The following is a 233,797-nucleotide window of genomic DNA, read 5'->3' as shown; positions in this document are numbered from 1 at the left end:
CTCCTTAGCAGTTTGGCAAACATAAAATAACCTTGTTTCTCATTGGTTGGTGAGTGTTGTGGAAAACAGCCTTCACACAGCTGGAGGCTGGGGAGGGGTTTCAGGCACAGCCCCAACAGATGAACAAGTGGCAAAGTTCTTCAAGATGACCATTTTGGAGGCTTTCCCTGGTGGTCCAGAGGTTAAGAATCTGCCTGCCAATGCAGGGAATGTGGGTTTGATACCTGATCAGGAAACTAAGATCCCACATGCTTCAGGGCAGCTAAGCTGAAGCATGGAGGAGGAGAAGGGAGGAGGAGAAGGGTACCTGAAGCGATACACTGAAACTATTGAGGCCTCTCCCTCTAGAGCCCACATGCCACACTTAGAGAAGACTGCATGCCACAGTGAAAGCCCAGTGCCACCAAAAAATAAATAAAATGGGCCTTTAAAAAAAGACGACAATTTTGACTTGACCTTTGGCTGAACAATTCTAGGAATTCACTGTTTCATATTTGAATAATGCTGTTCTTACACAGTCTTCAGTCCATTCAGTTCATTCACTCAGCCATGTCCAACTCCTTTGCTACCCTGAGGACTGCAGCATGCCAGTCTTCCCTGTCCATCACCAGCCCCTAAGCTTGCTCAAACTCACATCCATCGAGTCAGTGATGCCATCCAACTATCTCATCCTCTGTGATCCCCTTCTCCTCCTGCCTTCAGTCTTTCCCAGCATCAGGGTCTTTTTCCAATGAGTCGGTTCTTCACATCAGCTGGCCAAAGTGTTGGAGCTTCAACTTCAGCATCAGTCCTTCCAATGAGTATTCAGAACTGATTTACACAACTTTCACACTTTTACAGAGTCTTAGTGACTCTCTATAGCAGGGATCCCCAGCACAGTACCAGTCTAATGGAGCTGGGCCGTACAGCAGGTGACTGGTTGTCTTCCACAAAACTGACCCCTGGTGCCAAAAAAGGTTGGGTGCCACTGCTCTATGGCACTATTTAGAATAGCACAAGTGTGGAAACATGTGCCAGTCAATAAGAAAAAAGGGTACACCCATACAGAAGAGTGCTATACAGCTGTCAAAAGGAATGTGCAGATAGGAAACCATGTGATTTGTCTACACCAACTCTCTAACACCATCTCAGTTCAGTTCAGTCACTCAGTTGTGTCCGACTCTTTGCGACCCCATGAATCACAGCACGCCAGGCCTCCCTGTCCATCACCAACTCCCACCTAGGCCCCTACAATTCAATTCTGATACTAATTCCCAGAATTAGCACAGGCCCCATGAATCTCAGTTCCACAAGAGGCCAGCCACAAACGGAACCCCCAGGTGACCCATACTCCTGTCTGGCTGACTACAAATTTGGGGATGACCATAACACCTCTCCTCAGGACTGATAATTCAGTAGAAGACTCAGAACTCAGGAAAATACTTTATTCACTGTTACTGCTTTATTATAAAGGATACAATTGAGGAACAGCCAAATAGGAGAGATTCATAGGGAAAGACATGTGGAGGGAGGGAGCCACCCTCCCCGGGAATCCCAAATCTCTAGTGCCTCGCCCTTCCTGGAAGAGCTGGGGAAGCTGAAAGTTCCCACCCTGGAGATCACTTTTTTTGGCAACAGCCACCATCTTGAATAACCTCATTAGCATTAACTCTGGTGTGATCTATAGGAGCTCATTATGAATAACAAAAGACATTCCTATAACTCTGGAAATTCCAAAGGTGTTAGGCACTCTGTGCCAGGAACCAGGGACAAAGACCAAATTTGTATATTTTTATTATACCACATTTGGTTACATACATTTAGATTCTTTCTCTGGATGGACATAAATGATCACTTCCATTGTTTCCAGGAAGGAGAACCAGGCGGCTGGTAGTCAGGGGCAGGAGGTGACTCTTGGTTCAAAATTCAAAACATACATGTGACTATATTACCTATCTGAAAAACTCTTAAAAATACTTTACAGTCCTTGTCTTGGCTTCTAATGTCTGCAGCCTCCAGGCTTCACCCCCATGCTTCTTGGGAACCACTCAGAGAGGAGGGAGGGGAATTACATTTAGATTCCTCTGCCACTTGACCCCTTAGACGTCTCTGCCTTCTGTTTCAGGTACACTCCCCTTTAACCTTTCTCTGGGCAGCAATTCCCTCTACTGATAACACCCGCATCTGAGCTCCTTTCTTGAGATCAGTTCTAAACCCTTCGAGTATTATCTCATCCAAATCTCAAACAGTATCCTTTCTAGTGTAATACTCATTTTACAGATGAGGCAGTAGAGGAGATTAAATCTGTAAGTCATACAGAAACCTGGATCTTGAACTTAAGCTGTCTGGCACCAAAGACCAAGTCTTAATCACTACTCTAGATGGTCTTTCCAAAAATCCTGTTCCTCACCACCACCACCCGAGCGTGGGCAAACCTGACATAGTTCATCACATTATATGGGCTTCTCCGTGGCTCAGTCAGTAACCAATCCACTTGTAATGCAGGAGACCTGAGTTCAATCTCTGGGTTGGGAAGATCCTCTGGAGAAGGAAATGGCCACCCACTCCAGTATTCTTGCATGGGAAATCTCATGGACAGAGGAGCCTGGTGGGCTACAGTCCATGGGGTCACAAGAGGCAACTGCAGCCCAGAGCAAGGACTAAGGCTCATTCTGAAAAAGACCTCACCCTGCAGGCATTTCTAGACTGACATAGAGCCATTTTCCTTTGGAGTTCTTTTTGGTCCAGTAGGTCCCAGGCCCTCTTCTAAGGACTGCATATAGTTCATTTCATTCAGTTCCGTGGGCTCTATGTGGGTCTCAGCATCCACTAAGATGTTAAAGAGGAGAAACAGTGGGATGACTGGTCGCCAGTGGGAAGGGAGAGCTATTACAGGGCTTGTGCTCAGGGGTCTCAACCACTGGTACCTAAATCTGGCAGACCCCCCCTCCCCAAAACTCCCTCCCTACCCCTACCCTGGGTAAAGGACCCAGACCAGGGCCTAAGCACAGCCAATGTCCTGAGGGCATGAATTTATTAGAGGAGTCAGGTCAGAGTGGGTACAAGTTGCAGGTTGGGAAGAAGGGGCAGGAGGCATAGGCAGCCCTGCCAGCCTGAGGCCAAGAAGACAGGAGACTGGAGGGGCCACAGTCAGTAGAGCATTGGGCCAGCAGGCAAGCAGACAGGCTGTTCTTCACCCTGCGAGTATCAGCGCCGAGGGCACAGCAGCAGCTTAGAGAAGACTGGGGGAGGAAGGACAGAGAGCTGCTCAGGGGAAGCCTGCCAAGCTCACACAGCAAGGGGGTGCAGAGCTGGACACTTGCCCAAGCCTGCTGGACCCCAGGCGCCATGCCTCTCCTTCCCATTCTGTTGGGCTCCACACCTGCTTCCCAGCTCCTCCCGGCTCCCCGCCAGCTTCTGTCCCTACTCACTGTGGAGGGTGTAGGTGCCTGGCTCCAGTAGCAGCTGGGTGGGCAGGACAATGAGGAAGCCCCTACTCCAGGGCCAAGCTTGGGATGTAGGGCGGTGCCACTCAGCGTTGTAGGAAAGGCACTTGGATAAGACAGGCAAGGGGCGGGGGTGGTGGCAGCAGAGGCTGCTGTGAGGGGGCAAGGCACAGAGAGGACAGTGGGGTGGCGAGAGGCCAGGACCCCGGGGGAGGGGAATCTGGGCCTTTGGGTAGCTCCTTTGAGCCCTGCCATGGTGGGGGTGCCGCTCCCGAGTCCAGGCCCAGTGGGTCGGCTCCTTGGCCATGACCTGCGTGAGAAGAGTGGATGGTAAGTGGGAGGTGGGAGGTCCAGCCTCTTTCCCCAACCCTGGGATGCTGGTGCAGGGAGCCTCACCTCCTCGCAGCTCTGGCGTCTCACAACAGCCCTGAAGCCCATCCGTGCCCACAGCTTGTCCCTCTGATGCAGGAAGTCTGACACTTGATGATGCCAATCTTGGCCCAGGGCCCACAGAAAAATCACGCTTTTGGGGTCCTCCAGGTCTTCCTCCATGTCATTTGCAAGGTACCTGGCCACAGAGGTGGGGGACAGGGGGAACAGAGGTTGTAAGCATCCGCCCTGCCCCCACCTTGCGACTCCAAGTGGGCATCCCCACCAGGTACCCGGGCCACTCACAGTGCCAGGAACAGATTGCTGTGGGTGTACTCGCTGAGCTGCAGGTTGGCACGCCGGAAGTAGACCAGCACCATGGCCAGGAGATACTGCAGATACAGAAATGGGGAGAGTTAGAGCGGAGCACTGTGGGCAGGGGAGGGGACTGTGCCAGGCCCATCAAGCAGGTTCTGGGCTTGAAGCAGGCCTAGAAAATCCAGGGTAAAATGGTGCAGGGGGACCTGCAAAGACAAGGGCTTAAAATGGGGGCACTCCCTCCACCAGACCAGGGGACCCAGTGCCTTAGCAGCACTCAGGCCCCAGTAATTCAACCTTCCCCGAGTGAGCCTGGACTCTCCCCCGACTCTCACCTTGTCTGAAATCTGGAAACAGGGATCTTTGGAGAGGAAATCCTGGAGGAAACTGTGCTCTGGGGGAGAGGGAGGAGAAATGGAAGCCTGGGGTTACCACCCTCACCCCACAAGATGAGAGTAGCATTCTAAGTTCTAAAGCCCGAGCCCCCACTGAATCCACTTTCTGACATTTCTGACATGAACCGCACCCCCCTCCCCCAACCCAAACCTGCCAAACCGGAGTCACCTGAGAAGGGATGGGACCAAGACGTGGGCAGGCTGAGATCCCACCTCTCACATCAGTTCATGCTTGGTCCTCACAATCCCTTCCAGGCCAGCCCCCAAGTGGACTCACCCAGAAGGTGGAGGAAGGCCCGGAGCTCCTGGTGTCGGCGGAGATGGGAAGACTCATCGCCCTCACCTTGCTGGCTCCAGCCCCTCAGCTTCACTTGGGTGTCAGCTCCAGGGACTGTGGCCGGATCTTGGGCATTGCTCATCTCTTGGGGGGTTGGGGGTGGGTGGGGTGGGGTGGGACAGGGAGACCTGTAAAGAAAGCAGCCCCAGGACTTAGCATTTACCCCCATTAGCCCCGCACAAGTCAACGGGATCAGTGTGGCTGGCCTGACAGACGACCTCCAGAAGGTGGAGGGATGGGCATGGAGAAACGGGGGTGGTGGTGGTGATGGTGAGGAGACAAGAAAGTCAGCAGAATTCCTGGGGGCTACAGCACCCTCACGCCTCCTCCTGGCACCCCAGACCAGGCCAGAGAGTAACAATAGCAGCAACAAGTGCCTCTGAGGGTTTCCTAAGTGCCTGGAGCTGTGTTAAACGCTTTAACTTATTTCGTCCTGGTAAGGAGACCCATTTTGCAAACACAGAAACTGAAGCATGGAGGTCTCACGGCGACTTCAAGGTGGATCCTGTCTGACCCCAAAGCCGGAGCCTCTTGCCACCCAATTCACAACCACCCCCTCACCCTTCATCAAGCAGCCCTGAAAAAACCAGCAGACCATTACTTCACAGAGGGAAAACTGAAGCCCAGAGACAGGGACGTTATTAGACATAAATACTGGGCTTTAGGGCGAGTTTTGAGGTGGAGCCACTGCAAACATTTGGAGCTACAAGGAGAGAGAACTCCAGCTACAGGTCTCGGGGGAGGGTCCCCTCCAAAACGGCTTGGTCGACCTAGGGGCCTCCATCTAGGTTCCCACAGGTAAGCCCAGCCTCCTCCTTCTAGAAGACTTACCTGAGCTCAGGAGTTAACCTACAGCGTAACTCCAAGCCCGCCGAGTGTGTTTATATAGCCCCAGAGCTGCCCCGCCCTAGAAGCCCTCCACCAATCAGGCCCCTCCCTGGGAAAGGGTGTAGCTTTTCGTCATCACCACTCACCTCCACTTAGAGTTAACCCAGTCAGTCTCCACCACGCACCTCCCAGCTGCGGCTCTCCTGGGTAAAAGTTTCTCTCAAGTTTCATCACCTACAAGAGGGGTGAGGGCAGGCCAGCGGGACCCCAGGGCCAGGAAGGCAGCAGGAGTCCCTCTCCGCTCTTACAAATGCAGCGCCAAGGTGCAGGACCTAGAATGCTACCGACCTGGGTTGTGGCGCGTGGCTGATGAGTAAATTATAAATATTCGGTGACTGTGCCTTGCTGGGGAAGGGTCGCTGGTTGTGTCTGTGTTTATTTCAGATACAGAAATCCCCAAACCTGGGAACCAGAGAGGAGATTGTCTTGGAGTGAGAATTCCCTGGGGCCACATCCCCATTCCAAGGTCCTTTAGGGATATGAGAGCCCCGCCAGAGGCTCCAAAGTGGAGGAGGAAGGCTTTGCCCAGGACCACCTAGTTCAACCCCTCCACACCGCGCCCCTCCGCGTCCCAACAAGCAGACCTTAAGCCTTTCCATCTTCACTGACTCAGTTACTCTTTACTCTTTAGTTTTATAGGACAGTCAGCACCTACATGTGACAGGTGACTTCTCCCCCCACCTTTTTTCCCATAATAAAGTATACATAACTTAATTTGAACAGTATGTACTGTCTTAACACCCTTTAAGTTCACATTTTTAAGTACTCATGAAACAATAGCTCCCCATTTCAAAATTTTCAACTGAGGACTTGGGGGATAAGAAGGAAGAGGATATTAAACTCGAAGTCATCGAACAGGAAAGCAGTGAGATTCACTTTAGAGTGAAAATGATGACACATCTCAAGAAACTCAAAGAATCATAATGGGTTCCCAGGAATTCAGTCAGGTTTCTCTTTGAAGATCAGAGAATTGCTGATGATCACACTCCAAAAGAACTGGGAGGGGCTTCACTGGTGTCTCTGGTGAAGAATCCACCTGCCAGTGCAGGGGACACTGGTTTGATCCCTGATCTGGGCAGATCCCACCTGCTGCACAGCAACTAAGCCCAGGCACCAGGACAATTGAGCCTGTGCTCTAGAGCCCTCAAGACACAACTGAGCCCAGGCGCTGCAACTGCTGAAGCCTGTTCACTCTAGAGCCCGTCCTCTGTTCCTGACAAGAATAGCCACTGCAATGAGAAGCCCTCGAACCACAACTTGAGAGTAACCCCCGCTCTCCACAACTAGAGGAAAGCCCTCGCAGCAGCGAAGACCCCGCACAGCCAAAAAGAAAATAAGTAAATTAATTTTTTTTAAAAAAGAACTAGGAATGGAAGAAGATGTGATCTTGTAAAAAATAGTCCTTTTAGTAAAATACAAACTTGTATATTAACTAATACATGTGGAATCTAGAAAAATGCTATAGATGATCTTATTTGCAAAACAGAAATAGAGACACAGATGTAGAGAACAAATGTATGGACATTGAGAGGGGAAGGGGGGGACGGGGTGAACTGGAAGACTGGAATGATATACAAACACCACTGACACTCTGTATAAAAGAGATAACTAATGAGAACCTACTGCGCAACTCAGGGAGCTCTACTCAGTGCTCTGATGACCTAAATGGAAAAGAAATCCAAAAAAGAGGGTATATATGTATGCATGGGCTTCCCAGGTGGCTCAGTGGTAAAGAATCTGCCTGCCAAAGCAGGAGATGTAGGAGACACAGGTTCGATCCCTGGGTCACAAAGATCCCCTGGAGGAGGAAATAGCAACTCACTCCAGTATTCTTGCCTGGAAAATTCCATGGACAGAGGAACCTGGTGGGCTACAGTCCATGGAGTCTCAAAGAGACACGACTGAGCTACTGAGCACGTGTGCATAGTATATGTATAGCTGATTCACTTTGCCATAGAATAGAGGAGGAGATGGTTAGTTAGCATCATTGGCTCAGTGGACATGAATCTGATCAAACTCTGGGAGATAGTGAAGGACAGGGAAGCCTGGTGTGCTGCAGTCCATGGGGTCACAAAGAATCGGACATGACTCAGCGACTGAACAGTAATGGCAATAGAAACTAACACAACATTGTAAAGCAGCTACGTTGCTGTTTAGTTGCTAAGTCGTGTCTGGCTCTTTTGCGACCCCATGGACTGTAGCCTGCCCGGCATCTCTGTCTGTGGGATTTCCCAAGGCAAGAACACTGGAGTGGATTGCCATTTCCTTCTCCAGAGGGTCTTCCCTGCCCAGGGATCAAACCCATGTCTTCTTCATTGGCAGGCAGATTCTTTACCGCTGAGCCACCAAGGAAGCCAGAGCAACTATACTTCAATAAAAAGTTTTAAAAACAAGTAAAACACACACTTTTAAACTATAGAACACATTTGATCACTGCCTGTAATCATCTCGCTTCCTTATTTACTTACTTCTCATGCATTTTCCCTACCAGGTCACTGCCTTCAGAACAGGCACCTTGTCAGCCTTATCAGCTCCCAGACCCTCTGTGCTGACTCAGAGCCTGCTGTTGCTCACATTTGGATGAATGAATGGCTTACAAGGCCCTTGTGAATCTCTCCAAGAGCACCCCAACCCTACCCTCCATCACCATCCTCCAGCTACAGCAGCTTCTTTCAGTTCTCCTGTTAACTCTTTCCTCCCCCACTCCACTCCCTGTTGCCCCAGGACCCTCATACATGTTGCCCCCTCCCTAAAGGACAATGTGTCCTTCCTTCTGGGAGGACGCTGCTTCCTACTCCGTGTATGCTTACCCATGTGGTTTGGTTCAGTCAGTGGAATCTGAGCAGAGATCGTTCATGCCACATCTCAGTAGAAGCTTGAAGAGCTCCAAGGTGGCTCAGCCTTTCCTCTTCTCCATCTGCCCTGGGTCAAGGGTACCTCCGGGTGGTGGTAGCCTCTCTAGCCTGGGGTCTAGAATAAAGACAACATAGGGACTTCCCTGGTGGTCCAGTGGTTAAGATTCGGTGCTGCCACTGTAGGGGTCTCAGGTTCGATCCCTGGTCAGGGAACTCAGACCCCACGTGCTGTGTGGCATGCCAAAAAACAAGCAAACACACACACATTCAAGCTAAACAGTGAAGGACGTGTAATATGAATAGGAAATAAACTTTTTGAAAATGCTAAAGGAAATTCTCTAGGCAGGAAACACAAGAGAAGAAAAAGACCTACAGAAAATAAACCCAAAACAGTTAAGAAAATGGTACTAGGATCATACATATCAATAAGTACTTTAAATGTAAATGGATTAAATGCACCAACCAAAAGGCAGACTGTCTGGGCAGTTGAAAATGTGCGTGTATGCACTTCCATTTACCACAGCACTCTGCTTGACCCCCCAAGTTGTATGTAATATTTTATTGTTAGGTTAATCATGTTCCCAATATGGCTTGAAACTGTAATTATCTTTTATTTTTTTGTCTGGCTACTGATTGTGAAAACTTATAAACACCTTTTACTATTATGATTATGTAACTATTACTCACTTAATACCATTATATCATGATTGGTCAACAGAAAAATAACAAAAGGTGTCTTATAATAACCTGTAATGGAAAATAATCTGAAAAAATAATATGTATGCATATGTATAACTGAATCACCTTGCTGTGCACCTGAAACATTGTAAGTCAACTGTACTTCAGTAAAATGTATGTATTAGAAAAAAAATGAAAAAGAGTATATGTATAACTAAATCACTTTGCTGTACAGTGAAACATTGTAAATCAACTCTAATTCAATTTCTTTTTAAAAGGAGACTCCTTACGGAAACTCAAACTAAAAATCTTAATTTATCTACTTAAAAAAAACTTGTAATATACAGTGGAACTACACATAACTTTGTTCTGTATTTTCCAAGTCTCCTGTAAATGTGTTATCAAGCTTTCATAATTTAAAGAAAAAAGAAAGAGAAAAAAGGAGACTCTTGTTAAACATTTCCTCTAATTCCTCTTTTAAAAAAAAGAAAAGAAAAACTTCTGTTTTGAAAGCTGCTGAGATTTTGGATATCATTGATATCAAATAATTATTGACATTATTGGGTTGGATTTCCATTTCCTGCCCTAACAAATTACCACAAACTCAGTGGCTTAAAATAATGTGAATCTATCATCTTCCAGTTCTGGAGGCCAGAAGTCCAAATGGGTCTCAGTCTGCTAAAGTCAAGGTGTGGGTAAGGTTTAATTCCTTCGGGTGGCCAGCCTCATTCTTTGGCATCTGGCTTCTGGCTTCCTTCCTCCTCTTCAAAGACAGTTGCATAGCTTCTACTAACTCTGATCCCTCTTCCACATTTTTTTTTTTTTCCTCTTCCACTATTAAGGACCCTGTGATTACACTGGGTCCATGTGAATAATCCAGGATAATCTCCCCATCTCAAGATCCTTAATCACATCTATGAAGTCCTTTTTGCCATGTCAGATAATATGTTCATGGGTTCCAAGAATTGGGATGGGTACATATCTGGGAGGTCATTATTCTGCCTACCACATTTATCACAGCATAATTTCTACTGAGCTAACTAATACACTGTTTATAAAATAATTGTGCTACAAGCTAGAGGCATACGTCCGTTTATTGCTTTTTGCTTTATTACGCTTCATAGATACTGCTTTTTTTTTTTTTTTTACAATTTGAAGGTTTATGATAACTGTCAAAAAGAATACTCAATAAACAATCTATAGTAGGAATAGAAAAGAGGTGTTTTTGTTTGTTTCTTGGTTCTTTTGTTTTTTGGCTGCACTGCACAGCTTGTGGGACCTTTGTTGCAGGATTTTAATTGCCCCTGGTAGGGGAAGTGTGGAGTTCTAACCACTGGACAATCAGGGAATTGCCTAGAAAAGAGTTTTATTTGAAGCCAGCTGAAGACTGTGGCCTGGAAGCCAGCTTTCCAGATTACTCTGAGGAACTGCTCCAGAGGACCAGGCTTTTCAGCACAGTTTTATAACTTGTCAGAACAAAGAACATTAAACAAATCAGAAATACATTCCTTCAAGGTTTTGAAAAATGGACCATAGAGAACGCAAATCAAAACCGTAACGAGACATCACCTCACACCAGTCAAAACAGCTATCATCAAAAAATCTGCAAACAAATGCTGGAGAGGGTATGGAGAGAAGGGAGCCCTCCTACACTGTTGGTGGGAATGTAAATTGGTATAGCCTTTATGGAGAACAGTATGGAGATTTCTTAAAAAACTGAAACTAGAGCTACCAACAGCAACCCGCTCCAGTATCCTTGCCTGGAGAATCCCATGGGCAGAGAAGCCTGATGGGCTATACAGTCCATGGGGTCACAAAGAGTCGGACATGACTGAGCGACTAACACTGACAGAGCTACCATATGATCCAGCAATCCCACTCCTGGGCATATACCTGGAGAAAAACATGGTCCAAAAGGATATATGCACCCCAGTGTTCACTGCAGCACTGTTTGCAGTAGCCAAGACATGGAAGCAACCTAAATGCTCATCAGCAGAGGAATGGATAAAGATGTCATACATAGATACAATGGAAGGTTGAAAGTGAAAGTCGTTCAGTCATATCCGACTCTTTGCGACCCCATGGTCTATACAACCCATGGAATTCTCCAGGCCAGAATACTGGAGTGGGTAGCCTTTCCCTCCTCCAGGGGATCTTTCCAACCCAGGGACCGAACTCAGGTCTCTCGAATTGCAGCCAGATTCTTGGGAAGTAATGGAATGTTACTCAGACATTAAAAAGAATGAAATAACTCTATTTGCATAAACATGGATGGACCCAAAGATTGTCATACTGAGTGAAGTAAGTCAGTGAAAGAAAAATACCATATGGCATTGCTTATATGTAGCATCTAAAAAGAAATGAACTTATTTACAAAATGAAAATAAGCGCACAGACTTAGAGAATCAAATTATGGTTACCAGGGGGGAAGGGTCAGGGGGAGGAATAGTTAGAGAATTTGAGATTGACATGTACACACTGCTGTATTTAAAATAGATAACCAACAAGGACCTACTGTGCAGCACAGTGAACTCTGCTCAATATTATGTAGCAACTTAAATGGGAAAAGAATCTGAAATAGATGCATGGATATGCATAACTGAATCAGCCTGCTGTATACGTGGAACTATCACAACATTGGTAATCAACTATGCTCCAACATAAAACAGAAAGTTAAGCAAACAAGAAAACAGACCAGCAAATACAGCAAGTACAGTGAGTCAGTATGGATTTGGCACCTGGGAGGTGGTCTTACACAAAAGAGGACCAGCATTGGTGTCCCAGGAGGCATTTAATCTTCACTTTTAACGTGGACATTCTTTACTTCTGTCATCACATTTCTTTATTTAATAATTAAAGCAGCTAACCCATGTATAATCCAGAATGACTTTCCCACAGCTCAATATGTGAACATTTCTTTCATCACAACCATATGTTGAGCTAATCTATTGGCATCATTTTTCCAACAGCATTTGCTCACTTTGTGTTTTTGTGTCACATTTTGGCAATTCTTCCAAAATTCCTAACTTTTTCATTTTTATTATATTTATTATGGTGATGCTACTCTTGCAAAAAGATCATGACCCTTCATTAATTTTATTTCTTTATTTTTGGCTGTGCTGGGTCTTCACTGCTGTGTGGGCTTTCTCTAGTTGCGGAGAGTGGGGCTACTTTTTGCTGTAGCGTGTGGGCTTCTCATTGCGCTGGCTTCTCTTGTCGTGGAGCACGGGCTCTAGGTGCAAGGGCTTCAGTAGCTATGGCATGTGGACTCCATAGTTTTGATTCCCAAGCATTATAGCACAGGCTCATGGGTTGTGGACACAGCTTTAGTTGCTCCACAGCACATAGGATCTTCTTGGACCAGGGATTGAACCTGTGTCTCCTGCAGTGGCAGGTGAATTCTTTACCACTGAGCCACTAGGGAAGCCTTGATCATGACTCTTCATGATCCATCATCATGAAGGCTCAGATGATGGTTACCATTTTTAAGCAACAAAATATTTTTAAATTAAGGTATGTACATGGTTTTGTTTTGACATAAAGCTATTGCACACTTAATAGACTGTAATAGAGTATAAACAACTTTTATATGCACTGGAAAACCAAAAAATTTGTGACCTTGCTTTATTGCAATATTATTTTATTGTAGTAGTCTGAAAGTGAATGCACAATAACTCTGAGATATACCTGTATTTATAAAAGATACACACAAAAAAGGATAGTTCTAAAAGAAGTGTGTAACACATTCAGAAGTAGAAGTGAACCCACTAGGTGGCGTTTCAGAGGGCTCTGAGGAGTTCTGATACTTAATGTCTCAGTGCAGAAAGAATTTAGTGAGAGACTTCCCTCATGGCTCAGATGGTAAGGCATTTGTCCCCAATGTGGGAGACCTGGGTTTGATCCCTGGCTCGGGAAGATTCCCTGGAGAAGGAAATGGCAATCCACTCCAGTATTCTTGCCTAGAAAATCCCATGGACGAAAGAGCCTGGTGCAAGCTACTGCCCATGGGGCTGCAAAGAGTCGGACATGACTGAGTGACTTCATTTTCACTAAAGTGTTCTTGCCTGGAGAATCCCAGGGATGGGGGAGCCTGGTGGGCTGCCGTCTCTGGGGTCACACAGAGTCGGACACGACTGAAGTGACTTAGCAGTAGCAGCAGAGTGATAGATGAGAAGTGATTTATTACAATAGGACGCTTGTGAGGCTTACGAGGGGGCAGGTGAGCATCGCACTGCACTGCCCTGAGGATTTCAGTTCAGTTCAATTGCTCCGTCGTGTCCAGCTCTTTGCGACCTCATGGACTGCAGCATGCCAGGCTTCTCTGCCCTTGACCAACTCCCAAAGCTCACTCAAACTCATGTCCATCGAGTCGGTGATGCCATCCAACCATCTCATCGTCTGTGGTCCCTTTCTCCCCTGCCTTCAATCTTTTCCAGCATCAGCGTCTTTTCAAATGAGTCAGTTCTTCCCATCAGGTGGCCAAAGTATTGGAGTTTCACCTTCAGCTTCAGCATCAATCCTTCCAATGAATATTCAGGACTGATCTCCTTTAGAATGGACTGGTTGGATCTCTTTGCAGTCAAAGGGACTCTCAAGAATCTTTTCCAACGCCACAGTTCAAAACCATCAATTCTTTGGCACAGCTTTATTTACTCACATCCATACATGATGGCCGGAAAAACCATAGCTTTGGCTAGACGGACCTTTGTTGGCAAAGTAATGTCTCTGCTTTTTAATATGCTGTCTTGGTTGGTCATAGCTTTTCTTCCAAGGAGCAAGCTTCTTTTAATTTCATGGCTGCAGTCACCATCTGCAGTGATTTTGGAGCCCAAGAAAATAAAATCTGTCACTGTTTCCATTGTTTCCCTATCTATTTGTCATGAAGTGATGAGACTGGATGCCATGATCTTTGTTTTTTGAATGTTGAGTTTTAAGCCAACTTTTTCACTCTCCTCTTTCACTTTCATCAAAAGGTTCTTTAGTTCTTCTTTGCTTTCTGCCGTAAGGGTGGTGTCATCTGCATATCTGAGGTTATTGATATTTCTTCTGACAATCCTGATTCCAGTACTTAGTGGGTTACATTTTTATAATCGAAGGAAAAGTGGGGAGAGAACAAGATCATCTTCTTCCTCATTCTTGAATAGACATCATGCTTCCATTATCAGCTCCTCCTCCAGGTTGGGCAGGGGAGTTTTTTTTGTCTTTACATGGTCAAGCCAAGATTGTCATGGTGCAATGGAAAAAATATTTTAGGTCTCAGTACAATAAGGGGCCTTCACTTTTAAGTGTATCCTTTCCACAAATTATCATGTGAGTAGACAGCATGTCCTAGGGATCATTAACTTATCATTAACTTATTGGGCAGAATGTGGGTCTCATGACACCATTGTTCTATTGTTTGGGGCATGTCTCATTCTTCTGTTGTATGTTTTTGTTCCTTAGCGAGCTTACTTGATTTTGTAGTTAAGTAAACCTGTTTTCTTGAATGATGATTAACTCACCATGATCTCTCAAAGCCCCTTAACATTTCCTATCTATTTACAATCCCTTGGAACAACAGACTGGTTCCAAATAGGAAAAGGAATACGTTAAGGCTGTATATTGTCACCCTGCTTATTTAAGTTATATGCAGAGTACATCATGAGAAATGCTGGGCTGGAAGAAGCACAAGCTGGAATCAAGATTTCCAGGAGAAATATCAATAACCTCAGATATGCAGATGACACCACCCTTATGGCAGAAAGTGAAGAAGAACTAAAGAGCCTCTTGATGAAAGTGAAAGAGGAGAGTGAAAAAGTTGGCTTAAAGCTCAACATTCAGAAAATGAAGATCATGGCATCTGGTCCCATCACTTCATGGCAAATAGATGGGGAAACAGTGGAAACAGTGTCAGACTTTATTTTTCTGGGCTCCAAAATCACTGCAGATGGTGACTGCAGCCATGAAATTAAAAAACGCTTACTCCTTGGAAGGAAAGTTATGACCAACCTAGATAGCATATTGAAAAGCAGAGACATTACTTTGCCAACAAAGGTCTATCTAGTCAAGGCTATGGTTTTTCCTGTGGTCATGTATGGATGTGAGAGTTGGATTGTGAAGAAGGCTGAGCGCCGAAGAATTGATGCTTTTGAAGTGTGGTGTTGGAGAAGACTCTTGAGAGTCCCTTGGACTGCAAGGAGATCCAACCAGTCCATCCTAAAGGAGATCAGTCCTGGGTGTTCATTGGAAGGACTGATGCTGAAGCTGAAACTCAGATACTTTGGTCACCTCATGCGAAGAGTTGACTCATTGGAAAAGACTCTGATGCTGGGAGGGACTGGGGGCAGGAGGAGAAGGGGACGACAGAGGATGAGATGGCTGGATGGCATCACTGACTCGATGGATGTGAGTCTGAGTGAACCCTGGGAGTTGGTGAGGGACAGGGAGGCCTAGTGTGCTGCGATTCATGGGGTTGCAAAGAGTCGGATACGACTTAGCGACTGAACTGAACTGAACTGAATGGGATTTGTGAGCTAACTATTTGATTATCCTACTTCATCTCTATCAGAAAGTGGGAAAAAAAATATTAGGCGAATGTTTACTAAAGGCTGGAATAACTATATTAGAAAAAAAATCTGAAAAAAATTAAATTTCAGGTTAAAGAGGTTGCTTACTTAGTGATTTTTTAAATACACAGCAATTTAAAATTTATCATTAAAAATAAGATTGGGAAAGAGACACGTGTACCCCAATGTTCATCGCAGCACTGTTTATAATAGCCAGGACATGGAAGCAACCTAGATGCCCATCAGCAGATGAATGGATAAGAAAACTGTGGTACATATACACAATGGAGTATTACTCAGCCATTAAAAAGAATACATTTGAATCAGTTCTAATGAGATGGATGAAACTGGAACCTATTATACAGAGTGAAGTAAGCCAGAAAGAAAAACACCAATACAGTATACTAACACATATATATGGAATTTAGAAAGATGGTAACAATAACCCTGTGTACGAGACAGCAAAAGAGACACTGATATATAGATCAGTCTTATGGACTCTGTGGGAGAGGGAGAGGGTGGGGAGATTTGGGAGAATGGCATTGAAACATGTATAATATCATGTATGAAATGAGTCGCCAGTCCAGGTTTGATGCACGATACTGGATGCTTGGGGCTGGTGCACTGGGACGACCCAGAGGGAGGGTATGGGGAGGGAGGAGGGAGGAGGGTTCAGGATGGGGAACACAGGTATACCTGTGGTGGATTCATTTCGATATTTGGCAAAACTAATACAATATTGTAAAGTTTAAAAATAAAATAAAATAAAAAAGATCAACAGGATATATATGTATATATATGGTTCTATTCTATATATTTGTTGTTCAGTCACCAAGTCGTGTGCGACTCTTTGCAACCCCATGGACTGCAGCATGTCAGGCTTCCCTCTCCATCACCAACTCCTGGAGCTTGCTCAGATTCATGTTCATTGAGTCAGTGATGCCATCCAACCAACTCATCCTCTGTTGCCCTCTTCTCTTTCTGCCTTCAATCTTTCCCAGCAACAGGGTCTTTTCCAGTGAGTCAGCCCTTCCCATCAGGTAGCCAAAATTGGAGCTTCAGCTTCAAAAACAGTCCTTCCAATTAATATTCAGGGTTGATTTCCTTTAGAATTGACTGGTTTCATCTCTGTGAAGTCCAAGGGACTGTCAAGAGTCTTCTCCAACAGCACAGTTCAAAAGCATCAATTCTTCAGTGCTTGTGGTTCTATTCTATAGAATAGAATATATGTATATATATAGGACCACAAGGAAAAGCAGATTATATCACAATCTTATTTGTAGACTCCATGACACATGCAGGCAAAAAAAATTAGCTAGGATATAAAAGATATGAAGAATATGGTTAACAAATTTGACCTAGTGAAGCATCGCATAACAGCATATAAAGAACATTTCCCAATAAATTCATCAAATTCTAGACCATCAGGCAACTCAACTAGTTTCAAAAAAGTAAAATCATACAGTTTGTATTCTTTTTACTGCAATATAATTAAGTTAAACAGTGCCAACAAACAGAAAAATGGAGAATTCCATGCATTTGAAATTAAGAAACATTTTATGAAATAGCTGGATCACAGGGGAAAAAAACCCCCACAACTGATATTAGAAAATAGAGTATAAATTTGTGTTGTTTTAGATTACAATCATAATGAAATATCATGTATCAAAGGTGGAGGATCCAGCTAAAAATTCTTAGAGAAAAAATTATGACCTCAAGTGCATATATTTGAAAATAAGAAAGGGTACAAATAAATGAGCTGAACTCCGCCTTTAAAAGTTACACGGTGGGACTTCCAGGTGGTCCAGTGAGATTCCAGAGCAGGGAATAGGTTTGATCCCTTGTCCGGGAACTAGATCCCACTTGCTGCAACTAAGAGTTTACACGCCCCAAGTAAAGATCCCAAAGGCTGCAGGGAAGGTCAAAAGATGCCCCTGGCACAACTAAGACCCAGTGGAGCCAAATAAATAAATACATGTTAAAAAAAAAAAAACTTACAAAGAAAAAGCAGAGGGACTTCTGGGTAATCAAGGACCACAGTGGCTGCCTGTGTCCCCATCTCCCAGTGCCTCCTTCCCAAGCAAGTCAAAACAACAAGCATGGGAAATAAAACTCTGCTGTAGCCTCAGCATAACTTGAAAGCAGAGAATGTCCACACTTCAGAATGAAAGTGAACGTGTCAGTTACTCAGTCATGTCTGACTCTTTGCGACCCTATGGCCTGTAGCCCTCCAGGCCCCTCGGTCCATGGGATTCTCCAGGCATGAATGGAGTGGGTTGCCATGCGCTTCTCCAGGGGAATCTTCCCGACCCAGGGATCAAACTCGGGTCTCCTGCATTGCAGGCAGGTTCTCCACTATCTGAGTCACCAGGGGAACTACTTTTCAGATGAACTGTAAACAGAATGAAAGCGCACCAGAGTTGTGCTGGTCTCTTGCGCTCCGGCCCCGCTCCACCTTCTCAAGTGGCTTTGTGCCCAGAAAAACAGGGAAGAGAGAAAAGGACAGCTGGCAACATGGTCCAATTCGTCAATCTAGAACCTTCAACAGGAAGAGGATGGTTTTTTTTGCAGGCTGTAAATAATAGGAAAATGTCCTGGGACATCAGAATGCAGACTACAGGGAAGGGACTTCAAGCATATGGCATGTGATTAAACACATAGGTTCTGGGAAACGGGAAAGAAAGGAGGGCAGCAAATGGTTGAAGAGTCTTTGGGCAATTGAGTGATGAAGGAGGGGAAAAGCAAAAATTTAGCATCTTACAAGACAAAAGAGAAACAAAGCTAAACAGAAAATCGGAGGACATAAACCCCTTCCCCCAACTAAACAAATTAAAATCCACTAAAGTGTCTGGACTTTGGTATGTTGACATGAGAGTGTTCAATAGAGCTAGGAATCTTGCAAAACACCCCAATAGCACACACACACACAAAATGAACAAGGAAAAGGTTAACAGATTCATTCATTTGGAACTATTATTTAAAAACCAAAAAATTACCAGAACATAAAATCCAACACACATCAATAGAGGAAACTTTCCCCTGAAAAAAAAACCCATAAATCCAAAGAAATAAAATATCCACAAAAAATTAATCATATTAATCACAAAAAATTTTTAGTAAGTTGAATAAAATGAAAATGTCATAAACAATATTCTCTGAATACAGTGTAACAAAATGAGAAGTCATTAACAAAGACAAAACCAAAATTAATTAGGTGAAAAACTGGAATACAAAATTCTAAAAAATAATAAGACTCTATGAGATACATTTAAAGCAATGATTAGAGAGAATTCCCTGGTGGTCCAGTGGATAGGACTTCGAGCTTCTACTTCAGGGAGCATGGGTTCTATCCCTGGTCAGAGAACTAAGATATCACACACCATGCAGAGCTGCCAGAAAAAAAATTCAAAATAAAAGTACAGCAATGATTAGATGAACGTTCATAATACAGGACACTTTTAGGATTTAAAGTAAAAGAAAGAGAAGAAATGAATTTAATTACCAATTCTAAGAAAACTAGGGGAAAAAACCAACAAGAAAGTAAACCAAAAGAAAGCACAAAGAGGGAATAATAAAGAGAAAAACAGAGATTAGTGCAGTAGAGGACAGAAATTAGACTTGTGTTTTTGAAAAAATTAGCAAACAGACAAACCACTAGTTAATTTGTTCAAGAAAAAGGGGAGAGGGAATTCCCTGGTGGTCCAGTGTGTTAAGGACTCAGGACTTTCACTGCTGTGGCCCCGGTTCAATCCCTGGTTCAGGGAACTAAAATCCCACATACTGTACGGTGAGACCAGAATTAAAGAAGTTTAAAAAAAAAAAAAGAAAAAGGGGAGAAAACATATATATAGCAAATAAGTGACAAGAGGAAAACAACCATTGGAATAAGAAAATTTTTTAAATCTTAAGATTGATTTTCAGAATGGCAGACGGAGGAGCACAGTTGAAATCCCCCCAGGTAAAACAACTATCTAACTAGAAAGAAATTGTTGACCTAATTATTTAGTCTGGAGATTGTCCTAAAGGCATATCCAGCAAATTCAGAAGCATTCATTTAAGGGAATATTGCTCAAAACAGTGAGAGTCGCAACAAGGATACACTATTTAGCACAGGGAATCGCACCCATTATCTTATAGTAATCTCTAATATATAATCTGCAAAAACACTATCTCTGTGCTGTACACCTGAAACTAACCCAGTACTGTAAATCCACCATGTGCTTAGTTGTTCAGTCATGTCCGACTCTTTGTGTCCCCTTGGAGAAGCCCCCAGGCTCCTCTGCCCCTGGAATTTTCCAGGCAAAAATACTGGAGTAGGGTGCCATTTCCTACTCCAGAGGATCTTCCCAACCCAGGGATCGAATCCACAGCTCTTGCATCTCCTGCACTGGCAGGCAGAATCTTTACCACTGCGCCACCTGGGAAGTCCAACTCAACTATACTTCAATTCAAAAACAAAAGCAAACACATACAAATGGTGAGAGCCTATGACTTTTGAGCTACCACCCACTGCTTTCTCCTTCCTCCTCTTCTCCTTTCTGTCTTCCAGGAGTTTAACTCCACGCAGGGGCAGCCAAGAAAATAAGGGGCGCCCTCTCCCACTCTCGTCCCCATATCCCAGTGTAGAGAGAAGCTCTCACCTTTCTCACTTGAGAAAGGCAGATGGTCCATGTTTCTCATCCTCTCGTTATTGAAGCTCTGCTCCAGGCAGGTGCAGCAGAAGAGAACTGGGCGTCTCTTCCCCGACACAACCCACACTTGCAGGCAAGAAGCTCTACAGTCTGGGCATGACAGGCGTAAAATACTGGATCTTCATGGCTCTCCTAAAGCAGAGAGTCCACGCCAGAAGGAAAAGTCAGGAAGATCAGGAGCCGCTATCTCTCACTCCCACCAGCTTCTAGAGCAGGGGTGTCACTCATGGATAATGGGCTACTTTCCCTACTCCTAGTTTCTAAAGTGTGGGGCAGAGGTTCTGCCCAGGTGGAAAGGCAGGCCATAAAGAACTTCATAGCATTGCCTGAGACACTTAGCTTATCTGGAACAATGCCTACTAGCATTATCAAACAAAATGAGATCTTTGATATTTTTGTGGAGAGCAATTAAGAAGGTACTCCTTGATACTAGTAGCAATAGGTAAAATGGCAATTTACAATGACATTTACAAGACGATCAGGGAAAGAGGCAGCCAGGAAGGGCCCTCCTTGGGTCCCAGTCTACCCTGGGGCTTGGGAAGGCTGTGCATAAATATCAGGCTTCACCCACTCAAGAGCCCAAAATAGATCCACATAAATATAGTGGGCCTTTCTTGACACAGGATCAAAGGCAATACTGTGGAGAAAAGATAGTCTTTACAATAGATGATATTGGAACAACTGGACATCCGCATGGAAAAAAAAAATCTAGACATAGACCTTATACCCTTTACAACAATTAACTGAAAATGGATCATAGACCTTAATGTAAAATAGAAAACAATAAACCTCCTAGAAGTTAACATTACAGAAAACCTTGGGTTTGGCCATAACTTTTCCCCCTAGTTTTACTGAGATACAAATGACACATAACACTGTATTAGTTTAAGTAAGGCCATGATTTTTCAAATACCACACCAAAGGTATGATCTGTGAAAAAAACAATTGATAAAGGAGTTCATTAACATGAAAAACTTTTGCTCTGCAAAAGACAATGTCAAGAGAATTCGACATGGAGACAACATTTGTAAAAGAGACATATCTGTTAAAGGACTGTTATTCAAAATATACCAAGAACTCTTAAAACTCCAAAATAGGAGAGAATTCCCTGGCAGTCTAGTGGTTAGGATTCTGTGCTTTCACTGCTGAGGGCCTGGGTTCCATCCCTGGTAGGAGAACCAAGATCTTGCAAGTCACACGCCTTGGCCGAAAAAAGACAAAAACAAAAGCATAATGATAAGAAAACAAAATCCAATTTTAAAATGGGCCAAAACCCTTAACAGACATTTCACAAAAGAAAATATACAGATGGTAAATATTCATATAAAAAGATGTTCCATATCATGTGCTATTAGAGAAATGCAAATTAAAGCAACAATGAGATACGCTACATCCTTATTAGAATAGCCAAAATCCACAATGCTAACAACACTAAATGTTGGTGAGGATGTGAAGCAGTAGGATTTCTTAGTCTTTTCTGGTAGGAATGAAAAACAGGACAGCCACTTTGGAAGAGAGTTTGACAGTTTCTTACAAAACTGAATATATTCTTACTTACAATCCAGCCACCGTCCTCCTTAGTATTTACCAAGGGAGTTGAAAATTTATGTCCACCCAAAAACCTGCACACAAATGTTTCTATCAGTTTCATTCATAATTGCCAAAAACAAAAGCAACCAAGATGTCCTTTAATAGGTGAATGGATACACAAAGTTGTGGTATATCCATAAGATAGAATATTATTCAGTGATAAAAAGAAATGAACAAATGATATAAATAAGGCTGAACACTGAAGAATTAATGCTTTTGAACTGTGGTGTTGGAGAAGACTCTTGAAAGTCTCTTGGACTGCAAGGAGATCTAACCAGTCCATCATAAAGGAAATCAGTCCTGAATATTCATTGGAAGGACTGAGGCCGAAGCTGAAGCTCCAATCCTCTGACCATCTGATGAGAAGAGCCAACTCATTAAAAAAGACCCTGATGCTGGGAAAGATTGAAGACAGGAGGAGAAGGAGAAGACAGAGGATGAGATAGTTGGATGGCATCACCGACTCAATGAACATGAATTAAACAAGCTCTGGGAGATGGTGAAGGACAGGGAAGCCTGGTGTGCTGCAGTCCACAGGGTCACAAAGAGTCAGACATGACTGAGCGACTGAACAACAACAAAAAGAAATGAGCTATTGTGATGGCTAATTTTTTAAATTGAACTTTGGTTGATTTACAATATTGTGTTAGTTTCAGGTATGCTGCTGCTGCTGCTAAGTCACTTCAGTCGTGTCTGACTCTGTGCGACCCCATAGACGGCAGCCCACCAGGCTCCCCCATCCCTGGGATTCTCCAGGTAAGAACACTGGAGTGGGTTGCCATTTCCTTCTCCAATGCATGAAAGTGAAAAGTGAAAGTGAAGCCGCTCAGTTGTGTCTGACTCACAGCGCCCCCAGGGACTGCAGCCTACCAGGCTCCTCCATCCATGGGATTTTCCAGGCAAGAGTACTGGAGTGGGTTGACATTGCTTTCTCCAGTTTAAGGTATACAGCAAAGTTAAGATTCAGAAATTTATGTGTATATGCAAGAGACTCAAAATAATCAAAACAGTCTTGAGAAAAAATAAGAGAGTGCACTTGAAACGAACACAACACTGTAATTCAGCTCTACTCCAATAAAAATTTAAAAAAAAGAAAAAAGGCAGAGAGAGAACAAAGCTGCATGATTCATTCTTCATGGACTCAAAACTTACTGCAAAGCTACAATAATCTGGACTGTGTGGTATTGCCATTGTATCCGAAAGTGGGGTCCAGCTGCTTGCCGTTCAAAAGCCAAAAAAGAGGCAAGGTTGGTGGAAAGGAAAGTTGACTTTATTTTGGATTCCAGCAACCGGGGTTGGGAAGGGCTACCACCTGTCCAAAGGTTGACTCTCCCCCACTGACAATATAGACAGAGGGGGCTACATGCAGAAACAGCAGACAACTCTGACAGGCATCTTGAAACTGATCATCAGTGGTATGATCAGTATCGTCTTGATTGTTTTAAGTACAGTTAATCTTTCATTCCATGGTGGATTTCTTCCCATTTCTTAGAGGCCAATTCTTGAAATTGTGACAGATTATGTCATGGCTCACCCCACTCCAGTACTCTTGCCTGGAAAATCCCATGGACGGAGGAGCCTGGTAGGCTGCAGTCCATGGGGTCGCTGAAAGTCGGACACGACTGAGTGACTTCACTTTCACTTTTCACTTTCATGCATTGGAGAAGGAAATGGCAACCCACTCCAGTGTTCTTGCCTGGAGAATCCCAGGGACGGGGGAGCCTGGTGGGCTGCTGTCTATGGGGTCACACAGAGTCAGACACGACTGAAGTGACTTAGCATAGCATAGCATAGCATGTCATGGCTACAATCTGGTCATCATGTAATTACTTCTTCCACCGGGTGAGGGTTTCAGTATCTAAAAGACAGCTCACAGGACATGGCTCCTAATATTATCCATAGCCCTTGAGAAGGAACTATAGGTCCTTGACTAGACTTAATGACTAAACAATTACTTAGTCTTGTTGGACTGTTTTCCTTTGTTTCTGATTTTCTCGCTTCTCTGATTAAACTTATTCTTTGGCTAAGACAAAAGGTATGCTGAGGACATGGGGGCAAGGATAATAGGGTCCTGCTCCATCTCACCATTAAGAGAGACAAATAGATCAACATAATAGAACTGGGCATCCAAAAATAACCCCCTACGTTTGTGGTCAACTGATTTTCTGTAACAGTGCCAAGATCTTTCAATAAGGGAAGAACAGTCTTTTCAGTAAATGGGTGTTGGGATAACTGGATAACTACATGCAAAGGAATGAAGCTGGACACCTGCCTCACCCCAGATGAATAATAAAATCAAAATAAATCATAGACCTAAAGTCTAAGAACTAAAACATAGTATTCCCAGAAGAAAACATGGGCACAAATCTTCATGATCTTGGCTTAGGGTTTCTTAGATACGACACCAAAAGCACAATAAAGAAAAAATAAGCTACATAAAAATTAAAAACTTTATGCTGTGAAATATACTACCAAGAAAGTAAAAAGACAACTACAAAATAGAAAATATTTGCAAACCAGATATCTGAGGGAACTTGTACCTATAATATTTAAAGGACTCTGACAAGTGTAGCCCTTGTTTTTTCATTTTAATTATGCATTTATTTATTTACTGGCCCTGCTGCATCTCCACTGCTGTGCAGGCTTTCTCTAGCTGCAGAGAGTTGGGTCTACTCTGTAGTTGTGGTGTGCAGGCTTCTCACTGCGGTGGTTTCTTGTGTTTCGGAGTTCAGGCTCTAGGGCGTGCAGCCCACGTACTTTTGGCATGTGGTCTCAGTAGAGGCAGCTCCCCCGCTCTAGCACACAGACTCGATAGTTGTGGCTCACGGGCTTAGTGACCCTGCTGCACATGGGATCTTCTGGGACCAGAGACTGAACCCGTGTCTCCTGCATTAGCAGGCAGGTTCTTTACCACTGAGCCACCAGAGAAGTCAAATAGTCCTATTTTTCAAATGGGCAAAAGAATAGACATTTCTCCAAAGAAGATACACAAACAGCCAAAAGCACATGAAAAGACGCTCAGAATCACTAGTCATTAAGGAAGTGCAACAAGAAAAAGAAAAACCACAACAGACACTACTTCACACCCACTAGGATGGCTAACAAAGACACAAAATGCCGGGTGTTGACAAGGGTGTGAAGAAATCGGAGCCTTCATACATTGCTGGTGGGAATGTAAAATGGTCAGCTGCTTCAGAAAATAGTTTGGCGGTTCTTCAAAAAGTTAATTATAGACTTACTGTATAATCCAGTCATTCCGCTCCCAGGTGTATACCCAAGGGAACTGAAGATATGTGTTCACACAAAACCTTTTATGTGATATTCACAGCAGCGTAATTTCCAAGAGCCAAAAGGCAGAAAGAACCCACATGATGAGTGGATTAAACAAAATGTGATATGACCATGCAAGGGAATATTATCCAGTCATAAAAAGACATGAAGCACTGGGAATTCCTTGGAGGTCCAGTGTTAGGACTGCATGCTTTCACAGTTGAGAGCTAGGGTTCAATCCCTGGGTGGGGAATCATGATCCTGCAAGCCTTGAGGTATGGTGGGCAAAAAAAAAAAAAAGAAAAATGAAGTACTGATGCATGCTACAACATGGATGAGTTGGACAATATTCTTTTAAATGAAAGAAGACAGTCTTTAATTTAAATGAAAGGCGCTATATTGTATGATTTGATTTATGTGATATGTCCAGAATAGGCAAAACTGTGGAGACAAAACAGATTAGTGGTTGCCTGGGGCTGGTGGAACAGCCAATAGGGAGTGACTGCTGAGAGATACTGAGTTTCTTTTTGGCATCATGAAAATGTCCTGAAATTGGATTGTGGTGATAATTGCACAACTTTGAATATACTAAGAACCAATTGTACACTTTGTAGGAGTAAATTATATGCCATATGAATGCTACCTCAATAAAGACTTTTTTTTAACTTATGCAAAATAGTCAAATTTATAAAGACAGAAAGTAGAATGGTGGTTTCCAGGGGCTGAGGAGAGGGGGAAATGGGTACAGAGTTTGTTTGGCAAGAGGAAAAAAGTTTTATGGATGGATGGTGGTGAGGGTTGCACGATGTGAACCTACCTAATGCACTGAATTGTTGTTGTTAAGTCGGTAAGTCATGTTTGACTCTTTGTGATCCCATGGACTGTAGCACACCAGGATCCTCTGTCCTCCACTATCTCCAGGAGTTTGCTCAAATTCCATTGAGTTGGTGAAGCTATCTAACCATCTCATCCTCTGTTGCCCCCTTCTCCTTTTGGCCCTGAATCATACCTTTTAAAAAATGGTAAAAATGGTAACTTTTATGTATATATGCTCAGATGCTCAGTCCTGTCTGATTCTTTGTGACCCCATGAACTGTAGCTCACCAGACTCCTCTGTCCGTGGGATTTTCCAAGCAAGAATACTGGAGAGAGTTGCCATTTCCTTCTCCAGGGAACTTTTATGCATATATTACCATAATTTTTAAAATAAATAAACTTTTTAAAGAATTTTGAAATTATGAGGTTACTTTGCAGACTTTAATAAAAGTAAATTTGGAAAGCCTGGGATAAAGTAATAATGTCCTAGGGAAACAGAGATTAGCAAAATGTATCTCATTATAATGAAAAAAATCTTAGCTAGACCAATATCCATAGAAGAAATAAGGAAAGTTTTAAAGAACTACCTCAGAAAAAAGCACTGGGTCCAGATGGTTTCATAGAAGTTTCTCACATCTTTTAAAGAACAGAGAGTCCCAATGTTCTAGAAATCATTTCAGAACATTCTTTACGTCTTTTCTTTTCTTTCAGTTTTAAAAAGTTTACTGTATTGATGTATGCTTGAGTTACAACTTATTTCTTTTACGAAGCAGGTAAACATTGACATCTACACCTAGAAGGGAGAATAATAAAAGAACTACGGACTCAAATCACTCATGAATATTGAAACACAAATACTAAGTAAAATATCACCAGATGTAATCCAGGGCTACAGTAAGGAAACAACGCACCACGACCGAGTGGAATTTATTCCAGAAGCCCACGATGGATTTAATGATAAGAAATCCACTGATGTCATAGGCCACATTAATAGATTTAAGGGAAAAAATTATATGATTATCTGGATAGATGTTAGAAAAACTTACCAAAGTCAACATCCTTTCTTTTCTTTTTTTTTTTTAACATCCTTTCTTTTTAAAAACATTAAAGAAAATAGGAATTAACAGATATTTTATATACTAATATATAGTATATATGTATATATCTTAATATATGTATATGAACTTATACAAATATGTATATAATAACCAATGTGTAATATAATGTTACTTTGTATAATTGATATATAATATAGAATGTTAATATTATATATAATATGTGACATATATTTCTTAGTTTTATATATATCTTAGTCCTAATGCCAATATCTTACTAAAATCAGAAACACTAGAGAATATCAGAAAAGAAAAACAAGAAAATGTGGGATTTCCCTGGGGGTCCAGATGTTGGGACTCTGCATTTCCACTGCAGGGGCCACAGGTTCTATCCCTGGTTGAGGAACTAGAATTCCATATGCCATGTGCATGCAAAAAAAAAAATTAGGTCTTTGATGGTATCAACGAACTTAATAATCTGAGGCATTCTCCACCTGCCTGAACTTCTTGTTATACGAAATAATAAATGTCCTCTGTTTTAAAACCTTTGGAAGAAAAGATTTTTACTAGCAGTTGAAATTATCCCATATAATATTTGATTACCATGAAACATTCAGCAATAGAAACATATTATCATATAATTATGTAATATACATTATAGTTGTATAATATATATAGATGCATATTATCATATAATTATATAATATGTATTATAGTTATATAAAGTATAATATATTTTGTATAATATATACATTATATATATATTATGTATTATATATAATACACACATGTATATTATGTATATATTATACATTATATATATTATATATATATGTCTATATTATGTTTATATATTATGTATATATTATACATAATATATATTATACTTTATGTAACTATAATGTATATTATATAATTATATGATAATATGTTCCTATGTATGTATACACATTATGTATATATAATGTATATAATATATAAAATAGAAAATAAAAGCTCCCCACAGCTTCTTTATATAAACAAAGAAGCAAAGGCAAGCTAGGAGAAAATTTTTCAGTGTAAGTCCTCAATATAGAGAGAACTATTACAAACTGAGGGACAAATGATCAAACCCATACTTTGAAAACCCATATTTGAAAAAAAAATATGAAAAGTCACAAGAAAAAAAGATGCCAAAATCTTCTTCAAATGTAGTTTAAAAATTGTGGACTAACTTAAAATTAAATAAATGCAAATTAAATCAGCTCTGAAATACCATTCCTTTCCTATAAGATTGGCAAAATTAAAGAATATGAGAACACATTCTGATGATGAGACTGGAGAAATATACCTTCTTACATGTTGCTAATGGAAACGCAAACTGGCACAATAGTTCTGCAGGGAAATTTAACAGTGTCTACCAAAGCTGCATATGTACTTGTCTTTTGACCCAGCACTGCCACTTTGAGAAATTCACCCTGAAAATACACCTCCAAGAATAGGAAAATATATATGCGCAAGATTATTTATTGAAACATTGATCACAATTGCAAATAATTGAAACAATCTTTACGTACTATACTATACACAGAAGATAGGTGAAAACATTTGATACATTCAGACAATGGAGTACTATGCAACTGTAAAAAAGGATAAGAAAGGTCTCTATGAATTCCTAGGAAGTAATTTCTAAAAGCATAGAGAATGCTATTCTTTATGTAAAAAAGAAAAAGATTATAAGAAAATACACCTATGTCTGTTCTTTTGTGAAAAAATAAATACAAGAAAGATCAACCAGAACTAATGATGTTTGTTTGTTGCCCACATGGAATAAGCGGGAATGGAGTGGAACTGGCATAAAAGGAACGAAAGAGGAGTGACCTTTCTCTGAGTGCAGTTTGTTTGCACAATTCTGACTCTTAGACCCATGTTAGTGCTTTACCTCCTCCACAAAACATCAAATAAAATTAGCAAGAAGGTTTGGGAGAACCCACAACAGGAAACTAAACCATAAGAAATGAAGCCAACTGTATTAAAATGAGTAACAACCATTCTGAAGGAAATAACGAGGTAAAAATCTCATCTAAGTAACTGGAAAACAATATTTTGACTACCTCAGTTCAGTCGCTCAATCATGTATGACTCTTTGCAACCCCATGGACTGCAGCATGCCAGGCTTCCCTGTCCATCACCAATTCCTGGAGCTTGCTCAAATTCATGTCCATCGAGCCAGTGATGCCATCCAACCATCTCGTCTTCTGTTGTCCCCTTCTTCTCCTGCCTTCAATCTTTCCCAGCATCAGGGTCTTTTCCAATGAGTCAGTTCTTTGCATCAGGTGGCCAAAGTATTGGAGCTTCAGCTTCAGCATCAGTCCTTCCAATGAATATTCAGGACTGATTTCCTTTAGGATTGGCTGGTTTGATCCCCTTGCAGTCCAAGGGACTCTTAAGGATCTTCCCCAACACCACAGTTCAAAAGCATCAGTTCTTAGGCACTCAACTTTCTTTATGGTCCAACTCTCACATCCATACATGACTACAGGAAAAACCATAGCTTTGACTAGATGGACATTTGTCGGCAAAGAAATATCTCTGCTTTTTAGTATGCTGTCTAGGTTGGTCATAGCTTTTCTTCCAAAGAAAAAGTGTCTCTTAATTCCATGGCTGCAGTCACCACCTGCAATGATTTTGGAACCCAAGAAAATAGTCTCTCACCATTTCCATTGTTTCCCGATCTATTTGCTATGAAATAATGGGATCAGATGCCATGATCTTTGTTTTTTGAATATTGAGTTTTAAGCCCACTTTTTTATTCTCCTCTTTCACTTTCATCAAGAGGCTCCTTAGTTCTTCTTTGCTTTCTACCATAAGTGTGGTGTATTTGAGGTTATTGATATTTCTCCTGGAAATCTTGATTCCAGCTTTAATCTTTGAGTAACTACTTTAAGAAAAAAGAACTGAACAATACAAGTATTGTACTCTTAGTAGCAAATTTGTTTTTCAGAGAGATGTGAGTTAGAATTTCTGAACCTATTTAATATTTACATGTACTAAGCACATAAATAGAATATTGTAAATTATGAGAATCCGATTTCTCACTGTCAGAGAAGAATTACAAGTAGGAAAAGGGAAAAGCTCGAAAGAACCCTGTCATGTTGGATGAGAATCAAAGACATTAGTATAAACTTGTGTGATGAATACATATGTACAGCTGGGTAGATCTAGAAATAAGCAGATGGGTACAGACATACATATATTTCCTACTCTATCCACTGAGAGGACCTGGAGGTGATAACACCCCAGTAACAATGAGCACGGCTTATGCCCTGTTCTTGGTTCTTAAATTCCATTCTTCAGTGAAAAGGAATCAGGGCTCTTTGGAGAAATGATTCATTTCGGGGCTGGTGCAGAGATGGTATATCATGAATCTGGAATATCACCTAGTGACAGAAAGCAAGGAGCCAGATGAGTCAACCTGAAGGGGTTCCCTGGGGCTTAATCTGGGAAAATTTGAACAATAAAATAAACAATGATAGTGTATTAGTTAGAGTTCTTCAGAGAAACAGAACCAATAGGATACAGATACGAAGAGATTTAGTATAAGCAGTGGTCCCCAACTTCTCTGGCTCCAGGCACTGGCTTCTTGGAAGACAATTTTTCCACGATGGGAGGCGGGGATGGTTTCCAATGATTCAAGCACATTACATGTATTGTACACTCTATTTCTATTATTATTACATCAGCTTCACCTCGGAGCATCAGGCATTAGATCTGGGAGGTTGGGGACCCCGGTTATTAGGAATTTCTTTATGCACTTATGGAAGTGGAAAAGTCCCACCATGTGCCGTCTGCAAGCTGGAGACCCAGGAAAGCGGTGGTGCAATTACTTCTGAATTTGAAGACCTGAAAACAAGGGTGGCCAAGGACAGAAGATCTATGGCCAGCTCAAGGAATCAGGTAAAGGGGTGGATTCTTCCTTCCTCCACATTTTCATTCTGCTGAAGCTCTCAGGGGCTGGATGATGCCCACTCATATTTGGGAGAGCAAACTTCTTCACTGACTCTGAGTCCACTGATTCAAACATTAGTTTCAACTGGAAATACTCTCACAGGCACAACCAGAAATAATATGTAGCCACATATCTGGGCACCCTCTGATACAGTCAAGTTGACACATAAAATTAACTAGCATGGATTGTAAGCGATTGTTATCCATGGAATAAAACAAATATCCATGAGTCTATACTGGTATAAATAAATAAGTAAATGGAGAAGTGACAGCTCTTACTGTTTTAAAAAATTGTTTATTTTTGGCTGTGCTGGGTCTTCATTGATGCCCGGGCTTTTCTCCAGTCGTGGCAAGTGGAGTTATGGCTCCTCTCTAGTTGTGGAGCACGAGCTCTAGGGAGTTTGGGCTTCAGTAGTTGAACCACGTGGGCTCAATAGTTGTGGCTCCCAGGCTCTAGAGCCCAGGTTCAATAGCTGCCCATGGGCTAGTCATGCCAAGGCACATGGGGCCTTCCTGGATGAAATGGTCCAGCCCATGCCTCCTGCATTGGTAGGTGGGGTTTTTACCACTGAGCCACCACGGAAGCTGGGTAGTTGTTTCATCCAGTAGGATTTCGTAAATAAAAGGAAAAGAAATGATGAAAATAGAAAATCACCATTAGGCAAATGCCACAGTAGTAATTGTTGCAGGCAGGAATCATTGATGATTTAAAAAGTATGATAAGAAACAAGATATTTGCATAAATTCAAAGATTCAATAAAAAAAGATCTTCACGACCCAGATAATCACGATGGTGTGATCACTCACCTAGAGCCAGACATCCTGGAATGTGAAGTCAAGTGAGCCTTAGATAGCATCACTACGAACAAAGCTAGTGGAGGTGATGGAATTCGAGTTGAGCTCTTTCAAATCCTGAAAGATGATGCTGTGAAAGTGTTGCACTCTATATGCCAGCAAATTTGGAAAACTCAGCAGTGGCCACAGGACTGGAAAAGGTCAGTTTTCATTCCAATCCCAAAGAAAGGCAATGCCAAAGAGTGCTCAAACTACCGCACAATTGCACTCATCTCACAGGCTAGGAAAGTAATGCTCAAAATTCTCCAAGTCAGGCTTCAGCAATACGTTAACTGTGAAATTCCAGATGTTCAAGCTGGTTTTAGAAAAGGCAGAGGAACCAGAGATAAATTGCCAACATCCGCTGGATCATGGAAAAGGCAAGAGAGTTCCAGAAAAACATCTATTTCTGCTTTATTGACTATGCCAAAGCCTTTGACCGTGTGGATCACAATAAACTGTGGAAAATTCTGAAAGAGATGGGAATACCAGACTACCTGACCTGCCTCTTGAGAAATCTGTATGCAGGTCAGGAAGAACAGTTAGAACTGGACATAGAACAACAGACTGGTTCCAAATAGGAAAAGGAATACATCAAGGCTGTATATTGTCACCCTGCTTATTTAACTTATATGCAGAGTACATCATGAGAAATGCTGGACTGGAAGAAACACAAGCTGGAATCAAGATTGCCAGGAGAAATATCAATAACCTCAGATATGCAGATGACACCACCCTTATGGCAGAAAGTGAAGAGGAATTAATGAAAGTGAAAGTGGAGAGTGAAAAAGTTGGCTTAAAGCTCAACATTCAGAAAAAGAAGATCATGGCATCCGGTCCCATTACTTCATGGCAAATAGATGGGGAAACAGTGGAAACAGTGTCAGACTTTATATTTTTGGGCTCCAAAACCACTGCAGATGGTGACTGCAGCCATGAAATTAAAAGAGGCTTACTCCTTGGAAGGAAAGTTATGACCAACCTAGATAGCATATTGAAAAGCAGAGACATTACTTTGCCAACAAAGGTCCGTCTAGTCAAGGCTATGGTTTTTCCTGTGGTCATGTATGGATGTGAGAGTTGGACTGTGAAGAAGGCTGAGCGCCGAAGAATTGATGCTTTTGAAGTGTGGTGTTGGAGAAGACTCTTGAGAGTCCCTTGGACTGCAAGGAGATCCAACCAGTCCATTCTGAAGGAGATCAGCCCTGGGATTTCTTTGGAGGGAATGATGCTGAAGCTGAAACTCCAGTACTTTGGCCACTTGATGCGAAGAGTTGACTCATTGGAAAAGACTCTGATGCTGGGAGGGATTGGGGGCAGGAGGAGAAGGGGATAACAGAGGATGACATGGCTGGATGGCATCACTGACTCGATGGACGTCAGTCTGAGTGAACTCCGAGAGTTGGTGAGGGACAGGGAGGCCTGGCGTGCTGCAATTCATGGAGTCACAAGGAGTCGGACACGACTGAGTGACTGAACTGAACTGAACTGAAAGTATCTCCCCTCACCCAAGATATTTACTAACTACAAAGGGGAAATGAGTCAGTTTGCATTGGAGAAACCTGGCAGACACATCCTAACCAAGTGATCAAATTTAATGTGACCAATAATAAGACAAGCCAATTTCACGTACCACCCGGTAGGATACACTGAGAAGAGCACATCACTTCTGTATTATTCTTGCCCCTACTGAATAACCTCAAAGTAAGCTTTAGAAAACGTCAGATAAATCCAAACTGAGAGATCTTCTACAAAATAACTGGCCAATACTTTTCACAAGTTTCAAGTTCATAGAAGAAAAAGAAACCTGAGAAATTGTTCCAAATGGAGAAGACGGAGGAGACAGGACAGTTGTGGTAGCCAGCCTCCCAAGTGGCCTTCAAATGAGCCAGGTATTCATGGAATAAGGCTGACCTGTGTACCAACAGGACATTGTGGAAATGACATTGTGTGATTTCTGAACCTAGATAGTAAAAGACTTTGCAACTTCAACCTTCTTTTCTTTTCTTTTTAATATGAAATTAAAAGACACTTGATCCTTGGAAGGAAAGCTACGACAAAACTAGACAGCATATTAAAAAGCAAAGACATTACTTGGCCAACAAAGTTTCATATAGTCAAATCTATGGTTTTTCCAGAAGTCATGTCTGGGCGTGCTGCAATTCATGGGGTCGAAAAGAGTCTGACACGACTGAGCGACTGATCTGATCTGATCTGATAAAGAAGGCTGAGTGCCGAAGAACTGATGCTTTGGTATTGTGGTACTGGAGAAGACTCTTGAGAGTCCCTTGGATAGCAAGGAGATCAAACCAGTTAATCCTAAAGGAAGTTAACCTGAATATTCATTGGAAGGACTGAAGCTGAAGCTGAATATGTTGGATGCTGAAGCTGAAGCTGCAATACTTCGGCTACCTGATGCAAAGAGCCAACTCATTGGAAAAGACCCTGATGCTGGGAAAGATTGAAGGTGGGAGGAGAATGGGACGACAGAGGATGAAATGGTTGGATGGTATCACTGTCTTGATGGACATGAGTTTGAGCAAGCTCTGGGAGTTGGTGATGGACAGGGAAGCCTGGCATGCTGCAGTCCATGGGGTCACAAAGAGTTGGACAAGACTGAGCAACTGAAATGAACTGAATGATACCAATGAAACTGACAAACCTTGGCAAGCTGCAATCAGAGTACTTTTTAAAAGAGAAGCCACAAATTAACAATAACAGGAATAAAAAGTGAGGTATGTTAGACAATAAAAATGCAAAGATGTTATAAACAACTTTATGCCAACTTTTATGTTTTACATAATTTAAATATATTTAAATTATATAAAAATAGACAAGTCCCTATACAAAAATAAAACTCAGCAAAACTAAAACAAGTAGAAATATTAATCCTGATTAGGGACTTCCCTAGGGTCCAGTGGTTGAGAGTCTGCCTTTCAATGCAGGGGACAGGGGTTCCATTCCTGGTCAGGAAACTAAGATCCCGTATGCCTCAGGGTGACTAAGTCCTTGAGCCACAACGAAAAGTTCACACAACAACAACAACAAAAATGCTGATTAATCCTATAATATTCAATTGAATCAGTAGATAAAATGTTGTCACAAAGATGTAGAATGGATAAACAAGGTCCCACTACATAGCACAGAGGACTCTATTCAATATCCTATGCTAAACAGCAATGGAAAAGAATATTTTGAAAAAAGAATGTGTACATGTGCATAACTGAATCATTTTGCTGTACACGGTAACTAACAAACACAACATTGTAAATCAACTATACATCAATAAAAACATTTTTTTAATCTTATCACAAAGGAAAGGCCTCAATGGAGAATTAACTAGACATTCAAAGAACGAACACTTCTATCTTGTACAAATTCTTCCAGGGTATATAAAAAGAGGGAACTTTCCCACTCACATGTCATAAATGTAGCATCTAATCTGTTAAAGGGTAAATTACATTAATTAATTTTCTCATTCCTCACCTTGCCGTTTTGGAATAAATCCAACTTGGGGACAGTGTGTTATCTTGTTTATATATTACTAGTTTGGTTAATAATTTGCTTAGGTTTTTTACATCTGTGTTTATGAGCCTGCAGTATTTTTTTTCTTATGCAGTCCTTTTTAGATTTTGGCATCAAGTATGAAGGCTTCCCTTGTGGTTTAGCTGGTAAAGAACCTGCCTGCAATGTGGGAGACCTGGGTTCGATCCCCAGGCTGGGAAGATCCCCTGGAGAAGGAAATGGCAACCCATTCCAGTACTCTTGCCTGGAGAATTCCACAGATAGAGGAGCAGGACAGTCCATGGAATCGCAGAGAATCGGACACGACTGTGCAACTAACTTTCACTTTCACTTTCATGCTCATAATACAGGCTCATAAACGCAGATGTGAAAAACCGAAGTAAATTATTAAACGGAACCTAGTAAAATATACAAGGAAATGGCAACCCACTCCAGTGTTCTTGCCTGGAGAATCCCAGGGACGGGGGAGCCTGGTGGGCTGTGTCTATGGGGTCGCACAGAGTCGGACATGACTGAAGCGACTTAGCAGCAGCAGCAGTAATATATAGACAAGATAAGACACCCTGCCCAAGTTGGATTCATTCCAAAAATGCAAGGTTAGGGATAAGAAAATTAATGTAATTTACACTTTTAACAGATGAGAGGAGGGAAAAAGTGCATCATCTCAGAGAATGCCGAGGCTCATCGTGCTGTGCCCAGTGACAAAGGCCCCATGAGGCAGAGGGGAACAAGTGGTCAGAGTAACAGTGGTTGAGATGGGATCGAAATACTGGCAGCTTTATCTGGAGTGCAGTCAATTCTGCACGGAAAAGCAAATCCATTCAGTGATTAACTGGAACATTTCTGCAAGCATATTTACAATAAAATAACCACTTGGGTTTATGAGAAAAATAAAATCAAGGTAATGAGTTTAAAACCACTTAATATTTAAAAATAATATAATTGGGAATATGGTATTTTGGGGTGGGAGACAGGGAGGTGTCACGGGAGAGAGAAACAGGGAACTGGCGATGTTGCTAATAGTCTGATTCTCAAGTTGGGTATTTATTTTGACTTCACTCCATTGCTTAAGTATTTGTTATTGTTGTCGTTTAGTCCCTAAAACATGTCCAGCTCTTTTGGGACCCCACAGACTATAGCCCGCCAGGCTCCTGTGTCCATGGGATTTCCCGGGCAAGAATACTGGAGTGGGTTGCCTTTTCCAGGGCATCTTCCTAACCCTGAGATCGAATGCAGGAGGATTCTTTACCCCGAGCCACTGGGGAAGCCCTTGCTTATGTATATTTGACATCAATTACTTTGTACATGTCAAATATCTCATTATCTTACAAAGTGAACTTGACATGCTGCCTGCAAATCTGCTGTCTCTGGGAAGCCCTATCCTCAGGAACAATTCTACCTTCCACAAGAAGACTGGGGCAGGTGGTTCAGAGATTAAGACTCCACATGTCCACTGCAGGAAGCGTGGGTTGGATCCCTGGTCGGGGAACTAAGATCCCACATGACTGCTGTGCAGCAAAAAAGGAAAAAAAAATAAATAAATAAAATAAATATTTAAAGAGGGAAGATGACTGGGGCCTCTGAGGTCCTTCCCCCGCACACACTTAATCAAACACTGCCTCCTGGCCCGTCATACCTTCAGCCTGTCCACCCTGCTCAGCCCAGCACCACTGTCTTTATCACTCCCTGAGCAGTTGCATCAGCTTCCTGACCACTCTTCCTGCTCCAGCTGAAGCTCCCCTCCCTCCTCCAGGCTGGTGCTCTGTGCAGATCTGTTCAGCTATCTCTTGCTGAAACGCTGCAGGGTCTTCCTACTGACCTGGACAAACCCCAAGTCCTGTAGAGACTGGCACATCAGGCCCCACCCACCTGCTCTGAACTCCTTTTTGACCATTCTCAGCCTCTCTCCCCAAGCTCCAGCCACCCTGGGATTCTCTTTGCTTCCTAAAATACAGACTTTCAGGCCAGAGGTCTTCCCACTGATCTGTATGCCTTTCTCCCTTCCTACCCTCTAATCCTCTTTTGGCTCCATTTTATATGTCACTTCCTCATCCCACTTTTCATTACTCTTTATTATTCATTACCAGATATGGCCTTTGAAAACCTCCGTCTCTTACAATCTCTCTCACTTCCCATATCCTCGACTTTCAGCCAAATGCAGAAGATTTGCAGAGAACTCCAAAGGCCCCTTTGGGAATAGCAGGGCCATCAGATAGAAGGAGTTGGGTTCTTGAATATGCTAAGAGGAAGCCCACCCTTCAACTGCTCCTTAATCTATCCATGACACCTGGTGTATGAGTTAACTGTTGTTTTGTAAATATTATCCCAGGACTCTATGGCTTAAAATTTTAAAAAGCAATTTATCTCACTGTTCTGTGGGTCAGGAATTCAGAAGCGACTTAGCTGGGAGGGTTTGACTCACAGTCTCGTGGGATTTGTAGTGAAGCTGGCCAGAGCTGCAGTCATCTGAAGGCCTGGCTGGGGCTGGAGAATTCCCCTTCCCCAGGGGTCACTCCCACGGCTGTGGGCCTCAGTTCCTCAGCACCTGGACTTGCCTGTTGGGCTGCTTGAGTGTCTTCTTGCCATGATGGCTGGCTTTCTCCAGAGCGACTGATCCAAGACAGAGCAAGCAGGAACCCAGAGTGCCTTTTGCGATTGGGTCTCTGAAGTCTCTGCGGAAACCCTGCAGGGTCCTCCCACAGACCTGGATAAACCCTAAAGTCCTGTAGAGGCTGTCGACAGGGCCCTGTGCATCCGGCTCCACCCACCTCCTCAGGCTCCTTTTCAGCCATTCTAGGCTTCTCTCCCCAAGCTCCAGGCATGCTAGGATTCTCTTTGCTTCCTAAAATACAGACTTTCAGGCCAGAGGTCTTTCCACCGATCCTTATTCCTTTCTCCCTTCCTACCCTCTACTTCATTTTATTCTATTCATTACAAGCCAATCACTGAGTACGGCTTACATTCAAGGCGAGGAGAATTAGGGTCCACCTCTTGAAATGAGAGGTATCATGAATGCATGGACATGTCCCCAAACTGCCACACCCAGGAGGTTCCATCCCTGGCTGAACACTTTCACCAACTCAGTACCTATGCGGGGGTAGAAATCAACTCAGATAACCAGAAGGTTGTTTCCCTTTGAAATCAGGGCCAGAAGGCCATAAAATTCTTTGGACACGTATGCTTCCTGGTACTCCTGCTGCAGCTCAATACAAAGTTCCTGTTCCCTCTTTCTGAGACAATTAATCCCAGCTTCTCCCCACTCACTTCTCTTTTCGTGCTCCTGTATCTACCTGAATCCACATCTACACCCACCTCCAGCTCAGACAGAACCGTCTCTCCACTTTTCAAACACTCAGGATCCTCCTCATCTGCTCCACCTTCTCTACCTTTTTTAATTTTTACAAATATTTTTTTGTTTGGGATCTAAACTAATGTGAGATCTTTAGTTGCGGCATTTGAACGCTTGGGTTTCCCAGGTGGTGCTGGTGGTAATGAACACGCTGCTGCTGCAGGAGACATAAGATGTGCTGGTTTGATCCCAGGGTGGGGAAGAGCCCTTGGAAAGGACCGTGGCTACCCACTCCAGTATTCTTGCCTGGAGAATCCCATGGACAGAGGAGCCTGGCAAGCTATAGTCCATAAGATCGTAAAGAGTTGGACGTGACTGAAGCGACAACACACACACACACACACACACACACACACACGCTAACTCTTAGTTGCTGCTTGTGGGATTTAGCTCCCTGACTAGGGAGCAAACCCAGGGCCCCTGTGTTGGGAGCTCAAAGTCTTAGCCACTGAACCACCAAGGGAGTCCCTCCTCTCCCCTCCTCTATGGATTTCTCAAAGTCCTCACTTCCCTATGTGTTTCCTTGTTTGTCATCTTTTATTGACTGCATGCTCCAGGAGGGCAGAGATTTTTATCTCTTTTGTCCACAGATTCATTCTCTACACTTAGAACAGGGGCTGGCTAATGGTGACGACTCAGTATATACTTGTTGGATGAATAGAAACCCATGGGAGGAGGGAAACTCCATCTGTTCTAACGGGAAGAAGACAAGAGCAAGGGAGAAGCAGGAGGAAAGGTGTGTGCCTTAGGTTTCTTACCCTGGGCAAGAAGGCTCATGAGGGCGGAAGGTGTCTTTTTGCTCACAACTGAGTTCCCAGCACCCAGTCCTACTCTGACACGGAACAGGTTCCACACAAGTGTGTTGATGGGCTGGGTGCCAGCTGACTGCCCAAGCCACACCTTTCTTTGTCTGTGGCAGACTTGGGCAATAGGTGCTGTCCCTGGGCCTGTCCTCTGTGTCCCTTTCACTGAACTCCTGGTGGCCCAAGCTGAGTCCTGATGTGGCCTCAGACCTGGCTGCCTGCCTGCAGCGGGCAGAGACTTGGACTTCCGGCCCTGCTCTGCCCTCCTAGGACACCCAGGTGGTCTAACCCAGTGGTGGCTGTCCCCTGGCTTTGCCCAGAGACTGTTGGGAAGGACACAGCCCCCCGACCCTGCTTGGATTGGAGGTGGATTCATCACAGAACCTGAGGGAGTTGGGGCCAGACAGTGGGACCTGGTGGCTTATAGGAGGGCTGTGGTGTTTCAGGGAGTCAGACAGTCCCACCTCAGCCACTCTCCAGGCTGACTTAGGGTAAGTTCCTTGCCATCTCTGAGCCGCTGCTTTTTCATCAGTGAAACAAGTTGTCACAGGATTGAGAAGATGGACATGTTGCAAAGTACAGAGGGTGAGAGTGGGGCTGTGGGGCCACACTGCCTGCTTCACTTATTTATAGAAATTCTCCTTTTTAAATTTATTTATCTTTAGCCGTGCTGGGTCTTCGTCGCGGTGCGCAGGCCCTTCTCGTCATGCCCGGGCTCTCTAGTTGCAGCGCTCGGGCTTCTCCTTGCGGTGACTTCTCTTTGCAGAGCACGGCCTCTAGGGTTCACAGGCTTCTTAGTTGTGCTGCACAGGCTTAGGTGCCCCTCGGCACGTGGGATCTTAGTTCCCTGACCGGGGATCAAACCTGTGTCCCCTGCATTGGCAGGTGGATTCTTAACCACTGGACTACCAGTGAGGTCCCCACACTGCCTGCTTTAAATCCTGACTTTGTCTTCCCTTATTAGCTGTGCAAACCTTGGGCAAATCACTTAACTTTTCTGTGCCTCAGTTTCTTCATCTATAAAATAGGCATGAGAATAGGACCTGACTCACAGGACTGTTTTGAGGGTTAAACATGTGTCTGGTAGACAGTCTGAGCTCAACATGCAATGGGCTGTGTAACTATCCTTGGAATTTACAGCACATGCACAGTACTATTTTTTTTTTTTTTTTATTCTGAGCCCTGCCCTGATGGAGGTCACAGACATTGGAGCGATTACAACATAGGGTTGTACAAGACTGTGTTCCCATTGGGTCAAGGCCACCGGTGCCAAGACAAAGGAGAGACTCACTCAGATTCTTAGCTGATGCTAGAAAGTGTTTCTGGGTATGTGAGAAGGGTTTTCTGAGCAAATAGGAGACAGAGAGCATCTTACAGAAAGAGGAGCCAAAGAGGAGACAGCTAGTCTGAGGAACAAGCATATTTCAGGGAATGGGACAAGTTAGTCGGCCATAATACAAAGTGGATCATGTGGAAAGGGGGAGGCAGGCTGGATATAGATTGTGCAGGAATCCAAATGCCCAATTGGGAAGGTCTTCAGCAGAGCAGCCAGTAGAAGTGGAAGTGGGTGGAGCCGACTGGCTCACTCAGCGTCTATTGCCACCTCCTCCCAGCTGCCTTCCTGGACTGCAAAGGCTGGAACAGTAAAAACCACGTGTTCCAGGCACTCCTCGCACAGTTGCAATCATTTGAGACTTACATTTGGAGCTGAGTGAAAAGGTGGCTCTCAGGCATCACTTCGGCCACTGTGGTTCTGGCAGGTACGGTGTGGCTCTGGAACCCCTGCACCGCAGAGGCTTCCACGTCTCCAGTGCAGTTATCATCTCACTCGAACAGCTGTGAGCGCACTGCCTGTAATACGCTGCCCCAATTAGACCTAGCAGGCATCCTGCATTTATAAAAATCCCAACAAAGACTGTTGCCTCATCCTCCACAAAGCTGTTACTCTTGGGATCCCTGATTCTGCCACAACCTACCACCCCCAGGTTACCGGGCCCAAGACAGTTCACTTATCCCTCCATCACCCATTCTTCTATCCATCTATCCAACCATCCATTTGTGCATTCACTCCTTCAATACTCACTGAGCTCTTATTTTTGTACTGGGCCCTGGAGCTGGGTCTGGGAACAGGGAGACAAACCAGACATGCTGCCGACTACCTGGGTTGCCAATGACTGTGGAAACAAAACAAAACGAAACACCTGAAACTTACAGGTTTGCAACAAGAACAATAGTTTATTTCCTTACCATTTTGCAATTTGGTCAAGGCCTTGCATGAGCCTCACACGTGGTGCAGTTCTGAGGGGTCATTCTAGGAAATCGGGAGAGGCTGGGAGTACCTGGGAGTGTTCCATCAAGAAAGTGGACAGGACAGGACTTCCCTGATGGTGCAGTGGCACGATTCCAGGCTTCCAGTGCATTCTATCATGGCTGTGTGCTGAGTCACTTCAGTCGAGTCCAGTTCTTTGCGACTCTATGGACCATAGCCCGCCAGACTCCTCTGTCCGTGGGATTCTCCAGGCAAGTATACTGGAGTGGGTTGCCACACCCTCCTCCAAGGGATCTTCCTGGCCCTGGGACAGAACCTGTGCTTCTTACATCTCCTGCATTGACAGGTGGGTTCTTTACCAGTAGTGTTGCCTGGGGAGCCCAGCATCCCCTGCATGGATATATAATGTAACGACTTCCTGTTGACGGATGTGTGGGTTGTTTCTCAATTTTCTCTATTACAAACCCTACTTTAATGATGTCTGTGTGAGGCTAGGTTCCTAGAACTGGAATTCCTGGGTCATTGGCATCTGACTTTTCTGATTCATTGAAATGTTCAAAATCATTTTATAAATTATTATACAAGTACTAATAAACAGGGTAAAACACAGTAATCTCCCCTCACAACACCCCACCCCCATTCTCTTTTCTCTAGAGATGTCCATTGTTTAACATGTACCCTTCTTTAATAGATGCATATAATACATATGTATATAAATATATACACATAGCTTATTTGTGTTTACGTAAATGAGATCATGTTTATGTTTTTCTAAAAGTTACTGTTTTAAAACAATCATTTCTTAACTTATTTTGGGCTGTGCTGGGTCTTCATTGCTACACATGGTTTTCTCTAGCTGTGGCGAACGGGGGCTACTCTCCGGCTGAGGTGTGCCAGCTTCTCACTGAGCTGGCCTCTCTTATTGCAGAGCATGGGCTCTAAGGCTCAAGGGCTCCCACAGGTGTGGCCCCTGGGCTCAGGAGTTGCGGCTCCCAGGCTCTATCTAGTGCCCAGGCTCAGTAGTTGTGGCATAGGGTCGTAGTTCCTGCATTGGCAGGCAGATCCTTTACCACTGAGCCACCAGAGAAGCCCTAAAGGTTACTTTTTTAACTTCATAGAATGTCTTAGAAATTTTTCTGTACCAGGATACACAGATTTGCCTCATTCTTGTTACTTAAATATTTCAGGTTACAAAAAGAGAGAAATGTAGGCACACACACATACCCCCCGACCCAGCGCAGGAACAGAAACACCATACACACAGCTGAGTATCTCTGTAGGACCATGTTGTTCTTATGTTGCCCCACTTCCGTCCTAAATTTGGTGCAGTTCTTTATACTTTCACTAGTAAGTAAATCTCTATCCATAAACAAAATGTAAGAAAGGGTGTCATATTCTGTGTGTTCTTCTGTAACTCGTTATTTTGATCAACACTTTTTAGAGATTTCTCCATGTTGAATTTGTTGTTCTGCTGCTAAGTCATGTCCAGCTCTTTGTGACCCCATGGACTGCAGCACACCAGGCTCCTCTGTCCTCCACTGTCTCCCAGAGTTGCTCAGATTCGTGCCCATTGAGTTGGTGATGGTATCTAACCATCTCATCCTCTGCCAACCCCTTCTCCTTTTGCCTTCAATCTTTCCCAGCATCAGGGTCTTTTCCAATGAGTCAGCTCTTCCCATTAGGTGGCCAAAGATTCGGAGCTTCAGCTTCAGGATCAGTGCTTCCAATAGACATCCAGGATTGATCTCCTTTAGAATTGACTGGTTTGATCTTTTTGCAGTCCAAGGGACTCTCAAAAGTCTTCTCCAGCACCACAATTCAAAAGAATCAATTCTTCAGTGCTCAGCCTTCTGTACAGACCAGCTCTCAGATCCAGACACGACTACTGGAAAAACTATAGCTTTGACTGTACAGACCTTTGTCTGCAAAGTGATGTCTCTGTTTTTCAAAATGCTGTCTAGGTTTGTCTTAGCTTTCCTTCCAAGGAGCAAGCATCTTTTCATTTCATGGCTGCGGTCACCATCTGCAGTGATTTTGGAGCAGAGTCCAAGAAGATAAAATCTTTCACTGCTTCCACTTTTTCCCCTTCTATTTGCCATGAAGTGGTGGGACTGAATGCCATGATCTTAATTTTCTGATCGTTGAGTTTTAAGCCAGCTTTTTTCACTCTCCTCTTTAACCCTCATCAAGAGGCTCTTTAGTTCCTCTTCGCTTTCTGCCATTAGAGTGGTATCTTCTGCATATCTGAAGTTGTTGACATTGCTCAATCTTGATTCCAGCTTGTGATTCATGCAGCCCAGCATTTCAAATGTTGTACTCTGCACAGAAGTTAAATAAGCAGGATGACAATATACAGCCTTGTCATATTCCTTTCCCAATTTTAAACAGTTGTTCCACGTAAGGTTCTAACTGTTGATTCCTAACCCACATACAGGTTTCTCAGGAGACAGGTAAGGAGGTCTGGGACTTCCATCTCTTTAAAATTTTTCCACAGTTTGTTGTGAACACAGTCAAAGGCTTTAGTCAATGAAGCAGAAATAGACGTTTCTCTGGAACTCCCTTGCTTTCTCCATGATCCAATGAATGTTGGCAACTTGATCTCTGTTTCCTCTGCCTCTTTGAAACCCAGCTTGTACATCTGGAAGTTCTCAGTTCATGTACTTCTGAAGCCTAGCTTGAGGATTTTGAGCCCCTCGCTAGCATGTGAAGTGAGAACAGTTGTAAGGGAGTATTCTTTGGCACCGCTCTTCTTTGGGATTGGAATGAAAATTGACCTTTTCCAGTCCTGTGGTCACTGCTGAGTTTTTCCTCTGTTCATTTTCAGTATACAAAATTCCATCACATGATTAAATTACAACTCACTTATGCATTCTCTTCTAAGAATGCCTACTTGGATGTCTCCTCTACTTATGAAGAGCCACAGTGAACGTTCTCTGTATGTGTCCTTTCTGTACACATGGGAGACTTTCTCCCATGTGAGTGAAATTGCTATGTTGAAGGGCAGATGTGTGTTTAAATCTACCAGATATTGCCAAACCACTCTGCTTTACCTTCTTCCACCAGAGTTACTTTGCTTTACGTTCTTTTTGGCCATGCGTCTCGGCATATGGGATTTTGGTTCCCACCAGGATGGAACTTGTGCCCCCAGTGGTGGAAATGTGGGGTCTTAAACACTGGATCTCTAGGGACAGAGATGTTAAGACTTTTACTTTTTGTCAACACTATGAATAAAAAATTATATCTCATTTTTATTTGCACATTCATTTCCCTAATGATTGGTGAGGTTGAGTACCTTTTCAAGTTTTGTGGATTAACTGGTTTTATTACACAGTCCAGGAATCAATACAGCATTTCATCTAACAATTAGAAAAGCACTCCAACCATTTTTCTTTCGGGTTTTCTTGTTGATTTGGAAGAGTGCTCTTCATATTCTGGACACGAATCCTTAGTCTTCTCCCAATCTGTCATGTATTGTTCCCTTTACTTATGGAATCTTTTAATTTTTTTAAATGGCATAACTTTATTGAGGCTTATCTGACATATGTCATCTGCCCACTTCAAGTGCACAATTCAACAGATTTTTAGTAAATTTATCAAGTTGTACAACCATCATCATAAATCAGTTTCAGGACATTTCCATCACCTCAGTATGATTCTTCACGTCAACTGTTAACCCTATTTATGGAATCTTTAGTGCATAGAAATTTTATGTTTGAATGAAGTCAAATTTATCCATATTAGTTTTCCTTTATAGTTTGTGCTTTTTGGCTCTTTTTGAAGAAATCCTTGACTACCTCATATTTCCCCATATTTTCTTCTGAAAGTTTAAAATTTTTGCTTTTTAACGTTTAAGTGAATCAATTTTCCTAGAACTGATTTTTGTATACAGTGTGAAATAGAAATCCAGTTATTTCCCACATGGATTAATCAGTTGTGTCTGGAGGAGAAATGGAGACAGTTAATACTGAGTCATCTTAGAAATATTTATTGGTCTATTCATGTTCTGTATTCTGTGTTGGGTCAATTTTACACACCTTTTCTTTTCTAGGAAATTATTCCTTTCACCTGAGTTTTCAAATGTATTGCCATAAAATTACACCTACTATATTCTTATTATTTTTAAATCTTTGCTGTGTTTATTCATTATATTGTTTATTTTTACCTTCACTTTATGTTCTTAATCAGCCTTGCCAGAGTTTTGCCTATTAGCTTATTCAAAGAGCCAGCTTTGTACTTTATTAATCTTCTCCCTTTTATTGACATCATAGAAGTATTGAGTGTTCTGCTTCACAGATATGGTATATCTCTCCATTTATTTAGATATTTAATTTCTCTTGGCAATATTTTGCACTTTTCAGTGTACAAGTCTTGCATATTTTTACACCTCCTGATCTGGGAAGTTCATCTTTCAGTGTCATATCTTTTTGCCTTTTCACACTGTTCATGGGGTTCTCAAGGCAAGAATACTGAAGTGGTTTGCCATTCCCTTCTCCAGTGGACCACATTTTTGTCAGAACTCTCCACCATGACCCATCCATCTTGAGTGGCCCTACACGGCATGGCTCATAGTTTCACTGAGTTAGACAAGGCTGTGGTCCATGTGATCGGTTTGATTAGTTTTCTGTGATTGTGGTTTTCTGTCTGTCCTCTGATGGATGATAAGAGGCTTATGGAAGTTCCTGATGGGAGAGACTGACTGTGGGGGAACTGGGTCTTGTTCTGATCGGGGGACCATGCTCAGTAAATCTTTAATCCAATTTTCTGTTGATGGGTGGGGCTGTGCTCCCTCCCTATCATTTGATGTCACCACCCTAATGGCAGAAAGTGAAGAGGAACTAAAGAGCCTCTTGATGAAGGTGAAAGAGGAGAGTGGAAAAGCTGGCTTAAAACTCAACATTCAGAAAACTAAGATCATGGCATCTGGTCCCATTACTTCATGGCAAATCAATGGGGAAACAATGGAAACAGTGACAGACTTTATTTTCTTGGGCTCCAAAATCACTGCAGATGGAGACTGCAGCCATGGAATTAAAAGACGCTTACTCCTTGGAAGAAAAGCTATGACCAACCAAGACAGTGTATTAAAAAGCAGAGACATTACTTTGCTGACAAAGGTCCGTCTAGTCAGAGCTATGGTTTTTCCAGTAGTCATGTATGGATGTGAGAGTTGGACCATAAAGAAAGCTGAGTGCCGAAGAATTCATGCTTTTGAACTGTGGTGTTGGAGAGTCCCTTGGACTGCAAGGAGATCCAACCAGTCCATCCTAAAGGAAATCAGTCCTGAACATTCATTAGAAGGACTGATGCTGAAGCTGAAACTCCAATATTTTGGCCACCTGATGCAAAGAACTGACTCATTGGAAAAGATCCTGATGCTGGGAAAGATTAAAGACAGGAGGAGAAAGGGACGATAGAGGATGAGATATTTGGATGGCATCACCGATTCGATAGACATGAGTTTGAGCAGGCTCCAGGAGTTGGTGATGGACAGGGATGGTGATGAGCTGCAGCCTGGCATGCTGCAGTCCATGGGGTTGCAAAGAATCAGACACAACTGAGACTGAACTGAGCTGAAGTAGTATTTTTAAGTTTTTAATTTTCAATTGTTTACTACTAATATTTAGAAATGTAGTTTCTCTTGGATCCTGACCTTCCATCCTACACCTGCTGAACTCACTTAGTTCTAGTGGCTTTCCTGCGGCTTCCTTGGTAATGATTTAGTCACTCAGTCATATCCAACTCTGTGCCTTCATGGACTATATAGCGCACCAAGTTCCTCTGAGATTTCCCAAGCAAAATTAGTGGGGTGGATTGCCATTTCCTTCTCCAGGGGATCTTCCTGATCCAGGGACTGAACCTGGGTCTCCTGCATTGCAGGTGGATTCTTTACCAACTGAGCCACCAGGGAAGCACTTAGTAGTATTATTTAGACAATAAAAACAGTTTTATTTCTTCTTTTACAATCTGTAATTTTTCCCCTTTCCTTAGTCTCCTGGCCAGGACCTCCAGCACAATGTTGAGTAGAAGTGGGAAAAACAGACATCCTTGCCTTGCTCATCTTCAGTTCAGTTCAGTTCAGTTGCTCAGTCGTGTCCGACTCTTTGAGACCCCACGAATCACAGCACTCCAGGCCTCCCTGTCCATCACCAACTCCCAGAGTTCACTCAAACTCATGTCCATTGAGTCAGTGATGCCATCCAGCCATTTCATCCTCTGTCATCCCCTTCTCCTCCTGCCCCTAATCCCTCCCAGCATCAGGGTCTTTTCCAATGAGTCAACTCTTTGCATCAGGTGGCCAAACTATTGGAGTTTCAGCTTCAGCATCAGTCCTTCCAATGAACACCCAGGACTGATCTCCTTTAGGATGGACTGGTTGGATCTCTTTGCAGTCCAAGGGACTCTCAAGAGTCTTCTGCAACACCACAGTTCAAAAGCATCAATTCTTCGGCGCTCAGCTTTCTTTATGGTCCAACTCTCACATCCATACATGACCACTGGAAAAACCATGGCCTTGACTAGATGGACCTTTGTTGGCAAAATAATATCTCTGCTTTTCAATATGTTATCTAGGGTGGTCATAACTTTTCTTCCAAGGAGTAAGCATCTTTTAATTTCATGGCTGTAATCACCATCTGCAGTGATTTTGGAGCCAAAAATATAAAGTCTGACACTGTTTCCACTGTTTCCCCATCTATTTCCCATGAAGTGATGGGACCAGATGCCATGATCTTCGTTTTCTGAATGTTGAGCTTTAAACCAACTTTTTCACTTTCCTCTTTCACTTTCATCAAGAGGCTTTTTAGTTCCTCTTCACTTTCTGCCATAAGGGTGGTGTCATCTGCATATCTGAGGTTATTGATATTTCTCTCGGCAATCTTGATTCCAGCTTGTGCTTCTTCCAGTCCAGTGTTTCTCATGATGTACTCTGCATATAAGTTAAATAAGCAGGGTGACAATATACAGCCTTGATGTATTCCTTTTCCTATTTGGAACCAGTCTGTTGTTCTATGTCCAGTTCTAACTGTTGTTTCCTGACCTGCATATAGGTTTCTCAAGAGGCAGGTCAGGTAGTCTGGTATTCCCATCTCTTTCAGAATTTTCCACAGTTTATTGTGATCCACACAGTCAAAGGCTTTGGCATAGTCAATAAAGCAGAAATAGATGCTTTTCTGGAACTCTCTTGCTTTTTCCATGATCCAGCGGATGTTGGCAATTTGATCTCTGGTTCCTCTGACTTTTCTAAAACCAGCGTGAACATCTGGAAGTTCACGGTTCATGTACAGCTGAGGCCTGGCTTGGAGAATTTTGAGCATTACTTTACTAGCGTGTGAGATGAGTGCAATTGTGCGGTAGTTTGAGCATTCTTTGGCATTGCCTATCTTTGGGATTGGAATGAAAACTGACCTTTTCCAGTCCTGTGGCCACTGCTGAGTTTTCCAGATTTGTTGGCATATAGAGTGCAACACTTTCACAGCATCATCTTTCAGGATTTGAAAGAGCTCAACTGGAATTCCATCACCTCCACTAGCTTTGTTTGTAGTGATGCTTTCTAAGGCCCACTTGACTTCACATTCCAGGGTGTCTGGCTCTAGGTGAGTGATCACACCATAGTTATTATCTGGGTCATGAAGCTCTTTTTTGTACAGGTCTTCTGTGTATTCTTGCCACCTCTTCTTAATATCTTCTGCTTCTGTTAGGTCCATACCATTTCTGTCCTTTATTGAGCCCATTTTCCAAGGATTTCTCTTGATTGAAATTTAATTCTATTGTGGTCATAGAAATACTTTATATGACTTGAATTCTTTTAAATGTATTGAGTCTTGTCTACTATCCCACAATAAATCCATCTCCCTAGAGCAGAAAGTGGCACCCCACTCCAGTATCCTTGCCTGGAAAATCCCATGGACAGAGGAGCCTGGCAGGCTACAGTCCATAGGGACAAAGACTAACACGAACGAGCAACTTAGCATACACACGCTATCAGTCTAGGTAAATGTTCTGTTTTCATTTAAGAAAAACATGTATGCTTTAACAGAACATATAAAGTGTTTTGTAAATGTTAATCAGGACAAGTTATTGATATTATTGCTCAAGTCTACTATGTCCTTGCTGATTTTCTGCCTACTTATTGTTCTGTCAATGAATGAGAAACGATTATTAAACCCTTTGACCATTATTATGGATTTGCCTATTTCTCTCAGCAGTTCAACCAGGGAAGTCTCATCAGTCGTGATACTGTTTGCTTGGAAATCTACTTCTGTTTAGTGTGGGACAAAAAGACTCAGGCCTCCACCCTTAAGCTCAGCGCCTCTAAAAATGAGAGTCAAGTTCATTGCCAATGTCAGCCCAGGGTGCTGAATGCCATTATACCGGAAGCACAAGACATCATGGGAACACACAGAAGGGGACCCCATCCAACTCAAGGAGTTAAGCAATGTTTACTGTGTTGGTAACTGAGGAGAAAGACATTCCTTGGAGAAGGAAAGGACTTTGTGGACAACATTTAAATGAAAGAAAGAGGAAGAGGGCAGATACATAACTGGGGGGAACACAGAGGCATGTGGGGTCACAGAAGCTCAAGGAGAAGACTTATAAGAATCAGAGAAATGGGGATGTCCCTGGCGGTCCAGTGATTAAGACTGGACACTTCTACTGCAGGGTGCACGGATCCCATCCCTGGAGGATCAAAGATCCCTCATGCTAAGCGGTGTAGAAGGAAGGAAGGAGAGCGCGGTTGAGTCACGACAGAACTGAAAGCTGCCCATTGGATACAGTCATTAGAAAGTCATAGATGGTCTTATAGGGGAGCCAGCTCAGTGACAGGCTACAAGTTAAACTGGTCAGGCAAACTCAGGTTAACAAGTGGTGATAAAGGTGACTGAGGCTAACAGTACGGGAATTGAGTTTGACAGACCCGGTGTCCATCCCAGGACTTGCTAAATCTCTATACCTCAATTTTCAACATATAAAATGAGAATGTGTAAAATAAGAACACATAAAATGGAATGCAGGAGACATAGGAGACGCGGTTAGAACCCTGGGTCGGGAAGATCCCCTGGAAAAGGGCTTGGCAACCCACTCCAGTATTCTTGCCTGGAGAATCCCCTGGATAGAGGAGCCTGGCGGGCTACAGCCCATAGGTCGCAAAGAGTCGGACACATCTGAAGCAACTGAGCACACGGTACAAAACGAGACTAGCACCACTAGCTTATCAACTTTAGTGGTTGATGATTAAACGCGATGACGGCGGAATACGCAACGCACGGTGGGCGCATTAACTCTATTCTGTCAATGAGCAGACGAGGTTGGGTGATGACAGCCAAGATCTGGCGAGCTGTGGCTCCGGCGGCCCGACAGAACGATCTAAGAACAGCAACGCAGTAGGCTTGGGGAGGGGTGAAGGCACGCTACGGTGAAGTCACTCCCTTTGCAAAGAACACTCCCATCGCAAGGTGAACCGGAATGAAAGGTCTATCTTCTACTCAGTCCCAGGTACACCTCCCTTTCGCGGCGCAGCAAACGTTCCCCTGGGGCAGACTCAGAACACCCGCCCAAGGACTGCGCCCTCTCTACTCGCTACCCTTCTGGGTTTGGAGCTAGCCCTAGGCAACGCTACCTTCCGCCCCTAGCAACGGCTCAACTGCTTTCCTCTTCCTATAGGCCAGCAGTTTTCGTTTCTTTTTCTGATTGGTCCGCGTAACTCTATTTTGAGCAATCAGTAGCAGCCACGGGGATCTAACACACTCCCACCCAATCTGGGGGTGATCTAGGAGGGAACACGTTTTTCTTTCCTGCATCCAGTTCTCTGAGAAAGCGCCTAACTTATCAAACTGTTATAAGTCCCCTTGGAATGAGTCTCTAAGACATTCTGTTTATTTCTCTTAGGCCCGTAATGTCTTTCCCTTGCCTACGCAGCCCCTCCGAATGGTACGGCCCGCACGACTTCCCTCCCGCCCTCCTCGCCCGCTGGCAGCTTTGAGAGCCCGAGTCCTCGTCTAAGTTAAGTCCACTCAGCGGCGGAGACGCTACCATCTGTGCTTAGTAAATGGGGAGACTCTAATCTTCTCCGGGTGCCCCTCTGCCGCTCAGACCACCTCTCGCCTCTCTCATCTGTTGCGCGAACAGTAGGCGCGAACCCCACACGGGTGGTGGCACTGCCGTTCCCGGTGCCACCGGCAGCGCGGGCACGGGAACGGGGCGCGTGGTACGACCCACGCCCCGCCCCGCCCCGCCGGAAGTGAGGTGTCTCACCCTCCAAGTTCCGGCTCGCAGGGGGTGGGGAGTGTTGTTAACCGGAGCCGCCTCCGCAGTCGCGGGCATTGAGCGGGCTCGCGGTGCTGGGCTCCTGGTGAGTGGGCCGGGGTCGGGCCGGGGTTGTGGTTGGAGTCGGGACCTGGGCGTTCCCCTTCGAGGCCTCCGGGGTTGATGCGCCCCCTCAGCCCCGCCGCCCGCTGTCGGCCTGTCAGCTGGCGGTAGACTGGCGCCCGCGCGGCCGCTGTCCCGGAGGCCCGGCCCCGCCTGCGACGCTCGCAGCTCCCGGCGCTTACAGGTGCGCGGCGGTGGGGGCGACCCGGCTCCCTATCCGTCCCGCTCCTGCATCCTGACGGTCGGCCGTTTCTCCGGTGCCCCGAGTTGACACTGCCCCAGGGGGTGGGGGGCGCCAGGGTTCCAGGCTGACGTACCCCGCCCCGCTTCCGCGGGGCGCGCGTCAGAGCTGCCCACCCTGACCGAGCTGTCACTGGCGCTGCCTCTGCCCGGCTGCGCCCCCCAGCGCCTTGCCTTCTCCCAGACCAGGCGGCCTGTTCTCGCTTCTGGAGGTTTCTGCATCCCACCCCATCAAAGTCACTTTTAGGGGCAAAGGGAGCAGGTCCCTCCTCCGACTTTGCCGCCTTTCCTCATTCTTCCCTAGAGGCGGCGGTCTGGCAGGCAGCGTGGAAAGAGCCCTAGATTTGAAACAGGACTAACCCAGGCTCCAGGCCTTGCGTCAGTGTGATCACTTAAGCCCTTTGAGTCTTAGCCTTCTAATTTGTAAGATAGAGAAGCATATGCTATTCTTGACGCCATGATGCTGAGGATGAAGTGAGGTTTTCCTTCCTTTCTCCTGTTTATTAACACTGCGTCTCAGGCACGGTGCTAAGCTTGTACGGTATGGGCATCAACAATTCTTTATTTTCCCCTTGCAGGTCCTCAGGCCAGGGCAATGTTCCGAACTGCTGTGATGATGGCGGCCAGCCTGGCGCTGACCGGGGCCGTAGTGGCTCATGCCTACTACCTCAAGCACCAGTTCTACCCCACGGTGGTGTACCTGACCAAGTCCAGTCCCAGCATGGCAGTGAGTTCAGGGCTCAGGGAGGGAGGAACTCCCTGGGAGGCAAGGAGGAGTCTGCTTCAGACAGGGGTGGGGCTAAAGGTCAGGTAGGTAGGACAAAAGTGAAGTAGCTGCCAGACCTAATTTGGAACCAGTTGTGATGGGGATGTGGAGAGGTTCTTGAATGATGAGCCCCGGACAGAACAAGGCAGAAAGTGACCTCAAAACATAGCCTGTCTTCACTCCTAGGTCCTGTATATCCAGGCCTTTGTCCTTGTCTTCCTCTTGGGCAAGGTGATGGGCAAGGTGTTTTTCGGACAGCTGAGGGCAGCAGAGATGGAGGTAAGATGTTCATGGCTCCGAAGGTGAGGGGCAGGGAGCTGGGCAAACAGAATGTCTGAGTTCCATATCCTTCCTTGTTCAACCTCCAGCACCTTCTGGAACGTTCCTGGTATGCTGTCACTGAGACTTGTCTGGCCTTCACCGTCTTTCGGGACGACTTCAGCCCCCGCTTTGTTGCTCTCTTTACTCTCCTTCTCTTCCTCAAGTGTTTTCACTGGCTGGCTGAGGACCGTGTGGACTTTGTGAGTTGGGTCAGGGGATTCTCTGGAGCAGAATGGCTGGAGGGCAGACTCATGGAGTGAGGGCTGGGTTGGGGGTGTGGGGTGAGCCCCAGACTTCCTGACAGGCCCCCTTTCTGCTCTGCCTCAGATGGAACGCAGCCCCAATATCTCCTGGCTCTTTCACTGCCGCATTGTCTGTGAGTGAGATCCACGGGAGTGGAGAGGAGGGAGCTGGAGGGAGAAGAGGCGCCATGAAGGACTGGAACATGAAAAGTCATTAACCATGGAGCATGCCATAGAGCATAGGCTGCCCACTCCACCCACAGCTGTACAGGAAAGATAATTTAGGAAGTTAATTTGCATCATCTCTGCCCTGTTCCACTCCAGGGCTTCTCAACTGCCTGGCCCCTTATTAGCTCTTTGCCTCCTCACCTGGAGCTTGGGCCACCCTTAGGCAGAACCAGAAATCCCAGCGGGCTGGGTTTGGTGGAGTGTGCCCACCTGACTAGATGGCTGGGGCCATGGTGGGCTTGAGGGTGGGAGCTGTCTTGGAGCAGAAAGTGGCTGTCAGGCCCTGGGCTGACCCCACCAACCTCCCATTATGTCCCATTACCAACAGCCCTTATGTTCCTCCTGGGTATCCTGGACTTCCTCTTCGTCAGCCATGCCTATCACAGCATCCTGACCCGAGGGGCCTCTGTGCAGCTGGTGTTTGGCTTTGAGGTAAAACTGGCTTGGGAGGTTGGGAGGACAAGCCTGAGGTGGCACTGCACGTGCCTTGAATCACTTCACAGACCTTTACTGAGCACCTGCTCTGTGGCCAGCCCGTGTGGCCACCAAGGAGCAGCTGTCAGTCAGTCCCAGCCCTGCCCACTACACACTCCTAGAAGAGTGGGCAAAGCCTAGAAAGGCATGTGTGGAGGAGCCCTGACCTGTTGCTCAGGGAAGGCTTCCTGGAAGTTGATGCCAGAGGAGTTGGCTGTTAATGGACAGGAGGAATTAGCTGGATGGACAGCTGGGGAGGCGTGTCTGGTGATGATGGTTCATCTTTGTTGAGTGCTTTCTGTATGCCGGGCCCTGTGCTGAGCACGACCTGCATCTGTTTTAATCAGCAAAGCAACACTGTTACACAGGAGCAGTTAATTCTGTCATTGACAGACATGCAGACTGAAGTTCAGAGTGGTCTAGTGAGTTGCTGAAAGTCACATCAGCTAGTGAGTGGAGAAGCGAGGAGGACCCTGGTGGCATCCAGGCCTGTGCTTGTACTGTGGCACTCTGCTGCGCACAGGCCTGGGGATAGCAGAGTTGGGCTGGAGCAAGGGGGCTGCATTCTTATGTTCCCTGCCCCTCCTACCCCCAGTATGCCATCCTGATGACCATGGTGCTCACCATCTTCATCAAGTATGTGCTACACTCCGTGGACCTCCAGAGCGAAAATCCGTGGGACAACAAGGCTGTGTACATGCTCTACACTGAGCTGTTCACAGGTGAGGAGCCTGGACCTTCCCAACCTGTACCGGTGTCCCCAGCCCTGCCTACCAAGTCCTGTGACCTGCCACTCTCTGTCCCCCTGACGCCCAGGCTTCATCAAGGTCCTGCTGTACATGGCTTTCATGACCATCATGATCAAGGTGCATACGTTCCCTCTCTTCGCCATCCGGCCGATGTACCTGGCCATGAGGTGAGTCTAGCTGGCCCTGCCACACCGTCGACCCCTCCCCGTCTCCCTCCTCTACTGAAACTGTCCTTTCAGGCAGTTCAAGAAAGCTGTGACTGACGCCATCATGTCTCGCCGAGCTATCCGCAACATGAACACACTGTAAGTGGGCCTGTCCCAGCTGTTCGCCCAAGCTCTGCCCCAGGTGCCCTGCCTCCAGCTCTGGTCTTGACGTGCCCTTGGCCTGTTCTGACCAGGTATCCAGATGCCACTCCAGAGGAACTGCAGGCGATGGACAATGTCTGCATTATCTGCCGAGAAGAGATGGTGACTGGTGCCAAGAGACTGCCCTGCAACCACATTTTCCATACCAGGTGGGAGAGGCCCAGAGGAGCCTGGGCATCAGGGGTGGCTCTGGGAGGCAGAACCCCAGGGACCTGCCAACCACTGCCTGGTCTTGACCCCCAGCTGCCTGCGCTCCTGGTTCCAGCGGCAGCAGACCTGCCCCACCTGCCGTATGGACGTCCTTCGGGCATCGTTGCCGACCCAGTCACCGCCGCCCCCTGAGCCTGCAGATCAGGGGCCACCACCTGCCCCCCACGCCCCACCACTCCTGCCCCAGCCCCCCAACTGTGAGTGGCCCCTTCATCTGGCCATCCAACACTGTTGGGTACTTGCCCTGGACTGGGAATGGGAAATCTTGAGGTGAAAGAGTCCCTGCCCTCTAGACGGGGTGGGGGGGCCTCAAGGGCTGGTCACAGGAAGAGACATAGATGATTGCAGTCACAAGTGATCTGTGCTGAGCTCAGAGAGGGCCTGTGGGGACAGAGGACGTCCAGACCCCCTGCCTGCATCCTGGATCTGTCTCAGTTTGGACCTTTTCTCACCACCGGTCTTCTCTCTGCAGTCCCCCAGGGCCTCCTGCCTCCCTTCCCTCCAGGCATGTTCCCACTGTGGCCCCCCATGGGCCCCTTCCCGCCTGTCCCACCTCCCCCCGGCTCAGGAGAGGCTGTGGCCCCTCCGTCCACCAGTGCAGGTGAGCCCTTTGGAACCACATCAGCCAGGGGATGGAAGCAAGGGAAGCAGAGGCCCGTCGACACTTGCTGACTTCCTGTTCTTGCTCTTCAGCTGCCCTTTCTCGGCCCAATGGAGCAGCCACAACCACAGCCGCTACTGCCGCCTCTGCCTCAGCACCTGGCCCTGCCTCCTCCCCGGAGGCCAGCCCTGCCCCCGGCTTCCCCTTCCCCCCTCCCTGGATGGGCATGCCGCTGCCTCCGCCCTTTGGTAAGTGGGGCCTCTCCAGGGGTGGTTTGGGGAGGTGGGGGGTGTCAGGCCCAGGCTGAGCCTCTCTCTCTCTCCCTTCAGCCTTCCCCCCCATGCCTGTGCCTCCTGCAGGCTTTGCTGGGCTGACCCCAGAGGAGCTGCGGGCTCTGGAAGGCCATGAGCGACAGCACCTGGAGGCCCGGCTACAGAGCCTGCGCAACATCCACACGCTGCTGGATGCCGCCATGCTACAGATCAACCAGTACCTCACCGTGCTCGCCTCCCTGGGGTACGTCTACACATGGGGCCAGGGCGGGCAGTGGGGGTGTGGAGCTGCCGAGAGCAGGCCCCCAGCGATGGTTTTCGGCCCTTTTCTCCTGCCACCCGTTGATTCGTGCATCCTACCTGTAGGCACACCCAAAGTGTCAGGGTTCTCAGTGTCTTTTTATCCTGCCCCTGCACAAGGCCTGTCTGGATCTGCGGAGGAGTGGGGTTTATCAAAGAGCTGACCTGAATCTTGTTCCTTTATACTTTCCTAAAGTCAGATTACTCATAATTCCTGGTACTTCAGTTTTATCATGTACACCCTCTTGACACAGGGTGGCACTTTGGGAATCACGGCCCTTGATCTGAGACAGCAGATGAAGTCACCTGGAGCTAGCCTGGCCCAAGTTCAAGTCCCAATCCTATCACTCACTCACTTTGTGACCTTCGTTACCTTATTTGAATAGAGGTGTTCTAATTCCTATTCGCAGGGAACGTGTACAAAGTGCTTGGTACCCAGCAATGTCAGTACAGACTTGGAGGGGAGCTTGAGTCTGAGACTCGTGTGCTTTGTGGGTTACTCAGTGGACTGTCTTAGTTGGTCTGGAAGGTGCCTGGCACCTCAGATGGGGACTCAGCAGTGTAACTGAACGCGGCCCGAAGTCCCTGCCTGTACGTGGTTTATGGTCTGTGGTACAGAATTTCAAGGAGTCACACAACACGTGTTCACCGGCGTCCACTGGTGACGTCGGTGCTGGCCTTCACCCTGTGAGGTGCACCGAGTGCAGTCTGTCCAGTCAGGCCAGGACGCCACGCCCTCCTCTCATCCCTTCTCTTCCTAGGCCCCCCCGGCCTGCCACCGCAGCTAACCCCACTGAGGAGACTGCCCCTAGCGCTGTTGCTGCCACCTCTTCCACCAGCATCCCCAGCTCTGAGGCCACCACCCCATCCCCGGGAGCCTCCCCACCAGCCCCTGAACCCGAGAAGCCTTCAGGTAGTTGCGGTCAGCCCCCAGGGAGTGGGCCAGGGGCCTTGTCTGGGTTCCACTCCTGGACCTCTCTGTCCCCAGCTCCTGAGTCAGCGGGCACCGAGGAGCTGCCTGAAGATGGGGAGCCTGATGCAGCGGAGCTGCGCCGCCGCCGCCTACAAAAGCTGGAGTCCCCTGTTGCCCACTGACAACGCCCCAGTCTTGACCTGCCTCCTCTCGAGCAGCCCTCGCTGGGACACGTCCTGCCACCAAGTGCCAGCTCCCTCCCTCCCTGCACCAGGGAGCAGTAAGCCCAGCTCTGAGGCAGAGGAGGTGGCACCCTAGACCAAGTGCAAAGAGGCTGGAGGCCCCAGCTGACCCCAGCCCTTGCAGTCCCCTGGCAGCCATGGGGATTTGGGGTCACTTCCAGGCTGCTTCTCCAACCTTTCAGCCCTGTATTCTGCTGGGCCCACTAAGACAGAAAGGTGCAGCATCTGAGACGCCCTCTGACCCCCCAGTGCCCTTCTGGGAGAAGGGGCAGCCCCTCTGAGTCCCGCTTGTGTGTGGAGTCACGCTGCAGTGCCGAACAGTATTAGCTCCCGTTCCCGAGTGTGGACTCAAGGGGCTGGAGGCAGGCCAGGAACTTGCTCCTGGGCCCGCCCACCAAGACTGGTACCTAACCTCTTTTCCTACCTAAACTCTCCGGAAGCTCTTTGCGGTGGTCTGCTGTGCCCTTTGTGCCCTGTGGCACTTCCATGTCTTACTGGCAACCACACAACTCAGGGAAAGGAGTATCTGGGGGTGGAGGGGCAGGCGACAGCACCGAGGGGCCCTGCTCTGCCCCTCCCCCCCGGGCCCTTTTCTCCCTGTAGTTTAAGGTGAGACTCTGGTCTCACCCAGCAGGCACCGGGCAGCCTCACTCTAGGCTGAGAGCTCGTGTGTCTGATTCTGAACCACTGCAAGCCTCAGAACCTACGGAAAGGCCACTTCTTAACTTGCAGAATTTTTCTTGAGTTTAGAAGAATGGGAGTTATTTCCTTGCTGTCTTCTGGCTTACATTTTGAATTGGAATGCCTGACCCCCAGGAAAGGGAAGCAGGAGTGCTGAGTTCCTCATCTTTCCAGTTTAGAAAAGGCTCTGGGCCAGGTAGGGCCCACAGGAGCCAAGGCCTTGCCTGCCCCTGTCTTTTTCCCCTTGGTTTTATGTTACAAGAGTTGCTGGAGACAGTTTCAGATGATTATTTAATTTGTAAATATTGTACAAATTTTAATAGCTTAAATTGTATATACAGCCAAATAAAAACTTGCATTAATGACTGGTGGAACTGGTGTGATAGGATTGGTGTGCCACACTCCCTTTTTCTAAACTCAGGTTGTAGACTTAAGAGTGGCCTGGAATCTGTGGGTTTATTTATACAAAGCAGTACTGTCCCTGGGCAGTGTTGAATTATTAAGGTCTTCGGAAGATAAACCCATTTTACATATGAAAAAACTGAACCCCAGAGAGGGTAACTACCTTGCCTGAGGTCAGAGCAAGTAGGGGAGCCATGCTTTGAACCCTGTCTTGAGGCAGCCTGATGCTGAGGTGGGGGTGGATCTCAGGTCTCCTGCCTTTAGGACTCCCAAGGTGAGGCAAGTGTGAAGGTTCCTTGGCTGGGGCAGGATAGGACGATAGGGACAAAAGGTCAGTATCTTCCTGCCTGAGTATTGTCCAGCCTTGATACCAGGTCAGCAACCTGGGAGGGATGGCCGTGGGCTGCGCCAGGAACTCTCAGGGAGCCCTGCAGGCCAGCTAATCACTTAGATTCCTGGAGCTAGAAACCCAGTCAGGTCCAACTCTAATACAGAATGAGAAGGAGGCCACTTTTTACCTCTCCATGGGTAAAAGGAATGAGCCCAGGGTCTGACGCACATGGCACTTGGAAATGAAGACCTCCAGGATCTGTGTCTAAGTCATCCTGGGTTCTCTAGCCTCTACCAAGCCAGATCTGACCTAGAAGAAGGGCTCAAGGATTTTTTGCAGCAGTGAAGGTCTGTGGGCCAAGGAAGAAATGTGCCCAATGGGTGTGCCCTGGGCTACCCTCCGGTCAACCAGGCTGGGCTATTGCTTTCGAGAGAGGGGCAGTTAACAACCTCTAAAGCTTGAGTAGCTCAAGTCAAGGAGCTCCAATGAAGGGAGAGCAGGATCACGCCAAAGTGGGGCAGGGAGGCAATTAACACTCCCCTCAAGCTTGGCTGTTTCTGGTGTGTCTCCAATGTTAGACAGCCCTCCCCCAGTGCTGGCGCCCATACCGAGTCCCATTTCCTCCTTTATGCATGCAAGGCCTGCTCCAAAAGCCCTCAGCCCTGGTCTCTGTACCCCCTCTTTCCTTGTTGCTCCAACAGCCTCCCTCCTCCTGGGATCCCCAGGACTGCAGTCTGAGGGGCACACTATCACGGAGGCTGCTCAGCTGGGCATCAGAAGCCCTTCTCCAGGAGCCAGGCTTTGAGCTGATGATCAAAGTAGCCCTTGATCCGAAGGGTACCGGTCACCTCATTGACCTGGGTGATAGGTGTCTTCCCCAGCAGTGGGCTCAGAAAATCTTCCACATCCTTCTGCAGGGCCTAGGGGAAGATGACGGATCAGGCCTGGTCAGGAGACCCTTCCCTCCAGAGGCTCCTGTCCCTTCAGCCCTGAAAGGTCAGAATTGGACCCTGACCTACCCACCCACTTACCCAAATGTCCCCCTCCACCTTCCGGATCACAGTCATCTGACGGTTTCCATGCGTGATGTCCCTGTAGACTGGGATGTTGTGCATCCGAGAGCGCCGCACGAAGTAGGGCAGGTTGGGTGGGGGGTCTGTGACAGAGAGGGACAGGGATAAGTCAAATGTCCTCAGACTTCCTCTCACCTCGCCTTTCTCCCCCATGTGTAGAGGGTCAGTGAACACAAGGGCAAAGCCACCTCCAGGCTTCAGATCAGGAGACCCGCTCTTTCCGTAAGTTTGGTGCCAGGACCAGCTTGTTCACGCTGGTACCTCAAGGCCCAGCACAGGCCCAGCACCAGAAATGAAGTCGGGGCTATGCCTCCCTGGATCTTTGGGTCCCCCTCTGGAGCCAATCGTTGCCCTTCTCCACTAGGTCAGGGAGGCTAAATTCAATCTGGCACAAAGGGATGGCCATTTACAAGAACTGAATACCTAGCACAGACCGAGCTCTGCACAATCCACTTTAATGTGCTGAGCAGATGATCTCTATTTGCTGAAACTAAGGTTGGGAGAAGCTAAGCAACTAGATAATACTGGAAATGCACGGCAAAACCAAACCTGGACACAGAGCTGCCCAACTCCCAAGCCATGTCTCAATTATGGCCGGGGTGGAAGTTTTTGGATCATCTCTCTATGCTTCACTTTTCCCACATGAGAAGACCTCACCCCAATAGTGTGAATGGATGGGTCCTACTAAAACAGGTATCCAATCCCCAGCTCTTCGTTGAACCTAAGATGCTAGCTCTAAGTGATCTCAATGTAACCTTCTGGGGAGTTGAGAGCCTGGGCCAGGGCAGAGAGACCACTAGGGAGGGAGATGTTTCCCTGCAGCCTTCAAGCTATTCCCATCACCCAGCTCACCTCTAGGGGGCTGCCAACCACAAGGAGTGGGATAATGTTCATGCTTTGGGGGCTTTGGGATGCTGGTGGGGGGTAACAGGCGCTCCACAAAACGGTATTCATCCACAGACTCCAGGAAGCGGGGGTAATCAGGAGTCCCCTGGGTCTGGCTCCGAGACAAAAAAAAAAAATCCATCAGCTGGCAGAACTTCAGTTAAGTAGAAAAAGGAAACATTACAGGCAAAAAGAATAGCATAAATAAAAGGCTGGAGTTTAACTAGTATAAGTAAAAGGCCGCTCACTGCGCTGCCACCCCTTTCCTGGGGTCAGGAGGTAGGAAAGCACCAGACTTGAGTTTGCCAGGCTGCAGGGTACAAGTCTGAGGGTACAGGGTTACCCTCAGGGTACAAGGCTGAGGATATGATGGTTAGCGCCATGGACTCAATAGACAAACTCCGGGAGATAGTGAAGGACGGGCACAGCAAAGCCTGGTGTGCGCTGCAGTCCATGGGGGACACGACTTAGTGACTGAACAACAAAGGGTACCAGTCAGGAACTCAGAAGGGCCTGCCTCTCAGGATTTTTGTGGGACTCAAATGAGAAGTGTGTGTATACCTCTGGAAAGACGAGTAACCCTAGGTCTGACCAATCCGGCATTTTTCAATATTTTAGTTTCCTCTGAAGATTCTACTGAAATATTCTACCTCTGGGTTAGGGACTGGGTTAGCAATCGTGATAATTTCCCACTCACTCTCATCTGAAGTGACCTTCCCTCACCTGGAACATTTCACGCTCAAATTCATATGGACATAACCAAGCACTAAGTGCTTACGGGTACTGTTTTCACTTAATTCTTTTAATTCGACATGTTAGGGGTTTTACTACCTCCTTTGTACATCCAAGAAAGATAAAGACATTAGCAAACAATATACCTAAGGTCACATTACAGTCTGTCCTTCCATACTTCTCCCAACAGAAAGCCCAGGTTCCCAGGGTTACAATGAGAATGAAAAGATGAAGCGGCCTATATATCTTGAGTCTTAGGTTCCCAAAAGCGTCGCCAATGATGTGGGGCCAATCCTCACCCTTTGGAACGGCTTCTTCAAAAAAAAAAAAAAAAAAAAGGAGGCAGCCAAAAAAAGAAAAAACTAGAGAGCGAGTTGTGCTGATTAACTCAAGTTGTCCTGTTAATTAACTCAAGTTGTCCTCCAATCATATTTCAATTCTGTTAATTAACTCAAGTTGTCCTCCAATCATATTTCACCTGTTAATTTAATTAACTCAAGTTGTCCTCCGATCATATTTCAAGCCCCACGTTCGGAAACGCGCTCCAGGCCCTGCAACCTTCTCTGTCAATCTTGTATCTGAGCTCCAGAAAAGTGCCCCCTAGGGAAGGCGCAGTTTTTAGATTATAAGGCACACAGTGAGCCTCACACCTAGCCCTCTGCGCCCAGCTCCAGGATCAGTTCTCTCACCAGTCGCCGTAATCCGCAGCCCGGCGGGACACCGGTTCTCCAGCCCCGCAGCACAAACCGAAACGTAGCCGCCGCCATCTTGAACTGTCCCCCAACCAGCTTTCTGCGCGCGCAATCAGCCTGGTCCCGCCCCTTTCTGTTCGCCCCGCCCAGGACCGAGAAGGCGCCTGCGCAATCACAAAGAGGCGGAGCCAGAACGGCTTCGGGCGGTACAAATATCAGAGGCCTTGGCGGTCGCTCCTCAGTGACGTCGCACGCAGCAGGCGGAGAGGACGTGCGTTTCCTAGCTCCTTCCTCTTTCTCGACTCCATCTTCGCGGTAGCGGCAGCTGTGTCCGCGATCTAGGTAAGAGTTGGACTACGGGTGGATCGGAAGGACTTAATAGCAGATTGGCCTCGAGGTTAGAAGACGCGGAAAAAACAGGGAACGAGGGACTGTTCTTGGGGCTGATTCCCGTCGATCCTCCCTGGCAATTCGGGCCTTACCCACGTGAGACCCCGAGACCACCTACTTCCCTGCGCAGTCATCCCCGGCCGCCCACCCATTTACCGATCCTCGTCTCTCCCAGAGTATTTATTCTCTTAGAAACCACCCTCCCTATCTTTTTTTCAGTCGCCAACATGCAGCTTTTTGTCCGCGCCCAGGAGCTACACACTCTCGAGGTGACCGGCCAGGAGACGGTCGCCCAAATCAAGGTAAGACTCCCTGGTGCCGTCTGGTTTTTTTTGTGTGTGTGTTCTTCATCCTCGCTCCTTGCGGGAACGCTGAACCTTGTTTTTCTCCATAGGCTCATGTAGCTTCGTTGGAGGGCATCGCTCCAGAAGATCAAGTCCTGCTCCTGGCTGGCACGCCCCTAGAGGATGAGGCTACTCTGGGCCAGTGTGGGGTGGAGGCTCTGAGCACTCTGGAAGTAGCCGGCCGCATGCTTGGAGGTGAGTTGGGGAGGACTGTATTTTGAACCGCTTGTAATCTTTTGGGTGTAGAGTGTGTCCTCAATCCAAGGTGGTTCTTCCTGTTTACCTCCCTCAGAAGGAACTTCTGAGCGGTCCACGGGAGACTGAGCCAGAGTGTAGTTCTGTTTCAGTCACTTACCAGATAGACTCTTGTCTGTGTCTTAGTTCTCTCGCTAAAACTGGGTCGTCAGACCAGATCACCAAAGGGCTCTTTGTCATTCAGTTGCTAAATGTGTTCTTCTTTTTGCGACCCCATGAACTGTAGCACACTAGGCTTCCCCATCCTTCACTATCTCCCGAAGCTTCCTTAGGTCTTGTTTAAAGTCAGGAGCTAGAAAATTCTGAAGTGACACCCCAGAATGTACCAGACTAGACGTTCTTGGTCAGAGCTCAAATCGCTATGACTTTGTTTTCATTTCCTCTTGGGCCCATCTTGCCTTTAAAACCTTAAGTTGAGGGAGAAAGGATTTTGCTCCGTGGTGCCGCCTTGTTCTAACTGCTTGCTGTCCTCCTTTCCCACTACAGGTAAAGTCCATGGTTCCCTGGCCCGTGCTGGGAAAGTGAGAGGTCAGACTCCCAAGGTAAGTGAGAGTATTGGTGGTGGTGTTTGGATTTTGTTTTTTTCTGGCACAGCTAAGCCAAAACCCTGGGCTCTTGCCCTGTTCAGTTTCTTTGTTATTGGCAATGAGCCAGAAGGAAAGCCTAGAAGAGGCAACCCAGGTCTGATCATCCCTCCCTTTTCCCAGGTGGCCAAGCAAGAGAAGAAGAAGAAGAAGACGGGCAGGGCCAAGAGGCGTATGCAGTACAACCGGCGCTTTGTCAATGTTGTGCCCACCTTTGGCAAGAAGAAGGGCCCTAATGCTAACTCCTAAGTCCTCTGTAATCTCGGCTTTCTCTAATAAAGCCACTTAACCCAGTCATACCATCGTTTCATCTTCATTTGCGGGGCCTGAGGGAATGATGTGGTTTCTAGGGCTAGTGGTATGAACAGGCCTCACTTTGGTTTCCTGGCATTATGGACTCAGTGACTGGACGGGAGTGGAAGAATGGTAAACATGTTTTTAAAAAACTTCCTGTGAAAATTGGTAACCACAGAGACCACCCCTTGGGGGAATAGCAGTCTAGTGTTTCCTGCCCTGGGAATAGGTGTGGCCTTCCTGGAGTCCAGGTCAGGAGTCTGGTCTACCCTAGCTTTAGAAAGTCTTGCCTGATCACATTGGCACTGCAGTGATCATTTGTTGTGATTTCCTGCCTGGCCTTGCTAACCTAATCATAGACGTCACAGGTGAGGTTGCTTGGTTGATGGGCTCAGTGCTCCCAGAAGTGGAGTTATCTGGAGCTGATTAAAGTTTCCTAGAAACATGCATACACATTCATTGATTCTGCTAAGGTTTTCAAACCTCATGGTTCTTGGGATACAGCATACTATGGGGTAAAGACCTTGGGCTCCAGACTGTCTTGAGTCTGGATCCTTGTTCCATTTATTCACTGATTGGCTGGCTTTTTTTTTTTTTTTTTTTTTTTAACTGTGTTATGCAGCTTGCAGGGTTCTGGTTTCACAACCAGGGCTCGAATCCAGGCCCGGCAGTGGAAGCACTGAGTCCTAACCACTGGGCTGCCAGAGAAGTCCACTGCCGCCATCTCCCAGATCCGTGTAGCTCAATGGGGAACTTTGGTTGCACCATCAGGGATCTAGTTCCCTGACCAAGGATTGAACCTGAGCCCCCTGCATGGGAGTGTTGAGTCTTAACCACTGGACCACCAGGGAAGTCCTTGCCATGGTCTCTTGAGAGTTGCTTTTGAGGATTAAAGGATATAAAGTGTTTATATCAGCTCCTGCCATCTAGAAAAGTACACAAATGTACTGGCTATTTTTGTCTTTTATAGTGAGCTTTCTAGGAAAACACTGGCCCCATCTCTTTTAGGAGTTTAGTTTCTTGTGAGGAAAGCAAGAAAACTAGTTAAAAGTGTTACTAGTTACAAGAAAGTAAGCAGGATGCTGTAATGAAAGAGGAAGTGAGTGGTGGACAGACAACTACCCTAGGAAGGTCTCTGAGGATGGGATATGTGAGACCTTAAACAGGAAATGATTAAGTGGTGAGATGGTGAATTGCAGCCAGGAGAACTCTGGCGGTGTGGAGCAGATCTGCAGGGTCTTGTCAGATGTGGAGAGGAGTGTGGTTTCAGTCCAAGTGCAGACCAGGGTTTTAAAGTAGGGCCTGCTGGGATATGACTTGTAATCTACTTTCTCTGGCTGACTTCTGGAGGGCTGGCAAAAGGAAACTGGTTAGGCTGGTGTCGTCTAATTGAAGAACAAGAAGCTTAGACCACCAGGGGTAGTGTGGGTGTGTGTGTACTGTTGCTCAGTTATGTCCGACTGCAACCCCATGGACTGTAGCCTACCAGACTCCTCTGTCCATAAGAGTTTTCCAGGCAAGAATACTGGAGTGGGTTATTTCCTCCTCCAGGGGATCTTCCTGACCCAAGGATTGAAGCCCTGTCTCTTGCGTCTCCTGCATTGGCAGGCAGATTCTTTACCACTAGCAACACCTGGGAACCCACTTCCCTGGTGGCTCAGATGGTAAAGCGTCTGCCTGGAATGCGGGAGACCTGGGTTCTAATCCCTGGGTCGGGAAGATTCCCTGGAGAAAGAAATGGCAACCCACTCCAGTACTCTTGCCTGAAAAATCTCAGCGACACCTGGGACGGGGGGATGCAAAAATGAACAGACTCTTCAAATCCTTCCAGATCTTGGTAGGGAAATAGATGATCCATATTGAGATAAAAACAAGGTATTTTAAAGGTAGAACTGACTAGTTGTGGGACTGGATATGAGTAAGTTGAGGCAGGCACCAAAGAACCAGAGCTCTCATGGGTGCCATAAATCGAGGCTTAATAGCTTTGGGCACAGTTGGTGAGTCATCATCCCCAGTCTACCACAGACTCAGTTCCATTAGGACAGGTACCCCATCTCATTTTGCTCTTCGGTGTATTTTCTTTGGAAGTCAGGGAGGAGCTCAAAAATTTTAATGTTGCTTCCTCAAGAGGGGAAATGCCCCCAACACACCCTGTCTAGGCTAAGTACCCCTCCTTGGTCTTCCTTTCACTCTCCTTCCATTCTTCCCTAGTAGAATGGTTGCCCCTCCAGCGCAGAGACGCCTCATCTCCCATCGACTTGGCACAGTTAGTGGCCTAGAGTAGGTCAGTTCAGTTCAGTTCAGTCGCTCAGTCGTGTCCGACTCTGCTACCCCATGGACAGCAGCACGTGAGGCTTCAAGTTTAGTCAAGATTGGGTTTTGCCAAAGCGCTTTATGATGCTAAAAGCAACCACTAGGGGGCGGGCTGGTACCGACCGAGCTCCCACCGCTCAGGGCGGGGCTACCTCACCGACGGCTCCTGAGCCGTATGTCGGGTCATGTGGGGGGCGTGGCTTGACCTCCGAATGCGGCCGGAAACTGCAGAGAACCGCTTTGATGAAGCGCTCCGTCGGCCCCGCAAAGAGGCGGAAGTAGCCGAGAAGCGCCGGAAACTTCCGACCTGCGGCGCGTGTGTGTTCCTTGGTGGTGTGTTGCGCCAGTTGCCATGGAGCCGGCCGGGCCGTGTGGTTTCTGCCCCACTGGGGAGGCCCAGCCGGCTCGCTACACCTGCCCTCGCTGTAACGTGCCCTACTGCTCGCTGCGCTGCTACCGGGCGCATGGCAGCTGCGCCGAAGAATTCTACCGTGACCAGGTGCTGGGAGAACTTCGCGGTCGTAGCGCCTCGCCCAGCCGCCTGGCCACCGCCCTGCGCCGGCTGCGTCAGCAACGTGAGACCGAGGATGAGCCCGGGGACGCAGGCCTCAGGCCTGGCCCGGCTCCCGGCGGACTCTCAGGACTCTGGGAGCGGCTGGCCCCGGCCGAGAAGGTGGCCTTTGAGCGGCTGCTGAGCCGAGGCGAGGCCGGGCGGCTGCTGCCTCCGTGGCGGCCATGGTGGTGGGGTCGCGGGGCCGGGCCGCGGCTTCTGGAGGAGCTGGGTGATGCCCCAAGCGGTGATGCCGAGGAACTGGAGCCCTCCCCGGCGAGGATGCCGCCGGAACCCGTGAGGGATGAGCCCGCGGCCGTCGAGCAGGTTCTTGGAGACCTCCCCGGGGCCTGCCCTCCCGCCGTGCCCACCCGGATCCCCGCGCTGGCCAGCCTGAGCAGGGGCCGGACTTCGCCGCTCGTGCGCTTCCAGCTGCCCAACGTGCTGTTTGCCTACGCACACACTCTGGCCTTGTATCACGGCGGCGACGAGGCGCTGCTCTCGGACTTCTGTGCCACACTGCTCGGCGTTTCCGGAGCCCTGGGCGCCCAGCAGGTCTTCGCCTCTGCCGAGGAAGCCCTGCAGGCCGCAGCCCATGTGCTGGAAGCAGGCGAGCATCCCCCCGGACCTCTGGGCACACGGGGTGCCATGCGCGAGGCCGCCCGCATCCTGCTGGGTGAGGGCCCGGCCAACCAGAAAAGCTACACGCTGGCAGCGCTGGGGGACCTGGCGCAGACCCTGGGCCGGGCCCGGAAACAAGCTGTGGCCCCCGAAGAACGAGATCGCCTCTACCGAGCCCGAAAGAAATGCCAGTTCCTTCTGTCTTGGACCAACGAAAATGAGGACGCCCTCACACCCCTGGCTTTAGACTGTGCCACGGCCCACCGAGCTCACACTGTGGCGGCCGAGGACGTGGCAGCCCTCACGGGGGAGCTGGAGCAGCTTTGGGGAGGCCCCCTGCCACCTGCCCGGAGGACTCTCATTGAGGAGCTCCCCGGCTGAACCCTTTGTCATTAATAAAAAGTTGTGACCGCTCTGCCCTGTCGCCAGTGCCCATTTCTGAGTGGTGGTTCTTGTGCCACCGTCCCCCAGACTCTTGGGCCGACAAACTACCTGTCAGCTTCTCCTTGACTGGGGCTGACCCAGCCAGTCTTTAAACAGCCTGGCCCCAGAAAGGGAGAGAAGCAGCACCAAGGATTCCAGCTGTTTATCTAAGGAGGAAGAGCAGCACACCCCCCCTACACACACACACTCCATTTGGGAGCACTGGCTTCGTTTCCCCCTTGCTCCGGCCACCTGTCAGGCTGTTCATCCCAGTGTTTTGGAGCTCAGGGCAGGGTAGGGTACAGGCCCTTGTGTCCCGGGCGCGTCCGGGCTCCTGGTGCCCAGTGTGCCGTCAGCCGGGCTGGCACGTGCCCCGACCTGGGGTGTCTGGCGCTGCTTCAGTAGATGTAGGGCACGATTCGGTAGGGCACACGCCGGCAGTACTCGTGCCAGGCCAGGCCGTACTTCTGCCGACACTGCCTCTCATCCCGGTCCTCACGGTGCACCAGCAGCGCGGTGAAGTAGAGGAAGTAGAAGTAGGGCAGCAGGTGGAACACCCCTGTGGGGAAGGGGGTTTTCTGACCACTCAGCCAGCCTACCGGTTCACAAACGTTTCCGCTGCTAATGGCCCACGGGGGCATCGGCTCAATGCTGAAAGGGCCAAAGTCTGCAGGGAGAGCTGGCATGCTAGGCTGTTTCAGAGGTCTGCCCACCACAGCCTGAGTGCATCCCCAGCTTCCTGATTACTCCCTCCACTGGGGTGCAACCCTGTTGTCCATTCTGCACCCAGACTGGGCATCCTCTACCTTGGCCCCCCCACACACACACCTGTAGCCCCTCTCAAATCACTCACCACACGGCAAGGACCAGGCCAGAGCCATGATGAGGTCTCCAAGGTAGTTGGGATGGCGGACCATACCCCACCACCCGGACACCAGCAGCCGTCGCCCTGTGGCTGTAGAGATGGTCTCAAGGTCTGGAGAAAGACACATAGCGGGATGGGGGGACCCTTGGAAATCCAGCTGCCCCATCTCACTCATGGCACCCAAGAAACCCAGCTCACCAGCCACTCTGGGATCAGAAGGATTCTTTCGGAAGGTGTTTTTCTGAGAATTGGCTCCACGGAAGATGTAGTAACCAACAGCTGGGGGAAAGCATGAGCAGGTGGTCAGGGGCCTTCCATCTGACCCTGACCAACTACCCACAGCCTAGACTCAGTCTGCCAGGAGACCGAGGACCCAGCCCTTAGCTTTAAAGAAGCATGTGAGGCTTAGCACCTACCCAGGGGGTGCTCGATAAATAATGAAAGGGGAAGGGGAATGCTCCTTCCCCACTGACCATTGATGAGGCAGATGAATGAGGCCAGGGGCCACCCCAGAGGCTGTGGGTGATACAGCAGGAACTGGGCCTGCAGGCTGTAGGTGAAGGGTACCCAGGCGAGGTCCCCAAAGGCCAGCATGAAGCCAAACCCGTCATGGATGATGTCCATGGTGGTCAGGACTGCCTCCTGCAGGGACAGGACCCAGACACACTGGCTTAGTCCCCGCAAAGTCCTCAGGCACCCTCCCCTGCCTCCTCAGCCCCGTCCTGCCTCACCTCGTACCAAAGGGCATCACCCACGTACAGTAGCTGGAAGCCATTGACCAGCCACATGGCCAGCGAGGGACTCCCCCGAAGTTCTGCTTCCTGTATCAGCAACGCCAGGTTGATGAGGACCTGGGGGTTAGGCAGAGGGTGAGACAGGGCAGTCCGTCCCCAGTCCACTTCTGCAAAGATGACAGAGCTGGAAAGGCAGCGACCAGCCTGTCCCCTGTCTCAGCTCTCCGTCGCTAACTCTCCAGGCCTGTGTTGAATGGCTCCAGCCATGTCCCCAGGGGCAGAGAGACTGCATTTGTCCGCCTCCTGACCTGTTTTCAGTATTCCCTTTGGGAGAGCAGCATAGGGAGCAACTGGACACTGCAGGCTTGAGAGTTAAATCAGACCTGGTTTTGAATCTCAGCTTTGCCTCCTGGGCAAGCTGCTCACCCTCTCTAAGGCTCACCCTCCTTTCCCGCCTCCACGTAGAAAATGGAGATAATCATGGACCTAATGTGTGTGCAGTGCTCAGCATGTGTGTTTGGCCATAGGAAGTGCTCAGTAATGACTGCTGCTGCTGCTGCTGCTGCTGCTAAGTCGCTTCAGTCGTGTCCGACTCTGTGCGACCCCATAGACGGCAGCCCATCAGGCTCCTCTGTCCCTGGGATTCTCCAGGCAAGAATACTGGAGTGGGTTGCCATTTCCTTCTCCAATGCATGAAAGTGAAAAGTGAAAGTGAAGTCGCTCAGTCATGTCCGACTCTTAGCAACCCCATGGATTGCAGCCTACCAGGCTCCTCCGTCCATGGGATTTTCCAGGCAAGAGTACTGGAGTGGGGTGCCATTGCCTTCTCCGAAGTAATGACTAGCTGGCATCGAATCTGTACTGAGCGTCCCCATTCAGGTAGCACTGGGCTTGGTGCTGTCAGTCAGGCTACCAATTCTAATCCTCACCATAATCTTGGGAGGAAGCTCTTACTCCATTTCACACATGAAGAAATAGCCTCGAAGGCCAGGATCCAGGCCCCTGATGGACACTCAGCATTCCTCCCGCCTCTGGATGAAGCAGTTTCCAGGGTGACGGGGACCTTGCCCAAGACACGCTTCAGGAAATCGTGACCACAGACCAGTATGCGTGATTATAAACAAAAAACACAGTTGGCTGTTGTCAAGGCCACCAACGATGGATAGGTTCCTAAGTCCACTGATGAGTTTGAAGTTCTGCACCGTTCTGACCTCTAGCAGCACAGAATCATCTCTTCAAAATAGATTTTGCACTTGACAGCTTTATTTAAAATTGTCTCTCCTAATTCCCCCTGTGCTTTTTCCTCATCCCCTGACATGTGACACATTTTATTCCTATTAGAATGTAGGCTTCATGAAGACAGACTTTTTTTCTTTCTTCCCTGTAACTATCTTTTTGTTTTGTCTCCCAGTACCTGGAGCAGTGCTTAGAGCACATGATGAACTCAACAAATATTTGTGGAATGATTAACGACATGTCAGCACAATTTTGGCCCTGCCCTGCCCAGGCACTGCTCACCCATCCCACCCCTCCCCCTGGTTGGAGGCCCACTTAGCCATGCCCAGCATACCCAGCCGATGAGGCCAGGCCGCAGTTCGCAGAAATATTTGAAGTCAAAGGAACAGATGCGCGGGTTGAGCTCCCGTCCCAGGAAAAAGTCGTAAATGAGATTGCCTGGAGAATAATGGAGGGTGAAGGTGCAAGCCAGCACCCCCGTCTGCCTCTATCCTTCCCCGACTGGGTCTCCTCTCACCTGAGTTCCCTCCAGGTGCCAGGGCCGAGGCAGGGGCTAGCAGAGCCTTCAGATACAGAAGGAGGCTGAAGATGAAGGCGGTGAGGGTGGCCGCAAACGCCAAGGGCAAGAGCATTTCCGGGAGCGCGCTCAGGGGCAGCCCGGCTGACACCCCCAGGCCCACCAAGAGGGCTGTCAGCACCAGGGCCTGGAAGCCTGAACCGCAACACATGGTGAGTCCTGGGATTGAGACCCTCCACCTCCGCCGCCCCCACCCCTAAACACACACACACACACAGCCTAAAGCCCAGGGAGGTTGCAGACCTAGCCAGTAATCTGACACTTTGGCTCTTGGAGGGTCACCCCAGCCACTTCTCTGAGTGCTAGGAATGGAGGAAGGAGGCGTGTGGAGAGAACCAATGAAACCCCCTATGTCTGTCCTGGGTGTAAAAGAGGAGCAAAATAAGAGTTTGGGGTCGCGGGCGCATCTCCATGACCTTCCCATTGGGCCTGGGGCTCCACCCCCCAAACCCGCAGCTCCACTCAAGGACCTAGCCCCCCAGGCACCGTTAATGGGGTAGCGCAGTCGACTCTTGTCCTTCAATTCCTGCCCCTCAGCCACCTGCGGGCACAAAGCGGTTCTGATAAGGGTTGAGGGGGTCCTTCCTTCTCGCCGAGCCCCTGCCCTCCGCCGCCTCCCCCGCGCGTTCGCGAGCAGAGGCCACACCTTACGCGCCGGCAAGAGGTAGAGCGCCGCCTGCAGGCCGAGCCAGGTGAGACAGAGCAACAGCGCCCACGGGCTCCACAGCTCCTCCAGTCCCGGCAGGTAGGGGGGTGGGCCCAGGAGGCGCGCCGGGCCCGAGCGGGCCACCAGTAGCAGGTGGAACATAGTGACCGGGAGCAGCAGCATCAGCGCCGCGGCGCCTGGGGAAGGGAGCGATCGCGTCCGGGGGTCCGCTCTCCGGCTCTCCCTGACCCCCACAGGCACCCTTTCGTATCCAGGGCTCCCTTGGCATTCCCATTGCCCTCTTCCATATCCGGTTCTCAGCCCTTGGTCCCGTTCTCTGACTTCTATCTTGCTTCTCTAGAGGACTCCGCTCCTATTTCCTCTAGTCCTCCCAGTCCTCCACTGCACAAATCCCCAGCTCTGCAGCCCCTTCTCCCAACACTCCCCTGCAAACCCCTAGATCCCACTGCCCCCCGATACCCCGCAAAGTCTTTCACCCTCAGATCCCTGTTCACAGCTCAACCCTCCAGTTCTCCCTGTAAGTCTCAGGCCTTAAGTACCCCCTCTCTGCCCCATTACCCAAGGGTCCTCCGAATTCCAGCGGGGCCCGAGAGCCCTGAGGAGGGGCCATGGTCTCCGCTGTGCTGGGGGCTGGAACCTCTCAAACGTCTGTCAAGGAAACACAGCCCACCCCATCCCCCAGGAGATGGGCTCACTGCCGAGGAGGACCGAGCCCAGCCGGGCTTGCACCTGTCTGGGCAGCAGACAGCGACCGCTTTTGTCCCGAGGTCTTTAAATGGACCCGCCCCCGGCCCATGCTGGGCCCAGCGGGTCAGCCAATCGGCTCTCGGGGGCGAGACCAACGTGAGCACCTCCAAAGCCGCCTCTGCAGTCTCAGGCAGGCTCACAGCTCCACCCCAGTCCTCCAAGTCCCGCCCCGCCTCCCCGCAAGCGACAGAGAGGAGGAGGCAGCACGACTTTATTAGGCAGTAGGCAGAGCTTGAGGGGAAGGGCCGCTGGGGCAGGAGACCAGGGGATGGGCGGATTGAGGCGACTGGGCAAGCCCGTGCATGGCCGTGACGGAGCCTAGCCGCGCTCACAGATGACCTCAACGACACTGGGTTCCATGGGCACTGGGTCCGGGCAGCGCAGGGCAGCTGAAGCCACCACTTCGTCCAGCAGCAGGTGAACAAGCTCCTCATCAGCCACGAAGCGCCACAGGTAGAGCTGCAGGAAGTGGCAGTCCACCTGCACCTGCTGCAGCCCGAAGCGCCCAAAGGTGCGCAGCCGCACGCACTCCAGCAGTGTCTTCAGGCTGATCTTGATGATGCCGGTCAGCACCGACACCTGTGGACAGGGACACGGGGATGCAGAGCCGCTACAGCAGGTGCTGGGGAGGGGTACTAGATCCCTGAAGGCACCCGCGTTCCGTGCAGGGGCCAGGGAGCCAGTAAAATGCCAGCAGCTGTGATGGGGTAGAAAGTCCCAGAACCCAGGTAAGAGGGAAATAGGATGTCGGCCTCATCACCTGGAGGGGAGCAGACAAGGAGGGCCCAGCGATCTGAGGCAGAGATGGGGTCAGCATGGACATACGGAGGGAAAGGCTTACTACGTTGGAGGGAGAGCACCAGGTCCCTGAGCGTGGGCTGGGTGAGGACAGAGATCATGGGGTGAACAGCAATCCCCAGGGAAGAGCCACGACTATGGAGGGTGTAAGAACAAAGGCCAAAGAAGCAGACTAGGTGACCCCTCAGACGCAGGCTTAGAGCACACCCAGGGCAAGGCCAAGAGCGATGAGATGGTCATGGTGGGGCGCTGGGTGAGCACTTTCCTAGACACATTTCCCAGGAACAGAGACGAGGGGACTGAGTCCCAGGGCTTCCTGGGACCAGCGTGGAGCTGCTTCAGCTGACCTTCCCAAGGGGCCCAGGGAAGGCAGGGTCACTGGGGAATTCGAACCTTATTGAACTCCACAGGGCTGAACACATCAATACGCTCAGAGAACAGTTTCTGAATGTTGCTCAAGAGGTTGGTGTCCATTGGGGCACTGGATGGGGGGAGACAAGAAGTCAGAGCCCACCCCTGCACCCCAGTCTTCCTTCTTCCACCCCCACCGCCCCCGGGGCTACCCTGACCACTCAGACCTGGGTGTATAGCTGGGTGCGTAGCGGCCCTGCTGCCGGGAGCTGCTGTAAACCGAGAAGGTCCTCTTGCTGGAGTCGCTGCTCTGGGCCTTCCGAACGCCCTCCTCATACAGGAGCCCCACCTGGTGGCAGAAGGAGGAACTGCAAGGAGGCCAAAGCATGGGGGAACTTGCAGCCCATCAAGGATGCTCTAAGTTACACTCATGTTACAAGAATCACATGTTATAAAATAAACACAGGGTGGTTGGGGTGTGGAGGGGCAGCCAGGGGCTGTACCTCGCTGGCACCCAGTCATTATTTATAGAACCAGTGGAGTGCAGCAAAGGTGGAACATGAATTGGTACTGAGGCCCAATCTTCAGTGTCCACCCTGCCCTGATTTCCCCAGTGACTCTGGGCCTCAGCTTCCTCCTCTGAGGTGAAATGGGGGTGATGATGCCACCATGGCTGAGGGGAAGGAGGCCAGAGATGCAGGCACTGCCTGACCCCAGCTGTCTTGATCCTTAGAGGGCACCGCCGGCCAGCCTGGGGCAGCACCTGCACATCGATGGCTGTCGTGTCCTCCACCACCCGCTTCATGACAGCACGCACGTTCCGAGGCTCCAGGGTACTGAGCCAGTCCCGTGTCTCCACACTCTTGCGCAGCATCTGCGATATGACTAGGCCCTGCACCTTCACGTAGTGGGTCAGCAGTCGTCGTGCCGTCTCCCTGGCCTCCGCACACAGTGTGCTCACGGGCGTCACTGGAGACTGGTCCTGAGCCACGGATGCAGAGAACAGGCAGTCAGTGGGTCCTGGGGGCAGCTCTGCAGCCAGTGCCCACAAGGAGCTGTACACAGGCTTGGCAAGGGGGAGGCCAAGTTGGGCACAGGCAGCCCTAACTGTGAGGGCACTGGCCAGTCTCCTGCGTTCCTAGCATCACCACCCCCACCTTGCTATGGGCTAGCAGTTCACCTGCACCAGAAACTGTTCATCGGTGAGGGTGAGGATGTAGGAGATGGTGGCCGTCTCGTAGTCCAGGCAGAGGCGGGAGAGCAGCAGGAGCAGGGCAGGTGGCGTGGCACCCCCCTTCTCCCCGGGGCTGTCGCAGAAGCTCTGAGCCGTCTGGCACATGGAGCGGATGAAGCCCACGATGAGGCTCTCACGGACACCCTGGCTGCAGAACTCGCCCTGTGAGGAGGAGGGGCCTAGATACACAGCAGGTCCCCTCTTCCAGGCAGAGGCTGCCAGTGATGTTCTACTGGGACCCCAAGTGCCCTGGCCTCTCTCATCCTGTTTCCAGTACCCGAGAGCAGATCCCCTGGTTGGAGAAGGGACTGCAAGGGGGCAAAGCCTGCACTTGCACCCTGCTTGCAAATGCCCTCAGAGCCTGTCCCACCCCTCCAGGCTGTGGCAGTCTTCAAGACAGCCTGAAACCACATCCAGTCGGCGTGAGGCAAAGACTGAGGGCCCTGGAGCTGTCAAGTCACATGCAGGATGAACAAAAGAATGCCACAAAAAGGAAAAATAAAAGGATGCCCAGGGACAGGCCGTACCCGGAAGTAGGGCTTGTTGGAGAAAGACACCTCCTTGGCAGTGAAGAGGTGCACAGAAGCCAGCGAGGCCTTAATGTGGCTCAGGATGGAACTGGCCACATTGGCTAACAGCTCTGCCAGGCCGGGGCCTTCCTTCCCAGCAATTCGAGGGGCGGCCAGTGCCTGCCGCACATCCGTCAGGCTGCCCAGGAAGGCCGCCTGCAGGCCCTGCAGATGGTGGCCCAGGCGCTCGCGGGCCACGCGCTCCACAATCTCGGTGGCGGCCTCCGCCAGCCCGGCAGCAGCCAGCAGGGCCCCAGGTGCGCGCAGGCGCCGGTGGAAGCGGTCCAGCGCCCGCACCAGCAGGGAGTTGTCTCCGCTGCCCTGCTCCTGAGCCAGCCGCCGCTCCACCAGCGCGAAGTAGCGGCTGCCCAGCTCCCGGGCAAAGGCTGCTAGCTTTTCGGCGCCAGCCGGGCCCTGGGCGGCAAACAGCTCCTGGTAGGCCGCTGCCACTTGGCAGAGGCCACCGACGAAGCCGCTGCCGCCGTGGTCAGTGAACTCTAGCACGTCGGGAGCTGGAGGGGAGGGCCCCAGCTCAGCCTCCAGGCTTCTCAGCTCCTCCTCCAGCCGCCCTCGGGCATGCGCCAGGAACTCTTCGCACAGCTCCTCCGCAGGCTCGCCGAGGGCCAGCAGCAGCTCCACGCACTCAGCTTGCTCAGGGGCGCCAGAGCCACCCTCCCTGCAGGAAGGGAGACGGAGGTGAAGGGCAGGAAGACAGAATTCGGGGGGTAGGGGAGGAGCAGACCCGGGAGCCCAGCGGCAGTGGCATGGTGGCCCGGGACCCACACCTGAAGCGCTGCCGTAGCTGCTGGGCCAGGCGAGCCGTAATGACCTGGCAGTCGTCCTGGATGGCGCGGAAGGAGGGCAGGTGCTGGTACTGCTGCAGCACAGCCCGCGCGCGGCCCTGGTATCGCACGGCCTGCCCGTAGGCGCCCAGCTCCACGCACTTGGTGAGACGTGAGGGCAGCTCGAAGAGGAACTGCAGCTTCCGCAGCAGCGCGTGGACCCCTGGGGGACAGGCGGAGGTGGTGTCAGCCTCAAGGGTGGCCCACTTTAACACCGGCTCTGGGGTGCGGCCCACCTGCCAGCTTGGTGATGCGCTCGTGGCGGTCCTGCAGCGTGGCGCTGATGCGCGCGCTGAAGTCCGTGATCACCGCCATGTTGGTGGCCAACCGGTCCATCTCGTCCTCCATCTTCCGGAAGTCGTTCTTCATCTTCCGGATGGTGTCTGGGAGGACAGGGGTGCAGGAGGGAAAGGCGGATGACTAGGGGCGCAGGCGGGACTCTCAGCTTGACACGTGGCCCGGGTGCCCTCACACACTCACCCCCTCCCCGGCGCGCCTGAGCTCACTCCTGGAGGGTCACATGGATGACTTGGTGCTTGAAATGGGCGGCAGTGGTGCTTGGTCACTAGGAGCCAGGGTGAGGTGTCATGTCAGTGCCCCTAAGGTTTTTTGGGCACCCCCTGTGTGCCCCAAGCTTGGATGCAGAGAGAAGATAGCCCATGAAGCGGCAGTCTTTGCTCTCAGAAGATGCCCAGATTCAAAGGAGGGTACAAGGACCTGTCCGCTGGGTCCCAGGGGCATCCTCTATGCCCAGCACCCTGCCTGGCACAGGGCAGAGAGTAAATACTTGTGCACCTTTATCTTTTTCCTGGCCTTCCAAGCCGTTGGCCTTCTGGAACATGGCTGACCGTTTCTGAAGGGCCCTTCCTCTTCAGTCCTGACAGAAACCTACCTAAAGAGGCTGTTCTTCCTTTCCGCCCAGGTGCCTCAGGGCTTGGCCCCTTAAAGCTCCTACACAGATTCTTCTCCTACCTTTGAAGACCATGGCATCAAACCACACCCCTTCTTGTTGCCATCCCACTGTCCTCTTTGCCATGCCTCTCAGTTCGGGATCACTCACCTTGAGCATCCACAAGGATAAAGCTTAGGACATTCCTGATTGTTTGCTGACCTCCTTAACTCCATCAATTCCTGCCTCTGTCTCATCCATGCCACCCTCTCCTTGCCCTCTGCCTCCTCTAAAACCTCAAAGCTTCCCTGGTGGTCCAGTGGTTAAGAATTTGCCTGCCAATGCAAGGGACACAGGTTCGATCCCTGGTCTGGGAAGATCTCACATCCTGAGGAGCAACTAAGCTGGAGTGCTACAACTTCTGAGTGCATGAGCCGCCAGTACAGAAGCCTGTGTGCCCTAGAGCTGGTGCTCCCCAACAAGACAAACCGCCTCAATGAAAAGTCTGTGCACTGAGATGGATAGTAGTCCCTGCTGGCCACAACTAGACGAAGCTCTTGCATGGCAACAAAGACCCAGAGCAGCCAAAAATAAATATACTTTTTAATTTAAAAACATTAAATAAAATCAAACTTCAGCTTCAAGTCTCACTGCCTTCTGTAATTCCAACCACTCATCCTGTGGACCACACTCTAAAATTCCTTTGGCTTTTTCAGGAACTCCAGACCCACTGGCCCAACCACTGGTCACTATTTGTAATACCTCTCATGGCTGCACTTCCCTGCTCACTCTTCTTAGCATCGGTGGGCCCCCACCAGCATTGTCACCCATTTGCAAGCCCCCTTGCCTCTCTTGACCCTGACTCCCATTATTTATCAGCAAGACCTTACCACAGGTTAAGCCCAATTAGCAACCCACCGCCTAAGAAGGAACAGTTGAAAATGGGCCACAAAATCACACCACCTGGCCTCCCCTTAATGTTACTGAATAGGACTTAGGTCCCAAAGCAGCACTACGTATTGGTCAGCCATCCTTCAGATGAATCTGTGTTCCCATTTTCCAAACTAACATTTCCTCCTCAGTCCTCAAAACTCCAATACATTCCCTCAACTCTCAAATGGTGACCCTGATTCACACTTCACAGAGAAAATACAAGTAAACATCAACTCCTTCCAAATCTGCAGAGTGAATGGACCCCTGCGGGGTCTCCTCCAGTCCCACGGCTGTGATGACTCAGACATTTCTGCCTCCGGGCCTGACCAGAGCCCTGCTAACAACTTACTTAATACCATGATGCAGATGGCAAACGGGCACCTCAAATATGACAGGTCCAAAACAGAATTCCTGACTCTCCCCAAACCTGTTCCTCCACTAATCTTTTCCATTCTGGCTCCTTGCCATTTCTTAAGAGTCGTCTTTGATTCTTCTCTCTCCTTTACCCTACATTCAGTCCATCAGCAAGTTGTGTAAAGTTTACCTCCAACATGTTCTCTCCAAGCCACTATCATTTTTTATCTAAATACTTGTAGTATTTCCCAACTGACTTTCCTAACTCCACTCTGGAACTCAGCATCAATATGCGTAACAGACAGCAATGAGGATGAAACTGAAACATATCTATTATAGGAGACTTTAACCCACTTCCGCCAATCCATGACAGATCAAAAAGACAAAAGCCAAATGAAGCTACAAAAGACCTAAATAACACAATATGGAAGACCTACTTGATTTATATTTAAGATTCCATAATATAGCAAAACCTTACCATGTATCAGGTCATAAAGGAAATCTCAAAACATTTACAGAAGAAACTGAAAAGATACAAAAAGCATTCTCTGATCACAATGCAATGAAATTGGAGATTAATAACAAAACTAAAAAATAAAAAGATCCCATTATTTAGAGAAAATCCTCATTCTTGTCAACTATTGGAGCAAAAAAGGAAATCCAAACAAAGGAAGCTGGGTCTTCGTTGCTGTGCTCGGGCTTTTCTTTAGTTGCAGAAAGTGGGGGCTACTCTTTCTTGCGGTGCTTGGGCTTCTCATTGCAGGGGCTTCTCTTGTTGCAGAGCACGGCTCGAGGGAGTGCAGGCTTCCAGTAGCTGCGGCACGAGGGCTCAGCGGTTGCGGTTCCCAGGCTCTAGAGCACTGGCTCAGTCACTGTAGCACATGGTCTTAGCTCCTCCGTGGCGTGTAGGATCCTCCTGGACCAGGGATACAACCCAAGTTTCCTGCATTGGCAGATGGATTCTTTGCCACTGAGCCGCCAGGGAAGGCCTGCTACACTTTCTTGAATTATTACTTCTCCTTTATGGCAATGTTTTTTTAAATCTATTTGTCTACTTTCTAATTGTCATGGTTTTATTTTTCACTTGTTAAATAATATTCAAACATAAAAGTGATCCATTTAGGAATGTATTTATTATGCATGATAATGTTTATCTTTTATAGACATGTAGCTCTTTCAAAAGCTACTACAGGTACTAGGACAAAAAACCTGATTTTTTAAAGTTATTTTTAGATTTGCTTTGTGTTTGAAACAAGGCATTAAACATTGTGTTTCACCTATAAAATTTTGACTGAGTTATTTAGCATCTCATTACCTGTTTCCCCATTTGTAAAATGGATATATGGTTAACTACTTCATATATGTGTAAGAATTTAACTAATATATGTTAAGCACCCCAATCAGTGGTTTTATATTAAACACTCAATAAATATTGTCCAGTATTAGCCAAAGTTGCTATTATTTATAATTACTAATAAACTAGTTATTACCAAAAAAATTCTATTCAATTAATCTGAAAGCTTACCCTATACCAGTATTATACTGTCATGATTTTCTAGATTTGTAGTAAATTCTGAAACCAAGAAATCTGAGTCCTCCAACTTTGTTCTTTTTCAAGATTTTTTGGCTATTCTGGATCTCCTGCATTTCCTTACGAATTTTAGGATCAGTTCGTCAATTACGCAAAAAAAAAAAAAAAAAGGGCATTTGGAATTTTGATAAGAACTGCACTGAATCTGTAGATCAGTTTGGAAGTATTGCCACCTTAAATATAAAATAAGTTTTCTAGTCTATGAATATGGGACATCTTTTTACTTATTTAGGGATCCTTTAATTTCTTTCAAACTGTTTTAGTTTTCAATGTACAAGTCTTAAACTTGTACAGGTGGTAACATCCCCTTTCTCATTCCTGGTTGTAGTAATTTGAATATTCTCTCATTTTTTTCTTGGTCTAGCTAGGTTTGTCAATTTTGTTGAGCTTTTCAAAGAACCAATTTTTGGTTTCACTGATTTTCTCTATTGTTTTCTATGCTCTTAATTCTAATCTTTATTATTTCCTGACTTTTACTTACTTTGGGTTTAGTTTGCACATTTTTCCTCTTAACTTTCTTAGGTAGTAGGTTATTGATTTAAGATCTGTTTTTAAAACTTTTATTTTCGGCTGCGTTGGGTCTTCGTTGCTGTGCACAGGCTCTCTTTAGTTGCGTGAGCAGGGGCTACTCTCTAGTCGCGGTGCGTGGGCTCCTCACTGAGGAGGCTTCTCTTGTTGCGGAGGATGGGCTCCTCACTGAGGAGGCTTCTCTAGTCGCGGTGCGTGGGCTCCTCACTGAGGAGGCTTCTCTTGTTGCGGAGGATGGGCTCCTCACTGAGGAGGCTTCTCTAGTTGCGGCGCGTGGGCTCCTCACTGAGGAGGCTTCTCTTGTTGCGGCGCGCGGGCTCCTCACTGAGGAGGCTTCTCTTGTTGCGGAGGATGGGCTCCTCATTGAGGAGGCTTCTCTTGTTGCGGCGCGTGGGCTCCTCACTGAGGAGGCTTCTCTTGTTGCGGAGCACGGGCTCTGGAGCTCACAGGCTTCGGTAGTTGTGGCGCACAGGCTTAGTTGCCCCAAGGCATGTGGAAGCTTTCTGGACCAGGGCTCGAACCCATGTCCCCTGCACTGGCTGGCAGATTCTTAACCTCTGGACCACCAGGGAAGTCCTCTCTTTTTTCATGTAAGCATTTACAGATATAAATTCCCCTCTGAGCACTGCTTTTGCTTCATCTCATAGGGTTTGGAATGTTGTTTTCATGCTTATTCATCTCAAAGCATTTTCTGATTTCTTTGTGATTTTTCCTTGACCCATTGGTTACTTAGGAGCATACTGTTTAATTTTGACAAATTTGCGAATTTCTCAAATTCCTTTCTGTTATTGATTTATAATTGAATTCCACTATGTTCAGAGAACACTAATCACTTGATTCCAATCCTCTTAAATTTATTGAGACTTGTATGGCCTACGATATGGTCTATCCTGGAGACTGTTCCATGTACACTTAAGAAGAATGTGTATTCTGCTGTTGTTGCAGGAGAGGGTTTTGTATGTGCCTGTTAGGTCCATTTGGTTTAAGTGTTGTTTTTTGTTTTTAAAAATTTATTTATTTTTAATTGAAAGGTAAATTGCTTTGCAGTCTTGTGCTGGTTTCTGCCATACGTCAACATGCATCAGCCATAAGTATACATATGTCCCCTCCCTCTTGAACCTCCCTTCCACCTCCTACCCTATCCCACCCCTCTAGGTTGTCACAGAGCCCCAGTTTAAACTCCCTGAGTAAGTGCTGTTTAAGCCTTCTATTTTCTTGCTGTCTTTCTAACTGTTCGCTCCATTTTTGAAAGTGGGATATGGACATTTCTAACTATTATTGCTGAATTTCTTTTTTCTGCCTTTAATTCTATCCAATTTTGCTTTATGTATCTGGGATTCTGTTGTGAGGTCCATGTGTGTTTATATTCGTTAACATCTTAATGAGCTCACTATTATAAAATGTCCTTCTTTCTCTTTAGTAACAATTTTTGTCTTACATATTATTTTGTCTGAATTGGTACTACTATCCCAACTCTCTTCTGGTTGTTTTTTGGGAGAAGTATCTCTAGAGTTCTTATGATAAAGACCATAATCCTTATCTTGTCTACAAAGGGCCCGCCTAATGTGGCCCCACAGGCTCCTCCAGGTTCATGTCATGCCTTACTCCCCTTAAAAACAAAAACAAGAAAAAGCCTAGCTCGTTACGTTTCCACTCTTACACCAGATCTTGCAGTTTCTCGGGCACCACATCCGCCATCCAGTGTTCACGCTGAAACTAGGGCATTCTGGTTATTCAAAGCTCCTCAACACCATGTCCTGCCAGTGGTGCCCCTAACACTCTCAGTTTACTCATCACTGTCTATCTCCACCATTATCATCTGGAGTAAGCTCCCAGAATCTCTGGTCTGGGCTACTGAAATGGCCTCACTCTAACCACCTCTCCAATCTATTCCTTCCAATGCAGCTAGGAGCCAGAGGGATCTTTTCAAAACAAAAATCACAACAGCTTGATTAGCTAAGTATGCTTTAGATAAAGGTTAGATTCCTTAATGTGCTCTGGAAGGTCTCTAGTTGAACTCTACCAACCTATCCACCTGACTGGCTCTGGCCACAGTCTGCTTTCCCTCCTGCTACAGTAGATGGGCTCCTGGCCTTGTGTTCAGGCGAACCTCTCCACTGTGCACTGCTCAACCCCCCTCCTTTCCTGAGGACCTTGCTTCTGTAGTTTCTCCCTCTCTTGCACCACTGATGAGCACTCCATGAGCTAACATATTGGTCAAGCTTATCAATTTCTTAGAATGCTTTTCTTCATTTATCTTCTAAGACACCCAGGGTCCTGGTTGTTCTCAAATTTCTCAAACGTTTGCTCCTTTGGAAAAGAAGATTTGTCAGAGTTTCCTTTTCTTCGTGACTTCCAAATCTTAGGATGCCCCAAGCTTCAGTCCTCAGACCTCTTCTCTCTGTACACTCCCTCCCTAGATCTCATCTTGTTCCACTTGTGTCTCAAGTTCCAGCCTTCTCTGAACTCCAGATCCCTCAACTAACCAACTTTTAAGAATCTTGAGCCATTCTACTTTTCCACTGTACCCACCCTGGTCCATACAACCAGTATCTTGCCTGGACTTTTAAAACAGCCTTCTAATGGGTGTCTCTACCATTCTTGCCTCCCTATCGTCCATTTTCAACAGGGGACAGAAGGGTCCTTTTAAATCAAAAGTCAGGTCACCCCATCTCCTGTTCATTTCATCTCACTCAGAGTAAAGATAATATACACTGCAGGTAGACCCATGAGATCTGCCTCTAGGACTAAGTATATGTGGGTCCAAAATTATTACAGAAGTCTGAGCAGTACATTTCCCCAACACAACATGGAAGCTAGCGTGGATGAAAGATGAACACTGCCTAACACTGTCTTGAACAGAGAATAAAGGGAACAGAAGGGGGTGCAGGGAAGTCTTTACATGATCTTTGTCCCTTAATGACATACATTTTCTGTCTCTTTGCTTCATTTACAGAAAAAGAAAGGAAGAGGAAAACGGGAAAGAGGAAGAAAGGAAAAAAGAGAGAGAAAAGGAAAGAGAGAAATAAGCCCATTCTTGATTCAGACTTGAAACAGAAGAAAGCTACCACTAATGAAAGAAACTGTTGCTGAGGCATCCTTAGTGTCAGAGTGCTTCAGATAAATTCATTTCTTTTTAAAATTTCAATGTCTTTTTCTCCCCTTTGGTCCTCATAATAACCCTCTGAGAACAGTTATTACCTCAATGGTTATCAAACCACAAAAGCTCTAACAGAGATGAGAGTGGATTCGCGTCAGGGCAGGACCATAACCTGGGTCTGCTCTGTCTAAACCCTCTGCTGGCTTCCCCAACACTGGTGGAACTGGGGGATGTGGGACGTGAGGATTTGTGTCGCAGTAGGAATCACCTGTCGCTGAGATGAACTTGTTGTAGTTCTCATAGACCAGGGTCTGCATGTCGCTGTCTAGAGCCCGGATCTGCCGCACCATGTCCGTCTCACTGTCCATCAGCTGGGCCAGTGGGCACTCTCTACGCAGCTGGAGGAAATTAGGTGGTTAGTGTCCAGGACAGGGGGCATGTCCCCAACTGGTAGGCTTTTGGTGCAAGAAAATCCTGATCCCACCCGTGTCAAGAATTTCAGACAAGGAAACTATAAGTGGCATAGCTCAAGAGTTACCAGGTTAGACCCTACTTGAGGTTTGTCAGCATTTCAAAACCTCAGATTTAGCAAGTCCTGGTCCTTCCTACGCCAGTCAGCGCCTGGGACACGCCCCCTATCTCGGGTCTATCTGAACATCAGCCCAGGAGACCTCAGACTTCACACCACTTCAGACCAGTTCAAGTCTGCCCACGCCCCCTTATCCTCCAGCTCTGCCCCTACAGCTCCGCCCAGCGCTGTCCTGCTTTTATGAACCCTTCCTCCCACACCCCCGCAAAAAGTCGGAGGCATGATCTGGGGCTTAATATATCGGGGGCCTGTTCCCCCTCCCCCTACACACACCTTATCCAGGTATACTTCCGGGTCGAAGTGCGCCCCATTGAGATCTGTAGGGTCCAAGGGGTCCGGCCCCGAGGGGCGTCCCGCCGCCTCCCCCTCTGAGAGGCCGTAGTAAAGCTTCAGCATTCCGTGCGCCTTCCGCCGACGCTCTGGACCCTCAGCCTCGGGTCCTTCTGGGGAGTCCCCAGGTCCAGACCCTGGGCCAGGAGCAGCAGCTGCCGCCGCCATGGCTCCAAGTGCAGCCCACAGGCGTGAGGTTGGGCAGGGGACAGGGAGGAGGCACTTCCGGGAGCCATAAAGTTGTTGTTGAAACGAGGCAGTCCTTCAGGTGAAACGTCCCCCTGCAGCCTCGAGTCCTTCGAGACTAGAGTTCCCCCGCATGTTTTCTCCCCGAGCTCAGAGGTTCCGGGAAAGCCCTGGGTTCCCACCCCCGCACCCCCTCACTCCCTTCTCCAGCTTCTCAGATGGAAAGATTTTGCGAAACTGGTTGGGTCGCTGTCTTCCCGGAAGGAGGACGAGTCGTGGCTTCCACCCTATGTCGCTAGATGCAGGCAGTGGAGGGAGCGCGGGCCAGTGGAGCCAGAGAGCGTGTGCCTGGCATCCTGCCACGGCCTTGTTGAGGGGAGAGGGGGTGGGCAGCAGCTTTTTCCTTCATTCCTAACATCGGGGTACATATTTAACAAGGGGACTGTGAGGGTTAAATGCATATATTCTCGCCTGGAAAATCCCATGGAGCCTGGCGGGCTACAGTCCATGGCGTCTCAAAGACACGACTTAGGGACTAAAGGACCACCACAGTGCCTCAAGGGAAGTGTCTCTCATGGCCTGGTCCTCTGACGCGCATCAGAATAGCCTTCAGAATTACCTGCGGCGAGTTGTAAAGACTCTGGGCTCCCCTCAGACCTAGCTTCTTTTTTTAAGTCTTTAAGTAATTCTGATGCACTTAAATTTGAGAACTCCTGTATACCCTGAGAAGACACACTTGGTAGACCTTAAGTCACTGATAAGGCTTCCCTGGTGGTTCAGTGGTAAAGAATCTGCCTGCAATGCAGGAGACCTGGGTTCCATCCCTGGGTTGGGAAGATGCCCTGGAGAAGGGAATAGCAAATCACTCCAGTATTCTTGCCTAGGAAATCCTATGGACAGAGGAGTCTGGCCAGGCTACAGCGCATGCACTACTGAAAGACTTTGTTTCTTTCAAGTGACTGTTGAAATGCGCTGCCTTGAGGGGTTAGGTGGAGGTGTTGAAGGTAATTCTCAGGTTTCTGATTGGGACAAATGTACAGCTGTTCACTGAAGTAAAGAGCTGAAGGTATGGAAAGACTTGGGAGTTCAAATTGAGACACACTGAGTTTGAATGGATGAAAAAGGAGAAAAGACTTTGTCAATGTGGTCTTTGAAACATATTATGGGTTGGGGGTCCGGGGTGGAATGGAAACCACTTTGTTATTCTTTGGCGCGGGCAAAACCTAAACCATTTACTATCTTGTTTTTCACAGCAAGTTTGTTGACCCCTAAATCTATGGGATATTCAGAGACTGTCTAAAAATATATACATATATATATGAAGATTTCAGCTTAAGAAGCTATAATCTTAAGAAAAATGAAGACAAAAGTATAAAGATTTAGATCTACTCCAGGAAATCTATAAACTTAAAAAATCACAGAATACTGTTATGAAAAATTATCCAACAGTTGGAATAAAGACAGTGTAGCATGACCTCCCAGTATCATACTGGGGCATTGTTTCACAAGCCCACCCAAGGACTACTTAATTACCCATATGAAGTTGCTCAGTCGTGTCCGACTCTTTGCGACCCCATGGACTGTAGCCTACCAGTTTCCACCATCCATCGGATTTTCCAAGCAAGAATACTGGAGTGGGTTGCCATTTCCTTAATTACCCATAGAAGTGTACATTTGTTTTTAATCTTGCTATTTAGATAGTGTTGGAGAGATGTGAATCATCTCCAGTGGAAATATCCAGTGGAAAAATAACCTCAAGTTTTTTATTGCCCTGTAGGACATCAACCAATCTTATATCTAGTAATCATGGCCTAACACTCTTCTTTAAATGCCTATCAATACCTAGCTCTTCATGATGCATTACACATGAGTGAGGGGGAAACCCCTTCACTGAAGCGTTAATATATCTTAGTTGTGTTTATTCAAGTATATTTTTAACTTTTAAAATATTTATTTGGTTGTGCCTGGTAATAGCTGTGGCATGTAGGATCTAGTTCCCTGACCAGGGACTGAACCCAGGCCACCTGCATTGGGAATACGGAGTCTTAGCCACTGGACCACCAGGGAAGTCCCATGTTAACTTTTAAAAAATCATATTTTAACAATATGTGTGGCATGATTTTTTAAAATTATGCATGTAGATACATACATGCAGGTGTATGAAGTTACATCAAGGGACTCAAAAGATGCCCACTCACCAAACTGTTTAAGGGGTTACTTCTGTGGGGGGAGGGGTGTGGAGGAAGAGTCCTCTGTATGCTTGTGTGTCATGCAAGTCTTCCTCAAGAACATACTCTACTTGGATAACTTTTTAAAATGGCATTGAGGTAGGAGACCTAACCAAAAAAAAAAAAAAAAAAGTTCATCTGTATTCAAATGAAAACTAAAGTGTGAACAAGTATTTCAACAGTGTAAACACAGCGGGGGAACAGATATCACCCCTTCAATGTGTTAAGATGAGGTCTGAGGGTTTTGTGATTAATGACACTGGCCAGCAACCACGGTTGATGGGGTCAGGTTCTAACCTTACTCCTTCCAAAGGCAGGAGATTTCAGATCTTGGCCAGGCCCGGGACCGGACTTCTGGGGCAGTCAGGCAGGAGGAAATGGGGCTGGCCAAGTTCAAAATCAACTTTTTCTACTTTAGTTCCTGGGAGATTGCACGTCCCTCCACACCATTTTGGGCCAGTTTTCAGCCTTATTTTGTTGACAGTCCTGGAGGTCTCACAATTTTCTTTTCTTGGCTTCTGTTCTTGCCCATTCCACAGCCTTGGGTAGAACTGGATCTTAGTCTCAGTACCAAGTCCCTTACTGTCTGTGAAAACTTGAGCAGACAATCCCGCTCTGTGCCCCAGGTCTGTGTGTAAAACAGGCTTTGTGCCACCAATCCCAGCTTTCTCCTGGGACTCCTGGCAGAGTAGAGGCGATGGGTGTGAAGATGCTAAGCGTGGGAAGGTAGCAGAGGGGAAAGCTGGTCAGCATCATATGTTGGAAGAACATCTAGGAGAAGATGGAAAAGCCAGTTGCTCTTCAGGCCATGCCTGGGAGGTTGTGAGAAGGTCCCTTCCCTTACATCAGGAGTTGGAACAAATACTTGTAGCTTGTGATCCAGCTCAGGCCTGCCCTCACCTGGTTAGATGGGATCACATCTGACCTCTCACACACCTAAGACATCCTGAGGATCTACATGCCCCTCCCCTTTTCTGGATCCCAGTTCTTCATCTGTGGAACGTGACCACACTACCTCCTGCGTGGACATGTTGCGTACTCAGTGAGAAGACTCACACCACAGCACAAACTGGGATGAGGAGCGCTGTCCCTTCCTCTGCACCATAGGGCCCCCTGCTCTGTACGTTTAGCCCGGCACCCTCCACCAATTCAGAGCTGCCCTGGCCACCCATGAAACACCCCTGTACTGGCCGGAACCAGCTCACGTTCTAGAATCTTGTTCTCTACAATGTCCTTCTTATTCTAGAATCCCACGGCTATTCCAGACTGGGTGCTCTAGAACCGGAGGGATTGGCTGCTCTTCCTGGACAGTGTCCGCTGCTCAAGCTCTGCCACCCGCCTTGAGTCTGTACTCCTGCCATGATGCGCTGGCGGGACCGTGTGGCTGTGCTCTTCTTCCCACAAGGCATGATTCTCACCATGGCCGCGCTGATGCTCTTCTTCATACACCTGGCTGTCTTTGCCAGCGACGTGCACAACTTCTGGGTCACCTACCGCTACGACCGCATGAGCTTCCGCTACACCGTCGTCCTGATGGTAGGCTGGGGCGGGGGCTCGAGAGGTGGTCTGGGGACGCCCAGGGGCTGATGGAAACCCCACTGTTGTGTCAGGGGCCACTTTCCCAAGGGATGGGCCCTACAGTTCTCCCAGGTGATCAGCATCTGCTGGGCCGCCATGGGGTCACTCTACGCGGAGATGACATATGACAAGTTTCTTCGCTGCTTTTCCCTGACCATCCTGAGTGAGTAGGGAAGGGAGGTGGACTTGGGGGGAGGAGGGAGCTTTGGAATGCAGAGACACAGCAAGGAGGGGGCAGGCAAGGCTGATGGGGGCTCTCTCCTCTGCCCAGTGCTCAACGGGGCCATGTTCTTCAACCGCCTGTCCCTGGAGTTTCTCGCCATCCAGTACCGGGAAGAGAGCCACTGAAGCCTGGGACCCGGGCTGAGAAGGGGGAAGGAAAAGGCTGCTTCGGGTGTTTTAATAAAGTCTATCATTTATTTCCACCTGTTGGCTCCTTTTGGTTGGCGGGAAGAATGGGGAGGGGGGGGAAGCTGCAGACCCAGGAGGAGCAGGTCAAATGCTTGATCCGCAGGGACCCCAGGCCTAGCCTGCAACCACTCTGGTGGACTTGACTTTGGGTCTGGGATCTTAGTGTCTCAGGCTTGAGAGAGAGGAACAGAGAAGGCCCCCCCCCCAGACAGCCTCCCCTACCCACCTCCTCAGGCCCCCAGGTCCTAGGCTGGCCCAGCCATAGGCAAGGATTCAGGAGGGACCCACACGGATGTGAGGGTTCATGAGTGGGTCCAGGTTGGGGTCACTGTCAGCAGCAGCCCGGCCCAGGCGAGACATGAGGGCCAGCAGGGCCAGGAAGCCCAGCAGCCCCAGCAGTAGCAGCAGCCCCGCCCGCTGCAGCAGGGTCAGCGGCCGCTTACGGGACCCAGCCCGGCTCCTGGGGGGGTGAGGGGAAAGTCAGGTCAGGCCTTAGGACCCTGGTGGCCCTGTGGCTGGGAGAGGAGTGCCAGCCATGACCCTTGTCTTCTGGCCCCAGTGCCACCAGCCCTGAGCCTTGTTTCCTCAAATGTGCCGTGGGGGCAGAGGCGGGGCTCATCCCCGAGCCTGCCCGCTACAAGGATGATTGTGCAGCTCAAAGCAGCTGAGGTAACAGCTGTGTTCTGGAAGCCAGAATGTGTCAGGCATAAGGGGAGTCACAAAGACCGGGGAGGTGTCAGAGCGGGAAGGGGCCTCAAGAGCCTGAGTCTGAACCTCATATGCAGCAGGCGAGGAAAGAGCTGGAGAGGGGCAGACCCCAGCCCAGGCCTCCATGCAGGGCCCCAACACCAGGTCCCTTTATTACCCAGGATAGGCCTCCTTTATCATGAAACCGTCCCCCCAGGGCCTCTGGCTCTCACTTCCCCCACTCCCCGTTCCTAGCATCCTGCCCCACATGACCCCGTGTACCTGAGCAGCTGGGCCAGCCACCCCAGGGCTGGCCGGCGCCGGTACTTGTCATCATCACAATCCCGGTGGAGGCCTGGTGCCCGCTCATCATCCCGCGTGTCATACACCTTCCTCGGGGCTGAGGCTGCAGGGGCAGAGCCACCAGCATCCACAGGCTCAGAAAACTGGGCCAGAGAGGGGTGGGGATGGGGGAGGGCAGGAGACCCTGGCCCTTTTCAGCCTGACAGAGCATCTTGGGATCATGGGGAGGTGATGTCTGATGGAACAGGAAGGGTTCTGTGGGTGGGTGGGTGGACTGCCGAGGTCCCTCCGCATACCCACCCCCCATTCTATCCCCCTCTGGCCTGGACAATTCCCCAGCTCACCGTGAGTCAGAGGCTCGGGATTGCCCATGTGGATCACCGTGTGCTGTTCAGGCCGGCTCGGGGAAGCAGGGGGCCGGGGGACTTGGCTGTAGAAGGCTGGGGCAGCAGAAGCGCTGGCTGTCTCTTCCTGTTCGGGGCTACCGCTGGCTATGGGCAGGAAGAGAGCGGTAAGCAGGGTGGGGAGGCAAGGACCCCATTAGCAGTGGAGGCTACCACTTACCATTAAAGCTGGACCAGTCAGAGAACTCAGACGTGTTGAGGGGTTCAGGCTCTGGGCTCACCAGCTCGTCAATCTGGAGGAAAGAACTGATGTCACCAGTCTGCCCGGTGCTGTCCCCACCCACCCCTCTGGCCCAGGTGGGACCCAGGGCAGAAAGATTCTCACCAGAGGAAGACCCAGTCCTGCCCGGGCCCAGTTGACCGTGGCCAGCTTCTCTCTCAGCGCAGAGGCCACAGGGCCAGCCAGGTTGGTTGGAGGGAAGATGGGGCCACTGCAGCTGGGGCACTGGTAGCCAGCAGGTGCTGTGTTTCGGGGGAGCTGAGCAGCACGCTCATTGAGGCAGGCCCAGTGGAACAGATCTTAGAGCCCACAAAGTAGTGGAGGAGAGACATGAGGAAGACTCTTAGGACCCCTAGTCCACTAGCCCACTGCAGAGATATCTGCACACACATGTGTAAGCCCAGGGCTTACACAACCTCCTTCCCAGGTTGATTATATCAGTGTACCTTAAGACTTTGGTCTTCCTGGCCACCACTGTCTGACTAAGACAAGGCAGATGCTACCAGGCTGCCCAGCCCCTAGGGGCTCAGGGTAGGTGGGAAGAATATGCCACCTAACCTCTCCGGGAGTCCTCTCTGGACCTGCACTCATCACAAACTCACTGGGCTAAAAGCTCAAAAGGTTACTAGACATATACACAGGCACCTGTATGCGTGTACATATCCATCGGCACAAATGTACACGTTTATATACATGTAGTCAAACACAAGTGCCATCCCCTATATCCACACTTACGGGCACATTAACTCTCACATACACTCAAGTATGCTAACACCCAAGCATTCACACCCAGGAATTCTGCAAGCCCACAACACGCTCATATGTTCCTGTACAACACTGACCCATTCACTCACCCACAGTACCAACGAACACACTAACAGGTAAAGACACAACGCACATTTAACACATGCATATATAAACACACACTCACAGTGAGAAACACATATGTTAAGCTCACTCTTTTACACTAGTTCCTTCAAAAAGTGGAGCTAAGGCTCTTACAGCAGAGTCGGGTCAAGACCATGACACATGCCTCTGCTGACTTCTTTTAACTGACGTCACTGTGGGAAATTCAATTCCTCTCTGTGTAATGTTGGAATTAGAAATGGATCCTGAACGTCTGAGAGCCCCATGCTTTCAGCTCACTACAGGTACAGCCAGCTACTGCTCACAGCCACAACCACACCTGAGAGATTGGCAGGGAGGAAGCTAGGAGCTTAGTTTTTAGGGAAAAACACTAAGGCCTAGAAAGGGAAAGTGACTTGCCTGAGCTCACACAGCAAGTAAGTTACCTAGTGGGACCAGAATCTGAGTTCCAGCCTCCCAAGCTTGAAGGTCTCACTGTCCTGCTGCTTGGGGAGCCGCTGGAAACCAGTCACACTGGTCTTGTCCAGATCCCCACCCCCAAGGTGCCCAGGCCTCACCATAACAGATGAGGCGGGTTGTCTCCCGAGCAGCCAGGGGTATGTTACACAGGCGGCAATTGGGGTTGTAATCGCTATCTTGGAGCCACTGCAGGTAGGACTGGACGATGCACTGAAGTGGGAGAAGGGGGTCACAACTGGAGCCAGGGCTCCACAGCCCATCTCCCCAAGGCCCAGGTGCCTCTTTTTCTGTCATCACAGAGGAGATTCATTCTTTTGTTTGACCAATCAATAAACATTCATTGAGCACATATGTGCCAGACTCTGTCTTAAGCACTGGGGATACAACAGTGAACAAAATAAACTAAGTCCCTGCCCTTGAGGAGCTTCCATTCTAGGGCCGGATCTTTCATAAATTTGGAGGAAAGTCAGTACGGCTTGCCCACCTAGCGCCCTGCTCAGTCTCTACTCTGAACACCCACCTTGGCGTGATTGGCTACCAGGCAGTGCTCGCAGACGTTGACCCGGTGTTCGAAGCAGAACAGGTTGGTCACCTTCCTCTTGGGGCACTTGCAAAGTCCCATAGTCGACCCTGAGGAAAGCGGCACAGTTGGCAGGGAGCCAGGTTCTGCTGACCTCTACACATTTACCAGCCCAGTTTGTTTCCACTTATTAACTTCCCTAGACACCGCTCGTATCCGCCCCAACACCAAACTCCTGCCCACCTTCCCTCTACATTCTGGGCCACGGCCCCTGCATAAATCCCGCCTCCTGAGACACCCGCATTCGTCCCGCATCCCATCCTTGGGCAGGCCCCTCCATCAGTCTCTCCGATACCACCGGCCCCGCCCCCAGAGGTCCCTCCTGAGCCCCACCCCCTCCATGCCCCGCCCCCACCTTCTCCACAGACCCCACTCTCTGTGTTACTAATCGGCTGCGGCACCGGTCCTCACGGGCGCGAGCGCCGGTCCGAAGCGCGGAAGGTCAGACCGCGTTCAGCCAAGCTCTCGCCCAGCTCTCTTCAGCTCACAACGCTCCGATTATCCCTCGGCTGCCACGTCTCTTCCGGGTGCGGCGCGCGCTGATGACGTCAGAGTGACAGTGACCCCCCCTCCCCCCTCCTCTGTAGACGCTAGACATGGAGGAGGGTGGAAAAAGGAGTGATCGAAGCTCGCGGACCTCCCCCGTACATCACTTCCGCTTCCTCCCGGGCAAGGCGGGTAATTCGAACGTTTACCTTTCGGGTTGGCGCGCGCTCTGGTGGCGGCACCTACGGCAGAGGGGATAGAGACCAAAGCTAGACATGTCCGAGAGACGAACCCGGTCCGGAGGGGCCGTCCAGTGCCCCGGTGAGCGGAGGGGGCGCGCGGGAAAGGGGGTTAAGCCGTTTGAGGGACGCAGTTCGGTGAGGAACGCCACCCCACCCCCCGCCCTCGAAGGCTCTCTCGTCTCCTGGCCAGGAAGGCGCCCCCAAAGGGCCTGTTTGGGAATCTTCTCTCTCTTTCTTCAGAACCTGTTGTCTAGACTCTGAGGCCGAGTCCTCCCCTACCTCCTAAATTTTTCTGATTGCAGGACCCAGCGCCCCAACTCCCACTCGGTCTCTGCGGAGGTCCCAGCGGAAATCAGGCTCTGATCTCCCAAACACCCTTCCGGAAGTCTGTCCTAAGGTGAGCCTCAGGTTCCTCCTGCTCTGGAAGCCTCTGGGCTAATAGAGACCTCATGTTCACTCCTCTTCTCCAGGCGCCTCAGGAGGCTCCAGTCAGAAAACCCATCGTCTTGAAGAAGATCGTGGCCCATACTGTAGAGGTGAGGGCTGAGAGAGGAGTTGTAGGTGGAGAGCCAGGATCGGGAGTCGGCTGTGTGATCAACTCGTCTCCACAGATCCCATCCATTAACTCTCCTCGAAGAAGCCCCCGGGTAAGTTCATTTTCATTTCTTAGTTAAGGGGAATCCAGGACAGACACTCTAGAGCTGGGGCGGGATATAATGGCTGCTCATGTCTCGTGGCTCCGCTGGTAAAGAATCCGCCTGCAATGCGGGAGACCTGGGTTCAATTCGTGGGTTGGGAAGATCCCCTGGCAAAGGGAAAGGCTACCCACTCCAGTATTCTGGCCTGAAGAATTCCATGGACTGTATAGTCCATGGAGTCACGAAGAGTTGGACACAACTGAGCAACTTTCACTTACTCACTCATGTCTGCCCAGGGAGTTGTTTTTGCTGTATTTTGAAACAATTTGCCTTTGGACACCTGCATATGTTGCCAGGCTTGCTTACTTCTTACACACTTGGTGCGTTTAATGCCCTGGTATTCTCTACCATTTTCCTTTTAAAGTTGAGCTGGGTCTTACTACTCTTTTTTTCTTTTTAGCCTCTTTTTCTCAGTAACTTATAATGTCTTGAACTGTTTTAGCCGAAGTTATTGTTAAAGGTGTCTCATTCACAGAAGATCTGTACGTGAAGATATAATGAATGAGAAATGTTACCTGCCTTTGAGTAGCTCACGAGGCTTGTAGTCAACTGGGGAGAAAAACAAGTGATAACACAGTATGCTGAGGACTGTAATAAAGAAAGTAGTAGATGCTGTAAAGATACCTAACCCAGACCAGGTAGCTCAGGGAACGTTTCACAGAGGTGTTTGAACTGAGTCTTTGAAGACAAGTTAGCAGTGCTCCAGGCGAAGGAAGCTGTGCTTGTAGACGCCTGGAGTCCACAAGGAAATGCGCAAAGTTTCAGGAACAGCACTTTCGGTGCGTCTGCAGTAGACCTTGTCAGGAGAGGGAGTGTGCTGAGCCGGAGCAGATCCTGATGAACTTGGACTTCATCCTTCGTTCTGTGGGCAGCTTTGGAGAGTCTCAAGGTAGTGACTGAGGCAGCCTTGGGTGTTATAGAAAGATCCTTCTTGGGTCTGGTTGGAGAATGGGTTGGAGAAAGCCTTCTGGGGACTCCAAGACCAAGTTGAAGGACATCAGAGGAGTCCTAAAGTGAGACATTGGGTGCATGAAGTAAGGTAAAAGCAGAGCGTTGCTGAGTACTGCTGGAGAGCCCCATCACACAGGACTCAGCTCAAAGGATACCTCCTCCCGGAAGCCTTCCCGATAGGCCTTATGAATAGCCAAGAGTACTTTGTTTGTCTTGAGGGCAGGCTTCTGTCTCCCTGACGGTGGCCATTCTTATTGGTTGAATGATAGATTCATGAGATATTGGACCAAAAAACTGTGCAAGGACTTGGACGGCTGTAGGGACTGACAGAGTGGTAGTCTGGGTGACCCTCCTTTTGTTCAGCATCCCTTTTACTAAGACTGATGGGATAGATTCCCCAGAGCCTAGAGCCAGGAAATGTCTCATGATAACGTAATTCTTTTAAACCACAAGGGTCACTAAATTTGTCCTGTTTCTCACCTTAGTTATCAGAAAGCTCAGTGTCAAGTTTTGTGAAAGTCAGTTGAGTCTTTATGTATTGAACACCTACTCCATGCAGGGCTCTGCTGAAGGTGCTGGGCGTAGGCCAGGTCAACCAGACAGGTGAAGACACCTGCTCACGTGTGACATGCACATTCTAGCTGAGGTCTCAGCCAACCAGCAAACAGTCAAAATCAGGTAGTGATCTCGCTGGCCAGGAAAGGGGTGACAGGCAGAGGTAAGGAGGGGCTGGCCTCCGTTCCATGGTAAAGGACCATCTCTCTGAGGAAGCAGCTCTAGAGCTGAGACTGGAATTATGAGAAACCAGTGTGTGAACATCTTAATACACATGTCAGATTAAGCATTTTCCTGTTCACAACCTTGCCATGGCTCCCTGGGCCTCCCCTTGAATAGTGGCCTGCAAAACATGCCCTAAAACACCCGCGTTACCTCTCGAATCCCATCATCAGTTCCTCGGCTCACTCCCTCTCACTTCACCCTCACTGCCCTTCTTGTTCCTTGACCCTGACTGGCACAGTTTCACCTCAGGACTTTGCACTTTCTGTTCTCTGCCTAGGACAGTTCTCTGGATGACTGACTCCTTTGCTTCCTTCAAGTGCTACCTGTATCTCGGTGAGGCCTACATTGACCTACACCTATCCTGTGCACCCCATGTACGCTCCATCCTGTTCTGTTTTTTTCCCAAGGTGCTTAGCACCTCTAACATGTGACACGATTCCCCCTGTGTCTTTTTTCCCACTAGAATGGAAGCCCTGTGGAAACAGGTGTGTATTCTTTGTTTTCTTCCCTGCTGTCTTCCCAGTGCCTGGCAGGTGACCAAAAAGGACTTAGTGACTGGATGGACATTTTAGATCCTTGGGCCTTTCTTGAAGTCAGTAACACAGTTAAATAACTGGGAGGCATTCTCTCTTCTGTCCTGCTACAGATTGCTTCTTTATTGGAGAAAGAAAACAACCCTCCTAGCAAGAAGCTTACTAAGGAGGACCTCTTCCACACCTGCAGTGTCCCTGTCACCGCCCCCTCCACTCCTGTGCTATGCCCCGTGAATGCTGAGTCCAACTCCTGGAAAGGAGACTTGGACGCCAGAGACTTGGAAATGTCAAAGAAGGTCAGGCGCTCGTACAGCCGCCTGGAGACTTTGGGCTCTGCGTCCACCTCCACCCCAGGCCGCCAGTCCTGCTTTGGCTTTGAGGGGCTGCTGGCAGCTGAAGACTTGGCTGGAGTCTCGCCAGTGGTGGATTCAAAGTTAGCTGAGGTCCCCAGGGTTTCTGTGAAGCCCTGGGCCCCAGACACAACTCTCCCTGGAATCTCCCCTCTGGTTGTGAAAGAGAAACGAAAGAAGAAAAAGGTGCCGGAGATCTTGGTGAGTGAGGGGCAGGGGTCTTCCTCTGCTACCACTCCAGACACACGGGGAGACACATCAGGACACGGGCAGGGCAGGGGCTCAGCCCTGGCTATTGTGGTGGAAAGGCAGTGCCTGCAGAGTATGGGTGGAGACGCACAGCTGACGTGCCCTCTTCGCCACTCACCTGCCCTCCATTTCTCTTCCCCCAGAAATCGGAGCTGGATGAGTGGGCCGCGGCCATGAATGCTGAGTTTGAAGCCGCTGAGCGCTTTGATCTCCTGGTTGAATGAGATGAAGTGGGGGTGTCCCTGGCCAGACTCTGCCCTCCTCCTGTTGTACATAGTTCCCTCATCCAAAAGACGCTTGGGGTCCCCTGCCCTGGTCTTGTTCCCCATGCATGTGCTGTTGCTGCACGTGGGGCCTGTCCTCTGGGGGTTGGTGCAGCGGCGGCAGCCATCTGAGCTTCCAGAAGGGGGACCTCCCTGGCTCAGCATCGCATTGGTGTCCCGTCTGTCGTCAGTGACCTACCATCCTTTCCCCCCACCTCCCTGAGTATCCCAGCCAATTTCCAGTCAGGCCACAGACTAGGGAGCAGGCATCACTGGCCCAGCCAGAGGAGGTTAAAGGGCTGGGGGTCGGGGGGAGAGAGGGCACCTCTCTGCTCCTATGGGGAAGTGCCGCTCTTCTGCACCAGCCCACCGGAGACAGGTGTGGGGGCCATGGCCAGCCTCTGGCTTTCTCTACTGAGTCATCTCTGCTGGGGCTTGGTTCCCCTCCTTGAGCCCATCTAGGTAGTGAAGCTTGGGTTTCCTCTTAGATTCTGTAGATGGTCCGGGAGCACTGAACCCATGGATTGGAGAAGTACTATCTGTGAGGAAGAATCTGGACCCTGGGCCTATAGAGTCTTTTTTGTAGGGGAGAGGGAGGCCTTGGTTGCGTCTCAGACGGTAAATGTCTACTACAAGGAAGCTGTATTTTATAGTTCTGTGTGTTGCTGCTGAGATGTTGGGTTAAATGCAGGCTGATGGAGCAACGGCTGCTTGAGGTGAAGAAGGTGTCTCGAGAAAACGTAGAACCTGAGGCTCAGGGATTCTGGGGCGATGCCTGCAGTGGCCCGGGAAGGGGCCCATGGCTGAAGGCGCCTGCTCTTGTTACTCATACCTGTTTTTTACAAAGTGTACAGTCTACTCAGCTCTAGAAGAAAAACTTTGGGGTTGTATGGTCCTGGCGACCTTAGTGTTTTGTAAAGTTCTAGGAAGCTTTCCTCACGTGCCAGAAAGGGGCCAGGTTGAGAGCAGCTTTAACTTTCAGCTTCCTTAGCGTCCTCTCACACGAGGTGTGAGTACCCTGCCTGAGGTAGGTACTAGGAGTTGAGCTGGGGGGAGGAAGGGGTCATCTCATTGTCTCTGGTGAGCCGCATGCCCCCTCCCTTGTTTCTCTTTTCTCAATATTGGTAAAAGGTGAGCTTGCAATGGCTGCCCAACCACAGCTTCCCCTGTAGCCCAGGCCACTGTACCTTTTGATGATTATGGATTCATGGAAGTAGAAGCTAAGAGGAATGCAGAGGAGCTAGTAGATAGCAGAGGACATCAGGGAAGATGAGTGTTTGCTTGGTTAGGGTCCCTTAAATGGCACAGGCCTGGTGGGTATCAATTAAGCTCTGCAAGGCTGAGGAGCCCTAGGCTACCTGTCCGGTGCTTCATGCTTTGTCACGCAAGCCCCTTTGCCAGGGTGAACCCAGACGCCCTTGAACTGGACTGTTCCTGGAGAGTTATCCTCGCTGACTGGCAGGACAACTCCTGGGAAATGTCTTTGTCCTGAAAGCCGGAAGTCACCAGATGATGTTCAGTTGATGTTGTTACTACAGACTTTTCTCTGTCCCTGAAAAACTAAGAATAGAGTTGAAGAGAAAACTGGGACTTCTTTTCAAAATTAAAACAAACAAAAAAAGTTTCTGCCTGTTCATAGACTCTTTTCTTTTGTTGGCTCAAAGCAGAGCTGAGGGTGTGGGACCCAGGAAACCATGCTTTCTTTGGGCTGCTTGTCTGTTTTTAAGGGGGACTGCCAGCCTGGCTTCCAGTAGCCCTGTGGTAGATCACTCCCACCCCCAGGTCTGTGTTTTCTGTCCAGTCCTCCAAGAAGGGGAGCCCCATACCCTCATGTCCCAGCAGGAAAGAAGTCGGGCTGGGGTGAGGCTGCTAAGAGCTCCACTCTTAGCACCTGGGCACCAACCCTCCACCCCTTCCTGAGTCCAGCTCTTACCCTGCTTCATCTTCCTGACAGATTCCTGTGAAGGAGCCAGTTCCTCACTGGCTCAGCCTGGGTGCTCGACAGCAGTGGGTGCAGAATGCCCTGGGGAGCTAGTCAAAGCTTTGATTCCCAGGAATTCTCCCACCAGGCCAGAGGAGGCCCAGGGACATAAATGCATCTTTATGCAGGTGGCACACCCACTCCCTTTCCTCATCCTTTCTATGCTTGCCCTTGCCTCCTCGTTTTTAGAGTAAATGCGCCACCTCCTTGCTCAAGACTGCCTAAGTTTTTTTTGTTTTTTTTTGTTTTTTTTTTGCTATACTGAGTCTTCCTTGCAGCGTGCAGGCTTCTTTAATTGCAGTGTACAGGCTCTCTAGTTGTGGTGTGTGGGTTTAGTTGCCCAGCGGCATGTGGGATCTTAGTTCCCTGACCAGGGATCGAACCTGCATCCCCTGCATTGGAAGGTGGATTCTTAACCACTCCACTACCAGGGAAGTCTCAAGATTTTACTAGTCTATCTCCAAACCATACGTCTCTACTGAGCTCAAACTGGAATCTAGAACTGTCTTCTAAAACTATCTCAACTCAAAGTCATCGCAAATTCAGCTCATCCACCAACGTGCCTTTTTCTGTGCTCCTGTTATTATCAACACCACCTGCTGACCCAGTCACACAGCCAGGAACCTGGGGTCATCTAGGTCTACCCTCTCCTTCACCCCATCCCATCAGCCAAAACCTCCTCAACACCCCTCCATCCCACCTCTATGGCCCCTGGACATTTGCCCTGGCCTCCTAGTGGATCTCCTTAGAATGAGTTCTAAGAGACAAAATATGATGCTGTTTCTCTCCTGCTTAAAACCCTTTGATACAATAATCCCACACGTTATCTGACTCAGTCCTTAACAACAGCCCTGTGTATTATGTGGATTTCTGTCCACTGTACCATCAGGCAAGTCCAGAGTGGTGGTTTGGTTTTTTTTTTAAAATTTATTGTGACAACGTACATAACATAAAATTTACCATTTTAAGCATCTTAAGTGTACAGTTTGGTAGCATTAAACACACTCACAATGCTGTGCAGCCATCACTATCATTCATCTCTAGAACCTTTTCATCCTCCCAAAGTGAAACTGTCCCTGTTAGACAGTAAGTAATTCCCTATTCCCTATTGCCTCAGCTTCTGGCACCCACCATCCTACTTTCTGTCCATGAGGAGCCAGAGAATGTTTGCCCTTTTGTGTCTCATTTCTTTCTTAAAAGTTTTTGAAACTTTGTTTATTTTTATTTTGGCTGCACTGGGTCTTCATTGTCCACTCTGGCTTAGGTGCCCTGTGGCACACGGGATCTTACATTGGAAGGTGGATTCTTAACCACTGAATCACCAGCAACATTCCTTTATGTCTCATTTCACTTACCCTGTTTTCAAGGTTCATCCATGTGACAGCATGTGTCAGAATCAATTCTTTTTGAAGACTGGATAATATTCCATCGTACCTATTGTATATAACAAAAATGTATATTGATACAATTCACTTCTGGGTACAATATCCAAAAGAAGTGAAAGCAGGGTCTCAAGATATTTGCCACCCGTGTTCATAGGAACATTATACACAGTTGCCAAAAGTTGGAAATAGCACAAATAACCATCGATGGATGAATGGATAAAATGTAATATATACATTTTTGTATATTCTATTGTACCTCTAAGTACACGAGTTTGATCTTTGGTCCAGGAATATCCCACGTGCTGCAGAGCAACTAAGCCAGTGTGTTACAGCTGCCTAGCCTGTGCTCTAGAGCCCACGAGCTACACTGAGCCCGTGTGCAGCTGCTAGCCCATGTGCTTAGAGCCTGTGCTCTGCGAAAGAGAAGCCACCGCGATGAGAAGCCCACAATGAAGAGTAGCCCCTGCTTGCAGCAACTTGAGAAAGCCTGCGTGCAGCAACAAAGACCCAGCACAACCCCCCCAAAAATAAAAGCAGCCATGAGGAAAACACCCTTTGATGCCTTCCCATTGTCCATGCAGTCGTGTAATGGATGTTACCAGGTTTTGGCTGCCGAGAGTGTCAACCCCTACAAATGGCCCAATAGCAAGACCTGCTTTTCTCCTTGGGCATGAAGGGGTCAGATACTTGCTTGCCCTGATCCCAGTGACCAGAACATGCGCATCTGACCTGAGTCAACCAGTCAGACTGCATGAGGACCTGGACCGAGGACCAGGAGGAGAGGGAAGGATTGTAGAGGATGCAGTGAGGTGAAGGCCTCACAGGCCCGGTGGCAGCCCTGGACCTCTGTGGTCCAGTGTGGAGATGACAGAGCACTCCGGTTGGGTCCTGTGGTGGGGTCCTCATGTGGTTCTGGCAGCCAGCATCCCACATCTCCGGCCCTTTGAGTCTTCTTCCTCAGAGTTCCATGACTCCCCAGTATCCTTCCTTGTTTGCTCAAATTACCCAGTGCTGTTTTCTCTTATTTGCAACCCAGAGCCCTGCTGGTCCAGACTGCTTGCTGGCACTCATGAGGACTCCAGGGTGAGGCTGCTGGCCAGGTCTCCAGTGTAGGGTCCAGAGACCCAGTGCAGGCCTTGAGCTGCTGCAAGGTCCTCACCTGCTGAGTTCCGCCTTGATTAGGTGTGGCTTTGGCTCAAGTGTCACATCTGCTCAGTCTTTCCTACCCGCCTGTCCCAAGGGTTCAATCCCTGATCCAGGAGGATCCCACGTGCCCCTGGTTAGGGGTTAGGGCAACTAACCCCTGGGCCACAACTACTGAGCCCACGGGCCCTAGAGCCTGTGCTCCACGACGAGAGACGCTACCACAATGAGGAGCTCGTGCACCGCAACTGGAGAGTAGCCCCCACTCATTGCAACTAGAGGATAGCCCATGAAGCAACAAAGACCCAAAACAGCCAAATATAAATAAATAAACATTAAAAAAAAAAAAACTATAGGCTTCCCAGATATCAGAAAATAGAGCATTCCTGTGAAACCTTTTGTAAACCGAAATGGTGTAAAGTGAAGCAGTTACCTTAGGACACAACAGCTTGCTAACAGAGGCATAGCATAAATCGAGGTGGAGCACAGATGCTCACGGTGCTGCGATGGGTGCAGCTTCTGGTGGAGTTGCTTGGCAGGGCTATTCTGGCTGCTTGGAGTGCAAGCTGCCTCCAAAACTGCTCCCTGCAAAACCAACGCTGAACGCTGTTTTTGCTTCTTACCTTTTTTCCTAAAAATGAGAATTTTCTCCAGTTTCCTAAAACTGAAAATTTCTTTCAGTTAGCAAGAACAGGTGCTAGTGTTAGGTCTTTTCATAAAAGCAAGTGGCATAAAGTGAACTTTGGAAAAGTGGGGAATAGCTGTCCCCATCTTGTCGTTTGATGAGAATGAGAGGAAATGATATGAGTAAAGTGCATAGTACATGATAAGTACTCAGTGAACAATAGTTATTTACAGGTAGACCTGACCACGCCCACCTTTCTAACTCTCCAGACCATGTGCAGACCCCTCGCAGCACCTTAAAGCTTGCAGTCTGTCTGTTGGACACACACATTTACACGGTAGTCGGAGCTCTGAGGGTGGAGGCGGAAGCAGTCGTATTTAGCTCTCCTCCCAGCGTCCAGGCACATGAGGGATGAAGAGGGGTGATGCTTTCCCTCCAGCCTGGCCCATGGCAGCTCACAGCCTCCTGGAGAGCTTTGAGCACCCTGGAGGAAAGAGAGGGCCAGGGTGAGTCGAAAGCAGTGGCACCTGGGTGGCCTGAGGCAAGCATGAGACCTCAGCACCCCCCACCCCCAGTACGAATCCTGGACCCAACCACAGGGTTCACACTGATCCCCATGGCCCTGGGTGTAGACTTCACTCTCGCACAGGACAGCTCCCTACCCAGCCCCCACCCCTCCCCCGCCTCTGAGTCCTGAGTCCTGAGCCCCTGTGACCTGCCACCTCTTCACGCTTGAATGAAGAGGCTTGAAGGCCTTGGCTTGAATGGTCCTGAGAAGGCTGCCTTCCCCACTCCCACCAGCAGCCCGTGTGCTCCCACCACGTGACTGGCAAGTTGCCAAACTCTGACAGCCATCAGACTGGAACTCAGAAAGCCCTGGTTCTGAACCCCACCTTTGTCTTCTGAGACCACAGCCAAGTTACTTAGCCTCTTCGAGTCTCGCTTTTCTCTTATGAAAAGTGGAGCTGATTCCACCTCTATGACTGAGTTGCTCTGGTCAACTGGTTGTCCAGGTTGATGGTCACACGCATAGCTCCTGGTAGAATATGTAGTAACTGACCCCTGGCATCCTTATATGAGGTCCATAACAGACTCCCCAAAGGAGGGAATTCCTTTTTGTATCCTCTCCACATTCAGGGCAGGGCCCGGTACAAAATCAAGGCTCACTGAATATTTGTGGAGTGGAATTCCAGTTGAGCTATTTCAAATCCTAAAAGATGATGCTGTGAAAATGCTGCACTCAATATGCCAGCAGATTTGGAAAACTCAGCAGTAGCCACAGGACTGGAAAAAATCAGTTTTATTTCCATTCCCAAAGAAAGGCAATGCCAAAGAATGCTCAAGCTGCTGCACAATTGCACTCATCTCACATGCTAGGAAAGTAATGCTCAAAATTCTCCAAGCCAGGCTTCAGCAATATGTGAACCGTGAACTTCCAGATGTTCAACCTGAATTTAGAAAAGGCAGAGGAACCAGAGATCAAATTGCCAACATCTGTTGGATCATTGGAAAAGCAAGAGAGTTCCAGAAAAACATCTACTTTTGCTTTATTGACTTTGCCAAAGCCTTTGACTGTGTGGATCACAACAAACTGTGGAAAATTCTGACAGAGGTGGGAATACCAGACCACCTGACCTGCCTCCTGAGAAACCTGTATGCAGGTCAAGAAGCAACAGAATGAATGTGGAACAACAGACTGGTTCCAAACTGGGAAAGGAGTACATTAGGGCTGTACATTGTCACCCTGCTTATTTAACTTATATGCAGAATACATCATGTGAAATGCTGGGCTGGCTGAAGCACAAGCTGGAATCAAGATTGCCGGGAGAAATATCAATAACTTCAGATATGCAGATGACACCACCTTTATGGCAGAAAGTGAAGAAGAAATAGAGTCTCTTGATGAAAGTGAAAGAGGAGAGTGAAAAAGTTGGCTTAAAACTCAACATTCAGAAAACTAAGATCATGGCATCTGGTCCCATCACTTCATGGCAAATAGATGGGGAAACAGTGGAAACAGTGAGAGACTTTATTGGTGGAGGGGGGGGCCTCCAAAATCACTGCAGATGATGACTGTAGCCATGAAATTAAAAGACACTTGCTCCTTGGAAGAAAAACTATGACCAAGCTAGACAGCATATTAAAAAGCAGAGACATTGCTTTGTCAACAGAGGTCCGTCTAGTCAGAGCTATGGTTTTTCCAGTAGTCATGTATGGATGTGAGAGTTGGACCATAAAGAAAGCTGAGCACTGAAGAATTGATGCTTTTGAATTGTGGTGTTGGAGAAGACTCTTGAGAGTCCCTTGGACTGCAAGGAGATCCAACCAGTTCATCCTAAAGAAAGTCAGTCCTGAATATTCTTTGGAAGGACTGATGCTGAAGCTGAAACTCTAATACTTTGACCACCTGATGCAAAGAACTGACTTATTGAAAAAGACCCTGATGCTGGGAGGGATTGAGGGCAGGAGGAGAAGGGGACGACAGAGGATGAGATGGCTGGATGGTATCACCGATGCAATGGACATGAGTTTGAGGAGGTTCTGGGAGTTGGTGATGGACAGGGAAGCCTGGTGTGCTGTAGTCCATGGGGTCGCAAAGAGTCGGACACAACTGGGCGACTGAACTGATACCCATTTTATAGGCTAGGAAACTGAACCTGAGTACTTGGGACTGCCCCATCTTTGAACTGCAGAGCGAGACTCCAACGTGGGTCTATGGATTTTCAGCTTGGAGCTGTTTTCTGTCTAAATCTGAATTAATCACCTCAATCACTGGCTTGGCCAGTGGGACCCTGATGGGGCACCAAGGGAATGCCAGGCATTCTCTGGGAAAGTGCTCAATGGCCTGGGGGAGAGAGCTTTCATACAGTCGGCTGTTAGACAGCCAAGCTGAGTCTGATGTGGAACCAAAGGGAAGTCAAAGAACTAGTGACCCTGGACTCCCTATCGTGTTACAACTTTCCATATTTCTTATTATTCAGATACTCTCCTATATCTCCAATCATCTTCTCCAATACTTTCTGGTTACTAATTCTAGCCAGAAAGCTGTTCGTGCCTCCCAGTTTCCTCTGATGGGCACCAATAGGTGGGCGTGGCGTTAGGGTTGCCCACAAAAATATGCAGGATTCCTGGTTAAATTTGAATGTCAGATAAACAATGAATTTTCTATTTAACGTAACCATGTCCCAAATTCAATAAATAATAATCTTGCAGGACAAGTATGTCCCTTGCAATATTTGGAACATCATCATACTAAAACAAAACTCATTGTTTATCTGGCACTCAGATTTAACCAGGCATCCTGTATTCTATTGGGCAACTCTGTGTGGTGCATTGGTGCGTAGCATATGCAAACCATGTGAGGCCTGCATTTGTGGCCGGACAGTGTCTCATGGTCACCTTCCACGGTACAACTCAGAGTAGACACTTATCACAGGCAGCAGTCATGAATGCCACTCTCCTTCACCCTCAAGGCCCTGAGCTTCTGCCCCCAGGGTCTCCTCCTCCCATCCATCTGCCCAGCCACGGGCTCAGACAATCAACACAAACACCCAAAGATCTCCCACACTGACTCTAAAATCTTGGCTCCTGGTTCACTGATGCTGACTAGAAATACGGAGACAGAGTTTGGAGGAAAAAAGGAAGAGTAGCTTTATTCTTTGCCAGGCAAAGAGGAAACCGCAGGCCAGCACCTCAAGAACTGTGCCCCCAGAAAAGACAGAGGTTTTATATCCTAATGAAAGTCTTGCGGTTTTTTTTTTTTTTTTTCCTTTTGCAAGATTTCAAAACAGGGACTTCCCTGATGGTCCAGTGGTTAAGAATCCACCCTCCAATGCAGGGAACTCAAGTTTGATCCCTGATCTGGGAAGATCCCACATGCCGCGGAGCAACTAAGCCTGTGTTCGTAGAGCCTGTGCTCTGCAACAAGAGAAGCCACCACAATGAGAAGCCCGAGTACTGCAGCAAAGACAAGCTCCTGGTGGCCACTAGAGAAAGCCCGTGTGCAGCAATGAAGACCCAGCGCAGCCAAAATAAATACGTAAAATTTTAAAAGAGAAATAGATTTTTTTTTTTTTTTAATTTCAAAACAGCCACAGCTGGCATCAGGCAGATGGTAACTGGGATTAGTCTTTTCTGGTTATCAGCCCGTGACCGTCTTTCTGAAATGAAGAATGCTATGGAAGAGTGTAGGGGGAGAAGAGTGCCGGGTGCAGAGTGTGATTCACGTGGAGTCAGTAATTTGCTCTGTTTAGCTTTGTGAAGGACAAGTCCAGCTACAAGTTGTTTGTTAGCTTTTGTAACACTAAAGAATACCTAAGATTGCCTAACTATTTCAGGCCTGTTTGTGCTGTTTCCCCAGCCTGTTCATTTTTTTCTTAGTTATCAGAAAAGTCTCATTTCTATCTTTGCTGCCACAAATTCCCCACCATTACTTCATTCCCTCCATATCAGTGGAGGAAGGAAATGGGGCATGGTTCTCACCTGGCTGAGGACAAAGCTTCAGTTTTATTCCACTTGACAAACACCAGGTCTCTGGCCCAGGGGCCCATCTATCTCCTACTTCAACTCTTCCTTGTCCCCTGGAGGCCACAGCCCAGGCCTGCTCACCCTGGCTCTCAGTGGGAGCACCCCCGTCTGAATGTGTAATGTCCGTTGGCATCATCCTGCCCAAGCCACTTCCTCTTTTGGATTGCCCTTCTTCCTTCTCTGGCCAAGACACCCCACTCGTAGATCAAGCAGCACCCACTGGTGGAGTCTTTCTGGATCTCCTAAGCCAAGTGGCCCTCTCAGTCAAGGCTTTCTTTACAGGCTTCTGGATGGCACATGTCCCTAACACAGTGGGCATCTGAGAGCCTAGGCCACCCCTGCCCCCCATCTCTGGGGGCTTCTGGGCAGAACTTGGTCACAATCATCTATCTGTATGGTCTCAGTATCCAGCGTAACGCTTGGCTCAAGGACAGAGTGTGGTGGACCAGTGTTTACTGGAGACCATTAACCTCAGAGTGGATTGCATTCTATCGCAATCATAAGTCATTGCTTACTTCCCTCTCCTTGTATTTGGGCCCTTTAGGCAAGTTTCAGTTTTTCTTCTGGCTGTCAGTTGGCTACTGTGGACCTCTGTGTGAATTATTTTTATTTCTTTTGGAGATGTTTCTAAAGCAAAGTTTCCAAGCAAAGTTACCAGGAACACCTTGCATTTGCAAGAATTCAGTTGACAAGATACCATTACTGTATAGCTTTGGTAGGGTTGCCAGATAAAACACAAGACACCCCAGTGAAATTTGAATTTCAGATGAAAAACAAACACTTTTTAAAGTATGAGTGTGGCTTGTTCAATGTTTGAGATATGCTTGAAAAAATGACCATTTATTCTGAAATTCAAATTTCACTGGGTGTCCTATATTTTACCTACTGAGGCCGCCCCAAGAAAAGCAGGGGAGGCTGGAAAGGGGAGACCAGCGGGATGGTGGGGGTGGCTCACCAAGTGAGTTACCATCTCCCTCAGTGTCCCTGGGATGGACAAACAGCCCACTCAGAGCCCGAGGAGAAGCCAGCGCCGCCACCTGCTGCGGAGCAGAAGTCAGAAGACACTCAGATCTCCGGAGAGCCGGATACAGAGGTGACCGGACCTCCCAAGGCCGAGGGCAGCGGGGGCCGGGGGGGCTGGAGAAATTCTTCTCCTTCCTGGAGGGAGGCCTGAACCCCTCGCCACTGTGCCCATCCTCTGACTGTCGGGTGTGGGAAGACCCCAGTTCTCAGGTGGCCAGCCAGCCTCATGCCGCCTCAGTCACCAGGGCACCCTCTCTGCCAAAGCCATCTTTTTCAGATTCTTCAGAGCAGCAGCTGGGCCAGGAGCAGGAAGCCAGCACCACATTCTTGTTTACCCTCCTGACCGCAACTGAGCCCGCCAGCGACCCTGCAGAGTAAGGCCACGTGAGCCGGGTGAGAGGGGAGGGGGCAGAGGGTGCCTCTCCGCCATCAACATTCAGACCTGGGCCAGGACTCAGCCCTAGGGCATGTGTGTGGGGGTGGCTCAGGCAAGACTGAAGAAGCCTGGGCCTTGGGCTGGGTTCCCCCTCTGCTCACCCCACCCTCCCCAGCCTCCAGCCTCAGGTCCAATCCTCACTGTGCACCCACCCAGGGACTTGGACCTCCAGGAGTCCCAGTTCCTGGATAAGGAAGACTGGGGCCCGCAGCGAACCTCAAAGGAAATGAGCCATTTGCAAAATGTTTGCCTGAGGTGAGCCGGGACCGGGGCAGGTGGGGACAGGGAGGGGGACAGGGTTTCCCAGAATGGAGTGCAGGGCCTGGGGCTTGATGTAAGTTGGCGCCTTCACTGGGCCCTCTTCCTTCCCTCCTTCCCTTTCCTGCTCTCTGTTCTGCTCTGGGTGACCTCCTTACTAGCCAGTAGGTCCCTTCCCTCTCAAGCATCAATGGCTTGTATGTCCTGTCCCAGAGGAGTGGGGGCCACAGCCCTTTCCCATCAATGTGCCCATGTGCCCGATTAGCGGGAAGTCTATGATGTTGCCTGCAAGGGGCTGCCATCTTTAAATGTCCAAGAACTTGAGAGGTATTTTGTTCTGTGGAGAAAGGGGATGGGGGTGGTCAGTTCTCTGGATGTCAGGCTCTGCAGCTTAGGTCTGCACAGTCCCATGGCCGCTTGTTTACCAGTGGCGATGTCAGGGTCCAAACTCCACCTGGAGACAGAGGTCTTGGGGTGGGAGGAGTGTGACAGTCATTCCCCAAGGCTGCAGGAGATTCCCACAGCCATGGATCTGAGTGGTCAACGCGTATTCATCTACAGCTGGCCAAGGAGCTCGGGCCAGGCTAATTCCACACAGAAACCACACAGAACCCTGCCACAGCCCCCACTGCAGACCAGAGGGGTGGGCTGCTAGCCCAAGCCTCCTTTAGAGGGTTCCCGGGCCAGTACATGCAAGGCAGCAGCCGGATATCCCCTTGCTAAAGAAGAGAAGCAGGATTCATCTGCCTCTAGGTCCCCTGCTGCCAGTCACAAGGGAGAGATGAATTCCCTCCCTGCCTTTGGCTTTGCCAGAACCAGACCGGGCTCCTGGTGAATCCCTGGGCTTGTGGCTATTCCAGATCAGGAGCTCATGGGGGGCTGCCTAGGACAAGTCTGGGGGCTGAGGGGGCGGGTCTCCCTTTCAACCCTAGGCTTCGGGAGTCGCTCAGCACTATCCAAGCCGACAATCTGGCTCTGGGGGAGAAGCTTCGAGACCTGGTGAGACCTCAACCCAGGACCCACCTCCTTTGTGGTGCCCCCTCCCCACCTCCCAGCCCTGCTCCTGGGCAGGCCCCTGGCAGGCCGTCCTGCCTGGTGTCGTCTACCCACCTCTGGCCCCTGCAACCCTTTGTTCCAGCCTGACTCCTTGTATAAAAGCCTGAAAGAGGAAGCAAAGGCCATCCTGGAGGGAGAGAAGGTCATCCAGGAGGAGGGTAAGGCCATCCAGGAAGGAGCCCAGGCTGTCCAGGAGGGGGCGCTGTTCCAGGTACCAGGAACTCCACCCAGCTCTGGGTGGGGTGAGACGACCAGCTTGCCTAGCGCCACTCAACTGGTTCCCCGCTGTCTGCAGCAACCCAGCTCCCAGATGGCAGGACTGGTCATCCTGCAGCCTGACCGTGCCCTCAACAGCAGAAACACATGTCAGCCCTAGGCCCTAGCTGAGCTGAGGCTGGAGACAGCACATCTCCTTGGGGAGCCCCCCTGGCTGTTCCTCTCCAGCTCCCCGCAGTAAACTTTACCAAATCTGAGCCGTGGCTCCCGCTGCCTGTGTGTGGGCCCTGGGAATCGGAGCCCACCAGCTCCAAGTAGGCCATCCTCCAACATCCTCCACCTCCCTGGGTCCTGAGCTGCCCCCACCCCAGAGGAGGCTCCAGATCTGGCTGTTATCATCCTCAAGGTCAGCGATCCTGTGATAAGCGCTGGGGTGGGACTGGAAGGGGGCCGCACCCTCTCCTTGGGAGGCTGGAAGCCCCAGGTCTAACTCCAAAGGGCAGATTAGGGAGGGGCGGGAAGAGCCACTTTCCACCCTGTGGCCTTGGATGAGTCTCTTCTTTTTTGTCAGTCAAGTCATGGGGGAGGGGGGAGTGAGAGCCCCAAAGGGGCCCCAAACCCACATACTTCAGGCCTGGAAATGCTGCTGGAATTTGAATTCCCACTCCCACCTCCAACCAGGGTCTCCTGGGGCCCCGCCCAGAGACCTGCTCCCCTTCACCAATGATGGTCTTCCTGTCCTGAGTCATAGATTCCACCCCTACCTCATCCATGGACCCGAGTGTCCAGCTGTGGTCCCTGTGCCCTGGCCACTGACAGGCCCTCAGGGCTTGTACCCCTCATCTTCATTGCCCTCAGACCTGGCCCAGCCCCGGGAGCCTTCCTAGGCATACCCTGATTACTAATGTAATGAGAGAGAGAAGACAAGAGACAGATGCACAGAGAATGTATAGGCAGAGTATTCAAAAACTTAGACATTTTTCCCACACCACTAAACAAACAAAGTGCTTTAGATTTTTTTTTAACTCCCTAACGAAGGAGATGACAGAGCCAGCAAGCTGACAAAGCCTGTTCAAAGGAGGATACAAGAAAGCAAGACACATATATGTTCAAGGGAGAAAAAGAGGAGGAATCCTGAAACAAGATTGCTAAATGAGATACAAAATTGGTCAGCGTGCTATAGGACAACTTTTGGCAAAGCCCCATAACCCTAAGGGTGGTATTGTTCACTGGGCAGAATCCTCTAGTGTGGCATGGGAAGAACCATGACCATCTCTCTGCCTTCATATACCCACTGCAGGGGACACTAGCTGGGGGGGTGCAAGTCCAGGTTGGGCCCCTTGTCAGACCCAGTTTGACTTATACCAGACCCGTGGGATCCCGCCCAGGCCAAAACCTGACGATTCACTGGACCAGTGAAGGTTTGATTTGGTCCCAGCTTTAGACTGAGCTGTGTGTGTGTGCGTGCTCAGTTGTGTCTGACTCTGCAACCCCATGGACTGTAGCCTGCCAGACTTCTCTGTCCATGGAATTTTCCAGGCAAGAGTACTGGAGTGGGTTGCCATTTCCTACTCCAGGGATTGAATCTGAGTCTTTTGTGTCTCCTGCATTGGTAGGCAGATTCTTAACCAGTGAAACCTGTAGTCTAGTCAAGGCTATGGTTTTTCCAGTGGTCATATATGGATGTGAGAGTTGGACTGTGAAGAAAGCTGAGCACTGAAGAATTGATGCTTTTGAACTGTGGTGTTGGAGAAGACTCTTGAGAGTCCCTTGGACTGCAAGGAGATCCAACCAGTCCATTCTGAAGGAGATCAGCTCTGGGATTTCTTTGGAAGGAATAATGCTAAAGCTGAAACTCCAGTACTTTGGCCACCTCATGAGAAGAGTTGACTTATTGGAAAAGACTCTGATGCTGGGAGGGATTGAGGGCAGGAGGAGAAGGGGACGACAGAGGATGAGATGGCTGGATGGCATCACTGACTCAATGGACGTGAGTTTGAGTGAACTCCGGGAGTTGGTGATGGACAGGGAGGCCTGGCGTGCTGCGATTCATGGGGTCGCAAAGAGTCGGACACGACTGAGCGACTGAACTGAACTGAACTGAACTGAACCTGAACTGGGCTCTGATTTGTCTGCCCTCCACTCCCAAGACTCCACCCTCTTCCCTTAGCCAACCAGTGACCCAGGGGTACAGCTGTGTTCTTTTCCTGAAGGGAGTCATACCATAATGATATTGAGGAAGATAGATCAGCTAAATGATTAAATCAGTTTAACCACTTCTATCTCCAAGGACTTCTATCTCCAAGATATTGCATGGTCTCGTTTGATAGGTGGCAGGTTTTTAAAATTTTATTTTATTGAAGTATAGTTGTTTTCTGATGTTGTGTTAATATCTGCTGTGCCTGCATGCTCAGTCACTCAGTCATGTCTGAATGTTTGCAATCCTATGGACTGTAGCCCACCAGGCTCCTCTGTCCATGGGATTTTATAAGCAAGAATACTAGAGTGGGTTGCCATTTCCTCCTCCAGATTTCTGCTGTATAGCAAAGTAATTCAGTTAAATAGGATTGGCCAAAAACTTCTTTTGGGTTTTTCCATAACATCTTATGTGTATATGCATACATTTGTTTTTTCTCTAGACTGCCTCTTTTATAAAGATTGGATTAGGGTAGGTGAGAATCACAAGTGAGGTGAAGTGAAGTGAAAATCACTCACACGTCCAACTCTTTTCTCCCCCATGGACGATACAGTCCATGGAATGCTCCAGGCCAGAACACTGGAGTGGGTAGCCTATCCCTTCTCCAGCAGATCTTCCCAACCCAGGAATCAAACCAGGGTCTCCCGCATTGCAGGAGGATTCTTTACCAGCTGAGCCACAAGGGAAGCCCGAGAATCACAAAGATTTAAAAAATAAAGAAGAACCCACGTCAAAGCTGCCATCAGGTAGCAGCAGTGACAGTTTCTTGCCCTTTTCTTCCCTGTCTCAGTAATCGCCTCCACAGAAGGCAGACTTTATTGGAACAGCTCTGTCTTCCCTGTCAAGTCTCTGCGCACCAGTTTGCTGGCACTGCCCAGCAAACCTGGACAGTGGGGGAATGCCTGCCTTAGGCTGGTTTTATCACAGGATATTGGATATAGTTCCCTGTGCTGTATTTGCAGCATGGGGGATCTTTAGTTGCAGCATGTTTTAGGACCTTGCTTTTTTCTATTCTATATGTAATAATTTATACCTGCTAATCCCAAACTTTTAATACATCCCTCCCTTACCCCACCTTGGCAAGCTAGGCAGCAGTTTCTATTTTATGCATTTATTTATTTTAGTTTAGTTTTATGTATTTATTTGTTTTAATTTTGGCTGTGCTGGGTCTTCATTGCTGCGTGAATTTATCTCTAGTTGCAGAGAGTGGGGGCTACTCTCTCTTTGCGATATGCGGGCTTCTCATTGCAGTGGCTTCTCTTGTGGAGCCCGGGCTCTAGGGCACCTGGGCTCAGCAGTTGTGGCTCCCAGGCTCTAGAGCACAGGCTCAATAATTGTGGCACACGGGCTTAGTTGCTCTGCGGCATGTGGGATCTTCCTGGACCAGGGATCGAACCCAAGTGTGCTGCATTAGCAGGCAGCGTCTTTACCACTGAGTCACCAGGGAAGCCCACGTGCCCACATTTTGTATCCCTGTGGTTGCCCTGGACACCCCTTAAATATCAGACAGCTGAGTATGAATGCCCAGGGTGGAGGAGCTGAGCTTATTCGGGTCAGGTTTTCATCCATTCTACAAGGATTTGTTCAGTGCCTGCTATGTACCTGGCACTGCTCTGGGCTCTGGCGATTCAGTGGTGAATAAAACAAAGATGTGGGCCCTAGCAGAACTTACATTCTACAAGGGGAGATAAGGGATAATTAGTATCAGAACAGTGATGGATGCAATAGAGAAAAATGAAGCGGGAGAGGGGAGGGAAAGCCTGAGAGGTAAAGGAACACAATTTAGAGAGAGTGGCAGGGAAGATTGCGTGCAGAAGTGACGTTTGAGCAGAGATGTAGAGGCCTGAGGGAGGGACCACAGTGGGATGTACAGCCATGAGGTCGCCTAGGAAATGGGTGTAGCTGGGGAAGCCATCCAAGGCTGAGCCCTGGTCATCTGACACTAAGAGGTCAGGAGATGAAGAGGACCCAGCAAAGGAGACTGAAAAGAAAGAAACCGGGTGAGTGAGATGTCCTGGAAGCCAAGTGACCAAAGCACAGAAAGATGACAGGTGATCCACTGTGAGCAGCACGGCAGCCGATTCAAGTAAGAAAAGAGGACAGAACTGACCAGGGCATTGAGCAACATGGAGCAAAGTGGGCCTTTTCAAGAGTGATTTCAGTGGAATAAAGCTAAACAGAGTGGCCTCAGGAAAGAATGGGAGGAGAGACTTTCCCGGTGGTCCAGTGGCTGAGACTCCTTGCTCCCAGTGCAGAGGGCCTGGGTTCAATCTCTGGTCAGGAAATAGACCTCACCCACTACAACTAAAGATCCCGCATGCCGCAACGAAGATCACATACCCCAAGTGCCACAACTGAGACCTAGCACAGCCAAATAAATACCTAAAACAGAAGAAGAATGGGGGGAGACGAATTGGAGACGAGCATGGTCCACTCTGCTGAGTTTTTTTGTAAAAGGGGACAGAAAATGGGACAGTTACTAGAAGAGCAAGTAGAATTGAGAGTTCTTTTTTTTTAAGTGTTAAGCACCATAAACAGGTGATTTAGGTGGGTGCAAGTGATCCAGTAAAGGCAGGGAGCCTTGTGGGGCCACATGCTTGAGCGGTGAGGGCAGGGTGGGTTTTGCCCAGGGTAGAGGCTCCCTTGGATGGAAGTGTGGATCACACAAGGGGATGTTCCTTCTGATTTTCTCAGTGAAATAGGAAGCACAGTCTTCAGCTGAGAGTAAGGGTGGAGAAGAACTAGTCGGAAGCTTGAAAAGAGAGGAGGGAATATGAAACCACCATCTAGGATGGGGGGAGGGACTGCAGACCAGGGAAGGATGGTAGGACTGCTGGGCAGTGTTAAGGGCCTGGTTGAGGCCCCGGATTATAAACTTAAGGTGAGATGAGTGAGGTCATCTGACTGCACAGGTACATTTGGGGTCAAGGGTGAAGGTGAAGTGTAGGCAGAGGGGCGTGTGTAACCAGGTCAGGGATTTTTCCAGTGAATGTGACCAAAGCAGAGAGGATCAAGGCAGTGGAGAGGGTTTGCAAGAGACTCTGACTGGGTGAGGAAGATAAGCACACTTGGGAGTGGAGAGAGGACGGGAGCCAGCACCAATGGACGGGCCGTCACGGGGGATCGAAGAACTCTGAGCCCAAGGGATGGAGGGAGTGAGGTGGGAAGATAAGGAAATCAAGAGACTTCCTGGCGGTCCAGCGGTTAAGACTGCAAGCTCCCACTGCAGGGGTGTGGGTTTGATCCCTGGTCAGGGAACTAACATCCCACATGCCAGGCAGTGCACCCCAAAAGTAAGATAAATGGATGAGTGGCTGGACATAATCATTCACTAAAGGAAATCAAATGCATTAGCTCTCTGAAGGGATTTCCATCAATACCCACAGTCCATCCAAAATGTTCAGAGGGACCATACCATCCTCCCAGCCAAGATGGAGAAAGAAGATTGATCAAGTTAACGTCTGGTGCAGACAGCAGAGTTGACGTCAGCTGATTCCAACAACCTGAGCTGGAGTTCTCCAATGTCACCTGCTCAGATGTCACACACTCTTGTCCAGGTGTCATGTCTGTGGCCTCACACTTTCCAGGACAGGGGTAGGGCAGGATCATGGGGTTTCTGTCTCATGGTGTCATCACCACATCTGTTCTTTAATTATGAGTTGACCTTGATGTCTGGCTGGCTGCCCGGTGGTGACTGTCTTCTCATGCCCTTGTTAAGGAATGTGTGCACTCCCCACACTGATGGGCTACAGATAAGATCACATCCTGGGTGCTGATAATCATCTCTCCAATACCTGGCTTTTTGGGGCACCTCCCTGAAGTCCCTGATCACACTGTACCCCACCCCTAGTCCTGACACGCTAATGTGCTAACACTCCTGACCAATAGCAAGAGGGAGGTGGGCACCGTGGCACAGGTGAATGGGGCTGTAAGCAGTAGGAAGGGGGCTGCTCTGCTCTGAGAGGGTGCTGAGAAATCACACACACACACACACACACACACACACAAAGTCTACCATGCCCAGCTCTCCTGGGTCTCCAGGAATCTTTGGGCCGATCAATAGATTGCAGCCTGGCTGGACAAAATCCCAAGGCAGGATAAGCCATGGATGGTGGAAGGAGTCACATTTGAGCCCCAGGGATCTTCCCAGTCCTTCCCGGCTCCCTTTGAAGTCAGAAAGAGGCTCAACACTTATACTGAGTACTTGGTGGCTCCCTCTCCACCCATCCTCATCTGTATGGATGGCCTGCCCCTTGCCTTTTCTGCATGCCAAATACTATCTTATCATTGGAAGATCCCCTCAAATGTTCCCTTCTGGACAGAATTTGTCATTCATTCCACTGGGAGCACGCTGGTCCTCCCCTCTATAGGGGTGCTCACCACATGGTTCAACACAAAGCCTGTCTGGCTCCTCTGCTGGACCTGAGTTCCTGGGCACTTTGGCTTCCCCAGAGCCTGGCATGGGTCTGGCATAGGGCTGAATAAATGAAATATGCTGGCAGTTAGAGTGAAGGAATGAATAAATGAATGGATGGATGGAGGGGAGGGCAGAGGATGGGTGGATGGGAGAATGGGTGAATAAATGTGGGGGGTGGGTGCATGAACAGATGGATGGATTCCTGAAGGAATGAATAAATGAATGGATGGATGGAGGGGAGGGCAGAGGATGGGTGGATGGGAGAATGGGTGAATAAATGTGGGGGTGGGTGCATGAACAGATGGATGGATTCCTGATAGAGTCAGGGGATGATGATGAGGAGGAGGTCACCTTATCAAGAAAGTGTGGGCTTCCCCAGCTCCATCCTCTAGAACAGTTTTCATTTTAAGGGTCCCACTTCCTTCCGTAAGCTTAGGTCCCTGCGGGATAGATACAGAGAGTTCTGGGTCTCTCTTCTTCCCTTAGCTCTAGGCTTAGCATTTTTAGGGGGTTCACATGAGGCAGAAGTGGCTAAAATACACTGAGTTCCCACTATGGGTCTAAAACCAGGCTAGACATTTTTACAGATGTGGCCTTGTTTAATAAAAACAGCACCCCAGTTCTGTGAAATTTGTTCTATTATCTCATTTTTACAGCTAAGAAAATGGGCTCAGAGACACTAAGTGAATTGTCTAAGGTCATACAGCTAATGTCTAGCAAAGGATGGGATTTGAACTTAAAACCTACTCAAGGAGCCAGGGCTGGATGGGCTAGAGATCAAGTGACACCGAGGAACCAGAGGCCGGGATGGCGAGCAGTAGGGCCAGCCCTGCTCTGGATACAGGGGCTCTGAGTTCTAGTCCTGGCCTGGCCTCTTTTACTGGCAGACAGTGGGTGAGACTTTGCCCATCTCCAAGCCTCAGCGTCCACGCGTGGATCTGCTGCCCCTCGGGGGTCTCTTCCAAGTCAATGTTGCAGAAATAGAGGTGGATGTAAGGAGCTCCTGGCCCTTCCTTGGGACGTCCCCTCCTTTCTCTGCCAGCTAGTGACCAAAGGGCAGGGCTGCCCATTAGATAATAGTTAACTAGGTCTGAGGTCCCATCTATAAGGAGGCCACCGAGCTGGCCAAGATTCCACAGGATGCAGTGGGTAAAGGTGCTGGGAGGGGTGGTGGGGGCCGCTGCCCTCTTGGGGCTGGGGATCATTGTGGGTCACTTTGCCATCCCCAAGGGGGCTGACTCACCAGCCCCCAGTGCCTCAGCCTCCCAGGACCTGGACCTGAAGATCCTCGAGACCGTCATAGAACAGCTAGATGCCAACAGGATCCGGGAGAACCTTAGGTGAGAGGCCTGCCTTTGCACCTCTCCCGTGTGCCAGAGGCCCCTCCCTGACCCTGGACCCACCCCTCTCTCGCCCACCCTGCAGAGAACTCTCCAAGGAGCCACATCTGGCCACCACCCCCCGGGATGAGGCGCTGGTGCAGCTGCTGCTGCAGCGCTGGCAGGACCCGGAGTCAGGCCTGGACTCAGCCAGGACCACTGAGTATGAGGTGCTGCTGTCCTTCCCCAGCGGGGAGCAGCCCAACCGTGTGGCTGTGGGTGAGTTCCGGCCCTGGCTCCGGGATGCCTGTGGGCTGGGGCAGCCGCCGGGCCCGGCTCCGACACAGCCCTCTCTCAACAGTGAACTCCACTGGGGCCATCCTCTTCTCCTGCCGACACAGTGAAGAGAACCTGACTGGGGAGCAGGGGGGCCCCAACGTGGTGCCGCCCTATGCTGCCTATGCTCCCCCCGGAACCCCGCAGGTGGGCCTGGGATGCCCCCTCCCCACTGCTGGCCCAATTCCCCCTTGTTCCCACCTCAGCTGCTCCCATCCTGACCCCAGGGGCTGTTGAGAAATGCCTCAACTGGGGCGCAGCCCCCACCCAGAATGTACTCGCTTCCACACTCCATTACTACTCCTTTTGCCCATCGCTTAGTCATTCAACAAACACTAACGGGCCCTGCTCCAGGCCTGGCCTGATACAGGGTACCTGGACACAGAGCACAGAGAAAACCAGGTGTGACTTGGTCTTGGGGAGCTGAGAAGCTCTGGGTAGGGTAGGGGGGCGGGATCTAAACCCTTCATCCTGCCATTCAGCCTTTCTCTCTCTTTCCTGGGCCTGGCTTCAAGTCACCTTCTCTTGGGAGTAGGGCCCGCTCGTCTATGCCAACCAGGGCTCGGAAGAAGACTTCAAGGAACTGCAGAACAAGGGAGTCAAACTCCAAGATAGCATCGTCTTGACCCGCTATGGGGGTGTAGGGCGCGGGGCTAAGGTAAGCAGCAGCCCTCAGTGCAAGGGGCTGGGTGGGGAGAGGGGCCGGCAGCAGGCAGGAGGAGTGAGGGGAAGGGGATGAGCAGTGCTGAGTGGGGCACCAAGCCCTGGGCTTGGGGCAGAAGAAGGGGGTGATTCCTCCTTCCACCCACGATGGCTGCTGTGGGACTCCGCCCACCCAGGTTCTAGTCCATGGGTAGGCCCAAAGAATACTTCTGTGCTATGTAACCATGGGTGCCTCCCCCAACATCCCTGAGCCTTGGGAAATAAAGGAATTGGGGAAATTTTTCAGCTTTCATATTCTGGAAGTCTAAGTCCTCCTGTGAATATCTCCTGTGAAATTCTCCTGAATATTTGACTTAAATCCCTCCTATTGTCCCCTCCCACCCACCAGTTTGCTTCATTTCAATACAGAATTTTGACGGAGGATTCCATGCCTATTGCTATTTATTATTATTTTATTTATTTTTTTTTAGCTGCACTGGGTCATGGTTGCTTGGTGCTGGCTTTCCCTAGTTGCGGGAGCAGGGTGGGAGGCTATTCTCCATTGTGGTGCAGGTGACTTCTCCCGTTGTCTAGCACCAGCCCCAGGGCACTTGAGCTTCAGTGGTTTCAATGCATGGCTCCACAGTTGTGGCTTAAGGGCTTACTTGCCCTGCTGCATGTGGAATCTTCCAGACCAATGTCCCCTGCATTGCAAGGCAAATTCTTAACCACTGGACTACTAGGGAAGCCCTGTCTATGGTTTTTAAATGTTTATTTACTTACTTATTTTAAATATTAAAAGGTATATAACAAGAGATGGGGCTAGGGAATTAGTGTTTAGGGGGTTAAGAGCTTCAAATTTGCAAAATGAAGAGCGTTCTGGAGATAAATGGAGGTGATGGTAGCACAGTAATAGAAATGTGCTTAATGCCACTGAACTGTACTTTTTTTTTTCCTTAATATTTATTTGTTTGGCTGTCCTGGGTCTTAGTTGTGGCACTCGGTACTCTTTAGCTGCAGAATGTGAACTCAGTTGTGGCATGTGGGATCTAGTCCCTGAACTGTACACTTAGATACTAAATTTTATGTTATGTGTATTCATCACAGTTTTTTCTACAATAATAGTAAAGCATATTTATCAGTTTTCAGAATCAATAGCTAGAAAAAAATAAAAGATTATAATTGCAAGCCATAATGAGAATATGATTAACCTAACAATATAAAGCATCTGCCTGCAATGTGGGAGACCTGGGTTCAATCCCTGGGTTGGGAGGATCCTCTGGAGAAAGAAATGGCAACCCACTCCAGTATTCTTGCCTGGAGAATCCCATGGACAGAGGAACCTGGTGGGCTACAGTCCATGGGGTCGCAAAGAGTCGGACACAACTGAGTGACTTAACTTTCTAACTTTCTAACAATATAAAATAATTACATACAATTTGGGGGGTCAAGCAGAGTGATGTGGTAAGTGGAAGTGCGTACATGCACAAGTATGCCACCCAGCCAGTCTATATCTCTTGGTTGGTGCATTTAATCCATTTACATTTAAGGTTATTACTGACATGCATGATCCTATTACCATTGTCTTAATTGTCTTGGGTTTATTTTGTGTTGATCTTTTCCATCTGTTGTGTTTCCTACCTAGAGAAGTTTCTTTAGCATTTGTTGTAAAGCTGGTTTGGTGGTGCTGAATTATCTTAACTCTTGCTTGTCTGGAAAGCTTTTGACTTCTCCAACAATATGAATGAGAGTCTTGGTGAATATGGTATTCTTGGTTGTAGGTTCTTCCCTTTCATCACTTTAAATGTATCATGCCATTCCCTTCTGGCTTGTAGAGTTTCTGTTGAGATATCAGCTGATAACCTGATGGGAGTTCCCATGTATGTTATTTATCAATTTCCCCTTGTTGCTTTTTAAAAATATATATATAATATTTATTTATTTGGCTGCCCCAGGTCTTAGTTGCAGCACATGAGATCTTCAGTCTTCATTGCAGTCTATGGGGTCTTTAGTTTCCGTGTGCACACTCTTAGTTGTGGCATATGGGATCTTTGTTCCCTCACCAGGGGTCTAACCTGGGCCCCCTGCATTGGGAGCGAGGGGTCCTAGCCCCTGAACCACCAGAGAAGTTCCTTCCTTGTTGCTTTTAATATTTTATCTTTGTCTTTAATTTTTGTCAGCTTGATTACTATGTGGTTCAGTGTGTTCCTCCTTGGATTTATCCTGCCTGGCACTCTCTGTGCTTCCTGGACTTGGTTGACTATTTCCTTTCCCATGTTAGGGAAGTTTTCAGATATTTTCTCAGGTCTTTTCTTTCTTTCTTCTCTTTCTGGGACCCCTATAATACAATTGTTGGTGCCTTTAATGTTATCCCAGAGGTCTCTTAGGCTGTTTTCTTTTTTTTTTTTTTTTCATTCTTTTTTCTATATTCTATTCTCTGGCAGTGATTTCCATATTCTATCCTCCAGGTCATTTATCTGTTCTTCTGCCTCAATTATTCTGCTATTGATTCTTTCTAGTGTATTATTCATCTCTGTTTCTTTGTTCTTTCGTTCTTCTAGTTTCTTGCATCTTCTCCATTTTCCCAAGATCCTGGATCATCTTCACTATCATTATTCTGAATTCTTTTTCTGGAAGGTTACCTAACTCCACTTAATTTAATTGTTTTTCTGGAGCTTTATCTTGTCCCTTCATCTGGGATGTAACTTTCTGTTTTTTCATCTTGATTAACTTTCTAAAATGTGGTTTTTGTTCTAACCAATTCTGGTTCTTCTAGCTTCTTTTGTCTGCCCTCTGATGGAAGAGGCTAAGAGTTTTGTGTAAGCTTCCTTATGAGAAGGACTGAGTCTTGCTCTGATGGGCAGGGCTGTGCTCAGTAAAGCTTTCAGATCATATCAGTCGCTCAGTCGTGTCTGACTCTTTGCGACCCCATGAATCGCAGCACGCCAGGCCTCTCTATCCAACACCAACTCCCAGAGTTCACTCAGACTCACGTCCATTGAGTCAGTGATGCCATCCAGCCATCTCATCCTCTGTCGTCCCCTTCTCCTCCTGCCCCCAATCCCTCCCAGCATCAGAGTCTTTTCCAATGAGTCAACTCTTCACATGAGGTGGCCAAAGTACTGGAGTTTCAGCTTCAGCATCATTCCTTCCAAAGAAATCCCAGGGCTGATCTCCTTCAGAATGGACTGGTTGGATCTCCTTGCAGTCCAAGGGACTCTCAAGAGTCTTCTCCAACACCACAGTTCAAAAGCATCAATTCTTTGGCACTCAGCCTTCTTCACAGTCCAACTCTCACATCCATACATGACCACAGGAAAAACCATAGCCTTGACTAGACGGACCTTTGTTGGCAAAGTAATGTCTCTGCTTCTGAATATGCTATCTAGGTTGGTCATAACTTTCCTTCCAAGGAGTAAGTGTCTTTTCATTTCATGGCCGCAGTCACCATCTGCAGTGATTTTGGAGCCCAGAAAAATAAAGTCTGACACTGTTTCCCCATCTATTTCCCATGCAGTGATGGGACCAGATGCCATGATCTTTGTTTTCTGAATGTTGAGCTTTAAGCCAACTTTTTCACTCTCAACTTTCACTTTCATCAAGAGGCTTTTGAGTTCCTCTTCACTTTCTGCCATAAGGGTGGTGTCATCTGCATATCTGAGGTTATTGATATTTCTCCCAGCAATCTTGATTCCAGCTTGTGTTTCTTCCAGCCCAGCGTTTCTCATGATGTACTCTGCATAGAAGTTAAATAAGCAGGGTGACAATATACAGCCTTGACGTCCTCCTTTTCCTGTTTGGAACCAGTCTGTTGTTCCATGTCCAGTTCTAACTGTTGCTTCCTGACCTGCATATAAATTTCTCAACAGGCAGGTCAGGTGGTCTGGTATTCCCATCTCTGTCAGAATTTTCCACAGTTTATTGTGATCCACACAGTCAAAGGCTTTGGCATAGTCAATAAAGCAGAAATAGATGATTTTCTGGAACTCTCTTGCTTTTTCCATGATCCAGCGGATGTTGGCAATTTGATCTCTGGTTCCTCTGCCTTTTCTAAAACCAGCTTGAACATCTGGAAGTTCACGGTTCACCTATTGTTGAAGCCTGGCTTGGAGAATTTTGAGCATTACTTTACTAGTGTGTGAGATGAGTGCAATTGTGCGGTAGTTTGAGCATTCTTTGGCATTACCTTTCTTTGGGATTGAAATGAAAACTGACCTTTTCTAGTCCTGTGGCCACTGCTGAGTTTTCCAGATTTGCTGGCATATTGAGTGCAGCACTTTCACAGCATCATCTTTCAGGATTTGGAATAGCTCAACTGGAATTCTATCACCTCCACTAGCTTTGATCGTAGTGATGCTTTCTAAGGCCCACTTGACTTCACATTCCAGGATGTCTGGCTGTAGGTCAGTGATCACACCATCATGATTATCTGGGTTGTGAAGATCTTTTTTTGTACAGTTCTTCTGTGTATTCTTGCCATCTCTTCTTAATATCTTCTGCTTCTGTTAGGTCCATACCATTTCTGTCCTTTATCAAGCCCATCTTTGCATGAAATGTTCCTTTAGTATCTCTGATTTTCTTGAAGAGATCTCTAGTCTTCCCATTCTGTTGTTTTCCTCTATTTCTCTGCATTGATCGTGAAGAAGGCTTTCTTATCTCATCTTGCTATTCTTTGGAACTCTGCATTCAGATGTTTATATCTTTCCTTTTCTCCTTTGCTTTTCACTTCTCTTCTTTTCATAGCTATTTGTAAGGCCTCCCCAGACAGCCGTTTTGCTTTTTTGCATTTCTTTTCCATGGGGATGGTCTTGATCCCTGTCTCCTGTACAATATCACAAACCTCATTCCATAGTTCATCAGGCACTCTATCTATCAGATCTAGGCCCTTAAATCTATTTCTCACTTCCACTGTATAATCATAAGGGATTTGATTTAGGTCATACCTGAATGGTCTAGTGGTTTTCTCTCCTTTCTTCAATTTAAGTCTGAATTTGGCAATAAGGAGTTCATGGTCTGAGCCACAGTCAGCTCCCGGTCTTGTTTTTGCTGACTGTTTAGAGCTTCTCCATCTTTGGCTGCAAAGAATATAATCAACCTGATTTCGGTGTTGACCATCTGGTGATGTCCATGTGTAGAGTCTTCTCTTGTGTTGTTGGAAGAGGGTGTTTGTTATGACCAGTGCATTTTCTTGGCCAAACTCTATTAGTCTTTGCCCTGCTTCATTCCGTATTCCAAGGCCAAATTTGCCTGTTACTCCAGGTGTTTCTTGACTTCCTACTTTTGCATTCCAGTCCCCTATCATGAAAAGGACATCTTTTTTGGGTGTTAGTTCTAAAAGGTCTTGTAAGTCTTCATGGAACTGTTCAACTTCAGCTTCTTCAGCATTACTGGTTGGGGCATAGACTTGGATTACTGTGATATTGAATGGTTTGCCTTGGAAACGAACAGAGATCATTCTGTCATTTTTGAGATTGCATCCAAGTACTGCATTTCGGACTCTTTTGTTGACCATGATGGCTATTCCATTTCTTCTGAAGGATTCCTGCCCGCAGTAGTAGATATAATGGTCATCTGAATTAAATTCACCCATTCCAGTCCATTTCAGTTCGCTGATTCTTAGAATGTTGACATTCACTCTTACCATCTCTTGTTTGACCACTTCCAATTTGCCTTGATTCATGTAAAGCTTTAATCCAATTATTTGCTAATGGGTGGGGTTGCACTCCCTCTCTGTTAGTTGTTTGGCCCAAGAGGACCTAGCCCTGGGGCCTGTGGGCTCTATGATAGGGTTAATGGCAACCTCCAAGACAGCTTATATGAAGGGGGGCCTTCCAGGAGTGCTCCTGACAGTGTCCCCATCCCTTGGTGAGCCCCTGCTGACCATCGCCTCCACAGGAGACCCTGCAATACTAACAAGTGGTTCCGTCTCCTGTGGGGTCACTGCTCCTTTCCTCTGGGTCTTGATGCCCACAGATTTTGTTTGTGCCCTCCAAGACTGGAGTCTGTTTCACCCAGTCCTGTGGAACTCCTATAATCAAATCCCGCTGGCCTTCAAGGTCAGATTCCCTAGGGGTTTCCAGTCCCTTTGTCAGATCCCCAGGCTGGGAAGCCTGACGTGGGGCTCAGAACCTTCGCAACAGTGGGAGAACTTCTTTGGTATATTGTGTTCTCATTTGTGGGTCACCCACACGGCGGGTATGGGATTGGATTTAGTCGTGATTGTGCCCCTCCTACCCTTTCATTGCAGCATCTTTGTCTTTGGAAGCAGGGTATCTTTTTTTGATGGGTTCCAGCGTCCTCCTGTTGATGGTTGTTCAACAGATAGTTGTGATTTTGGTGCTCTCACAGGAGGAGATGAGTGCATATCCTACTCCACCATTTTGAACCAGAAGCCCTCTCATCACAATTTTAAAAGAAGTAAAAATAAATACATATGTACATACATACATAAAAGAAGTGCCCTTGATAAGAGCTGGTGGGGAAAAAAAAGAAAGGAAAGGGAAACAGGTGTGGTAAAATGATACAGACAATGAAACTCTCAGTTTTTAAAAAAACATATAGAATGAAAAAAGTTTTCTCATAATGCTACCCTCCAAAGAGGTAGCTTTGTTTGTTTGTTTATGGAATGTGATCCAGAGTTTCCTTGGGAAGAAGAACATATGAAGGTATATTCTTCTTTCTCTTTTTTTATATAAAAATAGTGTACAATACCCACTGTTCTGAACTGTGCTCTTTTCATATTAATATATCTTAGAAGAAATTCCCTGGTGGTCCAGCAGTTAGGACTCCTTGCTTCTACTTCAGGGGGCCCAAGTTCCATCCCTGGTTGAGAAACTAAGATACCGAAAGCCACTCAGCCTGGCAAAAAAAAAAAAAAAAAAAACCAACCCCAAACCAAACAACCAAACAAAAAGTCATCCTGGAGATCATTCTCAAGTGGTACATAAACTCTGTCCTTGATCTTCTTTTTTAATGTACTGTTTTGTTTTCATTGACTTAAAATATATGTAACATAAACTTTACTATGTTAACCATTCTTTAATGGGCCTTGGTTGCTGTGAGGGCTTTTCTCTGGTTGCAGTGAGTACGGCTTCTCATTACAGTAGCTTCTCTTATTGCAGCTCCTGGGATTTAGGGCACAGGCTCAACAGATGTGGCACACAGGCTTAGTTTCTCTGAGGCATGTGTGATCTTCCTAGTTCAAGGACTGAACCCGTGTCCTCTGCATTGGCAGGCAGATTCTTTACCACTGAGCCACTAGGGAAGCCCAGTGAACTGTTTTTTAAATGTACGTTGCAATTAAGAACATTCACAGTGTCAAAAAAAAAAAAAATTCACGGTGTCGTGCAGCCATCACTACGACCCATTTCCAGATTGCTTTCATGGTTCCAAGTGAAACTCTGTACCCATTTAACACCCTTATTCTCCCTCTGCAGCCCCTAGTAACCTGTATTTGAGTTTCTTAGCCTATTCTAGGAAGCTCACGTAAGAGGAATCATGCAATATTTGCCTTTTCATGTCTGGCTTCCTTCACTTAGCACAATGTTTTGAGGTTCATTGATGTATCAGAGCTTCACTCCTTTTTAAGACAGTAATTTACGTTTGCATGCTGTATACTGGGTTTTGCTTATCTGTACATCAGTGACGGAGAGTTGAGTTGTTTCTATCTTTTGGCTACTATGAATAGTGCTTGTATGAATAGGGGTGTAGGAGCACATTCTCCTTCCTTCTTACAGCTGCATGTTGCTCCTCTGCAGGGTACCTCAGTCTAACGGCCCCACTGATGAGCCGTTGTCTACACTCAGCAGTCTTCTGCTGTCTCAAGCAGCACTGCAACAAATGACTTGCGTAAGAGTCATCTTGCTGGGAGGAAGGCAGACCTGTACTGGCTTCCACAGTGATGAAGGGAAGAAGAGGAGCAATGTGAGATGTGCCCCCCTTTCACCTCCCTTCCCTAAACACAGCCTCCTCTGCTTCCTGCAGGCTGTGAATGCTGCCAAGTACGGGGTGGCTGGAGTGCTAGTGTACACGGACCCCAAAGACATCAATGACGGGAAGAGCTTGCCAAATGAGACCTTCCCACACTCCTGGTGCCTGCCTCCCTCGGGCGTGGAGCGAGGCTCCTACTTCGAGTATTTTGGGGACCCCTTGACTCCTTACCTTCCAGCTATGCCCTCCTCCTTCCGCCTAAACTCTGACAATGCCTCTGGATTTCCCCCAATTCCCATTCAGCCCATTGGCTTCGAGGATGCACAAGTCCTTCTCTGGTGAGCTTGTGCCCTGGGGTCTCCTGCCCCCAACTTCAACCCCACATCCATATTTGCTCTAAAGGGCCTCCCCCTCCTCCCCAGTAACCTTGGAGGAAACTTAGCGCCGGCTGACTGGCAGGGAGGACTGGGCTGTGACTACAATTTGGGGCCAGGCTTCCGGTCGAATGGTATCTTCCCAGAAGACGGGTAAGATGGAGCCCCCTCCTCCCCCAACGCTCCCATTCTCTTCCCTTGTTATACTTTCTTTTTTTTTTTTTTTCATGTATGTATTTATTCTTTTATTTTTGGCCGTGCTGGGTCTTCGTTGCTGCACGTAGACTTTCTCTCATTGCAGCAATCAGGGGCTGCTCTCTAGCTGTGGCGTGCCAGCTTCTCATTGTGGTGGCTTGTCTTGTTGCCAAGCACAGGCTTTCGGGCACGTGGGCTTTAGTAGATGTGGGCTCAGTAGTTGTGGCTCACAGACTCAGCTGCTCCACGGCACATGGCATCTTCCTGGACCAGGGATCAAATCGGTTCCCTTGCATTGCAAAGCGGATTCTTGACCACTGGACAACCAGGGAAGTCGGTTATGCTTCCCTGACCCTAGGCTTCCTCGCTGCTCACTTCGAGGCCTGGCCCTTCCCTTTCTCCTCTTTCCCAACCCCTCCTTGATTCCAAAACACCTGTCTTGTCCTGGGGAAGCCTGTGAATCAGTTGTGTGCTCCACAAGGCTCTGTGGAGTCCCCCGACCTCACCTTGGACCTCCGTTCTTCAGCCACCCTCTCTCTTGAACGCACCAAGCTCCTTCCCAAATCAGGGCCTCTGGACTTGCTGTTCCGGCTGATGGAACACTCTTCCCCAAGCTCTGCCATTCCTGGCCTGCCCTAACACCCCACCTGCCACCAGGCACCTTGTCAGTGTCCCCCCAAGCTCCCTCACTGCCTGCAGTTGCTCACTTCCTTGGGGTCTGGCTGCTCCAGGAGAGGGAGATCCGACGAGGGTGGGGTCCATGTCTGTCTCAGCCATTGCCCAAAGCTGGTACGATGCTGACATACACTAAGTATCCAGTAACCGAGTGAGTACAAAGGAGAATTGGAGTCAGAAGAGCTGGGCTCTAGCCTCGCTGTCTCTCCTGGTATTTCCAAGCAGGTGACTTTTCCAGGTTCCTTTCTGACTCTGGGCCTCAGGTTTTCCTGCATTTTGGAGGGGGAGTGGGCGGTGCCGAGACTCCTGTCCCCTTCCAGCCAGGTGAACGTGAGTGTCCACAACCGTCTGGAGCTGCGGAACTCCTCCAATGTCCTGGGGATCATCCGCGGGGCTGTGGAGCCAGGTGAGCGCCTCCTCACGGCTCCCGGCGCCCCCAGGACCCCGCCCAACCCTGGGCGCCGCTGACCACGCCCCCTCGGCCCCGCCTGGCTGCCCCGCCCACCCATGCTCCTCTGAAGTTTCTGACTCTGCTCCTCCTGCCAGACCGCTACGTGCTATATGGAAACCACCGGGACAGCTGGGTTCACGGGGCCGTGGACCCCAGCACTGGTACTGCCGTCCTCCTGGAGCTCTCCCGCGTCCTGGGGACTCTGCTGAAGAAGGGTGAGCGGGCCGCCCTGCCTCGGTCCAGGGACTCGCTCCCCAAGAGGGCACCTAAACCCAGTCCTCCCTGAATTTTGGGCGCTGACACCCCCTCCACTCTTGCATTCTCCTGTGCCCAAGCCTAAGGGCCCTCGGGACAGACATGCATGACACTAGCCCTGGCTTCTCTCAAGCAGCCCAGTACGGTACAGGGAACTCTTGCAATACCTTCTGAGAGTCTTCTGCACCCTTCCAGTGAAGCGAGATCAGGTGTGGTCGCGAGCAAAGCTGTGCCCAGGCTCTGCCCACGGGGAATCTCAGCTTGGTTGAGGCAGGGGGACAGACAGTCGTTAACTCTACAAACACTTCAGCCATGCCTACTGTGTGCCAGGCCAGCTCTAGGCACTGGACGTCCCCCCAGAGAACTCCAGAATTCTGACTGTAAAGACAACTGTGAAACATGCTATTAGGAAAAATATCTACCGGGCTTTCCAGGTGGAAGCCAGAGCTCAGGGAGGTGGCAGTTCCAGGTGGGGGTGGGGGTCCAGGTGGGAAAGAGTGGCTGCACCAGGTGGCAGAGCTGTGTGTTTCCTAAAAATAGGGACATTTTCTTTCATAACAATGCTACAATGATCAGAATCAGAAAATTAAAATTTTTTCCAGTTGTTCCAATAACTTTCAAAAATTACGTTATTTATATTTTGGCTGGTCTGCGTCTTCACTGCCCCTTGAGGGCTTTCTCTGATTGCAACGTGCAGCCTTCTCTTGTTGTGCAGCACAGGGCTTAGTTACACTGAGGTATGTGAGATCTTAGTTCCCGGCCAGGGATCGGACTTGTGTCCCTTGGAAGATGGATTCTTAACCACTGGACCACCAGGGAAGTCCTTCCTTTAACATTTAGAGCAAAAGAATGTTCTGGTCCAAGAGTCAATCCAGGAGCACAGGTTGCCTGTGTAGTAATCGCATGGGTCATCTGTAATAGTTTCTTAGCTGTTCTTTCTTTCCTATCCTGATTATTTAGTTTGTTGACTGTCTCTCAATTTCGGTTTCTCGGATTAGATTCAGGTTATACATTTTGGGCAGAAAAAAGCGTGGGAACTTTCCATTGCAAGCATATAATCATTTTATACTTAAAAATTTTTTGATTTAAAACAAAAAGATGAGAAATGATCAAAGGGGACTGAGTTGCAGCCAGAGATGGGAGTACAGCCCAGAGCACACAGTGCCATGGAGGGTGAGGGGAGTCTGAAGGAGGTGAGGGGCAAGCAAGGACTCCGAGGCTTCCAGGAGGTGACTGAGGACTGTGGCAAGAGCAGTGAGGGCATGAGGCGGAGATGGGAGCCAGCCTGCAGGAGGCTATGAGAGCGAAGTGGGGCGTTGGTTAAGCCCCTGGATTCTGGAGCCAGATCCTGAATTTGAACTCTGGCTCTGCTGCCTACCAGCTGTGTAACCCTGGGCAAGGTTTAAACCTCATTAAACCTCTTTGTGGCTCCATTTCGTCAATGGAGACAATGAGAGTCTGTCTCTCAAGACCTTGTAAGGACTGGCTCAATATGGATAATGCTCTAAGGACAATGTGTGTTTCATCACCAAATGAATAGGAGTAGGGGCCGGTTTTGCATAAGATGCCAGGAAGAGAGTTAGGGGATCCAGAGAGAAGAGGGGCAGGGCATTCTGGCAGAACGGACCACCGGACTGAAGGAGATTGTTGTCGGGGGTGGGGGCCAAAGTTGAGGTGTCACAGCAGAGGAGAGGCCCTGGTAAAAAGAGGGCGAAGCCTCAGCGAAGGTTTGGCCGGGGAGGTGCCAAGACCTACCTCCAATGGCCAGCTGCCCTGTGGGTTCCAGCCCTCTCTCCCTCCACATGCCCAACCTTCCCCCTAAGCCACCCCGAGATCTGGGGGATCTTGCCCTCCAGCACTTTATCCTTCTCCCCAGGCACCTGGCGTCCCCGCAGATCAATCGTGTTTGCGAGCTGGGGGGCAGAGGAGTTTGGTCTCATCGGCTCCACAGAATTCACGGAGGTGAGTGAGCCCCGCAGCTGGGCACTCGGGGGGATTCCCGGGGCGGGCCGCGCGGGGCTGACGTGGTCGGGTCCACCTGCAGGAGTTCTTCAGCAAGCTGCAGGAGCGCGCCGTGGCCTACATCAATGTGGACATCTCGGTGTTTGGTATGAGGGGCGGCGGGGCTGACTCGGGGAGCGGGGACACGATATGGCGGGGCCCGAATAGAGTCTTCCTTGGATCCTCTCACAGCCAATGCCACCCTGAGGGTGCAAGGCACGCCCCCGATCCAAAGCGTCGTCTTCTCCGCGGCCAAACAGGTGGAAAGGGGAGGGGCTGGGAGCGGGGTGGGAGGAGGCTTGTCGGGGGCGGGGCTACACGGGGTAGGCGGAGCTGATACTTCGGAGAGGAGCGGGCGGTGGGACTGAGGCTGCGGGGAGGGCCTTGAAAGATCTGCAGGATTGCGCACGGGCTGGTGCGGAGGACCTGCCTGGTTGTTGGACCTGGGGAGGGGCCAGCGGCAGACTAGATTCCCCTCCACTCAGATCTCCGCACCGGGCTCCAGCGGTCTCAGCATCTATGACAACTGGATCCGATATTACAACCGTAGCAGCTCCGTGTACGGCCTTGTCCCCAGGTGAGCCCGGGACCGGGATGGGGACCCCAGGCTGGTGACCCCAGGCTGGTGAGCTGGCCCAGCGCCCTGCAGCCTGACCATATTCCTTCCCATAGTGTGGGGACTCTGGGCGCTGGCAGCGATTATGCCCCTTTCATTCACTTCTTGGGCATCTCCTCCATGGACATCGCCTACACCTATGACCGGGTAAGCAGGCACCCCTTAGTCCCCAGCCCGGGACTTTGCTCCACTAGCCCCCTCCTCTCTCGGGCTGCTCCTGTGCAAACTGCATCCATCACTCAGTAGTTGTGCTACCTCGACCAAGTTTCTTTACCTCTCTTGAGCATGTTCATCCTCATCTATATTATTTTATCAAATTTAAGACACCACTGAGTATAAGATGCACTGTTGTGATATGCATTATTCAGAAGGGAAAAAATACACGGTCAGTTGATTGCAGGATGACACTGACTGTAAGAAGCATCCTGATTTCAGAGATCTTAAAATGTGAAAAAAAGTTTGTCTCAGAGTACATTAAGAAACAGTATAAAATGGGTGATTTGAGGGTAAAATGAGATAAGGGCTGCAGAGTGCCAGACTGTTTCCCTATTTGATGCTCCAAAATACCCTTTCTCCCCTCCATGGCCACTCTGCTCCTGAGTGGTGGAGCTGGGATGTGAATCCTCCTGTTTGACTGCAAAGCCTCAGGTTCTTCTCCTTCATGCGAAACAGGAAGCTGGCACCTGACCCAGCTCTGGACTTAGTTGTGTGACATCAGGAAGGTTACTTAACCTCTCTGAGCCCATTTCCTCCTCTGTAAGGTGGGAACACCTAGAACCTGCTTCACAGGTGTGGTGACAACTGACTTGAGATAATGGCTCTACACTGAACTCCTCCTTCCACTTCTCATCCCAAGCCTGTCACCGTGGGTCTTGTTTCCTCAGAGCAAGACCTCAGCCCGGATCTACCCCACCTACCACACAGCCTTTGACACCTTTGATTACGTGGACAAATTTTTGGACCCTGGTGAGGAAGGGGGCAAGGGGTCTCCTGCGGCGGGAGGAGGCAGGGCTGAAGGCTGAGCCTGGCCTCATCACCCTCCCCGCCAGGTTTCAGCAGCCATCAGGCCGTGGCCCGGACTGCGGGAAGCGTGCTTCTCCGGCTCAGTGACAGCCTCTTCCTGCCCCTTAACGTCAGTGACTACAGCGAGACCCTCCGCAGCTTCCTGCAGGCTGCCGAGGACCTCAGGGTCCTATTGGAGCAGCACGGCATCAGCCTCGGTATGGAGACCCCGATATTGAGGCATGGGGAGCCTTATGCCCCCAGGGCTAAGATGCTGGCTGTTCTCCCACAGGACCTTTGGTGACTGCGGTGGAGAGGTTTGAGGGGGCAGCCACGGCATTCAACCAACGCATAGCAACACTGCGAGAGGGCACCCCCGAGTAAGCAAGGGTTGCAAGCAGGTGTCTGGGAGGGCAGCATCCAGGGCAGGATACAGGCTGGCAGCTGGGTGATTGTAGGGTGACCAGAAGGTCTTGTCACCCTCAGTCCCCTGCAGGTGCGGATGATCAATGACCAGCTGATGCTCTTGGAACGGACTTTCCTGAACTCACAAGCCTTCCCAGAAGAACGCTACTACAGGTGAGCCTGTCCAAAGCTCTTGGGAGGTGCAGTGAGATGAGGCTGGGCAGTGGGTACCCATCCAAGGGAGGAGAATGTCACTTTTGCTGGCCTTTAGAGCACAACCCAGTCCCTTGAGATGGCTGGGGAGTGAGGCTCAAAGAGGGGGAGGCAAATCAGTTAAGGTCACCCTGGGACTACAGCCTACATCTCCTCCCACTACCAGCAGAGAGGTGCATTTGTCCCTAGCTGTATACAGGAGCTGTTGCAGGCTGAAGCTCTGCTCATTCTTGGCCCCTGCATGACCTTGATCCTCCCCCATTTCTCCCTTCAGCCATGTGCTCTGGGCACCCCGCACCGGCTCTGTGGCCACGTTCCCTGGCCTGTCCAATGCCTATTCCCAGGCCAAGAACACAGGCCATGAACCTGCAGCCTGGGCTGAGGTGCAGAGACAGCTCAGCATCGTGGTGGCAGCCCTGGAGGGCGCGGCAGCCACCCTGAGGCCTGTGGCTGACCTCTGACCCCGCCCTCATTCTTCAGCTCCCACCTACTCTCTATCCTACTCACTCCCCCTCCAGGTTTCTTTGACTATGTCCCCATCTCCCTTCATGCTAGGAAAGGGCACGACCACAGGACCCTCTCAAACTTCGGAGGGGTCCCACAAGTGTGGACGCTTGAAGGGAGTGACAAGCCCCAGATGAAAATTTCCCTCTTGCTGGATCTTGGTTGGCAGAGGGTGAACAGGAGACAGGGATGAGGGGAATGACAAAACCACCAACTGCTCTTGGTAGCAGATGAGTGAAGATGGGACGCGTAATGCCAACCTTAGATGTCAACTAAGAGACACCAGAGCCACCCCCCAGTGATCAGCAGGGAAACTAAGGCCCAGGGTGGACAGGGCATAGTCCAGTTTGGGTTCCTCTTCCCCCACGGCCCCAGCACGTCTCAACTCCTCCCTGCCCTCCCCAAATAAATCAAGCCGAGCTTTTGTTCCTTGTACTGTGCGGGAATCATGAAAAAAGAAACCTGAGTGGTGCAGCCCCAGTCTCGGGGCTCTGGGAGACCACACAGTCCTCTTCATACCTCGGTTGTGGGTCTGTCCACAGCCTCATCTTCCTCCTCTGCCATGGCCACGTCTTCCAGAGTGCGCCCTCCAAGTTTGTTCCCCACCAGTATCTGGCAGGTCCCGGCAGGTGGCAGCCCCTCCTCAGTGTAACGACCCCTCAGGAACACCACTCTCTCCTGTCCATCTAAGGGTAGTCCGTGGGCCTGGCACAGGTCCCGTGCCTCGTTGGGCCCATCCAGGGCCAGCAGGTGGACCATGAAGCCCAGGGGCAAGGTCTGGCCCTTGGGGGTGCTGAGTGCACGAGCAAGGCGGGCCAGGGCTCCCCGGCGGGCACGGCCCACGTGGCACTGCACAGCGCAGCTCTGAAGGTAGGGCAGCGTCCTGAGCAGGCGAAAGAGGCGGGCAGCATTGCCTTCACGGAAGGCGGAGTCAACTGCCAGGGCGGTGCGCAGGGCCGGGCAGGAACGCAGAGCTGCAGGCAGCCGCAGAATCTCGTGGAGGGCCTCTACCGAGCCTGGAGGGGCGAGAAGCGCGAATGAGGATGCTGAGTCCGGGAGCAGGCCCGCCTTCCGTGCTATCCCCTTTCAGTGGTGTCTGACTCTTGGCAACCCCATGGACTGTAGCCCACCAGGCTCCTCTGTCCATGGGATTCTCCAGGTGAGGATACTGGAGTGGGTTGCCATGACCTCCTCCAGGGGATCTTCCCAACCCAGGGATAGAATCCCTGTCTCTTACATCTCTTACATTGGCAGGCAGGTTCTTTACCACTGGTGCCACCTGGGGAACCCATCCCCTTAGGTTTCCCCATCCCCCTCCCACTTTCATGAATCTTCAACCACCTTCTCTGGCCTTCCCCCACCCCCAACTCACTCCTCCTCCACCAGCTCCTGCTCTGGCCACGCCATATCCCAAGCAAAGCCAATCCTCCCTACCCCTTAAGGTGAAGTCACTCAGTCGTGTCCGACTCTGCGACCCGTGGACTGTAGCCTGCCAGGCTCCTCCGTCCATGGGATTTTCCAGGCAAGAGTACTGGAGTGGGGTGCCAGTGCCTTCACTATCTAGGTTCAACTGTCCCATTCCAACTCTATCCCTCCACTTTCATAATGAGAAAGCCGAGACCCAGAGAAGGGAAGGGACCGGTCAGAAGGTTCATGTAGGGGCTCAGTGGATCTTGTGCAATGGCTGAGATACACATTAAGGAGACATTTAGGATGGAGAGGGAGCTAGTGGTGAGGTTTGAAAGCTTCTCCTTCCTTTCTTGGCCTCCACTGTCCCGGCCTCTGCTCTGCCGCGGGGACCCTGACTCACCCAGGTTATACAGCAGAAAGAGGCCCTGGAAGGTGGCCTGGCGGGGGTGGGGACCGGCGCCCAGCGCGTAGCAGCGGCGCAGAGAACCGAAGCTCTCCTGGACCTGGGCTTGCAGCAACATTGGGTCCACTGGCCCGTGCGTCGCGTTGGGTCCGAGCCGCGCCACCACGGCCAGCAGCACAGCCAGAGCCGATTCCAGCACCAACGCCGTCTCGACGTCGCTCGCGGTTTGCAGGGCCAAGTCCAGCCGCACCGCGCGCAACCGGTCCGCCACGAAGCTGGCCACCTCCGCGCAGGAAGCGTCGGTGCGCTCGGCCACCTCGCTAGCCAGGTAGCGCACGGTGGCCAGCAGCACGGACGGCGGACGAAGCTGACTCGGCGGGGGCCGGTTCTTCCCGGCGGCCGGCCGGCTGTACTCCTTCACCGCGCGCTGCGGGTCGGCTCGGGGCCTGTCCCTGCGGCACCCCGGCACCACCTCGAAGCGGTGCAAGCGGCGCTCCTTTTCGCGCTGTGCGCGCTCGGCGGCCGGACACATGTCCAGGCACGTGCCCACGGGCAGCTCGTAGCCGGGCATAGGTGGGCTGGGGGGAAAGGACGGGCTCTCAGCATCCAGTGGACAGCGGCGGCCCCTCGCCCCATTCTGCGGGACAGCACGCCAAGGCTGGCGAAGGCGGGGCCAACCCCTCTCGGCCCGCCTCCCCGCCCTGGTCTGAACCTTCCCCCCGCCCGTCTGGCCGCCGCAGTCCTCACCGAGTCCTGTCGCCTCCCACAGATCTCCGTGCAGGCCTCCCGAGATCCTCTGCGTTGTAGTTCAACGTCGCCAACACTGTTTCTCAGGTTCAGGTCCCACTAAAGCCCAACCACAGTGCACCGCTATAGTCGGACCACTCCCATGATGCACCACTTTATAGTTCCCTTCCGCAACCAATCGCTTTGCAGGAGAGGCGGGGCAAGTGTGGAGCCACGCCTTCCCGGGCTCCCTCCCTCTAATCCCATCATTGTTTAGCTCTGAACCACCCGACCCAAGTGGGGAGACCCGCTTTGGTTCCTCTTTACCCGATAACCTGACTCAGTCGGCCTTACTGCCGTTCTTTTCTGTTCCCTTGAGGACTCTTCTCCCTGTCTTCTAGATCAGGGGTCAGCAAACTTTTTCTACAAAGACAGTAGATACTACAAAGACAGTATCTACAAAACAGTAGATACTCTTGGATTTACAGGTCACAACCACTCACTCAGCCTTGCCGGTGTAGTGAGAAAGCAACGGTCGACAACACTAAATGAAAAAGCCTGGTTGCGTTCCAATAAACTTTTATTTTTTAGATACTTAAATTTCATTATAATTTTCACCTGTCACAGAATATTATTATTTTGGATTTTTTCAACTATTAAAAAAAAGTAAAAACTCTTCTAGTTCATGGGCCTTACAAAAAAAGGCAGTGGGGCATATCCGGCTGTGGGCGGTAGTTTGCAGACCCCTGTTCTAGATGGATAAACAGATGGCTTACGGACCAGAGCTGCAGCCTCCCATATCAAGATAGAGACAGTCAGGATCAGACATGTGAGTCCCTGATTCCAAGGTGGCAGGTGTTTTCAGGGAGCTGAGAACTCATTATTTTTCTCATTCCTGGTCCAGTTACATACAGAAAGAGCCAGTTACAGGACCAGGAGATCAGGCACCAGGGAGAGAAGAGGGTGGCTGGCAGTGCTGGAGCCAGAGTCCTGGGAACAGGTCCACTCCCATCTCGGGGTGGGAGTTAGGACAGATGCAGGTGCAGGATTTCCTCTGCCCGCTTCAGGTACTCGGCCGCCTTCTTCTTCACACCCTCTCGGCGGGCAGGTGATGGGTCACCTGAGAAGACAGAATGGCTCAGTGGGTACCTGGATTTAGAACCCTTGGTCTAGCTCCTTACTGTCCACAGAGCATCACCACATGTCTTTCCCTGTTCCTTGGGAGTCAGATATATGCTCCCCATTTTACAAATAAGAAAACTGAGGCCACAAGAGATAAAGCAGCAGCCCAAGGTTACACAATTGGTCAGTGAGGAGCAATTGTGATCCTTGTTTTTCACTTTCCTTTCCCTTCACTGTACCATCCAGGATCCCAGGCCTGACCCTCTAGCCTCCAGTCTTGCTCACCAGGAACTCCCTGGAGCAGGATGTGCACGCCGTCCCGGTAGCCCTGCAAAGCAGCAGGGTAGGCGCCTGCCTTCTCGTCCCGTAGGGCCTGGGTGATGAGTTCTGTGGCTTGGCTCAGATAGGCAGGGGCGGGCTCTCCTTCCTCGTCGTCCTCCTCTGCTTGTCCACCTGGCTCCCAGGGTTCCTGGTCCGGCCTTCCAGATCCTGCCTCCAACGCTGCCAGCTCCCCTATGTGGGTAGGACTGGGTCCTGCACCTTCTGTCATCAGATGTGGAGGACTCAGGTCAGACGGGCCCTCTTTTGCCCTGGGCTTGCTGCCCAACCCCAGACCTCTCTGGCCCACCAACCCGTCCTGGGTTTCTCAGTGCCTGAGCAATCCAAATGCCACTTGTGCAGAGCACACCAGCCACGATCTATTTGGTTGGTGGAGTTTGTGTGCTTTTGTAAAAACAGTCTTACTTCCCTAATTCTTTGTTTATAATGAGATATAGTTGATTTACGATATTATGTAAGTTTCAGGTGTACAACGTAGCCTAACTCTTTGTATGCATGCATGCTCAGTTGTGTCTGACTCTTTTGAGACCCCATGGACTGTAGCCCGCCAGGCTCCTCTGTCCATGGGATTTTCCAGGCAAGAATACTGAAGTGGGTTGCCATTTCCTACTCCAGGGGATCTTCCCAACCCAGGGATCGAATCCAGGGGTCCTGTGTCTCCTGCATTGCAGGTGAGTCATTATTAACATTTTACCACTGAGTCATCATTAACATTAATTTGCAAACTCCGAGTCACTGGTTCTACTCCCCTCCCGACTACAACAAATCCAAGAATTTCCTTCACAAAGTTTAATTGAAGGATTCTAGGCCAAGCATGCCAGGTCAAGGGTAGAAATGCTCCAAGCTTTGGAATCTTAGAATAATGGATCCAGTGAACCTCCAGGCTTTTTAAAGTCTTTCAATTTCAGCTGAGGCCCCAAATGGGAAGAAATGGGTGGAATATATTCACACATTCCAGAGAGAAGGGCTCATATATCCTCTAGGACTGGCAAGGAGATCGTCAAAGATTCCCTCTGTAGATTCCACAAAAGAAGGCTAGCGATCTAGTGAACCTTGGATGAAAAAGCCTTTAAAGGGAAGGTGCAGGACTAGGAACCACCACTGCACATCACTGGCCTGGAGAGGGAAGGGTGGGCCTCTCTAGAGCCCCACCAGAGGGACCCCATGTGGAGACCAGGGGCCTTATAGGAAGGTAAGGTGACATTTCACTTTCCAGTTGGACTACAGCCCTTCCTGTGTTGCTCATGAAGCAGAAGACAGAAGAGATCTTGGAACACCCTAGTACTTGAGTTCAAGAGGCTGGTATATTTGATGAAGAGAGAGAGAGATGAGTGCCAGCCCCTCACCTGGAGAATTCTGATGGTAAAAGTTTGGCTGGACGAACCCACAAAGTGGGGCAAGGACAGAAGGCAGCATCTGAGCAAAGTACCCCTCCAGCTTGGTGGGGACGAGGATTTAGGAGTTTTTTCATGGGCCGAGGGAACATCTTATGGGAGCTGCCTTTGAAGAGTCTTTCCAGGCTCTTGCCCAAGTACCTGGGCACTGGGCATCCCAGGAAGCTTGGCTGGGGCCAGGCAGAGTGCCTGGATCCTGCCTCTCTGTAACCGGGTTCATCAGCCATGGCGACATCACCCCTGCCTTTCTCCTCCAAAGGACATTCCTCACACCCTGGTTACCATGGCCGGGGGCCCAGCCACCAATCAGGCCCGAGTTGCGGGGGTAGGGGGTGCAGGGTAAGGCTGAAAACTGGATGCAAGACTGAGGTCCTGATTTGGATCGGACCTCAGAGTGAGAGAACTCAAGTGCCAGAGACAATCAGAAAGCTAAGGGCCTGCCCAAGAGGTCACCAAAGGGTAGAGAAGGGAAGCCAACAAAACAGGCTGAAAGAGACAGCTACGGAAGCCAAAATGAAACTGTGTCATGACGACCCGAAGTGCCGTCAACCACTTCAACACCCTAGCTGCAGTAGCAGCATAAACTCAGAGAATTTTAAAATGAAAAGATTCTGAGTCTCAGAGCCAGGGATTGTCAAGCTCGTGATCTGACAAGGAGCTCAGGACCAGGGCCTCCATGTGGGGCCCTTCCACGTCTGGTGCCCTCACACGCCAGAGGCTGCCCCAGGGGCTTCCTCTGCTGTCCTTGGAACCCAGACCTCACTGCCCTTCACTGACAGGATCTATAGCCTTCAGGATCTACAGCCAGACCCTGAGCCAGCTAGGAAACCTTCACCTTGAGCTTCGAGCGAAAGAAGTCAGACCCTCCCAGGGCAGTGTGACACCCTGCTGGTTCCAAAGCGTTCTCAGGGAGAGGATCCATGGTGGGAAGCGGCTCACTTCCACTACAGTTGCTCACTGTGCTGGAGTACCCAGCTGGCCAGGGCAGCAACAGCACCTGGGAAGGGTGCAGTTCAGTTCAGCTGCTCAGTCATGTCTGACTCTTTGCGACCCCATGGACTGCACCACACCAGGCTTCCCTGTCTATCACCAACTCCCAGAGCCTACTCAAACTCATGTCCATAGCGTCAGTGATGCCATCCAACCATCTTATCCTCTGTGGTCCCCTTCTCCTCCTGCCTTCAATCTTTCCCAGCATCAGGGTCTTTTCAAATGAGTCAGTTCTTCGCATCAGGTGGCCAAAGTTTTGGAGTTTCAGCTTCAGCATCAGTCCTTCCAATGAATATTCAGGACTGATTTCCTTGAGGACTGACTGGTTTGATCTCCTTGCTGTCCAAGGCACTCTCAAGAGTCTTCTCCAACACCTTCCTTGGGAAGGGGCACTGCTTCTAATTATCAAAGCCACCTTTCGCCCACAGGGGGCGCCTTTCTCAGATTTACACAGGCAGGGTGCAGCTGGTGGCTATGCCTCCCTATGGTAGGGACCTCCTGCCCAGCTCCACCCCCTCACCCTACCCTGACCCCACTCGTCCCAACTTGTTACCTTCCTTGGAGAAGGGGTCAAACAAGGCAAGCTCAGCCTCGGTGAGGGGGCCTCGGGCAGGGGAACTGGATGCCTCCTCGGTGCTCCCACAGTTAAAGAGGAGATCCAAGGCCTCCTGAGCAGGGCTGGATGGTGGCGGGTCCGCTGAGGAATAGATCATTGGTGACATTCATGCCTGCTTTTATTATTATCTCCCAGCTTTCAAAATATCGTTACCCACTCACTGAAGCCTTGCAGCAACCACGGGCATAGACAATTCCATTCTTAAAGTTTGTGCCCATTTTACAGATTAACAAACTATAGCCCTGAGAAGGAAAATGACCTGGGCAGAGTTCCTCAGCAGGATAGTGGTAGAGGAGGCAGGAAAGGCTTTTCATTGAGGAAGGAGTGGTTCCCACTCCCCATACAGACAGGCTCTGGACCCTCCAGCCCTGGCTCGCTCTCCTGCTCCACATACCTGGCACCTCCAACTCCTCAAGGCCCCTTCTCTCTGCAGGAAGCGGCTGGGGCAACCAAGTCTCATGAGGCTGGACCCGGGGCTCGTCGGGCGGTGGTGTGGGAATCAGAGGCGGGGGCAGGATGTGCAGGTCTCCGGACACCTCGGAGGGCCGTGTCACCTCCCCACCCTGCACGAGAGAAAGACCAGCCGGGGGAGTCACAGGGACAGCCTGTGGGCAGGCAGGCTTCCCAGGTGCTGAGGACCAGGGAAGAGCAGGCGCACATACCCGGAAGAACTCCTTGAGCTGGGGGCTGTTGTTGAGCGCGGGGATGTGCACAGTGAAGCGAAGCAAGTCCTCGGCCCCCTTTCGCCGCTCCTCAATCACCGAGGCTTCAAACCGGCCTGCACCCACCAGGACAAGGGACAAGGAGACAACAGTGACCCACTGGCCACTTTTCCTGGTCCTGCCTGAGAGGATCTGAGCAGCCCCCTGGCCCCCACCCCATTCTCCCAGAAATCCACCTTGGCTCTGCCTGGGGCAAGGGTCTCACAAGGAGGGACCTATCTCCCTATTCATCCATTTACCGGATGAGTATTGAGCGAAGCGAGGTCTCTGCCCTCGTGGTTATTACATCCCAGACAGGGGGAAGCAGGCAACCAACAAGAAACAAATAATTTCAGATGGTTTCGATGTATTAGGGAGGAAAGTAAGACTCAGAGCGGGGAAGTGACTTGCCCAAGGTCACACAGAAAGTAGCCCCGTGTTTACAGCTTCTCTGCTCGGTTCCAGGCATCATGCAGAGTTATTTAACTCTGGGCTAGTTATCGTGCTGCCAGGGGGAGTTATCCCACTGCCTGGCATAATTTGCTAGCGAGGACCTTTCACCTTGCTATACAAGAACATCTCCTGTGAGTCCAGAGACACAAGTAACAGACCAGCCCCGTCTGGGAGAAATATAATATAAGCCTCATATGTAATTTACAATTTTCTAGGAGCTGCATTTAAAAAAAAAAAAAGAGACAGATTAAATTTTAATTACATATTCTGTTTAACCCAGTATATCCAAAATAGTCTCATTTGAATATATAATCAATATTCAACTATTGAGATAGTTTACATTGTTTTTTCAGTGTATTTGACCCATAAACACATCTCAGTCCAGACTAGCCACATTTCTGGTGCTCCTCAGCCATAGGTGGTTCATGGCTGCTCTTTCTAGACAAGTGCAGATCTAGAAGAAACACCAGGTTGTGGCTTGGAGTTCTGGCTCAAGCCCCTTCATCCTGAGCCTCAGTTTCCTCATCTTGAAAATGGGGCTAATGAGGACAGGAATTAATATTAAAGGGCTCAACACACAAAAAGGGCAGAACCATTTCCCCATGTGTAAAATGAGACGGTCTCTAATGATCCCTGGGTCAGGAAGGTCCCCTGGAGGAGGGCATGGCAACCCACTCCAGTATTCTTGTCTGGAGAATCCCATGGACAGAGGAGCCTGGTGGGCTGCAGTCTATGAGGTCACAAAGAGTCGGATACAACTGAAGTGACTTAGCACACACACACACAAGGGCCCTTCCAGTGGTCTGAAACACATCTTTGCCAGGAGTTTCAGACCCCTTCCATCCAGCCCTTAGCAGCAAGTGTCCCCTTTGCCCAATGCTCTCTCCATCTTTGGCCTGAATGCCTGAATCAAGACTCACCAAACACCTGGCCGCGGGGGAAGGCTGGGAACTCCTCGAGGCGGCGGAAGAGGTTGCGGTGGGTGTAGGCCAGGTCTCCGTGCAGCTTTCGAAAGTCACTGTACCGCTTCCAGACCACCACCTAAGAGGGACACGTGACTTGACTGGGCTGAGCAGTGGTGGGATTCGGCTTCGCCAGCCCCAGCCCGGCTCCAGGCTGTGTGCGCGTTAGGGCACAGCAGCCCCTCCTTCCAGGGAGAGAGGGGGGCTGGTCTCCTGTGCAGTTACCAGTGTCCCTGCACTGGTTTTGGATCTGGAATCAGGAGATGGTCCCTTCCTCCTATGAGGCTCACCTCTTTGACATCCTCCGGGTCCCTCTTTGAGATGAACTGAGGAAGAAAGGCAAAAACCAGTGAGACCGACATCCATCCCCTGTAAAAGATGGCCCAGCTAGCTCCCAGCCCCCTTCAGAAGAGCAGAGCCCTTCAGCCAGTGGTATCAAGGGGTCCTGGTTTAAGGCCCTGAGTATAACTTTAAGCAGTTTTTGTACCATGTACCTTAGTTTCTTCATCTGTCAAACTGTTACCGACCTGGGTCCTTGGACTCTTTAATCAACAGAAACTGATGAGGCTGGCCGAGAAAATCGGGCAAGGCGTTAATGGGACCCAGATGCAGCACAAGGGATGGGAAACAAGCGACAGGGACCCTTAAGCACTCCCTCCGAGGAGGGCTAGCTGGTTCCTTAAATGGTTAGGGCCCGAGGGGTGGCTTGAGTGATCAGCTCATCCCCTTGGTGGTGCGGTGTGCAGGCACCATGCACAGCACCCTGCTTTTGCGCCAGGCACCTCTGAAGTGGCAGTAGGTTTACGGCCTTATTGTATCTCATGGTTCACAATTGCTTAGACTTAGCATGCAGGCAGTTATTTTGAGTCCCTTATAGCTTCTTTTTCTTTTTAAAAAATATCTATCTAACTATTTGGGCTTCCCTGGTGGCACAGATAAGAAAGAATCTGCCTGCAATGCAGGAGACCCGGGTTTGGTCCCTGGCTCGGGAGGATCCCCTGGAGAAGGGAATGGCTATCCACTCCAGTATTCTTGCCTGGAGAATCCCATGGACAGAGGAGCCTGGCGGGCCACAGTCCATGAGGACGCAGAGTTGGACATGACGGAGCGGCTGATGCACACTCTCTATTTACGTGAGTATTTACTTGGCTGCTCCAGGCCTTAGCTGCAGAACACGGAATCCTTTAGTTGTGGCGTGCGGATTCTTAGTTGCTGCACGTGGGACCCAAATCCCTGATCAGGGATCGAACCTGGCCCCCTGCACTGGGAGTGTGGAGTCTTAGCAGCTGGACCACCAGGGAAGTCCTAATAGTTTCTTTGTATTCTGTTTGTCTAGGGGCAAGTGTAAGTACGCCAGTACAGGGTCCCAGGTCCCAGCCAGTCTCAAAATGGGGGGAGCCCTAAAGGCCCATCTAGAGGGCTCCATCCTCAACCCGGCTTTTATCTCACTTCCTTCAGAGGGTAAGCCCCTGCATCTCTTTCTGAAACCAAAGACCTCCAAGTTCTCTCAAGAAGAGGTTCTGTCCCAGGAGCCACCCCTCCGTTCAAGGAGGAAGCTGCTGTGGGTGAACACTCCTGGACACGGAAGTGAACACTCTTGGACACAGAAGAAACCTCATTGGGGTTGTGAAGAGCAGACTGGTGTCTGAGATGGAAAAAAGACTCCATTTTCATTAGGGCATGCTCATAAGAATTAAAAAACAACACCCTACAGCTTGAAGTAGCTCTGACAGTTTCCAAACATCTCCAATTCATTATTCTACATCCCAGGGAGGCACCTATGATTCACATGCCCATTTAGGAGATGAGGAAATGGAGGCTTAGAGAGGGCTCCTGACCTGTCGGGGGACTGCTAGCATTGAAACCCTGGCCTTTGCTTTTCACTACAGGCTTGCCTAAAATATTTTGGGTAAAATAAACTATATTGAAAAACCATTGAGGAATATATACCTGACAAAGGACTCCTTTCCACAATATATATATAACTCCCATGTGCGTGCTTAGTCACTCAGTCGTGTCTGACTCTTAGCAACCCCATGGACTGTAACCCACAGGCTTCTCTGCCCATGGGATTTCCCAGGCAAGAATACTGTAGTGGGTTGCTATTTCCTTCCCCAAGGGATGTTCCCAACCCAGCGATTGAACCCATATCTCCTGCATTGGCAGGATTCCTTACTACTAAGCCACCAGGGAAGCCAAAAGTACCCCTATAGGTACATATATATACACAGAATATTACTCAGCTATAAAAAAGAATGCAATAATGCCATTTGCAGTCACATGGGTGAACCTAGAGATTATCATACCAAGTGAAGTAAGTCAGAGAAAGACAAATATTATATGACATCACTCATATGTGGAATCTAATTTTTTTTTAAAGTTGCAAATGAACTTATTTACAAAACAGAAATAGACTAACAGATATGGAAAACAAACTTATGGTTACCCAAGGGGAAATGGGGGAATAAATCAGGAGCTTAGGATGAACACACACGCACTGCTGCATATAAGACAGATAACCAACAAGGACATACTGTATAGCACAGAGAATTCTACTCAATATTCTGTGATAAACTATAAGAGAAAAGACCCTAAAAAAGAATATATGTATCTGTGTAGCTGAATCACTTTGCTGTACACCTGAAACTAACACAACATTGTAAATCAACTATACTTCAATAAAATTAATATAAAAACAAACAAGAAGGGGAAATCTTGTAGTTCATGTAAGGATTATTGGAAACAAAGTATAGAAAATAGTAAAAAAAAAAAAAAAGAACATTCTATAAATTAATATCAAAAAGACAAACAACCCAACTTTACAAAATGGACAAAATACTTGAACAGGCAACTCCCACAAAAGATGATGTTTGAACGGCCAGAAAGATAATGAAAATATGCTCTTTAGTCCTAAGAGAAATGCCAATTTTAAGATCCCAGTGAAATACTACACACCCACCAAGAATGGCTAAAATTAAAGATGCTGGTGATATCAAGTGGTGGTGAGAATGAGAGTATACAATGGTACAACTACTTTGGAAAACTGGCGATTGCTAGGAAAAGTTACACATATACCCAGCAAATGACCCAGCAATGCCCAGGTACTCTCTTTTTTTCAACTCTTACTTTGATTTTGAACTTATTTTTGAACTGTGGTATTGGAGAAGATTCTTGAGAGTCCCTTGGACTGCAAGGAGATTCAACCAGTCAATCCTAAAGGAAATCAGTCCTGAATATTCATTGGAAGGACTCATGCTGAAGCTGAAACTCTAATACTTTGGCCACCTGATGTGAAGAACTGATTCATTGGAAAAGACCCGGATGCTGGGAAAGACTGAATGTGGGAGAAGGTGACAACAGAGGATAAGATGGTTGGATGGCATCACCGACTTGATGGACATGAGTTTGAGTAGGTTCCAGGAGCTGGTAATGGACAGGGAAGCCTGGCATGCTGCAGTCCATGGGGTCGCGAAGAGTTTAACTGAACTGAGATAGCTGATTTACAATATTCAGGTGTATACACATACATAATCTTTTTCAGATTCTTTTCCATTATAGTTTTTTTTTTTTCCATTATAGTTTATTAGTTTATTACAAGATGGGATCCTGGTGGCTCAGACAGTAAAGAATCTGCCTGCAATGCAGGAGACCTAGGCTTGATCCCTGGCTGGGGAAGATCCCTGGAGAATGAAATGGCAGCCCATTTCAGTATTCTTGCCTGGAGAATTCCACGGACAGGGGAGCTTGGCAGACTATAGTCCATGAAGTAACAATGGGTCGGACACTACTGAGTGACTAATACTTCTTCTTATTACAAGATATCAACTATAGGGACTTTCCTGGCAGTCCAGTGGTTAAGATGCCAGGCTTCTATTGCAAAGGGCATGGGTTTGATCCCTGATCAGGGATCTAAGACCCCATATGCCTGGGGGTGAGGCAAAAAAAGAAAGAAAGATATAGTTCCCTGTGCTATACAGTAGGGCCTTGTTGCTCATCCTTTTTTTTTTTTTTAAGATTTATTTATTTATTGTTGGTTGCGCTGGGTCTTCATTGCTGGGTGCAGATTTTCTAGTTTTGGGGAGTGGGGGTTACTCTCTAGTTGCAGTGCACAGGCTTCTTCTTGTGGTGGCTTCTTTCATTGCAGAGCATGGTCTCTAGGGCACACAGGCTCAGTAGTTGTGGAGCACTAGCAGCTGCTTTGCGACATGTGGCATGTTCCCAGACCAGGGATCGAACTCGTCCTCTGCTTTGGCAGGCAGATTCTTAACCACTAGACCACCAGGGAAGCCCTAATCTATTTTATATACAGTAGTTTGTATCTGCTAATTCCAAACTCCTAATTTATTCCCCACCTCCCTTTCCCTTATGGTAACCATAAGTTTATTGTCTGTGAGTCTGTTCATTTTAAAATAAGTTGACTTGTATAATTGTTTTAGATTCCAGATATAAGTGATATACCATATGACATTTGTCTTGGGATTATCTTTTTATTTTCATTTTGTAAATTTTTTTTAATATTTGCATTTTTTTGATACAGGAATGACACAAAAGATTTGAGGAAAGACCATTTTAAACATCTAGGATTCTGCGTTTAAATCATTTTGGAAGCCTTTACATTTCTGCTTTAACAGTTATTAATGCACCTGTTTAATAGTTGCCTACTTCAAAATTGTAAAAATACAAAAAAATTTACAGTGAAAAATCTTCCCCAATTAGTTCTTGTATGTCATTCTACAGATAATATTATACTGTTTCTATTTTTAATTCCTTTCATGATATCCTGTCTCTATACACTTATAACGTTATTACTTCATATACCAACTTTCGTCTTTTATCTACTGACTTCCTGCTGTGACTGTGAAGAGACTTATTCCTTTATATCTTTACAAGTGTATGAATTTTTAGTCACAGGCATAATTTTTTGAAAAAATTTATAAAGTAATTCAACTACTTAAAGAGTTTTCATATAAATATCAAACAAACCAACAGACAAAACTTACTCCAAGAGACTGGAGACCTAATCAATATTTGGGGTGAGCCAGTTTTCAAGTTAATTTAAAGAAATTCACAGCCTGACGCCAAGGTGCCACGCATTGGGCGTGGACACACCTCGCAGTCTGGGAACTGCCGGCACGCCCTTTTAAAAGAGCAGAGCCCTCCTGTGGCCCCGCCCCTTGATGGCTAAAGAAGTAAACTAAGGCCGGTTAACCGCCCCCCCCCCCCCCCCCCTTAAAGGGGAAATCCATTCTGTCGTCTAAAATGGGAGCCTCCAGCAGCGTCTTGCCTTAAAGTAAAACACGGCACCGCTCTTGTTAAAAGGGTAAAGTTCCTGCTGGGCCCCACCTCACCTGCGCCGTCACTTTGTATTCAGTGTAGCCCTTGGGGTGGGTCCGGGGGTCGGAGACTGTGTAGTGTCGCAGAAAGTCGTCTTTCGCCTGCCGGGACATGGCAAACAAATTGGAGCGGAGCTGACCGCCGGCCTCCGCCTCCTCCACGCCTCCCCCGCCCCCGCCCCCTCCAGTTCAGTCTTCCCGAGTCGCCGCTTCGCCCGGGCCTGCGCCCTTTGTCCTACGGCCCAGGGAGCTGGTCGCAAGTGACAGCGCAATTCTCAGCCAGGCGCTTGGCCAAGGGAGTGTCTAAAAAGTTCTCGATGGTTGGTAAAGCCGGAACCAAGTGATTTGGGAAGGGATTGGGGAAGAGTAAGGAAGGCAATGGCAACCCACTCCAGTACTCTTGCCTGGAAAATGCCATGGGCGGAGGAGCCTGGTAGGCTGCAGTCCATGGGGTTGCGAAGAGTCGGACACGACTAAGCGACTTCACTTTCACTTTTCACTTTCATGCATTGGAGAAGGAAATGGCAACCCACTCCAGTGTTCTTGGCTGGAAAATCCCAGTGACGGGGGAGCCTGGTGGGCTGCCGTCTATGGGATCGCACAGAGTCGGACAAGACTGAAGCGACTTAGCAGCAGCAGCAGCAAGGATTGGGGAAGCTGGATCACTCAGGTCTGCTTTGAGATAAACCCACCCCATGCGATGGTAAACCCTCATCACATATCAATGACTTCTTTGCTTCCCAATTCCCTTCTTTCATCCATTCCCCCAAATTTTATTGTGTTCAGTATGTGCCAGACACTGGCAAATCATTTCCCTTTCTCCTTCCCTGCTGCTGCTGCTAAGTCACTTCAGTCATGTCTGACTCTGTGCGACCCCACAGACGGCAGCCCACCAGGCTCCCCTGTCCCTGGGATTCTCCAGGCAAGAACACTGGAGTGGGTTTCCATTTCCTTCTCCAATGTATGAAAGTGAAAAGTAAAAGTGAAGTCGCTCAGTCGTGTCCGACTCTTTGCAACCCCATGGACTGCAACCTACCAGGCTCCTCCGTCCATGGGATTTTCCAGGCAAGAGTACTGGAGTGCAGTGCCATTGCCTTCTCCTTCCCTAGGATTCGCTAAATTCACATTTTCTGTAAGGATTCAGTTCAGTTCAGTTCAGTCTCTCAGTCATGTCCGACTCTTTGCGACCCCATGAATCGCAGCACGCCAGGCCTCCCTGTCCATCACCAACTCCCAGAGTTCACTCAGACTCACATCCATTGAGTCAGTGATGCCATCCAGCCATCTCATCCTGTCGACCCCTTCTCCTCCTGCCCCCAATCCCTCTCAGCATCAGAGTCTTTTCCAATGAGTCAACTCTTCACATGAGGTGACCAAAGTACTGGAGTTTCAGCTTCAGCATCATCCCTTCCAAAGAAATCCCAGAGCTGATCTCCTTCAGAATGGACTGGTTGGATCTCCTTGCAGTCCAAGGGACTCTCAAGAGTCTTCTCCAACACCACAGTTCAAAAGCATCAATTCTTTGGTGCTCAGCCTTCTTCACAGTCCAACTCTCACATCCATACATGACCACAGGAAAAACCATAGCCTTGACTAGACGGACCTTTGTTGGCAAAGTAATGTCTCTGCTTTTCAATATGCTATCTAGGTTGGTCATAACTTTCCTTGCAAGAAGTAAGCGTCTTTAATTTCATGGCTACAGTCACCATCTGCAGTGGTTTTGGAGCCCCAAAAAATTAAGTCTGACACTGTTTCCACTGTTTCCCTATCTATTTCCCATGAAGTGATGGGACCGGATGCCATGATCTTTGTTTTCTGAATGTTGAGCTTTAAGCCAACTTTTTCACTCTCCACTTTCACTTTCATCAAGAGGCTTTTGAGTTCCTCTTCACTTTCTGCCATAAGGGTGGTGTCATCTGCATATCCGAGGTTATTGATATTTCTCCTGGCAATCTTGATTCCAGCTTATGTTTCTTCCAGTCCAGCATTTCTCATGATGTACTCTGCATAGAAGTTAAATAAGCAGGGTGACAATATACAGCCTTGACGTACTCCTTTTCCTATTTGGAACCAGTCTGTTGTTCCTTGTCCAGTTCTAACTGTTGCTTCCTGACCTGCATACAGATTTCTCAAGAGGCAGGTCAGGTAGTCTGGTATTCCCATCTCTTTCAGAATTTTCCAGTTTATTGTGATCCACACAGTCAAAGGCTTTGGCAAAGTCAATAAAGCAGAAATAGATGCTTTTCTGGAACTCTCTTGCTTTTTCCATGATCCAGCGGATGTTGGCAATTTGATCTCTGGTTCTTCTGCCTTTTCTAAAACCAGCTTGAAGATCTGGAAGTTCACGGTTCACGTACTGCTGAGGCCTGGCTTGGAGAATTTTGAGCATTACTTTACTAGCATGTGAGATGAGTGCAATTGTGCGGTAGTTTGAGCATTCTTTGGCATTGCCTTTCTTTGGGAATCAAATGAAAACTGACCTTTTCTAGTCCTGTGGCCACTGCTGAGTTTTCCAAATTTGCTGGCATATAGAGTGCAGCACTTTCACAGCATCATCTTTCAGGATTTGAAATAGCTCAACTGGAATTCCATCACCTCCACTAGCTTTGTTCGTAGTGATACTTTCTAAGGCCCACTTGACTTCACATTCCAGGATGTCTGGCTCTAGGTCAGTGATCACACCATCATGATTATCTGGGTTGTGAAGATCTTTTTTGTACAGTTCTTCTGTGTATTCTTGCCATCTCTTCTTAATATCTTCTGCTTCTGTTAGGTCCATACCATTTCTGTCCTTTATCGAGCCCATCTTTGCATGAAATGTTCCCTTGGTATCTCTAATTTTCTTGAAGAGATCTCTAGTCTTTCCCATTCTGTTGTTTTCCTCTATTTCTTTGCATTGATCGCTGAAGAAGGCTTTCTTATCTCTTCTTGCTATTCTTTGGAACTCTGCATTCAGATGCTTATATCTTTCCTTTTCTCCTTTGCTTTTCACTTCTCTTCTTTTCACAGCTATTTGTAAGGCCTCCCCAGACAGCCATTTTGCTTTTTTGCATTTCTTTTCCATGGGGATGGTCTTGATCCCTGTCTCCTGTACAATGTCACGAACCTCATTCCATAGTTCATCAGGCACTCTATCAGATCTAGGCCCTTAAATCTATTTCTCACTTCCACTGAATAATCATAAGGGATTTGATTTAGGTCATACCTGAATGGTCTAGTGGTTTTCCCTACTTTCTTCAATTTAAGTCTGAATTTGGCAATAAGGAGTTCATGATCTGAGCCACAGTCAGCTCCTGGTCTTGTTTTTGCTGACTGTATAGAGCTTCTCCATCTTTGGCTGCAAAGAATATAATCAATCTGATTTCAGTGTTGACCATCTGGTGATGTCCATGTGTAGAGTCTTCTCTTGTGTTGTTGGAAGAGGGTGTTTGCTACGACCAGTGCATTTTCTTGGCAAAACTCTATTAGTCTTTGCCCTGCTTCATTCCGTATTCCAAGGCCAAATTTGCCTGTTACTCCAGGTGTTTCTTGACTTCCTACTTTTGCATTCCAGTCCCCTATCATGAAAAGGACATCTTTTTTGGGTGTTAGTTCTAGAAGGTCTTGTAGGTCTTCATAGCACCGTTCAACTTCAGCTTCTTCAGCGTTACTGGTTGGGGCATAGACTTGGATTACTGTGATATTGAATGGTTTGCCTTGGAAACTAACAGAAATCATTCTGTCGTTTTTGAGATTGCATCCAAGTACTGCATTTCGGACTCTTTTGTTGACCATGATGGCTACTCCATTTCTTCTGAGGGATTCCTGCCCACAGTAGTAGATATAATGGTCATCTGAGTTAAATTCACCCATTCCAGTCCATTTCAGTTCACTGATTCCTAGAATGTCGACATTCACTCTTGCCGTCTCTTGTTTGACCACTTCCAATTTGCCTTGATTCATGGACCTGACATTCCAGGTTCCTATGCAATATTGCTCTTTACAGCATCAGACCTTGCTTCTATCACCAGTCACATCCACAGCTGGGTATTGTTTTTGCTTTGCCTCCATCCCTTCATTCTTTCTGGAGTTATTTCTCCACTGATCTCCAGTAGCATATTGGGCACCTACTGACCCGGGGAGTTCTTCTTTCAGTATCCTATCATTTTGCCTTTTCATACTGTTCATGGGGTTCTCAAGGCAAGAATACTGAAGTGGTTTGCCATTCCCTTCTCCAGTGGACCACATTCTGTCAGATCTCTCCACCATGACCCGCCCGTCTTGGGTTGCCCCATGGGCATGGCTTAGTTTCATTGAGTTAGACAAGGCTGTGGTCCTAGTGTGATTAGATTGACTAGTTTTCTGTGAGTATGGTTTCAGTGTGTCTGCCCTCTGATGCCCTCTTGCAACACCTACCGTCTTACTTGGGTTTCTCTTCCCTTGGGCGTGGGGCATCTCTTCACGGCAGGGGAACATAAAGAACTCCAGAGAAGTACAGTGGTGACATGGGTTCTGAAGTCACACGTCTTACTAACTCCAAGAGTTCCCCTTAACTACTTGAGTGACAGTTTCTCATCTCTAGAATGGGGATGTTGACATAGAATCTACCGCAGTGGCTTTCTCTTTTTCCTTTGTGGGTCCGTCTAGCATTCGCCCCTGCCTCTTTCTGTTAGCACCATAGCACCAGATCTTTCGAGGTAGTTCACTAGGATGTGCAGCCCTCCAGCCTCTTAGCTCAGAATCCAAAGGTGCCAGCTCCTTTCCCTGCCCCAGGTCCCAAGTAGGGGTCGGGGACTCCCCCCTGAAAGACTTGACTCTTGAGTGAGGGACAGGCACAGTGCCTGGTGAGGGCACAACGTTCCTCGAGTACAGTGTCGGCTGTGGGTTTGGCTGCCCAGCCTTTGGAGCTGTCCAATCTCCACCGACGTGCCCTGAGTTCCCAGTATCTGCCCAAGAAACGTCTTTCTGCCAAAGGCAGTGATCTGTGTCTGGACAGCGTACCCAGGACCCTGACTGATCCCACCACCACCACGCTGGAAGCCTAAATGGAGTAGCAGGGGAGGCCACTCTTCTTACTGGAACTCAGATGAGTGGGTGCTGTAACTTCAGAAACACAAAGCAAACTCCCAAACCAGACTCTTGGCAGCGGTGGAAACAGGGTAGTTCATCCAGAGGTGTTCGTGAGGAGGCTGGGATGGGGTGTGTCCCCTCTTACAGCATACACAGGGCTCCTCTGAAGACCCCTTTCTTGGTTGGGAAGACCCCTGGAGAAGGGAATGGCTCCCCACTCCAGTATTCTTGCCTCAAGAATCCCATGGACAGAAGAGCCTGGTGGGCTACAGTCCATAGGGTCGCAGAGAGTCAAGACAGGACTGAGCAATTAACAGACATGCACACCTGGTTTTCAGAGTTCTCTTGGCAGGGCCCTGGCTTCAAGTCCCCTTCTCTCCCATCATTCCCTCCTCTCCCTTGCCCAGTGGCTCCGCATTCTCCCATTTCTGCCTTCTTTATCTAAGACCTTTCCCACCTAGGTCAGTTTAGCCTCTGGCCTTTCTCCTTCCATTAGGAGTTCCGTCACTGGTAGAAGTGAACAGAAGAGCCTTTTCAGAAGGCAGAGGAGAAGGAAAAGCTGCAAATGCACAGGGGCAGGGCAGGGGGTCTGCTCACCACATTCCCACTCGGTTGGCTTGACCATGTGATGCAGACTTTCTGCTGCAGCTCATCCTTCACATTCAGAGGACTTGTGATGACTATAACCTTGTTATTTTTCTTATTTGTCTCTGGACTTCCCTGATGGCTCAGATGGTAAAGAATCTGCCCGAAATGTGGGAGACCAGGTTCGATCCCTGGTCAGGAAGATCCTCTGGAGAAAGGCATGGCAACCCACCCCAGTATCCTTGCCTGGGAAATATTTGTCATTAACCATGTATAATTCACCTTTGAATGAAAGCATGCTGCTTACTAAGAGCCCCTAGGAGGGCTTGAACACTGGGTTGACTCACCCAGATCAGTGGATGTCTGAATTCACATTGGATCTGCTTGAACTCCTACTGGTTCAAATAAAAATAATTATAGCTGACCTATAGTGCATACGACGCACAAGGCAACCCACCCATCTGATTCTCCTCCCAACCCTAGGAAGTAGGTGACACTGTTTTCAACCCAGGTGGGGACCCCAAGGCAGAGACAGGTTAAGCAACTAGCTCTTCATCAATCAGTGAGTGGCAGAGCCAGGGTTCGGCTCTGGAGACTGGATATGTCTGCTCCCCATAGGGATGAGAGCCTGGGACATGGTGTCTATCTTGCACAGAAGACACGGCAGGTGGTTCTCAATTTCTATGGTGATGGACAGTTTATACTCTTAAAAAAAATACTGATTTTCTTATTTTATTTGGCAGCGTCAGGTCTTTATTTGCCACATGGAGTCGTCATCGAGGTGCGAGGGCTCAGTAGTTATAGCACCCGGGCTTAGTTGCCTCACAGCATGTTCCCCAAACAGGGATCGAACCCGCGTCCTCTGCACTGGAAGGCAGATTCTTAACCACTGGACCACCAGGAGTGTCCCGACAAGTTTATATTTTAAGGTTGTCCACCCAAAATCCATTTCTCTTCTTCCATCCTAACAGAGTGCAGATTTGCGGAGGTCTCCACCCTCCAGGGAGGGCTCCTGGAGCAGTGAATCTGTCTTTTGCTCACCTGTCCCTTAGGAAAACTCACCTTCCCTCATAAACATGTTATGCCAAATTCCATCTGGCACTGGAATTCTGAGCACAGAAACAAAAGCAAAATGGCGAGCAGGGTGTGGGGGCTCAGCGTGCTGGGTTCCAACCCCAGCCCCACTACTTCCTAGCGGGGGGCGGTTTAAGTAAGTCACATGACCTCCTGGAGGCTTTGTTCCTACATAAATGGGGACATATATGGTTGGGCTTATAATTCAATGTGATGGTAAGTGAGAAGTGCTTCAAACAGAGCCCTGCAGAGGAAGCCCCTACTGGAAGGACTACAAGCAGGGCACCCTGTCCAAATATCCATTTATCCTGCCACCTGGATGGGGGCTCTGGGTCTCCCTGGTTCCCATCCTTTCCCACCCTGGCCCTTGCCTCAAAGAGTGCCCGTTAGCCTTCAGAGAAGGTCCCTTCCCAGCCCTGTTCTCAGTTAGCTAACCGGCCTGATGTCCACACCCTCCTACACCGGAGTCATCACCCCCCGTTTCCCAAGAGCCCTTGCTCTTCAGGCCTCTGTCCTGTGAGTCCCTCTGCGTGAACCAGCGCTGCGTCACACAGCCGTGTAGGCTGCCCACTGCGCACAGACTCCTGGCTGCCAGTGGGAAGCTGGGAGCTGAGATTCAGCCCCTGTTCCATTTGACAAGCTGAGAGCCCTGATGTTGGGGTGCCTTCCTTTTTCTCATTCATACCTCTGAGGGTAGCAGTTGCTCCAGTAAACTGTCCTTCCCCTCCTCTGGCCGGAAAACTTCTACTCATCCTTTACTCTCAGCTTTCATGTCACCTCCTCTGGGAAGCCCACCTGAACTCTTCCAAATGGAATTCCAATGCCCTGTCCCGTGCTTCTGTAATTCTCTGCCACTCCCTTGACACAGTGACAGTTGATCCTCTGACTGAAATGTTGTCTTTTTTGTCTCCCACTGGGCTGTGGGCTCTAGGCACCCTGCAGGGCTGTAGAATCAACAAATGACTCAGCCAGGAATGGGAGCGGGGAACAATTTATTCTCACAGCTGAGCAAATGGTGAGGCCCACAGCCTCGATAGCAGCAGAGGCAGCCCCCTCCCAGCCACAGCCCTCTCTTCCTGGTCCCGCAGCTGCAGGTGGGCCAGGTCAGGAGCCAGGGGGACAGCCAGGGTGACAGGCCTCCCGCCTCGGGAGCCGGCTGGCCACAGAGCAGCAGTGGGCAGCAGTAGCAGCAGCAGGGTATGGAGGGGGGCGGGGGCTGTTAGTTGGGCTGGCGGACTCCCACCCTTCCAGGGATGGTGCTTGGTGGCGGGGTGGGGGGTGCCTAGACTGTGAGCTGAGTAGGGGGGCATCAGAAGCGGCTCAGTCGGCCATGAAGATGCGGCTGGAGATGTCATCCAGGAGCCAGTCGATGCCAGGCAGCAGGTTCTCCCCGGTGACGGCGCTGCAGCCCTGGATGCACCAGTGGTGGCTACGGATGGAGTCCAGCTCCAGGGCCTGGGAGGGCGGAAGGTGATGGTGGGCCCTGGGGACCACAGGCCCTGCCCACCCTCAGCCCCTTCCCTCCCCTGGCCCAGGGGAAATCCAAGCCCCCATCAAGGGCCTGCTTTGGGAAGCCTCCCCTGGCCCCTGGTGAAGATCTGCTGGCCTCCCAGGGCACCCGGGCTCTCTGTCACCACCATGCCAGCACTACCCCTTATAATAAGATTGCAACAAGGGCCCCTGACATTGTGCAATGGGCCCTACAAATGTCCTCTTATCCATTCGCCCCATGGTCCCCTAAGCCAGGGATGTGTTTGCCATTTTACTGAGGAGAAAACCTCAGAGAGGTTAAGCAGCCTGCCTAAAGTCACACAGCTAATCAGTGGCAGAACCTAGATTCTAACCCCACTCTTTCTCATTCTGGTATTCAAGCTTCAGAGTCAGATGAAGATGTAACCTGCGGTCACATAGGCCTGTGTTTAAATCCTGGCTTGTCTGCTTCCTGGCTGTGTGACCCTGGGGGACTTACCTAACCTCTCTAAGCCTCCTTCACTATCTGTAGAATGATGATAATAGTTCCTACCTCAGGAGGTTGCTGTGAGAACTGAGTAAGTTAATCCATGCAAAAAGCCTAGCACAGAAAAAGCGCCCACTGCCTGTTGGTTACTGTTATCCCCGGGATAATCTACTTGCAGATCTGCTGTCCCCCAGGCTGTGGAGCACAACTCCGTCTTCTATCACTGAATCTCCAGTACCCTGAATACACACAGCAGGGGCTAATAAATGCTTTCTAAATAAATGAACAAAGAATCACATGCCCCTTTTCCTCTGTGAGCTTGTGCCAAGGCCTGGACTCACCTCGCGGATGGCGTTAGAGGACAGTGCTCCGGGCAGGTCTTGCTTGTTGGCAAAGATGAGGAGGGTCGCTCCGGCCAGGCGCTAGAGAAGAGAAACAGAGAGTAAGGGGAGGCGGGGTGGAGGCTCAGAGGGCAGCCCAGCCCCTGCGCTAATCACCCAGAGAAGCTGGGGTCAGAGAGCAGTCTGGAAGATTAGAGCAAGGTCCCATGGTGGTTGCAAAGACACCATTAGTGTGGGCAGTGTGAACACAGCCTTCCTGTCCAGCCATTATGGGCTGGAGGGAGCTGTGGGCTGGCCTGAGACCCTGCTTCCAGCACAGTCACACCCAGTGGGCACCTCTCTTCTCTGTGCATCAGATTCCTCTTCTATAAATGGGAGGGGATGATGGACAAGGGGAGGGGGTGATGGACAAAGGGGAGGGGTTATGGACAAGGGGAGGGGGTGATGGACAAGGGGAGGGGGTGATGGACAAGATGATCCTCAAGCCTCTGCTTCTAGATTGCTGTGACCTGATGACCTGACATCAAAAAGAACGCGACTATCCCAGGGGCTGTGGGGGCTGAGGGCAATGAGCTTCCCCTCCTCCAAGTTCACACAGTCCCCTAACTGTCCCATTACCCTGACAGACCTTCCTCTCTGCCTGTGATTCCAGTTACTTCCCTCTGTGTGTTTGTGACCGGGAGTCCCTCCATGTGGATGGCGGCTCTACCCCTTAACAAGGGCCTTGAGGTGCCAGGCCAGGGCTGAACATTCAACAGCCAGGATCTCACTGGACCTGCTTGACTGCTATTTAGGCCTATTGTCCCTAAATAATTATTAACAACTCCCTCTTTAACTCTCAAAAGTGTCCTGAATTTCAGCTAAATGCAGTGGAGTAACCTGGATTAAACCCTGGAACACAGAAAGGACATTAATGGAGAAACTGGTGCAATCCAAACAAAACCTGTAGTTCAGTTAACAGTAACTTGTTAATTTCTTATTAAATAGTTTTAACAAGTGTTTGGCAGTTCTGTAAGATGTTCATATTAAGGGAAACCAGGTGAAAGATACATGGGTAACTTTTCACTATCTTTGCAACTTTTCTATAAATCTAAAATTTTATTTAAAGAAGAGCATTTTGGCTCAGACAGTACATTTTAAGATCACCGTAATTATTAATATAATGCCCATCTGAGAGATGCAGTGGCAATTCAGAGAAACTAAGTGCCTTGCCTAAGGTCACAAAGCAAACAGTCCAACGCCTGAGGCAGGCTCCACTGCCTGCCAAAGCTTCACACACCAGCCTCAAGTCATCCTCCCCAAAGCCTGACTCAAGGTGCAGAAACTGAAGCTCAGGGTGGTGAAGCAGTGACACTGCAGGGATGTGGACCCACATCTAAGACCACGTGGATCCGTGTTCTGCTCATGGCACTGTCAGCCTCCCTGGGGAGGGTGTACTGGTTGTCTCTGCCTCCCCAAGGGTGCTGGACACGTGGTGAGGGCTAGGTGAGGGAACAGACCCCAACTGAGTGTCCCCCTGGGATCATGGACCCCACAGGGAATCGGCTGAGGACAGTGTTCACACACCCACACAGGTGCATGAAGCACCAGGACACAGGCACTGGGGGAGCCCCCTGCCTACCTCCTCCACCAACAGGTTCTGGAGCTCCCGCTGGCAGTCCTGCATGCGTTGGCGGTCGGCGCTGTCCACCACCCAGATGAGGCCGTCGGTGCTCTCAAAGTAGTTCCGCCAGTAGGACCGCAGGGACTTCTGGCCGCCCACATCCCAAATGTTCAGCTTGAATCTGGACAGGGCAGTGGGGGCTGCAGGGTCAGTCCGGCCCCCGCCCGCCCTCCCTGCCCTGTGCTGGGCAGGCCCGCCCTCGGGGACCCCGCTTACCCTCGGTGCTCCAAGGTCTTGATGTTGAAGCCCAGTGTGGGGGAGATGGTGTCGATGTCTTCACCGTTGAACTTCTTGAGGATGGTCGTCTTGCCAGCATTGTCCAGGCCCCTGGGGGTGCGCCAGGTTAAGGAGAAGTCCCCAGGCTCTGCGGGCTGGTGACACCATCCCAGGGCCCCTCTCTGACCACATATCAAAGTATGTTGAGTACCTGCCTGACCTACATGATAAATGTGAAAATGTATCATCTTCTAACCAGATGCTCATAATTCATCCCACAACATATACTGTTGGCTAGGCTACCCTGGTTGCTCAGTGGTAAAGATTCCACCTGCCAATGCCGGAAACTCGAGTTCGATCCCGGGTCTGGGAAGATTCCACATGCCAAGAAGCAACTAAGCCCGTGCACAACCACTAAGCCTGTGCTCTAGACCAGGAGCCGCAACTCCTAAAACTCGTAGAAGCAGGCCCTAGAGCCCCTGCTTCACAAGAGAAGCCGCCACCAGGAGAAGCCTGCACACCACAGCTAGAGAGTAGCCCCCACTCACCACAACTAGAGAAAAGCCTGTGCGGCAACGAAGACCCAGCACAGCCAAATACAAAAAATAAAAATGTACTGTTGGCCAAAAAGTCCCTTCGGTTTCGCCACAGATGTTACAGAAAAACCTGATGAACTTATTGGCCAACCCCATGCTTAAGGCCTACACTGCTCCAGAATACCTCTGGCACTGGGGGTGCCCTGGAATCACGGTCCCTGCCCTGTGCGGCTTCCACTCCAGTGTGAGACAGCTGGACTGAGGCCCAGACTGCAAGGAGCCGGCTTTTTGAAGGACTAGGGGAAGAAGAGCATTCCAGGGAGCAAGTATTTGGAGGCAGCCACCCTTGCCCTTTTGTTTCTGGAATATTCCAAACCCTTTGCTGCTGAGTGTGCAAACAAATGGGTAAGTTCACCAGCTGGAGAAAACCACCCTCCTTTTTCCTTCTAATACCCAAGGGGGCTTACAGCTGGGACTGGGGGGATGGGGGTGAGAGGATCTCTCCCGAGACCCGGCTTTAGTCCCTGATCACTGGTGGCTGATTGCTCTCCTCATCGCCCCCCACCCCAGCTCCATCATCCTGCTTCCTTCTCCACTGGATCATTTTCATCAGCTGATGAGTGGACGTCTCTCCCACCAAGAAGAAGCGAACAACACCCTCTCTTGACCCCTCTCCCCCTGACGTTTTCCTTTATTTCGTTCCCTTTATAGCAAATCTCAGAACTGTTGTCCATACTCACCCTCTCCAGTTTCTGTCTTCCTGCTCCTCTGTGAACCCGTAAGACCTCTGCTCCCACTGCTTCCCCGAGACTGCTCTGGCCAAGGTCAGTCCTTAGAGACGCCTTGCTCGCCACTGACTGGGTAGTCCTCAGCCCTCTTCCTCCTGCTCCTGGCCAGCCCCCTCCTTCACTCCAGGACACGGGCTTGCCTGGCTCTCCTGACTTCCCTGGTCACCCTTCCTCATCGCCCTGACCTTTTGATCTGAGCTCGGCCCTAGGTTCTCTTCCCTGTCCACACACACTCTCTCAGTGGTCTCATCCAGAATTATGGCTTCAAATACCATCTTTATGCTGATGACTCTGAAATTCGTACGTCCCACCCGGCTGCTCCCCTGGACATTGGTCTCTATATCCAGCTGCCAGGGTGACATTTCTAGGATGTCTCAGCAGCATCCTACAGGACCAGTCTGAGCTCTCATCTTCCCCCTGAACGTGTTCCCCACCCGCTTCTATAATACCTGTCAGCAAGTGGCTCCTCACTCATCCTATCGCTAGGACCCACGCTTGACACCATTCTTCTCCTAACGCTCACGGCCAATCCAGCAGCAACTGCTGCTGGTCTTACTATCAAGATTTAAATCAACGTCTGTCACTGCTTCCACCCTGATCCAAGCTACCATCCTACCTTACATGTGTTACTGCAGTGGCCTAACTAGTCTCAGCTCTCACTTTCTGTCTGCACTTCTCATTAAAGCAAACATCCCCTACTGTATAGTACGGGGAACTACTCAGTATTCCGTAATAACCTACACGGGAAAAGAACCTCAAAAACAATCAGTTCAGTCGCTCAGTTGTGTCTGACTCTTTGTGACCTCATGGACTGCAGCACACCAAGCTTCCCTGTCCATCACCAACTCCTGGAGCTTACTCAAACTCATGTCCATCCAGTCAGTGATGCCATCCAACCATCTCAAAAAACGGATGGAAAAAGAATGTGTGTAAATATATACATAACCAAAACACTCTGCTATACACCTGAAACTAACACAATATTGTAAATTAACAATGTGCATGTGTGTGCTTAGTCACGTCTGACTCTTTGCAACTCTATGAACTGTAGCCCGCCAGGTTTCTCTGTCCGTAGGATTTCCCAGGCAAGGATACTGGGAGGGGTTGCCATTTCCTGTCCAGGGGATCTTCCCACGTAGGGACTGAACACCCGTCCATTTCGTCTCCTGCATTAGCAGATTCTTTACCACTTGCACTACCTGGGAAGCCCGAAAATCAATTGCAAAATAAAAATTAAAATTAAAATTAAAATATTTAAATTTAATGCAAAATAAAATTAAATTAAAATGCAAAAAAATTTTTAATTGAAAAAAAATAACAAAAATATGGGACTTCCCTGGTGGTCTAGCGGTTAAGACTTCACCTTCCAATTCAGGGGCTGTGGGTTCAATCCCTGGTCAGGGAGCTATGATCCCACAGGACTCAGAGCCAAAAAACAAACAATATAAAACAGAAGAAATACTGTAACACATTCAATAAAGACTTTAAAAATGGTCCTCATTAAAAAAAAAAAATCCACAAAAATAAACAAACAGAGGAAAAGTTCAGAACTAAAGGTCCCACCTGAAATACCTCTTCCATCTGACCTAGCCTTCCACTGTTCTCACTCCCTCAGCTCACACTTCCCTCCCTGACAGTCCTTTGAACACACCAGTCGGCTTCCTCCTCGGAGACCTTTACACTTGCTGTTCCCTTTGCTTAAACATTTCCCCCCCAGATCTCTACATAATTCATCCCTCACCTGTCTAGATTCAACTGTCACTTTCTCAGTATGGTCTTCTTTGACCACCGTATTTATGCAGGATTAACTTTGTTAACATTTTCTTCCCTCAGTATCACACAAAATGTCCGAAGGTAGGATTTTTGTTTTGTTTTGCTGTTTTCCCTAGCCGCCCAGGACAGAACTTAGCACGTAACAGTGAAGTGAAGTCGCTCAGTCGTGTCCGACTCTTTGCGACCCCATGGACTGTAGCCTATCAGGCTCCTCCGTCCATGGGATTTTCCAGGCAAGAGTGCTGGAGTGGATTGCCATTTCCTTCGCCAGGGGATCTTCCCAACCCAGGAATCGAACCCAGGTCTCCCGCATTGCAGGCAGACGCTTAGCTCAATAAATGTTTATTGGATGAATGAATTCTCTGTGCCTGTCTCACAGTTCTTAAAAACAGACATGATGTAAATATTACTAAGTTATTTGTGCACATAAATGTCTCCTCTCTGCTGGGGGTGAGGCCGGCCCAGCTCTTGGATCTCAGCTTGCCCCCCACCCCGCCCCAGCCTGGCACGGAGGGGGAGAACGGATGTGCACGCCTGCGAGCGAGACTCAGAAAGTCGGCAAGGCCCTCGGGCCTACAAGCCGTCAACCGCGGGGACCCCGACTGGCCGTGAGACAGCAAAGAGATGGACAGTCGGACCCACGCGAACCTAGCGACCGCAGACGGCGCCCCGGCTCCTCCGCCCTCTACCTGGAGAGTAGGGCGGGGCCCGCACGCCCCCGAGAGGCCGACCCTGAGGGCGGGGCCGAGGCCTGGCACCCTCCAACTAGGGGAGGAGGCGCCCAGGTCGGGGGAGGACGGCGGCCCCACGCTCGGGCCGACGGGTGGTAGCGTTCGAGTCACCAGCCCCGCCTTCCCTTATATCGGGACACCTGGTCCGGCCGCCGCGCCGTAACGCCCACACCTTGGAAACGAGGCCCCCCCGACCGCGTCGAGCCGGTGGTACGGCCTCCTCCCGGCTCCCCCCCGCCAAAAGCGATGGTAGGGCCCACGAGCGTGACGCACAATGGGCAGTTGGTACAGGCCGGCCGGCCGTACAGGCAGCGCCCGGTAGGGGGCGCCTGACACTGCCCGGTCGGCGGGCTCCCCACCGCACCCCCGCTACCCTCGCGGCTCCGGCTCCGGCGTCAGGAAGGATACAGCATGAGCAGTCGCAGCTCCCGCTCTTTCTGCTTCATCTTCTTCAGTATGGTCAGAAGCCCCATGTCCCGGTAGCCCCCTCCCGGCCGCCGTTTCTTCGTATCCCGGGACCCCTTTCCCTGCTCCTATTGGCTGTCACGCCCACGGACAGCACAGCCTATTGGCTGGCTCCTCGATTGGTCCCGCCCTCGCTCCCACGTGACCGCGAAGGCGCCGGGAGGTGCTGGGATGCACAATCCTTCTAGCCTGCCGGGGGCGGGCGCTTCTGGGTGGCCGTTCGCGTTAACTCTTCGCATCCCCAGTTCCTGGGTGACCAGAGCACCGCCCTTCTGGGACCCCCAAGCCCGACTGGAACGGAAACCTGAAGTTCCGGTGCTGTGTCTTAGCTGAAGAGGGAGTCGGAGTTCTGGAGTCAGAACCGAGAGCCCCAAGGCCGTTGACGTCACCCTGGGGCTACCGTAGGGCTTTGTTCCGCGGAAACAGGATCCAGATCCTGCTGTCTTGGGCCTTGAAAGGCGTCATCCTAAATCTGCCCGTGTTAGGGCTTCCCCTCATTCCCTGGCTTCCGAAATCAATCGTAGAGGGTAGGCTGGGGATTCTTCATCCAGGGTGGAAATGCCCCTGAGGAAATGTGTAGGGCTGTCAGTGAGTTGTTCCAATTTCAAGGCAGAGCCCCTGTCGTCTAGAGGTCATTGGACAGACTTGCACAAAGAATTGTTCCGCCCAAGATGCCCATTGTCTCTCTGTTGAGAAGCACCATTTTTCATTTTGCCAATAAGAAAATTGACGCTCACATGTGCTTAGCATAACTGACATGTAGTAGGTGCTCAATAAATATTTGTAGTTTAATGAATGACTTTGTCCAAGAGTTTGGTTCTTTACGTTAGTGCTTAAGTCCAGAATAAGTGAGGAAGCCGAGGCCAGGGACTCCGCAGATTGTAAACTCGGATGAGCTTGGGATTTTACTGGCAGTCCAGTGGTTAAGACTCCCTGCTTCCACTGCAGGGGGCAGGGGTTCTATTCCTGGTCGGGCAACTAAGATCCAGCATGCCACTCAGTGTCCCACTCCAAGAAGAAGAAAGGTGAGCCTTGGACTTCCCTAGCGATCTAGTGGTTAAGACTTCTTTCTTCCATTGCAGGGGGTGCGGGTTCAATCCCTAATGGGGGAACTAAGATCCTTCCTGCTGTGCCAGGAGGCCAGAAAATTAAAATAAAAAATGAAGGGTGAGCCTTAGTGTCTTTGTTTTGAGCCCTTCCCAAGGGAACTATGGGGTGAATGTGAGTAGGCAGTAGAAGAAGCTGTGTCTAATGATTGGGAAAGACCAATGCAGCACTAGCTGAAAAGAATGACTGATTGCTGTGACATTTATAAAGCATCCACAGTTCCTACTTTATCTTCCCTGCAACCCTAAGAGATTATTTCCTTTTTGTAGATGTGATAGTGGAGTCCCCAGAGTTTAAGGAACTTGGGCAGCAATTTAAACTATGTCTGGTGGGCAGTACAGAGTGTTGTTTTTCTGGGTTCCTCCGTGGTGGTTGTCTACAGAGGGAGAGGTCTGGGGTGAACTGGAACTTCCCATCTTGCAGAAGAAGGTTGTAGAGAGATGAAAGCTGGACAGAAAGGGGTGCCTGGTGGGGCCCCTCAGCACCACTTGCTCTCCACCAAGCGCCCCCAAGGGAAAAAAGTGACAGTAAATTTTCTTCAGAGGCTTTGAAATACAGCTAAGATCACAGTGTTTCCATCCTGCCTCCCTGAGTCCACACTACAGAAATTCTAGCACCAGCACATGAACATTTATGACAAGGAAGTTCACTTTGGCATGGTTTGGAACAGTAAGAAATTGGAAAAAAATCTAAGAGTCTTCAGTGGACATCAGTTACCTAAGTTGGGGTAATCCTGTGTGGTGGTTTCTATTAAACTTTTGAGAAAGGTGTAGTATTGGGTTGGCCAACAAGTTTGTTCAGGTTTTTTCATAAGATGTTACAAAAACCCGAATGACCATTTTGGCCAACCCAATACCTGCATGGAAAGATGTGCATGCCATATTAAGTGAAAAAAATGAATTTCAGGCCCATTTTAATTTTTAAAATGACAATAACCCCTAAACAATGTTTTCGAACTATGTAGCCCATTTCGAACTAAGTAGCCCATTAAGTAGATTGTAGAGTTACTTTAGTGTCACAAATAAATTGGACCATATGAAATTGCCCATATTTGACAGTTTGGACCACACAGATACCAGTTTCATTTAGCTCGGCCAGGTAGCATTGGCAAAAATTAAATAGAATGAACAAAACAGAAAACATTTGGGATTTCCCTGGTGGTCCAGTGGCTAAGTGTCCTTGCTCCCAATGCAGGGGGCCCAGGTTTGATCCTTGGTCAGAGATCCCACATGCTGCAATAAAAAATTGAAGATCCCATGTGCTGCAACCAAGACCTGGCACAGCCAAATAAATAAAAAAGAAAACAAAACATTGCTGCCTGTGCCCTTGAAGAGAAGGTACATGGTATTTGTTAGCATGTTTGTTTCTGATATTTATATCAGATTCTGATTTATATCAGAATATATGTACTCACAAGCTCATAGTCACAGAAGTTTGAAAATTGCTGCAACTCAACTGTTAACGCTGGAGCAAGTTTGAGGGAAACTTAATTATTACTGTAAGCACTTCTGGGTGGTTTTACTTCACTGCTACTGTTCTTGCTGTTATTAAGGCAGTGAGTTGTGCCCGACTCTTTGTGACCCCGTGGACTACAGCACACCAGACTCCTCTGTCCCACTGTCTCCCAGAGTTTGCTCAGATTCATGTCCACTCAGTCGGTGATGCTATCTAACCATCATCCTCTTCCACCCCCTTCTCCTTTTGCCTTCAAACTTTCCCAGCATCGGGGTCTTTTCCAAAGAGTCAGTTCTTTGCATCAGGTGGCCAAAGGATTGGAGTGTCAGCTTCAGCAACAATCCTTCCAATGAATATTCAGGACTGATTTCCTTTAGGATTGACTGGTTTGATCTCCTTGCAGTCCAAGGGACTCTCAAGAGTCTTCTCCACACCACAGTTCAAAAGCATCATTTCTTCAGTGCAACTCTCACATCCAGACACGACTACTAGAAAAACCATAGCTTTGACTATACAGACCTTTGCCAGCAAAATGATGTATCTGCTTTTTAGTATGCTGTCAAGGTTTGTCTCGCTATAGTAGTTGAAATCCTTGTATAAATGTCAGGCTTTAGAGCCCTGTCCTGTCCAAGCTGTTGTTGTAGCTCCCCTGGGGCTAGAGTAGAATTTCAATGGACACCTGTTTGAAAAAAACATCATAGCTTAATGAAACATGAGGAGACCAGGGGGTAACTGTGTTGAACTTTTGAATCATAATTGCTAGTAGCTAGAAGTCAGGGGTTGGGGAGTGGGGGTGGAGGGGCTTTTAAAAACCTGTTAGGGGCCTGCGTGCATGCTAAATCACTTCAGTCATGTCCAGCTCTCTGTGACCCGATGGACTGTAGCCTGCTAGGCTCCTTTGTCCATGGGATTCTCCAGGCAAGAATACTGGGGTGGGTTGCCATGACCTCCTCCAGGGAATCTTCCTGACACAGGGATCAAACACAGGGATCAAACCCACATGTCTGCTGTCTCCTGTGTTGGCAGATAGGCTCTTCAGCACTAGCGCCACCTGGAAAGCCCAGTTAGGAGCCTAGTGAAAAGTATTTTCATTTGCTTCACGGAAAGGAGGAAAGGTTGCTCTTGAGGAACTGAATCTTTGGGGAATACCTTTGAAAGACAACTGGGAAAGAAGATCTCTAGAGCTGTAGTTATATATAACTGTGAATATATATATCTTTTGAATATATACATATTCACAGGAAAGACTCATGAGCTTAAAATACCCAAATCCTGACAGCTCTGAAACTGGCTTTTGAAGGGAGAGTTTCTTGGAACTAAGTAAGTGAATTTTAATTTGAGGGTAGAGTTCTAGATGCCTTCTAAAAGGGAATATTTACCCAATATCTGAGGAGGAAAATTTGGCCTTATGGTTTTAATTTTAAGACATGTAAACTTTTTTCTACACCCCATGGCATTTGGGATCTTAGTTCCCCAACCAGGAATCAAACCTGTGTCCCCTACACTGGGAGCACGAAGTCTTAACACCCGACTGCCAGGGAAGTCCCAGAGGTGTAACCTTTTGGATCCAGATAGTCCACTTACTGCATCACCTTTATAATCATAAAGGAAACTTTGTTATCATGGAACAACAACAATAATAATAATCATAAAAGCTGAGGGAAAAGACTCTACTTAAGTATAACTGTTGATCATTAAGCATTAGCACTGAGTATTACTGTTGTTGTTGAAGACAGACACTGAGACACCAGGACACTAAGTCGTGTCTGACTGCGACCCCATGGACCGTAGCCTGCCAGGCTCCTATGTCCATAGGATCTCTCAGGCAAGAATACTGGAGTGGGTTGCCATTTTCTTCTCCAGGGGATCTTCCTGACCCAAGGATCAAAGCCGAATCTGCTGCGTGGGCAGGCGGATTCTTTTTTTTAAATTTTATTTATTTATTCCTGCACTGGGTTTTTGCTGCTTTTGCCCAGGCTTCTCACTGCGGTGGCTTCTCTTGTTCCAGAGCACAGGCTGTAGGCACTTGGGCTTCAGAAGTGGCGGCACACGGACTCAGTAGATGTGGTGCACAGGTTTAGTTGCTCTGAGGCATGCGGGATCTTCCCAGATCAGGGGTTGAACCTGCGTCCCCTGCATTGGCAGGCGGATTCTTATCCACTGCACCACTGTGGAAATCCGGCAGCCGGCTTCTTTACTGCTGAGCCACCAGGGAAGCCCAGCAAGGAGTATATATCAAAGTATGTATTTTATTTATTTGTATATATATTTAAGGTTGCTCCAGATCAATTTCCTATTTGATTTGTTTAAACTGTAATGTTCAACTGAGGTTGTTTAAAATGAAGTTACAGGGACTTCCCTGGCGGTCCAGTGGTTAGGACTCCATCCTTCCGCTGCAGGGAGAGTGGGTTCAGTTCTTCATGAGGGAACTAAGATCCCACATGCCATGGGGGCTGGCCAAAAAAATAGAGTTAAAAAAAGGTAGTGTGAAGAAGTTTACCATCTTATATATATATTTTAAAAAGTTACAGTTTTGATAAAAGGAATCCTGTTTTTCTCTCTGGTGAAACATCTGTGATGCAAGTTTTATTTTGGGGACCACACGTGTATGACGAAAGCTCCACCCAGCACTTGGTGGCAGCATACCCAAGGGCAGCTTTTGTCCTAACGAGTAAACAAAGACCGGGGGGTTGAATACACGGCTTAGTCACCAACAGCTGCCTGTGGACCACGGTCCTACTCTGGCTTGCCCCTGTACGCCCGCCCCGTTCCCCCCGCGGCGGTGGTTTAGTGGGCCTGAGTATCCACGGGCCCCGTGTCCCAAGTGCACGTGTGTGCAACGTGCAAGCCGCAGCCGAAGGCCCTGAATGGCAATCAGAGTGTCCGAGCATCCTCGTTATAGATCGCAGCCCAGATGCCTCTCGTGGGAGCCAGGGGAGGTATCTTCTCCAACTCCCAGATGACAAAATGAGCTGTTAAAGCCTAGTCATCCTCCTCAGGGCACATGGCATCCTCAGACCTTTCCAGAATCTTAAGAATGATTGTGTGTGTGTATTACTTGCTCTGTCGTGTCCAACTCTTTGCAACCCCATGAACTGTATGTAGCCCTCCAGGCTTCTCTGTCTATGGGATTCTCCAGGCAAGAACGCTGGAGTGGACTGCCATTCCCTTCTCCATAAGAATGATTAAGAACTTGAAAATCTGAGCTCTTCCACGTCCATCTGACCCATGCCTTGGCAACCTCTAGAGCAAGGCTGTGCTGGCTGCTTCTTGTTTGTCTCCCCAGGGCCTGGCCTGGTGAATGGGGTGGGGTGGGGGAGTGGGGAAGGGGGCCAGGGGGGAGCTGCGGTGCCTTCACTCAGCAACCTGAGAGGCAGGTACCACTCTTATCTCCACTAGACAGATGAGCCAGGGCTCCGCTCACCTGGATGGCCGCAGCAGTCTCTCGAGCAGTTTCGCTGCTCCTCCTCCCCAGGGTAAAGGGACCTTTATAACCTCTGGTCAGATCATGTCCGTCTTTTGCTCAAAACCCTCCACGGTCTGCTGGGCAGAGCCCAGGGGCTTCAGTGGCCTTCCTGCACCTTGCATGAGTGCTCCCCATTCTCTGTGCCCCATCGCCTGTTCCTCCCCTGCTTGTCAGTCCTCCGAATGACCAGCGCCCTTAACGCATACCTCCTTGTCACCTCTCTTCAATTTTTTGCTCAAACGTTCAACGTCTCAAAACAGTTTTAGTGGGGCATTCCCTGAGGGTCCAGCGGTTAGGACTCTGTGCTTTTCACTGCTGAGGGCATGGGTTCAATCCCTGGTGGGGAATTAAGATCCCACAAGCTACAGAGTATGTCCAAAAAAAAAAGATTAAAAAAAAAACACAAAATTTTTTTTTTGTCGTTCAAATAGCACAAGCGGGTCCAGTGTGACCACCCTTGTTAAGTTTGAAACAGCCCAATCCCCCACCCACATTCGCCAAATCCTTTGTTTTGCTCTGTATTCCCTTGTGACACCTAAGTCCTCCTATCAGCCTATGTAATTCCCTTAATTGATCACAATTTATTCTCCCCTATACCTCCATCCCCTCAAGAACGGAAGTACCACGAGGCCACGGATTTGTTTCTGCTTGTTTTGCTTTTTATTTTGGCTGCGCGGGATCTTTGTTGTGGCTCACGGGCTTAGTAGTCGTGACACACAAGGTTAGTTGCTCTGAGGCCTGTGGGATCTGAGTTCCTCAACCAGGGATTGAACCTGCGTCCCCTGCATTAGCAGAGAGGCGGCTTCCGTGCTGGCTCAGTCAGGAAAGAATCAGCCTGCAATGCAGAAGACTGGCTGCAATACAGGAGACCCAGATTCGATCCCTGGGTCAGGAAGTTCCCCTGGAGAAGGAAAGGGCAACCCACTCCAGTATTCTTGCCTGGAAAGTCACATAGAAAGAGGAGCCTGGCGGGCTACAGTCCATAGGGTCGCGGAGTCAGACTGAGTGACTAAACCACCACCACCACCTTTGTGAATTGGGTCAAATCATTAACCATTTTGAGTTTCTGTTGTCTCCTTTGTAAAAACAGTATAATAATTATGTTTGCCATGCAAGGTGGATCTGAGAATTCAAGAAACTACCATATATCAGTATAAAAGGAATGTAAAGAAGGCTTCACAGTGCCCTGCGTCCGCTGCATTAGAAGGCAGATTCTTAACCACTGGACCACCAGGCAAGTCCCAACAGCAGGATTTGGATTTTTTTTTTTAAGCTGTTCACAATACCTGGAACAGGGCCTACCACATAATAGATGCTCAGAAAATATCTGTTGAGTGAAAAGAATGGGGCAGAGGGTTCACTAACTACTTTCTAGCTGCTCACATGGCCTGGAAGCAGCAGAGCCTCATCAGCCTTGTTCCTAACCACCAGGCTTCTCAGCCCAGGCCTGGCCCCTACCCTCTCCTCTGAGAACCCACAGAGCTCAACGCCCAGACCAGGCCCCAACCAAGCAGGGCGTCTCACAGGCAGCCTGCCCGCGGGTGTCGAGTGGGAGCTGGAGCCTGGTGTGGAAGGCAGGCAAGTGCTGGGTCTCCTGTGCCCATGCGTCCACCCTCAGTTCAACGCTCAGCCCCTGGTTCAGTAAAATACTGGCTCTGTTCTCTCAAACGGCAGGAACTCGCTCCAGCTTAGAGGTGTCACCTCCCCATAGGCCTCAGGCTGTTCCCAACCTCCACCCAGAGCAAAAGGACTCTCAGAGGTCAGTGGTCACATTCCTTCATTTTACAAATGAGGAAATTGAGCCCCAGAGAGGGCGAAAGTCTGCCGAGGCCTCGTCCCTGGCAGTCCCTGAGCTGCAGGTGAACCCAGTTCTCCTGGGACAACTTCCTGGGCTTTTTCTGACTGGGGACCCCTACCTGGCCCAGGACCCGTGGGAGGCCCCGTCTTCAATGGTGCTTCAACGAAGGTCAGAGTCCTTCTGCCAAGGACCCACGGCAGGTTTCTGCCACAGGTGTGAGTGCTCCCTGCTCTTCTGAGGGTGCCCTGTGTCCCTGCTATTTCCACAGCAGAGCTGGCAGAGGTTACCTGGATAAGTGAGAAGTCAGAGGGGACAAGAATCCGGGGCTGCAGCAGAACCTGCCTGGCTCTGCCGCCTCCTTGCCCCGGGGCAAGTCCCCTCCCCGACTGAGCCTGTTTTCCCAACTGTAAAACAAGGAGACTGGATGACAATCTCTAGAATCTTCTGACCATGACGACTGCCAATCTGCCTTGCCAAAGCTCTTGGCACCCTTGGTATGAGTCCTGGGCTGGGTCAGCTGTGGCGAGCGCTCTCTGGTTTGTGCTCATGAGTCGCTGGCCACTCTGGGCTGGGCTTTAGCCCTCATCCCACCCCAGTCCTCCAGGCCCTTGCTCATGACCCTGGCTGCCCACCTCCCAAACTGGCCTCCTAGTGAGAGTTTCCTGCCTCTCAGAGCTCTCGTGGGAACCGACACAGAAGCTCAGGGGAAGAGAACCGTTTGAAGAAGGGAAACGCTCCCTCCAAGGCCAGGGAGACTGTCTTTGCTCTCCAGTGTCCAGGATCTCAGCAGGGTGCCCAGCCTGGGCTTCTCCACCATCCAAAGTGGACAGTCTAAATGTGACATCACTAGGGAGGCCCATCCAGGGACACGGGGACAAGAAGGAGCTCTCTGGTGACTGCTGTCCAGATGTGGTTTCAGTTATCACCATGGCCCATTAATACAGATGAGGAAACTGAGGCCCAGAGAAACTAAGGGCCCTATCCAAGTTCACATGGGTGGAAGACGCAGAGCGGGGATTTGAACCCAACCTGTTTGGGACTTGGGCCATCTGGGGAAACCCATGTGCTGTGGTCGCTGTTGCCATACCCGAGAAGCCCTGGGAGGCTCGCCCACTCTTAAATGCTCGGTTGTTTACTATTTATAGTCCCTGCCCTCTTCCAGAGGTTTGAGTCAGCTTCCCAGAAAGACATGTACGTTCAAGAAATAGCAGAGAATCCGAAGCGTAAAGCTTTGGAGGCCCCAGGGGACCTGGCAGGATTGGGAGGTAATGGCATTACAGAGTTCCAGTGAAGTTGCCCTCTCCCTTGGAGGCCCAGCTATTTGCAGATTCCAGCTTTAATGAGAACCTCCATGGTCAAGGTGCCGTGCTGAAGTGAAAGTCAGTCCTTTTCTCCCTATGCCACGGGTTGTCCCCACGACGTCCTTGCCCAGCATTGTTCATCTGGAGTTGTCCCCTTAGCAAACCTTTCCTCTCCCACTTATAGGTCCCTGTGAGGTAATAAAAGGAGAAAGTGCCAGGCTTGGTGTGAGAGACACGTGGGGCTCGAGCCTGTCCCAGCTGGGGACATGACCCAGCCAAGGGATGTACTGCGGAAAGGCAGCTTCCTCATATCTGAATCTCAGCCAAGGTGGTGACATCAGCCCAGCATCCGGTCCCCCTTCTCCTGCCAACAGTGCCCCAAGCCCTCTGCAAGTTTCCCCTCCTCACCCCTGGCCCCCAGGGGACCCCAGCCTTACCTATCTCACCTTGTCTCCTGGCCACAGTGACTGATGTCAGGAACAGGCACATGACTCAGGGCAGACCAAGCAGAGCCAGGTCTGATATCTTTGTTGGAAATAATGGGGAAGTAGCAGGGACGCCCCTCTTGGGGCAGCTGAGCTGGTGTTTCTAGTGGCCATCTTGCCACCATGAGCAGGACCTGCCTGAGAATGAAGCCAATAAGGGACAGAGCAGATAGGGTGAAGCACTGACTCCTGATGACCTTGTTTGGGCATCATGATCAAGCCATGCCTGAAGCTGGTATACTCAAAACTTGTCAGTAACTTAAGCCTAGCTAGATCATTTATAAACTAAGAATCTAGAGACAGCTCATTTCCCATCTCTTATTGAGACTTCTTTGTAAGCATGAGAAATTTTGAGCAGTTTTCATCAAATATTACGTGCTGCTCTTTACATATGGACACAATCACTAACCCTCTTTTCACTAAATGTATTTCATTAGAATAAAAAACCTCATGCCTGATCTTGCACTCTGCCATTTTTTTCTTAAAATTAATAATAGTAATAAAAGTAATAATGAAAAAAACAAAATACAAGCCTGCGGTATGTGAACAAAAAATTCATCAGTTTTTTATTAAGTGCATCTGTTAAAAGCTTAAAAGATATTTATGGGACTTACTGTGCGCCAGGCAGTGTTCTAAGCACTTCACATGTATTACTTCTAGATACTTATGTTATTACCCCCATTTTACAATAAGCCAGAAAGAGGTTAGTTTGTTTTTTTTTTTTGGTAATTAAAAATATTTATTTATTTACTTGGCTGCATTGGGTCTTAGTGGCGGCACGCAGCATCTTTGTTGCGGTGCACAGGCTCAGTAGCTGTGGCTCATGGGCTTCGTTGCCCGGCAGTATGTGAGATCTTAGTTCCCTGACCAGGGGTTGAACCCACATGCCCAACATTGCCAGGCAGATTCTTAACCAGTGGACCACCAGGGAAGTCCCGTTAGTTAAATGACTTGCTTGAGATCAAGTTCCGGACCCTGGGTCAAGTCCCTCTCCCTGATCTTCAATGTCCTTCCCAAAGACAACATCCTTCCTTTCTTTCTCTGGAAAGCCTCTGACCGCCCCAACAGGAAGTGCTCTCTGCCTGCCACAGACGCCTTCACAGAGGCAGGCTGTCACCCTCCTGCCCTGCCCATCAACATGCTGGGCATGCGTCCTACACCCGATTCGGTTGTGAACCCCTCCCAGCTGAGGCTTAGCTTCCATGAGGGCCCATCCATGCTCATGGTAGGAAGTCGATAGCCAGCCTCAGCCCCACCAGCTGGCACCTGGCCTCTTTCTCTCCTTGCGATCGTCTGAAGCTCGCTTGAGGTGCCCTGGAGAGGCCAGGCCTCAACTGAGGGGTGCACATGGACAGGACCTAGAAAGAGGGGGGTTGTGACTGAAGACCCTGGGCATCTCTCTCACTCTAGGAGGTGTGGGAGGGGATTGGGACAAGGTAATCAATGTGTCCTGGCCTCTCCCAACCAGCTGTGTGATGGTCCCCTCCTGGTACCTCAGTTTCCCCACTGGTAAAATGAAGAAGTTGGTTAGGGAGAGTCCCCCAGGAACCTAGGAATGAGGAAAGTGAAAGTATTTTACTCATCCAGGAAGTTGGTGGGGTTCCCTGATGGCAAGCTGCCCGCCTGCTGGACTTTCACTCATGTGTTCGTTAATCAAGTGCAAACCAGTCAATCCTAAAGGAAATCAACCCTGAATACTCATTGGAAGGACTGATGCTGAGGTTAAAGCTCCAGTACTTTGGCCACTTGATGCAAAGAGCTGACTCATTGGAAAAGACCCTGATGCTGGGAAAGACTGAGGGCAGGAGAAGAAGAGGGCAACAGAGGATGAGATGATTGGATGACATTATCAACTCTATGGACATGAGTTGGAGCAAGCTCCAGGAGATGGTGAAGGACAGGGAAGCCTGGTGTGCTGCAGTCCATGGGGTCACAGAGTCGGACATGACTGAGTGACTGAATAGCAACATTACGTGGAGGCAGTTTGAGGTGCTGGAGATGCTTCAGAGAGTAAGACAGGCAGCGATCTTGCTGCCCAGGAGCTCACTCTGTCACCCTGGTTTGGGGAGGCCTCCAAGCCTTCACCCATGGAGGTGCTCCAGTCTTGGGACTCATGGACTGGGGCCTTCCATGCAGGGTGTGGAGACAGGGCTTGGAGGAAGATGGTGTGTCCCCCTCCAGCTCCGCCCCCTTCCCCCAGATGACCTTGCCTCTCTGGGCATTAGTTCCTCACCTTCTAAGTAAGAAGTTGGACTGGGTGCCCTGAAGCCTACTTTACCAGCCTGGCACAGCCATCCATGGTTAAACATTACCCACTCTGTGTCCCTCCCTCCCTGCCACTCCTCGGGGACATCAAGCCATAAATGCTGCCTTCTTTGATTTTCCTCCGGGGCTGTGGCCTTCTGAGAGGGGTCACAGGAACACTTGCTATCTCCCTTCCGCCAAAAGCCAGAGTCTTGAGAGGGGAACACTGGGGTCCACGTCTAGGGCCGGGAGCTTGAGGTGGGGATACCTGGGCCCTAGCCCTATTCACCCCTCCCTCCCCACCTCCAGGTGTGTTTTCCTTGGTTACATCATGCCTGTGGCTCCCCCGGAGGAGGAGCCCCTTCCCTGAGGAGCTTATGGCCTAATGAGCCCCTCAGGTGCCCGCCTCAGGCAAGAGGCCTCAGCCCTCTTGGTTTCTGGGAAACAGGAGTAATTCAGAGTAGTTGGGGCAGCCTCACTGCATGGGGTGCCCCCACTTTAGCCTCCTCCCCCAGGCCCTTCACACACAAGGAGGGCCAGGCCCAGCCGTCATGCCCAATCCCATGTATAAACAGGCATTTAAAATTATGAGGTGGCATAATTCCTCCTGTGTCCCCACAAATCTCAGGAATGGGAATGGATTCTAACCAGATAGTACTTCACCATATGCAAAGAGCTCTCTTCTCATTTCATTCGTTCCCATCTTCAAATCAACTTTGTAAACAGATATGATTTCCTGGTCATCCACAGCATCTATACAAGAACACTGAGATCCCAGGTGCTAGACCTGGTGAGGAGAGTGCCACGTGCCAGATTCCAGTCTGACTCTAGAGCAGAAACAGGTTTCATGCCCACTTCTGGCATGAAAGTGTTATGAAAGTGTTGGTCGCTCAGTCCTGTCTGACTCTTTGCGACCCCGTGAACTGCAGCCCACCAGGCTCCTCTGTCCATGGAATTCTCCAGGCAAGAACACTGGAGTGGGTAGCCAGTCCCTTCTCCAGGGGATCCTCCCAACCCAGGTATTGAACCTAGGTCTCTTGCACTGCAGGCAGATTCTGTACTGTCTGAGCTACTGGGGAAGCCCAAGTCTCTCAGTCGTGTCTGACTGTCTGTGATCCCATGGACTGTAGCCTGCCAGGCTCCTCTGTCCCAGAATTCTCCCAGCAAGAATACTGGGGTGGGTAGCAGGGGACTATTGCTCTCAATGCCCTGCTCATGACAGGCATTACCGATCAATTATGGCATGGCAGACATTGCTAATCAATTGTGGTGTTCTTTTTTTTTTCTCTCTTTTGGCTGCTCATGAGTCTTGTAGGGATCTTAGTTCCCCCACCAGGGATTGAACCCAGGCCACGGCAGTGAAAGTGCCACGTCCAAAGCACTGGACCACCAGGGAGTTCCTGACAGTGTTCTTTTCTAATAAGCTCAGAGACAGCTGTGAACTCCTCAACACACTATCTCTCAGGACACCATTATCTGTCAGAAGATGGAATCCACAGTATTTACCCACACCATCAGCCTTGAGCCCTTGAGACTCAGGCACAATCCCCAGATGCTCTGGTCAGCAGACCACAGGACTCTTCACTGTATATCAGTTATGATGCTGTTCTTGGACAGGGATCAGTGGCTCCACCATCCCCTGAACTTCTGTCGCTCCCAAGCATGGTCTGTCTTAGACATTCAGCAACCATACAGATTTGCCTGGGGCTTCAGGTTTTTTTAGGTCTTTAACAAAACTTTTTATTGTGAAACATTATGAAACATCAGGACTACCCCAAAGTGTGGTGGTGGTGGTCTACTCACTAAGTCGTATCCGACTCTTTGTGACCCCACAGACTGTAGCCCACCTGGCTCCTCTGTCCATGGGATTTCCCAGGCAAGAATACTGGAATGGGTTGCCCTTTCCCTCTCCAGGACCCCAGAGTGTAGCTAATAGTACTATCACAAGACAACTGCGTTCCCACAGTTGAAGCACTGATATTTCACAGACGCACTGAAGTCTCTGTGGGCCCCTTTAGTCCCTCTCCACCTCCACCCCCACCCAGCCACCACTCTCTGAATTTTGTGTTTCTGATTCTCATGCATATTTTTATGCTTTTCCTACGTAATCACATATCCTATTATTCACCATTACAGAAATGGTGTTATTCAGATCTTGTTGCCACTTGTCATTTTCATCCAAGTGGGTGGAATGAACTTTTAGACACGATGATACACGCAGCTTTGACTCTTCGCCGCATCACAATTGTATTTCTTGGGCCCCCGTTCTGCACCGGCCACGTTTTCAGGTGCCTCACCTGCCTTCACGTACGTAACCTTCGCAACAAAACTTCCTTTATCCCCACTTAACAGATTTGGAAACAGAGGCCCAGAAAGGTGAAATGACGAACCTGAGTCACGTAGCTTGGGAGCTGTGCTCTTAACTGCTAGACGCCACTCTCTCTTCTGCTGCGTGGTCTGTTGTATGAAAACACAGCCATTAGCCATCTGTTCGTCTATTTAAGGGCCATTGCTTATTTTTGCAGACTTGTCTCAACATTATTAGTCTCACAGGGTTGGGGGAGGTGGTTATATTATCTTGCTTAATTCCTACATCAAGCCTGTGAGTGGATATCTGTATCATCTCCCTTTTCAGACGAGGAAACTAAGGCTCAGAGAGGGTAAATCACCTTCTGAAAGCTGCACAGCTCCAACGAGCCAAAAGCTGCACAGCTCCAACTGTGAACCTGGCTCCTGCAATTGTGGAGCCCAGGGGTCCCCCCACATCCCTGGTGAGCCCTTGGTGCCCCACTGGCTTCTTCTCTTGGCTCTGTCGTTGGCAGCCTGCCCGCCCTCTCCTACAACAGCCTCCCCACACCTGGCCTTCAGCCCCCCTCCTCTGGCCACCCTCCACCGTCCTCATCCCAGAGAAGGGGCCCAACCGGAAGGCCCGTTCGTGTGAGGAAATTCCAGCCACGTGAGCCAAGCCGAGCCTGGGATTCTGAGCAGCCGGTGGCTTTAGGAGAAACTGAAACTTGGCTTGTTGGGGGCGGAGTGGTCACCGGGGATTTAAAGAGCTGCCACTTCCTTGGGCCCCAAGAGGGCACTGGGAGGTCACAGCAGCTGAGGGACGCCCCGACCGGTGTGAGCCCGGGTTCTCCTCCCCACCATGCACCTCTGCGGGGGCGATGGGCCTCTGACCAGGACGGTGAGTGCAGGGGAGCAGGTTCGGGGGCTAAGAAGGGGAACATGCCTCAGGGTGCCGGGGCTGGCTCTGTTCGCATGGGCTTGGGGGCGGAGGCCTCACACACCCCATCTCTGGACCTCAGTCTCCTTAGGGGTTTGGCTTGAGGGCTTTCCTGCTTTCACATTGCGGATCCAGGCTTCAGTTTAGAACTCGGCCTCTGATTACAGCTGCTCCTCACTACCTGTCCTACGCTGCCATTACAGGAGCCTCCTCCTTCCTCCCCCAGCTCTCTGGCCACGGTTCCCCTGGAGGCCTTGCCTCTAGTCCAGAACCCAAGTACCAGAGGCCCAAGGCCTTCTCTTATGGCGGGTCTTTCCCCTCCAGACTCCAGTCTCTCAGGCCCCAGCACCTGCAAGGGGCCTCCTGAACCTGGGAGTCGCAGAGTCCTCAGCCAGGGCGGCAGGGTCTTGCCTGAGGTCCCCACACTCAGAACACACCTCCCAGAGTGACCTGAGGGAGGGGGTTGTGGGGTCTCCAGTGTTCCCTCTTGTCTGATTTTCCAGAGCCCTGGGCATTTGGGTTAACTATTTCATCTAAGTTCATGAACCCAGTGTAGGGAGAGGGTCACAGCTGTCACCCTCTGCGTCCGCTCTTCTGTCAGAGGGGACTCATTCCCTCATTCTAGGCTGCTGGCCCACTAGAATGCAAGTAGCCTGAGGGCAGAGAGTACTGCCTCTTACGTTTGCTGCCGTGTCCCCTCAGCTCAGTGCGTGGCACATCATAGTGCACAAATGTCTGTGGGATTAATGAATATCAGCTTTGGGCCTGCGCTGGGCAAGGGAACACAGAGTAGAATCAGAATCGCGCCCCGTCCCGTCCTCACAGAAAGAGCTCAGGGCTAGAGAAATCAACACCTTAACAGTGGAAACAGTAGTGATTAGAACAACAGCGACTTTTATTAACCCCTGCCAGCTTTCCAGCCAGTGAGGAAGGCACCTGTGCCTCCATTTGGGGCAGATCAGGCAATGGGGCTCAGGGAAGTGAGTGAGCTACCCAGAGCAACACGGTCCATAAGGAGGCTGTAGGTGTGAAGTGGGTTGTCTAGGGCGTGTGCTGCCCGGTCATGAGCTGTGAGTGGTACGTGTGTGAGGCTGGCATTCCACCGAGCGGTGCTGTGTCTGTGATGGGGTGTGTGGACACCGACGGAGCCAGAGAGGGCTTCTGGGGGAAAGGGGACCCTCGGGGACTTGATTCAAGAAGGATATGGCTGAGACTTCCCCGGTGGTTCAGTGGTTAAGTCTCCAGGCTTCCAATTTAGGGGTCATGGGTTTGAACGCTGGTGGCTCCCCCTGGCTGCTCCCTCTACCTTTAGACAGCAGCCCAGCTAGACCCTCACTCCTTGCTGGCTGTTTGGCTCAAATGTCACCGCCTCAGAAGGAGAAGGTCTTTCTAAACACCTGAGCTAAACTAAGATCCCACAGGCTGCACAGCGCTGACCCTCCCCAAAAGAGAAGGGGATGGCTTTACAGCTAGCCCGCCCCTGTCGGGCCCCCTGAGCCCCAGTCTCTCACCCTACAGGACGCTGAGGAGCATCAGAGGCAGCTGAGGAAGAAACAGAAGAACCGGGCGGCCGCCCAGAGAAGCCGGCAGAAGCACACGAACAAGGCGGATGCCCTGCACCAGGTGGGGGTGCCTCCCTTCCCTTCCCCGACGTCACTCACCTGGCCCGGCCACCTCTTCTCCGTCCCACTAATCAGCAGTTCCCCTGCACTGCTGTAGGTGCCAGGGGCCCTGAACTTGGGGAGAGAGGAGGGCTCTGCTGCTGAGATTCAAAAATTCCTGAGTGTTGAGCGGAAATTGTGTGCCAGATACACGCTGGGCTCCAGGGGCATGACAGTGCATCCTCAGCCCAGGCCTGCCCTCAAGGCACTCCCAGTCTAGAGGGAGGAGACAAGAAGGGGAGGGAAACTGGGAGAACCTGGCCCAGTGACCAGGTGAGGCCTTCATTCAAAGGTAGGTCCCTGAGCCTTGCCCATCCAGAACCTAGCTCAGAGGTGCTGCACTGCGGTGATCACCCTGCCTGTCTAGGTTCTGATGTAAGTGGCCAAGACCGTCTGTGAGAAACTGGTTCAGGGTTAAGACAGGCTGGCTTTAGAGTCCCAGCTGCTGCATTCCATAGCTGCAGGTCATTTCTTTCACTGAGCTTCACTGTCCTCATCCGAAAATCCCTGCCCCCTGGCAGGACCCTTGTGAAGATTAAAGGAGGCCAAGGAGCCTGGTGGGGTGGAGGGTGGGGGGCTCCACTCACACTTGATGGTAACCTGACCTCAGATGGTAACCTGACCTTGGGGTTTCCCTTCTTCCTCTGTGCAGAAAGGACACACCTCGGGGGGCCCGTTAAGAGCTGGGTTCAGGACCTGGCCTTTGGTTGGGCTGCATACACGATAGTCCTTACTGCAATGAGTAAACTTCGGAGCCCTCCACACCCAAAGGTCCTACGCTCTCTGCGACCCCACCCGCACCATCCAACTTCCTCTCCTAACATCCTGCACCTCGTTCTCTCTGTTCCTTCCTTGGTGGAGCATGTCCAGCCTCAGGGGCTCCCCCGGCTGCTCCCTCTGTCTTCAGACAGCAGCCCAGCTAGATCTTCACTCCTTGCTGGGTGTTTGGCTCAAATGTCACCAGCTCAAAAGGAGGAGGTCTTTCTAAATGTCTGAGCTAAAGAGACCTCACCTATTACTCTGCTTTATTTTTCTGGTTAGCACTGACCTTGCATTCCAAGTTTAGATGTTGACCATTGCTTGTCCTCCTCCCCAGACTGTAAGCACCCTGAAGGCAGGGAGCTCTTCTGCTGCCTACTGTCTCCCCATCACCTGGACCAGTGCCTGGCAGATAGAAGGAACTCAGTATTTCTCTGTGGAGTGAACAATAGAGTCAAAATAAAGTGGGAACTCATAGGTAGGAACAACACACAGGTAGTTGGGTTAAGGTGATACAGGGATGAAGTCTGAGCTGGTTTTGAGGGATGAATAGGAGTTTTCCAAATGGATGAAGGTAAGAAAAAGCATTGCAGGCAAATGAAATAGGGCTGGCACGAGCATAAGAGAGTTGCACCCTGTACAATGCATGAGAATGAGGGCTGATACCCAGGATGGCATGCCTGGGAGCAGCTGAGACTTCATGAGCTCATTTATTCCTTCCTTCCAGAAATGCCTACTGAGTATCTCTCGTGCGGCAAGCACAGTTCTAAGCACTGTAGATACAGCTGTGAACACAGCACACAAAAGTCCAGTTCACCCTCCTAGGGCTTGTATTTTCATGGGGGAAGCTGGATAGACAAATAAATGACCCATGAGGTATTTGGGATATCAGATAGTGATAAGTGCTCTAGGAAGGATTAAAGCAGGGAAGAGGGAAGGGAGTGGGATATGTAGGGTGATGGAAACCTACCTAGGGAAGCCCTCCCGGAGGAGGTGACGTTAAGCAACCTGAGGGTGGTAAATGAATGAATAAGTGACCCAGTTTCTGGAGGTGAATTGATGCCTTTGGAGAATTTAGGTAAAGAGTGACCTAATGACATGTTTTTAAAATGTCTTTCCAACTTCCACAGCAGAAACCAGCTTGGGAGTGGCGCTGTGGGTGGCTTTGAGGCCTGTTAGAACTTTGAGTCCATGGCTTAAGCAACATTTTAATATAAAACACCCTTGCAGCTTCTTCTTTTAGAAAGTGTCCAGAAGAGGCAGGGCAAGGGGCGCAAAGGAAGTCACTGAGCCAGCTGCTGCTGCTGCTGCTAAGTCGCTTCAGTCGTGTCTGACTCTTTGTGACCCCATAGATGGCAACCCACAAGGCTCCCCCGTCCCTGGGATTCTCCAGGCAAGAACACTGGAGTGAGTTGCCATTTCCTTCTCCAATGCATGAAAGTGAAAAGTGAAAGTGAAGTTGCTCAGTCGTGTCTGACTCCTAGCGACCCCATGGACTGCAGCCTACCAGGCTCCTCCGTCCATGGGATTTTCCAGGCAAGAGCACTGGAGTGGGGTGCCATTGCCTTCTCCGAGTCTGATGAGCTGTGGAAATAAAGTTTCTTCTGCATTTTCCACCACTGTTGCCATCATACTAATAAATGATTGTTTAGAACTTCACATTGATTACTGTCCCACTGAGTTCCCACCCAGTACTCAGCAGAACAGAACCTAAATGCCGAAAAGAGCACACCCGTGCTGCCAACCTGTAAAACGTGACCCTGGACTCCGCCCACAGTGCCTCGGTGGGCAAGTGCTGGATGTCGAGGAGGTCTGGCAGTGGCACTGAGCAGCCTAGAAGTGTCCAGGACAGAGGACATCTAAGTTGTCACAAGAAGGCCATGTCAGGATTAGACCGGGGAAGCGGGGCTGGAATTGTCCAGGCAGAGGAGACTGCAAGTGTGACGAGGAAGCAGAGTCCATTTGAGGAACAGGAAGTGGAGGCATCAGGAGCAGTTGGAGAGATAAAACTGGAAGTGTGAGCTGGGGCCCCCACACATGGGGAGTCACGGGAGACTTTAAAGGGCTTTAATGTTCCATTAGCACTGCAGCCGTCGAATGTCTCCTCTGGGCCAAGAGATCAGGTAGTTTGAGAGGCGCATCAGTTAGGAGGCTGGTAGAGCTCCCGGGTGAGTGGAGACCCCAGGCTGGCTGGCTCAGGGACCTGGCACTGGGGAGACAGAGCAGACAGGTCTGAGCTGGTGGTCATGAATGTCTGGCCAGAGAGCAGCCAAAGGGCATTGAGGTGGCAGGAATATCTTTCCTCCTAAATTGAGGACCCTGGGGCATTGGGAAATAGGGCTCAAGCTGGGCCTCTGACTCTGGCTGACATAACCCTCCCCACCTATATCTGCTTCTCCCCCCAGCAGCATGAGTCACTGGAGAAGCAGAACCACGCCCTGCGGAAGGAGATCCAGGCCCTTCAGGCCGAGCTGGCCTGGTGGACTCAGGCCCTGCACGTGCATGAGCGCCTGTGCCTGCTGGACTGTGCCTCCTGCTTGGCTCCAGGGGCCGCTGGCTGCTGGGGCCAGGCCGAGCGGCCCCCAGGCTCCGTGCCCCACGGACAGCATGGCTGCCAGGAGCAGCTGGGCCTGTTCCGGACCCCAGTCTCTTCTCCCTCGGCTCCGCAACCCTCTCCAGACCCACAGCCTCATGGTTCCCTCAGCCTCCTCCTGTCCCCTCTGCCCTCACTGTCCCTCGGTCCCACTGCAGTCACTGCATCTCCTGCACAGCTGTCACCCAGCCCTGCCCAGTCCACCTCCCCTGCTGGCTCTGGCCTGCTGAAACCTTCCTCTAAGCTCAACATCGTCCTGCCCAGCCCCACAGCCCAACCTGCCCCTCTAGAGTTCCTCAGGCTGGAGCACCCCAACGGGGGAAAGCCAGGGTCCACACCCCACAGCCCCTCAGCTGCTACGGGGCTGGGGTCTCTGCAGGGCAGGGAGCATAAGCCAGCTTCCTCAGCAGCAGATTGGCAAGGGCTGGGCGTGGATCCCAGCCCCCACCCCCTCCTGGACTTCCCTCTGCTCTCTTCTGCTCAAGTCCACTTCTAATCTGGCCCCCAGAACTGGGCTAACCCCTTCCTTGGACCCAGGAAGCAGCCTCAGCACACAGGCATCTCCTCTGTTGCTGCTGGGGGCTGCCTTTCTTGGCTGACCAGCTAACTAGGAGTGGAAAGGACACAGAGGCTCAGAGAAGCCAAGTGACTTGTCCAAGGTCACACAGCCTTTCTTGGGACCCGAAACATCACAATCTGCTCCTCCTTCTCCTGGTGGGATCCTGGCCCAGGCACCGTAGGGGCTGGGGTCCTAGAAACCTAGAGCCGGCATGAGAGGTTTAAGTGCTGGGAGTGGGGAGGGACGCTCCCCGTTTGCTCTGTGATTCCCAGGGCCACAAAGCCCTGTAATTTCTGAAAGTTTGCCTTTACTGGGGCTGGTCCAGAGCCCAAACCCAGGTGGGGAAGGGCCCAGCAGGAGCCCAGAAGAGAATCCTTTCTGCTCCTAGTAGTTTTTTCAATGCCAAAGAGCTGAACCTGTGGGTTGGAAGTTGTGGACAAGCCTGGAGCAGTCCCCTCTGGGATTTCTACCCACTGAGGGTCCATAGCCACATGGTGACCTTGGATTCTGAAGGGTCGGCTCACCAAGCTATTCCCGAAAACTCCCTACCTCTCCCTTCCTCCCAGGGCCATGGTGAGTGGACTTCTGAGAGCATTCATATCCTGCACAAAAGGCAGGTGGAAAGAATGAGGGAAGGACCAGGTGCAAACTTAGGTTTGAGCAAGTGGTGGACTTGAACCTTTTGCTTTGTGATTCCCTGCTTCCCAGGTGGTGATAGTGGTAAAGAACTTGCCTGCCAATGCAGGAGACGTAAGAGACGTAGGTTCCAGCCCTAGGTTGGGAAGATCCCCTGGAGGAGGGCATGGCAACCCACTCCAGTATTCTTGCTTGGAGAATCCCCCTGGACAGAGGAGCCTGGCGGGCTACAGTCCGTGGGGGCGCAAAGAGTTGGACATGATTGAGCAACTAGCACTTAGCACGCAGCAAGACCTGTGTCTTCTTCAGTGCTGTCCTCATCCCTGTGCAGCCCACAGGCCCCCATTACCCTCCAGCCCCTCTGAGCAATGACCCTGTTGCTCTTTGGCCTGATGGAGCAGGGTCCTGGGACCAGATAGGAGCACAGTTGCAGCGCCTGCTTGGGGATGGGGGTGGAAGTGCGGGACGGTTCTCATTCAGACTCAAGACGAACACTGTAAGGGGACAGAGATGAGAAACTCCAGCTCTTCACCCAGATTTACACATGTAAGCAGACACTAGGCTAGTGTTTGACACACTCCAGGAAATGCTGAGCACTTGGTACCTATGTTATGATAAATAAAGTGTTTTCCAATTCTTTTTGCTTTGGTTAGTTGTTTAAAATTCTGACTGTACTTTGTACTATTGAACCAAAAGACCTTTGAAAGGAAAGCACATGGTCTAGAATCTTAAGTGGGCAATCCCTCATGGACTTCTTAATCCAACCTCCCTTCCCATTTTGCAGATGAGGAGACTGAGGCCTTAAGATGGGATGGACTTGCTCAGAGTCATGCAGGAAGAGGAGGTGTCGTGGCCACAGGATTGTGGATGGCTACAGAGCAGGAGTCACCAGCAGGTTCAGGGAGAACAGTCTGGTGGGAGGGAAGCCAAGACATTGTTGGTTGGAGGCTGGCTTGAGTCTGGGACAAGAGTCGATATGACGTATGGCGCTCCAGGACTCGTGGGGTGACGAGGACACTGTGGCCTGGCTTGTGTCTGTATAACCTAAAATTTGTCAGGCACTCTCTGTGTAACTTGGGTTAACTCATTGATGCCTCTAATAACTCTGGAAAGTAGATATAATTATTACCCCATTGTTTGGAAGGGGAAACCAAGGCCCACGGGTGTAAAGGTCACGTAGCTAGGAAATGGTATAGGCTTGATGTAACTCAGGAGCACTTAACCACAGGTGATTCTGCCTTCTACCTTCCTGGAACTTTCCCTGTAGGCCCTGAATGGAGGGGCTGAAACATGCCCATAGACATGACCCAAGAAGGTAAAACCCTACCTTAAGCTCAAAATAAGAGAGGGGAGTGACTTAATTAATGTTGGTACACTCATACCCCAGAAGAGATGGTAAGAACAAAGAATGCTTTGAAGAATATTTAATGAGGTGAGAAAATGCTTACAACATATCAAGCAGAAAAAATGGAATGTGCAACTGTCACTATAGTTTTCTGTTTGTTTAAAAATATAAACAGAATCAAAGGAGTGGGAGGAGGTGCTGTAGATTCTTGAGGCATATGAGCTAATATCTGTGAATCCCCAAATTGTAAACAGCCACCACTGTAGCAGAAGCCTTCCACATGGTTGAATATATCCTAGAAATCTATATCTGGGTGTGTCTATTGCTGCATAACAAATTATTCCAAAACCCAGTGGTTTAATCAACAAACATTTATCATCTTAAAATTCCCGTAGAGTGGGAATCTGGGCACAGCTTAGTGGCTCAGGGTTTCTCACAGGCTCCAATCAAAGTGTTGGCCAAGGACTTCTCCGGTGGCCCAGTGGTTCAGACTTCACCTCCCAATGCAGGAGGGTCGAGTTCCAACCCTGTTCAGGGACTAAGATCCTGCATGCCTTGGGGGCAAAAAGAAAAAAACAAACAAACATGAAACAGAAGCAATATTGTAACAAATTCAATAAAGTCTTTAAAAATGGTCCACACAAACAACAACAACAACCCGAGCAAATGAAAAAAAAAACATAAAAATACAGTTCTCAAACCACAAAGTGTTGGCCGGAGCTGCAATCATCCAAAGGCTCAACTGGGGGATCTGCTCCCAAGCTCACATGTATGGCTCCCTGTGGGCCTCAGAAGGTCCACTCCCAAGCTTATTCACCAGGTCATTGGCAGAACTGAGTTCCTGGAGGGCTGCTGGACTGAGGACCTCAGGTTCTTACAGGCTGTTGGGTGCAGGTATTATCTCCTTGCCATGTGGGCCTCTCCATAGGGCTGTTTGACATGGCAGCTGGCTTCGCTCAGAACAAGCAAGCCAGAAAGTGAAAAAGGTGAGCGATCAGAAGCCACAGTCTTTTTGTAACTTAATTTCAGAAATGACATCCTGTCAGTTTTACTATGTTCTGTTGAGTAGAGGCAAGTTACTAGATCCAGCCCACACTCAAGAGAAGAGGATGTCACAAAGGCATAAAAGCCAGAAGGTGGGGCCTCCTTGGGGTTCAGTGGATGAGAATCTGCCTGCCAGTGCAGGGGACACAGGTTCGATCCCTGGTCCAGGAAGATTCCACATGCTATGGAGCAGCTAAGCCCGTGTGCCACAACCACTGAGCCTGTGCTCTAGAGCCTGCGCTCTACAAGAGAAGCCACTGCAATGAGAATTCTGTGCACTTCAGTGAAGAGGAGCCCTCATTTGCCAGAACTAGAGAAAGTCAGCATGCAGCAACGAAGACCCACTGCAGCCAAAAATATAAAACAAAAACAAAAAAAACAGAAGGCAGGACCATTGGGAGAATATTCATTTTAGAGGTTGCTCATCACACTGGGTGAGAACTAGTACTTTCTTGGATCCCTTCTTTTTCCTTTTATCATCAGCACTAACCCACTCCAGTGTTCTTGCCTGGAGAATCCCAGGGACGGCGGAGCCTGGTGGGCTGTCATCTATGAGGTCGCACAGAGTTGGACACGACTGAAGCAACTTAGCAGCAGCAGCACTAGCAGCTGGCTTTCCTTGGGGAGACTATTTGTTTTTAGGAGGAAACAATTTTGACCCCTTGACAGCAGTGGTCATGCCCCCAGTAGTAGGCAGAGATAATCTGGTAGGTTTGAGGCTCCAGCAAGGCTAGAGACACTCAGCCTCACGTTAGCCTTACACAATGCAGACGCTCACTCCTCGGGAACGACCTTTGAAGTGACGCATGAACAGTCAGTGCTGAAAGAGCAAGTGTGTGCAAGCCAAGAGTCTTCTATGCTTTGAAAAGTAATCACTCACTGGAGGACTGAATGTAAACTCAATAAAAATTCTTCCAGCTGTTTTATTTTTTTCTGATATTTACCTCTCTACAGGGTTGAATGGGCTTCCCTAATGGCTCAGCAGGTAAAGAATCTGCCTGCAATGCAGGAGACATGGGTTAGATCCCCAGATCAGGAAGATCCCCTGGAGAAGGGCATGGCAACCCACTCCAGTATTCTTGCTTGGAGAATCCCATGGACAGAAGAGCCCTGTGGGGTACAGTCCATGGGGTTGCAGAGTCAGACACGACTGAAGCGACCAAGCACAGCACACAACACAGTGAGTTGAACGGTAGCACTTGAAAGATAAGTCCACCTAGAACCTGCAAATGTGCCCTTAGGGTTTTGCAGATACAATTAAATTAAAAATCTCCAGATGAAATGATCTTGGATTGTCCAGGTGGGCCCTAAATGCAAAGACCAATAAGAGGAGACCGCTGTAACAGGAAGAGAAGACACAAAGAAGACGGTCATATGAGGACAGAGGCAGAGATTGGAGTTAGGTAGCCCCTAATCAGGAAACACATGGAGTCACCAGAAGCTGGAAGAGGCCAAGAAGGCTTCTCCCCGTGGAACTTCAGAAGGAACTGGGAGAGCTGTGGGGAAGCTGTTGCTGTCTTCCAGGTAAGTGATGGTGGTGACCACAGCCAGGCGGGTAGCAGGGAGGTGGTAAGATGAGGTCTAATTCAGGGTGTGCTTTACAGGTAGGGATGATGGAATGTGCTCATGGATTGGACATGGGGAAAGGGAGGACAGAAGGATGATGTCGCAGCTTGAGACCTTAAGAAAGATTGCGAGAGGAGCAGTTTGGAGTGGGTATGTTCGGGAGGGGAAACCAGGAGACCTGTTTTGGCCAGGTCAAGTTTGAGATGCCTATTTGTCATCTGACTGAATAGAAAACTGTTTGGCAATTAGGGGAATGGTCAAAACTGGGTGTATAGGGAATTTCCTGGCAGTCCAGTGGTTAGGACTCTGGACTTAACACTGCTGAGGGCCTGAGTTTGATCCCTGGCTGGGGAACTAAGATCCTACAAGCCACAAAGCACAGCCGAGAAAAGAAAAAAAAAAGACTGAGTATATAAATTTGGAAGCCAGCAGTATAAAGGTGGGTGGGTGGACATGTTGGGGACCAGATGAAATAATCTATGAAGGCCCTTGCAGCTATGCCTCTATGAGGGCCTCCTCTTCTCAGGCCCCAGAGCTCTCTCAGCCTGGCACTCCTTCCCTCCTGTATGCCCAGAATCTGCCCCCAACCTTCCTCATCAAATGCTTCATTCTCCAGGAAGCCTCATATGACCTTCCAAGATAAAATGACCCCTCAGGCTCCTCATCACACTCATGTGCCTTTCACCAGCATCTATCATTTTCCTTCTTCTGTGACTGACTGTGCCTTCCTATCTTTTTGTCTCCCTCAATGGCAGCAACCAGTCAGGTCCATCATAAGTACATTTAAACAGCAGGAGGCAGTAAAGCATGATGGTTACAGAGTTTGAGCTCCAGGGCCAGACAGGACTGGGTGCACGTTCCAGCTCCGCAACTGGCTCCACACGTCTTCAAGCCTCAGCTTTCTTATCTGAAAAATGGGAATTGAAAAAAGTACCTGCCCACAATCCACCCAATGTATATGTGTGTATGTGTATACATATCCATGCGTGCGTGTGTGTGCTGTTGCTCAGCCATGTCCGACTCTTTGTGACCCCATGGACAGTAGCCTGCCAGGCTCCTCAGTCCACGGGATTATCCTGGCAAGAATACTGGAGTGAGTTGCCATTTCTTCCTCCAGGGGATCTTCCTAACCCAGGAATTGAGCCTGTGTCTCCTGTGGCTCCTGTGTTAGCAGGTGGATTCTTTACCACTGAGCCATCTGGGAAGCCCATACATATTTATATATACATGTAAATGTAATATACATTATATATAATAGAAAAGCTGGAGAAGTCAATGGCAACCCACTCCAGTACTCTTGCCTGGGAAATCCCATGGACGGAGGAGCCTGGTGGGCTACAGTCCATGGGGTCACGAAGAGTCAGACATGACTGAATGACTTCACTTTCATTTGTCACTTTCATGCACTGGAGAAGGAAATAGCAACCCACTCCAGTATTCTTGCCTGGAGAATCCCAGGGATGGGGGAGCCTGGTGGGCTGCTGTCTATGGGGTCACACAGAGTCGGACACGACTGAAGCCACTTAGCAGCCGCATAATAGAAAAGCACATGTTTATCAAAAGACATAAATGAGAGACTTTATATAAACTGAAAATAATCAAAAGGCCCCATCAAGAGTATAACCAATAAATTGTGGAGTATTTTATACTAGATAATGCTACAGAGTAACAGGAATGAGCAAACTATCAACACGACTATCTGGAATAGTGTGAATAAGCTTCACAAACATAGTGCTGGGCCACAGAAGCCAGAGACAGAAGAGAAGGCAATCTGTATGATCCATTTATCTAAAGTTAAAAAGTAGAAAAAAATTAATCTATGTTGTTAAAAGTCAGGGTAGTGGTTACAGTTGGAGGACAGCACCTGGAAGGGGACAGGAGGCCTTCTTGGTGGGGGGCTGACAATGTTCTGTTTCTTGATCTTTGTGGTGGTTACATAAATGCATTCATTGCATGAAACACCGAACAATATGTTTTTGATGTGTGCTCTTTCCTGTTATGTCTGATATACTTCAACAGAAAGAGGGTGGGGGGCTTCTCTGGTGGCTCAGAGGTAAAGAATCCATCTGCCAATGCAGGAGACATGGGTTGAATCCCTGATCCGGGACAATCCCATATGCCACAGAGCAACTAAGCCTGTGCGCCACAGCTGTTGAGCCTGTGCTCTAGAGCCCACGAGCCACACCTACTGAGCCCATGTGCCGCAACTGCTGAAGTCTGAGTGTCCTGGAGCTCGTGCTCTGCAACAGGAGAAGCCACCACAATGAAAAGCCTGTGCACAGCAACTGGAGAATAGCCCTCAGCTGCCACAACTAGAGAAAAGCCTGTGCATCAGTGAAGATCCAGCACAGCCAAAAATAAACAAAATTATATATTTAAAAAAAGAGGTTGGCTATTAGGAGCACATCACAGTCCCTGGCACACAGTAAATGATCGATAAGTTATCACGAAGTGAAAGTGAAAGTTGAGTCCGACTCTTTGCGACCCCACGGACTATACAGTCCATGGAATTCTCTAGGCCAGAACACTGGAGTGGTAGCCTTTCTCTTCTCCAGGGGATCATCCCAACCCAGGGATCAAACCCAGGTCTCCTGCATTGCAGGTGGATTCTTTACCAGCTGAGCCATAAGGGAAGCCCAAGTTACCACAAAGAAATGAATCAAAGAACCATGCCTTGTCCCCAGGTGAAACCATTAACAATCAGAACCATGGACAGATCAGAGACTGCATTCAAGGATGGTTGGAGGAAAAGAGCTCTCTGGTCTGAAACTGGGGATTCCAGACAGAAGAGAAGCTAAGACCTTTCCTCTGAGACATGGTTCCGTGCCTTCCGAAGGCACTCCTATCATGCAGAAAGGAGGACATTCCTAGGGGACCATGGATATCTGTGTGTGTGTTCATGCAGAATTTTATTCCATTTTGAAAGGTCTTCAGCCCCTTGTTTTTCTAAGCCAGTGAACGCGGAAATCTCCCTAGAGAGGCCAGTCCTGGATCCAGGACATCCCCAGCTTGCTCAGGCTCTTGCAGGCTTTTCTCACTCTCTTGGGCTTGTATTTATCTAGTTAGTGGAGAAAGGGAAGAGACTCCAGGCAGGGTAAAAATAACCCAGGACAGAAGATCTTTCAGTCATGCCCAAGCTCCAGGAAGCAAGGCATATTTTGTATCAATTTAATGAGCTGTTTCATCTGGTAGCATTTCCCTGTTACTGGGAGTATCCACACAGAGGCTGCACAAAAACCTGCCAGGATACTGCAAGGAGGATTCCTACAACATGAAAAACTTGCCCAGGTGACTGCAGAGGGCACGCCAAGTCTAAAATTCTGTTATTCAATTCGATACAAAATTTCCTTGAATGCTTGAATTGCTTCTCTCTGCACTGCCCCTCTTGCAAGTATGTTTCCTTTTTCCTAAGCCTTAAATATTGCATGCTCCAGTAGGAAATCTGAAAAGCAAGGGGGGAAATTTTCTATACCATTCATTGAATACTACTCAGCAATAAAAAGGAATGAATTATAGATGCATGAACCAAGGTGGATGGATCTCAAGGGCATTCTGCTGAGTGGAAAAAGACGATCTCAAAAGACCACCTACTGTTAAGATTCCACTATATAACATTCTCAAAATGACGAAATTATAGAGGTAGAGAACAGATTAGTGGTAGCAAAGGGTTAGGGATGGTAGACGGAAGGGTTGGGGTGACTATAAAGGGTGGCATCTTTGGGGTATGGAACAATTCTGTATCTTCCATGTGGTGAATACACAAAACTACACATGTGATAAAAAGATATAGACTTATACACACACTTCATAGCAATGACGATTTTCTGATTTTGATACTGTACTAAGTCATGTAAAGGACTTCCCTGGTGGCTCAGACAGTAAAGACTCCACCTACAGTGCAGGAGACCTGGGTTCCATCCCTGGGTTGGGAAGATCCCCTGGAGAAGGTTATGGCAACCCACTCCAGTATTTTGCCTGGAGAATCCCCATGGACAGAGGAGCCTGATGGGCTACAGTCCACGGGGTTGAAAAGAGTCAGACACGACTGAGTGACTCAGCACATCACATGAGTCTTGTAAGGACCTTTCTGGACTGCCTTTGCAATTTCTTGTGACTGTATAACTTTGAAAAAAATTTTAAGAGCATAGCAATTTCCACCCTTAACATTTTAGCATATTTCTTCAATATGCTAAAATTCAAATTCAATTCAAAATATAAATTATTTTCCTCACACAGGATCATATTGTACATAAGTTTGATATCCTGGAATTTTCTCCTGAGAATATCATAGGCATTTTCTATGTCATTAACTACTCCACAAAACAATCACTTTAGTAGCTGTGTAACATGCCAATTTCATGGATATGTCATTCTTTACTTAACCATCCATCCCATGTGGAATGTTTGGGATGTTTCACATTTTTCACCACTATAGATTGCCTTGGGACTTCCCTATAGCTCAGATGGTAAAGAATGTGCCTGCAGTGCAGGAGACTCAGGTTCGATTCCTGGGTCAGGAAGATCCCCTGGAGAAGGAAATGGCAACCCACTCCAGTATTCCTGCCTGGAGAATCCCGTGGACAGAGGAGCTTGGAGGCTACAGTCCATGGGGTTGCAGAGTTGGACATGGCTAAGCAACTAAAACACAGACACACGTAGATTGCCTCATGATGAATATGTTTGTGCAAACATGGATACTTACACTTTGAGTTCTTTTTTTAGGTCATGTTTCCAGAAGGGAAATTATTAAGTCAAAGGAAATAATTTAAATGGTCAATTTATTTTTATCAGGGAATTCAGTTACCACGTTGTGAGATCACTATGGAGAGGTCCAGACAAGGAAGAAATGAGGCCTCCTGCCAAAAGCAAGCATCAACTTGCTAGACCTATAACTGAGCATTTTGGAAGCAGCGTTTCCTGCCCCATTCCAACCTTCCGATGACTGTTGTTAAGTCATTAAGTTGTGTTAAGACTCTTTTTTGACCCCATGGACTGTAGTCTGCCAGGCTTCTCTGTCTATGGGATTTCCCAGGCACGAATACTGGAGTGGGTTGCCATTTCCTTCTCCAGGGGATCTTCCCAACCCAGGGATCGAATCCAGGTCTCCAGCATTGGCAGGCAGATTCTTTACTACTGAATCCCCTGACTGTGACCCCACCTATATCTTAACTCCAACCTCATGAGAAACCTCAAGCCAAAACTATCCAGCTAAGCCCCTCTTAGATTTCTGACCTATAGAAACTGTGTGAGATAATAAGTGTTTATCATTTTATTTATTTACTTATTTTTATTAAAAAAAATTTTTTTTTGGCTGCACCATGCAACCAGGCAAGGATGGAACCCATGCCCTCTGCAGTGGAAGCACAGAGTCCTAATCACTGGGCCACAGGGAAGTCCCGAGTGTTTATCATTTTAAGCCATTATGTTTTGAGAGAAATTGTTATAGGGCAACAGATAACTAATACAAGGACTCAGCTAAGTGATGGGGGAATCATATGGCAGGGTGAGAATTCTAGGCAAAGGGAACAACTATAATATAGAAGGGCAAAGAAACAAGAGAAAGGATCTTTGTGGGATGGAGTAGACTAGGTCTTGAGGGACCCTAACCCAGCTGCAGAGCTGCCTCCTCCTCCCTTGGGTGCCCCGTGGCACAAAGGGGCCTGATCTAGACAGAATATTACTCAGCAATTAAAAGGAACTGTGAATTTAGGCAACAATATGGATAAATCTCCAAAGCACTATGCTGTGTGGAAGAAACTTTACACAAAATAGTATACACTATACACTCATTTATATGAAGTTCTAAAACAAGCAAACAATTTATAATGGAAAAAAATTAGGGTAGTGGTAACCTCCAGGGTTCGATCCCTGGATTGGGAAGATCCCCTGGAGAAGGAAAAGGCTACCCACTCCAGTATTCTGCCCTGGAGAATTTCATGGACAGTATAGTCCATGGGGTCGCAAAGAGTCGGACACGACTGAGCGACTTTCATGTCATGTCATGTCAACCTCCAGGGTAGGGGTGGAAGTGGGAGCAGGGATTGACTGGGAAGGGGCATCAGGGAACTTTTTGGTACAAAGGAAATGTTCCGTATCTTGATAGGGTTTTGAGATACACAGGTGTATGCATTTGTCAGAACTCAGCAAATATATATAAAGACTTGGACATTTCATTTTACATAAATTGTACTAAAAAACACAAAGCTGTGGGACCTCGCTTGTGGTCCAGTGGTTTAAGAATATGCCTTCCAATGCAAAGGACACAGGTTTGATCCCTGGTCAGGAAACTAAGACCCCACACGCCACGGGGCAACTGAGCCCATGCACCGCAACTAGAGAAAGCCCAGGCAGCAACGAAGATACAGCACAGCCCCGCTTTTTTTTTTTTTAAAGAAAAAGCTTGTAACTCAGTGTTGATCTCTATTTAATGATACGTGTGATAAAGGGTTTAGGGGGAAATATGCTGAGGTATGCAACTTCTTTGGAATGCCTCAAAAAATCAAGGAATGATGGATAGACAGATGATATGTGATGAAGCGAGTATAATTAAATTGTAGCGATAGAGTCTAGGAGGTGAGTGTACAACTTTTTTGAAGATTTTCATGATAAAATTATTTTTAATCAACAACCACTTGGGATCCTCAGTACAAATGCAGAGTGCTAGCTGTGCCCCACCGCCTGCCCCTCTTAAGTGTAACTCTCTGGGCTGGGCCTGGAACCTAGAGTCTAGAACAAGCTCTTGGCATACTTGAACCTCCAGGGGCTCAGACTCCCAGCTAGGTCCAAACACAAATCTTTTCCAAAGAGCATTCTTCTGAAGAGGTCTCTGCAGGGTCTCTCTCACCTCCTTTCTGGGGTTCTCTGCTTTTGTCCGATGACAGCCACCACCTGCAGGAATCAGCTTTCATTACCAAATGCACAATGGCCTCCAAAGTCTAAACTGAGCCCAGAAGTCTTCAGAAGCCTCTTTGAGCAGCCGTAACCCACCCCATCTCTTCCCTGAGCTCTACAGGGCTCATACCCCAGTGGTCACTGGCTTCACAGCGACCTAACTGAAACACCCAACATGCAAAGAGAAAGCAACAACTGGCCAACCTGATAATAGTCTCCACCCTTAGGAGACCCCTTGCTCCCACCCCCAAGGCTGCCTTTCTGAGCAGGGTCATATCTGCCTGTGGCCCTGCCAGGCCAATCTGTGGCCTCCAGCCTCCAAGGCTGAGGGCGGAGGACTGGTGTCAGGCAGGTAATTGGCCTGGGAAGCCCAAAGGGAGGTGACAGAGACTCAGGGGAGGAGGGAACCCTAGGTGCTGCAGGAAGTGGAGCTGCTGATAAAGTGGCTCCTTCCCACCCTGGGGGAGGGAGAGGTGGAGCAGCAGAGGCCCGGGTAGCAGCAGTTGTTAAAGGAGACAGGACCCCATTCTGAGCCTCTTAGGGAGAGCTGCAGGAGGTTGGGGGAACTCCCCTGCTCCTGGCACTCCTTCTTCCTACATTCTCAGTTTCTTCACAGGTTAAGCTCAGGATTTATCCTGTCTTCTGGGGCTCCCTCATGGAACCACTCAGTGGGAGGGAAGCTAGCTAAGAAACCCATGTGACCAGGGCCTCTTCTGAAAAGTCCTACGGAGTCTCTGGGATAAAAAGACCAGGAAGGGGTACAGGAACCCCCAGCTTCAGCTCAAAGCAGGTGGGACAAGAGTCAATACCAAGGAAATCCCCTGAAGGGCCAGGTAGTCCATCAGATGGTTGATAAACTGCAGCAATAATGGCCCTTTGACAATGCCCCAGCACGGGACTTGGCTGTGAAAAACACTTGAATTGTAACCGCAGCTACATCGAAGATTCTCTAAGTGTGGTCCCCCAGGCAGCACCAACTGTCTTCTGAGCTTTTATTTTACAAGTTCAAGATACACATGCTCAGGCCTTTTCCCATCCCAGGCCTATAAATCAGAAATTGGGGGCTGGGGCTTCCTTGGTGGTCCAGTGGTCAAGAATCTGCCTTGCAATGCAGGGCATACAGTTTCCATCCCTGGTCAGGGAAGATCCCACAGGCCATGCAGCAACGACAGAGGCCACATGCAGCAAGACTGAAACCTGAGAAGCCCGCAAAATTGACAGCTTCGGAGTAGCTCCTGCTCTCACTCTCGGCAACTAGAGAAAACTGCACCCAGCAACAAAGACCAGCACAGCCAAAAACAAATATATAAGTAAATGTTAAAAAAGAAGAAGAAGTTTGGGATTGGGCCCAGCAATCCACAAGTACTCTAAGGTGATTTCAATGCAGGTTCAAGTTTGAGAACCTCTGGTATAATCTGGTAGGCTCTGGACTGGCCTGTCCAGAAAACTTTCTTCATTCACAAATCAATTCACATTCATCAAACATTTATTAGCACCATCTATGTGCTAGATACCACTCAAGCCTTACAAGGAGCCCAAAGTGGAGTAAATGAAAGTTCCTACCTGCCAGGCAGACTGATCAGTATGTACAAGGCAGGAAAGACAGCCCCAGCAAGGAGTAGATTTTTCTGGCTAAGGGATTAGAAAGAGCTTCACAGAGGAGGTGACCTTTGAATTGGGCCTTGAAGGATGAGATAGAATCAACAAGCAGAAAAGGAACAGACACCAGAAATATTCTTCTAAAACCTAAATCTAGCTTTTGTTTTTTTGGGGGGCAAGTAATTAATTTATTTCTTTACACATAACTGAAGTGATGTTTGGAGAAGGCAATGGCACCCCACTCTAATACTCTTGCCTGGAAAATCTCATGGACAGAGGAGCCTGGTAGGCTGCAGTCCATGGGGTTGCTAAGAGTCAGACATGACTGAGCGACTTCACTTTCACTTTTCATTTTCATGCATTGGAGAAGGAAATGGCAACCCACTCCAGTGTTCTTGCCTGGAGAATCCCAGGGACGGGGGAGCCTGGTGGGCTGCCGTCTATGGTATCGCACAGAGTTGGACACGACTGAAGCGACTTAGCAGCAGCAGCAGCAGAAGTGATGTTACAGTACATAAGTTATTTACAACTGTGCAGTAATATCTTGCAGAATAAATTATCTAGAAGGCAGCAAAAGTACATCGTGAACTTGTATAAAACTGTACAGAGCTTAAAGGTACACTTTTTATGATTATTGACTCTGTAGTGTTTCCAGTTATGTTCTCAGAAAGAGAAACAAATGCCCAAGATTAAAGGAAAAAATATACAAACCATGTGGATTTGACTGCATTAAAAACACGTGTCCTGCCTCTGTGTCCCTGGGAGGCCGCCAGCAGAGCCAGATGCTCGCTAGGCCCAGAGTCCTTGTCAGCCCTGGTCTGAGGACCGAGCTTCGCGGTAACTGGATGGCAGGCAGCCTGGTGCTCTCCCTGCCCTCCAACCAGAGGTTGCTGTTGCTGAAGGGTGGGCCCCTTAGTTTTACTCTCTTGAGTCGATCAGAAATGGAACTGGGAATTTAAAAACTGCTCTCTATGCTGCAGCTGCTAGAGAAGAGCCTGAGGCCCTGGCGCCTGTGCCCACGTCCCCAGCTCCCCGTCCCCAAATCTAGCTTTTAAAGGCATTTTGTTACTTTGGAGATAAATTTTAGTGCCTGAGCACAAGCTTCTTCATGGTCTCTCCCTTCTCTCCTTCATGGACCCCACCTCCTGCCACTCCACACCTCCACTTATATATTTGAGTGAAACTGAACTTCTCACAGACAGGTACACGCAGCATCTAGTTCTTACTGCCAGGCCTTTGCTCACTCTGTCTCTTCCTCCCAGAATGTCCTCTCTGTGGCTCTGAGGTTAATACTTCCCATCCTCCAGGACTCATTTCAGGTATCTCCTCCTCCAGAAAACCCTCCTAACTCCTGGCTGGTTAAGTATCATCCTCTAAGTACCCCAAGGCCTGGAACACAGGTGCATCAGAGCCCTTACTACTTTGTATGTTAAAATCTGCTTTTATGTTAATCCCCCTGTTACAAATGTGAATTTTTTGTGAGCAGACATCTTCAACTTTAGGACCTTGGGGCCCAATGCAGTGCCTGACATGATGTGGGCTTTCAATAAATATTTATATATTCAGTGAAGGAGAGAAAGAAGGGAGGAGAATGTTAAATAGGAGGTCTAGGAAAAAAGCCATGGCAGGAGTTGAAGAGTCTGACAGTGAGTACATGCCAAAGGCAAAGGCATAGAATGTTCTTCTTCACAGAAAACCTGGAAGAGAGGAGACATGGCTTAGCAGCCAGGAATTTCTTGCCACCTGCTTGCTGGCTTGACAGATCTGGCGTAAGTGCTTTGAATCCAGTTGTCATCTGCTGAGCGTTGCTGTTAAAATGTTCCAGTTTGGCGGGCCAAATGTGAATTTGCATTTGTCTTCTTTAACACTGTTAAGTTGGGATCTGAGTTAGGGTACAGGTTTATTAATTCCCCAGAAATTAAGGGCACATGAAAAGATGCTCAGTATCATTAGTCATTCAGTTCAGTTCAGCTCAGTTCAGTTGCTCAGTCATGTCCGACTCTTTGTGACCCCATGAATCGCAGCACGCCAGGCCTCCCTGTCCATCACCAATTCCTGGAGTTTACCCAAATCATGTCCATCGAGTTGGTGATGCCATCCAGCCATCTCATCCTCTGTCGTCCCCTTTTCCTCCTGCCCCCATTCCCTCCCAGCATCAGGGTCTTTTCCAATGAGTCAACTCTTCACATGAGGTGGCCAAAGTACTGGAGTTTCAGCTTTAGCATCAGTCCTTTCAATGAACACCCAGGACTGGTCTCCTTTAGAATGGACTGGTTGGATCTCCTCACAGTCCAAGGGACTTTCAAGAGTCTTCTCCAACACCACAGTTCAAAAGCATCAATTCTTCGGCGCTCAGCTTTCTTTACAGTCCAACTCTCACATCCATACATGACCACTGGAAAAACCATAGCCTTGACTAGATGGACCTTTGTTGGCAAAGTAATGTCTCTGCTTTTTAATATGCTGTCTAGATTGATCATAACTTTCCATCCAAGCAGTAAGCATCTTTTAATTTCATTAGTCATTCCTATTGCTGCTAAGTCGCTTCAGTCTTGTCTGACTCTGTGCAACCCCACAGACGGCAGCACACCAGGCTCCCCCGTCCCTGGGATTCTCCAGGCAAGAACAATGGAGTGGGTTGCCATTTCCATTAGTCATTAGGGAAAGGCAAATTAGATCTACAACTAGATACCATCAACATCTATTAGCAAGACAAAAAAAATTTTAACTGAAGATATCAAATGGTGACTAGGATGCAGAGCAACTGAAACTCTCATATTCTGCTGATGGGAATCCAAAATGGTACAACCACTCCAGAAAACAGTTTGGTAATTCCTTATAAAATTAAACATATACTTACCATGTTGTTGTTGTCATTGTTGTTCAGTGGCTAAGTAGTGTCCAATTCTTTGAGACCCCATGGAAGGCAGCACGCCAGGTCTTCCTGTCCTTCTCTGTCTCCAGGAGTTTGCTCAAACTTATGTCCATTGATTTGATGATGCCACCCAACCATCTCATCCTCTGCCGCCCTCTTCTCCTTTTGCCTTCAATCTTTTCCAGCATCAGGGTCTTTTCCAATGAGTTGGCTCTTCCCATCAGGTGGCCAAAGTATTGGAGGTTCAGCTGCAGTATCGAGCCTCCAATGAATATTCAGGATTGATTTCATAGCCCAGCAATCCCGCTTTGAGGTATTTACTTAATACATATAAAGACTTGGAACTTCCCCGGTGGTCAAGTGGTTAACACTCTGCTCTTCCACTGCCTGGGGCACAGGTTTGATCCCTGCTCTGGGAACTAAGATCCTGCATGCTGTGCAGTCCAGCCAAAAAATAGGAAAAACAATATGAAGGCTTAAATTCACAAAACAACCGGTACATGAATGCTTATAGAAATTATTCACAATAGCCCCAAATTGAAAACAACTGAAATATTTATCAATAGGCAAATAAACAGTGCTAGAGCCATGCAACAGAAGAGTACTCAGCAATGCTTCCCAGGTGGCGCTGGAGGTAAAGAACCTGCCTGTCATTGCAGGAAATGAAAGTGACGCGGGTTCAATCCCTGGGTCCAGAAGATTCCCCTGGAGTAGGAAATGGCAACTCACTCCACTATTCTTGCCTGGAGAATCCCCTGGACAGAAGAGCCTGGCAGGCTACTGTCCACAGCATTGCAAAGAGCTGGACACGACTGAAGTGACTTAGCACAGCACTCAACAATAAAGAGGAGTTAACTTTTTTTTTCTTTGGAGTTTAAATATTGATACATGCAACAACATGGATAAATTTAGGAAATTCCCTGACAGTCCAGTGGTTAGGACTCTGCTCATGGGATGGCCAGAAAAAAAAAAAAGAAAGAAAAACAAACATGGGATAAATCTAAATGCATTTCACTAAGAGGAAGAACCTAATTCCTGGTTACACACCATGCGACTTCATTTATATGGTCCCCTGGAAAAGGCAAAACTTTAGGAATGAAGGACAGGATGCTAGTGATTGGGGGTGGGAGGAGGGTTTAACTGCATCTTGAAGGAATTTTTTGTGCGACGAAATTGTTCTCTATCCTGATTTATCCTTCAATCTAACTATATGCTAAAAAATCATACACATACATCAGAAACAATGAATTGTATTATACGTAAATTTTTAAAAGTTGGTTTTTCCACTAGTCAGGTATGGATGTGATGCTGCTGCTGCTGCTAAGTTGCTTCAGTCGTGTCCGACTCTGTGCGACCCCATAGATGGCAGCCCACTAGGCTTGCCCGTCCCTGGGATTCTCCAGGCAAGAACACTGGAGTGGGTTGCCATTTCCTTCTCCAATGGATGTGATAGTTGGACTATAAAGAAAGCTGAGCGCCGAAGAATTGATGCTTTTGAACTATGGTGTTGGAGAAGACTCTTGAGAGTCCCTTGGACAGCAAAGAGATCAAACCAGTCAACCCTCAAGGAAATCAGTCCTGAATATTCAATGGAAGGACTGATGCTGAAGCTAAAACTCCAATACTTTGGCCACCTGATGTGAAAAACTGACTCATTGGAAAAGACACTGATGCTGGGAAAGATTGAAGGCAGGAGGAGAAGGGGACAATAGAGGATGGGCTGGTTGGATGGCATCACTGACTTGATGGACATGAGTTTGAGCAAGATCTGGGAGTTGGTGATGGACAGGGAAGCCTGGTGTGCTGCAGTCCATGGGATCGCAAAGAGTCGGACATGACTGAGCAACTGAACTGAACTGAAGAAAAAAGAACCCCAAGGGACAAGGCAGTCCTCAGGCCCAGAAGGGGTGTGCTCTCCCACTGTCTCATCTCTGCAGTCAGTATCTCTTCCACTTCTAGCTCCTTAAGCAGGGTCATCAGCCCATACAACTCTCCTGGTGATTCACCCCAGCATGCTACAACCTTCACATCTAGTTGACACACATCCTCATAATGACAGCTGACTTTGGCTTGTTCACCAAGGTATCCCTAAGGGCTCAGAACAGTGCTTGTATAGAAGTTACTCAGTAAATGTCTGTTGATTGAGCAAATATTTATTAGCTCTTTATCTCACTGGCTCCAAGTTCCTAAACCTACTCTAAGTTAAATACTCACTTTGGCCTCCCCACCTCATCCAATAATGTCACTTGCTCTAATTCCACTCCTAGAATTTTGGCACTTAGCATTTCTGCTCAGGTGTTGGCTCCCACGAAAGGGTCTCCTGTTGTCTCAGGTAAGAATTCCTCCGGTAGCTGTATGCCTACAAAGGCAAAAAGGAAAGATATAGCCATCCGAATGCAGAGTCGCAAAGAATAACCAAGAGAGGTAAGGAAGACTTCCAAAGTGATCAATGCAAGGAAATAGAGGAAAACAATAGAATGGAAAGACTAGAGATCTCTTCAAGAACATCAGAGATACCAAGGGAATATTTCATGCAAAGATGGGCACAATAAAGGACACAACTCTTATGGACCTAACAGAAACAGAAGATATTAAGAAGAGGTGGCAAGAATACACAGAACTATACAAAGAAGATCATAATAACCCAGATTACCATGATGGTGTGATCACTCACCTAGAGCCAGACATCCTGGAGTGTGAAATCAAGTGGGAAGGAACATAGGAGGCATTACTATGAACAAAGCTAGTGGAGGTGATAGAATTCCAGCTGAGCTATTTCAAATCCTAAAAGATGATGTTATGAAAGGGCTGCACTCAATATGCCAACAAATTTGGAAAACTCAGCAGTGGTCACAGCACTGGAAAAGGTCAGTTTTCATTCCAATCCCAAAGAAAGGCATGCCAAAGAATGTTCAAATTACTGCACAATTGTGCTCATTTCACAGGCCAGCAAAGTAATGCTCAAAGTTCTCCATGCTAGGCTTCAATAGTATGTGAACGAAGAGCTCCCAGACGTTCAAGCTGGATTTAGAAAAGACTGAGGAATCAGAGGTCATATTGCCAACATCCACTGGATCATAGAAAAAGCAAGAGAATTCCAGAAAAACATCTACTTCTGCTTCATTGACTACACTAAAGCCTTTGACTGTGGATCACAACAAACTGTGGAAAATTCTGAAAGAGATGGGAATACCAGACCACCTGACTTGCCTCCTGAGAAACCTGCATGCAGGTCAAGAAGCAACAGTTAGAATCAGACATGGAACAATGGACTGGTTCCAAATTGGGAAAGGAGTACATTAAGGCTGTATATTGTCACCCTGCTTATTTAACTTCTAGGCAGAGTACATCATACAAAATTCTGGGCTGGATGAAGCACAAGCTGGAATCAAGATTGCCAGGAGAAATATCAATAACCTCAGATACGTAGATGACACCACCTTTATGGCAGAAATCAAAGAGCCTCTAGATGAAGGTGAAAGAGGACAGTGAAAAAGCTGGCTTAAAACTCAACCTTCAGAAAACTAAATTCATGGCATCCAGTCCCATCACTTCATATCAAACAGATGGAGAAACAATGGAAACAGTGACAGACTTTATTTTCTTGGGCTCCAAAATCACTGCAGATGGTGACTGCAGCCATGAAATCAAAAGATGCTTTCTCAGAAGAAAAGCTATGACAAACCTAGACAGCGTATTAAAAAGCAGAGACATTACTTTGCCAGCAAAGGTCTGTAATAGTCAAAGCTATGGTTTTTCCAGTAGTCATGTATAGAGGCGAGAGCTGGACCATAAAGAAGGCTGAGCACTGAAGAAGTGATGCTTTTGAACTGTGGTGCTGGAGAAGACTCTTGAGAGTCCCTTGGACTGCAAGGAGATCAAACCAGTCAATCCTAAAGGAAATCAGTCCTGAATGTTCATTGGAAAGACATGCTGAAGCTGAAGCTCCAATACTTTGGCCACCTGATGCGAAGAGTCGATTCATCAGAAAAGACCTTGATGCTGGGAAAGATTGAAGACAGGAGGAGAAGGGGACAACAGAGGATGATGTGGTTGGATGGCATCACCAACTCCATGGACATGAGTTTGAACAAGCTCCAGGGGATGATGAAGGACAGGGAAGCCTGGCGTGCTGTAGTCCATGTGGTCGCAAATAGTCAGACAGAACAAGCTGCATGCTACTCTGGGCCCTCAGCGTGAGCCAGTGGAAGCAACCCTGGCCTCATTACAAAGGATAGAGCCCACCATGGAGTTGGCACTCTCCTCGGGCAGGGAGAAGATGCCAGTGGGCCACATGGGCTGAGAAGTCACCTTGGAGCCACCAAATGCTGCTTCCGTGCCTCCATAGCAGTGCGTGTATGTGCAGGTATGTGTCTGCCAGAGAGCACTTTGGTTCAGTCTCATCCCTTCATAGTGTTTATGTTTTCCTTTCGTTTCCCTCAGCACTCCATGGTTGTAGATGACTGGTAGTCGGTGTTTGGTCATTTGGGGTTGTAATAATGCCCCAGGGGTTTCTGGAATCCCCTGGGTTTCTGCCTATTTCCCTCCAAGCTGGTTGAAACTGAGGGCTATTTATGTCCAAACAGTGGTTACTTCCTCTGTCCTTTATGCCTGGCCAGGGGACCTCCTCCACAGGAAATCTTTACACACGTTACACAGGTGGTCGTGTAAGACTCATGACCTTCCTTACCACAATCTTAGGTACAAACAATGTCCAGGTAAATAGATAGAAAGTAACCAGCACAGGTACACAACAGTTTTCTTCAGGCTCTCAGCAGACTGATTCATTTTCCCTGGGTTGACTCCACCTCTACCCAAAAAGGTTTTTTTCTGTTGGTTCCCAGGCATGGAGAGTGCAAGGGATGTGCGCCCAATAGTGGCCTGAAGGTGCCCTGCGCTGGGACTCAAGCCGTATCCACTTGGTCAACTTTCACTGTGTCAGTCAAAGTCAGAGCTACATATAGGTGGCTCAAGAGCTAGGTCTGCCCACAAATGTGTTTGTTTCAGTCCACACAGTGTATTCAAGTTTTTCAACTGTTGCCAACATTTTTATTTTAAAAATAATTTTATTTATTTTTGGCTGCACTGGGTCTTTCATTGCTCTGCACAGGCTTTCTCTAGTTGTGGAGAGCAGGGGCTACTCTCTAGCTGCGGTGCACTGGCTTCTCACTGTGGTGGCTTCTCTTGACGCCAAGCACAGGCTCTGGTGTGCGTGGCCTTAGTACCTGGCTCCTGGGCTCCAGCGTGCAGGCTCAGTAGTTGTGGTGCACAGGCTTAGCAGCTCCAAAGCATGTGGGATCTTCCTGGACCAGGGACCCAACCATTATCCCTGCATTGTAAGATGGGCTCTTAGTCACTGGACCACTAGGAAAGCCCCGCCAACACTTTGGGAGGTTTCTCAAGAAAATCAGATTGGACATTACCAGGCCACACTTCCCTTCTTTCAGTAGGTGACTGGCTAGCAGATGCCCTCTTTGGATGGGGTAGGCATCCTCCTCGGATCTAGTTTCCTCTCTCCTCCCACTCCCACTTCTTTCCTCTCTTTTCCTGCCTTCCTTTCCCAGGCCCTTGTGAAGTACTAGCTGATAGTAGGTGCTCAGTAGTCCTGAGTATGAAAAATACACAAGACTCAGCCATCAGCATGTGGAGTAGGCTTTAAAATGGGGTGGCCTTACTGGTGGGGGGATGTATTCCATGCAGAGGGGATGGCAGGAACAGTAAAAATGGAGACCGGAGAATGCAGGGCTACAGGGATAAGAGTTGTGGCCGAGGGGTATCTCCCAAGTAGGCAGGTCCATTATCAGGAACTCAGGACACCCAGTCCGATCCACTGAATGTGGGACTGAGGCGTTTAATAATTCACAACGCAGTCAGAATTTGATCAGCAGGAAGTGGATGGGAAGGTGCTGGGCTTTGGAGTCACAAAAACTTATCTGAGTGTTCGAGTCCTTGCGTGTCCACAAGTCGCTCCTGTTTCCTGGCTTCTTTAGAATTGGGATATTAACAGCTGTACAGTACAGGGGTGAAAGTTAAGGGAGCACGTGTACGGAAAGCGCCACCACGATGCTCGACACACAGTGGGGGCTCCGCGGTCCACAGTACCCGATCCACCCACACCAGGCACAGAAAGACCAACAGGCAGAGGAGGTCAGGAACCAGGGAAAGACACTGGGAACCTGTGCTCCCGCAGGCGGGGCGCGTGAGGTGGGGCGCCGTCCCAGATCTCGGTCTCGCGCGACCCCTGGGCAGCGTCTCAGCGGCGCGCACGCGCAGACCGCGCCCAGGCCTCGGAGCGGGCCTACCTGGCGACCAGGGTGCGCAGTTGCGCGTGCGCTGAAGGCCTGGTCTGCCTGCGGCAAGAGTTGAGGCTCGGCACGAGGGCGAGCAGGTCAGCAAGCCAGGTTTCGTGCGAGGTCGGCGCCCGCTCTTTTTAAAGAACAGATTTTAGTGGGTACCCTGGCCCAAGCCAATTTGATGAGGCGTTAAGAACCCCTGTAAGAAAGAGCCAGGCCGCGCCTGGGAGGTCCTTGGGTCTGAGGTAACAACTGGCAGCGGCCTGTTTCTCTAGTGAGGTTGGCGCCTTTCTCTGAAGGAGATTTCGGGCCCAGTCCCCATTCCGCAGCCGCCTCCTGAGGCAGCCTTAGAAGCCCCGGGCCCCTTTGGATGCCCAGCGCAGGGCCTCCTGGTTAGGGCGGCGGCCTGGAGCTCCGGTCGGGGTAACCAGGTGAGCAGGGATGGAAGCCAGGCAGGCGCCGAACTATGTCCAGATCCCCTTCCACGGGCGAGTGAGCAGGGCAGAGGTGAAGGAACCCCAGGGACAGTTCTTGCTGCCACACCACACCCAGCACGAAGTGCTGCCTCTGGCACAGATCCAGTCTTCTAAGCCCCCCAGCTCCCTCTCACCACAGCCTCTTAAAAAAACAAAGCTGCACACAAAAGCCATCATTCTGGTTCATAACCATCCTCTAACTCAGGCTTAGGAGTTGGCGTGAAAACATGACTTCTTTCATCAAAATATGTCTTGTCACATCATGTCTTAATGATTTGAATGAATTTCTTGTTTTCAGATGCCTGACTGAATCTAGGAAGTAAGTATCAATATTTGAGTCATAGCTCTCAGTGAGATCTCTCTGTTCAACTACTCAGGTCCTTGAATCTTGGCATCTGGGAAAGGTATACTTGACCCTACGTCCTTGACTTTTCTGAACTTAATTCCTTAATCTGCAGATAGTAGACCTACCACAATATCCAACAGCCTACCTAGAATGTCTAGATATTTTGTGGGTACCTTAAGATTGAGCATATCCCAAAATGGACTCAATTATCTTCCCCTCAAAAACTTACTTTCTAAGGCTCCTTTTTTGTGGGGGGGAAGAGGTATCTTTATTTTTCAGTTGTTTGTTCAAGCAGCTCACAATCCTTGTCTGGACTTCTTCTTTACCCTGTCAAGTCACCAAATCATGACTAGACGTCTTCTAAACCAGACCACTTCTCTTCATCTCCACTCTCATCACTATAAACCAGGCTATTATCAGCTTCTGCCAGGAACCACAGGAGTCTCCTAACGGAGCCTCTTTCATCTGTTCTGGTTCTGGGTTATTTCCTACATTACAATCAGAGGGATTGTTTTGATTTTTTGGTTTGTTTGTTTGTTTTTTAAACCCACAGATATGTGATCATGTCATCTCTTTATTATGCCCTTCAATGCCTTCTGATTGCTCTTTGGATAGACTTCACAGTTCATAGCCTGGCCTATGAGGAAGGCCCTTTTTCTTTCTCTATCTGTATTTTCTCCCTGGATGATCTTACTGTTCTAATAGCTTCCAATACCATCTTCAAATACCACTTAAACACTGATAACTCAAGTTTATATTTCTATCCTGATTTCCACTCCTTGCATACCAAGAGACCACCCCCTTGACATATCCACAGGATATGTCAGGCCACAGGATATCTAACAGGCCTCTCACGCTTACCCAGAACAGAAAGAGAATGGCAAAAAAAAATTTTTTTGGTGGCACCAGGCAGCTTATGGGATCTTAGTTCCCCTGCCAGAGATTGAACTTGGGCCCTTAGCAATGAAAGCCCAGAGTCCTAACTGCTGGACTGCCAGAGAATTCCCTAGAATGGCAAATCTTTTTTTTCAGAATTCTTCTCCATCTCAGTAAAGGATGTGTACCATTACCTGTCTAATAGCATAGACCAAAATCAAGAGCCATTCTTGATTCCCACATCTAGTCCATCAGTCTAAAATATACCCCCAATCTAAGTAGTTACTGACTACTAAGACCTCAAAGTCTGAATCTGAAACATCTTTCTGCCCGACTGCTACAACTCTTCAGTTCATCTTTCTCTTGGCAGCCAGAGTACTGTTTCTAAAGCATAAATCAAATAATTACACTTCTTTTTAGGAGACCTGGGTTCGATCCCTGGGTCAGGAAGATCCCCTGGAGAAGGGAAAGGCTACCCACTCCAGTATTCTGGCCTGGAGAATTCCATGGACTGTATAGTCTATGGTGTCACAAAGAGTCAGACACGACTGAGCAACTTTCACTTTCAGTAGCATAAAATTGCAACTCTACAATGGCTGGCAGCCTTTATATGATCTGGCTCTTGCCTAGGTCTCTGACTTCATTTCTTTCTACTCAAGTCTTCATTCTCTGTGCTCCAGTCATACTGACCTTTCTGTCATTTAACTACCAATTATCACAGGGCTTCTGTGCTTGGTTTTTCCTGCTTGGAATGCTCTTCTCCTTGACTTTGTTGTTTCACTTTCCATTAAGGCCATAACTCAGTTTGATCTGTTCTGAAAGCCCTTCACTGGCCACACTAAAGCAGTCTCCCAGTCACTCTCTACTACAAAACCCTGTTTTATTTTCTTCATAATACTTACAGTATTTCAAATTACATTGATTTATTTATGTGTTTATTATTGTTCTCCAAACTTCCTGAAGTCTAAGCTGTTAAAGACAAAGAATCGTGTCTTTCTTATTACCCCCTCTATCATTGCTGAAAGAAATGCCTGATACATAGTAGGCTCTCAAACGAGTGATGACTCACTGTTTATCTTTGTAGTCCTAGTTTGTCACGCTTCGTGCCACCTGTGTTCAGAAGTACTATACTTCTCCCTCTGGAAATGACAGCAGTCTCTCTCAACTGAGGACTGTTGTATCTGCTTTTCTTGTACCTGCATCAGACCCCTCACCCACTCGCCATTTGTGCCTTCCCCAACTCATACTCATCCTTCAAATATGAGTCACTTACGTGAAGTTCCCTGACTTCCATTCTAGGTTAGGATTCTCTGTCATGTTCCTATGTCACCCTGTCCTTTTTTGTAGCAGTCATCATCCGTAAAATTATTTGTAAGCTCTTTGCAGGCAGTTACTGAGTTCTTATTATTCCCCACTTTATCTCCAGCACTTAAGTTTCTGGAACATAGTTGGTATGCAGATAATTGTGAACTGAATGAATAAATATTGAATGAATACAAGATCGAGAGGATCAAATCAGATAAAAATTAGGAGAGCATTTAGCGTGCAGTATAAGTTAGCTGAACTGCCCTGCCTACTTCAATAGATGTTTTTGAATCTTATGAGATAGGGATAGATGGGAAAAGCATTGTATAAACTGAAAGTGCTTTTATAAATGTAAGATTTTATTCATCAGATCCCTATGGTCTGATGATCTTTCAAAGTGCTAAATTTTGTTTCTTAGCAGTTATGCCTGATTCTGTTATATTAGAGATATACTTAGGTGGTAAAATATAAAGATATAAAGAATTGAGGCTAATATTGAGTCTAGGTTAATTCATAAGGTAACTATACTTGACACCCAGTGAGACTACCTTGCTTTAGCAATACATCTGTGTTTTAGTCTTGCTCTTGATGTATGACCTTGGTCAAATTAGATGATCTCCTCATGTTGGGTTTATCTTTTTGTAAACCTAGTGAATATAATTTTTATCTTCCCAGTATCTCACCAGAATTAAAGGCAGTAAAATATTTCAGATTTCCTGTGTGAAATTTGCTCTCTTTGTATAAAAAGTAATATAGTTTTTTATTAACTTTGTTTCTTCAGAATCTACCATTTTTTCATGCCAAGAACAAAGCTGTATATTTTAGAAGCTTTCTTTTCACACTTTCGTCTGTCTTCTGTCACTAAGACCCTTGAGATATGTACATCAAAGACTCAAAGTTTATAGCTCAAAACTGCAAAAGATGCTTCTTTCTGTTTAGCTAAGGATATTCTCTTCACCATTTGCCCTTCTGAAAGTACTGATGCTTTTTTATCATTTTAAAATCTTTGCAGGTACTGCTTCAGGGCAATTCACCCAGTGGTGTAACCAAAAAATAAAATATCCCTCATTGCCTGCAGTTTTACATCCAAATGCTTTTAGGATTCCTGGGATTAGGATTTTTAGAGTTCTGCAGTGAATTCAGTGTGATATGAGTGCTAATAGGTTGATCTTCATGTGGTGGTTTAGTCACTCTCGTGTCTGACTCTTGCGACCCCTTGGTCTGTAGCCTGCCCGGCTTTTCTGTCCATGGGATTTTCGAGGCAAGAATACTGGAGTGGGTTGCCATTTTCTTCTCCAAGGATCTTCATGTAACAAGCCACAACTAATGGGCAGGATGGTGAGATGAGATACCATTCTATTGCTTTTTCCAAGGAAGGAGCACAGTCCTAGACCTATTGACCAAAGATAATTCTTCCATTAGCTTTTAGGATGGTTAAAATGAAAGTGGAAGAGACATTTAGGTGTAAAGAGTAACTTAAGTTCACTTAATCTCCTTTCTGCCCTATTGAGTTGTTCACTAAGGCCTTTTGATTTCGTTTCAGGACACCTTCCTATCCCTCTGTTAGAAGCTTTAGTTACTTCTCCCCTCCCAAACAAAACAAAACAAAATCTGACACAGTTCCAGTTGCAAATATATTTCTGAATAAATGCCAGTGGTGTTTTAAAGATTGTGTCTTACCAGAAAGAGTAGGTAGAAGTCTAATGGGAAAGAATGACATCAGTAGGCAATGAAGTATCTTGGGTAGTCTTAGATCAGCTCTTGTCCTATATCTTAACTCTTGGATTTGTTTTGCTTTTAAAACAGCTATTCTTTATTGAATAACCTATGCATAGAGCACTGCAATAAGCAATTATACATGCGTTATTTCATTAATCATCCTAGTCACCCTGCAAGGTGAGGAAACTGAGACTAGTTCCTTTTGAAAATAGAGCTCAAAGACAAACAAATGTGAAAGAAACCCTTTATATCCCAAGATATAATCCTAAGAAGCTCTAATCCAGAAATGCTGCACTTTGGCTTGATGTCTTTGTACCCAGATTGAGGATGCTATCCAGATTTATGCGATTGACCAGGGTTATAGTTTAATAAAATGATCAGGTGATGTGTTATGGAAAATGTATTAGCCAAAGGATTCAACAATCTTGGGGGCTAATCCTGGTTCCATACTGAATTATGTGACCTATAGCAGTCATTTCCTTCTTTGATGAATTCACTTCCTTTTTGTCTCCTCTGAAATGAAGGGCACTTCAGCTATAGGCAAGCATAAATCTCATTGGAAATATAGGTTTTCAGAGAGTTTGGATCTATTTCAGCAAAGACAGGCAGACTTTTGAAACTAGCCAAGGACTTCTGAAGGCAGAAGGAGAAGCCAAGCTTCTGTCCTCAGCCTCAGTTCTAAAACTTGGGTGTTGGATTCATAGCATGAGTGGGATTTCCCTGTTTTTTTTCTTTTGGCCCAAACTCATTAGTGGTCACAGAGCCTGTTATGTTAGACCTGCTCATAAATGTATTTTTAATGAATGCTTATTAAAGCTCTTTTATTAACTCTGCGGAGCATTTTGCCATCAAGTATCACCAGATATATTTAATGCTGGTACTTCTGTATGATCTTCTCCTTCAGCTTCAGTAGTCATATCATTATCTTCATATTGCATTCAGCACTGATTCAAGTTCTGTGCATTGGCCCAAATGTTTCTTTATGTGAGACAAATTACTAAAACCTTAAAAAAATCATTCCCTTTCTAACATCAGTGCCTATATCTCATTTAAATCTATTACTGGGGAATTTCAAGGAAAGAGTCTTAATTGAGATTTGTCAAGATTTTGTACTGATATTAAAGCTAAACACTTCTCTTGAGGTTGCTTTTCTAGTAAAGCATTAAGAGAGAAACTTCAAATCTATCAAAAGAGCTAATGTTAATATAATTACCCAGCGTTTATGAAGTGCTTTTTACAGCATTATTTCATTTAATCCTCACAGAAATTTCAGGGATAAGTGCATTCCCCTTTTAGAGATGTAGAAATTGAGAAATGAAAAGGCTAAGTGACTTGATTAAGGTCGAATGACTGTTAAGAGGCAGAGCTAGAACTCAAGCCTTCGTCCTCCAATTACAAATCCTGTGTCTTTCCCACTATCCCATATTGCCTATAACTTCTCTTTTTTTGTTTTAAAGGCATCATGTTTTATGATCACCTAAAATTGGCTGAGAGTCTGACCTTTCATCTGTAAGATCTCATCAACTTAATGATATGTTCTTGGGACATAGTGTCACCATGACTGCAGTACTCATGTTGGAAAATAACCTTGTGAATCTTTGAACCACTGCTATATGTGGTTATTGGGGATTATGCTGTCTAATCTTTATTTTCGAATAGAGTAATTAGTGTGTGGTGTTTGTTTCTGAAGCAGGCAGGCAGCAATTAACAGGAACAGGCCCCAGCTAGAAGGGGATTGTTTTTACTTCTCTCAGCCAGCCAGCTGTAGCACAGCACATGAAGTTTCCTCTCTGGATTGTCATTTCCAGCAAATGTTCTTCATTTCCTTTGCTCTGATGGCCCCAGTCCTCAGTCTGTGGTGATTGCATTTTAGAAGAACCCTCTGAATAATGAAGGGCTCAGTTTTTGTGGCAGCAACCTAAGTCTCATCAGGTGGTCCCTGCTTACTTGGTAAAGTCATCTAGCACCAAAAACACTATCAAATCTAGCGTGGGTTCTTGCCATGCCGAGGGCATGGAGAATGTGCAAGTTTTTCTCAGGATGTGAACAGTATTTCCCCTCTGGTAACTCTGCAGTTGGCACCAACTATTTCTTTTCACTTTTGAGTGCAATTCTAGTCTAAATAGTCTCGGGTTTTGGCTCCAGCCTCCTGTCATTCTAATCCCAAGCAGCCAAGATCGGACACTGGGATATCTCTTTACTGGCAGCCCCAGACTTGAACTTTGGAAATTGTGGGGAATGCCATTCTTTGGGCACATAGATCTTCCAACTGTACATATTAGAGTTCTCCCTGCTGAGTAGGCATGGAATCAGGGTAATATGGAGGAAAGAATAATGAAAATAGTTCTTTATGTGTATATAATATGTTAATACTTGCAAAATGATTTTATAGTCATTATCTTGTTTTTTTTGTTTTGTTTTGTTTTGCTTTCTAATAACCCCAGGAAGCAGCATGGAAAAGTGGTTAAGACCATCAAGTCTCAATTAACACTGCCTCAATTTGAATTCCAATTCCAAAATCCATAGCCATAGAAAACTTACTTCATCTCTCAGTGCTTCAGTTTCCTCATCTATCATATTTAGATTACTTATTTCATACGCTTTTTGTGAGAATTAAGTAAGATCTATATATAAGGTACTTAGAATAGGGTATGACAAAAAATTGTTGTTAGTTGTTACATACATAAGTTGTTATTATTGTATAAATAATAAAACCAAGGCCCAGAAAAACTATGTAGGGATAATGGAACTGAGATTAAAACATAAATTATTCTTACTTTGTGCTTGTCCTGTCTACCTCAGCTCAGCTGCCTCGGAAATCAATACCTTGCATTGTATATGGGTAGATTTGATCCTAGAAACTCTGGACCTTTTACTCTCGTTATTTATTATTTAAACTTCCATATGAAGAGACAGAAAGTACAAGGCTTATTATCTCTACTTTACAAATAAAAAGAGGCATAGAAAAGTCCTCTGAGTGCATACCAAGTGCTCTCTTGGAGTAGAGGAGGCATGCCGTACTTCGTTCTCCATTTCTTCTTCTGAGTTTCCCACAGAGAGGCCTTTAAGTGAGTAGAGATTCTGGAATAGGAAAAGTAAAACTAGTAAGTGCTAGGAGAGTAGGGGGCAGTCTTGTGGCGCAGGGTCCTCTCATAAGTGGTGAAGAAGAACAGTTGAGAGCTGGGAAGATAAGGCCCTCCTTGGCAAGACATCAGTGTACGTCCTTATTTCCTGCACTGGCTGTAGCAGGAAGGTGTGCTAATTCCTAAACGTCAGAGAAAATTAACAGCAGAGGTGTTCCCAGTTGCCTCTTACTGGTGCGTCCTTTAAACTGTTTCATTATTTGATTTGAGCCCTCTTCACATTGGCCTAGGTTCCAGAGAAAATGGGGGCAAGGGATGAGAACAGATGCAAGAGATATTTGGGAGATAGATTTAATCCTAACAAAAACCCTGTTATCATCAGATGTTAGTATCATTAGTCTCATGGAAAAGAAGTAATTTGTACAAGGTCATAAGGTAAACAGCAAAACTTTAACTTAGGTCTTCTGACTTCAAGTATAAAGATTATCTCAGAATATCATATATCCTCCCCATGCAGGTGGAGAAATGATCCAGGTAATTAATATTAGAAGTGAGCCTGGGACATAGGCAGTGATACTGAGAACTGGACATTATACTAATGAAGAGATGCTACAGATTGGGCAGGCTTTATTTCCATACATAAGGAACCATATTTAGCTTTTTCGTAATTCTTTAACACTTCTATTTTATTTAGGTTACTGTTCGGAAGCAATGAGTTTAAAACCTTTCACCTACCCATTTCCAGAGACAAGATTTCTTCATGCAGGACCCAACGTGTATAAATTCAAAATTAGATATGGCAACAGCATCAGGTAATTTTAAAAACTAGGAGGGTAGCCTTTACAAACACAGGTTAATACATTCCCACAGGTCATTCCTTCTCTGCCTTCACCAAGTCCAGGAGACTGGCTGAAGCAGCACCTTGTAGCTCTCTTTTCTAGGTATTTTATGTTCTATATATTTATTATTCATATAAGTTTTTAAATTGGTAATAGCATACCTTTGGGGCAGTGGTTCTCAAATTATCTCAGGACCCCTTTGCACTCTTAAAATTGAGGCTTCCAAAGAGTTTTTGATTAAATGAGTCATACCTGTCAATATTTATCATATAAAATCAAAAGAACAATTTCAAATAATTACTTATTAATTTAAAAATACTATAACACTTTATTTAAAATAGCCATATTTTTAAAAATTAATAAGAAGATTGGCATTGTTTATATTCCTGAAACTACCCCAGGAATGCAAGGATAGTTGAGTATACAAAAATCAATCAATATAATACACCACATTAATAGAAAGAAGAGAAAAAATACCGCATGACCCTCTCAATGGATGCAGAAAAGACATTTGACCAAATCTAGCACCCTTTCATGATAAAAATACTCAAACTAGGAGTAGAAGGGAGCTTCCTCAATATAAAGTCTATATGTGAAAAAACCACAGTTAAACAACATACTCAGTGGTGAAAAACTTAATCTTTTTCCTTAAGATCAGGAACAAGATAAGGATGCCCACTTTCATCACTTCTGTTCATCATGGTACTAGAGCTCTAGCCAGAGCAATTAGTCAAGAAAAAAAAATGCATACATAATGGAAAGGAAGAAGTGAAACTATCTCTGTTTGCAGATGACGTGATCTTTTTTTTTTTTTTTTTTCTTTTTTGGCTGCACCACATGGCTTGTGAGATCTTAATTCCACAACCAGGGATTGAACTTGAGCTTTTGGCAGCGAAAGCATGGAGTCCTAACGACTAGACTGCCAGGGAATTCCTGGCATGATCTTATATGTGGAAAAACCTAAAAAATCCACACAAACCAACAAAAAACTATTAAACCTTATCAATGAATTCAGCAAAGTTATACTAAATCAACATCAGTTGATTTGTATACACTAGCAGTAAACTAGTAGTACTTTCTGAAAAGAAAATTAAGAAAACAATTTTTCTTACAATAGTATCAAAAAGAAAAAAATTCTTAGCAATAAATTCAACCAATGAGGTACAAGACTTGCACACTGAAAACTAAAAAATATTTCTGAGAGAAAGGAGACCTAAATAGAAAGACCTCTATAGGAATTCCATGGTGATCTAGTGGTTAGGACCCAGAATTCCACTGTCAGAGCTGGATTTAATCCCTGGTCAGGGAATTTAAGATTCCACAAGCCATGCAGAGAGGCCAAAATAATTAATTAATTAATTAGAAAGATATCTGTGTTCATGGATTGGAAGACTTAATATTGTTAAGATGGGAATTCCCTGGCAATCCAGTGATTGGGACTCTGTGCTTTCACTGCTAGGGGCAGAGGTTTGATCCCTGGTTAGGGAACTGTTAATAAGATCCTGCATGCCCTGTGGTGCAGCCAGATATACATATTGTTAAGATGAAAACAGTACTCAAGCAATCAGCAGATTCAATGTAATCCCTAGCAAAATCCCAATGGCACTTTTTTTTGCAAATGTACAAACCCAACCTAAAATTCATATGGAATTTCAAGGGATCCCAAATAGCCAAAACAATCTTGGAAAAGAACAGATTTGAAGTACTCATACTTGCCAATTAAAAAACTTCCTACAAAACTATAAGTAATCAAAAAGTGTGGTACTGCATAAGGACAGACTATAACCAATAAATAGTATAGAATTGAGAGCCCAGAAATAAAACCTCACTAACATCTATGGTCAATTGATTTTTGACTAGAATGCCAAGAGCATTCAATGGGAAAGAAGAGTTTCTTTAACAAATGGTTCTGGGAAAACTGGATATCCACATGCCAAAGAATAAAGTTGGACCCTTATCTTACACAATATACTACAGTTAACTAAAAATGGATCAAAGACGAAATTAGAGCTAAAACTAAAACTGTTAGAATAAAACATAGGGGCAAATCTTTATGACTTTGGATTTGGCAGTGGTTTCTTAAATACAACACCAAACACACAGGCCTCAAAAGAAATTAGATAAATTGCACTTAGTTGATTTTATAAAATTTATATGTCTAAGAACCCTACTAACAGAGTGAAAAGGAAAACCACAGATGAGAAAAGATATTTGCAAATCATGTATCTGATAAGAGTTTAATATCCAGAATATATAAAGAACTACAACTCAACAACAAAAAGATAAGCAATCCAATTGAAAATGGACAAAGGACTTGAATAGACATTTCTCTAAAGAAGATATACAAATGGCCAGTAAGCACATGAAAAAATGCTCAATATCTTTAGTCACTAGGAAAATGCAAATCAAAATTGCGATGATATACCACTTCACACCTACTAGGATAGCTATAATTAAAAAACAAAACAACAGTTGTTGACAAGGATGTGGAGAAATGGGAACTTTCATACATTGCTGGTGGGAATGTAAAATGATGCAGATACTATGGAAACTGGTTTAGCAGTTCCTCAAAAAGTTAAAATTACCATGAAGAAATGAAGTTGCTCAGTGGTGTCCGACTCTTTGCGACTCCATGGACTGTAGCCAACCAGGCTCCATCCATGAGATTTTCCAGGCAAGAATACTGGAGTGAGTTGCCATTTCCTTCTCCAGAGGATCTTCCTGACCCAGGGATTGAACCTGGGTCTCCTGCATTGCAGGCAGACACTTTACCGTCTGAGCCACCAGGGAAGCCCTTACCATATGACCATATTACCATATGACCCAGCAGTTTCATTCCTAGGTATATGCCAGTCACAACAGGGCAAATCTTGTATGATTCTGCTTATATGAAATATTAAAATAGGAAAACTCATAAAGACAGGCTGGGTAAAGGGAAGAATGTGGAGTTATTGTTTAAAGAGCACAATGTTTCAGTTTGTGGAAATAAGTTTTAGAAATAAGGTAGTGCTGACTGCAAGCCATGGTTTTGAATGTAATATTGTATGGAAAAACCTGAACAAAATTTTTGGCCAACCCATTAATTAATGCCACTGAATTATATACTTAAAAATAGTTAAAATGGAAAAGTTGAGGTTATATGTATTTTAGCACAACTTTTAAATGTATAATATTAATTTTAAAATAATGATATACCTATTAAGTTTTAATATATTTTTATTAAAAATAACTATATACTCCAGTATTTTTGCCTGAAGAATCCCATGGACAGAGGAGCCTGGCAAGCTACAGTCCATGGAGTGGCAAAAGAGTCAAACACAACTTTGTAACTAAACCATATTTTCTAAAGCAAAAATTAATGGGAGGATTGACATCACATTAAATTTCTGCAAATTTCATTAATGTCTGGCTTAATAAAAAAACTGCTAGATTATTGTATTTGCTTTTACATTTAATCTGTCGTGAGTTTTTTCTTTTGGTTGAATTACATGAAAAACTCAGCTGTACATATATATGTAGCATTACATATATTTGCCAACAAAGGTCCATATAGTCAAAGGTATGGTTTTTCCAGTAGTCATGTATAGATGTGAGAGTTGGACCACAGAGAAGGCTGAGCACCGAAGAATTGATGCTTTCAAACCACAGTGCTGGAGAAGACTCTTGAGAGTCCCTTGGACAGCAAGGAGATCAAACTAGTCAAACTAATCCTAAAGGAAATCAACTCTGAATATTTATTGGAAGGACTGATGCTGAAGCCGAAGCTCTAATCCTTTGGCCACCTGATGTCAAGAGCCAACTCATTGGAAAAGATCCCGATGCTGGGAAAGATTGAGGGCAGGAGGAGAAGGAGCAACAGAGGTGGTTGGATGGCATCATTGACTCTGTGGACATGGGTTTGAGCAAACTCCAGGAGATGGTGAAGGACAGGGAAGCCGGCATGCTGCAGTCCATGGGGTTGCAAAGAGTTGGACACTTCTGATCAACTGAACAACAAATGTTTGTAGTAGGGAAAGGTAGGAATATATTAATAGTCTTCTCAGATCATTGTGGATAATCTTCCTTGGCCCTGTGTCAAAACTTGACAAATAACAGTTGTTTATTTTGTTTCTTTTTAAATTTTTATTATTTTTTTAAATTAAAAAAATTGGTTTTTTTTTTTGGCTGCACAGCACAACTTGTGGGATCTCTCACGCCACAGTAGTAAAAGTGCCGAGTCCTAACCACTAGACAACCAGGAAACTCAGTTTCATTTTTTAAAAATATAGTAGTTTTTTAAAGGTTAGTTGCAATGTGGAATCTGAAATTATATCACTGTACTTTCTGATCTCTGCAACATGAAAATCCATTGGTCTATCTTGTTCTTTGAAAGCTGATCTTTTACCTAGAATGATTTTGTAACCTGAAGTGTTTCTATGGTCGCTTGGAAAATATTGTTTCACTTGCAGATTGTTCAAATGTCAACACGCTTCATTATACAGTATCAAAAAACATATTTGCTAATATCACTACCAATCTTATCAGAAAAATGCCCAAGTATTGGGAAGTTGTCAACCCTACAGTGGTGGATAAAAGTTTTCCAAAATTCAAAATTTTACTTGAAATCCAAAAATTTATCCTTAACAACAAATACTGTCAGTTTTATTGATAAGCTCACTGTTCGCTTTTGAGAAAATGTCTGTCACATTCCCAAGTCTGAATAAGCACCATCGTTTATCTGTCAGCTGACCAGTCAAATAAAATATGAAAAAGCATGTGGTTCAGTTTGCAACCTAAACAGTTGTGCAGGCACTTCTCAAGAGAACCATCATCTTCTGGTATGCCGCAGAAACACTTTATCCATACTTCCTGTTTTATCACAGAATATATTAAAATCCATTATTTGGGGGGTGAGATTTATAGAATTATTAAGGCCTTACTTCTTCCTCTAACATATTAAATGGAATTGAATTTTTTTTCCTGTGTGGTTGCAAAGATGGCTACAATTGCTAGTACAGTTTAGTGCAACTGACTAGATCTGTGCTAAGGCACCAGCATTTTGACCACCACAGATTTTGCACTATGATACAAATGTCAATATAGTGAAAAAGGCAAATAATATCTTAGTATTATTATGAAACTAATTTTGCCCTTGGAGACTCCTTGAAAGGGTCTTGAGGACCCCCGGAGGTCCGCAGATTGCACTTGTACTACTGGTCTAAACAATTATTAACCTTAACGGTGGCAATGTCGGGTCCCGGCAGGGCATGGAGAAGATACTCTGGTACAGCCTGTACCAGCTTTCAGTCTGCACCACCTAGTGAGCTCTTCTTCCCTTGAGCACTGGGTCAGCACACACAATTGTTATTTAGTTATGTTCCCTTAGCTCATTGGAAATGTCATTTTTACTAGAGTCTGTTGTCTCCAGAGCTTTTCTTCTTGGCTCATTTACTTCTTGTCTGTTTACCTTCTAGAGGGGAAGAGGTAGAAAACAAGGAAGTCATCGTCCAGGAGCTGGAGGTAGGGAAAGAAGCAGACAACTTCTGGGAATGTTGTTTTTTAAGCTGAGGATGCATCCCTATTTAGGTTTTAGTTGTTTCCTACAAACTGAGTCACAATCTCCGCTTGATTACTTGACTTCTCCCTGCCACATTTCCTCTGCAGAGAAAGGTTACTGTTTTTCCAGGGAAATTAAAGCCTATACTCTTTCTCAATTTTCCTAGTTGAAGTGTCAGCACCTTTGAGGCTAAGAGTGATTTTGTTTCCACTAGAGTTCCCAGCCATGGGCAGCTGTCTTTTGTGGCGGCTGGCATAGAGAAAGCATCCGGAGGACTGCCTTCCAGGGCTCTGGGAAACCTCACCATCCCAACCACTGCCTGGTACTTGACGTTCAGGAAACTCAACTGTAAATACACAGACAAGGCTGCTGTGTCTTCATTTTAATTGGAAACATTTGCATTTGCTATATTTCCACTTCATTTTCATTCCTTTACTACCCAACTCTAATGGCTTTAAATTCTCCCACAAGAAGAAGACAAAGACGGTGGACAAATTTGTAAACTGGTGAAAGCACTGGACAAGGAATTAGAGTTCTGGGGGCTGGCCGCAGTTTCTAGTCCTGGCTGAACCACTAAGAAATGTGTGAGCCTTAGCAAATCACTTCTCTCTCTGGGTTTTATTTGCCTCATTCATAATATGAGAGTTTTAAACTAGTGTATTCTTTTCTAACTTCATGACTGAGTGCTCTATGACTGTTGTAATTTATAAAGACATATGCTGCCACATTTCAAAGAATTTGAATATAATTACATATACAAATGCAAAACTGTAAAACCAAAAGTTGAGTCAAAGCCTTAAAGGTACTCTTTAGCTATGTGTTGAAAAATACAGTAAGATCTTTGAGGACCTCAGAGGCATCATTATAAATAGCAATTATTTTAACATAGGACCATGACAGTTTTCTGCTTATTTTAATTATGAGTAGAGCAAAATTTATTTCACTTTGCTTCACTTAATATGGGCAGAGAAAAGCTCAAGGCAGTAAAGTATTGCAAACATAGTTTTTAGAACCAATGAAACCTGGATTTGAACTCTAGTTCTGCCTTCACAGTACAATTTTTGGGAAATTTGTCTTCCTTATCTGAATCTGTTTCCTTACCTGTCAGTAAGATTGATAAATAATATCAGTTTTCAGGATTGTAGTGAGGATTAGAAATAGATGTATGCGGTTCTTGCTGCACAATAGTTCATCTAATGGTAGCTAGAGAACACTTATATGCATTTATAATCATATAAAAATGTGTTTTTTTAAAACATTTATTGATTTATTTGACTGCACGGGTCTTAGTTGCAGGATCTTCAGTCTTTGTCGCAGCATGCGAACTCTTTGTTGCAGCATGCAGAATCTAGTTCCCTGACCAGGGATCAAAACCAGGCCTCCTGCAATGGGAGTGTGGAGTCTTAGCCACTGGACCACCAGGGAATTCCCTAAAACTTTTCGAAGTGCTTTTTATATGTTCTTTTTTTTTTAACTCTCATTAGTTTTGAAGCAGAAGTTATCCTTTGTCATTCACTTAGAAAACATATATTGATAAGCAGTTTAGTCTAATGGTTTTGAGTGTAAGCTCTGGAGCCCCACTGCCTGGGTTTGTGTCTTAACTCCATCATTACTAGCTGTGTAGCCTTCCATAAATCACTGTACCTCTCTCTGTCTTAGTTTCCTCAGTGGTAAAATGAGGATAATAGAAATCTTTTATCTTAAAGGGTTCTTGAGTAGTGGTGAGTGCTCAGTCATATCAGACTCTTTGCCCATATACTAATAAGCATAGGTTAATTAGAGACTAAATAATTAAGATTTAAAGACAGTAGAAGAAAAGGTTTGACATAAACTAAAGCAAAATACGTACATATAAATAAATACCAATATTATTCATTGGGGCTTTCCTGGTGGCTCAGATGGTAAAGAATCTGCCTGTAATGGGGTTCAATCCCTGGCTTGAGAAGATCCCCTGGAGAAGGGAATGGCTACCCACTCCAGTATTCTTGCCTGGAGAATTTCGTGGACAGAGGAGCCTGGTGGGCTGCAGTCCATAGGGTCATAGAAAGTCCAGCAGAACTGAGCAACAAATCCAGGATCTATTTGTTGAGGACCTGTTATGCTTCATCCACTATGGTAGAGAAGGGATGCTAAGACAAATCAGGTATGTATTCTCCTTCAAGAAGATTTCTTAGTAAAGAAAATAAAAATATGTACATGGAGGGAATTCTCTGGCAATCCAGTGGTTAGGACTCAGCACTTTCACTGCTGGGCCAGAGTTCAGTCTCTGGTCAAGGAATTCAGATTTCACAAGCCTGGAGGCACAGAAGGGAGAAAAAGATGCATTGAATATAGTGAAGGCCCGAGGCTAACTACTGTGAAATTTGAGACCTGTAGTTAATTCAACTTGAGAAATTAGGGAAAATTTTGTGGAGGAGATGGCTTTTGAGTTGTGCCATAAAAGAATAAGTGGAATTTAGTCATATGATGATGGACTAAAAGGGTATTTCAGGCCAGAGCAGAGAAGTGGAGAAGTGGAAGGTATATTCAGGGAACAGCAAGTAGTTGGACTCTAAAAGAGTATAGGGTACGTGAAGAACAGCGATAGAGATAAGTTAATAGACTGGCTGAAATTAGTATTAAAGTTATTTCACATTTTTTTTTCAGGATTCTATTCGTGCGGTCTTAGGAAACCTGGATAATTTACAGCCATTTGCTACAGAACACTTTATTGTATTTCCCTGTATCCTTTCTTTCCTGGGGGGAAATGAGCTGCAATTCACACTGTAGATTGAAGTGGAAGCAGCAAACCCGTGCAGTTTGGAGGGTAGGTCATGGAAAGGAGACGGAGTCTTTCCTCTAAAATAGTACTCAGGGATTCATACTGGCTACATCCTCAGTCCTTAGCACATCCCAGATAAAAGCAAATGGGAAAGAGTGTCCCATCTGAAGTTCAAACATGGGGAAGCTGTCTTGGTCCCTTATCCATTTGTTTTCACTCTGTATGTGGAGATGAAATGCTTTCATGAAAATCTGTCACCGGGTAAGTAGAACGATGAAAGTGTAGGTGGAGAAGGAAAAGGGGGCGGTTGAACATCCATAGGTTAGCAGTGCTGAATGTGGTGAAATAGCCAGATTGAGCCCCCACACTGACACTGCAGAAGTCAGGAGCATGTCCTCCAAGCTAGACTGCCTGGTTCAAATCTTGGTGGATTTGCCACTTAGGAGTGTATGACCTTAGATAAATTACTCAGTCTTTGTATGCCTCCTTTGTGAAATGGTGAAAACTAATAATAGTCATTGAGTTGTTGAAAATATTAAATGTGTACTGGGAAATGGAAAGTACAGTATGACTTAGGGTAATAACTCAATGAAAAATAACCTATGATATAAATAATTCCTTCCATTTTAGAGTATTTAATGACTTTCACTTAGTAATATCTTAAACATATCTCCCAATTTTTAATCTCTGGGGGCCATTGTTATTTTTACAAATAGAGGGACAAGGAGACATCTACCAGTTTGATTGGAAAAAAAAAAGTACAAAGGCATTATCTCAAAATACCTCAATTCATTTGTCACTGATGCCATAAGTTCTACCTTTTTTCTTTCATAATAGGGATCATCCCCTTTTAAGTGACTTATTGTTATAATATTATCTGTGTCAGACTTTTTAGATGACACAGTGGAGTCAAGTCATCTCTCACCACGTCATCTCCACATGACTTGTAGATGACAATAAAATAAGGGAGGAAAAAAGTTTGGAGACACAGTATTTCTTGGAAAACTGATAACCAGGTGAAAGGGAAAAGGGCACACACCAAAGTTTTATCTAGGACCAGTTCTAAGAAGTCGATGAAGAAACAGCCTTGCTTCATTATGATATTCAAATTTCCTATTGTAGGAAAATCAATGAACAGCAGTCCTCTTGGGTTGGTAAGTTTGCCTTTTGTTTATGAGATGAAAATTGCCTTTATTGCCTCTTATTATCTCATGTTTTGCTCTTGACTCCTCTCTTTTGCCCTTTGGTTGTTGCCCAGGTCCAATAAGGATTGTATACTTGAGAATTTTTTATCTTCTTGGCTAGATTTCTGAGACTTTGTCTATCCTTACTTACAAAGCTGATGTTAAAAGCTGCCTTTGGCAATTTATAGATGGGCAGTTCTCTTCACTGTGCCCTCATGTGAACAACTCTGGAAAAGGAAAAGTCTCAGGAATCTGGTTCCTCTCTGAAGGTCCTGGCAGAGAGGAAAACAGCAGAAGCCGTGCTGAAGAAACGAAAACGCGGAGAAGTGCCCAGCTCCCCAGCCAGGCCAGGGCTGGACAGGTCAGTGGTGTTGAGTGAGGCACTAAACCCTGCATTCTAGCTAGGCCTTGCCCTCTGTTGGGGTGAGTCACTCTCTGTCTCAGGGCTTCATTCATAGCTGCTTATTCGGGTGGGTAGACTAAGGGAAGGAAGCAAGTTGGTATTTGCAATATAATTTGCAAATCTACTTCCTTAGCAAAGTAGAATTTTTCTGTTCATTATCCTCAGTGAGGACTGAGGGAATTCCCTGGTGGTCCAGTGGTTAGGACTCTGAGCTTCCACTGCAAGGGCCACAGGTTCCATCCCTGGTTGGGGAACTAAGATCTTGGTGGCTCAGGGGTAAAGAATCCGCTTGCCAATGCAGGAGACTCAGGTCTGATCCCTGGGTCGGGAAGATCCCCTGAAGAAGGAAATGGCAACCCACTCCAGTGTTCTTGCCTGAGAAATCCCATGGATAGAGGAGGCTGGCAGGCTGCAGTCCGTGGGGTCTCAAAGAGTTGGACAGGACTGAGCAACTAAACAACAACAAGCCGAGCAGTGCAGCCAAAAAACAGAAAGAAAAAAGACACTCAGAAGGCATAAGATATGAAGTCCCACAGTATCATACATGAACATAGAGAAAGCCTCAAAAGAGTGAGAACGAATAAAATATAACCTTATTTCATGCAGTGAGTAGTATATTTTTGTGCCTGCTCTCAGTTTTCCGGCAGGTGTGGGTGGTTGTGTCTGCTGCTTGCGGAGCCTGTGCAGCTTTTGGAACTCTACCTTAAGAGGTAGTACAGGTCGAAACATAGATGTCTGTAAGAGGGTATGCCTCAATTACTGGCTGAGGTGCTGCAAATTACGGGGAGTGTTGCACACAACTCTTAACATGTTGAAGTTACTATTGTAGGGGCTACTTATTTCTTCTTTTGATTCTCTGTCAAGGACAGAATGAGTCAGTAAGACAATTCAGTTTTTCATATTAGCACCCACAGAGAGATGCTGGAATAATCCAAGGTGTGGTTTGCTCCCCAGGCCAAAGTGCTTTCAACTCAGGTTCACAGAAAGCAAGTGTCCTTTTCCTGGTATTATGTGGGCACCAAGACATACAAGGGCAGTGGGGATGTATGGGGCTGTGAGGGTGGGCCACGCAGGAGCTGACCCCTACACTGTCCTAATGCACGTGTCAGTGAAGAGGCGGGAAATTCCTCCTCCAGACAGGTGGGATGTGAGGGTGCTTGGAGGTATGAAGCTTTGCTTGGTTCTGTTTGACTGAATTTTTCACGGAGAAGGGGCCTCATGTCTTCCCTTTCTCTGTGTTTTGATGCCCAACCAAGTATTTCAAAATCCTGCTGTCAATCACATTTTCCCTTTCTCAACCCCTAGATCCCCAAGTGTCTCAAATTGTGATTCTGCTGTGAATTAAAGCAGCACCCAAAGAGAATTTGGCCACACAATTTATTCTGCAGGCCAGGAGTGGCATAAAAATAGCCAACCTGCTGAAATATTCATCTGGGACACTTTTGCTTGAATGTGAGGATGTTGCCGCTGCCAGTAATGCTTCTTGGGCTTTTTTTCCTCCCACTTTAGGGCCGAGATGGGGACTTCCAGTCAAGGGCTCAGCAAAAAGAAGCCCCCTATGGAAACCAGGAGGGTATGCACCAAAATGGAGACTTCAAGACTCTTGGCTATTTCTGTTTGGTTACGAGTCAGGATTCCTATTATCAGCACATCTTGGTCCTAAGTACAGACTGAATTCACTGCACTCATTCTCAGGTTTCCCTGTCTTCAGAACAACTTTCAGCCATCCACCCTTGCCACAGCCTGTCCTAAATGTAGCTGCATAATACACACATCGATGAATCCTTTTGTTAAAAAGCCTTCTCTTAGCTTAAAGAGCTGCTTTTTTATACTCTGCAGTCGAAAAAGAAAATAGGTCTGTTGAGTTGAGGTGTAATCCAGTGTAGAATTTTTTTTCCGTAAGCTTTTTGCCCTCATCTGCACTGGAGTCTGAGTCTGGGAACATCTAATTTTTACAGACAAAATAGGTTTGTATCAGCACAGGATACTGGTAAAAGAAAACTTCATTTAGAGCAATGATGGGTCAGCCTCAATAATACTTGATTCATTTTGTGAGGTCTGTTCTCCATTTAGATATTCATACATCTGCTACTCCTCAATTTTAGGGCTTCTTTTCCATAATAGTCCCTAAAATAATGCGCTTTTTCCTTGAAATAGCTGTTATTTGTGACGTTTCTTACCTCTCCACCATAGCTCCAAAGCAGCTCTGACCTTTATTTCCTAGCTCACCTCCCTCACCTTCCCAGGATCCAAAACATGATCAGTTATTGAGTAAACATTTACATATTCATTCATTCAGCAAACATTTATTGAGTATCTACTGTGTGCCAAGTACTAGCAAGCACACTCTCCCCCAGAAGTGCTGAAAGTGTAAAGCTGGGCAGACAATTTATGATAAATGTGCTATGAACAGGAATAAAGGAAGCCCAGGGGACAAAGGGACCACAAAGGAGAACCTCACTGAGACCAAGTGGGTGTGAGAGAGAGTTCGCAGAGTAGCTCAGGGTGCACCAAGCACTTAGGCCAAGTGGAAAGAGTGTAAGAGTACAGTGCTTCTGGTGACCTACTGGAGAGGTCAGCACAGGCTTCATCCTAAAAGGTCTTAAAGCCACCTTCAAGATCACAGGAATTCCCTAAAACATTTTTAAGCAGAAAACTGATTTTCATTTCTAAACAATTCTGTCCCCTGTTTGCCAGGCATTGTGTTAGGTGCTGGAGTGCACACAAACATATAAAATCTAGTTTTTTTCCAGGAGTTTACCATTTAGCTGGAGTAGAGTGAACCCTTAAAGATGAAGACCTCTGCCTTTGTAGGCAGGAGCAGGGTACAGAGCCGTGTTGTTATACCCATGGCCAGCTGGCCCATGCAGTGATCTTAGCAGGTGGTTTCCCTCTATACTCTCATCCTTTTGAGAGGGAAGAAGAAGAATTTAGAAAGTACAAGAGAGGACATGAAGCTCTGGAGAACAAAGACACTTTATACAACCAAGATAATTACTATTAAAGGAACACTTCCCTCACTCTCTACCCTTTGTACCTTCCTATTCTTAGTCTGACGCATCATCTCCCTCAAGAACCCACAGTTTCTTAACTCAACATAATTACCTTGTCAACCTGATACTGGGTTAGAAAAAAAACTCTGAGGAAAAAAGAAAAGGAATATGTTTATTGATTTTGACTCAAAGCCCAAATGATCTTCATTGTAGACCCTGTTGTCAGAGAGCAGACGTCTCTTAAATTAACATGATCACAGTGACTCTTAGTGCAAGTCACTAAGAGCTGGAAGAATCGAACACGCTCCTTTGGTCCGGTGCTTAACATCTTCGCTCCCCTTTGGGGGAAGTTAAGGTGTAGAAACACAGTATGGATTGTGCACATCTGTACCCATAGGGAGCCTGTGCAGGGAAAGCTTAGAAGAATACAACACATACCTGAATAAGGTCTCTGTTTCATCAGAGGTGTTTAGGGAGAATGGATAAGAAGGGCAGACTCATTCCTTTTGTTACTTCAGCTCCCAGATCTAGAGATCCAGACTGTAAAAGGAAAAAAAATGGAAGAGAGCAGATGAATGATCCAGAAGGGAAATAGACTGCTGTGCATGTAGCTTTCTTTTCCGCCTCTGCTTGCTTGACCTGCACTTCCAAGCAGAGGCGACCCTGAAGGTACAGGGGACAGCTTTGCATCAGGTTTTCAGGGTATTATTGTGGCTGGATGTCCTGGATGGTACCCTAAGTTTTATTTCACGCTATAATGTTTTTCCTCTCTTACAACATTTGCCTGAGGAAACCTCTGTCAAGATTTCAGGAGAGCACGAAGGCTCTCTTACCATGGAAATTTCCACGGGTTCAGAGATGGGCTGTGCCTCTGCCCCAGGGCCTTTGCACTTCTGGTCCCCACTTCCAGCCTTAGTAGATGCTTTCCTTAGGGCCAATGCAGCAGGATTTAAATTGCAAACCGTAGTTTCCCTCAAGCTAGAAATCATATCTAGGGCCTCTAGTTTCCCCTCCACCCTATATAGAAGAAGAGAGAGGTAGTCTCCTTCTGCCCAAGAGATCTTTTCACTTTTATAGGAGTATGACTTAGGTGGCTGCCCATGTGGTCTGGGATTTAAGGGTTTGTGGAAAAGGTTACCAGCAATATCAGCTCATGCTTAGCTTGGAGGACCTGTCCTCCCTTTCCTGGCATCACTGTGCCTCTGCCCCCTTGATACACCCTAACAGTCGGCAGCCGCTTGCTACAGAATTCTTCACCCGCAAAATGGCTCAAGAACTCCCCAGCACTGCTGGGTAGTCAAGCCTCAGGTTTTGCCTCAATGAGGGAAGTGACCAGTTGGCAGTGATTCCCAAAAAGAAATATATAAACCATGTTTCTGATTATCTAGGTGTCTCAGAGAATATTATAGGCTTGGAACCAGGCTATAGAGTGTCCTCTTCAAAGTACAAAGGAAGGTCTATAGGGCAGTAGCACAGGGAGAAATAAGATTGTGTTGTAGTGTGCTGGCTGCTTACGCCACAGTCATGTTTCTGCTGGCTCTAGCCACATTGATCATATTTACATGTTAATGGCAATGTGCCCTTGTACATCATGTCCTTGTCTGGAATGCCCTGCTCTCTTTGACTCCTTGATGCTGTCCATTGAGGCCCCACTTAAATAACACTTCCCCTGTGAAGTCTTCCTTGTCTAACCACTACCCACTCTCTTCACATCCTTCTCAGCAACCGCAGTACTCTATGTAGACTGATAGGGTAGTCTTATCACACTGACTTATAGTACTTAGTTTATATGTCAATTTTACCACATAGATTATACTTTTCTCCAAGGTAAAATAAAGGTCCTCCTGATTTCTGAAAACTTGAAATTCTGTCCTTGGCAATAGCTGGTACTCAGAAACATGGAATGGTAAGGTACACCCAGCTTGGTTTGTTCTTGTCTGTTAAACATTATGATTTAGAAGGACAGTGTTTGGGAAGCTGATATGGGAAAAGGACAGAAAAATAGAACCTGCCTGGGCAGTCGGGAGCCAGACCCCAGCACTGATGTGAAATCTCTTCACCAGCAAATAGCATTCAGACCCCCAAGCTGGAAAAGAGTAAAGTTTGAGACTTTTCTTGGTCTTTTAATCAGAACAGAGAAAGAAAAACCCAGCAAGAATGCCAGAAGACCCCAGCATTTGATGTCACCGATGTCCAGGACCAGGGTAGGTTCTGGTCTCCTCTAGTAAGCATCCTGTCCTCTTTAGTCCCCTGATGAGCAAAGCAGCACAAAGCTCTTTGAGTCTGGGCACACTCAGTGGGCGATGTGCCTTGCTCCCGTGGAGGTGCTTGTTCATTCAGTCTGGGGGCATGCTCTTGGGTAATAGGAGCCCCTGCAGTAGAATCCCAGGGACGGCAGAGCGTGGTGGACTGCCATCTCTGGGGTCGCACAGAGTCGGACACGACTGAAGCGACTTAGCAGCAGCAGCAGCAGTTCCCAAATGGAGTGAAAGAGGCAATGCATGTTCTTCTTGTGCTTCTGATAGCAAAACTGGTGGTCCCACAGTTTCAGAACATTCCATGTAAGTTTTACAGAAAAGTTGGGAGGGATATGCTTTGCTTTTCTATCCCAGAGAACAGTCTAGGAAGCTGTCTCTCCTCCTCTTCTCTTTAGGGCATTAGTGTTAATATGGAAGGTGCAGATGGTGCTTGGCAGGGGCTGGGAATGCATGTCAAGGTGTCACCCTTTTGGCTTGCTGATCTTTCACTCAGCATGAGAATTCAGTATGGATGCAGTTATCACAGATGCAGGCACATGAGCAAAGTGAGTTCTCCAACAAGTTGTCAGTCCACGTGTAGACACACCAGCCACGGTAGGTGTCTAGGATTTGAGCAGTGTAAAAAATCTCGACCTGACTTTGAAAATACTCCAAGGTCAGAATAGCCTCTTACTGAGCTGGGATGAAATTGAGAAGATCAGAGCCAACAATGCCCCTGGCTTCACTTATCCTGGTTTGAGGCTGCCCTTGGCTTATGCTCAGTGTCCTGCCTTCTGCTCACATACAAGTAGCCCTTTCCCTGCCTGAGTGTTTCCCTTGCAGATTCTAAGTGGGAGGACAGCCTGGTAGGGAAGACTATCCCACCATCGCAGCAAAACAATCCACCTCCAGCTGAGGGACCCACAGAGCTGGGAACCAGTGGCTTCTTCGGGTTTCTGACGTAAGACAGACTTCTCTCCTGCCATTAAACTTAGCCCCATTGAATCTCTCAAGGAAAGAAGACTAGAAAAGAAAGCGGATTACCCTTATAAATCACTATTTTGTGCAGAACAAATGATGGAAATGAGATAGAGCTTTAGGGTCCTAACTAACCTACCCCACCCTAATGTGCCCAGCATTGAATCTGATATCCCAAATGTTACTTGGACAACAACTATTCTTATTGTGTTTGGGTTATTCAGTTGATTTTGTTACTAAAATAGTTCCATTCTTCTCTCTGAACCTAGGCTCTGTCTTCAGAGTCCTTTTTGCAGAGTACAAAACAAATCCCTTCATGTGTCTAGAGCTCAGCCATCCCATTGCTATTGTTCTTTATTTATACTTCCAGAGTATAATTTAACTTGGGTACCTTTTCAAATGCTGTTTCAGACTTGAATTTCCAATCAGTGGTCTCAGAGCAGAAATGCCCTAGCTAATAATAGAGCCCTAATGGGACCTGGGAGAGGGGAACTGGACCTCTGGAGTCTCAACCTGCTCTGCTCTCCTTCTGCAGCTCTCTCTTCCCGTTTAGGTATTTCTTCAGAAAGAGCAGCCAGTGAGCCTCCTAAATGCAGCAGTGGGAGGGGCAGTGACCCTTCCCACTCCGCTCTCTGCTTCTGACGCTCCAGTCATGGAGAACGAAAGCCCCAGACTCCCTGAGTCCTCTTGTGGGTTTGTCCTGTCATTTGCCTCTTTACAAAGGAGTGTCCTCACCCAATTTAAATCACTAAGAATGTAAGTTTCTAAAATGCTCTAGTCTGAGAATTTTACTGCCCAATGGGCCAGTTGGGTCTTTCATCTCTAGCACTTTGATTTCTAATGACAATAAATTATTGATGAAGACTTAATCACTGAATTTTAGTGGGAGTAGAGAGAGAGCAAACTCTTATCTTTTTCTCAAGATACAGGGATCCAGTTGTTAACAGAACACTTTGGGTAGGTGGAGCCTGTACCTGACCTCAAATCTTCAACTCTCCTGGCCGGGTTAGAGAATGTCCGTGTCCTGAGCCCTGCTGCCCCTCAAGAAATCATGTCTTGTCAGTTCACCCCATTTGGCCCCAAAATACAGTCTCTTCGTAGATAAATTCTTCTCATCTAGCTACTCCTTTGGCTTTTGACAGTAATGCAGAGCAGTTTACTGGATTAACTTGAAGTTAGTGTAGGTTAGAGGCATTTTTTAACTGCAGAGATGACCAGCATTAGAATAGGCCACTTTGTAAGGTAATGAGCGCTTGTCACTCCTACTCTTTGAACAGAACTGATTATCTGTCATGCTGGAAGTGTCTCATGGTAAATGGAAAAGTTAGGGCTGGACTGCTAAAGGGGTCTCTTGGAGACCCCTTGTTCTGATACCTTTCCCTAGGTGGGGAGGACAGATGAGGTGGGCTACTGAAGGGCCTGGGACCTGAGGGGAGAAGGGCTGAAGGGGAAGTCACACTGCGTGAGGACTGGAGGACTAGGGACAAGTTGTGTTTACGCCTTTGCCCTCCTGTCCCAAACACAGCCTGCTTTACAAAGCTGTCCAAAGGCTCAGCTCCAGAGTCTGGAGATCTGAGTAGTGCCATTCTGACTTCCAAGCTTACAATGAACCCTTGGCAAAGTCACTTTCCTTTCTGGTTCTTATTTTCTCATCTGGAAAATGAAAGGGTAGGATTTGATGAGCTCTCAAGTGCCTTCCAGCTCTGGCTGTCTGTGTGGTTGGCTCTGCTTCTCTGAGCAGGTCAGTGAGCCTGTAGCCCTGGGGTGTGCAGGGCCAGAGTTAGCACTGGCTTCCTTCTCATTTCTCCCTTGCCCAGCCCCTGTGGCTCTCGCTGATGAGAGGGGTCTTTTTCTAACTTGCCACATTCTCGCCCCAGGTATAATTTAGCACCATGCATGAAGAGCAGATTTGGATTCCAAATCAGCCCTGCCATGAACTAGCTGTGTGACCTTCAGTAAATTTCCTTCTCTGAACCTTAGTTGCCTCCACCTGCAACACCAGAGCCAGGGCTGGACTAAATGATTGGATCTGCTGGGGTTGATGGCCTCAGGCTCTTCCAGGTGTCAGGTCCCTGTTATTC

At 48.1% G+C, this 233,797-nt stretch overlaps 16 protein-coding genes and 1 long non-coding RNA gene across 43 annotated transcripts; 8 read left to right on the top strand and 9 right to left on the bottom strand.

Annotated features, from left to right (window-relative positions):
- Nucleotides 1-2,981: 2,981 nt before the first annotated feature.
- Nucleotides 2,982-53,183, bottom strand: SPDYC (speedy/RINGO cell cycle regulator family member C). 4 transcript variants are annotated; one of them, XM_059883096.1, is made up of 10 exons: nucleotides 52,251-52,340; nucleotides 41,814-41,904; nucleotides 8,543-8,702; nucleotides 5,819-6,134; nucleotides 4,785-4,972; nucleotides 4,448-4,506; nucleotides 4,101-4,186; nucleotides 3,822-3,993; nucleotides 3,411-3,735; nucleotides 2,982-3,221 (listed from the first exon to the last, which is right to left on the bottom strand). In XM_059883096.1, exons 5-10 carry the CDS (start codon nucleotides 4,924-4,926, stop codon nucleotides 3,187-3,189), a joined length of 819 nt encoding a protein of 272 aa, XP_059739079.1. In that variant the 5' UTR covers nucleotides 4,927-4,972; nucleotides 5,819-6,134; nucleotides 8,543-8,702; nucleotides 41,814-41,904; nucleotides 52,251-52,340; the 3' UTR covers nucleotides 2,982-3,186. The 4 variants fall into 4 exon arrangements, with proteins under 4 accessions (XP_059739079.1, XP_059739078.1, XP_059739077.1 ...); XM_059883095.1 differs by lacking the exon at nucleotides 52,251-52,340 and adding an exon at nucleotides 52,547-53,183 and having other exon boundaries at nucleotides 4,785-6,134; XM_059883094.1 differs by having other exon boundaries at nucleotides 4,785-6,134.
- Nucleotides 52,284-59,342, top strand: SYVN1 (synoviolin 1). Of its 3 annotated transcripts, none has more exons than XM_024987044.2 (16): nucleotides 52,287-52,347; nucleotides 53,183-53,331; nucleotides 53,557-53,649; nucleotides 53,739-53,891; nucleotides 54,019-54,067; nucleotides 54,490-54,593; nucleotides 55,231-55,357; nucleotides 55,452-55,551; nucleotides 55,624-55,689; nucleotides 55,785-55,901; nucleotides 55,996-56,159; nucleotides 56,435-56,563; nucleotides 56,656-56,811; nucleotides 56,893-57,079; nucleotides 57,897-58,048; nucleotides 58,124-59,336. In XM_024987044.2, the coding sequence occupies exons 2-16, from the start codon at nucleotides 53,200-53,202 to the stop codon at nucleotides 58,228-58,230; spliced, it is 1,836 nt and encodes a 611-aa protein (XP_024842812.1). In that variant the 5' UTR covers nucleotides 52,287-52,347; nucleotides 53,183-53,199; the 3' UTR covers nucleotides 58,231-59,336.
- Nucleotides 59,244-63,173, bottom strand: MRPL49 (mitochondrial ribosomal protein L49). Of its 2 annotated transcripts, none has more exons than XM_005227031.3 (4): nucleotides 63,084-63,173; nucleotides 61,630-61,774; nucleotides 60,736-60,860; nucleotides 59,244-60,624 (listed from the first exon to the last, which is right to left on the bottom strand). In XM_005227031.3, exons 1-4 carry the CDS (start codon nucleotides 63,159-63,161, stop codon nucleotides 60,478-60,480), a joined length of 495 nt encoding a protein of 164 aa, XP_005227088.1. In that variant the 5' UTR covers nucleotides 63,162-63,173; the 3' UTR covers nucleotides 59,244-60,477.
- Nucleotides 63,174-63,326: 153 nt separating this feature from the next.
- FAU (FAU ubiquitin like and ribosomal protein S30 fusion) lies at nucleotides 63,327-64,953 on the top strand. Its single transcript, NM_174731.4, has 5 exons — nucleotides 63,327-63,428; nucleotides 63,696-63,778; nucleotides 63,871-64,015; nucleotides 64,562-64,617; nucleotides 64,783-64,953. The coding sequence occupies exons 2-5, from the start codon at nucleotides 63,704-63,706 to the stop codon at nucleotides 64,906-64,908; spliced, it is 402 nt and encodes a 133-aa protein (NP_777156.1). The 5' UTR covers nucleotides 63,327-63,428; nucleotides 63,696-63,703; the 3' UTR covers nucleotides 64,909-64,953.
- A 2,658-nt stretch (nucleotides 64,954-67,611) lies between these two features.
- On the top strand, nucleotides 67,612-68,850 carry ZNHIT2 (zinc finger HIT-type containing 2). Its single transcript, NM_001040560.2, is given in 1 exon segment — nucleotides 67,612-68,850. A coding segment is annotated over 1 exon segment (1,200 nt). The 5' UTR covers nucleotides 67,612-67,618; the 3' UTR covers nucleotides 68,819-68,850.
- Nucleotides 68,851-69,008: 158 nt separating this feature from the next.
- TM7SF2 (transmembrane 7 superfamily member 2) lies at nucleotides 69,009-73,685 on the bottom strand. 2 transcript variants are annotated; one of them, NM_174622.3, is given in 10 exon segments: nucleotides 69,009-69,419; nucleotides 69,714-69,836; nucleotides 69,924-70,004; nucleotides 70,199-70,367; nucleotides 70,457-70,576; nucleotides 72,030-72,133; nucleotides 72,213-72,407; nucleotides 72,759-72,813; nucleotides 72,919-73,115; nucleotides 73,498-73,685. In NM_174622.3, coding segments are annotated over 10 exon segments (1,257 nt in total). In that variant the 5' UTR covers nucleotides 73,550-73,685; the 3' UTR covers nucleotides 69,009-69,258.
- Nucleotides 73,686-73,880: 195 nt separating this feature from the next.
- On the bottom strand, nucleotides 73,881-86,004 carry VPS51 (VPS51 subunit of GARP complex). Its single transcript, NM_001102093.2, is given in 10 exon segments — nucleotides 73,881-74,265; nucleotides 74,878-74,965; nucleotides 75,063-75,184; nucleotides 75,599-75,817; nucleotides 76,016-76,231; nucleotides 76,597-77,314; nucleotides 77,424-77,643; nucleotides 77,717-77,863; nucleotides 85,144-85,273; nucleotides 85,738-86,004. Coding segments are annotated over 10 exon segments (2,346 nt in total). The 5' UTR covers nucleotides 85,963-86,004; the 3' UTR covers nucleotides 73,881-74,004.
- On the top strand, nucleotides 85,971-90,340 carry TMEM262 (transmembrane protein 262). 3 transcript variants are annotated; one of them, XM_059883047.1, is made up of 4 exons: nucleotides 85,971-86,062; nucleotides 89,455-89,744; nucleotides 89,850-89,949; nucleotides 90,058-90,211. In XM_059883047.1, exons 2-4 carry the CDS (start codon nucleotides 89,568-89,570, stop codon nucleotides 90,132-90,134), a joined length of 354 nt encoding a protein of 117 aa, XP_059739030.1. In that variant the 5' UTR covers nucleotides 85,971-86,062; nucleotides 89,455-89,567; the 3' UTR covers nucleotides 90,135-90,211.
- Nucleotides 90,180-94,242, bottom strand: ZFPL1 (zinc finger protein like 1). Of its 5 annotated transcripts, none has more exons than NM_001076272.1 (8): nucleotides 94,086-94,240; nucleotides 93,658-93,767; nucleotides 93,236-93,347; nucleotides 91,917-92,110; nucleotides 91,752-91,824; nucleotides 91,532-91,678; nucleotides 91,167-91,290; nucleotides 90,180-90,657 (listed from the first exon to the last, which is right to left on the bottom strand). In NM_001076272.1, exons 2-8 carry the CDS (start codon nucleotides 93,757-93,759, stop codon nucleotides 90,471-90,473), a joined length of 939 nt encoding a protein of 312 aa, NP_001069740.1. In that variant the 5' UTR covers nucleotides 93,760-93,767; nucleotides 94,086-94,240; the 3' UTR covers nucleotides 90,180-90,470. The 5 variants fall into 5 exon arrangements, with proteins under 5 accessions (NP_001069740.1, XP_024843049.1, XP_024843051.1 ...); XM_024987281.2 differs by having other exon boundaries at nucleotides 90,182-90,657; nucleotides 94,073-94,242; XM_024987283.2 differs by having other exon boundaries at nucleotides 90,182-90,657; nucleotides 94,129-94,242.
- Nucleotides 94,243-94,311: 69 nt separating this feature from the next.
- On the top strand, nucleotides 94,312-111,176 carry CDCA5 (cell division cycle associated 5). 9 transcript variants are annotated; one of them, XM_059883000.1, is made up of 10 exons: nucleotides 94,312-94,395; nucleotides 94,748-94,842; nucleotides 94,916-95,092; nucleotides 97,521-97,958; nucleotides 108,910-109,023; nucleotides 109,218-109,327; nucleotides 109,546-109,644; nucleotides 110,580-110,646; nucleotides 110,786-110,861; nucleotides 110,999-111,176. In XM_059883000.1, exons 1-10 carry the CDS (start codon nucleotides 94,314-94,316, stop codon nucleotides 111,040-111,042), a joined length of 1,302 nt encoding a protein of 433 aa, XP_059738983.1. In that variant the 5' UTR covers nucleotides 94,312-94,313; the 3' UTR covers nucleotides 111,043-111,176.
- Nucleotides 111,177-118,668: 7,492 nt separating this feature from the next.
- NAALADL1 (N-acetylated alpha-linked acidic dipeptidase like 1) lies at nucleotides 118,669-134,876 on the top strand. Its single transcript, NM_001100308.1, is given in 18 exon segments — nucleotides 118,669-118,873; nucleotides 118,959-119,131; nucleotides 119,214-119,335; nucleotides 119,724-119,846; nucleotides 127,814-128,097; nucleotides 128,182-128,286; nucleotides 129,324-129,409; nucleotides 129,550-129,669; nucleotides 131,586-131,671; nucleotides 131,754-131,817; nucleotides 131,903-131,970; nucleotides 132,196-132,287; nucleotides 132,383-132,473; nucleotides 133,211-133,292; nucleotides 133,376-133,546; nucleotides 133,621-133,708; nucleotides 133,815-133,907; nucleotides 134,221-134,876. Coding segments are annotated over 18 exon segments (2,235 nt in total). The 5' UTR covers nucleotides 118,669-118,673; the 3' UTR covers nucleotides 134,408-134,876.
- SAC3D1 (SAC3 domain containing 1) lies at nucleotides 134,642-137,097 on the bottom strand. Of its 2 annotated transcripts, NM_001304283.1 has the most exons (3): nucleotides 137,011-137,097; nucleotides 136,261-136,841; nucleotides 134,642-135,466 (listed from the first exon to the last, which is right to left on the bottom strand). In NM_001304283.1, exons 2-3 carry the CDS (start codon nucleotides 136,832-136,834, stop codon nucleotides 134,964-134,966), a joined length of 1,077 nt encoding a protein of 358 aa, NP_001291212.1. In that variant the 5' UTR covers nucleotides 136,835-136,841; nucleotides 137,011-137,097; the 3' UTR covers nucleotides 134,642-134,963. The 2 variants fall into 2 exon arrangements, with proteins under 2 accessions (NP_001291212.1, XP_059738796.1); XM_059882813.1 differs by lacking the exon at nucleotides 137,011-137,097 and having other exon boundaries at nucleotides 134,872-135,466; nucleotides 136,261-137,002.
- Nucleotides 137,098-137,551: 454 nt separating this feature from the next.
- SNX15 (sorting nexin 15) lies at nucleotides 137,552-149,058 on the bottom strand. Of its 2 annotated transcripts, NM_001075330.2 has the most exons (8): nucleotides 148,915-149,058; nucleotides 143,857-143,892; nucleotides 143,525-143,645; nucleotides 142,113-142,228; nucleotides 141,845-142,013; nucleotides 141,388-141,531; nucleotides 138,397-138,654; nucleotides 137,552-138,109 (listed from the first exon to the last, which is right to left on the bottom strand). In NM_001075330.2, the coding sequence occupies exons 1-8, from the start codon at nucleotides 149,011-149,013 to the stop codon at nucleotides 138,015-138,017; spliced, it is 1,038 nt and encodes a 345-aa protein (NP_001068798.1). In that variant the 5' UTR covers nucleotides 149,014-149,058; the 3' UTR covers nucleotides 137,552-138,014. The 2 variants fall into 2 exon arrangements, with proteins under 2 accessions (NP_001068798.1, XP_059738797.1); XM_059882814.1 differs by lacking the exon at nucleotides 143,857-143,892 and having other exon boundaries at nucleotides 148,915-149,043.
- Nucleotides 149,059-156,582: 7,524 nt separating this feature from the next.
- ARL2 (ADP ribosylation factor like GTPase 2) lies at nucleotides 156,583-164,383 on the bottom strand. 3 transcript variants are annotated; one of them, XM_059882846.1, is made up of 6 exons: nucleotides 163,986-164,125; nucleotides 162,204-162,307; nucleotides 159,785-159,895; nucleotides 159,527-159,689; nucleotides 157,906-157,986; nucleotides 156,583-157,062 (listed from the first exon to the last, which is right to left on the bottom strand). In XM_059882846.1, exons 2-6 carry the CDS (start codon nucleotides 162,278-162,280, stop codon nucleotides 156,928-156,930), a joined length of 567 nt encoding a protein of 188 aa, XP_059738829.1. In that variant the 5' UTR covers nucleotides 162,281-162,307; nucleotides 163,986-164,125; the 3' UTR covers nucleotides 156,583-156,927.
- A 14,626-nt stretch (nucleotides 164,384-179,009) lies between these two features.
- On the top strand, nucleotides 179,010-186,004 carry BATF2 (basic leucine zipper ATF-like transcription factor 2). 2 transcript variants are annotated; one of them, XM_005227105.5, is made up of 3 exons: nucleotides 179,010-179,120; nucleotides 180,678-180,782; nucleotides 183,988-186,004. In XM_005227105.5, the coding sequence occupies exons 1-3, from the start codon at nucleotides 179,082-179,084 to the stop codon at nucleotides 184,666-184,668; spliced, it is 825 nt and encodes a 274-aa protein (XP_005227162.1). In that variant the 5' UTR covers nucleotides 179,010-179,081; the 3' UTR covers nucleotides 184,669-186,004. The 2 variants fall into 2 exon arrangements, with proteins under 2 accessions (XP_005227162.1, NP_001179490.1); NM_001192561.2 differs by having other exon boundaries at nucleotides 179,082-179,120; nucleotides 183,985-184,940.
- Nucleotides 186,005-204,292: 18,288 nt separating this feature from the next.
- On the bottom strand, nucleotides 204,293-209,268 carry LOC132344207 (uncharacterized). The gene is made up of 3 exons (XR_009493368.1): nucleotides 209,087-209,268; nucleotides 208,032-208,129; nucleotides 204,293-206,694 (listed from the first exon to the last, which is right to left on the bottom strand). It is a non-coding gene; the product is annotated as an uncharacterized lncRNA (long non-coding RNA).
- MAJIN (membrane anchored junction protein) lies at nucleotides 206,962-232,339 on the top strand. The gene is made up of 11 exons (XM_015461312.3): nucleotides 206,962-207,075; nucleotides 215,480-215,597; nucleotides 221,078-221,123; nucleotides 223,807-223,882; nucleotides 224,057-224,182; nucleotides 225,044-225,075; nucleotides 225,375-225,466; nucleotides 227,018-227,081; nucleotides 230,633-230,705; nucleotides 231,582-231,699; nucleotides 232,252-232,339. Exons 2-11 carry the CDS (start codon nucleotides 215,497-215,499, stop codon nucleotides 232,295-232,297), a joined length of 774 nt encoding a protein of 257 aa, XP_015316798.2. The 5' UTR covers nucleotides 206,962-207,075; nucleotides 215,480-215,496; the 3' UTR covers nucleotides 232,298-232,339.
- Nucleotides 232,340-233,797: the final 1,458 nt, after the last annotated feature.

The sequence above is a fragment of the Bos taurus genome, chromosome 29 (genome assembly GCF_002263795.3).
Source record: "Bos taurus isolate L1 Dominette 01449 registration number 42190680 breed Hereford chromosome 29, ARS-UCD2.0, whole genome shotgun sequence".
Classification (NCBI taxonomy): domain Eukaryota; kingdom Metazoa; phylum Chordata; class Mammalia; order Artiodactyla; family Bovidae; genus Bos; species Bos taurus.
This window is presented reverse-complemented; position numbering and strand designations above follow the sequence as displayed.

Coding starts and splice junctions, on each gene's coding strand:
- SAC3D1 (NM_001304283.1), bottom strand. CDS start 136,834: ATGCCCGGCTACGAGCTGCCCGTGGGCACGTGCCTGGACATGTGTCCG. Junction 135,467..136,260: donor CTTTCTGCTGTATAACCTGG/GTGAGTCAGGGT, acceptor TCGCCCCTCCAG/GCTCGGTAGAGGCCCTCCAC.
- SNX15 (NM_001075330.2), bottom strand. CDS start 149,013: ATGTCCCGGCAGGCGAAAGACGACTTTCTGCGACACTACACAGTCTCC. Junction 142,229..143,524: donor CCCCCGCGGCCAGGTGTTTG/GTGAGTCTTGAT, acceptor TGGTGGGTGCAG/GCCGGTTTGAAGCCTCGGTG. Junction 138,110..138,396: donor CCTGCTCCAGGGAGTTCCTG/GTGAGCAAGACT, acceptor CTGTCTTCTCAG/GTGACCCATCACCTGCCCGC.
- TM7SF2 (XM_024986986.2), bottom strand. CDS start 73,549: ATGGCCCCTCCTCAGGGCTCTCGGGCCCCGCTGGAATTCGGAGGACCC. Junction 72,408..72,758: donor ACTGCGCTACCCCATTAACG/GTGCCTGGGGGG, acceptor GTTGCGGTTCAG/GCTTCCAGGCCCTGGTGCTG. Junction 70,368..70,484: donor GTCAATGGCTTCCAGCTACT/GTACGTGGGTGA, acceptor CTGTCCCTGCAG/GAGGCAGTCCTGACCACCAT.
- BATF2 (NM_001192561.2), top strand. CDS start 179,082: ATGCACCTCTGCGGGGGCGATGGGCCTCTGACCAGGACG. Junction 179,121..180,677: donor ATGGGCCTCTGACCAGGACG/GTGAGTGCAGGG, acceptor CTCACCCTACAG/GACGCTGAGGAGCATCAGAG. Junction 180,783..183,984: donor AGGCGGATGCCCTGCACCAG/GTGGGGGTGCCT, acceptor TTCTCCCCCCAG/CAGCATGAGTCACTGGAGAA.
- SPDYC (XM_059883095.1), bottom strand. CDS start 5,013: ATGGGGGTAAATGCTAAGTCCTGGGGCTGCTTTCTTTACAGGTCTCCC. Junction 4,507..4,784: donor GGCCTTCCTCCACCTTCTGG/GTGAGTCCACTT, acceptor CCTCTCCCCCAG/AGCACAGTTTCCTCCAGGAT. Junction 3,994..4,100: donor AGCAATCTGTTCCTGGCACT/GTGAGTGGCCCG, acceptor CTCTGTGGCCAG/GTACCTTGCAAATGACATGG.
- ARL2 (XM_059882846.1), bottom strand. CDS start 162,280: ATGCAGGAGACGAAATGGACGGGTGTTCAGTCCCTACGTGGGAAGATC. Junction 159,690..159,784: donor AAGACCTTGGAGCACCGAGG/GTAAGCGGGGTC, acceptor TGCCCTGTCCAG/ATTCAAGCTGAACATTTGGG. Junction 157,987..159,526: donor AGAACCTGTTGGTGGAGGAG/GTAGGCAGGGGG, acceptor TCTCTTCTCTAG/CGCCTGGCCGGAGCGACCCT.
- TMEM262 (XM_024987368.2), top strand. CDS start 89,568: ATGATGCGCTGGCGGGACCGTGTGGCTGTGCTCTTCTTCCCACAAGGC. Junction 89,745..89,849: donor GCTACACCGTCGTCCTGATG/GTAGGCTGGGGC, acceptor TGGGCCCTACAG/TTCTCCCAGGTGATCAGCAT. Junction 89,918..90,057: donor GCGGAGATGACATATGACAA/GTTTCTTCGCTG, acceptor TCCTCTGCCCAG/TGCTCAACGGGGCCATGTTC.
- MRPL49 (XM_005227031.3), bottom strand. CDS start 63,161: ATGGCGGCGGCTACGTTTCGGTTTGTGCTGCGGGGCTGGAGAACCGGT. Junction 61,775..63,083: donor GCTGCGGATTACGGCGACTG/GTGAGAGAACTG, acceptor TCTCGGAGCCAG/ACCCAGGGGACTCCTGATTA. Junction 60,861..61,629: donor TGGTTGGCAGCCCCCTAGAG/GTGAGCTGGGTG, acceptor TCTCTGTCACAG/ACCCCCCACCCAACCTGCCC.
- ZFPL1 (XM_024987281.2), bottom strand. CDS start 93,759: ATGGGACTTTGCAAGTGCCCCAAGAGGAAGGTGACCAACCTGTTCTGC. Junction 93,348..93,657: donor TGGTAGCCAATCACGCCAAG/GTGGGTGTTCAG, acceptor CTCCCACTTCAG/TGCATCGTCCAGTCCTACCT. Junction 90,658..91,166: donor TGGCTGGCCCAGCTGCTCAG/GTACACGGGGTC, acceptor TCACCCCCCCAG/GAGCCGGGCTGGGTCCCGTA.
- MAJIN (XM_015461312.3), top strand. CDS start 215,497: ATGAGTTTAAAACCTTTCACCTACCCATTTCCAGAGACAAGATTTCTT. Junction 225,076..225,374: donor ACAGCAGTCCTCTTGGGTTG/GTAAGTTTGCCT, acceptor TCCTCTCTGAAG/GTCCTGGCAGAGAGGAAAAC. Junction 225,467..227,017: donor GCCAGGCCAGGGCTGGACAG/GTCAGTGGTGTT, acceptor CTCCCACTTTAG/GGCCGAGATGGGGACTTCCA.
- FAU (NM_174731.4), top strand. CDS start 63,704: ATGCAGCTTTTTGTCCGCGCCCAGGAGCTACACACTCTCGAGGTGACC. Junction 63,779..63,870: donor AGACGGTCGCCCAAATCAAG/GTAAGACTCCCT, acceptor TTTTCTCCATAG/GCTCATGTAGCTTCGTTGGA. Junction 64,016..64,561: donor AGCCGGCCGCATGCTTGGAG/GTGAGTTGGGGA, acceptor TTCCCACTACAG/GTAAAGTCCATGGTTCCCTG.
- CDCA5 (XM_059882997.1), top strand. CDS start 94,314: ATGGAGGAGGGTGGAAAAAGGAGTGATCGAAGCTCGCGGACCTCCCCC. Junction 97,959..108,909: donor AAAAGGTGCCGGAGATCTTG/GTGAGTGAGGGG, acceptor CATCTCCCTCAG/TGTCCCTGGGATGGACAAAC. Junction 109,645..110,579: donor TTGCAAAATGTTTGCCTGAG/GTGAGCCGGGAC, acceptor TTTCAACCCTAG/GCTTCGGGAGTCGCTCAGCA.
- SYVN1 (XM_024987044.2), top strand. CDS start 53,200: ATGTTCCGAACTGCTGTGATGATGGCGGCCAGCCTGGCGCTGACCGGG. Junction 53,892..54,018: donor CTGAGGACCGTGTGGACTTT/GTGAGTTGGGTC, acceptor GCTCTGCCTCAG/ATGGAACGCAGCCCCAATAT. Junction 55,690..55,784: donor ATCCGCAACATGAACACACT/GTAAGTGGGCCT, acceptor TGTTCTGACCAG/GTATCCAGATGCCACTCCAG.